General features: G+C 48.5%; 4 protein-coding genes and 1 non-coding gene across 10 annotated transcripts; 3 read left to right on the forward strand and 2 right to left on the reverse strand.

Moving 5' to 3' along the window:
* Positions 1–7,653: 7,653 nt before the first annotated feature.
* On the forward strand, positions 7,654–143,768 carry EP300 (E1A binding protein p300). Its single transcript, XM_048501536.1, is given in 32 exon segments — positions 7,654–9,206; positions 12,273–12,276; positions 42,070–42,246; positions 94,050–94,311; positions 99,929–100,042; positions 107,690–107,926; positions 108,992–109,085; positions 110,487–110,624; positions 111,437–111,554; positions 114,125–114,296; positions 115,286–115,363; positions 117,310–117,419; positions 117,876–118,031; positions 119,147–119,620; positions 120,202–120,390; positions 123,021–123,177; positions 124,403–124,532; positions 130,921–130,947; positions 131,639–131,722; positions 132,269–132,336; positions 133,949–134,099; positions 135,698–135,740; positions 135,743–135,849; positions 136,630–136,744; positions 137,063–137,092; positions 137,094–137,132; positions 137,134–137,232; positions 137,566–137,628; positions 137,630–137,731; positions 138,271–138,432; positions 139,332–139,613; positions 140,446–143,768. Coding segments are annotated over 32 exon segments (6,276 nt in total). The 5' UTR covers positions 7,654–9,108; the 3' UTR covers positions 142,642–143,768.
* A 12,634-nt stretch (positions 143,769–156,402) lies between these two features.
* L3MBTL2 (L3MBTL histone methyl-lysine binding protein 2) lies at positions 156,403–192,321 on the forward strand. Of its 2 annotated transcripts, none has more exons than XM_048500218.1 (17): positions 156,403–156,525; positions 161,771–162,032; positions 164,310–164,443; positions 168,548–168,671; positions 171,678–171,757; positions 173,064–173,181; positions 174,160–174,294; positions 175,633–175,721; positions 177,891–178,122; positions 178,986–179,062; positions 182,409–182,513; positions 184,543–184,690; positions 185,348–185,430; positions 187,102–187,336; positions 188,781–188,846; positions 189,283–189,405; positions 190,588–192,321. In XM_048500218.1, exons 1-17 carry the CDS (start codon positions 156,505–156,507, stop codon positions 190,938–190,940), a joined length of 2,385 nt encoding a protein of 794 aa, XP_048356175.1. In that variant the 5' UTR covers positions 156,403–156,504; the 3' UTR covers positions 190,941–192,321. The 2 variants fall into 2 exon arrangements, with proteins under 2 accessions (XP_048356175.1, XP_048356176.1); XM_048500219.1 differs by having other exon boundaries at positions 190,591–192,321.
* Positions 192,322–193,419: 1,098 nt separating this feature from the next.
* On the reverse strand, positions 193,420–205,840 carry CHADL (chondroadherin like). 5 transcript variants are annotated; one of them, XM_048500225.1, is made up of 7 exons: positions 205,687–205,840; positions 202,461–202,553; positions 200,219–200,311; positions 199,516–199,683; positions 197,191–198,861; positions 196,368–196,534; positions 193,420–194,944 (listed from the first exon to the last, which is right to left on the reverse strand). In XM_048500225.1, exons 4-7 carry the CDS (start codon positions 199,669–199,671, stop codon positions 194,719–194,721), a joined length of 2,220 nt encoding a protein of 739 aa, XP_048356182.1. In that variant the 5' UTR covers positions 199,672–199,683; positions 200,219–200,311; positions 202,461–202,553; positions 205,687–205,840; the 3' UTR covers positions 193,420–194,718. The 5 variants fall into 5 exon arrangements, with proteins under 5 accessions (XP_048356182.1, XP_048356181.1, XP_048356183.1 ...); XM_048500224.1 differs by having other exon boundaries at positions 200,219–200,374; XM_048500226.1 differs by lacking the exon at positions 205,687–205,840 and adding an exon at positions 202,689–202,779 and having other exon boundaries at positions 200,219–200,374.
* Positions 205,841–209,289: 3,449 nt separating this feature from the next.
* Positions 209,290–209,405, forward strand: LOC125435975. Its single transcript, XR_007244955.1, has one exon. It is a non-coding gene; the product is annotated as a U5 spliceosomal RNA (small nuclear RNA).
* Positions 209,406–218,925: 9,520 nt separating this feature from the next.
* RANGAP1 (Ran GTPase activating protein 1) lies at positions 218,926–248,285 on the reverse strand. Its single transcript, XM_048501426.1, has 16 exons — positions 248,111–248,285; positions 244,522–244,671; positions 241,812–241,939; positions 238,420–238,479; positions 237,792–237,971; positions 237,158–237,292; positions 234,294–234,452; positions 234,027–234,140; positions 233,325–233,424; positions 232,632–232,716; positions 225,198–225,381; positions 224,835–224,954; positions 223,371–223,473; positions 221,710–221,798; positions 220,833–220,954; positions 218,926–219,718 (listed from the first exon to the last, which is right to left on the reverse strand). Exons 2-16 carry the CDS (start codon positions 244,631–244,633, stop codon positions 219,649–219,651), a joined length of 1,761 nt encoding a protein of 586 aa, XP_048357383.1. The 5' UTR covers positions 244,634–244,671; positions 248,111–248,285; the 3' UTR covers positions 218,926–219,648.
* Positions 248,286–253,137: the final 4,852 nt, after the last annotated feature.

Here is a 253,137-nt window from a genome sequence, read left to right on the forward strand (position 1 = left end):
AGGGAGGGGGACTGAAGCCTCATTGGAAGAGATGGAAGGCTTACACTGGCAGTCATGCCAGCAGCGCTATGCAAAGTGCCATGGACACCTGGGCCAAGGTATGTTCCCTGGCAGTGGGGCGCTGCAGTGCAGAAAGCCGGAAGTGTTTCTCAACGCAATTGTTCCTGCACTGCAGGAAGGTGTGCCAGTGTTCCCAAAGGTTTTTCAGTTTGGGACACACACACACCCCACACACACATACTGGCAGCTGATTTGTGCCATCAAAAAGTGTGGTGTAAGTCATCTTCCCAATGGGACTTTTCATGCAGCTGGATTTTTTTTTAATTCCCCCTTCTTGAACTGCCTGAAACCCCAATAGAGACGATGTGAGTGTACTGCCGCAGAGCTATTTCTGGCTGCTGCTCCACCACTCCTACCCCCTTTGGATTGGGCTGTTAATATCATTTGCATTTCTGCAACAGAATCATATTTGGTTTCTAACCTCCAAAAAATCCTAAACAAATTTATCCAATTTTGTCCATGTATTATATTTTTTTAATTACTGTTCTCAATGTAGGAATTCAATTAATCCACAATTTGAAATTTGTAATTGTGTGGTTGTCCTTGAAGATAGCTTCTTTGCATACAAAAGGCAGGAGGGTGAAGTCTGCCCCGGTCTCTTCTAGAAGACTTGCCACCTCTGAAATTTGTACCAGGGCCATAGTTATGGCCTGGTGGTAGAGCATCTCCTTTTGCTACCAGAAGATATCAGTTGCAGTTCTTGTCATCGCTGGTTAGAAGGATATAAAGCCATTATAGCCATAAGACTCGGGCCAACTATGCACCAGTTTCTGTATTGTGGCAAGGGTGAATGTACATCAGGGCAAGATTTCTTGTACAGAGGTATTTCCCTGAGCCTCACATTCACTTTCTAGTTTCCTCATGCCAAATGACACAATTTTATGTGGGAGTTCAATTTTCTTTGCCATCAGAACAATGGTGATTTGCCCTAGGCATCTTCCTTCTGTCCACTGCCTGGCTACCTAGTTTCACGCCCCTCACTCCCTTAACTCCTGTGCACTCCTTTTCCCTTCCCCCGTCCCTGTGGCTGCTTCTAGATACAGAAAGATTATTGTTAGTGCTGTCTGCTTGGACAGACAGGCAACTAACAGTTTGTGTTAAACAGAACACATTGCCAGTATCACAGCCTGTAGGGAATAGGAAAAAGGGAGGATTGGGAATTGAGTGTGCCAAAGGTGGATCAGTAGGTAAGCAGCAGGCAAAGAATATTTTCAGATTTCTTCAAAAGTTGTTATTTATTATAGTGCACTATCGATATAAACAGAGAATCATTGCAAAATTGCAGTCCTTTATTGCATTTTAAAACATGATGGTTGCCTTCAAATGGCGGATCGACCATTTTCCTCGGCTTCTCATTTCCTCCAGCCATTGCAGTTATCAATAGACTGGGAAAGGATTCTGTAGAACGAATTACAAATGGTGGGCTACAGTGGGAACAGAGGTGGGATCCAGCAGGTTCTCACAGGTTCCCGAGAGTAGGTTACTAATTATTTGTGCGTGCTGAGAGGGGGTTACTAATTGGTGATTTTGCCACATGATTTTTGCCTTAGTTACACCCCTCCTCTCAGCAGTAGCAAGCAGAACTTGAAGCAGTCTAGCAGGAGGTGCACCGGCGTGCGTGGCAGCCTGCGCCTGCGTGCATTCGTTTCCCACCCCAAGTGACTCAGCGCAGTTTTAGGCTAAGCTGGCCCCTGCTACAGCCTCAGCCTTCAGGAATGCCTCCCACTCCGGAATGCCCGGCCATGCCCCTGAGTGGGAACATTCGATTTTGGCAGTGTCCCCCCAGTGTTGTGATGGAGCCTGGCTTCCCCCTCCCTCCAAAAAGGCACCACCATAATTGCAAGGGGATTTCTGCAACAGTCAAACACTTATTTTGGAGTTCTGCCCCTCATGGAAAAAGAGCATACCTTACTGAAATCTCAATAGTGAAATTGCAATATGAGTTGCAATATACCCAGCTGCTAAAGATATTTGAATTATTATAGCTATTGAAGATTAAGTTATTTTTTTTCTGGGGGGAGGAGGGAGGATATCCAATCACATCCAATGGGAACACACACACAGCTGGGCTATACAGTGCAGAGCTGTCATTCCAATGAACCTGATGCCATTCAGCCCCACAACAAGAAACCCACTGAACCCAAGAGTAAAGGGTAATGTTTGCCCCACTGTAGACAGGGCAAGAAGAACAGGGAAACAGGGCAATGGGTAACGACAGCAAACATGCCCCAAAGCAAAGATTATGCAGTGAATACTCCTTCTGATCACAGTAAATTCCCCATGTATAATGGGCCTGGTAGAGATTTCTATCAGCAAGCCAGGATAGCTGCTGCTACTACTCATAGTAAGTCAAGGATATAACCCCCCCCCCAAAAAAAAAAAAACTCAGGGTATTCAAGAATTGCAGTATCTGCAATTCTTTTGGAAAAATCCCAGGTTGCAGTCACTTCCAAGCAAACGGCTAAGCAGGGAGGCGCTTATTCCTGCTTCGTGTTCCTTGTTAAAAATTTCCCTGTGCCCATCTGCATATCCACGCAGGCGCAAAGGGTGATCTCAGACAGCATGGCTGCGGAGGTTCATTGGACAGCCAAATTCCATAGCCTGGGACCCGTTATTTTTAACTGGATACTGTTAATTCTCCCTCAATTTTTTGAACATTATTTTTTCAAGCCTTTTTTCCTAATGTTTGCACCCACTGCAAAGGTTTCACCTCCTGGAGTATATTCCAGGCAGAGAAATATTGCAAGGGCCAAAGGAAAGACCATGTGGAAAGAGGAAACACTACTGACATGTACTTCCTGATGTCCGCCTGCCATGCTTTCCCTTTGTGAGGAATACTGACTTTTGGAAAGCATGTTTCAAGGATATGAGGTATATACAGTGACAAGAGAGAGCCACTTCAGCAATGAATTTGGTTTTTTAAATTTTTAAATTAATTTTCACAGTATAATTGAAAAGCACAGTAGAAAAATATGAAACAGAAAAAAGGAAAACAGAGCAGGAAAAAGAACACAATACATCTACCCAGAACTGCATTAAAATAATCATGATGCGTTGGATCCCAAAGCAACAAGCTAGTATAATCAGAGGAACCATCACAAAATCTTAAATTCACTATCTGTTGTCCACTGACTCTGCAACACCATTACTAATAAATGTCTTTTATCTTAATCATTATCAAATTAGTAATCTTCCAGGTATTATTATTTTCACCTAATCGATTCAGCTTCAAATAAGAACTAAAGTTCCCATTTCTCATCAAATGTGTGTTTTGACCATCTATTTACAAGGTTTGTTAATTTAGCCATTATAACATAATCTCTGATTTTGTCTTCCCAAACTTTTGTACTAAGATCTTTATCAATTTCCAACAAGATGCAATTATTACTCTTGCTGCAGTTAGTAAACGCCAACATAGTTCATTAAACTTCTTAGGAAGGTTTTCCAGTAAGATACCAAATAACGTTTTAGCAATAAGGTGAAATTTTAATGTAATTATTTTTTGCATTTTAATGTGTATGTAACCTCAGCTTGTGGGTTCTGTGGGGCAGTACTTGGAAGGAGTTGCAAAGAACTAAATTTAAACAAAACAGTTTACTTCTCTTAACAAATAACAAATTTTAAAACATTTAACATTTGACATTTACACTTTACAGTCCTGTTAAGTTTGCATTTTCAAGTCCTTATATTTACTATAGTCCACTGATGTTGTCAAGTCCAATTCTTTCTTTGCTGGTGGTTGGTTTTTGAAGACTTCAGAGGCTTGGTGAACGGGATTCAAGATGATGAAGGTTCCCAGAAAACTCTCACCCATTTGCTACATACACAAAAACCCTGAAACAATAAATTCTAACATTTAAAATATAGCAAAAAAAAAATAAACTCCCTTCCCACTAGTTCCCCACAACATTGCAGTTACCTTAAACAAGGTGTTAAGGGCTTAATAAAATCAATCAAGGTCCCAGCCTGGTAGCCTTGCTTCCTCCAACCTCATGAGTTCTGCAGCATTCTGCTTCTTTTCAGACTCCACCCCTTCCTGGGTCATCCCATTCTGACACAGGGGTTACATGTACTTCTATTTAGTACTTGATTTTTTTACGAGTCCACCACATACGGAAGAAGGACCCTACCTTTTCATGACATCTCCAGCACAGACCATCATTTTGTTTAGTCATCTTCTTGTCATTTCAGAAATTGGGTAGCAATGAATTTGTTTGTGAGTAAATAGGCCAGTCTGACATTTTGGCTTCTTGGCTCTGAAAAAATGATTCAGTAGTACAAGATGTATAAGATGCGGTAGAGGTGTAGCAGGCAATACTGGGGATTACTAAGTCTTCACAATCTTCTTTAACATTCCTAGACCATAACTATACTGGCCTGGAAGGATCAATTAATTGATTCAACTGAAGGTAGTTTGGCTTGTTCATGTTTTGAAACTTGACAAATTTTTGGTGGTTGAAACTGCTGTCAAGTTTCAGCTGTCTTAAGATTCCTGGTAGGGATTTCAAGCAGAGGTGTAACTCCAAGGGAACGGGGGTGTCTGTGGCTAGGGCGTTCCGGGGGCGGGGGCAGAGTATGCACCAATGCACTGGGCGCTTTCCCCCCTTGCTACGCCAGAACTTTTGCAGAACTTTACTCTTCCATTTAAGTCATTAACTAAAATCTTCATAATGAGCACACATTACAAACAATCTGGCATGCCAGTACTATTTCACAATTAAGGTGTTAACAAAATTTCTTATGATCCAGTCTAAAGGGAGCCCTGACCTGGATAGCCCCAGGCTAGCCTGATCTCAGAACCCTAAGTAGGGTCGGCCCTGGTTAGTACTTGATTAGGTGACCTTCAGGGTTATGACACAGAAGCAGACAGTGATGAGCCACCTCTGTCTCTTGCCTTGAAAACCCTAGGGTTTCCATAAGTCAGCTGTGATTTATGGGCACAAAAAATAAGCCTGAAGGGAAAGATGGAGAGCGGAGCAAACCAATTGAGAAGCTGAGATCCAGTTACAAATTGTGAGTTTTGATCTCTTTTGCAGTCACCTCCCAGGCTTTTGCTGCTAGTTCACTCTCGAGAGCACAGTAAGTCAAACTTCATGAAAAATTATCTGTGACCTGGCAGGGGAAGCTACTAAAGGGAGGAGATCTCAGGTCCTACAAAAAGGCCTTTTATGCATGGAGCACTTTTCTCAGGGCTCTATATTCCGCAGTGGGGTTATAGTGGGGTCTTCTCGCATTTCTTGGTTTACACAAAAGGAGATGCCCCACTGCCTGCCGTGTGGCTTTCCTGCTCCCACTTCTGGGTTGCTTGCAAGATTACTGGCTTTGTTTTCAAAGTCCTTTAACATTTTATATTATCATTGTTACGTTATATCAATATTTCTTTGCTATATTGATATTGTAGTGTTATTTCTGGGTTATATCTATATTGTAGTGGCTGGCTGCATGTGTGCCCCAATGGGATCTTTTTCACTGCTCTCTTCAGTGGGAAAATTGGCTGCCAGGTGTGCTCTGCTGGTAAGAGTACAGCGGTTCTGCTCTGTTCTTCCCGCCCTGCTGGTGCCACCACCACCTTCTCTCCCTCTCACAGTTCTCTCTGTGTCCCTCTCTCACACAGTAGGGAGTGGAGGACTGGAAGGGAAAACATTGGGGGTTCCCCACCCTCCTTAACTGCGGGGCTTCCGGGATCTGCAGCGCTATAACACAGTACGTGTCTGCAAGGAAATCTCTGCCCCAAAGTAAACATTCCCCCAGTGTCAGCAGAGCAGCAGTGTATAGTTGGCCAAAGTAACAAATATGGAGGAAAAAACGCTCGTTTCGATTGGTCTCTAGGACCAGGATGCCTCTGCCATCCTCAGCCACGTTAGGGCACTAGCAGCTTTTCAGCCATGCCTCCAGTTTTGCACCCCAATTAGGGTTGCCAGGTCCAGGTTGGGAAATACCTGGAAATTTTGGGATGGACTCTAAGGAGAGCAAAATTTAGGAACATGATTCAATGGGATATAATACCATAGAATCCACTTTCCAAGTGGCCATTTTCTCCAGGTGAACTGATCTTTGTCACCCCGAGATTGTAATTGTATGAGATCTCCAGCTGCCACCTGGAGCCTAGGAACCCTAACCCCAACTGATTCTCACCCCATTCTGGATGTAGGCTGTGCATGGATGTGTGAAGCCTTCTGACAATAATATTCACAGGTGACCATTTCAGAAACACAGTAACCTGGATTGCTTCTGCACTGAACTTCACTTGCCAAAATGGTTATGTGAAAACCAGTACATAGGTGGCTAAATGCTCTTGCTTCTTTTTAAACCCACGATTGTGGCAAACTGGCCCTCAAACACCTTTCTGAAAGTGAGTTTAGTGGCATACCAAAAAGCAATTTGTGCTTATAAGTGGTTTTAGGCAATTAATTTCCCACCAGCAACTGGTTTAAATGAGAGGAAGTAATGAGTTCAATTTTATAGTGTGAATTGGCTCTTCGTCTCTGAGGCTACGTAAGTAAGGGAAAAAATATGGACTATCCCCTTACTTCTATTCACTGAAGAAAGAACTGTGCCAGAGTGAAAACGGCTGCTGTTTCTCTTCGGATGTCAATATCTGACACAGGATCCAGAACACTGTGGAGTGTAGGGGGTCTGTATTTACACTGTATACTTTACTTAAAACCCGTGCTTTAAAAAAATACTTCTGGCGTAATGGAGTACGGTGTCGCCTCTTTATTAACAACAGGCGATGTAGTAAATTAAATAAAAAAGCACACGGGGCAGCGTTAAAACCCGTCTGAGGATATTTCACAGCGTCCAAGCCCCCCCCCCCCCATTTTTCTTCTGTCGGAGTAGCAGAAATGGATTCTGGCAAGAAAACGAGAACATGGAATTATGCAAGATTGTTTGATAAAGACCTTTGTACTTCCATCTCATGGCTGCGTGTCGGGGGTTTTTTTTGGCTGTTGTACCACCTTGGGCGATAATTAATGTAGATATACGTGTATCGGTAGACATATATGCAGCGTCATCAGCCCTATGAGAAACTAAAAGGCCGGCCCTGCTCTCGATTTTACCTGCAAAAGCTCCGTCACCTTCTCCTCCCCGCCCCCCCCCCCTTTAAGATCCCTAGGTTAGTGCGTCTGGGCCGGTGTCTTATGCAATAGCAAATAAGGGGAGAAGGGAGGAGGCCCTCTTGCATAGGGCTTCCGATGCGCAGCACGGGCACTGCCAGCTCCAGGGTACACAACCTTCCTCCTCCCCCACAAGATTACAATAGGCCTAGCCCCGGCAACAACCTCGCGGTATATTTCCGCCGACTGAAAATTAAGGCAGAGGAGGAGGGAAAAGGGTGAAATATGTCGCCTTCCCCTTTAAGAGGCGGAGGCAAGAGAGTTTGCGGAAGGGATCTCTCCAGGAGCACGAGCCTATTGGCTGAAGTGGTCTCGTGACCTCAGCCGACTCCTCCTCGGGCCCACCCCCCCTCGGCCCTCCGCGTTCCATTGTGTGTGCGAGCTGCGTGCGTCCCCGCCTCTTCGCTGTGGCCACGCCTCTTTTTTCTCTTGGCTCATTTCCGGCCGCCGCCGCTCGCTTCCCTCTGAGGAATCGGGAGAGTGAAGAAACAACAGCCGCCATTTTGTTTGTGTGTGAGCGACTAAGGGGAGGGAGCGAACGGGAGAGCCCGAGCTGGGTGGGCAAAGCCGAGGAAGGGGGAAAGCAGCGCGAGAGACCCAGAGCAACTCAGGGCTCCTGGCCGGCCAGACCCGAGAGAGCCCGAAAACTGCGTGCTGCACCCACCACCAGCCTCGCAGCCAGGAGGGGAGGGGAGTCCGTCCTCCCGGCTTTGGCTAGTGACTCGGGACCCCGGGTGGACCCCACCCACGGCCCCCCTTGGCTTCTGAGGCCGTCCGCGGGGCGAGGAGGCCGACTCGGAGGGCGCTCTGCGGCCACCCCCACCCCCCGCCGGTCCTCCATGGCGGACCTGAGACGGAGCCGCGACAGAAGCGCCTGAGGCACCGCGTCTCCGGTTTCGAGGAGAGCCTTCTCTCCGCAGCCCCAGCGCTCGCAACCATCCCTGTTCCCCGGGGAGGGGGGAGAGGGGGAGGGGCTGCCGTTTCCTCCTCCTGTGCTGGGATCGATCCCTCCGCCTGACCAGAAGGGGGGCACCCTGCCTGCTACGGAGAAAGAAAGGAAGGGGGGGGTGTCGAGCCCTGAAGCCCACCCACCTCAGCCCCCGTCCCAGGATTCGCGCTGCCTCCATCGGGACAACAATCCCTCCTCCTCCTCCTCCTCTTCGTTCCTGCACAACAAGATGTGAAGCGGAGACTCCTGGGATTTAGCTTCATCCTCATCCTTACGGCTCCCCTTTCTGCAGCCATTAGTGACTGGCGAGAAAAGCGCAGGGGGAGTTGGGGACCCTCGACGCGCTCCTCCTGACCCCCTTCCCCAGCCCCCCTTTTCATTAGCAGTGGGCATTTTCTCTCTCCCTTTGCAGGCTGGTTTTGGAAAGAGTGGGGAAGAAACTGGTCAGCGGAGGAGAGCGATTCTTTCTCCTTTTTGCTCCTCTCCTCCTTCGCCCGCCTCCTTGTGGCGATGAGGAGGAGGAGGACGACGCCGAGGAGGAAGAGGTTGATGGCGGCGGCGAAGAGGCAGCAGCAGCAGGAGGAGGAGAAGACGACGACCCCCCGGAGGATGAAAATGGTGGTGTTGGCAGTGACGAGGAAGCACCAACAGCAGAACAGCCGGATTTAATTTGATTTATAAATCCACGAGCCCTCTTAATTATTCTTGGGAAAGGGCTTGATTTGTTCTCGTCCCGATTTCTCCCCCGGCCCGGAGGAAAGACTGTTTCCACACCCTGTTTTCTATCTGTGTTCCCCCTTAATCGCTGCTACCCAACGGAGACCGATCCCAACAGGCAGAAAAAGAGGAACTTTGGCGCTTTCTTGCTCAGCTCCTTTTCTCCTTACTGTTATTCAGCTGACTCCGGATTCAAGGAGGAGGTGACGGTATTGGGGGTCCCCATCTTCTGTTTGGGCTCTGTTTGTCTAAAAAGAATTAAAAATGGCCGAGAATGTGGTGGAGTCGGGCCCGCCTTCAGCCAAGAGGCCTAAACTCTCCTCACCGGCGCTCTCTGTCTCTGCAAGTGATGGCACAGGTCAGTTTTGAGCAATAGATCTTCCTTTTTAAGCACCCCATAAGTGTCCTTTCTGTGGTTCTCCTTTCCCTATCTTGTTTGCTGGTGCGTTGCTCACCACCCTTTTGGTAGGCTGTTTCTATGCCTTTTTATGTACCCTGTTTTTCTTTACACCTTGCTGCATTAGTCCCATTGGATGTTTAATGGTTGTTGCCTTTAATTTTTGGAGTGGCTGAAAGCAAATCAGTTTAATTGGTTTCTGCAGCACTTCGAACCCTCAATAGTTAAAACTTTGCAGTTTCTGTATCTGATTTCTTCATGAATGCATGTTATTGTACAAATATCTTTTTTTACTTATTTGCGTGTATGTGTGCATGTAGATTATTTCAGAACACTAAGATATGATACTCAGTTCTGACTCCTTTTTTTCTCTTCAAGCTTTATTTTGTTCCTGTTGATTTCAGTAGTGATGGTGTTTGAGTGAAGATGTACTATTACTGGTCAGTTAATGTGTAAGATCTGCATACATTCTTTAATTTATTTGATGGGAATTGCTTTGCAATATGGAGTACATTTTTTGGCTGCATCTTGATTCTCTGCTCTGCAACCAAAATGTCTGAAGTTCCTATATAGGCTTGCTGGATATATGAGAATGAGTATAGCTATTTGCTGTGTTGCTAGCATCATAATGGCTCCTTGAGAAGAGTAAGCCAATTTGGAAACACTGGAACTCCTCTGGAGTTGTGGGTGCAAGTTACAGGTGTTCCATTTGGTAACAAATGAGTACTGGGTTGTGTTGGAAGTTAAAGGAACTGTTCTGTTGTAGAATGAAATTGACTGCACAGGACTGTTTTGCTGTAGCTTGGGGAGGATTGGGAGAAGTAGAGAAAGTGGTGATCAGTCTGTGTAGTAGTCCTTAACTCCTCGTAAAAGATAACTGATCTAGGATTTTTTTCCAGGCCTCATCTAGGTATTGTGGTTGCTGATAGCCAGTTTTTGTTCACTGAGCATATTAATGTTACTGCAAATAAAGGGAAAGGTGACTGATTTATGTGACACATAGCAATATATTTAACTGTCTTATGGTTTGAATACTGACTTGACTAGCATGAAGTTTAATATTTCTGGTATTAAAATTCTTTGGTGAAGGCCTCTTCAGTAAATTTAGGACCTTGAAGATAACTTCAGTCAAGCAGCACTGGCTGTATTTTAATACTGGGTGCTACATTTACATTTAGCCTTAAAGTCAATAAGTTCTATAATATTAGGACAGTAGGGTTATAGACAGTTTCTCCCTGATTCAAGAATTACTACTGAAAGTAAACACTGTAAGTGTTCAGCTTTCTCAGAATTGTGCTTCAATATAGTGTTTAGATTTCTGTTGTATCACTTTCCTTTCCATTGTAGATGGAATAAGAATATGTAAATTAATCTGACACTTAACATAGAAAATGCATCACATTTAAGACTAGGCAAATAGACTGTCTCTTCAACTACTGAATTAAAAGCACCATATTAAATGCCATCCAATTATTCAGCTTTCTGGTTGGTGTAAATTATTCGTTCTAGCTGACAAGGGGAATAAATAATTGTAGAAGCAAACCGTATAACTTTGTGGAATTGACACAGTTTTTCTTACGTGAGTGGTTCCTTTGCCCATGAACATTATGTTGCACAGTTAGCCCCTACATCTTGAATTGCTTCCTGTATATTAGGCCTTTGCATCTTTCTGCTGCTGGTTTACAATGAGTTTATTGTCCTGATTGATTCTTACCTGCTTTCCTATTAATTTTTCATTAATAGTTGCTAATAATATGAATGAATTCTGTTATACTTTGTTTTTCATCTGAATAAGATTTTCTTGAAGATGCAGTCAAATTAAGCTACTTTTGGCTAAAATCTTGCTTCAACTGGGACTGCATGTGTTTAACATTCAGTGGTGCTTTTATGTTGGAGCTGTGATTTTGATTGTGGTGTTTAGTTTTAAGAACTATAGCGATGATGGCTTTTCTTTATGTCATTGAGTGTAGTTATACAGAGAAATTGTTCAAAAATGCTAACATGTGGAATGATAGTAAACCCAATTTCTGGGGAAAAAAATGATTAGCTTGTTTCCCATAATGCTGCATCACAGTGCTGCGTCGTTTTCCCAGCTATTTGAATCCCTAGCTGCTTTATTTCTTTGCTGTTCTGAACGTCTGGTGCCTTACAGCATATTTAACCAATTTGGTGATTTGTGCAGTTGTAACACATTTCATTCAATTGCTGTATTCATTGATGGAAGGGGTGATATGGAAAGTGTAGGAATTCAAGATTATTGGCAGATTAAATTGTCTCTATCACAATAATGTAGTTGGTGTTCGGTACTATGTTTCAATGTTGAATAGTAGTAATGGTTGGATTCTCTATATCAACTATGTTAATTTGCTACAAATTTAAGACATAACACTTCTCCAAACCAATATTTTTGTTATGTGTTTATGGTGAACAGGTGTCAAATAGGACAAAGATGCTCTACTTCTTGAATTTGAGAGTTGAGAAAAGTAGTCATATGTGAACTTTGCAGAAAACACCTGATTAATGCCCAGAATTTGTTTGATAAAAAGAATATAACCACAGTCCCTCAATGTGGTGCTTAATGGAAACTGTCAAATTTGTAGGATCTGTTTTATAGAATAGTCCAGGAACTCTATCATAATAATGTAAGTTAATGTGAGTGTACTTTGAGTTTCTACTACTGTAATTCTGTTTTTTAATAAATAAAATGTGTACTAGAATTAACATTATATAAGTTAAAATCTCTTCTTGCAGAGAAGTGTTATTTATTAAACAGTGAAATGCATAGTAGGTAAGAGGTTTTGGTTGAAACCAATCTCTACTGGTAAAAAAAGGCTTCTGTAATATGAGAGCTATTCCCCCACCACAGATTTTTGTGTTGTCTACTTACTGACTACAACGTAACCTGTAAATGGGTAGTACATGTGCTTTGTAATTCAGATTCTGTAGGCTAAGATTCAAACATTGGCTTTAGGCATACTTAGGATTTTGGACTCCCCTTAAGTGTTCTTTGATGGTTTCTCTCTGTTTCCAGTATAGTAAGACCTGTGCGACTGCTGTTTTAAAAGGATGAAGTATAAGCAATGGAACTGGTCTCTTCCTTCCACTTCATTCATGCCCCTTAGCTCTGAGGGGATTGGCAACATTGGCAACAAGCTAAAGTGACAACTGCTCTTAGTAATCAAGTACAAGTTTACTATATTGTGCTACAGTCTATTGACATTGTGTCAACACATTAGATTATGAACAAAGAATTATAAGCCATCTCCCACAGAAGACTGAGTATATCCCAGTTCAAAGAGATGGAGGGGGGGGGGGTGATGAACGATACAGATGCCTGTACAGAAATGATCAAAAATTGTTTAGAAGAAAAGTTAAGTATTAATGTGTGACTAGCAGCATGATAGGTTTGGGGTAATTTGCTCCAAAGAAATAAAATAATCAAATACATACATGTGCACCAGGAGCATGAACTATATGCGCCCTACTTGCACAGTAAGGACTTGAACTCAGATCTCCCAGATGCCAGTCCAACATTCTAAATGCTAATATGCTGGGCTCTAGTTCCAACGACTTGTAACCAAAATGGCTTTGGCCTTCTCTCCTCATCCCTGTGTAGTAAGAACCATTGTCCTCACGCCAAGGGATCCTGAGGTGCTAATGCAGAGTGTTCATAGATTTGTCCTTTTCCTCATCAACCCAGTTAATTCAGGTTTCAGTTTATCCTTAGTTGCATGCCTTGGAGATGGGAGTCCAGAAGAAACTGCAGAGTGTGTCACACTGCCTTAACTTTGAACTGCACATGTGGCTGTATTTTGAAAAGCCTGCTGCACATATAAGGTTCCTTTCTTTTCTGCAGCCCAGCTTAGTTTCTTTGTCATTAACTTTAATCTCACTAAAATTAGAAAAGAGAATACACCAGGGGCCCCTACCTTTTTGAGTCTGTTGCAGGCAGAAGGTAGAGGCAGCAACAAAATGGCTGCCCTAGCTTACTTTTAGTCACACAGTTAAGATCTTTGTACTGTGGTTGCAGCTACTGCCAGAGCAACATTTTTTGAAATATGTACAACCATTCAAATTTCTAATGGTCAGTCAAAAGCCTTGATCAGGGTAACGCCTCATTCAGTTTCTGAAAACACTTGTCAGGTACCATGGCACCCACAGGAACCGTGTTGGAGATTCCTGGTATACACTGACCAGTTCAATTCTGCTGCTGACCAGGGGTAGGGCTCCCCAATGTTATTGAATCTGTGGGCTCTTTCATAATTTTTAGAATGATATTTAGAGTCTCATACCAAAATGGCTGCTGGAAGGGTTAGTAAATGGTTGCCGCAGGGCCTGGGTCCAATCAGTACATTAGGAGATTCCAAGCCAAATAACCTCCTTTGATGGAGCCAGAAGTTTCCAGTAGGTACTTCAATTGAATGTAAAGTTTGTGCTTCCTGGGATCTTTTAAACCACTTCTTCCATGGAAGTGAGGGGACACCATGATTGGTTAGTAAGGAAGATACTTCAGGTAAGAAGCAAGCGGGTCCATGTTTGTCCATAATTGTATCAGTGGGTCACTGTAGGTTATATATAATAAGCAGAAGCGCTAATAACTTTGAGCAACAGGTTTTCAGCTAAGAGATCATAACACAGTAACTATTTGCTTTCTTAATACCTGTAGCACAAAATGATTCCCCTCCCCCTGCTAACAAATGTAACAGTCATGTTAAAAAGGGCAAGAGCTGCTAAGGACAACTGTAATTTATGTGAGCTGTTCAGTTTTGAATTGTGGCTGTCTTTTGGCATTGTAGTCATTGCAGTGCAATTGTTTAACAGTGCACAAGACCAAATACTTTGATTTAAATAGCGTCACCATGAGTGAGATGGTTGCAAGCTCAGTGAGAGAATTTATTGTCCAAAAATATGCAACCTGAATGTGGCTCAAGTGTTTTAAGAGTTCTTCAAGAGATAAACATCAGCATGATGACATAATCAGACTAAATATTAAATGTTTTGACAATCAGCTTGAAAAATATGTACAATCTCACTGAGCTTTTTGATCAGCAATCTTGTAAAAATGTTTTTATACAACATTAGTATATTGCAATAGTCACTTGTTCCAGCAGCATAAACTATTTGGTGTTTTTTTTTTAACATAAACTAAAAATTGAACCCTCGTAAGTCCTACTGCAATTTAAGCTCAGAGTTTATGGTGCTGCATATCATAGTTTATGCAATGAATCTAATTATATTTACACTACACTTTTCTTCTAGTTTGGTGCCCAAAGCAGTTCCCAGTTCAGACCCATAACAATATAAAATACAAATAATGGCTGCAGTTGTTGCTGTTGAAGCAGCTTGATGAAATCTGATTACAGGAATAACAATTTTGCTTAAAATGATGAGTTTTCCCCCCAAAATATATTTTTTAAAATCTAGGGACATGAGTTAATTAACACAAATTTATTTACAAGGCTGCCAAGTATTTTGGATTTTGCATGGATATGTCAGATCCTAAGCACTCCCTTACATTTCATTTCTGTCTGCTGACATCTTGCTTTATGCATATATGAACACGTGCGTGAGTGTACTGCCTGAGCATAACATAATACATATGCTAAACTAGCCTCTAGTCAACAAGGTTTATGCTACAGCAAATTATTTCTCCAAGATAGCAAAAATACTGTTGTGACAGTTCAAATACAACTTCTACTTTGTCAAAATAGATCTCAGTATTGCAGCAGTGAGATGTTGAAAAACAAATTTAGTGCCACCTTTGGGAGTCAGGCATGAAGCACGTTGGGTGAATTTAATCTAACTACCTCATAGAGTTGTTATAAATATAAAATGAGGAGCATAGTTGGAGAAAGCATAAACTCTTTGAAGGAAGGACTGGATAAGATCTGGCACATACAATGAAATAATGATTCTTGTGACCACTTAGTGTTCAAATATTTTCTTAAATAAAATAACCCTTGAATCGTGTATTTCAGAATTCTAACCCTTCAGGTATTGAAGAATACCATCTTCAGGCTATAGAAAGGCAGGCTATAAATGAAGTGAATAGGCATTAACTAGGGCCACAGTTCTGTACGGGTTTTTCAGTGCTGATTTCTCATTCATGTTTTTTCTATTTACTGGTGGCAAATCTTTGTTTCATCAGACTTGCCCCAATTTATAATATAGTGTTTGGGCTTATGCAGGTGAAGAGCTGTATGTCTTTCCCCCTGTACTCTATCAATTTATCTTCTTTACCTTGACTTTGCATTGGTGTCTTTTATGTGCTAGAACTTGGCCCAAAACTTTTTACTTCTGGGAGCAGTTCAAGAACATGTAAAGTAATAGTTCAAGTGTTAATAAAGCGATTAGTCTCTGAGTAACCATGAGCAGTGCTGCATATCACTCAAACCCCATACAAGCAATTTCCAAGCTTTCTTAGCCTAACTGGAGAAAACGTGAACAAGAGTTGCAGCAGCACTAGGAGTAAAAATGAGTTATGTGCGGACTCTTTCTTTTTCCTGCTGTATTTGCTATTATAGCAGGGATGTGTTTTCATAGCTCCAGGTCGATGCATCCCTTATCAGCTCAAAGTGTACAAATAGCAGCACTCTTAAGAGAAGGGACTTGGGACACAAAGCACTGATTTGATTGATGATCTGAATATATCTGATGGACTTCATTTTTGAAGGGTCATAGTTGTGCTGTGGAATATACTTCAGATCCAAGAGAGACCCAGGTCACTATCCGATCCCTTGACAGAGCAATTACTAGTTGATTCTGGCAATAGCCCATATGACAAACCTGATACAAAATAAAAGTGATCATTGTTCTAATCTAGTATACATTTGAGCTTTGCACAGAAATGTCACCGAGCTTAGCTACAAGTTAATTTGTCAGCTGAGGATTGGCAGATCACTTCACAAAAATCAGAGATCTTTTGGTGGGACATAGTCCAGAGCAGTTATCAACTTCGACAGGATACATAATACAAATATGCAGTATAAAACCCAAACCCCAAATATACAGCATAAACCCCAAACTGCAGAACAGCATATAGCTCTATTCTGTAAAAGCAATCCCATAGTAGATTTTTGTTACAGTAGCAGTAACACCTTAAGATCTGAAAACCAGTAGCACTGTAGCTTTTATAAATGTACTCTTTGTGCCTAGTATTACACAAAATACCCTATGATAGTGGAGTAACTAAAAATTGAAGCTGCATCGCATATCTCAAGTTTTGCAAATATATTCCTCTGCCATACTCTTGTGTTCAAAAACATTTCACCCCTTGGTGGAGATCAGTTTGAAGGATAACAGTTTGGCAAATGTTTCATGGAAGTGCTAGGACTTATTGTCACTTACCGTCTGGCTTCTATGATTCTTTTCTGTTTCATATGCTTGCGTTGAGCAACATCCTTCAGAAATACTAGAAACTGCAAATCACTGTGTTGAAGAGAAATGTAGAATTTGTTCTGACCCTTCTGTTGTGTTCTGATGCAGTTTATTCATGATACCTATACTGAATACAAAATGCTTCTATAAAATGAACTTTGCCATTACAATGTACTACAGGAACATTGTGAAATAAATCACACTACTTTTTTGTTGGACTCATTTCAGTAAATTGTTTTATATTCTTAATGGCTTAGGCATGCAAATTCAGAAATACCAAATAAATGTCATAGAACATTCTATGCTCTGTTGACAACAGTGAGACTTTTAAATGTGATCAGAATTGGGTGTCAAGGTTTTGTAGTTTTTTGTGAAACAAGATTTGTGGGGGTTGGGGACATGAAACCCTGAGAAATAACATGGGGGGGGGAATCTGCAGTTAGAAGGAGGAATTAGATTTAATATGAATGTAGTACAGTATGTGTGAGGCACTGCCCTCTCAAAAGCATTGTATAGGTCAGTGGTGGCAAACCTATGGGAATTGGCCATGCTGGCAGGGGCTGATGGGAATTGTAGTCCATGAACATCTGGAATGCCATAGGTTCACCACCACAGGTATAGGTGGTGCTTGCCAGGGTCTCATTTCTCCCTGGAAAAGCCAGCAGCATCTGTTTACGGAAGAAGCTCCTTCCTTTAAAACATGCAACTGTTAGTATGATACAGTGATCTTAAATTATGCAGCCATCACTCTGTTCCCAGGTAACTACAATTTTATCTTACTACTACACAAAATTCTACAAGGTCAGTAGTTTTAATGCTGCTATTTTACATGGTAAAAATTTCAGAGAGAATTGTGCTCCGTTCTGTATTAAACTCTTATATTCTTTATTCTATTGGGGGAAGTGGCTGCTATACCACAGGAAATTTGAATTAGGGTTAGTTGGTCAAAAGTGTCCGTTGCCTCAAAGGAGGGTTTGGCTTTTGCTTGTTAAGTTGCATGAATGTTTTCTTGACTCTGCTAATTGATATGTATTACTGTTTCTGGGTGAGGAAGATTTAAAGAGGAATCACTTGGTTTTGCTGTATTTATGCTTCCCTCTTTGCTGAGATTAGCAGACATTATGGACTTTATCCACAGCTTTAGTCCCCATAGGACTGTGGATGCATTTAGTCCCCAGGACTAGAATATTGGCACATTCATTCTTCTGTGGAGGCCAACACTTACATGGAGTGCTGCTTTGTTACCTCCCCCCTCCCTGTAAACTGTGCCACATCTGTCCATCGGTCCATGTTGTATAGGAGCAGGCCACTGTATGGTAGTGATGAATTTTCTCCTCTCCTAGTGGGAGAGCTTACTGCAGCAGCGGCATAGTGGTTAAGAGCAGGTGTACTCTAATCTGGAAGAGCTGGGTTTGATTCCCCGCTCTGCTGCCTGAGCTGTGGAGGCTTATCTGGGGAATTCAGATTAGCCTGTGCACTCCCAACACACGCCAGCTAGGTGACCTTGGGCTAGTCACTGGCTCTCTCAGCCCTACCTTCCTCACAGGTGTGAGTGGGGAAGGGAAAGGAGTTTGTAAGCCCCTTTGAGTCTCCTTACAGGAGAGAAAGGGGGGATATAAATCCAACTCTTCTTCTTTTACTGCCTGACTACAACTTTTCTCACAAAGAGGATCTTGTCCTGGTAAGGAGTTATGCTGGGCTGGCTTCTCAGGAGTACCTGTGCCTTAAGGGTTACCAGGCTACACAGCAGAGACTTGGAAGCAGATGAGGCAGGTGCTAAGCAAGCTGGCTGTGAAGAAGTCATGCATTGTGCGTTGGTTGCAGAATCCTGGAGTGCACGTGCATCAAAACTGTGTGAACGCTGTCCATTTCTAACCTTGGGAATGTTATCCAGTAAACCTGTAAAGATGCTGAAGAATGTCCCATCTGGACACCAGCGATATGATACCTTTTGTAGCTTGTACTTCTCCTTTCAGTGGAATGAGGCTGTCCTTTGGTGTAGTTATAAGCGATGAAGTGCATGTATGTGATGGCAGGCTTTAACTTGCAAGTTTGAGCAGAGAGAAATGGTCATGGTTTGGTTATGACCTTCTTAGGGAATACTAGGGTTTCAAGGAGTTAGGTATACATTTTGTGTGGCAAAAAGTGAATTTAATCTTAGTTAACTGCCTTATGAGTGTTTAAGATGAATTGTACAAATCTGAAATTGAGGTATGCAGAATATACAAGCAATTTCTTACACAGTGACCTAAACATTGTGGGCACATCTGTAGGAAACTGCCTGTGATTGGAGTCTTTAGTTGCAGTTATCGCTTCCAACTAGCTGCACACAGGAGCACAGAAATATATTTTCAGCTGCCTCACACTGCTGCAGGGAGACAGTAAGTGGGGATGGACCAAATCTAATTTCATTACTTAAACACAGCTACTTTAGTCTGCTTCTTCATGTAAAAAAGCCAACACAATTTTTTGCTAGCCATTTGATACTGATTTGTTGATGTGTTTGTGAAGTAATTATTAATTGTGGAATAAAATGTCACAATGGGTAATTTAGTACCGGTTTTTGGCTCCTGGGTCAAACTGTATAGAAAGTAACTGTATGTAGATTGTGGACTTTGTAGCATCAGACATATAAATATCCATTTGCCTGTGGTTAGTGAGAATTGCCTAGATAACCGTGGAGAAACTATTGTAAATTAGGTGGCTTGCTTGAGTGTCTGGCCACAAATGACTTAACACAAGTGTGTGAGGACAGTAACTTCCAAGATTTCTGTAGTATATTACTAAATTATATGGGCTTCATACTGAATTACTACTAGTAATTGAATAAGGGAGCCTCAAATTGTGGCAAGGCTTAACTGCTATCTAGTGGTAAACTCTGCTAGCTAGTGGTAAACTCTGATTTGATATTTATCTGATATATTTTTGTGATTTAAAAAAAGCCACGTTGGCCTATATTATATGGACTACGCTGAGCTACTGTATGGAAAGTTATTATTTTCTCAATAATCATTGTTCGTTTTAAGTTAATAAACCCCCCTCAGGGGACAAGGTAGGCTAGAGGCACATCTGATGCTGGTATCAACTCTGGGAGAGCCAGAGCTACTCCCTCCTCATGAAATCTCATCAACCTCCTTGGATCATCCACAAGTCAGAGACTCTCCTACCCACCTGACCACTTCAAGTCTAGTACTCTGCCAGGACTCCCCACCACTTTGAATGAAAATTCCAGTGGATGAGTCTGTTCCTGCAGTGGAACTGTCCTGTGACATTTTAAAGAGCCAGCCTCTCCCTGCCTCAATTCCCATAAAGTATCATAGAGTTGGGAGAGGGTACCTAGGCTATCTAGTTCAACCTTCCCTGCTCAGTGCAGGGTTCAGCCTAAAGCAGTGGTGGCGAACCTATGGCACTCCTGGGGGGGGGGGGGTGGGGGGGGGGGGGGGTGGGGGGGGGGGGGGGTGGGGGGGGGGGGGGGTGGGGGGGGGGGGGGGTGGGGGGGGGGGGGGGTGGGGGGGGGGGGGGGTGGGGGGGGGGGGGGGTGGGGGGGGGGGGGGGTGGGGGGGGGGGGGGGTGGGGGGGGGGGGGGGTGGGGGGGGGGGGGGGTGGGGGGGGGGGGGGGTGGGGGGGGGGGGGGGTGGGGGGGGGGGGGGGTGGGGGGGGGGGGGGGTGGGGGGGGGGGGGGGTGGGGGGGGGGGGGGGTGGGGGGGGGGGGGGGTGGGGGGGGGGGGGGGTGGGGGGGGGGGGGGGTGGGGGGGGGGGGGGGTGGGGGGGGGGGGGGGTGGGGGGGGGGGGGGGTGGGGGGGGGGGGGGGTGGGGGGGGGGGGGGGTGGGGGGGGGGGGGGGTGGGGGGGGGGGGGGGTGGGGGGGGGGGGGGGTGGGGGGGGGGGGGGGTGGGGGGGGGGGGGGGTGGGGGGGGGGGGGGGTGGGGGGGGGGGGGGGTGGGGGGGGGGGGGGGTGGGGGGGGGGGGGGGTGGGGGGGGGGGGGGGTGGGGGGGGGGGGGGGTGGGGGGGGGGGGGGGTGGGGGGGGGGGGGGGTGGGGGGGGGGGGGGGTGGGGGGGGGGGGGGGTGGGGGGGGGGGGGGGTGGGGGGGGGGGGGGGTGGGGGGGGGGGGGGGTGGGGGGGGGGGGGGGTGGGGGGGGGGGGGGGTGGGGGGGGGGGGGGGTGGGGGGGGGGGGGGGTGGGGGGGGGGGGGGGTGGGGGGGGGGGGGGGTGGGGGGGGGGGGGGGTGGGGGGGGGGGGGGGTGGGGGGGGGGGGGGGTGGGGGGGGGGGGGGGTGGGGGGGGGGGGGGGTGGGGGGGGGGGGGGGTGGGGGGGGGGGGGGGTGGGGGGGGGGGGGGGTGGGGGGGGGGGGGGGTGGGGGGGGGGGGGGGTGGGGGGGGGGGGGGGTGGGGGGGGGGGGGGGTGGGGGGGGGGGGGGGTGGGGGGGGGGGGGGGTGGGGGGGGGGGGGGGTGGGGGGGGGGGGGGGTGGGGGGGGGGGGGGGTGGGGGGGGGGGGGGGTGGGGGGGGGGGGGGGTGGGGGGGGGGGGGGGTGGGGGGGGGGGGGGGTGGGGGGGGGGGGGGGTGGGGGGGGGGGGGGGTGGGGGGGGGGGGGGGTGGGGGGGGGGGGGGGTGGGGGGGGGGGGGGGTGGGGGGGGGGGGGGGTGGGGGGGGGGGGGGGTGGGGGGGGGGGGGGGTGGGGGGGGGGGGGGGTGGGGGGGGGGGGGGGTGGGGGGGGGGGGGGGTGGGGGGGGGGGGGGGTGGGGGGGGGGGGGGGTGGGGGGGGGGGGGGGTGGGGGGGGGGGGGGGTGGGGGGGGGGGGGGGTGGGGGGGGGGGGGGGTGGGGGGGGGGGGGGGTGGGGGGGGGGGGGGGTGGGGGGGGGGGGGGGTGGGGGGGGGGGGGGGTGGGGGGGGGGGGGGGTGGGGGGGGGGGGGGGTGGGGGGGGGGGGGGGTGGGGGGGGGGGGGGGTGGGGGGGGGGGGGGGTGGGGGGGGGGGGGGGTGGGGGGGGGGGGGGGTGGGGGGGGGGGGGGGTGGGGGGGGGGGGGGGTGGGGGGGGGGGGGGGTGGGGGGGGGGGGGGGTGGGGGGGGGGGGGGGTGGGGGGGGGGGGGGGTGGGGGGGGGGGGGGGTGGGGGGGGGGGGGGGTGGGGGGGGGGGGGGGTGGGGGGGGGGGGGGGTGGGGGGGGGGGGGGGTGGGGGGGGGGGGGGGTGGGGGGGGGGGGGGGTGGGGGGGGGGGGGGGTGGGGGGGGGGGGGGGTGGGGGGGGGGGGGGGTGGGGGGGGGGGGGGGTGGGGGGGGGGGGGGGTGGGGGGGGGGGGGGGTGGGGGGGGGGGGGGGTGGGGGGGGGGGGGGGTGGGGGGGGGGGGGGGTGGGGGGGGGGGGGGGTGGGGGGGGGGGGGGGTGGGGGGGGGGGGGGGTGGGGGGGGGGGGGGGTGGGGGGGGGGGGGGGTGGGGGGGGGGGGGGGTGGGGGGGGGGGGGGGTGGGGGGGGGGGGGGGTGGGGGGGGGGGGGGGTGGGGGGGGGGGGGGGTGGGGGGGGGGGGGGGTGGGGGGGGGGGGGGGTGGGGGGGGGGGGGGGTGGGGGGGGGGGGGGGTGGGGGGGGGGGGGGGTGGGGGGGGGGGGGGGTGGGGGGGGGGGGGGGTGGGGGGGGGGGGGGGTGGGGGGGGGGGGGGGTGGGGGGGGGGGGGGGTGGGGGGGGGGGGGGGTGGGGGGGGGGGGGGGTGGGGGGGGGGGGGGGTGGGGGGGGGGGGGGGTGGGGGGGGGGGGGGGTGGGGGGGGGGGGGGGTGGGGGGGGGGGGGGGTGGGGGGGGGGGGGGGTGGGGGGGGGGGGGGGTGGGGGGGGGGGGGGGTGGGGGGGGGGGGGGGTGGGGGGGGGGGGGGGTGGGGGGGGGGGGGGGTGGGGGGGGGGGGGGGTGGGGGGGGGGGGGGGTGGGGGGGGGGGGGGGTGGGGGGGGGGGGGGGTGGGGGGGGGGGGGGGTGGGGGGGGGGGGGGGTGGGGGGGGGGGGGGGTGGGGGGGGGGGGGGGTGGGGGGGGGGGGGGGTGGGGGGGGGGGGGGGTGGGGGGGGGGGGGGGTGGGGGGGGGGGGGGGTGGGGGGGGGGGGGGGTGGGGGGGGGGGGGGGTGGGGGGGGGGGGGGGTGGGGGGGGGGGGGGGTGGGGGGGGGGGGGGGTGGGGGGGGGGGGGGGTGGGGGGGGGGGGGGGTGGGGGGGGGGGGGGGTGGGGGGGGGGGGGGGTGGGGGGGGGGGGGGGTGGGGGGGGGGGGGGGTGGGGGGGGGGGGGGGTGGGGGGGGGGGGGGGTGGGGGGGGGGGGGGGTGGGGGGGGGGGGGGGTGGGGGGGGGGGGGGGTGGGGGGGGGGGGGGGTGGGGGGGGGGGGGGGTGGGGGGGGGGGGGGGTGGGGGGGGGGGGGGGTGGGGGGGGGGGGGGGTGGGGGGGGGGGGGGGTGGGGGGGGGGGGGGGTGGGGGGGGGGGGGGGTGGGGGGGGGGGGGGGTGGGGGGGGGGGGGGGTGGGGGGGGGGGGGGGTGGGGGGGGGGGGGGGTGGGGGGGGGGGGGGGTGGGGGGGGGGGGGGGTGGGGGGGGGGGGGGGTGGGGGGGGGGGGGGGTGGGGGGGGGGGGGGGTGGGGGGGGGGGGGGGTGGGGGGGGGGGGGGGTGGGGGGGGGGGGGGGTGGGGGGGGGGGGGGGTGGGGGGGGGGGGGGGTGGGGGGGGGGGGGGGTGGGGGGGGGGGGGGGTGGGGGGGGGGGGGGGTGGGGGGGGGGGGGGGTGGGGGGGGGGGGGGGTGGGGGGGGGGGGGGGTGGGGGGGGGGGGGGGTGGGGGGGGGGGGGGGTGGGGGGGGGGGGGGGTGGGGGGGGGGGGGGGTGGGGGGGGGGGGGGGTGGGGGGGGGGGGGGGTGGGGGGGGGGGGGGGTGGGGGGGGGGGGGGGTGGGGGGGGGGGGGGGTGGGGGGGGGGGGGGGTGGGGGGGGGGGGGGGTGGGGGGGGGGGGGGGTGGGGGGGGGGGGGGGTGGGGGGGGGGGGGGGTGGGGGGGGGGGGGGGTGGGGGGGGGGGGGGGTGGGGGGGGGGGGGGGTGGGGGGGGGGGGGGGTGGGGGGGGGGGGGGGTGGGGGGGGGGGGGGGTGGGGGGGGGGGGGGGTGGGGGGGGGGGGGGGTGGGGGGGGGGGGGGGTGGGGGGGGGGGGGGGTGGGGGGGGGGGGGGGTGGGGGGGGGGGGGGGTGGGGGGGGGGGGGGGTGGGGGGGGGGGGGGGTGGGGGGGGGGGGGGGTGGGGGGGGGGGGGGGTGGGGGGGGGGGGGGGTGGGGGGGGGGGGGGGTGGGGGGGGGGGGGGGTGGGGGGGGGGGGGGGTGGGGGGGGGGGGGGGTGGGGGGGGGGGGGGGTGGGGGGGGGGGGGGGTGGGGGGGGGGGGGGGTGGGGGGGGGGGGGGGTGGGGGGGGGGGGGGGTGGGGGGGGGGGGGGGTGGGGGGGGGGGGGGGTGGGGGGGGGGGGGGGTGGGGGGGGGGGGGGGTGGGGGGGGGGGGGGGTGGGGGGGGGGGGGGGTGGGGGGGGGGGGGGGTGGGGGGGGGGGGGGGTGGGGGGGGGGGGGGGTGGGGGGGGGGGGGGGTGGGGGGGGGGGGGGGTGGGGGGGGGGGGGGGTGGGGGGGGGGGGGGGTGGGGGGGGGGGGGGGTGGGGGGGGGGGGGGGTGGGGGGGGGGGGGGGTGGGGGGGGGGGGGGGTGGGGGGGGGGGGGGGTGGGGGGGGGGGGGGGTGGGGGGGGGGGGGGGTGGGGGGGGGGGGGGGTGGGGGGGGGGGGGGGTGGGGGGGGGGGGGGGTGGGGGGGGGGGGGGGTGGGGGGGGGGGGGGGTGGGGGGGGGGGGGGGTGGGGGGGGGGGGGGGTGGGGGGGGGGGGGGGTGGGGGGGGGGGGGGGTGGGGGGGGGGGGGGGTGGGGGGGGGGGGGGGTGGGGGGGGGGGGGGGTGGGGGGGGGGGGGGGTGGGGGGGGGGGGGGGTGGGGGGGGGGGGGGGTGGGGGGGGGGGGGGGTGGGGGGGGGGGGGGGTGGGGGGGGGGGGGGGTGGGGGGGGGGGGGGGTGGGGGGGGGGGGGGGTGGGGGGGGGGGGGGGTGGGGGGGGGGGGGGGTGGGGGGGGGGGGGGGTGGGGGGGGGGGGGGGTGGGGGGGGGGGGGGGTGGGGGGGGGGGGGGGTGGGGGGGGGGGGGGGTGGGGGGGGGGGGGGGTGGGGGGGGGGGGGGGTGGGGGGGGGGGGGGGGGGGGGGGGGGGGGGGTGGGGGGGGGGGGGGGTGGGGGGGGAGGGGGGTGGCGGGGGGGGGGGGGGGGGGGGGGGGGGGGGGATGCGTGTGGGGGGGGGGGGGGAGAGGGGGAGGGGTTGGGGGGGGGGGGGGGGGGGGGGGGGGGGGGAGGGGGGGGGGGGGGGGGGGGGTGGGGGGGGGGGGGGGGTGGGGGTGTTGGGGCGGGGGGCAGCCCCTTCCTGCATGGCCAATTGGCCATGCAGGAAGGGGCTGATGGGAATTGTAGTTCCTGAACATCTGGAGAGCCGCAGGTTCCCTACCCCTGGCATAGACCCATGTTTGAATACTTAAACAACAGGAGAGAACCTCTTGCTTTACAAGGGCTTTCCTGTATCTGGAGTAGATTGTTAATCATTTTAAGCAAATATGCAATAGTTATTTATTTGTTAAATATTTGTATCCCACCCTTCCTCTTGATTCAAGGCAGCTGACAACTTAATATTTAAAACATCCCCATCTAAAACTGAAGATAAAACAACAAGCCCCATTTTGCTTCCTCTTAAAAGATTCCTGCTGCTCAAACCCAGGCCAGTTGGAAGATCTTTCAGCCCCTCCTGAAGGTGTTCGAGGAGGCTCATTATATAGAGCTGGAGTCATTATGGAAAAGGCCCGGGCTCTAGTTGATGACAGACAGGCTATCTAGGGCAGTGGTGGTGAACCTATGGCACTCTAGGCTATCTAGGGCGGGGGCTGATGGGAATTGTAGTCCATGAACATCTGGAGTGCCATAGGTTCGCCACCACTGATCTAGGGTGTTTCCTACTGAACTTTCAGGGAGGCAGGACCAAAACTTCCATTTCTTGTCTCCCATGTGGGAACTTGTGGCTTCATTTATTCCTGCCTTGCACAGGAAGAACTATTTTATTTTTTTCCTCTGCTTTTCTCCTGCACCTTGCCTAACAGTCTTAGGTGTTTGTTATGATAGCTGGAGCCTCCTCAACCTCTTTGTTTTGCACCTGACTTCCTTTGTTCTCTTTGTGCTTTCCTTCTCTTCCATCACACTTGCTAATAAAAGATAATGTGGAGTAGTGAACATCAGACGGCGATGATTATCTCTCCCACAAGTACACATATTCACAGCATGGAGCCCTCACCTCTCAAAATTGTTTGGACAACATCAGGGAAATCTGATGAAACATTGGCCCTAGCCCTACGAACAGCGGAATGTCAGCTCTCTTTTCCAGGGCTGTCATTGTCTGGATCCAGAAATTGAGTTAGCTCATCCTTAGTGATAATAGAATTGTTGCAGAAGGAGTAAATCACATCCTTAAGGCTTCCTGGATCCCTAAACACTATGACCGTTGCATACTGCAAGCTGTAGCAGCTACCACCAAACATACCCTGTGACTGTCGACATGGCAAGCAGACTTCACTCCAGTAGTGGGGACACACTAGACAAAATACTGGTAGAGACCAAAGACAAGAAAAAAGCCATTCAGGGAAGACTGTGGCAGGGTGATAGGAGACTTATCTATCAAACTTCCTTCTCCTGGACATGCTTCTACAATTCAGTTCTGACTAGAGGAGATCCCAGTTGCCAAATAGCAGAGGATCCTTTCATGAGGTCTGCACTTTAGCAGATATACCAAGTTCCAATTCTACCTATCAGTTCCACAGCCAAAAAAACAACAACAGTGATTCCAGGCCAGTGTTGGTGGTTCGTGTGTGTGGGAGAAGACTACATCTTTTCCAGGGTCACAACTGAATCATTGGGTATAACAGATTGTCCGGGCGCGAGCCCCTGCACAGCACCTGGACTTGTGAAGCCTTCCCTTCTGGGCTAAACAGTTCACTTTGCCTGCCTCCTCACAGGAGCCGCTGGAGGACATGGCAACGCCCGCTCTCCTTTCGAGCGGGACCCGCCTCCCTGCCACGTTGACGCACTGACCCGGAGACCTACCGGGAGGCCGATCTCCCGATCCTTCGACGGATCAATCAACCGGCCCGCCGGCACAAACGCACCAGGACGAAGGAGTGAAGGGGTGGGGCTCTGAGCCCGGCCGGGCTCGCCTAGTCCCACCTGAAGCTGATTAAGGGAATCAGAACGAACGGCAGCTGGGACAAGGCAGGGGAATTGGAGGGGAAAAGGGATATAAGGGGGTGGGAAAGGATGCTCAGGGGGGTTGGCAGAGGGAAGAGGGTGGAAGGGAGACCTGTGAGGAGCCAGGCAAAGTGAACTGTTTAGCCCAGAAGGGCAGGGAGAGGAAGGGTCCTGCAGTAGAACAGGGTGGGAGACCAGAGCTGAGCCCCAACCCTGTGAGAGTACAACAGGGAAGGGGGAGTGGCGGGAAGCCTGGTAGGCAGACAAACCCTCACTCAGTGAAGTAACAGAGCGAGGGGAGGAGTGCAGGAAGGGTGCCAGGGCGCGCCAGAAGCTAAGGCGCCCTGTGGGCGAGACTATTTAAAACATTGTCTGGGGAGGACAGCCCCCAGGTAAAGGGAGGTGGGACGGCACACTCGCCTCAGGGGGACAAGTGGTATGGGGAGGCGCCACACAGATCATTTAGTTCTGTTGTGCCATAAAGTTTTCCAATCTTCCCCCAGACTGATTTCTTACCTCGCTCGGTTGTCTCAAAAAGGAAAAATACATGAAAACCTTATCCGCCATAGAACATCTGTTGACGATAAGAGCCATAGAATCATTTCCTCTCTGAGTGAAAAAAATCAGGAGTCTACTCCATGCTTTTCATGGTTCCTAAGAAAAACGGGTAAGTCATATTAGATCTTAAATACATCAACGAGTTCATGACTCCAAAACACTCTCGGATGGAGACATTATGTTCAATCACCAAAGCTCTCACTCCAAGAGCATTTATGACTTCCATTGATCTCACAGAAGCATACTTACACATCCCGATCTATACAGGCCATCGCAGGTTTGTCAGATTTTCCTACCAAAATTAGCATTTTCACTCCCCTTCAGACTGGTCTCAGTTCTTCAAGTGTTTTGCAAGGTACTGGTGACACTCGTGGCTCTTGCATGAAGGCTGGGCATCCAGATTCATCTGTACCTGTATGATTACCTGATTTGACCAATAACTAAGGAAAAAGCCCTCAAGGACATAAGTCTGATCATAATGATGTTGGAAAATCTCGGTTACCTCTTGGAAGCAATCTGACAAAAGCAATCTCCTTCCAACACAGAGACTACAGCGTCTAGGGATCATCATAAATAGTCAAAAGAACATGTTATCCAAAAGAGAAAGCCAACAACTGATTCAGTTTTGCCAAGAATATCTCCAAAGCCAAGTCAGAGAAGTTTTTCCTACTCGATTACAGGAACTCGTGATTTTGGGCATAGAATTAGTCCCATGGCTTATATACCCTCCTTATCTCTTCAATGGTTCATTCAGCCTCATGAGCTATTGATCACACTAAGATGCTGACACTAACAACCTTGGTCCAACAAAGCGTGATCTGGTGGACCAGTCCCACTCTGGGGCAATCATATTCAGAAGAATTCAACACAGATTTTTACAGATGTCAGTCTGATTGGTTGGGAAGCATGCCTGCAAGATCAGCCATCCTAGGGTTTCTGGACAGAGAAAGAAAGGAGAATGAACATTAATGTCCTAAAACTCAGGGTTATGAGGGTGGTGCTCCTACACTTCCAATCCTTCATCCTTGATTAGCATGTAATTGTCAGGATCGATAACATACCAGCCAAGGTGCAGATCAACAAACAGGAGAGATCCAGGCTGTCCACCCTACATTGGGAAGTGAAGATTCCTATTGAACCATTAAGGCAAGTTCCTCTTAAGTGGCTTCGCGTGAAGACCTTGTTCTTAGTGGTAGTAATGTCAGCTTGAAGGGTCTCAGAGTTAGAGGCCTGACTAGCCAGGAAAGATCTCTGTGTCTTCCACAAAGATAAGGTGCTATTTCTACCAGACCCTACCTTTATTCCTAAGGTTAGGCCTCTGTTCCACAGAAGGTGGGAGATTCATCTACTGTCCTGTCCTCAATCAAAGCATGCAAAAGAGAAAGCTTGGCCTATGTTAGATTTGAAAAGGTATTTTAGAATATACATATACCATACAGAGTCCATCAGGAAAATGGACTTTTTATTCATTTCCTTGATACCGCCAAATAAGAGAAAGACGATGTCTAGGTCAGCCATAAATTACAACATAAGATGGTGTATTTCACAGACCTATACATCCAGTAACATTCTGCCCTTACAGGTATTACTGCTCATTCTACAAGCCACCAACCCTGCCTTCAGTCTTAAAAGAGAACTTCAAGGCAGCCACGTGGTCTTCCATATTGATCTTCATCAGGCACTACAAAATAAACTCCTTTCTTCAACCGACATGACTGTTGGGTGATTTGTTCTGTAGCATGTGATGGATGAAACGTAATTTCCACTCAAAGAATGAAGGATGCCACTTTTGAAAGTCCTCTGCTACAAGATGCCCTCTATCTCAGAGTGAGAATGGAACCTTGGAAACTTACTGAGGGTTCCTTTTGCTCTGAGGGCACCTTTCCCACCTGAAAAGATGATGAATGTGATAAGACTCTAAATTGCTGCAGAAATGAGAAGAAAGACTTGACAGTAACTCTTACAAGTTTAGGAAGTGTGGAAAGGGAAAAGTCTGGCTTCATCTTCTTCCTCAGCTACTGTAATTTCTGGCTGCTGTTGCTCTGATACCCTTCTTGCCATTGCAGTGTTGTTTAACTTGTTCCTATTACTATGCTAAGTTCATTGTTTTTTCTTCATGTCCTATTTAAACCGAGCCACAAGTGAAGTGGAAGTTTCCAAAGACCATTTCCCAACAGCTAGCCCCCAACAGTGGTCAGGCTGCCACATTATGGAACAGTTGCAGTTTCTGGGTTATCTTCAGGGGTAACCCAACATAGCATATGCTGCAGTAACCCAGTCATGAGGTTACAGAAGCCTGTGTGACCAGACCTGCTGAGTCTAGGCAACAAAAAGTTGGTGAATCAAATACAGCTAATGTTATAGTTGGGGGGTCACCAGATACAGATACAGTTTGGCTACCATGCCAATCTGCAGGATCCATTAGCATCCCCAAGTTCTTAACCTGCTCTGAAAAAGTCAGCATTACTCCATCTTGGGCAAGTGGATTTCGTCACTTCCTGGGAACTGCCTGGGCGCCCATCTTGATCTCCAGTTAAATTCCTACCTCATCAGGGAGAGCAGCCCCTTTGCAAGGCTGAGCTAAACATTAAAAAAAAACTCTTTAAAAAAACCTCTGATCTTTCCACTCCTTCAGCCTTTTCTCTTTCTCTCTCAAACCCCTCTCTTACAAACTCCTCCACTCCATCCAGGCTCTGCTCCCCCCTCCTCCTTTGCCTCAGAAGGCGAAGCGCTTCTCACCATGAGGTGTTCCTCCCCCCCCCCCCCCCCCCCCCCCCCCCCCCCCCCCTTTGCCCCAGAAGGCGAAGCGCTTCTCACCATGAGGTGTTCCTCCCCCCCCCCCCGGCTTCCATTGCTGGCATTATTGGGGAGGTCAAAAATGTTCCCCAAGAAATTCCACTGGAATTCAGTCTTGTGCAATATTCTTAAAGGAGAATTGAGTTGGCATTTGTAATTTTTTTAAAAAAATGAGACCAGTTGCCAAGAATAGAGTTATACCCTTTTCAGGATAAAGAAGACAATGTGGTTGTGCGTTCTCTGGTGGAAGTTGAAGCACCATGTGCCTGCATTGTAAAGAGGCCCGATTATCTGCTCTGGGAAGTATAGCACTTGGATAAAAAGTGTTTATATTCCTCCTGATGCCTATTAGCAAGACCTGCCTTTTTGTAAAGTTGCGCCTGCCATTTTCTTTCCTATTCCTGCTGCGGGAAAGAAAATGGCAGGTTCAACTTTAGAGAAAGGCATGTCTCACTCATAGGTATCTGGAGGAATATAAATGCTATTTTATCAAAGTGCTGTGTTTTCTGGTGCAGATGATCATTTATTTATTTTATTTATTTATTTTGAGTTTTTTATACCGCCCTACCCCCGAAGGGCTCTGGGCGGTGAACAACAGTGTAAAACATACAATCAAGTCGATTTAAAATAGATACAGCGTTTAAACATATAAAACATATAAAACAGCGTCAGCAACAAAATCCAATTTTAAAAACCTCCGCAAAGGAGCGGGGAGGGGTCCCATAGATGGTGGAGGGACCCTAGAACCAGAACTAGAGTAGAAGGGGGGAGGGTGGGGGGCACACATCAGCGGCCGGACACTCCAAAAGCCCGGCGGAACAACTCCGTCTTACAGGCCCTGTGGAACTCACCAAGATCCCGCAGGGCCCGGACAGCTGGAGGGAGAGTGTTCCACCAGGCAGGGGCCAGGGCCGTAAAAGCCCTGGCCCGGGTGGAGGCCAGCCGCATCATAGAGGGGCCGGGGACTAGCAGCAAATTGGCCTCTGCCGAACGCAGAGGCCTGGAAGGGACATATGGGGTAATGCGGTCCCGAAGGTTTCATGGTTTCAATGGTAGCTGCACTAAATTAAGATTTTAAAATGTTGACAGAGAATCGGATGGCAGGCACTAGGACCCCGCAGAGCGGTGCAACACAGGAAGATGCGGCAGATTACTGCACACAACTCCTGTCATCTTTATCCTGAAAACAGTATAATAGCTGGTGCCACATGGAGCAGGAAGCCTGCATATTAAAGAGAAATAATCCACATGATGTTATACTCTTTCTGTGCACAAATTGCACAATTGTGCACAATTGTGGCAAGTTGGGAAAAAATAAGCAAAATTTAATCAATTGTGCCATTCTCTTCTGCCCTTGCAGCCCTGGAAAGGGCTGTGCCATTCTCTTCTGTGCCATTCTCTTCTGCCCTTGCAGCCCTGGAAAGGGCTCTCCCACATTCCTGCTGAGCTGTGCTGTCAGCACTTCAGTGTGGCTCAGGTAGACCGGGGGGGGGGGGGGGCAGGCAGCGGCAGCAAGTGGTGCAAGAACAGGGGTTTGTGGATTCCATTGCCACACAATTTTCTGCTATATGATGGGTGCAGGGTTCAAGGAGAAATAATCAGCATATAGCTACACACCTAAGAGAGGGAAAATACAAACTGGGGTAGTAGGCTATGAACTGCAAGTAGTGCAGCTGCTGGTAAGTCTCCCTAGTCAAGTTACATAAGTAATGGGTGAGAATATTAGTGGGAACAGCAAAAGGCAGGCTATATTTTAAAACTAAATTTTTGGGAAGGTATTTGTGGAAACATTTAAATATCGTTGTGGAAAAAAGAATTGTGTCTGTGCTGCAGCACTACAGGGCTGTAAAATGCAATAGGCAAGCAAGGAACCAGTGTGTGTGTGTGTGTGTGTGTGTGTGTGTGTGTGTGTGTGTGTGTGTGTGTGTGTGTGTGTGTGTGTGTGTGTGTGTGTGTGTGAGAGTGCTGTTGTACACCTACCCAACAATCTCTGGCAAATGCTTCATCAATTAGTTGATGTAATCATTGATAAATGAATGGCGTATTAGTACCTGGCAATTGGAAGAAGATCCAAAACCATGGAAGTTCAGGTATCTTATTTCTGTTTTTTCTGCAGTCTCATCTTTTCTAAAAGTTGAAATTGTATTTATATTGATTTTAATGTTTTAGTTATCCAGTGAATCAGTTTGCTAGTTGAAGTGATAGATGTAATGCTTAAAATAAACATGCTCTAAATCTACAGCAAACTAATCAAACATTGGCTTGTTGTCAGTAAACATGGTTATTCGGTCTTGCATTTTGCGAGAAGGCTTTTTTCCACAAGTCTCTTTTGAAGTGTATAGATGGCTACTAACCCACAGTCTGAATGTTGCTTACTTTATTTTCTTTATCATTATGTTCTGTGTGTTCTTCCAGTTAAGTCACAGGATCCAGTTCTTTGGCCAAGCATAGTAATAGAAAATATCTTTTAATATGTACAGAAACACAGTCAGGAATCTACAAAGAAAGGGCCAACCCAAGTCAGTTCATCAGTCAGAGACACAGACACTAGTTTCTGAACAGCACAACATAGGTTCATGGAAATTAACCTGCAACTTCCTGGGATCTAATCTTAATTTTTAAAAATCTAGCCATAAATATATTAATTCATCGCAAGATATCATTGCTGCAAGGTAGAATACATTTAAATAGGTGTTAAAATTGCTCTTTCTACTTACAAAAAGGCTTTGCAGCACTTTAAATACTAGCAGATTCATAGCAAACTGCTGAATTGCAATTTATGAACAAATTGAATAGCATTAACTAGGACTTGAAAAGAAAAAAAAATTTTTTTGTACAGCCAGTCGCATGGTTTCCCTGTGCACTTAAGATTTGCGAAGGAGCTCAGTATAGGAGTTGCATTTCCCCAGAGGAACAGGGGAATGGATTTAATATGGGCTCTGCAAGTAAGAGTGAGGCTGGTGACTTATATCTGAGTAGACCTGCTTGAGAGTGGACTCAAAGCAGCCCTGGGAAAACTCTCTCAAAATATCATCTTTCTTGATAAGAGGAAGAAGACAGGAACCCAGTTAGTCTTTGCTGTCATTTTGTGCTTAATTTTTTTCTTCACATACAATTTGTTGAGAAAAGCTGCAGACTGCAGTTCTGGGCATGCTTGAGAAGAAAACCTACTGAGCTTTGTTTACTTTGGGACTGATCTACTCAAATCCATTTTTATTCAGTGAGGCTCGCTCCCAGGAAAGCAGATTGTGGCTCATTCTACTTTTGGAGATTTTTTTTTTGCCTGTTCCTGATTTTATTTGCATCTTTGCAGTATTTTAGTACATTTTGATGGAGTCCATTCAGTAGTCCTCAGCCAGTGGTGTAAGGGAGCAGATAACAGGACTTGTCATTTCCCTATGTAACAATAAAATGATAAGAAAAAATGGAATTAGCTTAATGGGATGCGATCCTCCTTTTTGAAAATAAGCGTAGTGAATAAAAGGTCTCAAATCTGAGTAGACCTGCATAGAAGTAGACAGGGAGGCCAAAGCCGGCCTTGAAGAACACTTATTGCAGTCCCAGAGACTGATATGTTCTGGGGTCTGTTATTCTATTCCTTGGAGTGAGGTCTTAAAGTAGTTTATTAAGTCCCATTCCATGCAGTGAGGCTTACTCCTAGGTATGGTGTAGGTTTTGTGATCTGTCCTTCATTTTATTTGCAACTTTTAAACACTTCAGTGTATTTTAGCTGAATCCCTTCTAGTCAGTTTTCTTCAGCTGGTTAAGCAAGTGTTACTTACCAGCTGCAAGTTCAGGAGTTGGGAAATTTGCTGCAGCCGTGAACTGATCCTGAAATTGGCTTACCAGAATTGCTGCCATGGACCCATTTGTGAAAGTCACAGCATTCCAACAAATAAAAGGATACGTGAATACAGTAGGAAGCACTAAAAATAAAACAATCAGTAACTAAGTAATGTAAGTTAACTTGAAAGTAACCAACAGTCGAACTAATGAGCAAACAGATATGAGAGCATAGAGAAATTTAATCATTTTAAAACCCAGGAGAATAAATGGGGCTTTACCCAGTGGCAGAAAGACATCCAGTCAAGTGCCAAGAGAGCCTCTAAGGCAGGGGTCTGCAACCCGCAGCTCTGGAGCCACATGTGGCTCTTTCATCCTTGCACTGCGGTTCCGCATGGCTTGGGTCCTCTCAGCCTCCTTCGGAGAGTCGCCCTAAGGATAATGGGAAAGAGTCCCCGTAAGTGGAAAAGAGGGTCAACAAAAACAATAAGGTATCAACAATAATTTTAAAAGTACAAAAACCTTAGCTCAATCAGTAACCAAGCTAAAATACAAGAGTTAAAATTCTTCAAAACTGGATTCCTCATCATCATCTGTATGTCCAAACAGAGCTTCAGCGCTGTCTTCACTGCCCTCCGTAGCATTACTAATGCCACATTTCTTGAAGGCGCCCTCACTCGAGTATAAGCCAAGGGGGGCTTTTTCAGCATAAAAATGTGCTGAAAATGTTGGCTTATACATGAGTATATACTGTCAACACCATCCCCGTCTGCTCTAGTGCTTCTTGAGATCCTTCTAATTGGATATCATGAACCAGAAGGACAGTAGCTTGATGATTTCGATGGAAGTCAAAATCAGCCTTGGTGGATAAACTTAAAGAATCTTCAACAAGGTCTTCAAGTGAGTTCAAGCCCAAGTTTTCTCATACGCCAGTGTCTTGGGTTCTATGAATGGTCCTTGCATTAAAGAAGGACTTTATCGTCAGTGAGATGGAACTGTCTAACTCTGTTGGAAATCAATTTCAAACCACTAGGCCACAATATTTTTAGATTTCCAGTTCAGGATATATTTTCAAATCATTATCAAAAGATTTACTTTATTGATATGTCAGTGGCTTACAAGAACTTGTTTGTGCCTTTTAACAGAGAATGTTTCAGTTACTTTTGAAACTGCATGTTTTGCTCTGGCAGATATAAATTTAAATTCATACCCAAGTATGCAGGGTTTCATAATGGCTGTTGGGCAGAATGGCCATAACAGGCAAGTACTGATTAGGCCAGTGGTTTCAAACTTTTTCTAGCCACCGTCGCCTTCTACCCACATGGTTCTGTAAGCTTATCTCAAGTGCCCTTATCCTATCCTATAAAAATCATTATTATTTGATAACCCAATTGAAAGATAATAACAATGAAATTCAAAATAATAACAATTAATTGCACATTTATTTGCACAAAATCCAATTAAAATTTTAGTTTAATTTATTTAGCAAAATTGATGAACTGATCCAGTGATATCAGACTTTTCAAAGTCATTTGGCAAGAATTTGAAATACCACATTTAATAATTACTTCACTGTTTAGTAAATTCTTCATGCTGTGGATGGGCTTGATGAAGTAATAGCAGGTTCCCAACGGGGTTAAAGCCATTTAGCACTTAGGTGTCTTAAATCACCACATTTAGGGCAGATGGTTGTAGAACCAACCAGGGGAGAGGTGATCCTAGATCTAATTCTATGTGGGACCCAGGACCTGGTGCGGGAAGTCAGTGTTGTTGAGCCGATAGGGAACAGCGACCACAATGCTGTCAGATTCAGTATCTCTGCATGCGAACAAGTGACAACTACTAATGTAGTTACATTCGCCTTCAGAAAGGGAAATTTCTCAAAGATGAGGGGGATAGTGCGCAGGAAGCTGAAAGGGAAAATCAAGAGAGTCAAAAATGTCCAAGGTGCTTGGAGGTTATTTAAAAACACAGTCTTAAAAGCTCAGCTGGAATGTGTTCCGCAGGTTAGGAATGGCAGCGCCCAGTCCAAAAGAAAACCACCATGGTTAACAAGGGAGGTTGAGGAAATTATTAGGGAAAAAAAGATGTCTTTTAGAAAATGGAAGTCCAGGGTGTAAACAGGGTGTAAACAGATGAAGAATACCAGAGAGAACACAAATGGTGGCAAAAGAGAAGCAAGTTAGCTGTAAGAGAGGCAAAAAAGGATTATGAGGAATGCATGGCTGCGAACATCAAGACTAGCAACAAACAGTTCTTCAAGTACATCAAAAGCAGGAAGCCAGCTAGGGAAGCCGGCAGTGCCCATTAGATGATGATGAAGCGAAACAAAAGGTAAAGTGCTGCTAAAAGATGACAGGGAGATTGCAGTAGAGAGGTAGCTGAATGAATTCTTTTGCATCTGTCTTCACCCAAGAGGGTGAGGAAAATTCCTGCATTCCTGAACCAAGCTTCTAGGAGGTGAATCCGGAGGAATCTGAAGCGAAGATAGTGGTAGACAAGGAAGAAGATCTGGAAGCCATTGATAAACTAAATGCTACCAAATCCCTGGCCCAGATTGCATTCCATCCAAGAGTTCTTAAAGAGCTCAAGCATGAAAATTGCTGATGTTCTCTACATTAATATGCAACTTATCCCTGAAATCAGGCTCCATCCCTAAAGACTGGAAGATGGCCAATGTCACACCAATCTTTAAGAAAGGGTCTAGGGGGGACCCAGGAAATTACAGGCCAGTCAGTTTGACATCTGTTCCTGGTAAATTAGTAAATCTATCATTAAAGATAAAATTATTAAACATGTAGAAAAAGCAAGCGCCCTCGCTGATGGAAGAGTCAGCATGGCTTTTGTAGAGTGCAAGTCCTGTCTTTACAAACTTACTAGAGTTCTTTTGAGGGTGTGGGAAACAGACATGTGGATAAGGGGAACCAGTGGACATTGTCTACTTGGATTTCCAAGAAGTATGCTTTTGATGGCAGAGTTCCTCACCAGAGACTGTTGAGAAAACTCAGCAATGAAGGAATAAGAGAGAAGTCCTCCTATGGATTAAAAAACTGGTTGAGGAACAGGAAACAAAGGGTGGGTATAAATGGGAAGTTCTCACAATGGAGAGATGTAGGGAGTGGTGTCCCTCAAGCGGATCCGCTTTTGGGACCAGTGCGTTCTTTAACTTATTCATAAAATGACCTGGAAGTAGGGTGGGTAGTGTGGTGGCCAAGTTTGCAGATGATACCACTATGTAGGGTGGTAAGAACCACAAAGGATTGCTAAGGCGAGCTCCAAGTGGACCTTTGATAAATTAGGGTGAGTGGGCTAAGAAATGGCAAATGCAGTTCAATGTAGCAAAATGTAAAGTGATGCACATAGGGGCAAAAAAATCCAAACTGGCCACATACATCGCTACAGGGGCTCAGTGCTATCAGTCACAGACCAGGAAAGGGATTTACGCGCCTTAGTTGATAGTTCCATGGGAATGTCAACTCAATGCATGGCAGGTGTGAAAAAAGCAAACTCTATGCTGGGGATGATTAGGAAAGGAGTTGATAATAAAACTGCAAGGATTGTCATGCCCTTATATAAAGCAGTGGTGCGACCGCACTTGGAGTACTGTGTCCAGTTCTGGTCGCCACATCTCAAAAAGGATATTGAAGAGATAGAAAAAGTGCAGAGAAGGGCAACGAGGATGATTGAAGGATTGGAGCACCTTCCTTATGAGGAGAGGCTGCAGCACTTGGGACTCTTTAGTTTGGAGAGGAGACGTCTGAGGGGGGATATGATTGAAGTCTATAAAATGATTCATGGGGTAGAAAATGTTGACAGAGAGAAATTTTTCTCTCTTTCTCACAATACTAGAACCAGGGGGCATTCATTGAAAATGCTGGGGGGAAGAATTAGGACTAATAAAAGGAAACACTTCTTCACGCAACGTGTGATTGGTGTTTGGAATATGCTGCCACAGGAGGTGGTGATGGCCACTAACCTGGATAGCTTTAAAAAGGGCTTGGACAGATTTATGGAGGAGAAGTCAATCTATGGCTACCAATCTTGATCCTCCTTGATCTGAGATTGCAAATGCCTTAGCAGACCAGGTGTTCAGGAGCAGCAGCAGCAGAAGGCCATTGCTTTCACATCGTACATGTGAGCTCCCAAAGGCACCTGGTGGGCCACTGCGAGTAGCAGAATGTTGGACTAGATGGACTCTGGTCTGATCCAGCAGGCTAGTTCTTATGTTCTTATGTTCTTAGTGATCTGGAGTCAATTTCTTTGCTTGGAGAGAAGTTGAATGACTGCACTAAATTCACTTTCCACCAAATCTGATGTTGGAAATGTAATAAGCAGCTTCTTAACCACTGCCCATAGTGCAGGATAGTGATCAGAAATTTCCTGCTGTAAGCAAAACTCCTGGTACCATTTCTTAAACTTTGGCTGCGGCCCAATGTCATTTTTAGCCCAATTAGCTCTTCTTCCACTTATCCAGCTTTCACCGTATCTAAAAATGGATTTATAACCTAGATTAGAATTTCATTTGAAAGACGATCTTTAAATCACTCAGACATAGTCAGCTATGGTCACAAATGGTCACAAAAACTTGTATTTATTTTATTTATTTATTATTTGGTTTTCTATACCGCCCTATCCCCGAGGGGCTCTGGGCGGTGTACAACACAAAATTCTACTACAATACAACCAAATAAAGGGAGCAAAGATTAACTATATGTGGATAATTTCCAAATTACACAGGATCCATCAATTTTAAAATATAACAACTAGTTCCCTTTAAAAACAGCGTTTAATACAATAAAAGGCATTCACAACCCATATTTAAAAACCCTCCCCAAGGGAGGGGGGGACAGCGGGCCCTATTAATATAAAGGGACCCTTTAGATATGTATCCCACCTTTCTGTTCTAACTTGGGCAGGCTAGGAAATTGGTATAGCTCACAACATGCTGGCTCTATTTCATTAAGTATTCAGAGTTAACTTTGAAATAAACAGAGGTGACAGATTTGGCCTTAATAAGATTGACTTCATTGCCTTGCAACTGCAAGTTTATTTTGTTGAACTTTGCAAATAGTTCTGATAAATAGACAGTGTCATGCCTGATCTCTTCGAATGCATCGCTGAGAAAATTATTTGTCTTCAAAAAATTCCGCAAGTGTCAAAAAATCACAGTTGCCTTTTCATAGCAATCAACTTAAGTATGAAGCAGCAGATCTTCAAAATCTTAATCATTCTCAATGCAGCACTCCTGGAATAGTTGTTCATTGTGAGCATGGGCTTTCATTTTATTCCAGGTACTAATGACAGTGTGCAATGACTTGTGCAGGTGATCACTAAGGGGTTTTTTTGCAACCAGATGTTGGCAATAAATTACACACAATGAATGGCAATGACAGTTAGCTCTGTTTGGTCAATCAAATAAGTGAACAAAGCAGTTTGAAGCAGCCTACCTTCCCATCCCCTTGCCTCTCAGTTCAGGTGAACTTTATAAAAAGTGTTAATTAGTCTTTCATTTATTTATTTATAATCTAATATATTGGCCACCCTTCTCCTGACAGGAAGTAATTTATTTGGAATCTTTTTCAAATTTTAAATTTGCTTGATCAAATTTCAAAAGTTAGTTTATAATCAGGCATTTCTATTCATTCATGTAAACCATTATGTAGCAACAACTGTTACTGAAGTCAGGACTCTATAGAGTTGATGCAATAATTAATTTAGTAACTGTTAAATATTTGTTTAGCATGTATATTAAAGTGAGTGGTAATTGCTTGAACACATATTGAAAATTATGAACTAGAGTATTTTCATTTTATTTATTATATTTATACCCTGCCCATCCCCAAAGGGTTCAGGATGGCATTCACAATTTGGTATTGGAACAGTGAACAACATCTTCCAATTAAACAACTTTAGTAGAAAGTCAGGTAGATTGTTCTCATGAGCTGTATTACAATGTATCATGCAGTTTAGAAACATTTGCCATTTCTTGTATTGGTAGCATTCTCCTTTTGGGCATAAGAGGTAAACAAAACATGCTGTTTGAAATATGTATATATGACCTTTTATGGATTCAACATACTTTAATTAAAATTTGATAAACATTTCAAAGTTTTAGTTTTGTATTGTGAACCTACTTAATCTCAGGTAATATAATTTTATAACTTGGTTGTGAGAAGGCCGTCTCTTGAGTGATTCGCTGAAGATTCTCCATCTCTTCCAAACCTGGGGTATTTAAAGGTTCAGTCTGTGACCACACATGTATGGCTAAATAAATGAAATAAAATATGGAAATAACCACTGCTCACTTGCGTTGTTTAACTGAGGAATGTGAATAATCAGTTACCTAAATTATTACATATTCCCTTTACAGCAGAGATCTATTTTATTTGTTCTGTCTGAAAGATCATTTAATCAATCAGTATGCACTGTCATTATTTTTCTTGGGAGTAAAATATCTTTATTGTCTCTATACCAATATTGTAGCTTTGCAGTGCCATATAGTAAAATTAGTGTATGTTGGTAACCTGTTTAGTACCTCTGATTTTCTAAATCCCTTGTACTTGTGCTAGTGAGCCTCTGATGCTGGGTACAGATGGTTCATGAATGTTCCAACTCCTAAGGGAACAAAGTTGTCAGGATATCTGAGAAAGAAGGGAATGCTGCCAGTTTTTGCTGGAATTAAAATAGAGCTTCAGGAACAGCAATAAGAGAACCAGGTGAGAACCTGAATGAGACCCTAAGAGCTGAGAAAACTGAAGGATAGGGAGCCCAGAAGCAAGGGAACTGAACTGTATAGGGTGTGCAGGAACCCAGTTGGAAGTATAACCTCTGAGGACAAAAACTCAGCAAATTCAGCATACATGAACAGACCAGCCAGTTCACTGACAGCAAGCTAATTGGGTTTTCTTGTTCAGATTGTTGATATATAGATTATTTCTTAGATTATTGATATTTAGTATTCCCTTGATATATGCCATTCCATTCTACATATGTCAATGCCTGTCTATAGTTACCTGAGCTGTTCAGCTGCCAGTTAGTTTTTAGATAGGCAAAATGTAGACAGTGAAACATGGACAAATCTGAATACTTGGACATGGTGCAGCCTTGTATGTTTTGCATTTGTTTGATTTTGCTAATATTATTTAAATATTTAAATAGCTTATTTAAATTTGAATTGGAAAATGTTCCAATTCACATTTGTCTGGTGAACTGATATCACTGTGCATCATAATTTTAGAATTTTGTTGAAATTGTGCAAAGTTACTATAGATATGTATTGATAAAGTTGGGCATGTTAGAAATCAAAACAGAAATCTTCACCTTACAGACCAAGAATACTTATTCCATTGTGAGCTTTCATCTGCTCTGACTCATGAAATCTCATACTAGATTAAATGTATCTACAAGTCAAACTTTTTTGATCTAGGTTATATTTCATGTAAAATGCACGCTTGTTCTTGTTGCCATAGAATGGAAGATATTCTATTGATCATTCATTAATAGACAAATAACTAATACCTGTGTAACATTTTTTATACCATGGAAAGCATTTTTATCCATCTATGAAACTTTTAATTTGAAGCAAATGTAATTGTTGTAAAGGTAAGTGGGTATACTCTGTATGAACAGCATTCACAAGATTGTAATCCCTTTGGAACTTCAGGAATAGCTCCAAGTTGTAAAATATATTTAAATATGATTAAGTGAAACATTGTTAAAAAGATGTTTGTAATTATGGTGCCTGTAGCATGCAGTAAAGGAATCTGACTATAGCTAGTCTAGAAGCAAGTAGTTCCCATTAGGACTTTAGGACTTCCAGATTGCAGCCCAGTTACCCTCCCTGTGTATTTCAAGGGCAGTAGGAGAAGATGCAGAGCTGTATTATCTGTCAGATAAGATTGTGGCTTTTCATTTGCAAAACATTGCAAATGAAAGTTGCACATAGTCCCAGTTAGCATGTCTCATAACATTTAAAAGGAAACAGTGAAAATCTTTCTAAACTTACCACTTCTTAATTTCTAGATGGGAATGATGAACAATCCCAGTCCTTATGTCCCGCCATATAGCCAAAACACTGGGCAACCGATTGGAGCCACTGGACTTGGTCCTCAGATGCAGAATAAGCCTGTGCTACCTAACAGTTTACCCCAATTTCCTATGGATAAGAAGCCAGTGCCTGGTCCAGTAATGCCTAACATGGTAAGTAGTAGTAGTGGTAGTACATTAAATGCTTTCATGGTGCTTCCGCAATATTCTTATATTCTAGCTTCAGATGGCTCATTAATATGTTTGTATTGGACTATTGCATTGTGCTTTAATAGAAGCATTTTAATAGAAGCAACTGCTAGACAAGATGAGTGCTGCTTTGGGAAGGCCAGAAAATGCATTTCAAAGAAGAAATATTAAGCCTTTATGTCAGGCTGCAAATATTTTTAATTCTCCTGGTAGGCAGGGGGACATCTTGCTGGGTGGTAACCAATGGACCATTTTATTAGAATATGTGTATATAGTTTGTAGTTATTGGCTTCTTAGCCGGTATCTAAAACACTGTGGGTTTTGTCAACTTCTTAAAAATTGTTGAAGAGAACTGTGCCAGGCTAACTACAAAATCTTACATGCTGTCTGGTTGAATTGTTCTGGGTATTTTGTAATCTGCCTTGACTCTCAGCAAGAAAGGAGAATTGTGAGTGGAGTAAATGAATAAAATAGTAAATACTATTGAGTCAAGTAAATACCCAAGGGAACCTGTGGAGAGAAAATGCTAAAAGGAATTCTCCTCTGTTTACAGGCCAGTTTGATTGTGGAAAGTTTCTCTAACCCCATTATAGTAATTGAAACATAATGGTTCTAGCAGATGTAAAGCAGAACTTCTGCACTGAAACTCCCCAGAGCAATTTTTTTACAAATACTTTCCAGCCAAGAAGCATCTTGGTTTGTGGCAGTTTCTGATGACTTCTTCATGATCCCAGAGGGCCACAAATGAGACATTGCTACTCCCAGTTGAGTGTAAACCCCCCTCATGTTGCTCAGATGATAGGAAATACCTTCTTGGCATAATTCTGGCTGATTACAGCTTTTTCGATTTTTGTAACTGTCTCTATAGTAATTAAGCATGTTGTGATTCACCAACCAAATAGTGAGTTACCAGTAGATTGAAATTTGGTTTACCACCTTTTCCAATGCTTAATTAAGGTGGTAAACTGCTAGTAACTCAGTATGCTGAACATTGGCAATACTTAAAGCTTTCAACAGTATTTTAATTGATTTACATTTAAAAAAAATTAATTGTTAAGCCATTTAATTAAAGCTTTCAGCCCTGGTATAAAATTAAATTTGGGGTTAAACTTTTGTGGTAATTCTCTTTATGTAGTTATAAATGTTGAGCAGCACAATGTGTAAATGTTCCATATTTTAACAGGATACTTCAGTTCTTCTTCTGAGCTCAAGGACATCTTTTGCGTGTTTCCAACCATCCAATCAAGGAGGCAGGAAACAATTCTTTCTTCTTCCTGTTTAGCATGGGATTGCCCCTTCCCCCTCAGTTCTTTTCCTACCTCAAGGGGAGAAGCAGCCAGCTAGGTTGCCTGTGTTATTGCTTGTGACTTCCAAACTCTCATTCCCTATTGTTCTTTCACAAAACCTTTCTGTTTGACTTATCTATCCAACTTATCTAATCTTCATATGCTGCCTCTTCCTTCTCACTCTCTTCTCCTTCTGAAAACTGAGCAGCAGAAAGGGTTTTGATTTGCAATCAAGCTGCACCTGGGGAAAATACTCCACAGCTGCACTTCAAAGCATCCAGAGGGAAGCTGATCAGGATAGCTTGTTATTGGAGGAGGACCTTGACACTCCTCTCATGGCTAAAACATCTACTAACCCAACAGGCATGCAAAATTCAACTGTTTCTGTAACAGTTATTGATCTGGCAGCCATTTCATCATGAGATGTTAAAAAGCGCAAGAACGGCTCTCATGAAGATAAAATAGCATCTGCAGCAGCAAGAGAGTGCTCCCAATACTTCAAGGGCTCTGGCAAGCTATCGGGCACAGTGGGCACCTTGAGAGGCTCTGATCCTACACAATGACCTTCTCTCAAGTAGACCATTGTGTGAAGCAGGCTGATAACATACCTATGCCCAGGCTCCCTCCTCTTCCCCCTGACTTATTTCCTTTGTCAAGAAGAATCTGAGGGAGGAGGTAAAGTCCCTGATTTGCTAGGGAATCTCAGAACTGGACTCAAGACCCCTGAGTTGTGTCTCCTCTTTACACACCCCTCAAAAAGAGTTCCTAGGCCCAAAAGAGCAGATGCACAGGGATGAGGGCAGCTCAAAAAAGGCATAATGCAAATCCCACTCGGGCCGTGGTGGCGAACCTTTGGCACTCCAGATGTTATGGACTACAATTCCCATCAGCCCCTTCCAGCATGGCCAATTGGCCATTCTGGCGGGCTGATGGGAATTGTAGTCTATAACATCTGGAGTGCCAAAAGTTCACCACCACTGCACTAGGGATTATCTGCATTCCTCTGAGTGAGGCAGACTCCATAGAGGAAGAGGAATTGCTTTCTGAAGAGGAAGACAGTGATGAAGTTCAGGTGCCAGAACAAGAGGTTTGCTTTTTTAAAGCAAGTGACTACCAGTGTCTTTTGTCAAAATGTATGGCAACGTTTAATCTGAAAGAACAGTGGGGGTGGGAGGAGGAACAGCCCAAACCAGTCACTAAATCTAAACATAAAGGTGATGAGGAATTCTTCCCCCACGTGGGCACTGAAAATAGGGTTTTCCCTTTTCCCAATTCTTTGAAGTCCAGCTAAAAGCTAAGTGGGAGAACCCCATAGCAAAAAAGCAGTTTCTAAACTTTGTCAAGAAATTGAAAAAGCTCATCATATGCAGATGTGCTTTTGGTGGATGCCCCGGTCACTGCCCTGCAAACATCTGGACTATCTGAGGATGGAGGGGGCACATCAAAGATATCTTGAACTGCTGGGCAGAGCAATCTGCCAGTAAGGCACATGAGGTCATTGCAGTGTCAATCAGGGCCTCTGCCACTGCCTTCATAGTAACCACAGCAACAATCATGTGGGCATGTAAGATCATTCAGCTCCTCCTGAGGGTAGCCATCAATTACATGAGGGTGCCATCGTCCCTTAAAGGCCATGGTATTCTCAGCTGATGCAACATGGGATTCCCTCACATTCCCAGCTAGGGCAGTGGCATCAGCCACAGCAACCCAATACATGCTATGGCTTTGAATGTAGCAGGCCAATTATTACTCAGAGATAATAGGGGACAAACTGTTTGGCAACAAGTTGAACAAGAGCCTAATCTTGCCAAGGCCATGCCCAAGAACCTTAGACAAACAGGTAGACAACTGCTAGGACAGCAGTCCTTTCATTCCCATAATATGCTCCAGAGATTCAGACAGGATTTCAGAAGGGGTAGCTGGAACCAACCCAGACAGCAGTTACACAGAGGTCAGTACAGACACAGAGGTCAATACAGTGCATAGGTAATTCCAGTGGAGGGGCAACTAACATTGTTCTCTCAAGCATGGATCCAGTCCAACACTGACAGCTGGGCCATTGAGGTAGTCAAATTTCTATTCATCCCTTTGGACCGAATGCTAGTCCTCTCCTCTGTCCTTCACTTTCAATAAGAAGTCAAGGACCATTGCAGCCATTCAGCTTTTACTGGACATCCAAGTGGTTGAACCAGTACTATTCTCTGAAAGAAGAGAAGATGTCTACTTGATATTCTTCACTATGCCCAAGAGAAATGGGGGTTGGAGGGTAATTCTTGACCTCAGGTATGTCAACAGGTTTGTGAGGGTAAGGTATTTTTGGACAGTGACCTTGAGTCTATTACAGAATGCCTCCAACAAGGTGAGTTTCTTACCTCAGTTGAGCTGACAGAGGCATTCTTTCACATCCGCATCTTTCTTGGGCACTGGAAATTGCTTTCATTCTGCAGGAATGGGATGCACCTCCAGTTCAAGGCACTTTCCCTCCACCTGTTCTCAGCCCCAAAAGTCTTCATGAAGCTCCTAGTAAACATAATGAAGCTAAGACAGGACAATGTCCACCTCCATCCTTGTATGGGTGACCTACTAATCCTGTATTGGTCCCACAGGCAGTTGGTGATAGATACCCAAAGTGTACTTCCTTCAGGAACATGAGTTCCTAGTCAATCTGAAAAAGAGTCCCCTTTCTATAACACAAATATTGGATCACCTGGGAGTGCTAGCTTCCTGGAAGGTATCCACCTATCCCAACCTCCAGTGATTCATCCCTTCCCCTCCTGGAGGCTACATCTGTACTGTCTGCACTGACCAAATCCCCCTTTGAACCAGTGGAAACTATTGCACTCAGATGGCTCAGAATGCTCTTCCTTGTGACGATCACCTCAGCCAGACGGGTATCAGAGCTAAGATCGCTCTCCATGAATTCAAAACTCTGCATTTTCCATAAGGACCGGGTCATATTGAGAACAGACCTGACCTTTCTGCCAAAATTAAACTCAACCTTTCATCTCAAACAAGAGATTGTAGTACCAAACTTTTGCCCAAACCTGTCCCACCCCAAAGAACGGCTTGATGTTAGACCAGGGGTAGGGAACCTGCGGCTCTCCAGATGTTCAGGAACTACAATTCCCATCAGCCTCTGTCAGCATGGCCAATTGGCCATGCTGGTAGGGGCTGATGGGAATTGTAGTTCCTGAACATCTGGAGAGCCGCAGGTTCCCTACCCCTGCTCTAGGCATTGGTGGAATTCTGCTAGCTGCAGACTTCAGAAAAGAAAGGAATGAGTGGAAGGTCCTTACATCAGTGCTCTCATTGCTAGTGTTTTCTTCTCTCTTCCGCTCTTCCTCTTCCTGTTCCAGCTCCTTAATGCTCTCCTCTAGAACATTGGGCCAGAAGTCTCCTTCAAAATAAGGCAGCTCTTTTGCACTTGTTAAACGGTCTTCTGTTGCCTGCTTAAAAATATCCTGCAACATAAAATATTTGTCAGAAAACAACAACTGTAATGCCCACTCAAAAGGTCATCTAGTCTCTTCCCAATGCACTCTTCCCCAACACCTCTTCATGGTTTATTGGGTTCAACGGCCTTCAAAAATGTCTTTAAAAATCTAGTCTGGAGCTTATAAAAGGAAGGTGTAACATTCTGTTTACCCATTACTGTCAAAATGGCCCAAAATGCTTTCCAACAGATTTTGAGCAGTTACAGATGTTCAAAGTACACAACATATTTTTTAAATTTTCTAGGAATAAACTTCTACTCCAGGAACCAAAACTGAAGCTGCAACTGATTTGCAACCAACCTTGTAATCATGGACTATGCGCTCAGACACTGATTTATCCAGCATCTTTTTGTACCACTCTTGCAGTCGTTTGGGCTTGGGTATCTTCTGATCAGGAGGATGGCAATGGAAAATATAGTCATCTCCTTCACTGGGTGGGCAGGCCCAGATGTGTCCAGTTGTATATCTGATAATACAAATAAACAAAAAAACCCTAAATTAATCTTTCAGTAAGATTTTTACTTTTTATAACAGCATCACAAGAATAGCACCTTTACCACTGCCACTCCGCTCAGAACACGCGCACTGGAACACTGTGCAAAACAGCAAACTCTACTGAAGGAATTTTAAACATGTATTTGAATTGCCTAACTCTAGTATAGTCTCTCACCTTGATGGTTTATGCTTCAAGACACATCTAGATGCCAAAATATACAACCCACTTTAAGATGCAACATTATTTCCATTCTCATCAAAAAGAAACGACAGAAAGACTGAAAAGCTTACCCCAACTTCTTGACATACTCTAGGTATCCTATTAGTATTTCATGATACACGGCAGTCCTCAAACATTTAGGGCGAAAGAAATGAACACTGTCAAGGTACGATATGTATACTCGCCTAGACAAAGGAGAAATATGTAAGTCAAGGAACAGTTTGAATACTTTAAAACACTCCCTATTTCCCATCTTTCATATATACAAATTCATACTTCCAACTAGTTCATGTTGACTCCTGTTTTCCCTCCTTCCATCTAAAATTTTTACTTCATTGCCTTTTCCCCTCCACTTTTGTCTCGCTTCCACATAACACTTGACCCTTCATTACAGTGGTCTCCCTCATATTAAAATCTAGATACATGTTAAGCCATATTTAGACAGCTTAAATTGGCATTTTCAATAAAATTTCACCAGAAGTGAAACATCTCTGCATTTCTCACAAAAAGTAAGCTAACCCACCACCGCTTACATATTCACCTGTCACAAATGCAGCCCTTCAGTTAAAGTCTTTTATTAGCTTTTTCCCATTTAAAATTTTTTTAAAGATTAAAAGGTTAGAATAAGTGACAGTACTAGATTAGAAGCAGAGTCAAGAAAGCTTGTTATCAGTAGCAAATGGGAAACAAAAATGCTGTGACTAGGTAATGCACGTCAAGTTGGATAAAAGTCTTACTTCAGCAATAACTTAATCTTAGGTTAAGTCAAAGCTGTTTCTACAAAGCAAGCTGCTATTCTGTATTCAGCAAACAAATAATGTTTGTGCTGGAAGTGGGGAAGAACTGGGACTGGGACTCGAGAGAGACACTCGTTATTAGGCAAAATTAAACAACTAGCAACAACCCAATTATGAGTATGGCATATTCGCAAACACAGTTCAGTTCCTTACCTCTGGTTGGGTTGTGGGCAATCTGACCCATATTCTTGAACATGCATACCAAAAAAGCACAAATCTACACCGTCAATTTCCTCAAAAGCAAAAAGGGCTTTTGTTCGATATGGGAACTGTTCTGCCATCTCTCCACTATCTACAAATCTGCAAAATTTAAAGACATAATTAAAATACACCCCTCATAGACAGAAATGATACCACAAAATCAACAAAACAGCACACATAATGCAGTGATGTGTTCCTTTCTTTGAGCCGAGGTATAGAGTGATTGTCCTGATATTCTGGTAGCAGTGTCCTACAGAACAGATGGGAACTCAGTAAAAAAAACAAGAAGTGGAATCATACAATACATCTCCCAAATACTGCTTCAGTAAAGGTGCAATGATTAAGAGTTGTGCAAGCAGGGTGTAATGTATTGTATGGTTTTAAGAGTCTGCAGCTGTTGCACTGTAATTGGTAATTAGTAAGTGTGTTATATTGAGCACAGCTGCAGAGTGATTTTAAGCTATGTGTGAGTAGCAGCTATGGAATAAAGTACTATGTTTTGTTCCTCCGACTCCTGTTTCTTGAGACATGACAATTGGCGACGAGGATAAATTTATGACGAGTCTAGCAAGTTTTGTGAAGCAAGGACCGTGAGTAAATTATGGCTTTTCAAGGGCAGCTGGAACAGTTTAATTTGGAGTTTCCTTTGAAGTGGCAGAGTTATGAGGCCCGATTGGAATTTTATCTTCTGGCAAATGGCATAACAGACCCAGAAAGGAAAAGAGCCGTGTTTTTGAGCCTCTGTGGTGAAGGGGTGTTTGACCTCGCCTCAGCATTGATAGCGCCAAGAGACTTATCAGCAACACCGCTTGTAGAGATACTGACTGCATTAAGGAACCATTTCATTCCCCAACCGTCAGAAATAGCTAGACGGAGTGTTTTTTACAAACGTGATCAGGAGGGGACTGAAAGTATTGCAGATTATGTTGCAGTCTTACGGCGGTTGGCACAACAATGTAATTTCTCCAATTTGGAAGAAATGTTAAGGGATCGTCTGGTCTGTGGCCTGGGAGAGGCACCATTGCAAAAGTTGCTGCTGGCAAAGACAGACTTGACTTTTCAAACGGCATACCAAGAAGCCTTGAATTTTGAACTTGCTGCAGCCTCTACTCGGGAGGTGCGACAAGCCAGGAGCCCACAGAGATTGCAAACAGCTGGCAGTGGGACTGTAGACCCGGGTAATGGTGAAATTCAGAGACTGCAGCATGGTGCAATGAAGTTGGGAAGACCACCACAACAGAGGGGGAGGATGTTAACAGAGAAATGTATGAGTTGTGGTGGGCCCCATGAGAGAGAAAGGTGTAAATTTAAAGAGGCTCAATGTTTCTGTTGTAAACGTTGGGGGCATATTGGGAGAGTGTGCAGAGAAAAAAGGCATCAGGGACCAAGAAGATATGTTCCCGGCTCATCTGCTACACACTCTGTGGATGCACCTTGCTGTCCCCATGTAGCTGGCTTGACTGGCCAACCCCCACATGAGCAGTGTGATGGTGTTTACGCAGCTGATGTAATTAATCACGTGCAACCCGAGATCCAGCGTAAGTTGTCGGTGACTGTGAAGATCCAGGACGTCCCTTGTGTGATGGAAGTGGATTCTGGGTCAGCATTCTCCATCGTTTCATGGGACACTTATAAAACATTTTGCCCACAGGATGATTTGGACATTCAATCTTGTGACTTACCACTTACGGATTATCAAGGACATAGAGTACCTGTGGTTGGCATGTGTAATGTCCATGTGCAATATCATATGTTTGATGGATGTTTGAAATTGTTAATAGTGGAAGGAAGGCGGACGAGCCTATTGGGGTTGGACTGGTTTGGGAGGTTGGGAATTGCAATTACTGGAATTCATGAGGTTAGCAAATTAACATGGGAGGTGCTAGTGGAAGAATTTAAGAGTGTGTTTACTGAGGGACTGGGGCAGTATAAGGGTCCACCTATATCATTGTATCTTGATCCTTCAGTACCCCCAATACGTCTAAAATCACGCCGTATTCCATTTGCTTTGCGCTCTAAAGTGGATGCAGAACTAGATCGGTTATTGGAACAGGGAATATTGGAGCCAGTGGTAAATGCAAAATGGGAAACTCCAATTGTGACCCCCCTGAAGGCCAATGGGGATGTGCGCATTTGTGCCGATTATAAGTGCACAATTAACAAGGCATTGCAGAAACATCCGTACCCAGTGCCAGTTGTCAGTCAGCTGTTAGCAACATTGGCAGGGGGAAAGGTTTTTGCAAAATTAGATCTAGCGCAGGCATACCAACAGCTGGAAGTGGATGATGCCACTGCAGAAGCCCAGACGATAGTGACTCACAGGGGGGCATTCAGAGTAAAGCGGCTGCAATTTGGAGTGAGTGTAGCTCCTGGGATATTCCAGAGTTTGATGGAAGACATATTAAGAAACTTGCCGGGAGTCATACCGTATTTTGATGATGTCTTGATAGTGGGTGCAACTGAGGAGGAACTGATGACACGGGTACGGAAAGTACTGCAGTGCTTCTCAGATGTAGGGTTGCGCGTCAAGCGTGAAAAATGTGTGTTTGGAGTGGCGCAAGTAGAGTTTTTGGGATACATGGTGGATGCAAGGGGAATCCACCCGACATCAGCAAAGGTGAGGGCTATCCAGGATGCCCCAGCACCACAGTCAAAGCAGGAGCTACAGGCATTTTTGGGATTGCTAAATTTTTACCATTCATTCTTAAAGCATAAGGCCACAGTGGCAGAGCCACTTCACCGTTTATTAGATAAGCGGGCAGTGTGGCAGTGGACAAGTCAGCATGAGAAGGCATTCCGAGATGTCAAAAGATTGTTGTCATCAGAAAGTGTATTGGTTCATTTTGATGAGAGGAAGCCATTGATTTTGACGTGCGATGCCTCCCCGTGTGGAGTTGGAGCAGTGTTGAGCCATCAATTGGAGGATATGCGGGAAGCTCCAATTGCGTATTATTCTAGGACGTTGTCTACAACGGAGCGTAATTACGCGCAAATAGATAAGGAGGCATTAGCAATAGTGGCTGGGGTTAAGAAGTTTCATGATTACGTGTATGGGCGACCATTTGTGATTGTTACAGACCATAAGCCGCTGTTGGGATTATTTTCCTCAGAGCGCCAGACACCACAGATATTGTCCCCTAGAATGCTGCGGTGGGCAATGTTCCTGAATGCATATGATTATGTCTTGCAGCACCAGTCGGGAAAGAAAATTGGGCATGTAGATGCGTTGAGTCGCTTGCCAGTACAAAGGGAGGAGGAAGATCACTCCCCACTTTTGGAGGTTTTGATGTTGGAATCATTATCAGAGCCTCCAGTGCAAGCGGCAGAAATAGCAGAGAGGTCAGCTAAGGACCCAGTGCTTGCCCGAGTCTTGAATTGGGCATGGAAGGGTTGGCCATTGGGTAAGTTAGAGGAAAAATTTAGACCATTTGGAATGAGGCAGCATGAGATATCTGTCCACAAGGGGTGCTTACTGTGGGGAAATAGAGTAGTGATCCCAGCAGCTCTAAGGATTAGGGTGCTGGAGGCCTTGCATGTAGGGCACCCTGGAATAGTGAGAATGAAGGCATTGGCCCGTAGTTATGTGTGGTGGCCAAAGATGGATAGTGAAATAGAAGAATGGGTGGCCAGGTGCAGGGAGTGTCAGATAACGCGACCTGCCCCACCTCAGGCCCCTATCTATCAATGGGAGTCCACAAAAAAGACCGTGGTCAAGGGTACATATTGATTTTGCAGGGCCTTTCCAGGGCCAGGTGTTTCTCATTGTAGTGGATTCATATTCCAAATGGCTAGAAGTAGTGCCAGTAATGTCAATGACATCACAAACAGTAATTAGGGCACTGCGTAAGTTATTTGCAACCCATGGCCTCCCGGATACGGTGGTATCGGATAATGGGGCCGCGTTTGTATCTAAGGAGTTTAGGGTATTCCTGGCTAATGGTGTTATTCGCCAGGTTACCTCGGCCCCTTTTCATCCGGCTACGAATGGGCAGGCAGAAAGGATGGTGCGTACAACAAAGGATGCATTGCGGCGAATAGTAGAGGGGGATTGGCACCGTCGGTTGGCGAATTTTTTGTTAACACAGCACATAACACCGTGCACAGCCACCGGGAGGAGTCCTGCGGAGTTGCTAATGAATCGGAAACTTACGACGTTGCTGGACCGAATGCATCCCGATTCAGTTGATGATCGTCCACGAAAAGAAGACCAAGTGTTGAAAGCACCTCGGACATTTGATAGGGATGACACGGTGTATGTCCGAAATTATGGAGCAGGTCCGTGTTGGGTCCCAGCAGTTGTGAGGCAGCCAACAGGGCCCTTGTCTTATAGGGTGGAAACTGAAGAAGGGCAGGTGATCCGCAGACATGTTGACCAAGTAAGAAAGAGAGTGCCAGGTCCAATAGTAGATCAGGAACCCCAGGCCCTCGAGGAATCTAGGGCGTTAAGGGGGCAGATGGAGATGCAGGATAAGGAAACAGCAAATGGTCCAATTGTTTTGCAGAACCAGGAACAAACACAGACTCAGGAGCCAGAGCGGGAGCTGAGACGATCGCAGCGAAAGAGAATCCCACCAGATTATTACAGGAGTTAGGGGGAAGGGGTGTAATGTATTGTATGGTTTTAAGAGTCTGCAGCTGTTGCACTGTAATTGGTAATTAGTAAGTGTGTTATATTGAGCACAGCTGCAGAGTGATTTTAAGCTATGTGTGAGTAGCAGCTATGGAATAAAGTACTATGTTTTGTTCCTCCGACTCCTGTTTCTTGAGACATGACACAGATATTGCCAACCAGATAAAATACCCCATTCTTCTGGTATCAGATAGGCACTATTCAATACTGAGATAGGAACACTCCACCAATACTCCCATTTCCAGACCATATAAATATCAGAATCAGGAACAAGATCAGGGAGGGAGCAGAAGCAACTCAGATGAACCAGCATACCCTAGCTGATCCATGTACCCCCCATCCTTTTCAGCTTTAAAGGACCATTACTTTGAATGGACACTAGACCTGGCCTCTGGAGTCTAAGGTCTACCATCCATTGACACAGGAGCTCTTTCAAGGGACAACATGCCACAGACCAACTGAGGCACAGTGAAAATAATGGGTGGTAGAGGTCAAGTCTATTATCCTCTGAGAATAACAGTTGCTGAGACGAAAGTATGGCATATTCACTCTCGCGTACACTCTCTTGGGTTAGTCACCAATTGCACCATCTGTTTGGTAATCATCAGCAAGTTTAGGCTTAAGTGCAGGTACTCAGACTGGAACTGCTGCTCTCAAATATGTGAACAGAAAGGACTTAATGGCCTGTCCTAAACAAGGTATACAAGAATGGTTCACTCAAACCACTTGGTCTACAGGTGGCCTTCCATGATAGTGCAATGGGTCTGAATTCAGAAGTTTTAAAGGTAACGTATCTATTCAAAAAGCTGAAGTCTAACACTGTGAGAGAGTTTTCACTCTTCTTCAAGTTGATGATCAAGATACTTTTCGCAGCCTTTTTCATGCTGAAAAAGGAGTTGTATCCTAATTTCTAGAGCAGGGGTAGGGAACCTGCGGCTCGAGAGTCGCATGCGGCTCTTCTGCCCTTGCACTGTGGCTCCACGAGCCGAGCCGCCGGCCCCATCCTTGCCCGCCCTGCAGGCAGCAGGGCGGGTGCACCAACTGCCCACGGTTGGCTGGGCCGCACCGCCAGCTTCCCCTCTCGCCCGCCCCGTTGGAGCGGGGTGGGTGCTTTCCCGGCAGCCGGCAAGGCCGAGCCGCCGGCTTCATCCTTGCCGGCGCATCCATACGCTTCTCAGAATGAGCGGAGTAAAAGGTTAAAAAAACCCCTATATATAGTGTTATCTTTATTTTAAATGTCAAAAATTATTTGCGGCTCCAAGTGTTTTCTTTTCCCATGGAAAACGGGTCCAAATGGCTCTTTGAGTGTTAAAGGTTCCCCACCCCTATTCTAGAGGCTATGTGAGATACAGCTGGTGTAAATCAAGTTTAGTTCCAGAGGCCTAAATACACGTAGCAATAATGAAACTTAACAAAATAACATCCAAGAACAGATAATGCTAAATTAAGGATTGACGAAGGATACCTTGCTTTCATTCCTGGTTTAATCTCAAGCAGTTTTCTGGAAGTATGAACAAATCTTAACAATGGCTTCAATTCGACCTAGGGTGATTCTCTGTCTTCTCAGGAAATCATTCACTCTGTTTTCCAAGAAAGTACCAAGCCTTGTGGTTGGTAACCCTATGGTAAAACACAATAAAAACACCCTTTCCTTAATTTTACTGTATCATTGAAAGCACACAAGAACCAAATTAGCACCATAAAATGAAAAACATACAAATTTTACTTTTGGATCCCAGTAATTAAGCCTCTCAATCAACTTAAACTGTGCCTGATCTATCCAATTAAAGTCTTCCCTTCAGAAGAACAATTAATTACCATCATGTCTGCTTTCAGCAAAGTAATCTCATAACAGAGCACATGCATAATAAGCTCTCCACTAAAAGGGCGTCATTAGGCATAAAATTTGACTCAACGTTAAGTGTTTACTGAACTCATCTAGGAGAATGAGGGGTAAAACCGCCTCCACGGATCTCATTCTCCTGATCATATTATGGGTCCAGCACTGTTATCAACAGCAAGCTGAAGCCAAGTGCAATTGGCGAGAAGCTCTGGCTACAAACTCCTATGAAAGTAACAGTCAATCCATGGCTTGTTACCAGCATCTAATATTCAAATACACTGCCCTGGAATATGGAGGTTCCATTTAGTTCAGAAGGCTAATAGCTGTTGACAGATTTGTCTTATGTAGAATCTGTCTACCATTCTTCTTTAAAAATGCTAACTAATGGCTATCATATGCTGAGGCAATGTCAGAAGAATTAAAAAAAATACTCAGATGACTATCCACATTCCCTACATTACTCAGGAACCTATGCCCCTCTACCACAACGCTGCCCTACTGTTTTTAACTAAGTGGCTACACATTGCATTAACATCTGGCACAGGGATGATGCTCTAACTTAATTTTTCACTGTCTTTTAAAAACACCCTGGTACTTATTTAATTTAAATCCTTTTTTAAAAATGAGGTTACACAACTTTTTCCAGTCAGTTGTCAATGATGACAACAGGATCTTTCCATAACTGGTTGCAACCATCCAGGAATCAGACCCTGGTAGATAGCTCAGTGAAGACAGGGGCAGTGCACAGCAACAGTAAAATTGGGAAATTCAGGACTGGAAATTACTAGGACTGTGCAAAATTAAACAGGACCCATGAAAGCGGCATCCCTACACTCCCCACAAGCCAGCTCTCAACAAATGATTGTAATAAATCCAGAAAGTTTTAATTAGAGGAAAAAGCAACCAGATGTTTAAGGCTTGAAGTATCACCCTCACAATGTCATTTGGATTCCATTTTAGGAGAGAATGAAGCTGAGGAATAAGACTTTTGGATAGTTATGCTGCAAGTTAATGCCTTCCATACTTCAAAGATGTGTACAGAACCTGGCCTCCTAATTGAACTATGTCAGTGCAAATTGCCAGGAAGTTACTAACAACTTTAAATTTCTATGATAGACTTGATGATTTTTTTAAAACAGAAGTTATCCAAGATTCAAAATTCAAATTAATTTTTAAAAAGTTTACGCTGGGATCAATATTGGTGGAGACAGAACTTGCCAATACCCTTCCACTCTACCATTTCTGAAGTATAAATGTATTAGAAAAATGGGAGAATGCACTTAAAACTACCCACTTTCAATAAAATGAACACACCATGTTTTAGATATTGTTCAGTGAACTTAATGTGCTTTACTTTCAAATATGTGTTGGACTGAGATGTCCAACATCTGTACTTACTTCTAGCAGAGAATCTATTCTCTCTCCTAGTTCGTCCTGTTTTCTTGAGGCAACCGTCACAGACAAAGCTGAAGTAAATGAGAAAATGGTAAAATTTATTCATATGCTTGAGTAAGATCATAACATAAAGCTTGACTAGGGCTATGTTATAGGAAGAACATACTACGGTACTATGCTTTTGTTTGCTATCTGCTGTACTGAATGGTGGACCACAGAGATGATACACACTACTAACTATGTTCTATGATGAGTTAAAGTTTGCTTTGACAAACTTCCAGCAATGAAAACGCTACTAAAACGTAAAAAAAACCAAGCACTTGGGATCCTGACTATGAAAAGACTCAAGACCCCTAGGGGGCAACACAGTGATCAGTATTTTAATTCATGTTTCAGATAATCTGTTAAAGGGCCAGTTAAACTACAAGTCTTTGCATCATTAAGTCACAATGATAGGCATTTTACAGTTTCAAATCAAAATGGACTAGGCAAGTCAGGGTGATTATTTTAGATCTACAACTACATAAAAATCTAGTTATCATCCAAATACTACAAACTCATAATCTTATGGGAAAAGAAGAGAGCAGCAAAAACAACTCACCCAGAAGGCCAGATTATCTCATTGTGAAGTACACAAATCTGATGCATTTTTCTTCCACATTCTATACATTCAACAAATCTGAAAGGAAAAAAAGCATAAGTAACAGACAGAGCTCTCACTGCTTGAAACAGGATTGTTTAGAGAAATGTCTATGTCAAAACAATTCACAAATTATGTAACTCAAGAACAAGACTTGTGTTCAAGGTTACAGATTTACTATAAACAGAAAGTGCCACCTTTCAAATGATACTTCCTACTTGGAGAGTGCCATCTTTCCCAGCCCCGCCCTTCAAAGATTTTGGGTGGATTTTGAATATTTTAGGTTCTTTTCTACACTCCTCTGCTTAAAGAAAAACAACAGCCAGGATTTCAACTGATTTTGGTGCACATACTGTACTCAAAGTGGGACTGAAAACACTACAAAACAGGAATCAGGCATGCCTCTGAAGTAACCGAAAGAAACTGATGACATCCTATATTCCAATACAGGATTTTTCAATATATTCTATAATTTTAATATGCCATCCATCTTCACACTATCATGTATAAAGTGAATATAACTATTTCCTGATAGATCTGAGATATATTTGGGATTATATTTATACAACAGTTGGGGAGATGGCAGGGGAAACTGGGATGATTCTCAAGATAGACAGAAGTTACAATTTGCTACTTAAAGTGATACATGGTAGAAAAAAAAGAGAATGAATCATTTTAAAAGGCAAGATTTGAGCTGCTTTACTTACTGTTCAGGGTCCAGTGTATCATTTTTCCTTTTTGAAAACTGGTCTTTATTTATTGTGCTGGGAAAGCAAATGTATAATCTTAGTTGCAACAAGAATAAGCAACGGCTCATAATAAATGCCATCTTACTTTTTCCAACAGATTCTGCAACAGGACACCCTAAACAAATTTACTTAAATTTTTCTTGGACAAGAGGAGACACTGAATTGGACAAGCTGACATTACAATACAGAATGAAATACAGTTTCATTTCCAATTTAATAATGAAGCAAAAACAGCTTTTTACAAAATACTACAGGTGGATTCAGACAACGGACAACAAGGCAGCAATTGCTTAAATATTTACAGCAGAGCACAGCGGCCATCCATAGCCTGTGAACATGCAGTTTAACACCAGGAAATTGAGAACAGCAGAAAGTGGCAAAAGGGCCTAACGGTGTGGCCAGAGACTACAGAGACTCCTCACAACTTTCAGTCATTTTCTATGTTTGTAATTTATCTGAATCTACTTTGTCTGTTTGCTGGAGAAATATGAAAGCATAGGTTTCCAGAAAGTACAGAATGGTTTAATATATTTGTTAAAACACATAGTCAGAATTGAAGTCTGAGCTGCTTTATGAAGCTGTACTTATAAAAAACATCTTTAAATGTTAATATACATCATTAAACATCTCATGACTACTTATAAGTCAATGTTTCGTTATTTTATGGGAAGGCTGAACTAATTATGGTCTCTTGATTTTATTTCAGTCAAAGTTAGCTATATTTTTAAATATAAGGTCTGCAATCTTTATAGTTTAATACTGCTCATTTCACGATAAAGATATCTAAGGACACTTCACCTACAAAAGGCCCTCTGCCTTATCTGGCATGAAGTACTGGGTCTTCTGGCTTGATACTCTGGGCATCAGGCCTTAGACTAATACAACTGCAGATGCAATATGGAAAGTCATCTCTAAATTCAGAAATGCATTCTGTCTTGTTTCTCTCTCACACTGATACACACCACAGGTTCCCTGAAAATCTGATGCACACATCTTTCTGGGGCTGTAGTATAGTGACTGACTTCTAACCAGTAAATTAACCTTATCAGTAGAATTCTCTCATATCAAGCTTTTGTGTCTAGTTCATTACATGTTTATCCCAGTTTTTCTTCAAAGAGTTCAAGATGGTTTTCCTGCTTACTCCTGGAGAACTTTTCCAGTGCCTGCTGTTTATGAACCCACAAGCATATGAACCCGGAATCTATCCCCATCTCAAGGACCTCAAAACCTATCTTAAGCTCTGCACACAGGCTCCAGCTAAATTTCATAAGGATGTTTTTACATATACAGAGTACATCCACAATTAAAAAGACAGAATGTCAGTATACAAATTCTAATGTTATGGGGAAAACTCCTCAGAATGCCATGTCTTAATGTAACAGAAAATGTTGAATAGAAATGTAATCTTCATGGTCAAATTTAAGCTAGCCTCCATTTAGTTAGGTGCTTGAAACAATTCAGAATTAAATAATAGATTATCCTACAGTTTCCCTTCATTTTTCTTACATGCTACAGAATTTAGACTACAAGGATAGTGGAAGTTATGACAGATAGCATAAAGCTGATATTAGAAAGGAGTTGCATAGCTACTCACGTTTGAGGTTGTGATGGATCATCCCCCAAAGAAACGCTCTCTCCTTGGATTTCGTTGAAGCACTTCTCACAGAAATGATACCTGTCGGCAAGAAGGCCATATTTGGGTGAACTGTTCCGTCCACACAACACAGCCCAAGCCAAGCAACGGAGCCACCAATCACAGCAGGCCAAGGAGGGGGGCGGGAGCAGAGAGCAGGTCGTCAACGGCGACAGGGACATTCAATGATGAAGATTTATGGGACCCAGAGTTTGTTTGGTTTGTGTGTTTTTTTTGGGTTGGTTTTTTGCAATCAAAGCCAAGTGCAGACAACGACAAGCATGAAGGAGAAATAAAAATACATACACACACAAAGAAATGGGGATTTGCAGGACGGAAAACAAAAAAACACAGAAGCAAGACAGGACAACACAAAGCAGAAAGCCAAGGCAAAGCACAGATTAGCATTAAATCTCTCAAATGGGATCACAAGCAGCAAATTATAGCAACTAAAAAGAGTATTCAATTTTAGTAAACCCTCTTCATTTCAATAGTCAATGCCACATAAAGCAAAGAATCAAAATGAAGAAGAGGGTAAGAGCAATTGCTGCTCCAACATCTGCATTAGGGTAGCAATTCTTTTTACAAGAACATCTGCCAAAAGAGGGCTGGAAGGGGGTGAAAACAATCCATCTTGAAAACATTCAAATACTGAAAGCCTTGTCTTTTTCCCTCATGAAGTGGCTGTTTTGAACATCTGTTTAAAGCACCAGTAACTATCTGAAAACAATTTCTACATAGTGTTTTGCAATCTGCCAAAGTGTTAGGTACTTTGAAGGCATATGAGAATGTGCTACACATATACTACTTTTTAATCTGCCAAGTACAGATGTAGATCAATTTAGAGGCATGGATTAGTCAAGATATTAAAAGGATTCCATCTTCATCTGCAGAGTTTTTACTCAGGATGTTTTCTCCCCTCAAGAGTACACTGAGAATGCAGCCCCTTCATTACTAAGCAAGTTAATTTGAATGCACAAACACATTTAAACAAAAGGAACAAAACAAAAAACAAAAACTGACAGTATTATAAAGCAAAGCAAAACCAACACTATGGATCCATAATTTCTAAGGAACTCAACAAATCCCTGCTTACAGTTAAAGTTTATTTGTTTATATGAAACAGTGACAAACATCTTTTTAAGTATTCAAAAGTACATCCCAGATACAAAGAACAACACAATTAGTTGCATGTTTCCAAGGGGATCTCTTAAAGCTTGTGCATCTCAAAAGCAGGGAGAATTACAGGATCCCTTGATCCCAGTAAACCCTACCAGTATCCCTAAGTCATAGGCCAGGCTTAAGTAGATCTCTGGACCCGAGTTCATATCTAGATATAAGACTCTTTTCAACGATCTGACAGTAAGAATACTATCTGGTGGCTTGAAACTGTTTAAGTTACAAAAATACAGGAACGTTTATTCACGGAAGTGTTTACAGAGAAGTGCAGCTGTTTTACAATTTGAGTAAAAACCTGCCTTGCAGAAATACTTTTGGTGTTGGGGGAAGGAAAAAAGGAAGGGGGACACATCCCAAGCTCTAGGATTCTCAGCATTGCTCCTCCCACAAGAAGTCTCCAAATAAAATATTTCCATTTCAAACAGCTCACTGACTGCAAGGTAAAAGACTAACCTGTTTCTAAGGAAGACAGCAGGTATTAAAGAGAGACTACCATCATAATGTTGGTGGAGCCTGAAACAGGACCAACTTTAGGCAGCTCATTCCTGTACACTAAGTCAACTTCCACTCTAGAGCAAAACCGAGGGGGCAGAAGGTAAACTGCTCATCCAGAGCAGGTAACTTCATTGAATTTGTGGAACAGATGCTAAATGAAGTAGAGATTGGTGTGATCCAGTGAGGGATGTGTTCCTAACAGACTAGACAGCCGTCCCCTGATCTAGCAAGCACTCTTATTTTTTAAATTTAACCCATCAATATAATACTATTTAACCACTATAACTTGGGATGTGACAAATGTGTCAGCTGAGGCAAAGAAAATGCAGTTGTTTGGAACAATACTGAAGACAAAAAAGTCAGTGATCTCAAGATGCAAGCATGCATATTTAAGTAAAGCCCTGGAACCTTCACTATAGCTGCCTAACATGCCAACATTCTGCAGTGCAATTCAACTGGGAGGAAAGACAGTGGGCTTACAGCAACATCTTTGAACTTATTAACACATACATTCAAAATTTAACACTCTTAAGATACAGGGAGAAAAAGACAAATGATACAACAGGGCAACTTGCTAGCATAAGAAGAAAGGACCAGGCTGCTCATGCTATAAGGACATGCCTGCTTCTGTCTAATGTTTTACATCAGGCACAGCTCTGCACCAACACTCTCTTACCTGTTTTGGTAACTGTAATATGTAGCATCTCGTGGGATTGTACACAACTGTTTGCCGTAGCAACACAATGTCTGTGGTGAAAACTCCAACTGCAAAAAACCCAGAAAAAATCTTATAAATATTTGTGTCAGTATTCATTTGAGGAGATTTTTACCTAGCCAAAAGATTAGTTTGGTAAATCACAACAGTTTTCTTACAGATAAAATAGCTCCAGGACCACAAAACAATGTATAAGCTTAGATGTTCTAATGAAGACACATTTTCTCATTCACTCTTATTTCTCTGGACTAAGATCAAGCGTAATGTCTTGGGCAGCAACCTTCTGCATGGTTGCTTAGTAGTAACTGTCACCAAGCTCAGTATTGCTACAAATTTAAACATCTCAAATTGAACCTTAATATCCCAAATAATGTGAACATCTTGTATGCAGCTACTTGAAAGTCTACTAGACCAAGGTTCACCAACTTCTTGGCAAATAGTTTATGCTGAAATACAGCACCGTGGAATTATGGGACATTTAATCAACTCTGGAATAAAAGTAAACTCATAATTGTAGAACACATTAAATGAATATAACTGAAATATTAGAATTCAAAGTCCTTGCACTTATTTTTCTATTGTGGACTGTGACACTTCAATGATCTTCATTAACAGGGGAAGCTCTATAAGTAATTGCAAGTAAATAAAGCTATAGCCAGGCCACCGGCCATCTCCAAGAATCTATATTTAAAATGCAAAATTGAAGGGAAGGATGTTCATATTTGTGTGTGTAAAGATCCAGCTGGCTTATGATGCCCCAGTAGGGTTTTCAAGGCAAGGAATTCACAGAGGCGGTTTGCCATTGCCTGGAATTCCTCGGTAGTCTCCCATCCAAGTCCTAAACAGGATCGACCCTGCTTACTTTCTGATATCTAATTCTATCAGGCTAACCTGGGCCATCCAGGGCAGGGCGTTTACATTTATGTATTTTAATCTTTGAAACTAACTGCTGCAACTTCTTGAGGCCCTTCCTCACCTTTCTTCCACAGCAATAGCCAAGGCTCTGCATAACTGGATCAATTTCCTGTTCAAACACCTCTGCTAATTTGGAACAGTACTTATAAACTCTGGATGTTTTGCGGTTGTAAAGCCAGGCATTGTTGAACATGAGCCAAATGTCATCAACGTATTGCCAAGGTTCCTGGTACTGTCCTGTATCGAGCTTCCTCTTGATAGTAGAAAGATCCATGGGGTTCTTAACAATATCAAAGTAATCCTATGGAAAGAGAAACAAAAAAAGCAACATTGATATTAGCAGACTAAAAGACATCAAAAGGGAAATTCTGAAACCTTGGATACTATTCTGGGCATTCTGTTGCTTTTTTAGTGGAGTGTTTGCTGTTTTGTTTACTTTCTAAATTCAGTTTTGCACTACAGAGAGTAGCTGGAATGTAGGTTAATAAACAACAAAATTAACCAAGTATCTCATTGCGGGCAGTCCTCCATGAGGTAGAAAGGGACTTTAAGTAGTCCACTACCACCTATTTATTTATTTTATTTATTTATTTATTAAACTTTTATACCGCCCCATCCTCTAGGGGCTCTGGGCGGTGTAACACGGTGTAACACATCAACACCTATGACCCGGAGGTAGATCTATGAAGATAAACAAAGCCCTAACGCTGCTCATGCTTGCATAGGTGACTACCTTTACCTTTCTAAGGCTGCTCAAAGCTATCAGAAGAACTTCCTTCTGTACTTGTGTTCCTTGAAATGCTCTCTATCACCAGTGTAAAGTAAAGAGCACACAAATTATCAAATTTGCCCTAGCCCATATGGTTTTCAAGGGAATCTTGCTCTTAATGAGACCTCTCCTGGTTTCTCATCCTAGTTCCTCACTAGGATGAGACTATGTAGTAAAATGCTCTTTGGGGGTGGGCGGTATATTAAATTTAAAAAATAAAAATAAAGAAAGAAAGAAAATAAAAACAAAAAATTGTTTTTGCAACACACTTACAGGAATTCCAAGTAGTTGGGGATCCACTGGCTGCCGGAAGGGAAGGGACTCTGGATCCTGACGGTAAAGTGCCTCCAAAGTTGGCATAAGTGCCTGCCTCAATTCCTCTGGCTTGAAAACTTCTCATAAGTAAATGCACAAGAGGAAAACAAATAAAATTTAGAAATCTATGGTAACATCTATTGAATACATGTAATTCCTCCACTCAGCGTTCAATTCTGATATGATATAGCACCATGGTGGCGAACCTATGGCACTCCAGATGTTCATGGACTACAATTTGGGGGGGTGGGGGGGGGGGGGAGGGGGGGGGGGGGGGGGTGAAGGGGGGGGGGGGGGTAGGGGGGGGGGGGGGGGGGTGAGGGGGGCGTGGGGGGTGGGGAGGGTGGGGGGGGCCCGGGGGGGGGGGGGGGGGGGGGGGGGGGGGGGGGGGGGGGGGGGGGGGGGGGGGGGTAGGGGGGGGGGGGGGAGGGGGTGAGGGGTGGGGGTGGGGGGGGGGGGGGGTGGGGGGGGGGGGGGGTGGGGGGGGGGGGGGGGGGGGGGGGGGGGGGGTGGGGGGGGGGGGGGGTGGGGGGGGGGGGGGGTGGGGGGGGGGGGGGGTGGGGGGGGGGGGGGGTGGGGGGGGGGGGGGGTGGGGGGGGGGGGGGGTGGGGGGGGGGGGGGGTGGGGGGGGGGGGGGGTGGGGGGGGGGGGGGGTGGGGGGGGGGGGGGGTGGGGGGGGGGGGGGGTGGGGGGGGGGGGGGGTGGGGGGGGGGGGGGGTGGGGGGGGGGGGGGGTGGGGGGGGGGGGGGGTGGGGGGGGGGGGGGGTGGGGGGGGGGGGGGGTGGGGGGGGGGGGGGGTGGGGGGGGGGGGGGGTGGGGGGGGGGGGGGGTGGGGGGGGGGGGGGGTGGGGGGGGGGGGGGGTGGGGGGGGGGGGGGGTGGGGGGGGGGGGGGGTGGGGGGGGGGGGGGGTGGGGGGGGGGGGGGGTGGGGGGGGGGGGGGGTGGGGGGGGGGGGGGGTGGGGGGGGGGGGGGGTGGGGGGGGGGGGGGGTGGGGGGGGGGGGGGGTGGGGGGGGGGGGGGGTGGGGGGGGGGGGGGGTGGGGGGGGGGGGGGGTGGGGGGGGGGGGGGGTGGGGGGGGGGGGGGGTGGGGGGGGGGGGGGGTGGGGGGGGGGGGGGGTGGGGGGGGGGGGGGGTGGGGGGGGGGGGGGGTGGGGGGGGGGGGGGGTGGGGGGGGGGGGGGGTGGGGGGGGGGGGGGGTGGGGGGGGGGGGGGGTGGGGGGGGGGGGGGGTGGGGGGGGGGGGGGGTGGGGGGGGGGGGGGGTGGGGGGGGGGGGGGGTGGGGGGGGGGGGGGGTGGGGGGGGGGGGGGGTGGGGGGGGGGGGGGGTGGGGGGGGGGGGGGGTGGGGGGGGGGGGGGGTGGGGGGGGGGGGGGGTGGGGGGGGGGGGGGGTGGGGGGGGGGGGGGGTGGGGGGGGGGGGGGGTGGGGGGGGGGGGGGGTGGGGGGGGGGGGGGGTGGGGGGGGGGGGGGGTGGGGGGGGGGGGGGGTGGGGGGGGGGGGGGGTGGGGGGGGGGGGGGGTGGGGGGGGGGGGGGGTGGGGGGGGGGGGGGGTGGGGGGGGGGGGGGGTGGGGGGGGGGGGGGGTGGGGGGGGGGGGGGGTGGGGGGGGGGGGGGGTGGGGGGGGGGGGGGGTGGGGGGGGGGGGGGGTGGGGGGGGGGGGGGGTGGGGGGGGGGGGGGGTGGGGGGGGGGGGGGGTGGGGGGGGGGGGGGGTGGGGGGGGGGGGGGGTGGGGGGGGGGGGGGGTGGGGGGGGGGGGGGGTGGGGGGGGGGGGGGGTGGGGGGGGGGGGGGGTGGGGGGGGGGGGGGGTGGGGGGGGGGGGGGGTGGGGGGGGGGGGGGGTGGGGGGGGGGGGGGGTGGGGGGGGGGGGGGGTGGGGGGGGGGGGGGGTGGGGGGGGGGGGGGGTGGGGGGGGGGGGGGGTGGGGGGGGGGGGGGGTGGGGGGGGGGGGGGGTGGGGGGGGGGGGGGGTGGGGGGGGGGGGGGGTGGGGGGGGGGGGGGGTGGGGGGGGGGGGGGGTGGGGGGGGGGGGGGGTGGGGGGGGGGGGGGGTGGGGGGGGGGGGGGGTGGGGGGGGGGGGGGGTGGGGGGGGGGGGGGGTGGGGGGGGGGGGGGGTGGGGGGGGGGGGGGGTGGGGGGGGGGGGGGGTGGGGGGGGGGGGGGGTGGGGGGGGGGGGGGGTGGGGGGGGGGGGGGGTGGGGGGGGGGGGGGGTGGGGGGGGGGGGGGGTGGGGGGGGGGGGGGGTGGGGGGGGGGGGGGGTGGGGGGGGGGGGGGGTGGGGGGGGGGGGGGGTGGGGGGGGGGGGGGGTGGGGGGGGGGGGGGGTGGGGGGGGGGGGGGGTGGGGGGGGGGGGGGGTGGGGGGGGGGGGGGGTGGGGGGGGGGGGGGGTGGGGGGGGGGGGGGGTGGGGGGGGGGGGGGGTGGGGGGGGGGGGGGGTGGGGGGGGGGGGGGGTGGGGGGGGGGGGGGGTGGGGGGGGGGGGGGGTGGGGGGGGGGGGGGGTGGGGGGGGGGGGGGGTGGGGGGGGGGGGGGGTGGGGGGGGGGGGGGGTGGGGGGGGGGGGGGGTGGGGGGGGGGGGGGGTGGGGGGGGGGGGGGGTGGGGGGGGGGGGGGGTGGGGGGGGGGGGGGGTGGGGGGGGGGGGGGGTGGGGGGGGGGGGGGGTGGGGGGGGGGGGGGGTGGGGGGGGGGGGGGGTGGGGGGGGGGGGGGGTGGGGGGGGGGGGGGGTGGGGGGGGGGGGGGGTGGGGGGGGGGGGGGGTGGGGGGGGGGGGGGGTGGGGGGGGGGGGGGGTGGGGGGGGGGGGGGGTGGGGGGGGGGGGGGGTGGGGGGGGGGGGGGGTGGGGGGGGGGGGGGGTGGGGGGGGGGGGGGGTGGGGGGGGGGGGGGGTGGGGGGGGGGGGGGGTGGGGGGGGGGGGGGGTGGGGGGGGGGGGGGGTGGGGGGGGGGGGGGGTGGGGGGGGGGGGGGGTGGGGGGGGGGGGGGGTGGGGGGGGGGGGGGGTGGGGGGGGGGGGGGGTGGGGGGGGGGGGGGGTGGGGGGGGGGGGGGGTGGGGGGGGGGGGGGGTGGGGGGGGGGGGGGGTGGGGGGGGGGGGGGGTGGGGGGGGGGGGGGGTGGGGGGGGGGGGGGGTGGGGGGGGGGGGGGGTGGGGGGGGGGGGGGGTGGGGGGGGGGGGGGGTGGGGGGGGGGGGGGGTGGGGGGGGGGGGGGGTGGGGGGGGGGGGGGGTGGGGGGGGGGGGGGGTGGGGGGGGGGGGGGGTGGGGGGGGGGGGGGGTGGGGGGGGGGGGGGGTGGGGGGGGGGGGGGGTGGGGGGGGGGGGGGGTGGGGGGGGGGGGGGGTGGGGGGGGGGGGGGGTGGGGGGGGGGGGGGGTGGGGGGGGGGGGGGGTGGGGGGGGGGGGGGGTGGGGGGGGGGGGGGGTGGGGGGGGGGGGGGGTGGGGGGGGGGGGGGGTGGGGGGGGGGGGGGGTGGGGGGGGGGGGGGGTGGGGGGGGGGGGGGGTGGGGGGGGGGGGGGGTGGGGGGGGGGGGGGGTGGGGGGGGGGGGGGGTGGGGGGGGGGGGGGGTGGGGGGGGGGGGGGGTGGGGGGGGGGGGGGGTGGGGGGGGGGGGGGGTGGGGGGGGGGGGGGGTGGGGGGGGGGGGGGGTGGGGGGGGGGGGGGGTGGGGGGGGGGGGGGGTGGGGGGGGGGGGGGGTGGGGGGGGGGGGGGGTGGGGGGGGGGGGGGGTGGGGGGGGGGGGGGGTGGGGGGGGGGGGGGGTGGGGGGGGGGGGGGGTGGGGGGGGGGGGGGGTGGGGGGGGGGGGGGGTGGGGGGGGGGGGGGGTGGGGGGGGGGGGGGGTGGGGGGGGGGGGGGGTGGGGGGGGGGGGGGGTGGGGGGGGGGGGGGGTGGGGGGGGGGGGGGGTGGGGGGGGGGGGGGGTGGGGGGGGGGGGGGGTGGGGGGGGGGGGGGGTGGGGGGGGGGGGGGGTGGGGGGGGGGGGGGGTGGGGGGGGGGGGGGGTGGGGGGGGGGGGGGGTGGGGGGGGGGGGGGGTGGGGGGGGGGGGGGGTGGGGGGGGGGGGGGGTGGGGGGGGGGGGGGGTGGGGGGGGGGGGGGGTGGGGGGGGGGGGGGGTGGGGGGGGGGGGGGGTGGGGGGGGGGGGGGGTGGGGGGGGGGGGGGGTGGGGGGGGGGGGGGGTGGGGGGGGGGGGGGGTGGGGGGGGGGGGGGGTGGGGGGGGGGGGGGGTGGGGGGGGGGGGGGGTGGGGGGGGGGGGGGGTGGGGGGGGGGGGGGGTGGGGGGGGGGGGGGGTGGGGGGGGGGGGGGGTGGGGGGGGGGGGGGGTGGGGGGGGGGGGGGGTGGGGGGGGGGGGGGGTGGGGGGGGGGGGGGGTGGGGGGGGGGGGGGGTGGGGGGGGGGGGGGGTGGGGGGGGGGGGGGGTGGGGGGGGGGGGGGGTGGGGGGGGGGGGGGGTGGGGGGGGGGGGGGGTGGGGGGGGGGGGGGGTGGGGGGGGGGGGGGGTGGGGGGGGGGGGGGGTGGGGGGGGGGGGGGGTGGGGGGGGGGGGGGGTGGGGGGGGGGGGGGGTGGGGGGGGGGGGGGGTGGGGGGGGGGGGGGGTGGGGGGGGGGGGGGGTGGGGGGGGGGGGGGGTGGGGGGGGGGGGGGGTGGGGGGGGGGGGGGGTGGGGGGGGGGGGGGGTGGGGGGGGGGGGGGGTGGGGGGGGGGGGGGGTGGGGGGGGGGGGGGGTGGGGGGGGGGGGGGGTGGGGGGGGGGGGGGGTGGGGGGGGGGGGGGGTGGGGGGGGGGGGGGGTGGGGGGGGGGGGGGGTGGGGGGGGGGGGGGGTGGGGGGGGGGGGGGGTGGGGGGGGGGGGGGGTGGGGGGGGGGGGGGGTGGGGGGGGGGGGGGGTGGGGGGGGGGGGGGGTGGGGGGGGGGGGGGGTGGGGGGGGGGGGGGGTGGGGGGGGGGGGGGGTGGGGGGGGGGGGGGGTGGGGGGGGGGGGGGGTGGGGGGGGGGGGGGGTGGGGGGGGGGGGGGGTGGGGGGGGGGGGGGGTGGGGGGGGGGGGGGGTGGGGGGGGGGGGGGGTGGGGGGGGGGGGGGGTGGGGGGGGGGGGGGGTGGGGGGGGGGGGGGGTGGGGGGGGGGGGGGGTGGGGGGGGGGGGGGGTGGGGGGGGGGGGGGGTGGGGGGGGGGGGGGGTGGGGGGGGGGGGGGGTGGGGGGGGGGGGGGGTGGGGGGGGGGGGGGGTGGGGGGGGGGGGGGGTGGGGGGGGGGGGGGGTGGGGGGGGGGGGGGGTGGGGGGGGGGGGGGGTGGGGGGGGGGGGGGGTGGGGGGGGGGGGGGGTGGGGGGGGGGGGGGGTGGGGGGGGGGGGGGGTGGGGGGGGGGGGGGGTGGGGGGGGGGGGGGGTGGGGGGGGGGGGGGGTGGGGGGGGGGGGGGGTGGGGGGGGGGGGGGGTGGGGGGGGGGGGGGGTGGGGGGGGGGGGGGGTGGGGGGGGGGGGGGGTGGGGGGGGGGGGGGGTGGGGGGGGGGGGGGGTGGGGGGGGGGGGGGGTGGGGGGGGGGGGGGGTGGGGGGGGGGGGGGGTGGGGGGGGGGGGGGGTGGGGGGGGGGGGGGGTGGGGGGGGGGGGGGGTGGGGGGGGGGGGGGGTGGGGGGGGGGGGGGGTGGGGGGGGGGGGGGGTGGGGGGGGGGGGGGGTGGGGGGGGGGGGGGGTGGGGGGGGGGGGGGGTGGGGGGGGGGGGGGGTGGGGGGGGGGGGGGGTGGGGGGGGGGGGGGGTGGGGGGGGGGGGGGGTGGGGGGGGGGGGGGGTGGGGGGGGGGGGGGGTGGGGGGGGGGGGGGGTGGGGGGGGGGGGGGGTGGGGGGGGGGGGGGGTGGGGGGGGGGGGGGGTGGGGGGGGGGGGGGGTGGGGGGGGGGGGGGGTGGGGGGGGGGGGGGGTGGGGGGGGGGGGGGGTGGGGGGGGGGGGGGGTGGGGGGGGGGGGGGGTGGGGGGGGGGGGGGGTGGGGGGGGGGGGGGGTGGGGGGGGGGGGGGGTGGGGGGGGGGGGGGGTGGGGGGGGGGGGGGGTGGGGGGGGGGGGGGGTGGGGGGGGGGGGGGGTGGGGGGGGGGGGGGGTGGGGGGGGGGGGGGGTGGGGGGGGGGGGGGGTGGGGGGGGGGGGGGGTGGGGGGGGGGGGGGGTGGGGGGGGGGGGGGGTGGGGGGGGGGGGGGGTGGGGGGGGGGGGGGGTGGGGGGGGGGGGGGGTGGGGGGGGGGGGGGGTGGGGGGGGGGGGGGGTGGGGGGGGGGGGGGGTGGGGGGGGGGGGGGGTGGGGGGGGGGGGGGGTGGGGGGGGGGGGGGGTGGGGGGGGGGGGGGGTGGGGGGGGGGGGGGGTGGGGGGGGGGGGGGGTGGGGGGGGGGGGGGGTGGGGGGGGGGGGGGGTGGGGGGGGGGGGGGGTGGGGGGGGGGGGGGGTGGGGGGGGGGGGGGGTGGGGGGGGGGGGGGGTGGGGGGGGGGGGGGGTGGGGGGGGGGGGGGGTGGGGGGGGGGGGGGGTGGGGGGGGGGGGGGGTGGGGGGGGGGGGGGGTGGGGGGGGGGGGGGGTGGGGGGGGGGGGGGGTGGGGGGGGGGGGGGGTGGGGGGGGGGGGGGGTGGGGGGGGGGGGGGGTGGGGGGGGGGGGGGGTGGGGGGGGGGGGGGGTGGGGGGGGGGGGGGGTGGGGGGGGGGGGGGGTGGGGGGGGGGGGGGGTGGGGGGGGGGGGGGGTGGGGGGGGGGGGGGGTGGGGGGGGGGGGGGGTGGGGGGGGGGGGGGGTGGGGGGGGGGGGGGGTGGGGGGGGGGGGGGGTGGGGGGGGGGGGGGGTGGGGGGGGGGGGGGGTGGGGGGGGGGGGGGGTGGGGGGGGGGGGGGGTGGGGGGGGGGGGGGGTGGGGGGGGGGGGGGGTGGGGGGGGGGGGGGGTGGGGGGGGGGGGGGGTGGGGGGGGGGGGGGGTGGGGGGGGGGGGGGGTGGGGGGGGGGGGGGGTGGGGGGGGGGGGGGGTGGGGGGGGGGGGGGGTGGGGGGGGGGGGGGGTGGGGGGGGGGGGGGGTGGGGGGGGGGGGGGGTGGGGGGGGGGGGGGGTGGGGGGGGGGGGGGGTGGGGGGGGGGGGGGGTGGGGGGGGGGGGGGGTGGGGGGGGGGGGGGGTGGGGGGGGGGGGGGGTGGGGGGGGGGGGGGGTGGGGGGGGGGGGGGGTGGGGGGGGGGGGGGGTGGGGGGGGGGGGGGGTGGGGGGGGGGGGGGGTGGGGGGGGGGGGGGGTGGGGGGGGGGGGGGGTGGGGGGGGGGGGGGGTGGGGGGGGGGGGGGGTGGGGGGGGGGGGGGGTGGGGGGGGGGGGGGGTGGGGGGGGGGGGGGGTGGGGGGGGGGGGGGGTGGGGGGGGGGGGGGGTGGGGGGGGGGGGGGGTGGGGGGGGGGGGGGGTGGGGGGGGGGGGGGGTGGGGGGGGGGGGGGGTGGGGGGGGGGGGGGGTGGGGGGGGGGGGGGGTGGGGGGGGGGGGGGGTGGGGGGGGGGGGGGGTGGGGGGGGGGGGGGGTGGGGGGGGGGGGGGGTGGGGGGGGGGGGGGGTGGGGGGGGGGGGGGGTGGGGGGGGGGGGGGGTGGGGGGGGGGGGGGGTGGGGGGGGGGGGGGGTGGGGGGGGGGGGGGGTGGGGGGGGGGGGGGGTGGGGGGGGGGGGGGGTGGGGGGGGGGGGGGGTGGGGGGGGGGGGGGGTGGGGGGGGGGGGGGGTGGGGGGGGGGGGGGGTGGGGGGGGGGGGGGGTGGGGGGGGGGGGGGGTGGGGGGGGGGGGGGGTGGGGGGGGGGGGGGGTGGGGGGGGGGGGGGGTGGGGGGGGGGGGGGGTGGGGGGGGGGGGGGGTGGGGGGGGGGGGGGGTGGGGGGGGGGGGGGGTGGGGGGGGGGGGGGGTGGGGGGGGGGGGGGGTGGGGGGGGGGGGGGGTGGGGGGGGGGGGGGGTGGGGGGGGGGGGGGGTGGGGGGGGGGGGGGGTGGGGGGGGGGGGGGGTGGGGGGGGGGGGGGGTGGGGGGGGGGGGGGGTGGGGGGGGGGGGGGGTGGGGGGGGGGGGGGGTGGGGGGGGGGGGGGGTGGGGGGGGGGGGGGGTGGGGGGGGGGGGGGGTGGGGGGGGGGGGGGGTGGGGGGGGGGGGGGGTGGGGGGGGGGGGGGGTGGGGGGGGGGGGGGGTGGGGGGGGGGGGGGGTGGGGGGGGGGGGGGGTGGGGGGGGGGGGGGGTGGGGGGGGGGGGGGGTGGGGGGGGGGGGGGGTGGGGGGGGGGGGGGGTGGGGGGGGGGGGGGGTGGGGGGGGGGGGGGGTGGGGGGGGGGGGGGGTGGGGGGGGGGGGGGGTGGGGGGGGGGGGGGGTGGGGGGGGGGGGGGGTGGGGGGGGGGGGGGGTGGGGGGGGGGGGGGGTGGGGGGGGGGGGGGGTGGGGGGGGGGGGGGGTGGGGGGGGGGGGGGGTGGGGGGGGGGGGGGGTGGGGGGGGGGGGGGGTGGGGGGGGGGGGGGGTGGGGGGGGGGGGGGGTGGGGGGGGGGGGGGGTGGGGGGGGGGGGGGGTGGGGGGGGGGGGGGGTGGGGGGGGGGGGGGGTGGGGGGGGGGGGGGGTGGGGGGGGGGGGGGGTGGGGGGGGGGGGGGGTGGGGGGGGGGGGGGGTGGGGGGGGGGGGGGGTGGGGGGGGGGGGGGGTGGGGGGGGGGGGGGGTGGGGGGGGGGGGGGGTGGGGGGGGGGGGGGGTGGGGGGGGGGGGGGGTGGGGGGGGGGGGGGGTGGGGGGGGGGGGGGGTGGGGGGGGGGGGGGGTGGGGGGGGGGGGGGGTGGGGGGGGGGGGGGGTGGGGGGGGGGGGGGGTGGGGGGGGGGGGGGGTGGGGGGGGGGGGGGGTGGGGGGGGGGGGGGGTGGGGGGGGGGGGGGGTGGGGGGGGGGGGGGGTGGGGGGGGGGGGGGGTGGGGGGGGGGGGGGGTGGGGGGGGGGGGGGGTGGGGGGGGGGGGGGGTGGGGGGGGGGGGGGGTGGGGGGGGGGGGGGGTGGGGGGGGGGGGGGGTGGGGGGGGGGGGGGGTGGGGGGGGGGGGGGGTGGGGGGGGGGGGGGGTGGGGGGGGGGGGGGGTGGGGGGGGGGGGGGGTGGGGGGGGGGGGGGGTGGGGGGGGGGGGGGGTGGGGGGGGGGGGGGGTGGGGGGGGGGGGGGGTGGGGGGGGGGGGGGGTGGGGGGGGGGGGGGGTGGGGGGGGGGGGGGGTGGGGGGGGGGGGGGGTGGGGGGGGGGGGGGGTGGGGGGGGGGGGGGGTGGGGGGGGGGGGGGGTGGGGGGGGGGGGGGGTGGGGGGGGGGGGGGGTGGGGGGGGGGGGGGGTGGGGGGGGGGGGGGGTGGGGGGGGGGGGGGGTGGGGGGGGGGGGGGGTGGGGGGGGGGGGGGGTGGGGGGGGGGGGGGGTGGGGGGGGGGGGGGGTGGGGGGGGGGGGGGGTGGGGGGGGGGGGGGGTGGGGGGGGGGGGGGGTGGGGGGGGGGGGGGGTGGGGGGGGGGGGGGGTGGGGGGGGGGGGGGGTGGGGGGGGGGGGGGGTGGGGGGGGGGGGGGGTGGGGGGGGGGGGGGGTGGGGGGGGGGGGGGGTGGGGGGGGGGGGGGGTGGGGGGGGGGGGGGGTGGGGGGGGGGGGGGGTGGGGGGGGGGGGGGGTGGGGGGGGGGGGGGGTGGGGGGGGGGGGGGGTGGGGGGGGGGGGGGGTGGGGGGGGGGGGGGGTGGGGGGGGGGGGGGGTGGGGGGGGGGGGGGGTGGGGGGGGGGGGGGGTGGGGGGGGGGGGGGGTGGGGGGGGGGGGGGGTGGGGGGGGGGGGGGGTGGGGGGGGGGGGGGGTGGGGGGGGGGGGGGGTGGGGGGGGGGGGGGGTGGGGGGGGGGGGGGGTGGGGGGGGGGGGGGGTGGGGGGGGGGGGGGGTGGGGGGGGGGGGGGGTGGGGGGGGGGGGGGGTGGGGGGGGGGGGGGGTGGGGGGGGGGGGGGGTGGGGGGGGGGGGGGGTGGGGGGGGGGGGGGGTGGGGGGGGGGGGGGGTGGGGGGGGGGGGGGGTGGGGGGGGGGGGGGGTGGGGGGGGGGGGGGGTGGGGGGGGGGGGGGGTGGGGGGGGGGGGGGGTGGGGGGGGGGGGGGGTGGGGGGGGGGGGGGGTGGGGGGGGGGGGGGGTGGGGGGGGGGGGGGGTGGGGGGGGGGGGGGGTGGGGGGGGGGGGGGGTGGGGGGGGGGGGGGGTGGGGGGGGGGGGGGGTGGGGGGGGGGGGGGGTGGGGGGGGGGGGGGGTGGGGGGGGGGGGGGGTGGGGGGGGGGGGGGGTGGGGGGGGGGGGGGGTGGGGGGGGGGGGGGGTGGGGGGGGGGGGGGGTGGGGGGGGGGGGGGGTGGGGGGGGGGGGGGGTGGGGGGGGGGGGGGGTGGGGGGGGGGGGGGGTGGGGGGGGGGGGGGGTGGGGGGGGGGGGGGGTGGGGGGGGGGGGGGGTGGGGGGGGGGGGGGGTGGGGGGGGGGGGGGGTGGGGGGGGGGGGGGGTGGGGGGGGGGGGGGGTGGGGGGGGGGGGGGGTGGGGGGGGGGGGGGGTGGGGGGGGGGGGGGGTGGGGGGGGGGGGGGGTGGGGGGGGGGGGGGGTGGGGGGGGGGGGGGGTGGGGGGGGGGGGGGGTGGGGGGGGGGGGGGGTGGGGGGGGGGGGGGGTGGGGGGGGGGGGGGGTGGGGGGGGGGGGGGGTGGGGGGGGGGGGGGGTGGGGGGGGGGGGGGGTGGGGGGGGGGGGGGGTGGGGGGGGGGGGGGGTGGGGGGGGGGGGGGGTGGGGGGGGGGGGGGGTGGGGGGGGGGGGGGGTGGGGGGGGGGGGGGGTGGGGGGGGGGGGGGGTGGGGGGGGGGGGGGGTGGGGGGGGGGGGGGGTGGGGGGGGGGGGGGGTGGGGGGGGGGGGGGGTGGGGGGGGGGGGGGGTGGGGGGGGGGGGGGGTGGGGGGGGGGGGGGGTGGGGGGGGGGGGGGGTGGGGGGGGGGGGGGGTGGGGGGGGGGGGGGGTGGGGGGGGGGGGGGGTGGGGGGGGGGGGGGGTGGGGGGGGGGGGGGGTGGGGGGGGGGGGGGGTGGGGGGGGGGGGGGGTGGGGGGGGGGGGGGGTGGGGGGGGGGGGGGGTGGGGGGGGGGGGGGGTGGGGGGGGGGGGGGGTGGGGGGGGGGGGGGGTGGGGGGGGGGGGGGGTGGGGGGGGGGGGGGGTGGGGGGGGGGGGGGGTGGGGGGGGGGGGGGGTGGGGGGGGGGGGGGGTGGGGGGGGGGGGGGGTGGGGGGGGGGGGGGGTGGGGGGGGGGGGGGGTGGGGGGGGGGGGGGGTGGGGGGGGGGGGGGGTGGGGGGGGGGGGGGGTGGGGGGGGGGGGGGGTGGGGGGGGGGGGGGGTGGGGGGGGGGGGGGGTGGGGGGGGGGGGGGGTGGGGGGGGGGGGGGGTGGGGGGGGGGGGGGGTGGGGGGGGGGGGGGGTGGGGGGGGGGGGGGGTGGGGGGGGGGGGGGGTGGGGGGGGGGGGGGGTGGGGGGGGGGGGGGGTGGGGGGGGGGGGGGGTGGGGGGGGGGGGGGGTGGGGGGGGGGGGGGGTGGGGGGGGGGGGGGGTGGGGGGGGGGGGGGGTGGGGGGGGGGGGGGGTGGGGGGGGGGGGGGGTGGGGGGGGGGGGGGGTGGGGGGGGGGGGGGGTGGGGGGGGGGGGGGGTGGGGGGGGGGGGGGGTGGGGGGGGGGGGGGGTGGGGGGGGGGGGGGGTGGGGGGGGGGGGGGGTGGGGGGGGGGGGGGGTGGGGGGGGGGGGGGGTGGGGGGGGGGGGGGGTGGGGGGGGGGGGGGGTGGGGGGGGGGGGGGGTGGGGGGGGGGGGGGGTGGGGGGGGGGGGGGGTGGGGGGGGGGGGGGGTGGGGGGGGGGGGGGGTGGGGGGGGGGGGGGGTGGGGGGGGGGGGGGGTGGGGGGGGGGGGGGGTGGGGGGGGGGGGGGGTGGGGGGGGGGGGGGGTGGGGGGGGGGGGGGGTGGGGGGGGGGGGGGGTGGGGGGGGGGGGGGGTGGGGGGGGGGGGGGGTGGGGGGGGGGGGGGGTGGGGGGGGGGGGGGGTGGGGGGGGGGGGGGGTGGGGGGGGGGGGGGGTGGGGGGGGGGGGGGGTGGGGGGGGGGGGGGGTGGGGGGGGGGGGGGGTGGGGGGGGGGGGGGGTGGGGGGGGGGGGGGGTGGGGGGGGGGGGGGGTGGGGGGGGGGGGGGGTGGGGGGGGGGGGGGGTGGGGGGGGGGGGGGGTGGGGGGGGGGGGGGGTGGGGGGGGGGGGGGGTGGGGGGGGGGGGGGGTGGGGGGGGGGGGGGGTGGGGGGGGGGGGGGGTGGGGGGGGGGGGGGGTGGGGGGGGGGGGGGGTGGGGGGGGGGGGGGGTGGGGGGGGGGGGGGGTGGGGGGGGGGGGGGGTGGGGGGGGGGGGGGGTGGGGGGGGGGGGGGGTGGGGGGGGGGGGGGGTGGGGGGGGGGGGGGGTGGGGGGGGGGGGGGGTGGGGGGGGGGGGGGGTGGGGGGGGGGGGGGGTGGGGGGGGGGGGGGGTGGGGGGGGGGGGGGGTGGGGGGGGGGGGGGGTGGGGGGGGGGGGGGGTGGGGGGGGGGGGGGGTGGGGGGGGGGGGGGGTGGGGGGGGGGGGGGGTGGGGGGGGGGGGGGGTGGGGGGGGGGGGGGGTGGGGGGGGGGGGGGGTGGGGGGGGGGGGGGGTGGGGGGGGGGGGGGGTGGGGGGGGGGGGGGGTGGGGGGGGGGGGGGGTGGGGGGGGGGGGGGGTGGGGGGGGGGGGGGGTGGGGGGGGGGGGGGGTGGGGGGGGGGGGGGGTGGGGGGGGGGGGGGGTGGGGGGGGGGGGGGGTGGGGGGGGGGGGGGGTGGGGGGGGGGGGGGGTGGGGGGGGGGGGGGGTGGGGGGGGGGGGGGGTGGGGGGGGGGGGGGGTGGGGGGGGGGGGGGGTGGGGGGGGGGGGGGGTGGGGGGGGGGGGGGGTGGGGGGGGGGGGGGGTGGGGGGGGGGGGGGGTGGGGGGGGGGGGGGGTGGGGGGGGGGGGGGGTGGGGGGGGGGGGGGGTGGGGGGGGGGGGGGGTGGGGGGGGGGGGGGGTGGGGGGGGGGGGGGGTGGGGGGGGGGGGGGGTGGGGGGGGGGGGGGGTGGGGGGGGGGGGGGGTGGGGGGGGGGGGGGGTGGGGGGGGGGGGGGGTGGGGGGGGGGGGGGGTGGGGGGGGGGGGGGGTGGGGGGGGGGGGGGGTGGGGGGGGGGGGGGGTGGGGGGGGGGGGGGGTGGGGGGGGGGGGGGGTGGGGGGGGGGGGGGGTGGGGGGGGGGGGGGGTGGGGGGGGGGGGGGGTGGGGGGGGGGGGGGGTGGGGGGGGGGGGGGGTGGGGGGGGGGGGGGGTGGGGGGGGGGGGGGGTGGGGGGGGGGGGGGGTGGGGGGGGGGGGGGGTGGGGGGGGGGGGGGGTGGGGGGGGGGGGGGGTGGGGGGGGGGGGGGGTGGGGGGGGGGGGGGGTGGGGGGGGGGGGGGGTGGGGGGGGGGGGGGGTGGGGGGGGGGGGGGGTGGGGGGGGGGGGGGGTGGGGGGGGGGGGGGGTGGGGGGGGGGGGGGGTGGGGGGGGGGGGGGGTGGGGGGGGGGGGGGGTGGGGGGGGGGGGGGGTGGGGGGGGGGGGGGGTGGGGGGGGGGGGGGGTGGGGGGGGGGGGGGGTGGGGGGGGGGGGGGGTGGGGGGGGGGGGGGGTGGGGGGGGGGGGGGGTGGGGGGGGGGGGGGGTGGGGGGGGGGGGGGGTGGGGGGGGGGGGGGGTGGGGGGGGGGGGGGGTGGGGGGGGGGGGGGGTGGGGGGGGGGGGGGGTGGGGGGGGGGGGGGGTGGGGGGGGGGGGGGGTGGGGGGGGGGGGGGGTGGGGGGGGGGGGGGGTGGGGGGGGGGGGGGGTGGGGGGGGGGGGGGGTGGGGGGGGGGGGGGGTGGGGGGGGGGGGGGGTGGGGGGGGGGGGGGGTGGGGGGGGGGGGGGGTGGGGGGGGGGGGGGGTGGGGGGGGGGGGGGGTGGGGGGGGGGGGGGGTGGGGGGGGGGGGGGGTGGGGGGGGGGGGGGGTGGGGGGGGGGGGGGGTGGGGGGGGGGGGGGGTGGGGGGGGGGGGGGGTGGGGGGGGGGGGGGGTGGGGGGGGGGGGGGGTGGGGGGGGGGGGGGGTGGGGGGGGGGGGGGGTGGGGGGGGGGGGGGGTGGGGGGGGGGGGGGGTGGGGGGGGGGGGGGGTGGGGGGGGGGGGGGGTGGGGGGGGGGGGGGGTGGGGGGGGGGGGGGGTGGGGGGGGGGGGGGGTGGGGGGGGGGGGGGGTGGGGGGGGGGGGGGGTGGGGGGGGGGGGGGGTGGGGGGGGGGGGGGGTGGGGGGGGGGGGGGGTGGGGGGGGGGGGGGGTGGGGGGGGGGGGGGGTGGGGGGGGGGGGGGGTGGGGGGGGGGGGGGGTGGGGGGGGGGGGGGGTGGGGGGGGGGGGGGGTGGGGGGGGGGGGGGGTGGGGGGGGGGGGGGGTGGGGGGGGGGGGGGGTGGGGGGGGGGGGGGGTGGGGGGGGGGGGGGGTGGGGGGGGGGGGGGGTGGGGGGGGGGGGGGGTGGGGGGGGGGGGGGGTGGGGGGGGGGGGGGGTGGGGGGGGGGGGGGGTGGGGGGGGGGGGGGGTGGGGGGGGGGGGGGGTGGGGGGGGGGGGGGGTGGGGGGGGGGGGGGGTGGGGGGGGGGGGGGGTGGGGGGGGGGGGGGGTGGGGGGGGGGGGGGGTGGGGGGGGGGGGGGGTGGGGGGGGGGGGGGGTGGGGGGGGGGGGGGGTGGGGGGGGGGGGGGGTGGGGGGGGGGGGGGGTGGGGGGGGGGGGGGGTGGGGGGGGGGGGGGGTGGGGGGGGGGGGGGGTGGGGGGGGGGGGGGGTGGGGGGGGGGGGGGGTGGGGGGGGGGGGGGGTGGGGGGGGGGGGGGGTGGGGGGGGGGGGGGGTGGGGGGGGGGGGGGGTGGGGGGGGGGGGGGGTGGGGGGGGGGGGGGGTGGGGGGGGGGGGGGGTGGGGGGGGGGGGGGGTGGGGGGGGGGGGGGGTGGGGGGGGGGGGGGGTGGGGGGGGGGGGGGGTGGGGGGGGGGGGGGGTGGGGGGGGGGGGGGGTGGGGGGGGGGGGGGGTGGGGGGGGGGGGGGGTGGGGGGGGGGGGGGGTGGGGGGGGGGGGGGGTGGGGGGGGGGGGGGGTGGGGGGGGGGGGGGGTGGGGGGGGGGGGGGGTGGGGGGGGGGGGGGGTGGGGGGGGGGGGGGGTGGGGGGGGGGGGGGGTGGGGGGGGGGGGGGGTGGGGGGGGGGGGGGGTGGGGGGGGGGGGGGGTGGGGGGGGGGGGGGGTGGGGGGGGGGGGGGGTGGGGGGGGGGGGGGGTGGGGGGGGGGGGGGGTGGGGGGGGGGGGGGGTGGGGGGGGGGGGGGGTGGGGGGGGGGGGGGGTGGGGGGGGGGGGGGGTGGGGGGGGGGGGGGGTGGGGGGGGGGGGGGGTGGGGGGGGGGGGGGGTGGGGGGGGGGGGGGGTGGGGGGGGGGGGGGGTGGGGGGGGGGGGGGGTGGGGGGGGGGGGGGGTGGGGGGGGGGGGGGGTGGGGGGGGGGGGGGGTGGGGGGGGGGGGGGGTGGGGGGGGGGGGGGGTGGGGGGGGGGGGGGGTGGGGGGGGGGGGGGGTGGGGGGGGGGGGGGGTGGGGGGGGGGGGGGGTGGGGGGGGGGGGGGGTGGGGGGGGGGGGGGGTGGGGGGGGGGGGGGGTGGGGGGGGGGGGGGGTGGGGGGGGGGGGGGGTGGGGGGGGGGGGGGGTGGGGGGGGGGGGGGGTGGGGGGGGGGGGGGGTGGGGGGGGGGGGGGGTGGGGGGGGGGGGGGGTGGGGGGGGGGGGGGGTGGGGGGGGGGGGGGGTGGGGGGGGGGGGGGGTGGGGGGGGGGGGGGGTGGGGGGGGGGGGGGGTGGGGGGGGGGGGGGGTGGGGGGGGGGGGGGGTGGGGGGGGGGGGGGGTGGGGGGGGGGGGGGGTGGGGGGGGGGGGGGGTGGGGGGGGGGGGGGGTGGGGGGGGGGGGGGGTGGGGGGGGGGGGGGGTGGGGGGGGGGGGGGGTGGGGGGGGGGGGGGGTGGGGGGGGGGGGGGGTGGGGGGGGGGGGGGGTGGGGGGGGGGGGGGGTGGGGGGGGGGGGGGGTGGGGGGGGGGGGGGGTGGGGGGGGGGGGGGGTGGGGGGGGGGGGGGGTGGGGGGGGGGGGGGGTGGGGGGGGGGGGGGGTGGGGGGGGGGGGGGGTGGGGGGGGGGGGGGGTGGGGGGGGGGGGGGGTGGGGGGGGGGGGGGGTGGGGGGGGGGGGGGGTGGGGGGGGGGGGGGGTGGGGGGGGGGGGGGGTGGGGGGGGGGGGGGGTGGGGGGGGGGGGGGGTGGGGGGGGGGGGGGGTGGGGGGGGGGGGGGGTGGGGGGGGGGGGGGGTGGGGGGGGGGGGGGGTGGGGGGGGGGGGGGGTGGGGGGGGGGGGGGGTGGGGGGGGGGGGGGGTGGGGGGGGGGGGGGGTGGGGGGGGGGGGGGGTGGGGGGGGGGGGGGGTGGGGGGGGGGGGGGGTGGGGGGGGGGGGGGGTGGGGGGGGGGGGGGGTGGGGGGGGGGGGGGGTGGGGGGGGGGGGGGGTGGGGGGGGGGGGGGGTGGGGGGGGGGGGGGGTGGGGGGGGGGGGGGGTGGGGGGGGGGGGGGGTGGGGGGGGGGGGGGGTGGGGGGGGGGGGGGGTGGGGGGGGGGGGGGGTGGGGGGGGGGGGGGGTGGGGGGGGGGGGGGGTGGGGGGGGGGGGGGGTGGGGGGGGGGGGGGGTGGGGGGGGGGGGGGGTGGGGGGGGGGGGGGGTGGGGGGGGGGGGGGGTGGGGGGGGGGGGGGGTGGGGGGGGGGGGGGGTGGGGGGGGGGGGGGGTGGGGGGGGGGGGGGGTGGGGGGGGGGGGGGGTGGGGGGGGGGGGGGGTGGGGGGGGGGGGGGGTGGGGGGGGGGGGGGGTGGGGGGGGGGGGGGGTGGGGGGGGGGGGGGGTGGGGGGGGGGGGGGGTGGGGGGGGGGGGGGGTGGGGGGGGGGGGGGGTGGGGGGGGGGGGGGGTGGGGGGGGGGGGGGGTGGGGGGGGGGGGGGGTGGGGGGGGGGGGGGGTGGGGGGGGGGGGGGGTGGGGGGGGGGGGGGGTGGGGGGGGGGGGGGGTGGGGGGGGGGGGGGGTGGGGGGGGGGGGGGGTGGGGGGGGGGGGGGGTGGGGGGGGGGGGGGGTGGGGGGGGGGGGGGGTGGGGGGGGGGGGGGGTGGGGGGGGGGGGGGGTGGGGGGGGGGGGGGGTGGGGGGGGGGGGGGGTGGGGGGGGGGGGGGGTGGGGGGGGGGGGGGGTGGGGGGGGGGGGGGGTGGGGGGGGGGGGGGGTGGGGGGGGGGGGGGGTGGGGGGGGGGGGGGGTGGGGGGGGGGGGGGGTGGGGGGGGGGGGGGGTGGGGGGGGGGGGGGGTGGGGGGGGGGGGGGGTGGGGGGGGGGGGGGGTGGGGGGGGGGGGGGGTGGGGGGGGGGGGGGGTGGGGGGGGGGGGGGGTGGGGGGGGGGGGGGGTGGGGGGGGGGGGGGGTGGGGGGGGGGGGGGGTGGGGGGGGGGGGGGGTGGGGGGGGGGGGGGGTGGGGGGGGGGGGGGGTGGGGGGGGGGGGGGGTGGGGGGGGGGGGGGGTGGGGGGGGGGGGGGGTGGGGGGGGGGGGGGGTGGGGGGGGGGGGGGGTGGGGGGGGGGGGGGGTGGGGGGGGGGGGGGGTGGGGGGGGGGGGGGGTGGGGGGGGGGGGGGGTGGGGGGGGGGGGGGGTGGGGGGGGGGGGGGGTGGGGGGGGGGGGGGGTGGGGGGGGGGGGGGGTGGGGGGGGGGGGGGGTGGGGGGGGGGGGGGGTGGGGGGGGGGGGGGGTGGGGGGGGGGGGGGGTGGGGGGGGGGGGGGGTGGGGGGGGGGGGGGGTGGGGGGGGGGGGGGGTGGGGGGGGGGGGGGGTGGGGGGGGGGGGGGGTGGGGGGGGGGGGGGGTGGGGGGGGGGGGGGGTGGGGGGGGGGGGGGGTGGGGGGGGGGGGGGGTGGGGGGGGGGGGGGGTGGGGGGGGGGGGGGGTGGGGGGGGGGGGGGGTGGGGGGGGGGGGGGGTGGGGGGGGGGGGGGGTGGGGGGGGGGGGGGGTGGGGGGGGGGGGGGGTGGGGGGGGGGGGGGGTGGGGGGGGGGGGGGGTGGGGGGGGGGGGGGGTGGGGGGGGGGGGGGGTGGGGGGGGGGGGGGGTGGGGGGGGGGGGGGGTGGGGGGGGGGGGGGGTGGGGGGGGGGGGGGGTGGGGGGGGGGGGGGGTGGGGGGGGGGGGGGGTGGGGGGGGGGGGGGGTGGGGGGGGGGGGGGGTGGGGGGGGGGGGGGGTGGGGGGGGGGGGGGGTGGGGGGGGGGGGGGGTGGGGGGGGGGGGGGGTGGGGGGGGGGGGGGGTGGGGGGGGGGGGGGGTGGGGGGGGGGGGGGGTGGGGGGGGGGGGGGGTGGGGGGGGGGGGGGGTGGGGGGGGGGGGGGGTGGGGGGGGGGGGGGGTGGGGGGGGGGGGGGGTGGGGGGGGGGGGGGGTGGGGGGGGGGGGGGGTGGGGGGGGGGGGGGGTGGGGGGGGGGGGGGGTGGGGGGGGGGGGGGGTGGGGGGGGGGGGGGGTGGGGGGGGGGGGGGGTGGGGGGGGGGGGGGGTGGGGGGGGGGGGGGGTGGGGGGGGGGGGGGGTGGGGGGGGGGGGGGGTGGGGGGGGGGGGGGGTGGGGGGGGGGGGGGGTGGGGGGGGGGGGGGGTGGGGGGGGGGGGGGGTGGGGGGGGGGGGGGGTGGGGGGGGGGGGGGGTGGGGGGGGGGGGGGGTGGGGGGGGGGGGGGGTGGGGGGGGGGGGGGGTGGGGGGGGGGGGGGGTGGGGGGGGGGGGGGGTGGGGGGGGGGGGGGGTGGGGGGGGGGGGGGGTGGGGGGGGGGGGGGGTGGGGGGGGGGGGGGGTGGGGGGGGGGGGGGGTGGGGGGGGGGGGGGGTGGGGGGGGGGGGGGGTGGGGGGGGGGGGGGGTGGGGGGGGGGGGGGGTGGGGGGGGGGGGGGGTGGGGGGGGGGGGGGGTGGGGGGGGGGGGGGGTGGGGGGGGGGGGGGGTGGGGGGGGGGGGGGGTGGGGGGGGGGGGGGGTGGGGGGGGGGGGGGGTGGGGGGGGGGGGGGGTGGGGGGGGGGGGGGGTGGGGGGGGGGGGGGGTGGGGGGGGGGGGGGGTGGGGGGGGGGGGGGGTGGGGGGGGGGGGGGGTGGGGGGGGGGGGGGGTGGGGGGGGGGGGGGGTGGGGGGGGGGGGGGGTGGGGGGGGGGGGGGGTGGGGGGGGGGGGGGGTGGGGGGGGGGGGGGGTGGGGGGGGGGGGGGGTGGGGGGGGGGGGGGGTGGGGGGGGGGGGGGGTGGGGGGGGGGGGGGGTGGGGGGGGGGGGGGGTGGGGGGGGGGGGGGGTGGGGGGGGGGGGGGGTGGGGGGGGGGGGGGGTGGGGGGGGGGGGGGGTGGGGGGGGGGGGGGGTGGGGGGGGGGGGGGGTGGGGGGGGGGGGGGGTGGGGGGGGGGGGGGGTGGGGGGGGGGGGGGGTGGGGGGGGGGGGGGGTGGGGGGGGGGGGGGGTGGGGGGGGGGGGGGGTGGGGGGGGGGGGGGGTGGGGGGGGGGGGGGGTGGGGGGGGGGGGGGGTGGGGGGGGGGGGGGGTGGGGGGGGGGGGGGGTGGGGGGGGGGGGGGGTGGGGGGGGGGGGGGGTGGGGGGGGGGGGGGGTGGGGGGGGGGGGGGGTGGGGGGGGGGGGGGGTGGGGGGGGGGGGGGGTGGGGGGGGGGGGGGGTGGGGGGGGGGGGGGGTGGGGGGGGGGGGGGGTGGGGGGGGGGGGGGGTGGGGGGGGGGGGGGGTGGGGGGGGGGGGGGGTGGGGGGGGGGGGGGGTGGGGGGGGGGGGGGGTGGGGGGGGGGGGGGGTGGGGGGGGGGGGGGGTGGGGGGGGGGGGGGGTGGGGGGGGGGGGGGGTGGGGGGGGGGGGGGGTGGGGGGGGGGGGGGGTGGGGGGGGGGGGGGGTGGGGGGGGGGGGGGGTGGGGGGGGGGGGGGGTGGGGGGGGGGGGGGGTGGGGGGGGGGGGGGGTGGGGGGGGGGGGGGGTGGGGGGGGGGGGGGGTGGGGGGGGGGGGGGGTGGGGGGGGGGGGGGGTGGGGGGGGGGGGGGGTGGGGGGGGGGGGGGGTGGGGGGGGGGGGGGGTGGGGGGGGGGGGGGGTGGGGGGGGGGGGGGGTGGGGGGGGGGGGGGGTGGGGGGGGGGGGGGGTGGGGGGGGGGGGGGGTGGGGGGGGGGGGGGGTGGGGGGGGGGGGGGGTGGGGGGGGGGGGGGGTGGGGGGGGGGGGGGGTGGGGGGGGGGGGGGGTGGGGGGGGGGGGGGGTGGGGGGGGGGGGGGGTGGGGGGGGGGGGGGGTGGGGGGGGGGGGGGGTGGGGGGGGGGGGGGGTGGGGGGGGGGGGGGGTGGGGGGGGGGGGGGGTGGGGGGGGGGGGGGGTGGGGGGGGGGGGGGGTGGGGGGGGGGGGGGGTGGGGGGGGGGGGGGGTGGGGGGGGGGGGGGGTGGGGGGGGGGGGGGGTGGGGGGGGGGGGGGGTGGGGGGGGGGGGGGGTGGGGGGGGGGGGGGGTGGGGGGGGGGGGGGGTGGGGGGGGGGGGGGGTGGGGGGGGGGGGGGGTGGGGGGGGGGGGGGGTGGGGGGGGGGGGGGGTGGGGGGGGGGGGGGGTGGGGGGGGGGGGGGGTGGGGGGGGGGGGGGGTGGGGGGGGGGGGGGGTGGGGGGGGGGGGGGGTGGGGGGGGGGGGGGGTGGGGGGGGGGGGGGGTGGGGGGGGGGGGGGGTGGGGGGGGGGGGGGGTGGGGGGGGGGGGGGGTGGGGGGGGGGGGGGGTGGGGGGGGGGGGGGGTGGGGGGGGGGGGGGGTGGGGGGGGGGGGGGGTGGGGGGGGGGGGGGGTGGGGGGGGGGGGGGGTGGGGGGGGGGGGGGGTGGGGGGGGGGGGGGGTGGGGGGGGGGGGGGGTGGGGGGGGGGGGGGGTGGGGGGGGGGGGGGGTGGGGGGGGGGGGGGGTGGGGGGGGGGGGGGGTGGGGGGGGGGGGGGGTGGGGGGGGGGGGGGGTGGGGGGGGGGGGGGGTGGGGGGGGGGGGGGGTGGGGGGGGGGGGGGGTGGGGGGGGGGGGGGGTGGGGGGGGGGGGGGGTGGGGGGGGGGGGGGGTGGGGGGGGGGGGGGGTGGGGGGGGGGGGGGGTGGGGGGGGGGGGGGGTGGGGGGGGGGGGGGGTGGGGGGGGGGGGGGGTGGGGGGGGGGGGGGGTGGGGGGGGGGGGGGGTGGGGGGGGGGGGGGGTGGGGGGGGGGGGGGGTGGGGGGGGGGGGGGGTGGGGGGGGGGGGGGGTGGGGGGGGGGGGGGGTGGGGGGGGGGGGGGGTGGGGGGGGGGGGGGGTGGGGGGGGGGGGGGGTGGGGGGGGGGGGGGGTGGGGGGGGGGGGGGGTGGGGGGGGGGGGGGGTGGGGGGGGGGGGGGGTGGGGGGGGGGGGGGGTGGGGGGGGGGGGGGGTGGGGGGGGGGGGGGGTGGGGGGGGGGGGGGGTGGGGGGGGGGGGGGGTGGGGGGGGGGGGGGGTGGGGGGGGGGGGGGGTGGGGGGGGGGGGGGGTGGGGGGGGGGGGGGGTGGGGGGGGGGGGGGGTGGGGGGGGGGGGGGGTGGGGGGGGGGGGGGGTGGGGGGGGGGGGGGGTGGGGGGGGGGGGGGGTGGGGGGGGGGGGGGGTGGGGGGGGGGGGGGGTGGGGGGGGGGGGGGGTGGGGGGGGGGGGGGGTGGGGGGGGGGGGGGGTGGGGGGGGGGGGGGGTGGGGGGGGGGGGGGGTGGGGGGGGGGGGGGGTGGGGGGGGGGGGGGGTGGGGGGGGGGGGGGGTGGGGGGGGGGGGGGGTGGGGGGGGGGGGGGGTGGGGGGGGGGGGGGGTGGGGGGGGGGGGGGGTGGGGGGGGGGGGGGGTGGGGGGGGGGGGGGGTGGGGGGGGGGGGGGGTGGGGGGGGGGGGGGGTGGGGGGGGGGGGGGGTGGGGGGGGGGGGGGGTGGGGGGGGGGGGGGGTGGGGGGGGGGGGGGGTGGGGGGGGGGGGGGGTGGGGGGGGGGGGGGGTGGGGGGGGGGGGGGGTGGGGGGGGGGGGGGGTGGGGGGGGGGGGGGGTGGGGGGGGGGGGGGGTGGGGGGGGGGGGGGGTGGGGGGGGGGGGGGGTGGGGGGGGGGGGGGGTGGGGGGGGGGGGGGGTGGGGGGGGGGGGGGGTGGGGGGGGGGGGGGGTGGGGGGGGGGGGGGGTGGGGGGGGGGGGGGGTGGGGGGGGGGGGGGGTGGGGGGGGGGGGGGGTGGGGGGGGGGGGGGGTGGGGGGGGGGGGGGGTGGGGGGGGGGGGGGGTGGGGGGGGGGGGGGGTGGGGGGGGGGGGGGGTGGGGGGGGGGGGGGGTGGGGGGGGGGGGGGGTGGGGGGGGGGGGGGGTGGGGGGGGGGGGGGGTGGGGGGGGGGGGGGGTGGGGGGGGGGGGGGGTGGGGGGGGGGGGGGGTGGGGGGGGGGGGGGGTGGGGGGGGGGGGGGGTGGGGGGGGGGGGGGGTGGGGGGGGGGGGGGGTGGGGGGGGGGGGGGGTGGGGGGGGGGGGGGGTGGGGGGGGGGGGGGGTGGGGGGGGGGGGGGGTGGGGGGGGGGGGGGGTGGGGGGGGGGGGGGGTGGGGGGGGGGGGGGGTGGGGGGGGGGGGGGGTGGGGGGGGGGGGGGGTGGGGGGGGGGGGGGGTGGGGGGGGGGGGGGGTGGGGGGGGGGGGGGGTGGGGGGGGGGGGGGGTGGGGGGGGGGGGGGGTGGGGGGGGGGGGGGGTGGGGGGGGGGGGGGGTGGGGGGGGGGGGGGGTGGGGGGGGGGGGGGGTGGGGGGGGGGGGGGGTGGGGGGGGGGGGGGGTGGGGGGGGGGGGGGGTGGGGGGGGGGGGGGGTGGGGGGGGGGGGGGGTGGGGGGGGGGGGGGGTGGGGGGGGGGGGGGGTGGGGGGGGGGGGGGGTGGGGGGGGGGGGGGGTGGGGGGGGGGGGGGGTGGGGGGGGGGGGGGGTGGGGGGGGGGGGGGGTGGGGGGGGGGGGGGGTGGGGGGGGGGGGGGGTGGGGGGGGGGGGGGGTGGGGGGGGGGGGGGGTGGGGGGGGGGGGGGGTGGGGGGGGGGGGGGGTGGGGGGGGGGGGGGGTGGGGGGGGGGGGGGGTGGGGGGGGGGGGGGGTGGGGGGGGGGGGGGGTGGGGGGGGGGGGGGGTGGGGGGGGGGGGGGGTGGGGGGGGGGGGGGGTGGGGGGGGGGGGGGGTGGGGGGGGGGGGGGGTGGGGGGGGGGGGGGGTGGGGGGGGGGGGGGGTGGGGGGGGGGGGGGGTGGGGGGGGGGGGGGGTGGGGGGGGGGGGGGGTGGGGGGGGGGGGGGGTGGGGGGGGGGGGGGGTGGGGGGGGGGGGGGGTGGGGGGGGGGGGGGGTGGGGGGGGGGGGGGGTGGGGGGGGGGGGGGGTGGGGGGGGGGGGGGGTGGGGGGGGGGGGGGGTGGGGGGGGGGGGGGGTGGGGGGGGGGGGGGGTGGGGGGGGGGGGGGGTGGGGGGGGGGGGGGGTGGGGGGGGGGGGGGGTGGGGGGGGGGGGGGGTGGGGGGGGGGGGGGGTGGGGGGGGGGGGGGGTGGGGGGGGGGGGGGGTGGGGGGGGGGGGGGGTGGGGGGGGGGGGGGGTGGGGGGGGGGGGGGGTGGGGGGGGGGGGGGGTGGGGGGGGGGGGGGGTGGGGGGGGGGGGGGGTGGGGGGGGGGGGGGGTGGGGGGGGGGGGGGGTGGGGGGGGGGGGGGGTGGGGGGGGGGGGGGGTGGGGGGGGGGGGGGGTGGGGGGGGGGGGGGGTGGGGGGGGGGGGGGGTGGGGGGGGGGGGGGGTGGGGGGGGGGGGGGGTGGGGGGGGGGGGGGGTGGGGGGGGGGGGGGGTGGGGGGGGGGGGGGGTGGGGGGGGGGGGGGGTGGGGGGGGGGGGGGGTGGGGGGGGGGGGGGGTGGGGGGGGGGGGGGGTGGGGGGGGGGGGGGGTGGGGGGGGGGGGGGGTGGGGGGGGGGGGGGGTGGGGGGGGGGGGGGGTGGGGGGGGGGGGGGGTGGGGGGGGGGGGGGGTGGGGGGGGGGGGGGGTGGGGGGGGGGGGGGGTGGGGGGGGGGGGGGGTGGGGGGGGGGGGGGGTGGGGGGGGGGGGGGGTGGGGGGGGGGGGGGGTGGGGGGGGGGGGGGGTGGGGGGGGGGGGGGGTGGGGGGGGGGGGGGGTGGGGGGGGGGGGGGGTGGGGGGGGGGGGGGGTGGGGGGGGGGGGGGGTGGGGGGGGGGGGGGGTGGGGGGGGGGGGGGGTGGGGGGGGGGGGGGGTGGGGGGGGGGGGGGGTGGGGGGGGGGGGGGGTGGGGGGGGGGGGGGGTGGGGGGGGGGGGGGGTGGGGGGGGGGGGGGGTGGGGGGGGGGGGGGGTGGGGGGGGGGGGGGGTGGGGGGGGGGGGGGGTGGGGGGGGGGGGGGGTGGGGGGGGGGGGGGGTGGGGGGGGGGGGGGGTGGGGGGGGGGGGGGGTGGGGGGGGGGGGGGGTGGGGGGGGGGGGGGGTGGGGGGGGGGGGGGGTGGGGGGGGGGGGGGGTGGGGGGGGGGGGGGGTGGGGGGGGGGGGGGGTGGGGGGGGGGGGGGGTGGGGGGGGGGGGGGGTGGGGGGGGGGGGGGGTGGGGGGGGGGGGGGGTGGGGGGGGGGGGGGGTGGGGGGGGGGGGGGGTGGGGGGGGGGGGGGGTGGGGGGGGGGGGGGGTGGGGGGGGGGGGGGGTGGGGGGGGGGGGGGGTGGGGGGGGGGGGGGGTGGGGGGGGGGGGGGGTGGGGGGGGGGGGGGGTGGGGGGGGGGGGGGGTGGGGGGGGGGGGGGGTGGGGGGGGGGGGGGGTGGGGGGGGGGGGGGGTGGGGGGGGGGGGGGGTGGGGGGGGGGGGGGGTGGGGGGGGGGGGGGGTGGGGGGGGGGGGGGGTGGGGGGGGGGGGGGGTGGGGGGGGGGGGGGGTGGGGGGGGGGGGGGGTGGGGGGGGGGGGGGGTGGGGGGGGGGGGGGGTGGGGGGGGGGGGGGGTGGGGGGGGGGGGGGGTGGGGGGGGGGGGGGGTGGGGGGGGGGGGGGGTGGGGGGGGGGGGGGGTGGGGGGGGGGGGGGGTGGGGGGGGGGGGGGGGGGGGGGGGGGGGGGGTGGGGGGGGGGGGGGGTGGTCGGGGGGGGGGGTGTGGGGGGGGGGGGGTCGGGGGGGGGGGGGGCGGGGGGGGGGGGGGGCGAATGGGGGGGGGGAGGGGGGGGGGGGGGGGTGTTGGTGAGGGGTGCTGGGGGGGGGGGGGGGGCGTCCTAGGTGGGGGGGGGGGGGGGCATGGCCAATTGGCCATGCTGACAGAGGCTGATGGGAATTGTAGTTCCTGAACATCTGGAGAGCCGCAGGTTCCCTACCCCTGTGTTAGACAGTCTCTGAGAGCTTACATCATCAGAACAGAGGACATGAGGAAAACTGAGAGTCTCTTCATAAATGTGTCTCAGCCTAAAGTAGGGACCCAAATGTCAAAAGCAGCAATTGGTGCTACCATCAAAAACCGCATAGCAGAAGCGTACAAGACATCCTTGATGCCAATACCAGATGGAATAACTGCCCATTCCGTGCGTCGCGCCACCACCAACGCAGCATTTAGAAATCAAGCACCTCTAGAGGAAATATGCAAGGCCACCACCTGGTCCTCAGTTTCCTCTTTTGTATGCCAATATAAAATACACTCCTTCACTTCTGCCCAAACTGCCTCGAACATGTTAGTATTTGGGACACTGCTTGGGGAGGTCCCAGACAAGATATCCTCTGCCTCCATGAGAATGGTCCATTGGACACTTACCGTGAAGGGCCCTTCTCATGGTAGGCCAGGAGATCATCTTGGCTTTCCCTGGTTCTGTATTGGCCCTGATCATAAAGTTACTCGTTATCTGTATACTTCTTTTGTGAGTTACTTTGTTACTTCCTGTTCATGTTCCTTCTAACTCCTTGTTTATTGTTGGAGTATTCTACTGCTTGACCAAAATGGTTACTGGGGAGACAATGGCTCCTCAGGCTACTACAGAAAGTGATGCAAAAGCTTTTCCTGCCTCCCTGCAATTGGTGAAGGAGAACACCCAGACAGACAAGATGTCCTCCTGGCCTGCCACGAGAAGGGCCCTTCACAGTAAGTGTGGATCTCAACCATACGTAGCAGAACATCAAGCCTGATGACTCTGCCTTTGTTGTTGGTTCTCCTAATCTCTACCATGGATGCTATCCAGTGGGGCATGTTCCAATTCAGGAGTCTGCAAAAGCTTCTGAGGCCACACCAGGAAGACATTCTCTGGAAGAGAACCATCTCCATCTACGTCCTGCATCAAGTGAAGTGCAGCCTTGGATGGTCGACCAAATAATTCAACCACATTCAGGGCAAGTGTTGCTGGATTCCGAACTGAGTTCAGATGTTTACGGATGCCATTCTCTATGGTTGGGGCGCCACGGTCAAGAACACCTCAGCCCAGGGTCAGTGGCCACCTAGGGAGTCTAGGCTTCCCATGAACAGATTAGAGATTAGAGCCATTCATCTAGCTCTTCTAGCAATTGATCAAAGACTCAGAGGCACCCATGTAATCATAACGATGAACACTATCACAACAAAGGCATACATGAACCTTCAAGGGGACTGTTGCTTCTCTGCCCTTCCACAGGGAAGCTAATAAGATTTTATCCTTGGAGGGAAAAAACCTATCTTCAGGCAGAACATGTGAAGGGAGCAGTGAACAGCCAGATGGACTGACTCAGTCACCAGGAAATCAAAGAGGGTAATGGAACCTCAAGAGAGATCTGTTCATCTGGATAATTCAGTGTCTAGGTGTTGCGCCCCTGGGCTGTTTAATAACAAGACTCTGTATTCAATTGATTTTTTAAATTACGAAATACCATCAGGAATAAGCATTTACACTTCTATTGCCAGAACTAAGTACAGCTAATATTCCAGTTCCCACGGGGGAATGGCACCCCTCCAGTCCCATGGTCTGTTGGAAGAAGAAACTGCCTTCCCCCACCAGAGTCAAAACAATATACGTTCCACACTACTGACAGAGCTACAACAGGTGTCTAATGAGTTGATAATGAGTCTGAGAAAAATCAAAGCGGCATAGCTGAAGCATACCAGGGAGGGGGAATGAGCAAAGACAGGTTCCTACTTCCCAGGCAGGAGTTAAAACATGGTAGGATCAAACAGGGACTGATCATGACATCGGGCAAGCTTGTAATGGATCTGTTCCCTGTTCATATCCCTAAGCAGTGCACATCCCTAAGCTGTTCCCTGTTCACGTTCCTAAGCAGTGCACAGACAACCTGATACTTCCCCTGGTATTTTCATCCGACAGCGGAAACCACAGATGCCTTAACATTCCCATGGCCACGGGGGCTCATCTACTTGTTTCGACCACTACCAGTTCTTCCAAAACTGTTGAGAAGAATAGGAGACCTTCAAGCCGATGTTATTGTAGTAGTTCCATACCACCCTATGATTGATGACATCACAACAGCCTTTAGAAATCCCACAACAATGGGACAGGTTATATCAGGGACCCAGTTACTACCTGGACCTAAAGAAATGGAAACTGACCACATAGCAATTGAGTGGGTGGTGCTCTTAACGGCAGGTCTCACCAACAGAATTGTCCAAACCATCTTAGTATCCAGAAGACAATCCACAAACAATACATACAATACATCACTATAAACATTTGTACTTTGGCCAGTGGAAATAAATTGGACCCTCTTCACCCAGAGGTGTCGTTCATTCTAAATTCCCTGCAGGATGGGATAGTGTTCTCCATTCTTTGACCCTGAGAAGACACGTGACTGCTTTGGCCACAGTAATTCCTCAACTGGATGGAAAACAGAGCCCAAACATCCCTATGTCGTTTGCTTTCTAAAGGATGCCAGGACAAAGGATAAACCTGAACTTGTCGCTTTCCTTCCTGGAAGCTGAACACAGTATTAAATACTCTCACTAAACCACCATTCGAATCTTTCAGCCAAATTCCCCTTCAGTTCCTCAGGATGTCAACTACCTTCTTGGGGGAGATGACATTCGCTTGCCTTCCGCATGTCAGAGTTTTCAATCCTATCAGTCCATATTTGTGTACTTTTCATAAAGACATGGTTATCTTGAGACCAGATCCAGTGTCTCAACCTAAAGTTCACAATTGGTTTCATAGCCCACAAGAATATGCTTACCTTCATTTTGTCCAAACCCAAGGCATCCCAGGGAAATATTGTGGCATTCCATAGATGTGAGAAGAGCACTTAAACCATACATCCTTAGGACTCATCCATTCCAAGAGATGGAATTCATCTGTCCCACCACCAAATCTGGGCAAAGTAATTTCCAGTAGTGCAGTCAGTCGATGCCTCCAAGCATGCACAATCAGGGCATACCTCTCCCAGAAGATTGAACCACCTTCAGGCAACACAGCTCATTCGGTCAAGGGGGCTGTGGACAATGCAGTCTTGTCTAAAAATGTGTCAGTGGAAGAAGTGTGCAAGGCTGCCACTTGGTTCACAATATCGACCTTCATAAGATATTATAAAATGAATACCTGCAACTCAACTAACGTTGTCTTTGTGTGAAAAGTTTTGCAACACATAGAATCTTTTCATGATGATGATCCACCCACATGTTAGGGACACTGGTCTGGGAGGTCTCACAAGTTGTCCTTCCACTCAATAGGGAATGACCCTTCACGAGTAAGCCAATGTTTGTTCTCCTCTGAGCAATAAGAGGACATCTTGTCTTCCCAAATCATCATCTCAACTGCCTTAACTGTCTTAACTGTTTAAACAGTCAGTTTCCTCATAACTTATTTTGATATCAGGCAGCCTTTTCTTTCTGACAATTCTTGTTAATCCCTTCCTGTTTCAATCACTAAAGTTATCCCTTCTGTCTCTACATATATTTATGGTTTAGTTGGAGTTGTTATAGTTATGTTTCAGCTAGTCTGTTGACTACTATTCAGGGATTCCTGAACTGAGGAGCAGGGGGCGATCCCAAACAAGACAGGGAAGAGGAAAGAATTGTTTCTTGTCTCCTTGAATGGACAGTGGGAATCACCCACAATATGTCCTCTCATCACTCAGAGGAGACGGACCTCCCATGGGTAAGAAATCAGTGGTCATTTGTTAATGTAGTAATGACAGTTTTTGAGGGAAAGGAAGCACCCTCCATTATAGTTGGTTAATGCAGAAGCAAGAGATGTGTAAAATATTTTAAAACTTCACTATACTTGAGTTAAAATTAGAGCCACCTATTATTTTGGTGCCAGTTGTAGCTGAAAGCTTTGAAGATATTCTTAAAAACATACTACAATTGAAGCAATAAATGCTAATCCCTTTACTAGCAGGTATACTTGATGCTGGCTAGGGATCTGTGTTTCTGTTGGGTAGCATATAGTGCTTATGAGTTTAATGCTGATAATTTAGTCTTTAAAGATTAAAAATTATAATAATTATCTACCTAGTAATTGGTCAATGCAAGCTTGATAACTGAATTCTGGCCCAGAGTGGATGTGTATAGAAGTTTGTTACATGGAAAGCCATTTGTAGAAGTCATCAGTTTTCTACTTCTCCCAACATTAACCCATTGCAGTTTATGCAAGAAGCAATCATGACATCTAGATCATCTTCTGAACTTCATTCCCATCTGTTTATGTGCTCTATGATGTAACCTCCAGGGTCCAGGTACTTCCAGTGATTACCAGCCATCATGGTAGTAGTGTTGGAGTCTGTGTTAGAAACTGTGTAGTGTGTCAGATAATGTTACTGCACCAGTGGGTTTTAAATTGACTTCCAGAGTGTAAATGAGTAACACTATAACTGACCAAGAAGCTTTGCAGAAGGAAAATGTCTTCTAGCAAATAACTTTGTCTGAAAGAGGAGTCATTTGATTATCTTACAATAACTAATATAATTGCTTCTTTCACAGGTTAAAGTGTAACGCTTCAAATTACAAGAAGCACTTTTTCAACATTTTGTTGACTTTGAAAAACCTGTAAAAGTTGTATTTCTGTTCTCTTCTGCAGGGTCAACAGCAAACTCCCCCAGTTCAACAGACTGGGATGGTGTCAACTGCCCCCCAGGGCATGGGATCAGGAACACCTACTGCAGACCCAGAAAAGCGCAAACTCATTCAACAGCAACTTGTTCTCCTCTTACATGCTCACAAATGTCAGCGGAGGGAACAAGCAAATGGCGAGGTGCGACAATGTAACCTTCCTCACTGTCGTACCATGAAGAATGTTCTCAACCATATGACACATTGTCAGGCAGGAAAATCCTGCCAGGGTAAGTAAAGCTTGTTCTGTTTTTTACAAGACTGTGGTACTGTACTTGTAGACCACTGATAGACTATCTCTTACCACAGGAAGCTAAAATTGTTTGAGAACACAGGAATAATAAAATGACTGATGACAGTTTTTGCCTTCAGAAATAAAGGCACATTGCAGTTGTAGTGATTATAACATGCCTCCACTGCAAAATAGGAACAAGCGATCAAGAAAAGCAGGATGTATTAGATATTGCCAGGTACAGATAAACTTGTTCTGTGCTTGAATGAAATAGGTCCTTGTGGAATCCTGGTTGAGTGTGTAGTAATCCATCAAGGCAGATAGTGATGGTTCCAATTTTTGGAGCCAGAGGGTTATGAACCTATGGAAATACATTGAAGAGTAAACCTCATTGAATCTTAAGTAAATGATTTTGGGATCAAATTGCATCATTTCTAGGTATTAGCAGCAAATAATTTGGAATCAAATAAGCATCTGGGATTTTTCCAGCCCTGTACCAAATGTTCATGTTAAACTTTCACTATTGTGTTAAAATGGTTCCATGTATATTTTAAGAGCTGTTGTGCTATTATACTAAGGGGAAATGTTTGTATGAACAACTTGAAGGAACTGAGTGTTCTTTGCTCTGAGGGGAGGACATCTTGAATTATGGGTGATTCCCACTAGCTGCTTAGGGAGGCAGGACATATTTTGTCACTTCCTGGCTCCCATGCAGGAGTCAGTTCAGTTTGTTTCCTGCTTTGCATGGGGAGAGCACTGAAGAAGCTTTCTGCAGCAACTACCTTCCTCTAACTTTTTACTAATTATTTCTGATCTGTGTTAACTGTCAATGGAGAGAGAGAGAGAGAGCTTTTAAAGCTGTATTTTTCTATCGCGTCTATCTCCTTCTCCTGGTCCTCCCTGCACCTCCCCTCTCACAGAGTTTGAGGCTTGGGAGGAGACCAGCAGAGATGGCCCTCTATTGGAGAATGCAAACCAGGCATAATTTCCTCTCTAATTCAAGGAAATGACCAGGAGCAAATGTGTCAGAGGAGAAAAAGATCGATCGCCTGAGACATTCTCGTCAAAACTGAAGTGGAAAACCACGCCAAGTAAAAATGGTGTGAAATAGTGCTGTGTGGAGCCATCAGCCCTAAGGGGTACCCTGTTCAGCTCTTGATGGATATAATGGTAGGCCAAGCTCCCAAGAGGCGATCCCCTCAAATCAGATGACAGAGATGAAACATCCAGGGGGCAACAAACAACACCCAAGCTTATGGAGCCATGTTATTCAGTCACGTTACTCAAATAAGCTTATGGAGGTAGTCAGGAACGCTCTACGGGAAGAACTTAATTAGATCCAGAGGCATCCTGCTTCATCCTCCCCCAGGGGCTCATATTGCTTCCCCCTCCCAGTTGCCATCATAAGACTAAGTTTGGGGAGGGACAGGATGCCCCCTGCAGGGAGGATTTTTGTCAGTGGCCCATTAAAGCAGTCAAGAAGGTCTTGTATGCAACCTTTCCTAGGAAGTGTAGCTTCTTCTCTGTCACACAATGAAAAGGAGGAAGGAGATTTTTCTTCTGAGGATGAACCCATAGCAGAAGAACAACCCACACACCTGTGTAATTGGGAGGACTATTGATCCTTTTTGGTAAAAGCAGCCATGGTTCTACACCTCTCAGAGGATCCTAATTCTGGAGCGGAAACAAAAAGGAGAAAAATCTAGCCATAAAGAAATCTTAGAATTTTTTCCAAGGTTACCATTTTTGAATCAGTTCCTTTCCCAGAGTACTTTGAAAGACTCGTAAGGGCAGAATGGGTTAAACACTTGTCTAACAGGCAGTTCCTGATGCCACTTAGAAACTTGTGTCATTAGCCTTGTATGCTACAGATATGCTGCAGGTCCCACTAGTGAATGCTCCCATTGCAGTACTGCAATCCACAGACTTATGGAGGATAAGATGGGATTTATAAAGGACTCACTAGACAGGAAAGCTGACTCCCACAAGGGCTCAGTGCTGGCAGTAAGAACAGCAGCTACTTCAGCTCGCATCTGTAGACCCTCAGTAGTTTGGGCAGGAAACTAAGCCAGTTCATCCCCAGTGACAACAGACGAATAACTGAGGATGTGAGCCACCTCTCAAGATGGTCACCTTTTAAGCAAACACCTCTCTGGATACCATAACCTTTGCAGCCCATTCCATGGCAGCAGCAGATTGGTTAAGATTCTCGTCAAGACCAGAGAGAAGAAGAAGGCAGTGCCTCAACATCTTGAGAAGGATGCTTTCTCAGTTCACTCCTTTCTTTCCTAACACATGGTGTCATAATACAGAATCATTCAGAGAAAGCCTCAATGGTCCAGCACCAGAGGGTTGTTTTGAAGAGGTTTCCACTTCAACAAATCCTCTCCATTCCAACGTTATTGCACCAATTGATCTGACAGATCAGCCAAACAAGGGAAACTGTGATGTCAGCCTTTTACTGGTAGGGGATGGATGGGGAGACTTCAAGAATTTTTAACTCAGTGGCTGCAGTCAATCAAATCACAACCAGATCACACGGTTCATCAGATCATGCAGTTCAGCTATGCCATAGAATTTTTCAGGTTCCCTCCAGACCATTTTGTCTTGTCTCCCAGATCCCTTTGAAAAGATAAGCAATTAATACCATCATAGCCATAAACCTTCTTCTGGAAATATGAGCACTAGCGCCCATATGGGTGAGCAGCACTTCAGGTGTATACTTCATCTTCACAATTTCCAAGAAAAATGAGGACTGGGATGTGATCCTTGATCTCAGATATTGCAATAAGTTTGTGACACACAAATGCTTCCTCAAGGAAACACTACAACCCATCACCGAAGCACTAAATTCAGGGACCTTCAGGACTTCCATTGGTGTGACAGAAGCTTACTCGCATGTCTCCATCTACTCAGGACATCGCAGGTTCCTTCAGTTCACATAATAAGACCATCATTTCCAATTCACAGTCCTTCCTCTCAGGCGGGCTTCAGCATGATGAATATTTTTCAAAGTATTGGTGATGGTGGTGCTGACTCAAAGACAGGGCATCCAAATTCATCCTTACGTGGACAACAATCTGATTTGTTCTTCCAACTGAAAACAAGTCATCAGAGATACAAAAAGTATCATACAGATCCTAGAGTCCCACTGGTATCTGATTAACTGGGGAAAGGGCAGCTTCATTCCTTCCCAAAGATTACAACATCTGGGGGTTATTATTGATACCCCAAAGAACATGCTGCTACTTCTGGAGAACAAGGTAATCAAAATCTCAAGTCTTGCCAAGGAGACAGCCATGGCCAAGTCTGCCCAATTAATGTCGCTGGCACACCTCCAAGCCCTGATAACATCGTGCATAGGTTGTGTTCCGTAGGTACTGTTCCACTCCAGGTCACTTTAGTGGTTCCTTCATCCATATCAGTTGGAGTTACAGAAGAGAAACAAGAAATTAGACTCATAATTACCTGAGAAAAAATTTTGAATAAGTGGACAAACAGCAAACTGAATGAGGACAACTTTAATATTCAGGAGAACCTCATACAAATACTTAACAGATGTCCCTCTGGCTGGGGAGCCTCCTTATACATTCTACCTGCCCAGGATGTCTGGACACAAGTAAAAAGGGAATGACTATCAAACCCCTGGAAATCAAATCTAATCCTTCCAGTCCAAATTCAGGGGCTGTCATGTACTGATCAGGACGGACAATATCTCTGCCAAGGCTCACATTAATAAGTGGAATGGCCAAGACATTGGATCAACAAAAAGCATTCTATCATGGGTGGGAAAATGTCGTCTATTGATGATGGCAGAACATATCTGGGGTTCCCTCAGCACTTAGGCAGACTTATTGAGCAGGCAGAAGATTGACGTGAATGACTTGTTCCTCAAGAGGGAGATCTTCCAGCAGATTTTATGCTTGTTCAGAATCCCAAGTGTGGGTCTCTTCACCTCGGCATTTAATAATCATGTTCCATGATTCTCCAAATACCAGGATCTACAGGCGAAACAGGTGGATGCCCTAACATTCCCCAAGTTGGAGCGGCCCGTGTATGTCTTTCCACCACTTCCATTCATACCAAAAGTCTTTGAGAAGATACATCAGGAGCAAGTGAGCATGATCTTGGTGTAGTTAGAGTGGCCTCACAATCCATGATTTGCATCTCTAGTGGGATGTGGGAGATAATACAAGAGCCTTGGTGTATCCTGTTGAGTCAGAACTTGATTTGTCAGGAGCCATTGTAGCCCACGGATCCAGAATGGCTTCGGCTGTTGAGAGGAGCAGGCTCCTAGAACTAAGCTATTCTGTTGAGGTTGCAGAATCTGTCTTTGTTTCCAGAAAGATATCTATTAGGCATGTTTACAACTCCACATAGAAAACATTTGTAAGGTGGTGATATTGTAAGCATGGGAACTCTTACTCTTGGCAACAATGATTTCAGCTGAAAAGGTATCAGGACTGGGAGTCCTGTCAGTCAGGAAAGGGTTATGCATCTTCCGTAAGGAGAAGATGGTGCTACAATCAGATTCCACATTCATGCCTGAGGTTAACTCCATGTTCCATAGGAGTCAAGAAATTCACTTGCTATTCTTCTGCCTGTGTCCTAGCCATGCCAAAGAGAACGCCTGGCACATGCTAGATTTACAGACAGGATATACATATAATGTACAAAACCTATTAGAAAAACAGATTTCCTATTCATTTCTGTGACAGCGCCAAATAAGGGAAGGAAGATGTCCAGGGCAGTAGTCAGTTGCAAAATCAGACAGTATCATACAGACATTCAAGGCCGGCCGCATTCTGATGCCACCAGGAAACATAGTGCACTCTGTGCAAAGCTTGGCTACCAATGCAGCCCTAGACTGACAAGCCTCAGTAGAAGAACTATGTGAAGCAGCTACATTTCATTCATTTGAACCTTCATTAGGTACTACAAACTTAATTCATATTCATCGGTCAATGCTGCCTATGGATGCAGAGTGCTGCAGAATGTGGGGAACGATACCTAGTTCCCACCCAAATGGAGGGACACCCTTACTGAAAGTCTCATAATTCAAGATGCCCTCCTCTCAGAGTCAGAACAGAACCTTGGATACTTACTGTGATGGTTCCTTCTGCTCTGAGGTAAGGAGGACATCTTTCCTACCAACCCCTCCCCTAAAGAGAAGATTAAAGGAAGAGGACAGGAATCAGTCTGCAGGTGAATGTAAAGATTTTCAGACATCTTTCATACTCCTTTCAAGGGAAGGAGGCTACTAATAACCTCTTCTGATCTAGTTCACTTTTTTAACCATTGACTAACATCTCTGTTCACTATAACAGTGTTCCTTCATCCTTTGTTGTTACTGTTATATGTTTATTTTAGATATATATTTTCCTTCCTGACCTTTGTTTTGGCTCAGGAAGTATTCAAACTAAGCTAGCAGACTCCCGCATGGGAGACAGGAAGTGATGAAATAAATGCTGCCTCCCTGAGCAGCCAGTGGGAATTACCCGTAATTCAAGATGCCCGTCTTACCTGAGAGCAGAAGGAAACTTCAGGGTAAATATCTAAGGTTCTGATTTAAAAGACGTGTGTTACAAAATGGATCTTTTACCATTTTTATTTAGTGGCTCACTGTGCATCTTCTCGACAAATCATATCTCACTGGAAGAACTGTACACGGCATGATTGTCCTGTGTGTCTCCCTCTAAAGAATGCTGGAGACAAAAGAAATCAACAATGTAAGCAGTTGTTTCTTTTCTTTTTAAACTTTCTATGTTGTTAAGAAGTTGTTTGTCACTTGGACTTTACAGACATCTGTCTTCTGATATCCCATTTTTGTTACCTTTTCTAGCAAATTGCCAGAACTTTTGAGGGACAATGAAGGCTAGTGGTCTGGTGCAAAACAGAGCGATAAGTGTGCCTATATGGGCATGGACTTTATGTTTTCCCTTTGCCTCCCAGTCTTATGTCAGGAATCTACTGTATCCTCAGACCACGCTGTAGCCACCCCTGCTCAAAGGTGGGAGAGGGTGGGGTAGCAGCCTGTACTCCCATTAGGCCAGAAGGAGCAATGAACTTGAGTGGTTGGGTTTTGCTTTCAATGAATGGCTGTCGTTGGCTGTTGGACCAGTAATCAGTCTAGCAGGCTTTACTTGACTCATGGCAAGAGTATCAGGGTGCCTATCTAGCAGTTGCAGGACAAGCTCCCTCTCTATGTGCTTGTCCAATGTGCTCTAGAAAGTGGGAAGGAAGGCAGTCCTGGAGATCTAGGCCAACATCTGCACTTCAACTTCGCATTGCCCTACTGTTCTACCTTTGTATTGTTATCCTTGTCTTGGTCACAGTGAAGAATGTCCAGAAAACTATAGGACCAAACTTTGTAATTTTTAATAATTTTTTCAGAACATAGGTTTTTACAGCTCTGTAGTTGTGTCTAGTCTTGAGCTGGATATTCTCTCTGTTTTCACTTCAAATGTTGGGGTGGGGACGGACGGACAATGAATGCATGTGCATAAACATACATCTACCATACAAGAATCCTATCGTTTTCATGGAAGTTTGCAGCCACTGTATTAAACCCTCCATTGTAGTTGTGGCTTTACCATGCATTTATACTCATTACATTTAATGGTCCAAGCCAGTAGTGAAAAACATATATATCTGTGCTATGTAGCAAATTGGACTTATCTAAGTTCTGGTTTCAATGAGAGCAAATAAAGTTTATCAGAGTGATTCCTGCACTGATCTCAGCCAGTGACTAAGCATTTGACAATTAAAGTTTTTAGGCCTTTGACAGCTGTTCCAAAAAAGTCTTCTATGCTCTGTTTATTACCAAGGCAGTTTTTGTACCTCCTGTAGCCTGCTTGAGGTGACAAAACAATAAATCGAAGCCATTAAAAACTGAGCTAACTTTATTAAAATGATCAAGGCATGGGGCATCAGAAAGTAAGGTAGGTGCCAGATGAGTCTCACAGAGGAGAACATTTCAAAGGCAAGATGTCACCACTGAAAAACTTCATCTGGTTTCCACCTGGTTCACTTCTGAAGGCAGATGGACAGAGAATAGTGCGGAAGAAGATTATGTGAACTGGTGGTCTGAATAGTATGCCAGGAGGCAATCATTCAAGTACCATGGCCCTGAGCCATCTAAGGCTTTAAAGATATGCACCAGAATGCTATAGAAAGTGGGAGGAAGGTGGACTTAGGGAACCATCTGAAGTTTCAGAACAGTTTTCAAAGGTAGTCCCATGTAAAGCAGTTATGGGAATTAATCTCAATGTGATCGGAGGAAGGATCATCATGGCCAACTCTCACTTCTCACTCTTAAAGCTTAGGTGATGCCACCTGATCAAACATAACTAAAACTTAATACTTCCTATCTTCTGGACAGGAATTTTCTGAACCCCCTTTACTTCTTGCCCTGCACAGGGAGAGCAACCAAGAAGTAGTTCTCTGCAGCAGCTGCTCTTTCCTTCTCTCAACTAATTTTCTTTTTCTAACCTTTTCTACTCCTCACTTTGTCAGAAAAAGAGCTCAATCCAGATTTCTCCACTATCTCTTCTCTCACATCTGCCTTTCCTCTTCACCCCCCCCCCGGCAGAGCTGCTCAGGAGCCCTGCAGGGGTGGTTTTCTGACCGATGAAGGCACAGACCCAGGCCTCCTGTCCTGTCTGCAAGGAGATGATACAGCTCTCAAAAGCCTCGATTGAAGGAGATATTGGTGCCAAAATGCAAGAGGCAAACCGCATCACTGAAAAATAGTGCAAAAAAGGACCTCATTGGAGCAAGTGGTTTCAATGGCTACCAGTTTGACCTTGAGTAGTTCTGAAGAATATCTTCCCTAGCCAACTGTTGAGGATGTACCAGACTATGAGGGGTAATATACTACTACCACCCCCCTCGCCTGAGATTGCAGGAGGGCAAGTATCCTATCCTTTTGAGATCATGGAGCCTGTCAGGAGGACCCTAAGAGAAGAGTTGCAGCACATTCAGATGCCCTCTCTTTCCCCATCTTTCAGAGGATCTCATCACTATTCCCCCCCCCCAATTTGTGCATACTACCATCCCTCAGTACAGACTTAGGGAGGGTCCACCAAAGCTGCTGGGAAGCCTCATTCTCAGGTTCTGCCCTAGCTGTTCCCCAGACAATGCCTCACTTTCTTCCCTATTGGTGAAAAGGAAGGATAGTTCTCATCTCAGTGGAAGAAAAGGAAACTAGTCTATTTAAACGGAGAAGACTTATCAAGTCCTGTTGACAAAAGCCACCTTGGCATTGGATTTCTCTAAAGACCCTGATCCTAGAAAGGATACAAAAGGGAAAAGATCTAGACCTGGTGGAACCAAAGTTTTTTTCCCCAAAGCTTCCAGACAAATCAATTGCTTTTCCTGAGTATTTTGAAAGGCTAGTCAAGGCAGAATGAGCCAAACCCTTGACGAGTTGGCAGTTCCCAGCCACTACAAAAGTGCTTTATGCTCTGGCCATGCACGCTATGGAAATGCTCCCCATTCCCATAGTGGATAGCCCCATTGTAGCCTTGCAATCTATGCATCTGCTATCAGAGGATAGTAGAATGGATTTATAAAGATTCCTTACCTATAAAAGCCAGTTACACATCTTGAAAATCAGACAAGGCTGCAGCACTAGCAATATGAACAGTGGCAACAGCAGCCCTCATTTCTAGGGCTTCAGTACTCTGAGTCCAAAAACTGAGTTAGTTAATCCCCAGAGACAATAGAAGGGCAACAGAGGCAGTAAACTGTGTCGTCAAAGCCATCATATCCCTGACAGACACATCCCTCAATACCCTCAACACAGTGACCTTTGCGCCTCTTTCAGTGGCTGTGGCAGCCACCTCAAAACAAGTTCTGTGGTTCAGGGTATGGCCAACCAAACTTCACTGTAAGTTGATAGTACTGGCCTAACTTTTCCAAAGGGACAGACTGTTTGGAGACAAGGCAGATAAGTTCCTGGTGGAAACCAGAGACAATAAGAAGACCATGCCTAGAAATTTACAGAGGATTGCAGGAGGCCTTTTTTGTTGTACTCCTTTTAATCTTAGCATCCACTACCTCAGTTCAGACCTGACCATAGGAGAATGTAGTGGTTGAATAGCAGAGGGCCTTTTCATAAAGGATCACAATTCAACAGATCGCCTCAGTTCTTCCAAGCCTATCACTCTGAGAAGAACACAACAGAATCACCAGACAGAGAAAACAGTGATGCCAGGTCACTACCAGTGGGGAGAAGACTGCAAGACTTTCAAACCCAGTGGCTGCTGTCACAACCAGACCTCTGAGGATATCAAATCATTCAATTTGGTTATGTCATAGAGTTTTCCTGTCTTCCCCCAGATGATTTTCTTCTATACTGCAGATCCCTCAGGGAGGGGGAAAGAATTAGGACTCTAGCTTCCATTGAATATAAGAGCAGTACAGCCAGTTTCTCCTTGTAAGCATCACTCAGGAGTCTACTCCATGTTTTTCATAGTTCTTAAGAAAAATTGGAATGGGCTAACCATTTTTGATCTCAAATACATCAACAGGTTGCTACCACAAAACACACTTCCTCATGGAGGCCTTGCTCTCAATTACTGAAGCCCTTATCCCTGAGGTCTTATAGCATCAGCTGATCTCACAGAAGCATGCTTACACATCCTGATCTACAAGGGCCATCGCAGATTTCTCAGATTTTCCTAGCAAAATCATCAGTTCAGTTCAGAGCTGTTCCCTTTGGACTGGCCTCAACTTCTCAAGTGTCCTCCAAGGTTCTGGAGACACTAGTGCCCCTTGCTCGAATGCAGGGCATCCAGATTAGTTTATATGTGGGCAATATTGTAATTTGCTCATCAACCAAGGAAAAAGTGCTCAAGGACACATGTCTGATCAGAAAGATGTTGGAAAATCATGGTTACTGCTTGAACAGAGACAAAAGCAACCTCCTTCTGACACAGAGGCTAAAATATCTAGGGGTCATCATCTTCTCCCAAACATCTTATTTCTTCCAGGGGGGAAAAGTCAACAAGCTATCAAGCTTGGCAACTGCAAAGGCCAAATCCGTGCAGCAAATGTCTCTGATCCTGTTTACAGTGACCAATAATATTATGCATTGGGTCAGTTCTGTTGGTTTGTCTGTATTCTAGACTGTTATAATGGTTCCTTCACCCTCACCAGTTGTCAGTGTACACAAAAGGGACGATTGGTGAAACCAAGCATAATCTGGTGGACCAAACCCAGTAAACTTGGTTAACTTGGTATTCAGAAAAATCCAGTGCTGATCTTCACAAACTTCATTCTGGTCAGTTGGAGAGGTTCCCTACAAGAATGTTCAGCTCAAGGTTTCTGGACACAGGGAGAGAAGAGGATGAATGGTTCTGGGCCAATGAGATGTCACTTCCAGAATTCTGATCGATAATCAGGGGGCCAGCATGTTCTTATCCAGACAGGCAACATCTTTGCCAAAGTCCATATCAACAGAGTCCTAATCCTCCTTTCCTGTGTCAGGAAATCAAAAGCATGATTTCATGGATGGAAATAAACCTACGATCAATTTCTGTAGAGTACATTCAGGGATCACTCTTACACATAAGCCAACTGGTTGAGCAGATACATCATAGATGAGAACAAGTGCCTCCTTCAAGGAAGAAACATTTTTACAGATTCAGTGCCCTGAAGGTGAACATATTTTCAACTTCCAATCATCTAGTATGATTCTTCTTCAGATATCACCATCCATGGGCAAAACTAGTGGATTCCCTAATCTCACCATTGGCTGTTGTATGCCATTCTGCCACCACTAGTATTCCCAGAGGCACTGAGGAAGATACATCAGGAGCAGGCGCTCATCATCTTTGTAGTCCCAGAATGGCCTTGCAGGCCCTTATTTCAATCTCTAGTGGAATTATCCACACAAGAGACTTGATGTATTCCATTGAGCCAAGACATGCTACAGCAAAATCCAGTTTGGCATCCAGATCCAGGGTGGTTCTGTCTGACTTCCTGGTTCTTGAGAGGACTGGTTCTTGGAACTAGGCTATGCCCCAGAAGTTGCTGAAAACAGCATGGCATCCTGATAGATATCCACAATGAGTATATACAACTGCCAGTGCGAGCATATTTACCCTCTAAATCTGGGTTTGGGTCAAATATTGGCCTTCTTCCAGGACAAGGTCCATCAGTGTCTCAAGGAATTTAGTTTGCATTGCCTGGTAGCAGCCATAGCAACTACAGTACGTCAGGTGGCTGGCATTCCATGAACTAGGCATCCTCACATATTGCTTTTTCAGAGGGTGGTGCAGGCAAGCCCATCAGGCATTCACAGATATCTTACATGGAGACTACATCTAGTGCTGTCAGCGTTTACCAAATTCCCCTTTGAGCCATTGAAAAAGGTTCCTCTTAAGTGGCTACTCATGAAAACCTTGTTCCTAATGGCAGTGACTACAGCTACAAGGGTATCAGAAATGGGTGCCCTATCAGCCAGAAATGGGCTCTGTGTCTTATACAAAGGCAAGGTAGTACCTTGACTGGATCCTACCTTTATTCCCAAAGTTAACTCTTTGTTTCACCAAAGGCAGGAAATTCACTTACTGACTTTTTGTCCTTAACCAAAACATACCAAAGAAAAGGCCTGGCACAAGTTGAGCCTACCATAGGCTGTTCAGAATATTTATTTGACACATAGAGGCTATCAGGAAAATTGACTTTCTATTCATTTCCTTGATCTCTCCAATGTCAATATCAGCAATCAACTATCATATCATGTCCATATCGGCATCAGATAAGGCATCATACAAACCTGCAAGGCCAGCAACATTCCCACTCCTTCAGGCATCTCAGCCCATTCAGTATAAAGGACGGCTACTAACACAGACTTCGACCATCAGGCCTCAGTAGAAGAGATATGTAAGGTGGCCACATGGTGTTCCACCTCTACCTGTGTCAGACACTACAAGCTGAACTCTTTCTCTTCAGCCAACACAGCCTTTGGGCGCAGTGTGTTGCAAAAGGGGGCAGACAATGACTAGTTTCCCTCTAGTCTTTGAGACACCACTATTGGAAGTCCCCGGCCTCAAGATGCCAACCTTCTCAGAGCAAAAACAGAACCTTGGATACTTAGTGTTAGGTTCCTTCAGCTTTGAGGTAAGGAGGGCATTTTGCCCACCCAAAAAGGAAGAGAAGGAAGAGGAATAATTAAGACAATCTGTAAAGTCAAGAAATCGTACAAAAATACTGATGATTGCGTCCCTGAGTACAAGGGGAAAGAGATTTGATCCATCTCACTTATAACCAGTTCACCTTCATTCCTGTTGTTTAACACCTTACACATGACAGAGTTTTCACCTGTTCTCACTAATGTTCAATGTTTGTTGTATTCCTTCCTATTCTTTTTCTCTTGGCTCTGAAAGTTCTTAAACTTAGCTCAGCAGATTCCTGCCTGTGAGACAGGAAGTGTTGAATCCTGTCTCCCCAAACAACCAGTGGGAATCATCCAAGGTTCAAAATGCCCTCCTTATTTCAGAGCAGAAGGAACCCTCACGATAAGTATTCAAGGTTCCAATTTCAAGAAAAGAATGTAGTTCACACATTAACCAAAGCTGGTAAAAGGTTCTGTGTGCCACAGAGGAAACTTGAGCATCATATTGTAGGCCAGGATCCTTTTCACAGGCCAGTGAAGACTACTTTATTCAGAGTATGGGTGTTGAATTTAATCTTTTTACAGCAGTGTTTCATGCTGTGGTTGAGATTTTCAGTGTGTGTTTTTTTGTAATCGGTGAACTGCTTTGAAAAGATTTGGCAAAACAAGGATAAAATTACTGTAAATAAGTGAGAAATTTCTCTGATTTATGCTCAGAATCATGAATTCCACCTAAAATTTACATGCACACAAGAGGAGGGGGAAATTTGCCATTCTTCTCTCTGTCAGCCATCCTCCTATTTCCCTGAAAGATGTTCCTAGAGAATCCCTCAAGGGCAGGACTACAAGGGGTATTTTGGGCAGGAGGGGAAAACCAGGAAGTCATGACTCTGGATGAAAATCCTTTCATCCATGAAAATTGTATATGGGGTTTAAGCCACACAGAGGAATTCAGTGATATTTCTCTGTTTATCACTGAAGACGTTATATTGTAATGTATTTTTTGGACAAAATTGGGTCTCAAAGCATTTTGCAGGGGTAAATGTCAACACTAATAACATTAACGTTCAATACATATATTTCTTGGAGAGGGGAGGATTCCCATCTGAGCTGATGGTTGCAGTGATGATATTGGATCCAGACATAAGGAAGGTCTTTTGCCTCAACAGATTGTTTTCTGTGTCCTTGTACTAGTCAAGGGTTGCTTTTAGCACATGTTGCCACTCCTTAGTAATGGTTTCATTTCCTTCAGCATTATTAGGTGGTGCTGCAGTAGGACTTGGAAATTCTGGTTCTGTAGGGGTGGGACAGCAGACAACACCCAACATTAACACTACCAGCCAGATTGACCCCAGCTCTATTGAGAGAGCCTACGCAGCCCTTGGATTGACATATCAAGGGAACCAGATGCAGACGCAGCCACAGGCTCAAGTGAAGAGCCAGCAGCAAGGACAGTCACCACAGGGACTCCGACCCATGAATCCCACAAGTAAGTTAAAAAATGTATTTAAAACCACACACAGTTACATATGACTAAGGCTATAAAAATGAGCATTTTTTGGAAGAAGCAGGGTTATAATGGTGGCAGGCTTCATTCATGCAACAGTTATCAAGATTCCATCATGCTCCGTCGTGTTCGAGATCCGGGTGGATTGGGAAGGGGAAACAGCCTAGGACCGTGATGGCAAACCTTTGGCACTCCAGATGTTATGGACTACAATTCCCATCAGCCCCTGCCAGCATGGCCAATTAGGACCATATCTTCAGTGGAGGCAGAACTGGTTGATGGTGAGGTCTGCGTGGGTGGGGCAAGGAGAGTCTTGCCTGGCAAAGATCTGCCCTGGATGAGGTGGTGGAGGGTGGCAACTCTTGGGCCCCTGGCCTCCAGTAAGATTCCCGATGACGTTAATGGTCTGTCCACTCAGTCCCGGATCAGAATGGCTCTCACTAAACTTTGTAGAGTGAATTGAGTAGGTTGTAATCTGGAAAGCAGTTGAGGAAGCAGTTTTACATCTATCCCTAACTGTATTCCTTTTCCCCCCGACTCATATAAATTAATTGCTGCTAAATATTCCTGTGGTGGAAAATATGCACATATTGGGGCCAAAGCTTGCTTTTTCCTGCTCTAGTAGAAATCCTTCAGGAGTCTAAATGCCTGTGTTGTATTGTGCATGATGTTCAGACCTTCCCTCAAGTATCTCCTGCTGTTCATGAAAACAGGCATCTGTGTAGTAATACTGTTAATTCAGTCATAAAAGGTTACAGAATTAGAAGATGCTGAATTAAAGTGCAGAAAAATGGGAGTCTGGAAGTCTGTGAATCTGGAAAGGTGTATAACCTGGTGGATCAACTTACTGGCCACCATAATCTTGTGGGGAATGTGGAGGTTTTGTGCTTCTAGCTGCTATGTGGATGCAGTTGAATAAACTCATTGATTTAGAGCTCTTGAAACACTTTGAAGGAGTGCTTTGGCTGCACAAGATGATTGGTCACCTAGTACCAAGTGTGTGTACTGAAGGATGTTTTTATTGGCTCCCCCCCCCCCCCCATCTAGATGCTAATCCCATGGGAGTGAATGGAGGTGTTGGGGTCCAGGCCCAGAGTCTGCTTCCTGATTCCATGTTACATTCAGCCATGAATTCACAGAAGTAAGTTTATTCTATATAGATCCTAACTTTTATTGAGCCAAGAATTCATTAAAGGCATATGTCACAACAGTAGCAAAATCTAGCTTTGTATAGGAGAACTGTTTTTAAGATACACCATACATTTCTTTATTAAAGATCAGCATTGGACTCCACTTGCATATGTTTCTTCACTGTGGTTTCATTGTTGCTCAACTGACCTAAATCGGAGGTCGGTATATTTAATAAGATGGGCAAGTTTAGTATTAGGGCACACTGTATTTGATTTCTTTAGTGTATGCAATGAAATCCGTTTTCTCTTTGTCAAGAGATCCATCTGCTTCCAGAAGTCCTTTTTCTTAGTAGGTGTTCATCTGTCTCAGTTGTCCTGCGTGAAGTAGTTCAGATGAAAGTACTTGATTACCTCATTCTATAACCTGGTAGAACGTATTGGCATTTAAATATATGTGAGGTCATTCTCTCTCTCTCTCCCCCCCCCCCCAATTATGAAATAATGCATCTGTGTTGTGGTGCAATGTGTGTAATGTCTATGCTGTCATAGAAAATGGAATTCTGTGGCAAGGAAAACCAAATCTTGCATCCTGCCTAAATTATGCAAGTAAAAACAAATTTGTTCATTGCATCTTTCTGCTTCTGCTAGTCACTGGGTGAAACTAAAATCCAACAGCACCGGTGCCCCAGCTCCCTGCCACTATTAATGTTAATGAACTCTGTCTGGCTTCAGAGATTTCATGAGACATTGGGCTAGCTGTAAATTTTGATGTACATCTTCCTGTCAGTATGAAAATGAAAGCTTTAAGTTTCAGGTTCTAAATTCTGAACTCTTCATGAATCACAGAATTAATAAAATCCTCAATATGGCTTGAGTATTTCTGCTTAAATTATAAAAATATATTTCTGTTTCTCAAGGAAACTAATGATTACAGGGAATAGTTGGCCGCTGGAAACTGCAGGAAATTGAGTAGAGCTGCTTTGTGATGGGGCTCCTGTGTTATAGGTGTACTTGAATGTGTGAGCTAAGGAGGCAAAGTTACTAAAACAGTTAAGGACTAAGCAGCTCAAATATACTTCTGGAAAATCAAATTCAATTGTGTCCATTTGTGTAATAGTTGTATATTTCTTTTGTAGATGGAAGTACAGCTAGCATTCATCATTTTATTGAATGTTTGACATACCAAAGAGCTCTGGTTTAGATTTTTGTTTTCATTTAACTCCAAGGACATGTGACAGGAAACACTAGAACCATATTTTATGTCTCGGTTCTCTGAGGATACATAGGATTGAAAGAAAGAGTCTTGGACTGAATGCCTTAAGTGAACTTCCATAGCCAATTCTCTGTGCCTGTTGATAAGTTCTAATGGTACTTTTTGAGTCTCTTATAAGCTTCTGTTTTATTTTGTGCAGTCCCATGATGAATGAAAATGCTAATGTTGCCAGTCTGGGGGCCATGCCAACAGCAACACATCCATCTGGCATTGGAATTCGGAAACCATGGCATGAAGATATTACTCAGGACCTCCGAAATCATCTTGTTCATAAACTGTAAGTATTTGATTGCTGTGTGATTGTTTAGACTTCAAGGAACAAATGAAATGAAAGAGTGAAACATAACAGTGTGCTTGAAACTTCCAATGGAAAATCATCTTGGGTGTGTTCTTGCCATATTTGGATGTCTGCTGATTTTTTTCTTAGACTGGGCAGGATGCTTCTTTGAAACCTTTTCCCCTAAGCATTATAAAAATTGTTAGACTTTTCTTCTTTTTGGAAGAAACATGTTCTCAAGATATTTCTTGGGGAACAAATTGCAGAAAGGTAAGCATGTTAGATGGTGAAAGTCTGTCTTTCCCTAGCCAGTGTTCTGGTGGCAAGGCATACGTGTGAGCAGGCAGTGATCTAATTTCTTAGAAAAGCCTTTGACTTTGAGCATGCAAAAGGGGGTGGGAGAAATTCTCAGCCACAGATCTCATTCAGCTGGCTAGGTCTTCAGTCCATGTTCTCTGCAAACTGCTTTCCATCATTCAAAGTGTTGTAAGTCTTCAGTTAAATTGTCTAGGTTAATTTCTGCGGTAGTACCAGACTGGCTACTTTCCTCCTACATAATCACAAGTGCCTTTTTCAGTAATGCTATAAGGAAGGTGTTTTGGTTGGTGAACCTTCCAGTGTTCATTATTTAGGGACACCACGTGGTTATAATGGGGAGATGGCAAACAGATTCACATGTTGCACTACCTTCTGCACTACTCTAGAGGGGGGTGGGGTTTTATTTTGCTCATAAATGGATAGCACTGAAGAGATTTGGGGTCCAGATATTCAGAAGAAAATTTTTGAAACAGTTGTTGGTTATTTTCCTGCAGAGTGCAAGCCATATTTCCAACACCTGACCCTGCAGCGCTAAAGGATAGGCGCATGGCTAATCTCGTCTCCTATGCTCGGAAAGTAGAAGGGGACATGTATGAATCGGCAAATAGTAGGGTGAGTTGTCAAGATTGATAGAAAAATGATGTTTCTGGTATGTGTAAGTATATTTAATTCAAACATTTGTGTGAAAGCAGTTCTGTGTTTGGAACTGAACCCAGATGTAACAACCTATCTCCCAAAATTACACAATAGCCGAGCACAGTCATTTTCTGGCATCACAGGTTTCCTTTCCATTTGTGTCCATTTTGAAATACTTGGTCACAAAAACAGGCTTGTTCTTCTGTTGTTCTAAAAAAGTGGTATTATACTTGGTCACAAAAACAGGCTTGTTCTTCTGTTGTTCTAAAAAAGTGGTATTAGTCTCCATCATTATAACATGTATAAAACAATTATTTTAAAGTAGTTATGGGCAGTTGCATCCAGAATGTCGGAGATTGGCTCTTGGAGTTGCACATTTACCCACTTACACTGGTGGGGAGGGCAAACAGGGAGGAGGGCGGGTGCCATGTTGCTTCATGGTGCCTGACCCAGAAGAGCCTGCCCCCTGCAGACTTACACCATACTAAAGTTGGGCGCCAACACAGCTAGGGGCTGCATAGAGGCTTTCGGCCCAGGAACGTTCCCGCCATAAACCTTGGACTCACACCACCCAAGATGATGGTGTAAATCCGTTTTAGGCTATGGGGGCTTTTGAGGCAGCTGGAGTTTTCCTGAACCTTGCTGCCTCCCTATGCCACCTGGAAACCCTCTAGTTTGGACTGTCAGTAGTACAACTGAATTTTTATGGAGTATTTAGCAATTTATATGATCTAATGATCCTCGCTACCATCCCCAGCCACCGGAGCCCTCTAGATTGGACTGTCAGTAATACAACTAAATTTGTAGGAAGTATTTAGCTATTTATACGGCCAGTTAAAAGGATCAAGTCACAACCTGGCATGCCCAAAAAACTGTTATGCTGAGATGAACGGACTTGTTTTTAAACTGCTCAAGCTACAGGTAGTATGGTACAAAGTAAGTGGATGAGGGAAAGGAGAAAAACTGGTTCTCCCTCAGTAAGCAAATTCATTGAAGTTTGGATTTTGCATTCATCCCATCACTATCTGACTGTGCACTTTTGCTTTTATAAACGAAGGACCAGCACTCCTACAAGAAAAGAATTGTTACTCTTAGAAAAAATCCACAGTGTTCCAAAGTTAGCCTCCCTTGCCCAGTGCTTCATGGACTGAGTTTTTTCTGACAAGAACTCCATTCCGTTCCACATTTAGATCATTTTGCTTTGCACAATAGGGAATTTTTGTTTGCTGCCCCCTAAAAGTAAAAGTGGTCTTTTTTTGGACCTGGAGCAATGATATCAAGGGGAGCTCCTTCTGACACATCCATAGTAATTGCCATCAAAAGTTGATGCTATACTTTGTGAATGTATAATGTTGTTGCTTAGTGTTATTAGACTCTGAGGTGGGTGAAAGAGTTTAGACACAAGGGACTGTTGCTTCTGTGGAGAGCAAAAGGTATCACTACTGCTGGGCACTTTCTCTCAGCCACCACATTTCTCTTCTCCCACCCCCATCCCTTCCATTTTCTGCCACACCAACTACTACCTTCACCAGTGGCTGTTTTGTTTTGTTCGCCATTTGGGCCAAAAAAAAGTTTTCTATTTCATAGAAGTTCTCCTATGCAATTCAGTGCAGTTCAGTGTAGCAAAATGTAAAGTAATGCACATAGGGGCAAAAAATCCAAACTTCACATACACGCTACAGGGGTCAGTGCTATCAGTCACAGACCCGAAAAGGGATTTGGGCATCTTAGTTGATAGTTTCATGGGAATGTCAACTCAGTGCATGGCAGCTGTGAAAAAGGCAAACGCTGTGCTGAGGATAACTAGGAAAGGAATTGATAATAAAACTGCAAAGATTGTCATGCCTTTATATAAAGCAGTGGTGCGACCGCACCTGGAGTAATGTGTTCAGTTCTGGTCGCCACATCTCAAAAAGGATATCGAAGGGCAACGAGGATGATTGAGGGATTGGAGCACCTTCCTTATGAGGAGAGGCTTCAGCGTTTGGGACTCTTTCGTTTGGAGAGGAGACATCTGAGGGGGATATGATTGAAGTCTATAAAATTATGCGTGGGGTAGAAAATGTTGACAGAGATAAATTTTTCTCTCTTTCTCACAACCAGGGGGCATACATTGAAAATGCTGGGGGGAAGAATTAGGACTAATAAAAGGAAACATTTCTTCACGCAATGTGTGATTTGTGTTTGGAATATGCTGCCACAGGAGGTGGTGATGGCCACTAACCTGGATAGCTTTAAAAGGGGCTTGGACAGATTTATGGAGGAGAAGTTGATCTATGTCTACCAATCTTGATCCTCCTTGATCTGAGATTGCAAATACCTTAGCAGACCAGGTGCTTGGGAGCAACAGCAGCAGAAGCTTTCACATTCTGCATGTGAGCTCCCCAAGGCATCTGGTGGGCCACTGCAAGTAGCAGAGTGCTGGACTAGATGGACTCTGGTCTGATCCAGCAGGCTCTTTCTTATGTTCCTGTCTTCTCTTTGATCAGAAATACACTTTGTCAGGTAATCTTATTTGTGTGACTCTTTAATTTTTCACATTGCAGGCAGAGTATTATCACTTATTAGCAGAGAAGATTTATAAGATCCAGAAGGAACTAGAGGAAAAGAGGAGAACCAGATTGCAGAGACAAAATATGATACCAAATCCCCCTGGAATGCCACCAGCTCCCATGAATCAAGGACCTGTGGGGCAGCCGCAACCTGGGATGACAGCAAGTAAGTGCTACATAGTTTGTCAGTTAATATGATTTATACTAAAAACTTTTGTTCCTGACCAGCCTCAAGATTTCAAAGAACAGGTATTTAAGAGACCTCTTTGTGAAAAAAATAACTTGTTTTTGAGTTCTGTATTCTTTATCATGGTGTCCACTCATGAGTGAGAAAGCTCTGCTTTTTTTTTTTGTTTCATCTGTACATTCTTCGCAACTGAAAAGTTTCTCTAGTTACTATCTGTGGCCAAGTGCAGACATTAGGAGAGCCAGCCAACCCTTAACAGAACTGGCCCAGTTAGCACTTAGTGTGAAGCTGTCATGTTATCATTTTCCAGCAATAACTTTTTTTTTTCAGCAGTAACTGTTTGACAAATATTTGGTCACTTAATTGATAACTGTTCTCAGTTGTATGGCAACCATTTCTCAAATTATATGGTCTCCATGTGGCTGTGTCCTAGCACAAAATGCAGTATGGTGCCATTTTTAGTATTGTTTTTAATGCTTGTATTGCTGTTGGTTTTTTTTAAAAGAGCATTTATTTGAGGGGTTTTCTACACTGCCAGCTATACTGGAATTAAAAGCAGAAGTAATGTCAGTGCTATGTAATGTCACTTGTTATCACTGCAGTTACATACAGCTTTGTTTAAAATGTGTTTTGTTCTGCTTGTGGTAGCTCTAGGGAGGGCAAAGGGAGGGTGCTTGCAGAACTGCATATCAAATTCAAAATCAATCCCCCAACAATGCCTTTAGGACCCTTGTGAATTACTCAAGAGTAAATAAACATTCTGTGAATTGGCAGTTTGCAAGATAGAAAAGTTCAGGTGTCTTTAGTAGCTGCAAATAAATAAACAGTTTAAGACAATTATTTACATTCTTGTACTTTTATTGATTAATTTTAGGACTTGTAGATGTCAAAAGTCAGGGTCCTTCCCCCTTTATTAAAAGACAGTAAATATAGATCTTATTAACCTTGATTTTTCATCCATGGTATAGATGGTCCTCTCCCTGATCCAAATATGATTCGTGCCAGTGTGCCAAACCAAATGGTGAATCGTATGCCTACACCACCAGGTGAGAGTTTAAAGAACAGTTTGAACAACTTAAGACAGGTACTAGATACCCCTCCCCCTTTTAATGCACTGGAGTTATTGGCATTTTTCATCTAACTAGTTAATGTTTCTTTCATCATGTACCATTATGGAGCTTTACAGCACTAACTACTCTTTCCTAAAGCACAATGACTGGTTCACAACATACAGATAGATAAACTTTAATATCATTGTTCACACACAACGAAAATACAAACATCCCCTGATGCACATTTCTGCAGTCCTCACACCCCATCTTCCACAATCCCCTTTCCAACCATTCCTACACAGCCACAGCCACGTCAACGTGACACCATGGAGTTCAGCATAGCCACAGCTCTAGAATAGAAGCTGTCTCTGAGCCTCGTTGTCCTTGTTTTTATGATCCTATATTGTCTGCCAGATGGTAATATTTTTAAAAAAAGAGTATTCAGGGTGAGACGGGTCTTTCAGAATATTCTGAACTGTCTTTAAGCAGCGGGAATTATAGAGTTCTTCCAAAGAGGGGAGAGGGCATCCAATAATTCTCTGGGCAGTAGTAATCACCCTATGGAGTGCCTTCCTATCTGCCACTTAGATAAGATATATTTAGATAAGAGGTTTAGAAAACCATTGTGAAAACTATCTATGTCATCAGAGAGGTAAGTTTCAGCTTCATTACTGTATGATGTCTTGCATACTTTTTTCAAGCCTGATGGGGAAAAATTGTATTCATATCAGTTCAGGAAAGAAAAGAGTTTGCATTTTTTACCATAGGATTTCATTGAAATGAATGTGTTATTATTCAGCTCTTCCAAGTTCATTAATCTGTTTTCTGCTTCTGTTCCTCTACACTCAGTCTTGCTGTTTAATTTAGTTTTTTAATGTCTCTTACTATTGCTGAATGTTGTTACATGCTGCTCTTTTCCGGTTCTGTCCATCCATCTTTATGGATTATGTGGTTAGCTTCCAGTGTTTACTTTCTCAACTTTTGAACAGCTAAATATTGTGCTAGTATCTGCTGTAAATCCTTTTGTCTACAATTCTGTTTTGTAATTCTACTTTTTTGGCTCGGCTTACCCCCTGCCACTCTCCCTGTTCTCATGAAAGGCTAGGAATGACCATTGTCTTCACTCTTTCTGTCTGTTCCTGTCTTCTTGAGTTCTCCTGCTCATTGTGTTTGTTTCTCTACTCACTTCTGTTCTTGTCACTGTATCAGCCTTTTTGACATTACATGTTATGAAATTGCTTTCACCAAAGTTTTCTGTGACAACTCTGGTCAAATTTCCTTTCAGACTTTGTGCTACTTGACTTCTTGGCTGTCTTTGACACGTCTTCTCCTTAACCTTGTTTTCATTGGGTTTCAGTATTGTTTTCATATTTTGACTTTCTTCATAGTCTCATGACTGATCTTTCATGTCTTCTTTTGTATGCTTTAACTGGTTCTCCTGTCTAATGTTCCTTCTGCAATTCTTGCCTTCTCTCTGATCCCCATCTCTGTGTTGCTGACATGTTTGTACCTGGGTTTTCTATTGACCTCTCTCTGACAGTTGCAAAAATGGAACTCCTTATCTTTCTGCTCAAATCCTTTCATACTCAGGGTTCTGTGTCACTATTGCAGGATCTTCACCTTTTAAGGCATCTTTGATCTCCTTCTCCTTACACCCAGACAGTTGTCAAAACCGCGTTGTTTTTTCTCCTTAGTATCTCCAAAAATTTCCTTTTCTCTTCGTTTTTGTAACCTTCGGCCAAATTCTAGTCAGTTCCCAGTTTTTTCTTCCTATATCTTCCTCCTGTGTTTTCCCTGTTTATAGATTTTAGAATGTCTATTAAATTACTTTCTTCCTCCTAACATTCTCTGTCCTCTAACCCTTACTTGTTAACTTTATGTGGCATGGTTTAAATGTTCTAATCAATTTGGCCCTTTGTTTTAAATGTGTGAATATGCAGGAATCAATCAGTTTGGCCCAATGAACATGCAGATGCCATCAGTTGGACCCCGGCAAGCTCCTCCGCTTCAGCACCCTGGACAGCTAAGCCAGACAGGGACCATGAGCCAGGTCAGTTGATTATTTCCCTACTGAGAATTCTTCACACAGCTCCTTCTTACGATACTTCAATTTCAGCTTCTATCATTCTTTGTAGATTGGAGCTTACTGAAGACCATGGTTGAGAAGCTAAAAGTACCCAAATTAACATAGGGGCAGCTTTGTTAGATCAGAGCAATGTTCCCCTGGTCCAGCATCCTGTTTCACACAATGACCAACCAGATGCCCCAAAAGGGCAACAAGCAGCCATCCTGGGCAGGGCTTTCTCGACTAGGAAGTCCCGCTATTGCCCTTTAGCATTGGGACTCCCTCGTACAGTCCCAGTCAGTATGCTTTGTAATGTTTTGAAGAGAAGGGCTTCAAAAAAACGTTCTGCTTTCAGAGTTCCTAGAAATGTTATGTCAACTGTTATTCTGGCTTATAATTGTGGGGCACTATTTTATTCATTATAAATGCTTCTTCTTGTAGATGGGATTTCCCCCACGTATGCAACAGCCAGGTGTTGGACAGCCTTCCAATCAAAATCAGTTCCTACAGCAGAACCAGTTTCCAGCATTATCCCCAGGAATGAGTGCCGCAAGCACGCCTATGTCTCAGCCTGGCAATCAGACGCCAACTTCTCAAGTATGTTTCAGCTTTTGAGAGATGTTTCAAAGCCTTTAAATATGTCCCTCTTTTGATTTTTTTAATTTTCATATTTAATTTTTTTAATTAATTAAAAAAAGAATATGGTCTTCTTTGCGGGTGATAAAGTGAGACATTTTTAAAGAAACTATCCACAATCCTATTGTCTAGTTTATCTAGATATCTAGAGGGGACCAGTATCTTTTATGCAAATACATTTTTTTTCTGTCTCCCATTGTGGAGTTCCCCCTGTGCCAGCCTGGGGTTGGGCCTGCTGCTGTTCCTCCTTCCCTTCCCCAGCAGCCATTGGCTCATCCTTGTGTCCCTCAACCTTGGCCTTGGACCCCTTGGTGCTCTCAGGCTTGGTGGTCTGCCGATCACTATTCCTCCAGGCTGGTATTTGCCCATAAGTGTGTGGGCTTGCTCCTGTCACCCTTTTGTGCCCCCCCCTCCCACATCTAGCTTCTCCTCTGAACTTCTCCACCCTCTCTCTTTCTCCTCCAGGTTCCTTCATCCCTATTTCATTCCGCCCCATTCTCTCCCAGTTCAAGTCCTCCCTCCTGGTTCAGGCCTTGATCCCAGGCCCCCAGGCTGCAACTCTTGCCCTTTTGGGCCTCCGATTGGCCCTGTTGCCCAAAGACCCACCTGGGCCTTTAAGGGACTAGGGTGAGACTGTGACTCTCCCCATCTGCAGCATCTTCTGTGACATTCTGCTGGCAACCACCTGGGCCCATAGCAGCCAGCCCAGGCAGGGCCTCCATCCCAGGCCCATTGGTCTCACCAGCCCTGACCCTCACTGTCTGATTGCCTGGGCCACAGACAGGGCTTCTGAGGCCTGTTGCTGCCCCAGACTGCTCTCTGCCATCAGGCTGGGCCCTGTCCAGCCTTTCCCAGTCCCCACTGGGGCCATGAAGTGACGTGGCCTTGCCAGACTGCAGCAACATTGCAAGGGAGGACAGAGCATTGGGAAGACCGCTGCCAACCTCTCCCAGGTGTTCGGGAGTGGATTGGGGAAGTCTGGGCTGGCCAGAGCACCAGCTCCAGGCACCCCACTTTTTGAGAACTGAGCATATTCAGGGAGTTCAAGCATTGATAGGTCTGATTTTCTTCCACAGGCACAAATGACAAGCTCTTCCTGTCCTGTGAACTCTCCAGTGGTGGCTTCAGGTTCTCAAGGGGGTCATGTTCACTGCCCCCCTATTCCACAGCCCCCTTTGCATCGAAATTCTCCTTCTCCTGTACCAAGTCGTACTCCCACCCCTCATCATACACCTCCGGGTCTGGTATCTCAGCAGCAGCAGCAGCAGCAGCAGCAGCCACCAGCGCCACCACAGGCAACACTCACCACTGCTCCAGCCAGTGTTCCCCAAGCAATGCCACCTGCTCCACAGGCACAAGCTATGCATCCTCCTCAGAGGCAGACTCCAACCCCTCCACAGGCTCAGCTGACTCCACAAGTGCAGCCTCCAGTTTCAGTTACCCCTTCAGCAGAACAGCAACTGCCACAGCAGCCTCTCTCACAGCAGAGCACGACTGCATCTGTGCCCACCCCGACAGCACCACTGCAGCCTCAGCATCCTTCAACACCTGTAAGAAAACTTTAATGTTCTCCCTACTCTTAAGTACAAAAAGTCAAACTTAGACCTGTTCCGCACATGCAGAACAATGCACTTTCAATCCACTTTCAATGCACTTTGCAGCTGGATTTTACTTTGTGAAATAGCAAAATCCACTTGCAAACAATTGTGAAAGTGGATTGAAAGTGCATTATTCTGCATGTGCAGAAGAGGCGTTAAGAGACAGTTTTCTTGGCTTTTACCTTGTGTACAGCATAAGTGACTGGATGGGCTCTGCAAACTTGATGGCATGTATTGCACTGGAAAATAAAACAGTACACTATGATTTAGAACTCATATTATGTTCTAGAATTTGGGGGTTGCATCCCTCCATAAATGATGCAATTCAATATCAGTACTGGGTGGGCTTGGAAAAGAATGTTGAAAAATTCTATACTAGGTGGACTAATACTGGCAGATATTAAATGTATAGCTTCTCTTCACATTGGAATGTAAGTTGCCTAATATTTTGTCCAAGAGGAATAAAATGTAGGAAATAATAAATTGGCTGCAAAGTTGTTACTACAGATCTGGCTTTTCTGGTTTGTTCTTAGCTTTCACAGCCAGGGGTAAGCATAGATGGGCAGGTATCGAACCCACCATCCACCAGCAGCGCAGATGTGAACTCTCAGCAGGCTGCTCCTGAGCAGCAGCAGCAACCTTTGCCTGAAATTAAAATGGAGGTTAAAATGGAAGAAGAGGAGTCAGAACAAACAGACCTTCCAATGGAAGAGAAACCAGAGGTGAGTAAGGCATGCTCATTAGATATGTCTAGTGATTTATTTTTTTACTTTGGATTTCTGCCATGCCACAGAGCTCAGGGTGGCCTGCATAGTATTTCCCCCATTTTATTCTTGTAACATCCTTGCAAGGTATGTTAGGAGGAGGAGTTTGGATTTATATCCCCTCTTTCTCTCCTGTAAGGAGACTCAAAGGGGCTTACAATCTCCTTCCCCCCCCCCTCCAACAAACACCCTGTGAGTTGGGTGGGGCTGTGACTAGCCCAAGAGCTGTGACTAGGCCAAAGAGCTGTGACTAGCCCAAGGTCACCCAGCTGGCATGTGTTGGAGTGCATAAGATAATCCTGTTCTTTTAAAGGGCAGGTTTGTAGAGTTTTTATCACATGCATTCAGATCACACCAAAACTTCCAGATCACACCAAAACACAAGCCAGAAAGCTTCCAGATCACACCAAAACACAAGCCAGAAAGATTGTTTATTAGTTGCTAGAAACAAGTAGTTCAGCCCTAGGAACTATTGAATTAGTTGGGAGACACTAAAGAGGCACTTCCTAATGTGTAGTCACAATAGTAACTCTGCCAGTATAACATTGGACTGGTTTTCACTCATTTCAAATGTTTGGAGTTGCCATTAAAGAAGTTCGCTGTGATCTCTAGAACAAAGTCCAAAAATGGGGTGTGAGACTTCATTCAGGGCCTTTGGAACTCTGTACAGAATCAGTTACCTAGCGTTGTAGACCAGGTACAGACAGTACAGAGATTTTACTTAAATTTGCTTTTAATGTATGGATGTTATGGTTTGAGGATCCAAGAGTACTAACACCTCTAAAGGGCATGCACAGCTTGCTAGTGCAGTTGAACAGGTGCTGTCAGGTACATGGCAGGCATCAGCAAGGGAAAAGGAGAGGACTTGGAAGGCAATGAAATACATAATCAAATCCATCCCCTGCCTTTTTAAACTTTAGTGTATTTTATGTGAGTTAATAACTGGTGGTTTTTGAGTTAATAACTTCACAGTCTTCGTTAAACTTGGTCTGTGAGGCCAGGTCCAAGCAGTGTCAAGGCTTGAATACAAGGCAGCATTCTTGTTATTCAGTGATGCTAGGCCTTCTGGTAGTTACAACTGGGTACTTCTGTAGATCACCACTATACATTACGTATTTGAGAAGGGGAAAACTGTTTCCATTGCAGTGGAATTCCTTTTTTTCAGACTTTACTATGCAACTGTCTTTCTCAGCACTATTTCAAAGGAATAACGGTTTCCATTTCCTGCTGTAAAGGAGTAGAACAGTTTTCACCCTTTTCGATTGGGTTCTTACTTTTAATATATAAAATGGGTGCCTTTGCGAGACAAGAGATTTTTAAAAATTGGTTTCAGGGGGAACGTTCATAAGGATAATCTTAAGAAACAGCAGCCAAAAGGAAATGTCTTTTAAGGTTCTAGTGAAACAAAACTCAGATTTTGAGCATGGAATTGTCAGGCTTCCCCTGAATCGGTTGAGATTTGATAGGCGTATCAGATCGGAACTACATAAATAAGAGGTGCCAGAGTAGGAAGAGCTCAACAAAGAACAAGCTAGAGCACTGCAGTGGTGATCCATGGTGAAATATTTGCTGGGAGAATTGGCTTCTGTAAGGACGATGAGAGTCTAACCTGAGATAGAAATAAGACTGAGTGAAAGAAAATAGATTTTTTAAAAAATCTGTCAGAATAGGGGAACATCTGGCTGGATGTATTTGTGTTTTCTTACTCAAAATACTCTCTATGATTCTGTATGTGTAAGCTACTTAACATTTCAGTATGTTGCAGATTTAAGTATCTTGTAAAAAACTGACTTCGTAATTTTTAATCTTTCCTTTCCACCTATTCTTAAAAACCATTCCCCTCTCTCAAGTAACTGTGAGGTGATTGGGTTCTGTAGCAAATAAGAAAAGAGTGGAATGCAGCCCAAAAGGAAGGAGAAAAACTTTCTCCTGGTAGCAATGCTGAAGACCACTAGAGTGGAAAGCTGAGAGGGGGTTACAGAAGCTGTTTGCCATGCCTTCTCTCACTCTTAACAATGTAGCTTCTGCCTAGACCAGCGGTTCTTAACCTGTGGGTCACAACCCCTTTGGGGGTTGAACGACCCTTTCACAGGGGTCGCCTAAGACCATCAGAAAACACATATTCACAACAGTAGCAAAATTACAGTTATGAAGTAGCAACGAAAATAATAATATGGTTGGGGGTCACCACAACATGAGGAACTGTATTAAAGGGTTGTGGCATTAGGAATGTTGAGAACCACTGGCCTAGACTGTGACACCTACATGAAGTATTTCAATGAAGAAAAAAGCATGTATGGGTATTAACTTGGGAGAACTTCATATAGGTCATTTGCACTTTACATATATTAGAAGGCTGCAGTTTGGTATGGGTCTTTCAGTGTGGTATTCTTGTGTTATGTCTGTTCATACAGGTCCCTGCCTTCTCCTTCACTAACAATAGGGCCGTTCCTTTGTCTTGAATGTAACAAATTGTTTGTGGGAGGGATTATCTTCACTGTTTATAGGGGAAACAGACAACACTGCTTTCTTTATTTAGAGGTACAAGTTAAAGCTGTACTTGACTCCTTGCTCAAATATCTTACCAGGTTAAAGTAGAGTCCATGTCAGAAGAATGTAAATCTGAACCAGCCGAGCAAGAGGAAAAGAAACCAGAAATGAAATCAGAAATGAAGGAGGAGGAAGAAAGACCGAGTACTCCTGGTACCCAGTCTTCACCAGCTTCTGGACAGTCAAAGAGGAAAAGTAAGTAGCTCGTCAATTGCATGGAGAGGCAGAGTAGTTTAACTCGTGAAACGTAGGCACATATTTAGCATGTTGGTAACAGAAAAAGCTGTGGTGTCTACTGAACTGTCTGCTGAAACACAAAGTTGGAAGAACGGATTATGAAGTACAGCAATCATACTTAATACTCAAGTGTCTGACTACTGTACTCATATGAATGTAGCACAAAAGAGTCTAGGCACAAAGAGGGGGGAGGTTTCTGCAAACTGAGGGACCCTCTCCAAGTTACATTTGGTTTTAGAACTGCTAGTTAGGTTTCCTGATGATAGGCTGAGAGATATAGTATTGTTCTTGCCTCCCCCTTCTCCTTTCCAAAACAAGTGCCTTTTAAGTTCATAGCACAGTAGTCTGTAGTCTTAACTAAATATCATTGTTGATGCGGATAGACATAGGAAAGGAACATGTTCTGTAACTTGTGCCATTTCTTCCAACAAAAGCATTGTAGAATTGCTGCTCCCATTGAATTGCATGTTGCTTTTGTTGAAAGGTGGTGCTAGAGGGGTTCCCTTGCTAGGTTGAATTGCAGAGCCCTTGAGTATCTAAGCCCTGATTCAAACAGTTGCTGTGGTTGATGGTATGGAGTGAGGAGAAGAGCCAACTGTCTCATTTCCCCCATCACCATTTCAATGAAAATATTAAGGAATTGTTATCCCATAGCCTTGCAAAAGGTAGTATTACAGTTTCCAGTTCTCATTCTTATACCTTCAAGGGTTTAGTGGAATATCTCCATAGAAATTTTGGTGGGAGTTTTAGGAACTTCTTTTTAACGAAACATTTTAACATGTCACAACAGTTTGTTCAAATCCATTTGTGATTTTAATATTAGCAAACCTTAGCACTTGGTGAATGTGTCCGTTATTTTCAGATCTTGCTTCCAGCCATGTCAAATTACATGCTATTCAGTGGTGGCGAACCTATGGCACTCCAGATGTTCATGGACTACAATTCCCATCAGCCCCTGCCAGCATGGCCAATTGGCCATGGTGGCAGGGGAACTGATAAAGGAAATATGTAGATCCATGAACATCTGGAGAGTGCCATATAATCTCGCCACCATGGTGCTATATCATATCAAGAAAATTGTCTGTAGTGGAGGGAATTACATATGTATTCAATAGATGTTACCACTTAGATTTCTAAATTTTATTTGTTTTCCTCTTTGTGCAGCATTTACTTTCATGAGAAGTTTTCAAGCCAGAGGAATTGGGGCGAAGGCACTTATGTCTGCCAACTTTGGAAGGCATCTTACGATCACAGGGATCCAGAGTCCCTTCCCCTCCGACAGACCAGTGGATCCCCAACTACTTGGAATTCCTGTAAGTGTGTTGCCAAAAACAATTTTTTTGTTTTTATCTTTCTTTCTTTATTTTTTTATTTTTTTAAATTTAATATACCCCACCCCCCTAAAGAGGCATTTTACTACATGAGTCTCATCCTAGTGAGGAACTGTGGGATGAGAAACCAGAAAGGAGAAAGGTCTCTGTATTAAGAGCAAGATTCCCTTAAGAAAACCATATAAGGGCTAGGGAGCCAAATTTGATAATTTGTGTGCTCTTTTACTTTTACACGCACTGGTGATAGAGAGCATTTCAAAGGAACACACAAGTACAGAAGGAAGTTCTTCTGATAGCTTTGAGCAGCCTTAGAAAGGTAAAGGTAGTCACCCTATGCAAGCATGAGTAGCGTTAGGGGCTTTGTTTATCTTCATAGAATCTACCTCGGGTCATAGGTGTTGATGTGTTACACCCGTGTTACACCGCCCAGAGCCCCCCCCTAGAGGATGGGGCGTATAAAGAAGTTTAATAAATAAATAAATGGAAAAAATAAATGAAATAGGTGGTAGTGGACTACTACAAAGTCCCTTTCTACCTCATGGAGGGACTGCCCGTACGAAGGATACTTGGATTCTAATTTTGTTTGTTTATTAACCTACATTTCCAGCTACTCTGTAGTGCAAAACTGAATTTAGAAAGAGTAAAACAAGGCAACAGCAAACATTCCACTAAAAAAAACAACAGAGATGCCCAGAATAGGGTATCCAAGGTTTCAGAATTTCCTTTTGATGTCTTTTTTGGTCTGCTAATATCAATGTTGCTTTTTTTGTTTCCTCTTCCATAGGGATTACTTTGATATTGTTAAGAACCCCATGGATCTTTCTACTATCAAGAGGAAGCTCTCGATACAGGACAGTTACCAGGGAACCTTGGCAATAATGCTGATGACATTTACTCATGTTCAACAATGCCTGGCTTTACAACCGCCAAAACATCCAGAGTTTCTATAGGCACCACCTAAATTAGCAGAGAGGTGTTTGAACAGGAGAATTGATCCAGTTTAATGCAGAGCCTTGGCTATTGCTGTGGAAGAAAGGTGAGGAAGGGGCCTCAAGAAGTTTGCAGCCAGTTAGTTCTCAAAGATTAAAATACATAAATGTAAGCGCCCTGCCCTGGATGGCCCAGGGTTGGGGCCTGATAGAATTAGGATATCAGGAAAGTAAGCAGGGTCGATCCTGTTTAGGGACTTGGATGGGAGATCACTGAGGAATTCCAGGCAGTAGCCAAACCCGCCTCTGTGAATTCCTCTGTCTTGAAAACCCTAATTGGGCATCACTTAAGCCATGGCTGGATCTTTACACACATAAATATGAACATCCCTTCCCTTCAATTTTGCATTTTAAATATAGATTCTGAGATGAATCGGTGGCCCTGGCTTTTATGCTTTTATTTACTTGGTAATTAATAATACTTATAGAGAAACTTCCCCTGTTAATGAAGATCATTGAAGTGTCACAGTCCACAATAGAAAAATAAGTGCAAGGACTTTGAATTCTAATATTTCAGTTATATTCATTTAATGTGTTCTACAATTATGAGTTTACTTTTATTCCAGAGTTGATTAAATGTCCCATAATTCCACGGTGCTGTATTTCAGCATAAACTATTTGCCAAGAAGTTGGTGAACCTTGGTCTAGTAGACTTTCAAGTAGCTGCATACAAGATGTTCACATTATTTGGGATATTAAGGTTCAATTTGAGATGTTTAAATTTGTAGCAATACTGAGCTTGGTGACAGTTACTACTAAGCAACCATGCAGAAGGTTGCTGCCCAAGACATTACGCTTGATCTTAGTCCAGAGAAATAAGAGTGAATGAGAAAATGTGTCTTCATTAGAACATCTAAGCTTATACATTGTTTTGTGGTCCCTGGAGCTATTTTATCTGTAAAGAGAAAACTGTTGCTTGATTTACTGGAAACTAATCTTTGGCTAGGTAAAAAATCTCCCTCAAATGAATACACTAGACACAAATATTTATAAGATTTTTTTCTGGGTTTTTTTGTAGTTGGAGTTTTCACCACAGACATTTCTCAGGTTGCTTTCATGGCAAACAGCTAGTGTACAATCCCACCTAGATGCTACATATTACAGCCACCAAAACAGGTAAGAGAGTGTTGGTGCAGAGCTGTTGCCTGATGTAAAACATTAGACAGGAAGCAGGCATGTCCCTTATAGCATGAAGCAGCCCTGGTCCCTTTCTTCATAAGCTGTGGGATTTGCCTTGTTGTATCATTTGTCTTTTTTCTCTCCTGTAATTTAAGAGTGCTAAATTTTGAATGTATGTATGTGTTAATAAGTTCAAAGATGTTGCTGTAAAGCCCACTGTCTTTCCTCCCAGTTGAATTGCACTGCAGAATGTTATTGTGGCATGTTAGGCAGCTACAGTAGAAGAGGTTCCAAGGGTTTACTTCCTTAAATATGCATGCTTGCATCTCTGAGATCACTGACTTTTTGTCTTCTGAGTATTGTTTCCAAAACAACTGCATTTTCTTTGCCTCAGCTGACACATTTGTCAGCATCCCAAGTTATAGTGGTTAAATAGTGTGCATTATATTGATGGGTTAAATTTAAAAAAATAAGAGTGCTTGCTAGATCAAGGGGACGGGCTGTCTAGTCTCTGTTAGGAACACATCCCTCACTGGATCCACACCAATCCTCTACTTCCATTTAGCATCCTGTTCATTAAATTCAATGAAGAGTTTACCTGCTCTGGATGAGCAGTCACCTTCTGCCCCCCGGTTTTGCCTCTAGAGTGGAAGTTGACTTAGTGTACAGGAATGAGAGTCTGCCTCAAAAGTTACAACCTGTTCCAGTTCTGTACCCACCAAACATTATGATGGTAGTCTCTCTTTAATACCCAAGGTCTTCCCTTAGAAACAGGTTAGTCTTCACCTTGCAGTCAGTGAGCTGTTTAGAAATGGAAATATTTTGTTTGGAGACTTCTTGTGGGAGGAGCAATGCTTTAGAGAATCCTAGAGCTTACGATGTAATCCCCCTTCCTTTTCCTTCCCCCCCAACACCAAAGTATTTCTGCAAGGCAGGTTTTTACTCAAATTGTAAAACAGCTGCACTTCTCTGTAAACACTTCCGTGAATAAACGTTCCTGTATTTTTGTAACTTAAACAGTTCTGGGCCACCAGATAGTATCTCTTACTGTCAGACTGCTGAAAAGAGTCTTATATCTAGATAAGGAACCTCGGGTCCAGAGGATCTACTTAAGCCTGGCCCTATGACTTAGGGATTACTGGTAGGCTTTACTGGGATCAAGGGATCCTGTAATTCTCCTGCTTTGAGGATGCAATAAGCTTTAAGAGATCCCCTTGGAAACATGCAACTAATTGTATGGTTCTTTTGTATCTGGGATGTACTTTTGAATACTTAAAAAGATGTTTGTCACTGTTTCATATATAAACAAATAGAAACTTAAACTGTAAAGCAGGGGATTTGTTGAGTTCCTTAGAAATTATGGAATCCATGCAGTGTTGGTTATTCTCGGTTTTGCTTTATAATAATTGCTGGGGTTTTGTTTTTTTTGCCTTGTTCCCCTTTATTTGCACCGTGTGTTTGTTGCATTCAAATTAACTTGCTTAGTAAATGAAGGGCTGCATTCTCTCAGTGTACTCTTGAGGGGAGAAAACATCCTGAGTAAAAACTCTGCAGATGTAAGATGGAATCACTTACCCAATATCTTGGACTAATCCATGCCTCTAGAATTGACTCTACATCTGTACAGCTCTGGGCAGATTAAAAGAAGTAGTATATGTGTAGCACATTCTCATAAGCGCCTTCAAAGTGTTCCTAACACTTTGGCAGATTGCAAACACTATGTAGAAATTGTTTTCCAGATAGTTACTGGTGTTTTAAACAGATGTTCAAAACAGCCCACTTCCAAGGAGGAAGAAAAAGACAAGGCTTTCTCAGTATTTGAGATGTTTCTTGCAAGATGGATTGTTTTCCCACCCCCCTTCCAGCCCCCCTTTTGGCAGATGTTTGCTTGTAAAAAGAATTGCTACCCTAATGTAGATGTTGGAGCAGCAATTGCTCTTACCCTCACTTCTTCATTTTGACTCTTTGCTTTATGTGTACTGACTATTGGGGAATGAAGAGGGCTTTTACTAAAATTGAATACTCTTTTTTTAGTTTACTTGCCATAATTTCATGCTTGTGATCCCATTTGAGAGATTTAATGCCTAATCTATGTGCTTTGCCTTGGCTTTTCTGCTTTGTGTTTGTCCTTGTCTTGTTTCTGTGTTTTTTTGTTTTCCTGTCCTGCAAACTCTATTTCTTTGTGTGTGTGTATGTATTTTTATTTCTCCTCTATGCTTGCTGTTGTCTTTGCACTTGGCTTTGATTGCAAAAACCAACCCAAAAAAAAAACACACAAACCAAACAAACTCCTGGGTCCCCATAAATCTTCATCATTAGAATTGTCCCTGTCAGCTGCTGACTGACCTGTTCTCTGCTCCCGCCATTCTTTGGCCTGTTGTGATTGGACATGGCTCTGCTGTTTGGTTTGGGCTGTGTTGTGTGGATCGGAACAGTTCCACCCAAATATGGCCTTCTTTAATGACAAGGTATCATTTCCTGTGAGAAGTGCTTCAACTAAATCCAAGGAGAGAGCGAAGCGTTCTTTGGGGATGATCCATCACAACTTCAAACATTGAGTAGCTATGCAACTCCTTTTCTAATATCAAGCTTTTATGCTTTATCTGTCATAACTTCCACCTTATCCTTGTAGTCTAAATTTGTAGCATGTAAGAAAAAATGAGAGAGGAAACTGTAGGATAATCTATTATTTTTAATTCTGAATTGTTTCCAAGCACCTAACTAAATGAGAGGCTAGCTTTAGATTTTGGACCAAGGAAGATTACAGTTTCCTATTCCAACATTTTCACCATTTTTGTTACATTTAAGACTAGCTAGGCATCTTGAGGAGTTTTCCCATAACATTTAGAATTTGTATACTGACATTTCTAATGCTCTTTTAATTGTGGATGTAATTTCAAGCATGTGTAAAACATCCCATGAGGGGGAATTTAGCTGGAGCCTGTGTGCAGAGCTTAAGATAGGTTTTGAGGGTCCCTTTGAGATGGGGGGGATAGATTCCGGGTTCATATGCTTGTGGGTTTCTACATAAACAGCAGGCACTGGAAAGTTCTCCAAGGAGTAAGCAGGAAAACCATCTTGAACTCCTTTGGAAGAAAAACTGGGATAAACACATGTAAATGAAACCACACACAAAGCTTGATATGAGAGAATTCTACTGATAAGGTTAATTTACTGGTTAGAGAGTCCAGTCACTATACTACAGCCCCAGAAAGATGTGTGTGCATCAGATTTTCAGGGAACCTGTAGACGTGTAAAATGCCAGTGTGAGAGAGAAACAAGACAGAATGCATTTGAGATTTAGAGATGACTTTCCATATTGTATCTGCAGTTGTATTAGTCCTAAGGCCTGATGCCCAGAGTATCAAGCCAGAAGACCCAGTACCTTCATGCCAGATAAGTAGAGGGGGCCTTTGTAGGTGAAGTGTCCTTAGATATCTTTATCTGAGTGGGAATGGAGGCAGTATTAAACTACTTAAAGATTGCAGACCTTATATTTAAAAATATAGCTAACTTTGACTGAGAATAAAAGATCAAGAGACCATAATTAGTTCAGTCTTCCCATAAAGAATAACGTAAACATTGACTTATAAGTAGTCATGAGATGTTTAATGATGTATAATAACATTTTAAAGATGTTTTTTTATAAGTACACAGCTTCATAAAGCAGCTCAGGACTTCACCCTGACTATGTGTTTTAACAAATATATTAAAACCATTCTGTACCCTTCTGGAAACTCCATGTTTGCTAAATATTTCCTCCATGCAAACCAGACAAAGTAGATTCAGATAAATTACAAACATAGAAAATGACTGAAAGTTGTGAGGAGTCTCTGTAGTCTCTGGCCACACCGTTAGGCCCTTTTGCCACTTTCTGCTGTTCTCAATTTCCTGGTGTTAAACTGCATGTTCACAGGCTATGGATGGCCGCTGTGCTCTGCTGTAAATATTTAAGCAATTGCTGCCTTGTTGTCCGTTGTCTGAATCCACCTGTAGTATTTTGTAAAAAGCTGTTTTTGCTTCATTATTAAATTGGAAATGAAACTGTATTTCATTCTGTATTGTAATGTCAGCTTGTCCAATTCAGTGTCTCCTCTTGTCCAAGAAAAATTTAAGTAAATTTGTTTAGGGTGTCCTGTTGCAGAATCTGTTGGAAAAAGTAAGATGGCATTTATTATGAGCCGTTGCTTATTCTTGTTGCAACTAAGATTATCCACATTTAGTTTCACCAGCAATAATAAATAAAGACCAGCTTTCAAAAGGAAAAATGATACACTGGACCCTGAACAGTAAGTAAAGCAGCTCAAATCTTGCCTTTTAAAATGATTCATTCTCTTTTTTTTCTACCATGTATCACTTTAAGTAGCAAATTGTAACTTCTGTCTATCTTGAGAATCATCCCAGTTTCCCCTGCCATCTCCCCAACTGTTGTATAAATATAATCCCAAATATATCTCAGATCTATCAGGAAATAGTTATATTCACTTTATACATGATAGTGTGAAGATGGATGGCATATTAAAATTATAGAATATATTGAAAAATCCTGTATTGGAATATAGGATGTCATCATCAGTTTCTCTTCCGGTTCACTCATCAGAGGCATTGTCTGATCTCTGTTTTGTAAGTGTTTTTTCCAGTCCCACTTGGAAGTACAGTATGTGCACACCAAAATCCAGCTGAAATCCACAATGGCTGTTGTTTTTTCTTTAAGCAGAGGAGTGTAGAAAAGAACCTAAAATATTCAAAATCAACACAAAATCTTTGAAGGGCGGGGCTGGGAAAGATGGCACTCTCCAAGTAGGAAGTATCATTTGAAAGGTGGCACTTTCTGTTTATAGTAAATCTGTAACCTTGAACACAAGTCTTGTTCTTGAGTTACATAATTTGTGAATTGTTTTGACATAGACATTTCTCTAAACAACTCTGTTTCAAGCAGTGAGCTCTGGTCTGTTACTTATGCTTTTTTTTTCCTTTCAGATTTGTTGAATGTATGAAAGAATGTGGAAAAAATGCATCAGATTTGTGTAATTTCCACAATGAGATAATCTGGCCTCTGGGTGAGTTGTTGTTTTGCTGCTCTCTTGCTTTCCCCATAAGATTAAGTGAGCTTCAGGTAGTATTTGGATGATAACTAGATTTTAAGTGTAGTTGCTTAGATTCAAAATCAATGCCCAAATTTGACTTGCCTAGTCCATTTTGATTTGAAACTGTAAAATGCCTATCATTGTGACTTAATGATGCAAAGACTTGTAGTTTAACTGGCCCTTTAACAGATTATCTGAAACATGAATTAAAATACTGATCACTGTGTTGCCCCCTAGGGGTCTTGAGTCTTTTCATAGTCAGGATCCCAAGTGCTTGGTTTTTTTTACGTTTTAGTAGCGTTTTCATTGCTGGAAGTTTGTCAAAGCAAACTTTAACTCATCATAGAACATAGTTAGTAGTGTGTATCATCTCTGTGGTCCACCATTCAGTACAGCAGATAGCAAACAAAAGCATTAAGCAATCAGGTGCATGTTCTTCCTATAACATAGCCCTAGTCAAGCTTTATGTTATGATCTTACTCAAGCATATGAATAAATTTTACCATTTTCTCATTTACTTCAGCTTTGTCTGTGACGGTTGCCTCAAGAAAACAGGACGAACTAGGAGAGAGAATAGATTCTCTGCTAGAAGTAAGTACAGATGTTGGACATCTCAGTCCAACACATATTTGAAAGTAAAGCACATTAAGTTCACTGAACAATATCTAAAACATGGTGTGTTCATTTTATTGAAAGTGGGTAGTTTTAAGTGCATTCTCCCATTTTTCTAATACATTTATACTTCAGAAATGGTAGAGTGGGAAGGAGGAATTATTGGCAAGCTCACAATGTTCCACCAATATTGATCCCAGCGTAAACTTTTTAAAAATTAATTTGAATTTTGAATCTTGGATAACTTCTGTTTTAAAAAAATCATCAAGTCTATCATAGAAATTTAAAGTTGTTAGTAACTTCCCTGCAGCAATTTGCACTGACACTAGATTCAATTAGGAGGCCAGGTTCTGTACACATCTTTGAAGTATGGAAGGCATTAACTTGCAGCATAACTATCCAAAAGTCTTATTCCTCAGCTTCATTCTCTCCTAAAATGGAATCCAAATGACATTGTGAGGGTGATACTTCAAGCCTTAAACATCTGGTTGCTTTTTCCTCTAATTAAAACTTTCTGGATTTATTACAATCATTTGTTGAGAGCTGGCTTGTGGGGAGTGTAGGGATGCCGCTTTCATGGGTCCTGTTTAATTTTGCACAGTCCTAGTAATTTCCAGTCCTGAATTTCCCAATTTTACTGTTGCTGTGCACTGCCCCTGTCTTCACTGAGCTATCTACCAGGGTCTGATTCCTGGATGGTTGCAACCAGTTATGGAAAGATCCTGTTGTCATCATTGACAACTGACTGGAAAAAGTTGTGTAACCTCATTTTTAAAAAAGGATTTAAATTAAATAAGTACCAGGGTGTTTTTAAAAGACAGTGAAAAATTAAGTTAGAGCATCATCCCTGTGCCAGATGTTAATGCAATGTGTAGCCACTTAGTTAAACAAACAAAGGCAGCCTGTGGTAGAAATTTATAAATTCTGAGTAATGTAGGGAATGTGGATAGTCATCTGAGTATTTTTTTTAATTCTTCTGACATTGCCTCAGCATATGATAGCCATTAGTTAGCATTTTTAAAGAAGAATGGTAGACAGATTCTACATAAGACAAATCTGTCAACAGCTATTAGCCTTCTGAACTAAATGGAACCTCCATATTCCAGGGCAGTGTATTTGAATATTAGATGCTGGTAACAAGCCATGGATTGACTGTTACTTTCATAGGTTGCTTGTGAGCTTCTCATAATTGCATGACTGGCTGCTGTTGATAACAGTGCTGGACCCTTAATATGATCAGATGAGATCAGCAGGGCAGTTTTTCCCCTCATTCTCCTAGATGAGTTCAGTAAGCTTTTTAACTTTGAGTCAAATTTTATGCCTAATAACGCCCTTTTAGTGGAGAGCTTATTATGCATGTGCTCTGTTATGAGATTACTTTGCTGAAAGCAGACATGATGGTAATTAATTGTTCTTCTGAAGGGAAGACTTTAATTGGATAGATCAGGCACAGTTTAAGTTGATTGAGAGGCTTAATTACTGGGATCCAAAAGTAAAATTTGTATGTTTTTCATTTTATGGTGCTAATTTGGTTCTTGTGTGCTATTGTTACAGTAAATTAAGAAGGGTGTTTTTTGTGTGTTTTATATAGGGTTACCAACCACAAGGCTTGGTACTTTCTTGGAAAACAGAGTGAATGATTTCCTGAGAAGACAGAATCACCCTGAGTCGGGTGAAGTAATTGTTAGAGTTGTTCATACTTCAGAGAAAACTGTAGAAGTTAAACCAGGAATGAAAGCAAGGTATCCTTCGTCAATCCTTAATTTAGCATTATCTGTTCTTGGATGTTATTTTGTTAAGTTTCATTATTGGCCTAATGCGTGTATTTGTGGGCCTCTGAGACTAAACTTGAGGATTTGCATAACTAGCTTCGTATCTCACATAGCCTCTAGAATAGGGGTGGGGAACCTTTAACACTCAAAGAGCCATTTGGACCCGTTTTCCATGGGAAAAGAAAACACTTGGAGCCGCAAATAATTTTTGACATTTAAAATAAAGATAACAACCTACATAGGGTTTTTTAACCTTTTACCCGGGCCATTTCTGAGAAGCCGGCGGGATGCGCCTGGCAAGGATGAAGCCGGGCGGTCTGGCCTTGCCGGGTTGCTGAAAGCACCCACCCCGCCCAACGGGCGGGCGAGAGGGGAAGCTGGCAGAGCGGCCCAGCCAACCCGTAAGTAGTTGAATTTGCACCCGCCCTGCTGCCTGCAGAGGCGGGCAAGGATGAGGCAGTCAAGGCCTGCCTCGGAGCCACAGTGTAAAGAGCAGAAGAGCCGCATGCGACTCTCGAGCCGCAGGTTCCCTACCCCTGCTCTAGAAATTAGGATACAACTCCTTTTTCAGCATGAAAAAGGCTGCGAAAAGTATCTTGATCATCAACTTGAAGAAGAGTGAAAACTCTCTCACAGTGTTAGACTTCAGCTTTTTGAATAGATACGTTACCTTTAAAACTTCTGAATTCAGACCCATTGCACTATCATGGAAGGCCACCTGTAGACCAAGTGGTTTGAGTGAACCATTCTTGTATACCTTGTTTAGGACAGGCCATTAAGTCCTTTCTGTTCACATATTTGAGAGCAGCAGTTCCAGTCTGAGTACCTGCACTTAAGCCTAAACTTGCTGATGATTACCAAACAGATGGTGCAATTGGTGACTAACCCAAGAGAGTGTACGCGAGAGTGAATATGCCATACTTTCGTCTCAGCAACTGTTATTCTCAGAGGATAATAGACTTGACCTCTACCACCCATTATTTTCACTGTGCCTCAGTTGGTCTGTGGCATGTTGTCCCTTGAAAGAGCTCCTGTGTCAATGGATGGTAGACCTTAGACTCCAGAGGCCAGGTCTAGTGTCCATTCAAAGTAATGGTCCTTTAAAGCTGAAAAGGATGGGGGGTACATGGATCAGCTAGGGTATGCTGGTTCATCTGAGTTGCTTCTGCTCCCTCCCTGATCTTGTTCCTGATTCTGATATTTATATGGTCTGGAAATGGGAGTATTGGTGGAGTGTTCCTATCTCAGTATTGAATAGTGCCTATCTGATACCAGAAGAATGGGGTATTTTATCTGGTTGGCAATATCTGCTTGCACAACTCTTAATCATTGCACCTTTACTGAAGCAGTATTTGGGAGATGTATTGTATGATTCCACTTCTTGTTTTTTTTACTGAGTTCCCATCTGTTCTGTAGGACACTGCTACCAGAATATCAGGACAATCACTCTATACCTCGGCTCAAAGAAAGGAACACATCACTGCATTATGTGTGCTGTTTTGTTGATTTTGTGGTATCATTTCTGTCTATGAGGGGTGTATTTTAATTATGTCTTTAAATTTTGGCAGATTTGTAGATAGTGGAGAGATGGCAAGAACAGTTCCCATATCTAGACAAAAGCCCTTTTGCTTCTTTGGAGGAAATTGGACGGTGTAGATTTGTGCTTTTTTGGTATGCATGTTCAAGAATATGGGTCAGATTGCCCACAACCCAACCAGAGGTAAGGAACTGAACTGTGTTTGCGAATATGCCATACTCATAATTGGGTTGTTGCTAGTTAGTTACTAATTTTTGCTCTAATAACTTGAAAGTGTCTCCTCTCGAAAGTCCCAGTCCCAGTTCTTTCCCCACTTCCAGCACACACAAACATTATTTGTTGTTTTGCTGAGATACAGAATGAGCAGCTTGCTTTTGTAGAAACAGCTTTGACTTAACCTTAAGATTGCTATTGCTGAAGTTAAGACTTTATCCAACTTTGACGTGCATTACCTAGTCACAGCATTTTGTTTCCCATTTTGCTACTGATAACAAGCTTGACTCTGCTTCAATCTAGTACTGTCACTTATTCTAACCTTTTAATCTTTAAAAAAATTTTAAAATGGGAAAGCTTAATAAAAAAGACTTTAACTGAAGGGCTGCATTTGTGACAGGTGAATATGTAAGCGTGTGGTTAGCTACTCTTTGTGAGAAATGCAGAGATGTTTCTACCTCTGTGAAATTTTATTGAAAATGCCAATTTAAGCTGTCTAAATATGGCTTAACATGTATCTAGATTTTAATATGAGGGAGACCACTGTAATGAAGGGTCAAGTGTTATGTGGGAAGACAAAAGTGGAGGGGAAAAGGCAATGAAGTAAAATTTTAGATGGAAGGAGGGAAAAACAGGAGTCAACATGAACTAGTTGGAAGTATGAATTTGTATATATGAAAGATGGAAATAGGAGTGTTTTTAAAGTATTCAAACTGTTCCTTGATCTCTACATATTTCTCCTTTGTCTAGGCTGGTATACATATCGCATCTTTGACAGTGTTCATTTTCACCTAAATGTTTGAGGACTGCCGTGTATCACGAAATACTAATAGGATACCTAGAGTATGTCAAGAAGTTGGGGTAAGCTTTTCAGTCTTTCTTGTCGTTTCTTTTGATGAGAATGGAAATAATGTTGCATCTTAAAAGTGGGTTGTATATTTTGGCATCTAGATGTGTCTTGAAGCATAAACCATCAAGGTGAGAGACTATACTAGAGTTAGGCAATTCAAATACATGTTTAAAAATTCCTTCAGTAGAGTTTGCTTGTTTTGCGTACAGTGTTCCAGTGCTGTTCTGAGCTGGGAGGGCAGTGGTAAAGGTGCTATTCTTGTGATGCTGTTATAAAAGTAAAAATCTTACTGAAAGATTAATTTAGGGTTTTTTTGTTTATTTGTATTATCAGATATGGCCAACTGGACACATCTGGGCCTGCTCCACCCAGTGAAGGAGATGACTATATTTTCCATTGCCATCCCTCCTGATCAGAAGATACCCAAGCCCAAACGACTGCAAGAGTGGTACAAAAGATGCTGGATAAATCAGTGTCTGAGCCGCATAGTCCATGATTACAAGGTTGGTTGCAAAATCAGTTGCAGCTTCAGTTTTGGTTCCTGGAGTAGTTTATTCCTAGAAAATTTAAAAAATATGTTGTGTACTTTGAACATCTGTAACTGCTCAAAAATCTGTTGGAAAGCATTTTGGGCCATTTTGACAGTAATGGTAAAACAGAATGTTACACCTTCCTTTTATAAGCTCCAGACTAGATTTTAAAGACATTTTTGAAGGCCGCTGGAACCCAATAAACCATGAAGAGGTGTTGGGGAAGAGTGCATTGGGAAGAGACTAGATGACCTTTTGAGTGGGGCATTACAGTTGTTGTTTTCTGACAAATATTTTATGTTGCAGGATATTTTTAAGCAGGCAACAGAAGACCGCTTAACAAGTGCAAAAGAGCTGCCTTATTTTGAAGGGAGACTTCTGGCCCAATGTTCTAGAGGAGAGCATTAAGGAGCTGGAACAGGAAGAGGAAGAGCTGAAGAGAGAAGAAAACACTAGCAATGAGAGCACTGATGTAAGGACCTTCCACTCATTCCTTTCTTTTCTGAAGTCTGCAGCTAGCAGAATTCCACCAATTAATGTTTAGAGAATCCCATGTTCTCCAGATAAATTAGGAATTCTTATCAGTTCTTACCAGCATGGCCAATTGGCCATGCTGACAGAGGCTGATGGGAATTGTAGTTCCTGAACATCTGGAGAGCCGCAGGTTCCCTACCCCTGGCCTAGAGCCTCTGTTTAGAATCCATAATAAGTGCTTGTAGCGTAATTGGGTTGTTGTTTTTAAAGCATGGGAATAGCGAACAACAAAGGGCAGTTTGGAGTGACTTTTGGGTTAAAGTGCATTGCATCATGTTTGGTGGGATTAAGAGGACATTTTGCACATTATTATGTACAGTTTGATTGGCTGCCTGGTGTCTTTGCCCACCCCTTAGTTTGCAAACCAAGTTCATTGCTTCTAGGCAGTAGTTTCATTATCCCAGGAAATGTAGAGTCCTAGGTAAGTGAAGTGTGGGAATGGTGAGGTACCTCCTAAGTGTTGTGTTCAATTTTTAGGTGAGCAAAGGAGATAGTAAAAATGCCAAAAAGAAGAACAACAAGAAGACGAGTAAAAACAAGAGCAGCTTGAGCCGCGGTAATAAGAAGAAGCCTGGAATGCCCAATGTCTCCAATGACCTCTCCCAGAAACTGTATGCCACTATGGAGAAGCACAAGGAGGTAAGAAGAATTGCAAAATTTAATGTGGCCATTTTCAATAGCTTATAAAACAAGACAGTTTTTCAGAATTTGCAAACAAGACAGTGCTAAAGTTAGACAAGTGAGAATGAAGCAACAGTGTTTCTCTGAGAGCAGAAGGAGGACTTCTGCCAGGATGTCTGAGTGGAATTCTATCATGGCCAAATAAGTCATGCTGCACAAATTGGGCCCTTGTAAATTTAATCCAGTGGTTTTAGGCTTCAGAGGGATTGTAGGGCTGAAATCAGGCACCTATTAGGCTAATTCTCTGTAGAACACAGTGACAGTAATAAGTAGCACCCTTTATTTTACACTTCCTGGGTGTGTGCTTTTAAATAATGTCCTCAGTTCCCTAGGAATTAAAAAAAAATCTTAGAAACTTAGTAAAGATGCTCAGCAGGTTTTAGGACTGTGTGTTGGAAAAACTGAACTCTTTGCAAGTTCTCTGTTTAACTAAATAGGTGTCTTTATTCTGTTAACAGAACATCATAAGCAAAATTATTTTGGGGGGATCTGCATCAGAGACTCTCTCCAAAATCAATTATTGTACTTTTTAAAGCAGCTGTTCATTTTTGTTTCCAGTTAACTTCTTTCAATACTTGATATCCGTTGTCATGGCTGGGCCAGCAGAAGTACCTGGTCATGTTTCAATTTTTAGTTAGACTGGAGGGAAGAGGGGACATGCTCTCAATTGTGGAATCATTCCCATGTTTCATGTATCAACCAAATTCTCTAACACCTGCTCTACAAAATGTGAGCAATCAGAAGGGATGTTTCTGACCCTTCAAATACCACATTGACGTGTGAGATCTGCATAGATAGGGGCAATAGGTCAAGCCTCTTCAAATGGAGCCTCCATTTAGCCACTGTCTGTCTTTCAGGTATTCTTTGTTATCCGTCTCATCGCTGGTCCTTCAGCCAATTCCCTGCCTCCTATCATTGAACCTGATCCACTCATTCCATGTGATTTGATGGATGGGCGCGACGCCTTCCTCACGCTTGCTAGAGACAAACATCTTGAGTTTTCCTCACTGCGAAGGGCAATGTGGTCAACCATGTGCATGCTGGTGGAGCTGCATACTCAGAGCCAGGACCGTTTTGTTTATACCTGCAATGAGTGCAAGCACCACGTGGAGACAAGATGGCACTGCACTGTCTGTGAGGTATGTTTGGTTGCCTGTTCCGTATTGACAGTGTTCGTTATGCCATGGAGTGGACCAGTTTAGAATGTGACTCTAAATAGGTGTCACTGGTCACCTGCTGTGCCTTGTGATTATGTATTGAGTAAAGGCTGCTTTGAAATACTCATGGAGTATTAAAGTTTCTGGCTGACAAGTACAGGGGCATTTTCAAGCTCTAAAGTGCAGGGCCAGATGTCTTCTAGCAGAAGGGGATTTTTAAAAATGTTTTTGGAGGGGAAAATAAATCTCGGGGCCTTTGTTATGGTCATCTCTGTTTTTGGGTATCACTTTGGGAAATTTTAGCAAGCAAATCATATAGTCCTTGCCCCCTGTTTTCCAAATGGGTAACCCATTTTTTTTAAAAGCTCCTCTGTCCTTCAGGATAAGCAGCTTCCTTGAGATATTCCAGCCACAGCCATACTGGAAGTGCCTCCTCTTAAGGCCCTCTGTGTAGAAATCCATAGTTGTCCATGGACTTCGTATGTTTTGAAGTAATTGCAAAACTGAAGCTGTCATTATTAGTCTTCTCGGTCTCCCTCACCTTGCTGAGTGTCATCTGCTGATGCTCATTTCCCAGTGGCTCTTAGTTTAAAGACTGGTGGTTATATACTCTATTTGTCAGGTCAGATTCCTGTTGGATCTAGTTTAGGATGGTTATGTGACAGGTATAGAAGTTGGACAACTTCTCCATTAGTAATTTGAGCGTGTTAATAGCTTGCTTTTTTCTTAGGTGTAGATTTCTATTGAGAAGTCTTGAATTTCAAATTCTTGTTAAATTGTGGACAGTTACGTGACTAATCCGTTATGTTTTCAGGATTATGACCTGTGCATCACCTGCTATAACACTAAAAACCATGAACACAAGATGGAGAAACTGGGCCTTGGTATTGATGATGAGAGCAACAACCAACAGTCAGCCACCACTCAGAGTCCTGGTGATTCACGTCGCCTGAGCATCCAGCGCTGCATCCAGTCTTTGGTCCATGCCTGCCAGTGTCGCAACGCCAACTGTTCACTGCCGTCCTGTCAGAAGATGAAGAGGGTGGTCCAGCACACCAAAGGCTGCAAGCGCAAAACCAACGGAGGGTGCCCCATCTGCAAGCAGCTCATTGCTCTTTGCTGCTACCATGCTAAGCACTGCCAGGAGAACAAGTGCCCAGTGCCCTTTTGCCTCAACATCAAACACAAGCTCCGTCAGCAGCAGCTTCAGCATCGCCTGCAGCAGGCCCAGATGCTCCGAAGGAGAATGGCAAGCATGCAGAGGACCGGCATAGTAGGCCAGCAGACAGGGTTGCCCTCCCCCACACCCGCCACACCTACTACTCCAACAGGCCCACAGACACCAACTTCTCAGACTGCACAGCTGCAGCCTCAAACCCAGGCTGTCTCACAGCCGCAGCCTACACTTCCCAATACGATTCCTTCATATAGTGTGTCACGAAACCAGGCTTCTGGTTCTGTGTCCCAAGGCAAGGCAGGTGGCCAGATAACTCCTCCGACGACTCCCCAGACTGCTCAGCCATCTATCCAGGGTCCTCCTCCAGCTGCAGTGGAAATAGCCATGCAGATCCAGCGAGTAGCCGATCACCAGCGGCAGATGGCTCATGTTCCCATTTTTCAGAGGCCAATTCAACACCAGATACCCCAGATAAATCCAATGCAGCCTATTGGTGTAACCCCCCCTCAGATGGCTAGAGGTCCCGGTGGCCACATAGATCAAGGGATAGGACCAACAGGAATTCAGCAGCAGCCAGCATGGGCCCAGGGAGGGTTGCCCCAACCTCCACAGATGCAGCCAGGAATGCAAAGACCACCCATGATGTCAGTGGCCCAGCCAGGACAGCCCATGAATATGTCTCCACAGCCAGGGATGGGTCAGGTGCCAGGTGCACCTCAGCCAAGACGAAGTTCTCTGCCCCAGGCAGCCTTACAAAATCTGCTGCGGACTCTCAGGTCTCCCAGCTCTCCCATGCAGCAGCAGCAGGTGCTTAACATCCTGCACTCCAACCCTCAGCTGTTAGCTGCCTTCATCAAGGAGCGGGTCAAGCATCAAGCAGGGCTACAGCAGCAGCAGCAGCAACAGGCAGCAATGCCAGGGCAGCAAGGGGTGCACCCAAATCCAGCCATGCAGAACATGAATCCGATGCAGGCTGGAGTCCAGCGGCCCAGCATGCCCCAGCAGTCACCCCCGCAGCAGCCTCCACCTCAGCAGGCTATGGGCGGGATGAATCCTCAGGCACAGCCGATGAACATGAATCACTCGGGAATGACTCCCCAGTTCCGAGAACTGTTGAGACGACAGCAGATGCTTGAACGCCAGCAGCAGCTGCAGCAGCAACAGCAACAAGTAGCAGGACCAGGGCTGGGGCCAGGCATGGCCAACCATAACCAGTTCCAACAGCCCCAGGGAGTCGGGTACCCCCAGCAGCAGCAGCAGCGGATGCAGCATCACATGCAGCAGATGCAACAAGGAAATATGGGACAAATGAGCCAGCTTCCACAAGCAATGAGCACAGACACAGGAGCAACCTTGCAGCAGGCCTTCCAGCAGAGGCTACTCCAGCAGCAGATGGGATCACCAGCTCAGCCGAATCCCATGAGCCCCCAGCAACACATGCTCCCTAGCCAGGCCCAGTCTCCACACTTACAAGGCCAGCAGATTCCATCGTCACTCGCCAATCAAGTGCGCTCTCCACAGCCGGTCCCTTCACCCCGGCCCCAGTCCCAGCCTCCTCACTCTAGCCCTTCTCCTAGGATGCAGCCTCAACCTTCTCCACATCATGTCTCCCCACAGACCAGCTCCCCACATCCAGGACTGGTAGCTGCCCAGGCGAACCCCATGGATCAAGGGCACTTTGCCAGCCCGGACCAGAGTGCAATGCTTTCTCAGCTTGCTAGTAATCCAGGCATGGCTGGCCTCCATGGTGCAAGTGCCACAGAACTGGGGCTCAGCTCAGATAATTCAGACTTGAATTCAAACCTTTCACAGAGTACACTAGACATACACTAAGACACATTGTAGCATTTTGGGAGCAAAAAAAAGAACTTATTTTCTCAAGACTTTTTGTACTGAAGACAATTTTTTTGAATATTTCTTAGCAGAAGTAACAATTTTCCCTGGAACACATCTGAACTCTGCAGCAGTAGTGTTTGGTTTTAAACACAAGAAACCAATAAAATGAACCTGAGGGACAATACAATACAAAGAAAATATATTTTTGTTATGGCTGGAATCCTAACCAGTCCTTATCCCCTCGCCCTTGTTTTTGTTTTCCCTTTGTGTGCGTTGAGGAGGTTCTTGGAAGGGGGGTAGTTATTTGGCTGCTGACCAAATGGCTCTCTTCTCTTGCCTCCAATAGGTTTTATTTTTTTTTAAATTAATGAAAATATGTAATATTGATAGTTATTTACTGAGGCAGATGGTTAACATTTTCCCTATTCTGTTTTTTTCCACACATCTACTGCAAAAAAAAAAAGAAAAGAAAAAAAAACAGGAGAACATTTCCTAAAACTGGAGGACAAAAAGGGTGAATGTTGCTTTAAAAATACAGTGCATATATATAAATATATATTAAAGATAAATACCAATTTTTCCTCTTTGGTTGGAAAGATGTCAATTCTTTTAAAATTGTAAAAAATTAAGTAACCCAGTCTCCTTCCCGAAGTCTACTTTTGTCCTCCAAGAATTTTCTATACCAGAGTCTGAGCTTAAACTTCAAGTATTAAAAATTTGTACATGTAGAGAGAAGACATTTTGCAAATACACAGGGCAGCTGCCAAATGGATGTAGTATATATATTGTGGTTTGTTTTCTTGAAAGAATTTTTTTGTTATTTTTACATCTAACAAAGGAAAAAAATAAAGAGGGTAAGAAACTATTCCAAGGGTATAAATTTTAACCTGAGAGAGAATCCCTGGGGTTTCTTCTTTACGCTTGCTTTCTCTTTCCCTCCCTCCCTCCCCTTTTCTTCCTCTTCCATTTTCTGTAAAACTTGAAAATAGAAAGCAAAAAACCCTCAAATGTTGTAAATCATGCAATTAAAGTTGATTACTTATAAATATGAACTTTCGATCACTGTATAGACTGTTAAAATTGATTTCTTATTACCTATTGTTAAATAAACTGTGTGAGACAGACTGATTTTGAATGCTTCCCTTCTCCTTTTCCCGAGTTGGTGCTTATTTTAAAATGGGGAAAGAAGATGGTACGCTTTTCGCAACAGCCTTTACCAGTCAGTATTTGGAGAGTTACTTAAATGTGTATCAACATATGATTGTCTCTTTTTTAATTTGTTATTTGGGGCTGTATTGAAGATTTTTGATGTCCTTTTTTGCGATGACTGTATTTGCTGTGGAAACGACAACCATTTGTTTTACTATCCAGGTGGGATCCTATTTGCATGTTTGACTTGAGTATGATCTCATCGTCCAAAGAACTTCTGGAACACACACTAAATGTTGGAACAGAATGAGGAGTTGAGTCTTACAGCCTCAGACACCTTTCTCTCTCAGGGTAGCAGGTCATGTGATTGAAGAGTTTGAGGAGTAACAAAGATGGCAGGCATACTGGAAGAGTGACAGTCCAGTGTGACAGTAACAAAATAGTGCTGGTGTGTAGTCAGCCACTTTTCTATGAATGAGTGCCAAGAAGGGATACCTGTTTTTTGTGTAGCCTTATGGTTTCCATGCCCATTAAATTAGATGTTCCAATACTGAAGCATATGTCTCATGATAAATACAGTGAAATTATGTCAGCCATTTTCAAAGAGTTCCTGGGCATTTGAGAAAATCTTATTCTGAGTTCTAAAGCTGAGAAATGCTGTTGGCTGGGTACCTACATAAGCTACCACGAAGAAGTAGTCTGATTCTTTGTCTTTTCCTTTCTGAATTGGCCTTAGTTTCAGAGTTAGGCTGTGCCTCTCTATGCCTCTGCACTCCAGAACTAATGGCTTTTTGTTAAATACTAAGGCGGTAGAAGTTGGCTTTTTCATTAAAGTGCTATAGCATCAAGAGAGGGGAATTCAGTATTAACGCATAATCATCACAATGATCATATACCCTTCAAAGACATTCATGTGATGGGGTTCCTAGAAAATACAGTTGCAGAAATAGCCTGTCCGGTCATGCCAGGGGCTTTAGCTTCACATAATTTCAATATCTAAAGTCTCTTCTAAATACTGTTAGCCAAAGCAGCTGAAAATTTCAAAATTATTGATCCTCAAGCACCTTAAAATCATTCTTACACAGGCTTAGAGATGCAAAATTCACTTTAAAAGTTTCCAGAGATTTCAATTTAATCATGCACAGCTTTTCTGGGTTAGATCCAGGTAGTGTTTCTACTGGTAAAGAGGAGTCTCCTTTTGCTGCCAAAAACAACTTTGCTGGCTATTGTGGGACCTGCACATAAGTCTTGTGGGATGGACACATGGGCGGGAAAAGTGGGTGAATCCATCCCATTGTGTTTAATATCCATATTTACTCAAAAGGAAGACTGTGCTGGCAGGAAAATGAACCGCTTAAAATATAAACACAAAAATATTATTGGACATAACTAACTTTATGCAAAAAATTCTTATTTTTGATGACATACCTTGAGGGAGGGGGGCTAGTCTTGCATTTCAGTAATTGCTGCACTTGAAACTTCAAAAACTGCTGTACAGTTTCAGCAGTCCTTCAGAAGGGGGAAATTGGTACTATGGGAGGCTTATATGTGATATATCCTCCCATAACAAACATGCAGTGTGTTCTCTTTGATAGAAAAATAAGGGCGCATTCCATGAACAGACTGGGATTTACCTGGTGTGTGCTTCCTTGCATCTTGTAAGTACGTACACAAGATCAGGTTGTAGCCTTTCCAATCCCAAGCTTTCGTAGTGTCAGTTGATTATAAACACATTCCAGAGTGCCATTTAAAGTTGGTTCATGCGGGAAGAGTGTGTGATCTTTGTGATCCTTTTCAAGGAGCAAAAATGCTAACTGTCTTGTGTTATGTGAATGTGGATAAAATCCCTTTGATAAGAGCTACCAGGAAAACCATGTGTGAATGCTACACATCCGCATTTCTTTGGATTGATTTTGATGGAAGAGATCAAAAGTGAATGTTTCTTTTTCTCTGGATGGACACTGCTCGGTTTTGGGGGGCAAGGGGAGCATTGAGCTGCTGCTAACAATTCCCTGCCTTCCAGATCACCTGAAAGCATTTGCCAGAAGATGCACTAACTGGTTTCCAAAAACCATTAGCTCATCCCTAGGAGCTCTGATTTAGTGCCTCCAATGAGATACAGTACTAATTTATTATTCTGGTATAAAACTCTTTGGTATAGTGGTTAAGAGCAGGTGGACTCTTCTCTGGAGAAGCAGGTTTGATTTCCCCATTCCTCCATATGAACAGCAGACGCTTATCTAATTAACTGGATTTGTTTCCCTGCTTCTACACATGAAGTCTGCTGGGTGACCTTGGGCTAGTCAGGATTCTCTCTCACCCCCAACTACCTCACAAGGTGCCTGTTATGGGGAGAGCAAGGGAAAATGAATTTGTAAGCTGCCTTGAGACTATTTACAGGAGAGAAAGATGGGGTATAAATCCAAATTCTTATTATTTCCCAAGTATTTCAGCATAGAAAGAGAGAAGCCGCTGTGCATCTTTCAATAATAAGCAACAGCAGTACTCAAGTTTGACACAGTAGTTGTTTTGTATGAGCAACTCTGAATGTTTTTCTAGTTTTCCTACTGCTGTTCAGCTGGCCTCCTGTCTAGAAGTTATCAAACCCGACAGTGCAAAGACCCAACCAATAGATGAGACTGATTAGAACATGGTGAATTGTGGTCCTATAAAATCATCTACCCTCCAAAACAATACATTGTAGATCATGCACTGGAATTCAGATGAGCTGGAAAATGGAAAATGATCCCATTCTCTCCCCATCTCTTCCTCTTACAAACATTTTGCTTCAAAAGACTCTTAGCTCCCAGTTGGCAAGCCCAGTCTCCCAGTGGGTTGGAATTTCTCCTCATCTCTATTCCAGCAAAATCAATAGCGGCAGTGGTTCAACCTTTATTCTGGGCAACAGATTCCTTGTGCATACTAAGAAGCTGGAAACATGAGTTGTTGCTTAAGATTACAGTGATGTTTTATAGGGCAACAGAAGCGCCTGTTCTTGCATTAAGGAATATGCAAGTTAAAATGTAATAACAGCAAACAACTCTGGACAGACAGGAAAGCTGTGGTGTTGGATTCCATTCATATGTCTAGTAACATCCAGAGCATTGTTTTAACTTATAGGAAATGCCTATTTAAAAAAATACTATAAATTTTGTCTGAATCCAGCCCTGGAAGCAAGGGCAAAAACTAACTTTCCTGAAGGTAAGAGAGACTAGCGGTAAGGAGCTTGCTTTATATAGCGTGAATATTGAAGATGCAGAAACAGTAAATCCAAGGCAAACAGAAGCCTGTCTGGCCACTGGAAGCTTTCTTCCACACTCACATTTGATCTGTGCTATGGGTCTTAGTAGGCAAATAGAAAGGGCCGCTGCATGCTGGAGCTGTAATCCTAGCTACTGTCCCCACTCTACTATGGGAGTTTTCAGGTAGCAGTTGGGGAGAAGATGAGGAGGAAAATAGAAACAGCCAGTCTGCTAGGAAATAGTCCTAACCAGCTGCAAATTTAACTTTCTCAAAATGTGAAGACTGAATCTACTCCATGGACTCCTACATAAGTTCTCGCAATACTCAAAGATGCCCTAAGCGTCCTTTGGTAATGGTGGCATTCTGGAGTAAAGTGGTGTAGTCCTACGGTATGCATGATTGTTTTCATCTAGAGGTAGATAAGATACTATATTTAATCAAATGGAAGATGACACTGTAAGATGGTCAAGCCCCTTAACATGTATACGTACATTCCCCCTCTTTCCATGGCATACCAGTGAAAAGAATAGTCCATTCGAGTACATACTGTAGTTATTTATTAAAATGTTTATATTCTGCCCTTCCTTGTGGCCCAAGTTGGTTTACAATAATAGTTAAAAACATTTTCAATTAAAACAATTATGAAGAGCATACTTCAAATCCTGCCCTGAAAGGATATCATGGTTAAGATATTTTAATAAAGTTATATTCAGCAGCAAGAGGAATTTGTACCTGCATACACAGTAGAGAAAAACTAATTGGAGGGAAATAGTACAGATTCTCATGCTTTTTCCAAAAATCAGCACAGTAATCATGGGCAATGGAACTGCCATATACCCAGAGGGTTTAATGTGACAATCCTTCATTGTCCACATGTAAGCACATTTTGGTATCCCTGCACTCCTGTCCACATTTAAGCACCTTGAACTCAGTGAGACTTTTCAGAAGTGAAAATACGTAGAATTTGATTGTAAATCTGATATTTCCTTTTATCCACAAGAATTGCCATTGAGACTAACAGAACCAATGCATTATAACTCAGTTGCAACCAGTACAGGATTTACCTGTAGGCTTGTCAGGCTGAAGCCTAGGGCCTCAAAATCTAGGGGGTCTCTAGCAAAGGTGTAAAATATTTTTGACACTGTCATAGGCCTTTCTCTTACACACTGCCATAATGCACTGTTTCGCAGTGTTAATTTTAACATTTATGCATCTTTTTCATCACTATGGGGTATCTAACAATAATACATCCTTTAGAGGAGGAATTGTAAATTGCAGAATTTTAAAACACCCTTCATCATCCTTGACTTCACTCAAGTTTGTTTAAAACACTTCCATCTTCCTCTAGTTGGGAGAGAGGGGGATTGGGAGGGGCCTCACAAGTGCCTATGGCCGCACTCAATCTAAATCTGACATTGAGTGCATTTCAACTTCTTGTTGCAATACGAATTAATTGTCTGATCTAGACTATATCCATCTTCTAAGGTTTGTGGTTTGATAACAGTATTGAATGTAGGTAGGGTACCAAGTGAAAATAAAGACAGTGATGAGACAGACAAGAGTTTCCTTCACTTCTGGCTTCAACCTTTTCCTCAAAAGCAGGAAAAGCCCATTTGTCTTAAGTGGTAAGAGTGGCACAGTCATTCTCTTTCTCACCTCCATCTGCAGCATCTCTGCAAATGAACTGTCCTCATATCAACTAATCTAGTTTAATGGGCTGCACATCTTGCCACACTGTTTTCTTGTCTCCCAACTCCTAAAGAGACTGTGACAGCAAAAAAGAAAGGAAGCTCTCTCTACCTGTTCCTGTGCACTTTGGGAAGGGCAAGAATTATGCAAATCCAACTGTGCTTTGCACGGCAAGCCATCCTTGACTGAACCTCAAGTCCCTTCTTCCTCTTGTGTGTTTGCAAGTTATGGATCACACATTTTGACAGTGCTGCTGTATGTAGTGAGTGCTATGTTGAGCAACTGGCTAAATATTAAGATGTTTTTACTTCACTTTCTTGCTATCTATCAAGATAACTTACAAATCAACCAAAATTGGCAAGCAAAAAAAATGTAAAGCCACATTGACTTAATATAGCTAATATCAGCACTAAACCCACATTTCCCTCCACCAACACATATTCACAGCTCATCTGTCAAAGGTTCATCTAAACAAGAAAGACTTAAACTGAAAAATTAGGCATAAGTAAAAACTCTTCTAATTTTGTCAAGCAGGTACTTCAAAAGAATTGGGGCTGCTCCTTTAACGTCCACTAGTTCTAAGAGAGGACAGAAGGACAGTGTGGGAGGACCTGAAGTGACACACGGGTTCAAAATGGGGATAGAAGTCTCAGATAAGCAGGTTGTATGTTCATAGGTAAGTTCTTTCTCACAACATTCTTGTCTGTAAGGTTGGATATGGCTCTTCACAGCCATCAAAGGCTCCCTCAGCCTTCTTCATCTTGCTGCTCACCTGAAGGGTTTGCAGAACTGCTTATGTATGACATACAGATAGAACAATTTTACTCTTTTAAACACTTTAGAATCAACTATCACCAGTGGTGGCATTCAAATAATTTAACAACTGGTTCCAGTGTGGGATTCAAATAATTTAACAACTGGTTGTTTACAAGCACCATTTTAACAACTGGTTCTGCCGAAGTGGTGTGAACCTGCTGAATTCCACCACTGCCTACCACCACTCCCTGTCTTGGAACCTTCATATACAAGCGGCCACTAATACCAAAAAAAGCAAAGGTCAAACTATCGTGAGATTTTTCTACACCCAAGGTGGCCTATTTTTTCCTGCAGCGTTGAAGGTATTTCATTTCAAAGTACTGCCTGAGTTAATCTATGGAACCCCTATTTGGGGAATGAGAACAGCAGCCAAACTGGAGACTATACAGTCACTGTTCATCCGCCGCCTATTGGGCCTCCCTAATTCAGTCTCTAACCAAGTCCTCTGCCTAGAGACAGGAGTTTATACGCTTTCTGCTCAGGTCTGGCTCACAGTGTTCAAATACTGGCTGTGCCTCCACTTCAGAACCTCCCCGAACAGCCTGACTCAGCTTCTGTTCTCTAATATTGTGTCAACATATACTTACTACATGATGCAAACTGACAAACTGAGAATGTGATGGACAAATTATGTTTTCCTGTAATTAACCCTTTTCCAAATAAATAGATTCTCATTAGTATAAAACTGCATTCCTATACATTTTCATTGGGAGAAAGCTCCACTGACTGCAACAGAGTTTACCTCCATATAAATATACACAGGATCATATTCAAGGACATCCACTTACTGCAAAGAATTATCACAGATTGAGACTGTTTTGTTTAAAAACATTGGACTGTAGTTTCACATTGCAAAAATTTACCCGAAGTACATTGGTTTAAAATTATAACTAGGCATGTGAGCATTCTTTACTTTAAAACAAAGATAGGAATTCTGTGTTTAAAATGTGGATGTGTAGCCCTGAATTCTGCCTCATTTACAGTGTCATCCTAAGAATCCTATTCAAGAATATTCAATGTGACTTCCTCCCAGAAAAGGTTTTTTGTTAGAATAGCATTGTTGGGGCAGCTGACACTCTGTTGAGCTATTTGGTGACTGCAGTTTAAGAGGGAAAGGGAGAGGAATCCATTTCTCACACCAAGACTCATCCAGTATTTATTTAAAAAAGAGAACATTATTAAACAGGCATACTGACTAATGGTCTCCATATTGTGAAATTCAACTATTTTTTAGCATAGGTTGCATTCACACACTGTTGCATGTTATACAATGGCACTTTCCTCTGTTGACAGGTCACTCCTGGAGGTGAATGGCTGCTATAGCCAAGTGGTAACAAATTATCTATCAATGTGTGGATGCAACTATAGACGAAAGAAATGTCACGAAAATGGCATATTGCTGTTCCAATATCTCTTGTTCAGAAACAAAGCAAGACCACATGGTATAAAGTCTTCAGTTCATGTGTCTTATAAGGGAAACACATCATACTCAATGCAATAAATTAATACATATCAAATATATTAAAGTTTTTAAAGTGTCAGCAAATATTTACTGGGGAGTGTTCACCTCTCCATCACTTCAGCTTGTCAAATAATATAATAATTGTATTATTAACTTCATTCATAGCCCACCTTTCTCACTGAGACTCAAAACCAATGACAAACTATGAAAAAGAATTCAATCAAAAACCCCTCCACCAATGAAGAGTAGGATTATTACAGAACTGGAAAAACTACGTGAAGAGAATCAGTCCAAGGCATAATATGCCATAACAAAAAGTGGATTACAGAGGCAGAAGACAACTGCAGTAAAAAAGGGAACTGATGTGTACAATAAACAGTGCAATAAATTACATTGCTATCTGTTATCAAACCAACCCCCTGAGCTCTTCCATTCTAATACCATTCTCTCCTTTCCCACCCTTTATTTTCAGACACATGGACAGAGTTTAATCTTCAACATGGTGAAGGACTGGTTAGCATTAGAAACTATTTTCAGTGCACTAGTTCAGTCCGAGGATTGCCTGTGAAATAATAACCCTTACCATAAGTAGAGTAGCTTTTACCATTGAGTAATTACAACTATTTTCTATATGTCTGGGCTTGGGAAGATCTTCCAGACTGTGCAGAACTAGGGTGTCATGTATATGGGACTCCCTTACAGTTGAGAGACACACAGAGATATGCATTTTTAATTTTAATGCACAATTTAATATACACAGACCCACAAAAATGGCAGGCAACAAACCCCAACAATGTGCAAGGTTAATATCTTGCTTGTGACCACTTAATTACCACATCCAAGCTTGTCTGTAAAGGACAAAGAGTGATTACAACAACCCCTTCTCACACTCAAATTAATACAAAACTACTTAAATTTTTTAAAATTTGAGTTTAAGGAGCCTGCATAGGCATTATTTACCCTTCTTGTTCAAAAAAAGAGAGCTCAGTTTAGTGCATAGTGATGACCCTCTCTCCCAAGTCAATAATTTAGATGACCAATAATAATTGAAGGTAAGGAAAATTATGTGTATTATTATTATTATTTCACACTGCCAGCTCTTTAGCTGGTTGTTGGCCTTTCATTACAATTTGAGCCTCACCCAGAGGCCTAGGAAGTTGTAATGTATCGGTGTAGTACTCCTGCAGATCCCAGCAGGGCTGTCTTCTGAATCTGACAGATGTTAATTTTGTTGATTTGAAGGTGTTTCAAGTGTTGCCCAAGTGTTTTTGGGATGGTGCCCAGGGTGCCGATTACCATGGGGACAACCTCAGCTGGTTTGCGCCATAGACTCTGAAGCTTGATTTTCAAATCATAGTATCTAGTGACCTTCTCATGTTCTTTTTCAATGACCCTGCTGTCACTGGGTACTGCTATATTGATTATGGTCACTTTCTTCTCCTCGAACACAGTAATATCTGGTGTATTTTGTACCAACACTTTGTCCATTTAGATTCATAATGATAATAATTGTTGTTGTTATTATTATTGTAAGATTTCACAGCTGCCAGACCTTTAGCTGGTTTTTGGCCTTTCATTACAATTCGCGCTTCACCCAGAGGCCTAGGAAGTTGTAATGTATCGGCATAGTATTTGTGCGGATTCCAGCAGGGCTGCCTTCTGAATCTAACAGATGTTAATGTTGTCAATTCAAAGATGTTTCAAGTTGTTTAATATCATCATCATCATCATCATCATCATCATCATCATCATCATCATTGTAGATTTCACAGCTGCCAGATCTTTAGCTGGTTGTTGGCCTTCATTACAATTCGAGCCTCACCCAGAGGCCTAGGAAGTTGTAATGTATCGACGTAGTATTTGTGCAGATCCCAGCAGGGCTGCCTTCTGAATATGACCAATGTTAATTTTGTCAATTCAAAGATGTTTCAAGTGCTGCCCTAGTGTTTTCGGGATGGCGCCCAGCATGCCGATTACCACTGGGATGACCTCAGCTGGTTTGTGCCATAGATGCTGAAGCTCGATTTTCAAATCGTGGTATCTAGTGACCTTCTCGTGTTCTTTTTCAATGACCCTGGTGTCACTGGGGACTGCTATGTCAATGATGCTCACTTTCTTGTCCTCAATCACGGTGATGTCTGGTGTATTGTGTTTTAACACTTTGTCCGTTTGGATTCAAAAGTCCCACAGGATCTGGACCTTCTCATTTCCCATCATCATCATCATCATCATCATCATCATCATCATCATCATCATCATCATCATCATCATCATCATCATCATCAACATCAACATCAACATCATCATCATCTGCCACCCTCCACTGCATTTTACATCTAGATGAGAGTGCCAGGTCTACAATACAGAGCAATAAAGCAAGTTCTGAAAAGTGCCAAGATGATATACCTTCCTTTGCAACCTCAGGAAAGGAGGTAAAACTGAATGGGCTGCATCATGGGTTAATGATCTATCTTGTCTGTTTTTGGAATGGAGTGAAACTACAGCTTCCTCTCATAAGGTTAGCTTCACTAAACATTGAATGAGCTGTCTTCCTTCAGCCCAAGCTGTAACTTGTCACTGTGGACATGGAGGAGAAAGAGGAGGAGCTAACAGGCTTCCAATAAACTGTAGGGATTCTATAAAAACTTAGTTCCATATGTGGGAAGGGCTGGTCCAGTTATATTGCAAAGAGAGGAGAGCCAGGACATTTTTCTCCTGACCTGCTGACAATCCTAGAAAGACATGACCTAGAAGTTAAAGTGGGAGTGTGCTCAGACCCTGCAATAGTGCAATCAATTCCACTGACACATCTGTGTGAGAAGGACTGAACTGAGATCCCATCTCACCCTTTCCCCAGACCAATTATGAGTGTTCTTGGTGACAATCCAAGTGGTACTATCAGCCTCCTGGACCCCACTTTTCAGCCCTGGAAAATTTATGCACTGTACCTGTTTGGCACATGTTCCTTGCTGCTGGATCAGGAGGAGGATGCTTCTTAACAAACTGTTTCCTGTCTGTACATTTTAAATGTCTACAAAGGCCTTGGTTGACTTCAGAATTGTGTATATTTTACACATGTGTTTTTTTAAACAGATACATGGGTTTCCTTACAATCTAACCTTTATTTTCAAAAATGGGTTTTCTAGTGATCGTGATTGAGGCCCAAATCTTAGAAAATATGGACAGTGTGTACAGAAAGAACAGAATCTAGAATGAGGATGAAAAACATGTCTGTTTTATTTCTTTAATTTCTCTTTTCTCACTGAGACTCAAGGAAGATGACAACATTAAAAACAAATGTAATAAACACAGGAAAGAAGTGCATTGACCTGCTCAGTTCTCTCTTGTCATCTTTCATGGCTCCCACAAAGCCCCATCCTGGGCATGTTACTCAGAGGTTAAGTCCCAGTGAATCCATGAGGATTCAATGTACACATTTTTGGATGCAATTTACTTTTGAATAAATCCACATAAAATAGAACTAAGAGTATAGTTAAAAGAATATGCAGGTTGAACCAACAGTTTCTTCAGGAGTAATTCCCACTGATTTTGGTAGAGAGAGATTCACAGCCAGGAAACTGCACATTGGATTATGCCTTGCTCACATCAAAATTTAATCTGAAATTTCATACCTTTTTCTACTGACCCCCTCCCCCCAATTCCCTAAATAAATTAAATTAAACTAAATTAAAATGTTTGGAAATTTGAGTCATAACAACTAAAGAACAGTAACACTATCACTATGGGCTGCCGTAGATGTGCAATAACAAGAGATAGATGTGCAATAACATTTAGCAGCCTCTATGGGTTTTGGAGTGTGTCTATCCTTGATTTTTCCACAGTTCTCAGTGTGATATCTACTAACCCTCACATATGTGAGCACAAGAAACCAGAAGGTGTGTGGATATGAAATTGTATGGCTTTAATGGGATGTTATTTATCAGTTGGTGTTATTTACCTCTATGGTAAAAGAGTTTCATAAAAAGTTTCACTTGCTTATTTCCAAATATTAAACCTCTATTAAGGCCTGTTGGCAACTCTACTTTTGCCACATTTAACCGGGAATGTTACTGACATAACAAAAAGTCCCCCCTCCTGTAAAACAAACCCTCACCTTTCACAGGCTATCTGTTCCCAGGATTACTGCAAATTGTGAAATGTTAATATTGGAAGGCAGTGTCCTGTTGCCTTCTACTAGCAAAATAGTAAATTTCTCCCCAAATTTGACAATGTAAAATTATGATGGTAGCATGGTAGGAGAAAAACCAGGCTGGAGACTGCATCACAGGATCAGACTGCAAATAAGTAAAATTATAGATCAACAAATGGTTAGGATATACAAGTATGAAGGAAGCAAACTCTGTACATGTTAAAAGAAGGCTGTTTCTCTTCAGATGTCCTATTTTGTAATTGTTAATATATGGAAAAATAAATATTTTCCTTAAAAGCATCGTTGCCAGGAAATACTGGTCTTGATGGTATTATTATTAAATAAGCATATAAACAGGAATTTCCAGTCTGGAGCTGCATTGGGTGTACATATATTAGCAGAGTAGAACAGAAAAGACAGATTCTCTGTTGCTTTTTATATATGAGTTTACTAACTATAACGGGTTACATAGAGAAAATAAGAAAGCCTTTCTTTCCTGTTACACACCTACATGACTGTAGGTTTGGTTACATCTTGGTAGCTATCTGCTGTCTCATGCTGGTAGCGGTGGTGGTATTGTGCCTGCTCAAACAAAGAAACAGAGTTAACTTTATAACTTCAGATGTACTTGCTCACTAACATGTAAGCAATGGCTATCTGACTGACCAATAGCTAATCAATAGATCAGGTCATAAACAGTGACTTCAGCAATTTGCTTACCCTTTTATAACTGAGTTGTGACAGACACTTGCAAAAACCCATCAAGCTGGCACAAACGGGAGAACCAGGGGATTTAGTCAGGAAGGCCTGGAAGGCCGTTAGAGGGGAGGGGGAGGTTCCCTCGGTGCAAGGATGACAGCCATTAGCAGGGGAGGAGGTACTTTTTCTTTAATGAGCAGAAAACAAATCCTGGGTGTGGGTAGAACAGGGGTCTGCAACCTGCGGCTCTGCAGATGTTCATGGACTACATGGCCAATTGGCCATGCTGGCAGGGGCTGGTGGGAATTGTAGTCCATGTACATCTGCAGGCCGCAGGTTGCAGACCCCTGGGGTAGAAGCAACAAACGAGTCGTCACCCGCTCTACGTTCCCACCCCAGAACACGAAGAATACAAATCCCGAAACCCCTTGGGGCATTGTTGGCACACGTTTCCGAGTTCCGGCACTCCTCCGTTCTCTTCGCCTATTGGCCGCAGGGGGATAGTTAGCCGGCCAATGCGCTTTCGGAAACACTCGAAGGGTGGAGAAGCTGAGAGAATGCTGGCGGCGCGTGTGTTGTGGAGGAGCGCATGCGCCAGACTGGCTCTGGCGCTTGAGAGTTCTGCTCGGTTTCTGCGTGGCCGAACAGAGCCATGGAGCGGGAAAAAGGCGAGGTAACGGTCCCGGCGGGTGTGGGGTGGCTACATGGTGAGCTACACGAGCGGGATCAGAGGCGTTTTCCTTCTCTGGAAAACAAAACAGGAATTTAGTGGTGTCTTAAAAGCTGACAATTATTTAGTGCAAGGTTGCCTGTTTTATTTTGCTGCTGCAGACTTAACACGATTGCTTGTCTGGACTTTCCCTTGCCGGGCTTTCTAAGCCTTTGCACTTTCCTGGGGCTACAGTGACGCCTCCAGGCTTTTGCCTACCCAAGAGGATTGTGTTTCTTTTGTGTGTTTGTTTTAAGAGGGGTGTGAATAGGACGGTCGTTTGGAAAGCTTGGTTTCCTCTTTCCTCGGGAATCTCTTTAAGCGTTCGCGTCGTTGAAGCTTTCCGACGTCTTATCGCCGTGGAGGATTCTGCACACATGTCAACTTCTCTCCGACTAAAAGGCACACATGGGAGAGAGAGCTCAGATCTTGACACGACGTAGCTTACCAAAAGAACAGCTGGTTACTTCTACAATCGAGCTGCAAGTGAGAGAGTGAGTGGCATGTCCTGTCTCACAAGGCACAAGCTCGTTGTGAGAGTAGTAAAGCAGGAACCGGATAACATGATACACCTTGGAGGAAGGTGAAGATTTTTTAAAATGGTCAAAAATGTACTAATCACACGTATAGGGAGGTGGGGGGCTCCTTGTAGTGGGTGATTCGATCATCAGGAATATAGAGAGTTGGGTTTGTGACAGGCGTGATGACCGCATGGTGACTTGCCTGCCTGGTGCGAAGGTTGCGGATGTCACGCTACGTCTAGATAGGCTGTTAGACAGTGCTGGGGTGGAGTCAGCAGTTGTGGTCCACATTGGTACCAATGACATTGGGAAATGTAGCCGGGAGGTTCTGGAAGCTAAATTTAGGCTGCTAGGAAAAAGGTTAAAATCCAGGACCCCCAAGGTGGCATTCTCTGAAATGCTACCTGTTCCACGCGCAGGGCGAGCTAGGCAAGCGGAGATACAGGGTCTCAATGCGTGGATGAGAAGGTGGTGCAAGGCAGAGGGTTTCAGATTTGTCAGGAACTGGGGAACCTTTTGGGATAAGGCAGGCCTGTACAAAAGGGACGGGCTTCATCTTAACCAAAGAGGAACCAGGCTGCTGGCGCCAACATTAAAAAGGTGGCAGAACAGCTTTTAAACTGATCCCTGGGGGAAAGCCGACAGGAGCTGAGGTGACTTCGGTTCGGAATACAGAGTCCATGGGGATGCAGACAGAGGGGGAGGTTTTTCTAAATCAACCACATACAAACGAGGAGCAAAGCAATGTGATAAGTGATAGTGTCTACAAAAAGCTAGAGGGCAAAGCACATAAATCCCAGGTTAGGGACAGAGACAGAGTATACAGATGTCTCTATGCTAATAGTAGAAGCCTTCGGCCTACAATGGGGGAGCTGGAATACAGAGTTTTGAAGGAAGACATTGATATATGGGGCATCACAGAGACATGGTGGAATAAGGAGGACAAGTGGGATGCTGTTATCCCAGGTTACAGGCTCTACAAGAAGGATAGGACAGGGCTTATTGGGAGCCCTCTACGTCAAAGAGAGCATAGTGTCACATAAAATAGACAATGCAGGGGGGGCTGATTCCCCTACAGAAGCACTGTGGATATCAATACCAAGGGTGAAGGATAGTTTAATATTAGGAATATTATGCACAAGAGGATTCTGAGACAGAAAAAGAAATTAGAGAGGCCAACAAAAGCAAAAACGTAGTGGTAATGGGCGATTTTAATTATCCCTACATAAACTGGAAAAATGCATGTTCAGGTCATAGTAAGGAGAGAGCATTCCTGGATATGCTAAATGGCTGTGGCTTAGAGCAGATGGTTGTGGAACCAACCTGGGGAGAGGTGATCCTAGATCTAATTCTATGTGGGACCCAGGACCTGGTGCGGGAAGTCAGTGTTGTTGAGCCGATAGGGAACAGCGACCACAATGCTGTCAGATTCAGTATCTCTGCAGGAAGCTGAAAGGGAAAATCAAGAGAGTCAAAAATGTCCAAGATGCTTGGAGGTTATTTAAAACACAGTCACAAAAGCTCAGCTGGAATGTGTTCCAAGAGGGTTAGGAAAGGCAGCGCCCAGTCCAAAAGAAAGCCACCATGGTTAACAAGGGACGTTGAGGAAATTATTAGGAAAAAAAAGATGTCTTTTAGAAAATGGAAGTCCAACTTAACTGATAAAGAATACCAGAGAGAACACAAATGGTGGCAAAAGAGAAGCAAGTTAGCTGTAAGGGAGGCAAAAAAGGATTATGAGAAACACATGGCTGTGAACATCAAAACCAGCAACAAACAGTTCTTCAAGTACATCAAAAGCAGGAAGCCAGCAAGGGAAGCGGTAGGCCCGTTAGATGACAAAGGAACAAAGGGTGTGCTAAAAGATGACAGGGAGATTGCAGAGAAGCTGAATGAATTCTTTGCATCTGTCTTCACCCAAGAGGAGGTGAGGAACATTCCTGCTCCTGAACCAAGCTCCTTAGGAGGCGAATCTGAGGAACTAGCAAAGATAGTGGTAGACAAGGAAGAAGTTCTGGCAGCCATTGATAAACTAAATGTTACCAAATCCCCTGGCCCAGATTGTATTCACCCAAGAGTTCTTAAAGAGCTCAAGCATGAAATTGCTGATCTTCTCACTTTAATATGCAACTTATCCCTGAAATCAGGCTCCATCCCTGAAGACTGGAAGATGGCCAATGTCACACCAATCTTTAAGAAAGGATCTAGGAGGGACCCGGGAAATTACAGGCCAGTCAGTTTGACATCTGTTCCTGGTAAATTAGTAGAATCTGTCATTAAAGATAAAATTATAAAACATGTAGAAAAGCAAGACCTGCTGAGAAAGAGTCAGCATGGCTTTTGCAGAGGCAAACTCTGTCTTACGAACTTACTAGAGTTCTTTGAGGATGTAAACAGGCATGTGGATAAGGGGGAACCAGTGGACATTGTCTACTTGGATTTCCAAAAGGCTTTTTTTGACAAAGTTCCTCACCAGAGACTATTGAGAAAACTCAGCAATGAAGGAATAAGAGGGGAAGTCCTCCCATGGATTAAAAACTGGTTGAGAAACAGGAAGCAAAGAGTGGGTGTAAATGGGAAATTCCTCACAATGGAGAGATGTAGGGAGTGGTGTCCCCAAGGATCCCAGATTGGGGACCAGTGCTCTTTAACCTATTCATAAATGACCTGGAAGTAGGGGTGGGTAGCTGCAGTGGCCAAGTTTGCAGATGATACCAAAATTATGTAGGGTGGTGAGAACCACAAAGGATTGCGAGGAGCTCCAAGCGGACCTTGATAAATTAGGTGAGTGGGCTAAGAAATGGCAAATGCAGTTCAATGTAGCAAAATGCAAAGTGATGCACATAGGGGCAAAATCCAAACTTCACATACATGCTACAGGGGTCAGTGCTATCAGTCACAGACCAGGAAAGGGGATTTGGGCGTCTTAGTTGATAGTTCCATGGGAATGTCAACTCAATGTATGGCCAGCTGTGAAAAAAGGCAAACTCTATGCTGGGGATAATTAGGAAAGGAATTGAGAATAAAACTGCAAAGATTAAGTCATGCCCTTATATAAAGCTGTGGTGCTGACCGCGACTTGGAGTAATTGTGTTCAGTTCTGGTCGCCACATCTCAAAAAAGGATATTGAGGAGATAGAAAAGTGCAGAGAAGGGCAACAAGGATGATTGAGGGACTGCAGCACCTTCCTTATGAGGAGAGGCTGCAGCGTTTGGGACTCTTTAGTTTGGAGAGGAGACGTCTGAGGGGGGATATGGTTGAAGTCTATAAAATTATGCATGGGGTAGAAAATGTCGACAGAGAGAAATTTTTCTCTCTTTCTCACAATACTAGAACCAGGGGCATTCATTGAAAATGCTGGGGGGAAGAATTAGAACTAATAAAAGGAAACACTTCTTCACGCAACGTGTGATTGGTGTTTGGAATATGCTGCCACAGGAGGTGGTGATGGCCACTAACCTGGATAGCTTTAAAAGGGGCTTGGACAGATTTATGGAGGAGAAGTCGATTTATGGCTACCAATCTTGATCCTCTTTGATCTGAGATTGCAAATGCCTTAACAGTCCAGGTGCTCGGGAGCAACAGCCACAGAAGGCCATTGCTTTCACATCCTACATGTGAACTCCCAAAGGCACCTGGTGGGCCACTGCGAGTAGCAGAGAGCTGGACTAGATGGACTCTGGTCTGATCCAGCTGGCTTGTTCTTATGTTCTTATGTATGTATCATCTGACTTAATTAATCTAACATGACAGTTATCTACTCTGGTTTCCCTTACATGGATAGCCCCAGACTAGCTTTGTCTCATTAGATCTTAGAAGATGAGCAAGATCAACCTTGGTTAGTATTTGGATGGGAAACCTCCAAGAAATCCCAGGGTTAAAACGTGGAAGCAGGCAATAACAAACCACCTCCAAACATTTCTTACCTTGACAACTTTACAGATAAACAAACAAACCCCCTCTGATTTCACATTCACAAGCACCAATACAGGGTAGAATATCCGTTTGTCTGTATGTGTGCCTTCAAGTTCTTGTAATTGTTTGTGTTTTGTTGTCGGTGGTGATCGTGTAAAAATAATTATGGTGACTTTCAGGATTAAAAATGATAAAACACTGAATAAAAGATAGTGAAAGGGAGTACAGTTTTATTTAATTTATTGTTCACCTCAACTTTCCTCATCTTGCCCTAAAAACTGATAGGACATGCCTTGGGTGAGTCATATATGCTCAGTGTTGGTGTATTTCACAGATGATTGTGGAGGTAAAATGAGAATTTGAGGAACTGTTCTGTCCTTACAGCAGTTCTGTGAAGAAGGCTGTGCTGTGTCTGTGTGACTTGCCATCCAGCCCATGGGTGGGAGGAGGGTTGATTTCCCTTGTCCAAAACCACCATTCTAACCCAAACACTTCTTTTCCATTCCACTTCTCTTCAGTTTTTAAGAATTGGTGGGCCTGGATGGAACCAGGCTTCCTTGATTTCCATTCTACTTTCTGTTTCCTTTCTCTGCACATTCAGTTACACTCTGAAAATTTAGGAAAGGGAGGAGTGACAGACCATCAATAATGATGCCACCTCCTCCTTTGCTAATAATCTGCAACAGATGTTTGAATTAAATATCTTTTAACTTCCCCTTATGCTGTTTTACCACCTATGAATGTTCCAAACTTTGGTCTGTTTTACTGTTAGTTGGAGTTTCCTGTCCAGTCCAGAGCTTCGCCCTTGGATCAGATGGATGAGGATGAGGAGCAAGATAATGACTTGGATCTCTTTGGGGGTTATGATAGCTTTCGACAATACAGCAGCAGTGAGGACAGCAACAGCACCTCCTGCCTGGAAGATTCTAGTGAGAATGAAACAGCAAACCAAGAAACTGGGGAACTGCCTGCATCCCCAACACAAACACAAATATCTTCTGATCGGTTGCCAGATAATAATGGATCTGAGCCAGGTACCGGTGTGTCTTTCTGCAATGAATGTTTGTAGCTGATAGAACAGCAAGGCAGTCTTGTTCTGCCTAGAGGGAAATGGGAGCTGCTTAATGGGATTTAATACAATTGGAGGATATGAACCAAAAATAAAGTGTCAGCCTTGAATAAGAGATTCACTTTGTGGGGAAAAGGTACGATTGCCCAGCTATACAAGAAGAGCACCTGTATGAGAAAAATATGAAAGAATCTTTACTTACTTTCCTCTCTGTCTCTGGCAGATTTCCTCGTGTATTTCAGATCTGCAGAATTGTTTTCCCCAAAGGGTAACTGTAAGCAATCTGTAAGAAAATTTTGCCCTGACATGGATAGCCTAGGGTAGCCTGATCTTGTCAGATCTCAGAAGCTAAGCAGGATCAGCCGTAGCAAATTTTGATGTGCTAGTTTTGCAGAATTTTAACTTCTTGTCACACCACTAGTTATTGAATTGCAATTCAGATTTTTACTCTTTTAAAACTACCACTGAACTCTAAAATGCATTGAAGCCATTTCTAACTAAAACTCATGAAATTAGTCATACTTGATCTCCTACATGTATACCTTTCCAACAAAATTGGTGCCACATATGCTAAATTACGTATTCAGAATGTTTAATTAATTAGTTAGATCCTTCCATGCTAAGTAGTATATCGGGCAACCAGTGCTCTCCAGCAGTTCCGGTCTTGGGCGAGTGTTCCATCCTTTTCCTGTGCAATATTCAGTGCCTTCACATCTTGCTCAGATGTTCTCAGGTGTTTTGGGGGCATCTTTGCTGTCATTTGGCATCAGGAGGTATCTACCTCATTGCTGTCCTTGGGATCCGAAAATGTTGGATAAATAACATGAATTTCATCAGGGGTCACATATACAATCCTGGTCAGTTTTTCTGCTTCAGACTGGCAATTTATGGCAGTATTAGTGAAATTCAGTACAGTGTCTTGATTACAATTGTGGCCGTCCTCAATGCCTGAAAATTGGGTAAAAGGCCTTTCCTGATCTGATGAATAAAAGCTTATATATGGGGAATCAAGATTTTTTTTCTTAATTGTTTCTAGGTCAAAAGTTCTTGTAATCCTTCAGTATACTTAAAGTCTTTTTACATGTAATACGGAGCCAAGTTTTTTTAAGTTTTAAAAAGAGATCAAAAAAGAAATTTAAAAAAAATCTGGAAAAGAAGGGAGAGGGGGGAAAGAGAAGGCAGCTTCTAGGAAACTTAAGGCTAGCAGACACTTACCTAGGTGTTTCCAGAACTGTTAGGTCTGTTGACAAACTCCAGCTAGTCCACCTGTCGAATGGAAGGTTCTTAGGTGTCCAAATCGTGAGGAGGCAAGATCTCAGCTGGGCTTGCTCTTCAAACCAGTGAAAACACCCCTTTCAATAGTGTGTGGCAGGGAGGTCTTAGGAGCTCAAACCAACTGAAGTGCCATTTCTCCAGAAGTTCTCGGGAATAAAGAGAATCTTTCATAAATGCATCCGACTCTGCCTTGCAACAAAAGGATAAACTAACATCATGCAATAAAGACTGTTTACATGGTAAACAGACTATAGGTATTACAAGCTGCCTGGAGCATTGTTGTATAAAAGTACTGTTTGGAAGCTTCCATGTAGTGTGTACATACAATATGTGGATTCTCATTCTTCTTATGCTCCTTTGTGTTTGCTGTTTTTTACCTGATACATTGTTAGCTTTCTGGCCAGTTTGATTAACACTTTGGGTAACCAGTGCAGTAACTGTGTTTCATTGATGCTCTTAACGGGTGCTGCTCTTTACCTTTTTAACTTGCAAATTCACGTGCCAGGATAATAGTAACAGTCTGCAGGGACTTAAGCTTTTGATCAGTGGTTCTCAACCTTCCTAATGCCACAACCCTTTAATACAGTTCCTCATGTTGTGGTGACCCCCAACCCTAACATTTATCCATTTTACAGATGAAGAACACTGATGCGGAGAGTCTTAGGCGACCCCTGTGAAAGGGTCGTTCGACCCCCAGAGGGGTCCCGACCCACAAGTTGAGAACCACTGCTTTTGATCATCCCTACTCATTTGTCTTGGTTTCCTAGCTGCTTTATGCTGTCCAGTTTTAGGTCAGGAGGATACAGACAGGTCTTCACTGCTTTGAAGAAGAATTTCCTATTCGCTTTTTTTGATAATGCCTGATGTTGCCTTGTGCTTTCCTTTGTTCTAACATTGCAACTGAGCTTGCTCCTGACAGAGCTGTCACTTCCCACGACTGAGGCTTGTTATATTTATGCTCCCTTAGCTATCTGTGAGATGTGTGGGATTGTGGGCACAAAAGATGCATTCTTCTCAAAGACCAAACGTTTCTGCAGCGTTTCCTGCTCTAGAAGCTACTCTTCAAATTCCAAGAAGGCCAGCATCTTGGCTAGGCTGCAGGTAAGCAACATGCACTTAATGGGAATTTGGCATCTAAGGAAGCAAAGGTTGTTGGGAAACATGCCCACTATTTGCTTAAATGTAGAGGTAAAGGGAATGGAAGACATTACTTAAAGGTTCTTCTTTCTGTAACAGTAAACATAATTGTACGTCTGACAGGGACATCTGAAAAGCCATTCTCTCAATAAGCAGGGTCTTAAGATGGCTGCTAGCCAGTAGGCATCTTGAAAAAGGCGGCATCAGACAGTCCTGATTTTGGAGGCATTTAGGAACTGATTTTGTACAGAATGGGTTATGGGGTACTGTGTGGTTTCCGGGCTGTATGGCCATGTTCTAGCAGCATTCTCTCCTGACGTTTCGCCTGCATCTGTGGCTGGCATCTTCAGAGGATCTGATAGTTGGAAAGGAAATCAAGTGAGTAAAGGTCAACAGGTGAGGGCATCTGAATAGGAGTGGCCTGGCAAGTGAGTAACAATGAAGTGTAGCATGTGAGTAACAAAAGAGATAGCAAGGTCAATAGGTGAGGCATCTGAATAGAAGTAGTCTGGCCTTTGTTCCCTTTGATTATCTGTAGTCATCCTGTGTTTGTGTGGAGCTGATTAGTCACTGTCTTGACTGTCTTGTTTTTCAAAACTGGCAGCCAAATTCTGTTCATTTTCATGGTTTCTTCCTTTCTGTTGAAATTGTCCATGTGCTTGTAGATTTCAATGGCTTCTCTGTGTAGTCTGACGTAATGGTTGTCAGAGTGGTCCAGAATTTCTGTGTTTTCAAATAATATTCTGTGTCCAGGTTGGTTTATTATGTGTTCTGCTATTGCTGATTTTTCTGGCTGAAATAGTCTGCAGTGCCTTTCGTGTTCTTTGATTCGTGTCTGAGCGTTCATCAGGAGAGAATACTGCTAGAACATGGTCATACAGCCCAGAAACCACACAGCATCCCAGTGATTCCGGCCGTGAAAGCCTTCGACAATAGAATGGGTTATGTTGAAAAACTCTTGATCTCATAATTACACAACCACCTGCATCAACATACTATGGCTCACTTAACATGCCACAGTTGTCCTTTAATCCCAGTTCTGCATTTGTAGGCAGGGGAATCAAAGAGTGGTAAACTGATAGATTTTTTTCCCATATCTTTTTCAGTGCATGCTTGTGTGGAGTAGAGTTTGTTTAATTCGTGCTAGTGGTTGTAATTAGGGAACCCTCTAGCCACACAATGAAGCAGGTCGTATATAAGCTGCTGTAATTTGGAGCCCTAATTTGTATCTACAGTCAAAATTGCACAGGTAGATCTAGAGCTGATGGTTGACTTTAAATTTGGAAGAGAAGGGTATTATCCTTCAGTAGGCATCATGTTTATGAATGGTGGTAAACCATAGACCAGAGATTGTAGGAGAAGGATACTGATGGTGGATATAATCTAAGGTAGTGGTGGTGCGCCTTTGGCACTCCAGATGTTATGGACTACAATTCCCATCATACAATTCTATAACATCTGGAGTGCCAAAGGTTCGCCACCACGGATCTAAGGATAGAAGAAGAGTAGAAGAAGAGTTTGGATTTATATCCCCCCTTTCTCTCCTGCAGGAGACTCAAAGGGCTTACAATCTCCTTGCCCTTCCCCCCCTCACAACAAACACCCTGTGAGGTAGGTGGGGCTGAGAGAACTCCGGGAAGCTGTGACTAGCCCAAGGTCGCCCAGCTAGCATGTGTGGGAGTGTACAAGCTAATCTGAATTCCCCAGATAAGCCTCCACAGCTCAGGCGGCAGGGCTGGGAATCAAACCCTGTCCCTCCAGATTAGATACATGAGCTCTTAACCTCCTACACCACGATTCAATAATAAAGGAGATTCCTGGGTAGAACTGTGAAGCAATCATGTAGGTAGACCATGATTTCCTCCCCCACCTCCAATATTCCCATAGAATTTTCTGCTACATGAGTTTGATTTATCAGACCTTCAGGGACTGTTCTGCTTTTCATCTTGTTAACTGTAAAACCATGTTATTTCACTCTGAACCCCAAGAGACAAAGGCATAGCACATCTATCACGAGTTACACATTTAACTCTTCATCTTATAAATTTCACAGAATCACACACCTTCTTAACAGGAATGCAAAAAAAGTCTTGTGGCATCTTAAAGGCTAACCTGTAAATTGTTACTTTGTGAGTTTGTGAGCTTTTATGGACATGCACCTATCCCATCAGATCCATGTGAGACAGCAATTTCTAGCCATGTGAAGCTTGTGCTGCAGCATGTTTTTTTTAGTATTTAATATGCTACAGGATTCTCTTGCATCGGTGGCAAACAGATGAGCAAGGGCTACTCTTCTGGAACTGTGTTCTTTTAATTTGATATTCAATGGTGCAGTTATCAGCAGAGTTGCACTCTTCTAAATCCATTCACCTTTGTCGTCATAGAAATCAGGATTGTACTGCTAATTTCTAAAGCCTTCCTTTCCATCCCTGAAATCAGGCTCCATCCCTGAAGACTGGAAGATGGCCAATGTCACACCAATCTTTAAGAAAGGATCTAGGGGGGACCCGGGAAATTACAGTCAGTTTGACATCTGTTCCTGGTAAATTAGTAGAATCTATCATTAAAGATAAAATTATTAAACATATAGAAAAGCAAGACCTGCTGAGAAAGAGTCAGCATGGCTTTTGCAGAGGCAAATCCTGTCTTACAAACTTACTAGAGTTCTTTGAGGGTGTAAACAGGCATGTGGATAAGGGGGAACCAGTGGACATTGTCTACTTGGATTTCCAAAAAGCTTTTGACAAAGTTCCTCACCAGAGACTATTGAGAAAACTCAGCAATGAAGGAATAAGAGGGGAAGTCCTCCTATGGATTAAAAACTGGTTGAGAAACAGGAAGCAAAGAGTAGGTGTAAATGGGAAATTCTCACAATGGAGAGATGTAGGGAGTGGTGTCCCCCAAGGATCTGTTTTGGGACCAGTGCTCTTCAACCTATTCATAAATGACCTGGAAGTAGGGGTGGGTAGCGTGGTGGCCAAGTTTGCAGATGATACCAAATTATGTAGGGTGGTGAGAACCGCAAAGGATTGCGAAGAGCTCCAAGTGGACCTTGATAAATTAGGTGAGTGGGCTAGGAAATGGCAAATGCAGTTCAATGTAGCAAAATGTAAAGTGATGCACATAGGGACAAAAAATCCAAACTTCACATACACGCTACAGGGGTCAGTGCTATCAGTCACAGACCAGGAAAGGGATTTGGGCGTCTTAGTTGATAGTTCCATGGGAATGTCAACTCAATGCATGGCAGCTGTGAAAAAAGCAAACTCTATGCTGGGGATAATTAGGAAAGGAGTTGAGAATAAAACTGCAAAGATTGTCATGCCCTTATATAAAGCCGTGGTGCGACCGCACTTGGAGTACTGTGTTCAGTTCTGGTCGCCACATCTCAAAAAGGTTATCGAAGAGATAGAAAAAGTGCAGAGAAGGGCAATGAGGATGATTGAGGGACTAGAGCGCCTTCCTTATGAGGAGAGGCTGCAGCGTTTGGGACTCTTTAGTTTGGAGAGGAGACATCTGAGGGGGGATATGATTGAAGTCTATAAAATGATTCATGGGGTAGAAAATGTTGACAGGGAGAAATTTTTCTCTCTTTCTCACAATACTAGAACCAGGGGGCATACATTGAAAATGCTGGGGGGAAGAATTAGGACTAATAAAAGGAAACACTTCTTCACGCAACATGTGATTGGTGTTTGGAATATGCTGCCACAGGAGGTGGTGATGGCCACTAACCTGGATAACTTTAAAAGGGGCTTGGACAGATTTATGGAGGAGAAGTCGATTTATGGCTACCAATCTTGACCCTCTTTGATCTGAGATTGCAAATGCCTTAACAGTCCAGGTCCTCGGGAGCAACAGCCGCAGAAGGCCATTGCTTTCGCATCCTGCATGTGAGCTCCCAAAGGCACCTGGTGGGTCACTGCGAGTAGCAGAGAGCTGGACTAGATGGACTCTGGTCTGAACAGCTGGCTTGTTCTTATGTTCTTATGAGAGGCAGCAAGTCCTCTCTGCTTCATACTGTGATAGTGTTCTGAAAAATCTGCATTTTTTAAATTGCTTTCACAGGGAAAACCACCTACAAAGAAAGCAAAAGTGTTGCACAAGGCAGCCTGGTCTGCTAAAATTGGAGCATTCCTTCATACGCAGGGGACGGGCCAACTTGCTGATGGAACTCCAACTGGCCAGGACGGTGAGTGTGGACAGCAAGGGGAGGCAATAAGCATGTTACTTACTTCAAACGGCAAAATAAACTGCACAGATGGTTTTGTTGTCTAAATAACAGCTGAAAAAGGAAATGAACGGGTAACTGATATTAATTCAGAGCTTGCAAATAGCTGCATTCCCCCAAAGCAAAATCCAAAAATTGAACAATACCTTTCAAGACTTTCCAAAATAGCACACAGTGATGTATGTTGAGAAACTTGAATTCTACTGTACATTTTCTTATTCTTACAAATATTCAAAAATGTTATATTGCTGTCTATTTGGATCAATTACTTGTTTATAATCAAAGATGGGTCTTGACACGAGCTAGATGCAACGCCTTTCCTTCTCCATTTCTACAAGGCTGGTTTTCTAAAATCCCACGGCACAAATGGCGTTGCTTATTTTGTCCATCTGCAATCAATTCCCTTGAGCATACCTTACTTTTTTGTCCTAGATATAATAACTTTAGAGCTGATTTTGCTGCATTGTTCTTGGTTGGGTTTAAGACATTATCGGACAATGTTAAAATTATTAATTTGCTTAACAGTACTGAAGTCGAGATATCTGAAGTTGTAGCTAAATTTCTTTTGAAAGTCTTGTGTGGTTAGAAAAATATCTAAGGTTTTGGTAAACTTAACCTTGTATTATGTTTTGACAATTTTTCCTTTCTTCTTTTGTAAATGCCTAATAAAGGTTGTTGAATTGTTCAAATACTGACTCAGGCTTAGGACCTATTATAAAATAAAAAGTGGAATTCAACTGTACTGTGTGCTTGCAATGCAGTAGGGCTCTCTGACCTTTAGAAACTGATAAGAAGCCAGATTCTGGGAGCAGTGGTGGGATTCAAAAATTTTAGTAACAGGTTCCGATGGTGGTGGGATTCAAACAGTGGCGGAATGCCAGTGGGGCTGGGTGGGGCACAAAGGGGGCATGGGCAGGCATTCTGGGGGTGGGGCATTCCTGGGCAGGGCTGTGGCAAGGACGCAGGGCGCGTGCATCCCAGGTGCAGTTCCCCTTCGCCCCGCCTCTAGATTCAAGTATTAAAAAAGCAATATACCATATGGTAGTGTATTATTTCTTTTTTATATAATTATATTGATTGATTTTAAATAATAACATAAGTAAGGAGAGAAACCAAAAACTGTTTACAATTGTTAACATATTACAAAAATATCTAATTGCCCATCTCTCTCAACCCCCCAACTAAAACATCCTATATTGCCTCCCTCCTTCCCATATTTCCCTCCCTCCCTACTTTCTACTTCCCCTTCAGATTCCTATAACTACTTTATCTATTCTACTTGAAAGAAAACTAACAGAGGGAGAGATCCAAAATCCTTAATCTAAAAGAGTAGTTTAAACTTCTCTCTTTCCAATATAAATTTCAAGGGGAAAAAAGAACATGAAAAATCTTTACCTATAATACTTTCCCAACCTTTATACCAATGAACAACAAAAAAATAGAATTACTATGTATTCTATTATTTCATACAGTTCATACACACATGGGGGGGGGCAGGGGGGCTGCAGGGGGCCCTGGGGGTGATTTTGCATCCTCCACTTGATGAGATTTGTTGTACCCAGGAACAGAGATTACCCCCTTGTCCCTAGGAGTTAATCATTAATAACCGGTTCTCCGAACTGAGAAAATTTTAGTAACCGCTTCTACCGAATAGGTGTGAATAGGCTGCATCCCACCTCTGGCTGGGAGTAAAATATGGTCTCCAGTTTGACTCCCTAGGTTGTCAAAGCCACGGAATCTTGGCACCACATTCCAACTTACTAAGAAGATGAAATGGTTGCTGTGTCATCATGATGGGGGTGGGTGGGAATATGACTGCAGAATAAATCCCACCTTGCTATCCTATTCTGATCCTTAATTGCGAGCTTTATTTTAAAGGCTGCATGACTCAACCATCTCTCTTCCTCTATCATTTCTGTGCATCTTCCTGGTTCAGATACCTAATAAAGAAAACAATTTGTTTGGGATTTTTTCCTTGTTTGTTTTGGGTCTTTCTGTTTGATATAAGATCATGTGCATAATCTTGGGAATATGCTAAATTATCTGTTAGGATTCTGCATTGTGAATAACTGGCCATTATAGTAATGTTTAGCATATTTTTATGTGAGAACATCTTGGGACAGATGCAGACGTAATGTAGATTCTCCCCCACTCTCAAATCTTAACTGCAATCCAGAATTGAATGGTCACCTATAATAACTGGTTAGGACTAGCCAGATTTACTTTTTCATTAAGGCTTGAAACTGGTTAGGAAGACCTAGTAAAAGCAGGGAAACTGATTGTGCATAATACTGAGTTAATGTTGGTGTCTTCGCAATGCTTAACGGTTGGAAGAATTTATATGGAAGAATTTTGGTTTCTTCCTTCTGGAATTGCCCCTGTTATGTCGATGTTGGTCTTAAAATATGGATATATATATATGTAGCTTCTGCATGTGACAAACCCTTTTATTTTGCTTTTTGGAATACCAGAAGTTTATCTGCTGTTTCTTTTTATGGGATAAAGACCTCTGTGTAAGTTGAATGGTTGCTGTTATTAAAATCATGGGCCTGTCCCATCCAATGCCCCTCCAATGAAATATAGTTTTCTTTTTTAATTTCTGTATTTAAAAAAGGAGAAAACCCCTCAAAATCCAGTAACTAAATAGTCAAAAAGAAAACAGAAAAAAAGATATACATAGAGACAACAATAAAACAGTAGTGGCAGATTTACATATAATTTTCTATAAAAGGTTTCCAGGTATCTAAAGATAAGTCCTTATGCAATTGTCAATTATTTATATGCCATTAATCCAAATATTAATAGAATTCTAAGGTCCTCAATTCATTGATTTACCAAAGGTGGGCTTGTATCTTTTCAGTGTAGTAATATGAGTCATTTAGCTGTAGTAATTGTATCTGCTGGTGTTGGTTAACCTTAATCCTTCAGTACTATAGTTGACTATGATGGTCTCATATCCTCTTTTAGCTCTCGTCGTAGGATTTGACTGGGGAATGTACCTACAGGAACATGGATGCAAGGCCACACCTGTCAGCAGTTTTAAACACGTGAGCACTCCCTGTTTGCTTTCCATGATTTCTCTACAAGACGTTATGAAGCTCACTGGGTGATCTTGGGGCAGTCACAGTCTCTCACCCTAATCTATCTTGCAGGGTTGTTGTGAAGGTAAAATAGAAGAAGGGAGAATGATGTTGAAAACTTTGAGTCCCCATTGGGGGGAAAAGTGAAATATAAATATCAAAATTAAAATGTATTCTTATAGCTTAAGAAAAACCATTGAGGAAATGTTAGAAGGAAAATAAGAGCTTTTAGGTCATTTTTTTGTGGGGAAGGGAAAGCTGCCACATTCTCTGTGTGGAACATCCTCTTCAGTGGATTAGATCCAATAGATCGGGATGGCCAACTTATGGTGCTCCAGATGTTCATGCACTACAATTCCCATCAGCCCCTGCCAGCATGGCCAATTGGCTGATCAGCAGGGACTGATGGGAATTGTTGTGCATGAACATCTGGAGCACCATAGGTTGGCCACCCCTACAATAGATTCAGCGAACTTGATAATACACTATTGTAGCTGAGTGGGTATGGGTCTGCTTAGTGTTGTAGTGTTGGATGACAGACAGTAGGTATAAATGGATTTCAACGAACAAGACCTATCTTAAAAAATTAAGACTATAATAAATGCTGGTTTATCTGCAGTGAAATGCTAAACACCCTGGAGATGGATTTCAAATCAACTTAGCAACAACCAGCGTAAAATATGAAGAGTTAATTAAAAACATGAAGTCATATGGTTTTGAGTAGAAAGTGTACTTTTTATGGAAAACTATTTGCCTCGTGTCCAGATATTTTGTTTTAAATAACCTCTCAAGGCATTTGATTCTTTCATATATCACTATCCCACTTCCAGTAAAACAATAGCATAAATTGTGTAATCATTCTCTTAAAATCATTGTCTCCAAAATCAACTAAAGATTTGAGCAAACAGCCTTAACATCGCAAATAGCAATAATAGCAAATAATAATAGCAAGTAATAAGAAATATATGTTTTTAACCTGAACTGTAATGTTTCATTCTTTTGTTTCTTTGGCTGTGAGAACTGTCCATCCTGGACTCCCATTGATTTCTAAGCTTTTTGCAAGGTTCCCCCCCCCCCCTTATCCTGCCTTGAAGGTAGTCATGAGAGTTCGAAAAAATCAATGACGTATTTGAAAATGAAAGCTACGTACAAGCAACCACACTGCATATTCAGATTTGGAGAATGCATCCTAAAGTTCTCTGTTGTGTTGAGATACACCACCCTGCATATTTGTTCCTTACCTCTTTTTACTCCTCCACCCTAAATCTTTCAGGTGCCCCTTTATGAACAGTGGGAGGATGTGATGAAAGGGATGAAGGTGGAAGTGCTAAACAGTGATGCGGTTCTTCCTAGTCGTGTATACTGGATTGCTTCTGTGGTTAAGACCGCAGGTGGGTCTCTTCAGGAGGGCAACAGAAAAGACTGGGGATATGTATTATTCATGTTTGTTTATTAATTTCAGAGTTGCAAAAGACCACCAGGATCATCTAGTCCAAGAGGAACTACAGCTGTAATATCCCAAACAAATAGGTGCCCAATGGATAGTTAAACTTATAGCAAACAATCTAGCACCTCACATTCATGCTCTGCCTTTTGGTAGTCTAGACAGATCATAGCAAACATAAATGAAAACCCCTTGCACTTACCCCACCCAAACATTAAAATGTAGTTAGGGTCAGGTTAGACTAATCTGCCGATGGGTTCAACCTCAGTGCAAGTAATTTCTTCAGGAATTACAAAATATGAGGTTCTGAAGAATATAAATTGCGTGTCTGTGAGGCAACCACCACTTCCTCTAGATACAAGAATTCCCTATACTAGTCTTTCATCCTTGACTGCTGAGTGGATGGAATTATGAAGTTGTCGTATGCTCTCAGATCATGTGTGCCTTTCTCCTAATGTTGGCTACTCTAGCTGTCCGAAGCTCACTGTGGCCTTTCCTGGGGCATTGTACATGTGAAGTATGTACTCTGTTCCTGAAACAGTGGTCAGTTAAGATCTTGTGGAACATAGAGAGGAGACATCAGTGGTGGCAGTTTCCTCAGTATGGTGGCTCTTCTTCCAGAAGGCAGTACAAACTGTGTTCAGATACTAAGAGTGCTGATGGAGCTGTTTCCATATATTTGAGAAGGTGATTACAGTGTTATACAGGTGTTGAGATCAGCCCACATCTCTTGTGAAGAATAGTTTTGAATGACTGTGTATTGTTCAATGGGAAATATTGTAGAGGGTGGAAAATGTTCCACATAGAGTGGTTGAACAAGTGCTGAATATTGCTGTGGTTGTCAAGGAAGGCAGGCAACAGTATTTAAAATTTAATAATTTGTTTTGCTTTCTTTCTTCTCCCTTCCCTAAATCAATCATGGCAGGCTACAAGGTGCTACTACGTTATGAAGGCTTTGAAAGTGATTCCAGCCATGACTTCTGGGTCAACTTGGGCACAATGGACATTCACCCTATTGGCTGGTGTGCTATCAACAGCAAAATCCTGGTTCCACCCCAGAGTAAGTACCTGAATCGCACCCAGCTATGGGGATTCCTGACAGTTAAAACATCTGTTCTGTATTTCCTGAAGTTAGATCATATGCCTAGGATGTGGTGATTTTAAATCCCAGATTCTGCACTTTGGAATAAACAAAGCACATTCACATAAATAAGAATTGGGTGGATTGCTAAATTGTCCCTGTGACATCTTTGGAGTTTGGCTTGGATGGTTTATGGGCATCATTAGCCCTCTGGGAACTTTCCTACTAAGTTGAAGAGCAACTCTGCCCCAGGCATATGTGCTTGTAAATTGGGGAGGGTTTCTACATTCTTATTTGAATCATTCAAGGTAAGGAGAGATGGGTATCTAGGTACACACTGCTAGCGTGGCATTATCTTGGCATCATGCCTCTGGAAACACAGCCAGACTCTCTTATTTTTTGGACTTTTAATGAAGGCTGTTTATTTTTCTTCTGTCTCATATTCACTTAACTAACTGATTTCCATTTTTGCAATACCTTTCCTATAACTGTGCCTTCTCAGAGCCACACAAGGCAGGTAACTAAAGGATATATGATTTTCTGTGATGATTATATCATTGGGGAGCTTTCTTACGTAGCTTTTTTGACATCCGTCCCTTGTGCCCTTGATCTCAGTGTTCCTTTTTGGTCCTTTGCTGTCCTTCAGCATGCAGTGCCTTCTGCAGTCTCAGAAATCACCAGTTGATTAAATGGAACTTTTGGTGGTTGGGTCAGATGTTCTTCTTTATGGCAAATACAATTTGAAACTAACTTTATAGAAACAAGAAATACCTTGCATAGTTTATTGCACTTGCAGAATTGGGTGAATCTCGTCCAGAACTTGGTCTGGTTATAGCAAGAATGAGTCCCCTCATTATCCAAGATCAGATACTGTTGCCTTGTTCTATGTATGGCTGCATTAACAGATATTATATGGTAGGTGCCAGACCAGCAGGTTTCAGCTGTGACCCTCCCTCTCCCAACTGTGAATTTTTCTTTCTCTAGGAGATGTCAGGCTCCATCCTTCTAGGTAGCCTTTAAACCTATAAAGCAAGGGTCTCCAACCGATGGCCCTCCAGATGTTAATGGACTGCAATTCCCATCAGCCTCTGCCAGCATGGCCAATTGACATAGCTGATAGGAATTCTAGTCCATGAACATCTGGAGGGCCATAGGTTGGAGACCCCTGCTTTAAAACTTGTGTTTGGTGTGCACAAACTTAAAGAAGCCTTTGAATATACTGATAGAAGTAGGGAAGCTTCCAGTGTTGAATCCTTCATGTTCTTTCAGATGTTAAAAGCATGCTTTTTGGGTTGCTTTTTTGTCTCCTTTGTGCAGCTATCCGCTCCAAGTACACAAACTGGAGAGATTACCTTATGAAGAAGCTTGTAGGAGCCAGGACCATCCCAGCAGATTTCCACATAAAGGTAACTCTCTCTGCATTTGTCCCTGTTCTTGATCTCCTGATGGGGTTCTGCAGAACTCCCTGGCAGTGTCCTTTTTCTTAGCCCTCCTCCTTGCTTCATGTCCATCTTTGTGGGGTGCAGGTGATGGTCTTCAGCTTGACTAGACTTTAGCCATCTGTGCATTCCAGCAAGGATCAATATGAGTTGAAGGGCTATGCAGTGCGGAACCAGGCAGCAGTCAGAAGTGCTGAAATATATAGCCATTTTATTCTCTTAATTAATTCCCTTGACATGTGTGGATGACTAGTGGGAGATACAGGAAATGTGGAATCAGTTGACACATTCCGGAGATTCTGATCACAATCCTGTCCTCCGTATGCTGTTATTTTGCAACACTCCCCGCTCCCCACTTCAGACAATGCAGAGAGGTTGTAGCATCTGATGATCTCAGGTCTCCCCTCCCAGGCATAGGAGTCAATTCCAGATGCACAGTCTGAGGTTTCTAAGGCAGCTGGTGAGAGCAGGACTAGTAGAAAGTTAGAGGAGTTCAGAAGAGGTGAGAGGCAGTCCAGTCTCCCACCTTTTCTGCTCTTGCATTGACAGTTCAGAACAGCTGTCCTTTCGTCTGCTTCATGTAAACGCAGTTAGGGACACAGAGCTGCTTACATTACTCTTCTCTCTTTTATTTGAATCTCACAACCCTGTGAGGTAGGTTAGACTGAGAGAGAGTGTGACTAGCCCAAGATCATCCAGCGACTTTCCGTGGCAGAGTAGGAATTTGAACTTGGGTCTCCCAGTTTCTAGTCTAAAATGCTAACCACTAAACCACCCTGACTTAGTTCCTGGCCTTAAATGACCCGGTTGGAATGGAGAGAAGCTGTTGAAACTCATCAGGTGTGCTGTATCCTGACCACAGCTATACCTGCTGTGGTCAGTGTAGAGGTATTCTTTGGAAAATAAAGGCATGCTTCACATCATCAAAAACCTTGCCCCATGTGATCAAAAACTGCTCTGGCGTGGAATAAATATAGCATAATGTAAGCTGATGAATCTGTCTTGGCTGGTGCGATGCAAACTCCATTCTTCAGCTTGAAAGTATCCGTTGGAGATGCTCCCTCTGCTGGCATGTTTTAGAAAGCATTCTGGGCTAACACTTTTCTTCATCTTGAATAACGAGATGGCGAATTAAGGAAGAGATGTATGGGTTTGGGCTTTCATGTGAAATGTGTGCAATGTTGATTTGGAATAGCTGGCAGTATGGGTCACTTGCTCGTTGTAGTGGTGGAAAGTCTGACTAATGGCTACAAGATGAATGCTTGCTGTTTAAGTCTGTCGCCTTTCTCTTTTCTGTGTTACTTTATCAGTGGGTTATTGAGCAGTACAGGTCAAAACACCTTTTCCTTGTTGGAGGTTCAGTGGACAGTTTTGTTTCAGGATCAGATGCTGAAGTTTGGACTGCTGTGCTATGCATTCTTACTTGGGTGTGAGTCCCACTGGGAATCTATTGGCTTACTTTGAGGAAGTGTAGATAGGATCTGGCTGAGAGTTTCTATTTTGCAATGTTTTCTATAGCATGTGTTTTAGTGTCAGGCTCATAGTAATCCTTACAATAGCTACATGAACTCAGGTAGTACTATGGGTAGGGTTCTGTAGATCCACCAGAAGGTTTCTGCAGACAAAAGGGGGCAAAAAAAAGTCTGAAATGCCCCTTGAAATGGTATTTGTCGGGCACAGGGCACTCAGAAATAGCAAAAGTGAAGAAGTTGGAGCCTCCCACTGGATGAAGGTTGGCAAAAGCAGTCAGACACATACACACCCTGTCCATGACATTCTCCTACGTAGGTCCATGACAATTCTCCTAGGTATCCAAATCAGAAGGCTGGGAATGGGTGGCCAGAGTTCATGTGTTAAGTGATATTTAAATTGAGGATTTCCCAGTTCATAGCCAAGTATGTTAGCCTAGCTATGGCTGCTTCTGTCAGTGCATTGATATGAATCTTCATATGGAATCTTGGTTGAACAAATCTAACTTTGGTTCTGGAATGTTGACTACAAACTACAGCTCAACATATGTCGTGTACAATGCTCAGGGGGAAAGGACAATAAAAATATTATAATTCATCACGATACTTAGCAATTGTGTTATGGGATGTAACTGGCACCAAAATGTTTGACTTTTTTTTTACACAGATGACTGAGAATATGAAGTATGCTTTCCGTCAAGGCATGAGAGTGGAAGTGGTGGACAAAACCTGTGTTTCCCGGACTCGTATGGCAGTAGTAGACACGGTGATTGGTGGTAGGCTGAGGCTCCTTTATGAGGATGGGGACAGCGATGATGATTTCTGGTGTCACATGTGGAGTCCTCTCATCCACCCTGTGGGTTGGTCTCGAAGGGTTGGTCATAGCATGAAGAAATCAGGTGAGAGTTCTTATGTCCAGTGTATTTAGTGGTAGGGGGGCCGGTTGGGAGATCATATTCTTGTCCAGAGCAGTGGTCTGTCTGCTGCTGAAGCTGCAGTGGCTGGTTGCTGGTGGATCTTGCGTTCATGTACTCTTCATATGTTTGAAGGAGTTAAAATTCATACTGGCCCCCCACTCCTACAATCTGACTCCTTTATGCTTGTAAGTGGAGGAGAGATCATTGAGATAAACAGAGGTGGGGAGAGACATTCATGTTGCTTTGTGTTCACCTTTCTTAATTCAGGTGCCTTTCCAGTCTACTTTAGCTTCCACTGCACTGTATCAAGAATAATGTGTGTTTTCTACTGCAAGAACCTTACCTGCCTGACTCCAGCACGATATTCAGTGCCAGCAAGGAAATTTGAGCAACACTGATTTTTACATTAGAATTATATCTGGCTCGTCCTCACTCTGAGATTCTGATGGTAGCACAAGGACGTGAGGAAGAAGCAGCAGTTGACACCCCTCTGTGTTCTGAGGGAGGCAGCACATTCTGCATTTCTTACAACAGGGAGTGCAAAACTGTGTACCCTTAACACATATATGTTCATTAAGGACACCAACATCAGTTTCAGCTCATGTCCCTGAACTTCTCAGGTGATGCAGTTGAACACATGGATTGCAGGACCTGTTGTTACCCCTCTTGCTGCTTGATAAGTTTTATTTGGGATTTCTGGTTGTTGCAGGGAGAATAAAGAATTAAGCTGGGACTGAGTTCCTAATATCTCAAATTAAGTTTAATTTTCCTCGTTAAAGATGACTAGGTCATTCTAGATGCCTTAGTTCTCTCTCTCTCTTCCCATATTATGTCTTTTCTGGAAGAAAAGTTTAATGACATGGCGAACCACCCGACCTTCCGGAAGATCTACTGTGATGCTGTTCCTTATCTTTTCAAGAAGGTAGGAGAGCATCTTCTTCCTGTTCTTGTTTCCACTGCTGCCCAGTGATGGAGGAGGAGGAGCGGGAACAACTCTGTACTGTTCTTGGGGTTGCATTTGATAGAATGGTTGGATTCTATGTCTTGCCCTTGAAGACATAATAGTGACAACGTAGGAAGCTACCTTATAGCACATCAGAGAAGTGGGGCGGGGAATTTCCTGGTGTTTTATTTTTCTGCAGAAAATTTTCCATTTCAAATGATTCATTGATTTATGAAATTAATAATAATGAATGTGATGGCCTTGCCAACACAATATTAAACAAGATTGGCAGTTTCAGAGTTCTAATGTTTCTCAGATGGTTGTTCCTAGGATCTGTGTGTGAGAGAACAGGAATATTTTATTGATCTGAGGTAAATAGGAGAGGAAATAAAGCCACAAATGTGTATAATAATCCAAATTAAAGGATAAAGTTACAAATTCTCCTGAATGCCTGTTCAGGTCAAATGAAGACAAGTTAAATTGTTATTGATCTGCCACATAATGCAAGCAATTTTGTAATTGTCAGCCTTATGTGGAACTGACAACTGATGCCACAGAGTGACAAAACTGAAGTGCCCCAGTGACTTCCATGTTGAAACAGATAAATGTCCAACCATGTCCAGGGCATATCAGGTATAGTTCTTTGGGTATGCTAAAATTAGTATGAACAGTTTGCAGTGCTTTGGGGATTTCCCCCCCCCCCCTTAAATTTGCAGTGGAATTTGATGTCTGCTGTCTGTTGCCTACAAATTTATTATTCCACTAAAATAAATTTCCACCAAAACTTGGAATTTCTTTGAACATTTAAACTACTTTTGATTTTCCCCCTAATTAAGTATGTCAGTTGGAGTGTTATTATTGGGAAATAAAACATGATACCATATATACTCACAAATAAGTTGAATTTTTCAGCACATTTTTTGTGCTGAAAAATCCCCCCTCAACTTATATGTGAGTGAGGTGTATTTTAAAAAATATTTTAGGGTTTTTACTTTGTTGGCCGCCAGGGGGCACAGTTTTTAGGCTAGCAGCACCAAAATTTCAGGGTATCATCATGTGACACTCCTGATGATACCAGCCAGGTTTGGTGAAGTTTGGTTCAGGGAGTCTAAAGTTATGGATCCCCAAAGGTGGTGCCCCATCCCCCATTGTTTCCAATGGGAGCTAATAGTAGATGGGGCTATATTTTGAGGGTCCATTAAGAACATAAGAACAAGCCAGCTGGATCAGACCAAAGTCCATCTAGTCCAGCTCTCTGCTACTCGCAGTGGCCCACCAGGTGCCTTTGGGAGCTCACATGTAGGATGTGAACGCAATGGCCTTCTGCCATTGCTCCCGATCACCTGGTCGGTTAAGGCATTTGCAATCTCAGATCAAGGAGGATCAAGATTGGTAGCCAGAGATCGACTTCTCCTCCATAAATCTGTCCAAGCCCCTTTTAAAGCTATCCAGGTTAGTGGCCATCACCACCTCCTGTGGCAGCATATTCCAAACACCAATCACACGTTTCGTGAAGAAGTGTTTCCTTTTATTAGTTCTAATTCTTCCCCCCAGCATTTTCAATGTATGCCCCCTGGTTCTAGTATTGTGAGAACTTTGGACCCTTTGAACTAAACTTCACTAAACCTGGGTGATATCATCAGGATAATCTCTTTCTGATACCAGCCAGGTTTGGTGATGTTTGGTTCTGGGGATCCAAAGTTATGGATCCCCCAAGTGGGTGCTCCCATCCCTCACTGTTACAATGGAAGCTAATAGTAGATAGAGCTACATTTTGAGGGTCCATAACTTTGGACCCTTTGAACCAAACTTCACCAAACCTGGGTGATATCATCAGGAGGGTCTCCTAAAGATACTCTGAAATGTTGGTACTGCTAACATAAACATTCCTCCCCTGACAGGCACCCTCAAATTTTCCCCAGATTCTCCCTTTAAATCACCCCCCCCCCTTTTCTGAGTGGATTTAAAGGGAGAATCAGGGCTTACACAGCTAGTTTACTGTTTTTCTTTGAAATAAACATTCAAAAACATTTAACCTACTCATGCCTCAATTAATGTAATTTTATTGGTATCTATTTTTATTTTTGAAATTTACCAGTAGCTGCTTCATTTCCCACCCTCGACTTATACGCGAGTCAATAAGTTTTCCCAGTTTTTTTGTGATAAAATTAGGTGCCTCGACTTATATGCGGGTTGACTGATACATGAGTATTTACGGTATTTCTCAAATTTTGTTTAATATGTTAAAATGTGACACTGTATTTTTGGACATAGAATTTTTTTCTGGAAAAAATTTGAATCCATGAGCTTTTCAGGAAAGCCCCATTGCTGGTCAGGCAACTCTAAGTGGTGGCAACTCTCTCTGACAGAGAAAAATATTTCCTGTTACTTCTGTCTGAGACTCTTTTAACTGAAGATGTCAGGGGTTGAACCTTTATGCACGTGCAGGGCATATTTTACTCCTGCGCCACAACTCCTTTCCAGTAGCTTTAAAGGGATATTAATTCACTTAGATCCTCCAGCACATTCCCAAATCTGTGCAAAAGACTGCAAAGAGACGAACAAATATTTGTTCCAAAGGCATGTGCAGAGCGGTCTGTGGTTGGAAAGGGAGGTCCCATCCTATACTTGGACGGAGAGAAGATGAGATGTAGCAAAGTAGGTAGTGTGCTTAGAAAGAGTAATCTTTACCCTCCTCCAATGAGGCAGAAAAACTGGAATGTGATAGAAATTAAGAACTGGCTTTTCTTCTCCCTCCCTCTCTCTCCTTTCCTTCCACCCTTCGCCTTCCCTTTTCTACACTTTTACCTTTTTCTCTCTCCTGGCAACCTCTCCCTGTTTCTTCTCTCCAATCCACCCTATTGCCTTTTGTTCTGTTATTTTCCCTCAGCTTATTCTCTGTTTTTTCTTTCTTTCCATCTTCCTTTACCATTCCTCCCCACCCCCCATTTTGACTGACAAAGAAATGGCTTGGAAGATTTGACAATATTGTTGTGGTTGTCTAGCAAACCCCCAAAATGGCCACAGATCTCCAAATGTAGTCTTCTGGATTTCAGTGGGCATTCATAGCTACAGTACAAATGTTGTTTTGGTTTTGTTTGTTTGTGCACTTGGTGTGTTAATCAGATTTTTCTACAAACTTGGGGCTTCCCTGAAGTTTGTGGAAAAATAGTTCAGGTCTGGTTTTTTTTCTAAGACCTGATTCAGACTTCGATATAGCAATACAGTATTCAGTATTAATGATTATACATTTGGCATGTTTATCATGTTTGCCTGTGCAGCCATGCTGTGTAATAATGTAATGATTGACCACAATTGGTTCCAGGTCCGTGCTGTCTATCCAGCAGGTGGTTGGTTTGAAGAGGGCATGAAACTGGAAGCTATTGACCCTTTGAATCTGGGCAACATTTGTGTGGCAACCATTCGCAAGGTATGCTGACTGGAACCAGGCTCTGGAAGAGGGCACTCTGTCTTCTTGCATTCACTTAACCTTCAACTTGGGAGTCCACTTTTAGAGGGTTGGCAGAACTGGGATGGAAAGACAGGAGATATCTTCTGCTTCAGATTCAATCCTCTGCTGTCTATTTCAGCTACAGAATAGGAATCTACAGACAGGGACGTATCAATAAAAATGGTGCCTGGGGCAAGCTCTCAAATTGCACCTCCTAACAAATTGCACCCCTCCACATTCTCACATTTCAGGCATACATTGTAATTGCCTTCTTTTATCAGGACTGGAGATGGACTTGTTGGAAACAGTTTACCTTAAAAAAAGAGCTAAGGACACAGCCAACCTATCAAAGTTCAGCATTTATTTCCCATTCAGAGATCTAAGCTGCAATCCTTACCACACTTAGACCCTAAGGCTCATTAAGCATGGTAAGGTTTACTTCTAAGTAAATATGCTTACACTCACACTGCATAGCACTTTATTTAAACACAGTGGTGCTTAAAGGTTATCCTCAGGATTCCCTGAATAGCAAATAGCAGGCAAATTTTCAGATAATCAGTTACAGAACAGGGGAGTTCCCTGTCATGTTTCTCACATGTCTATTAAATATACTGACCGATCAATTTACTAGATCTGCTTTTTGAACTAGGAATTGGATTTATAACCATCCCAGCCCATCCTAAAAAGGAAGAGTTTGGATTTACATTGGTTTTAGACTATGAATTTATTCTGTGGATGAGTTAGAAATAAATGGATCTGACCCTCATTTCTGTTAGAAATAGGGTTGAAGTATTTCAGTTTATATAACTGGGATGGGTGAGCCTGTTAAAAACCGCTTAACTGCAGACATGCTCCATGAGAGACGTTCAAGTTCAAAGATCCTGTTGATCTTCTTGCTCCATTCGTGGCAGCACCATTTCCAACACAAGCTACCATCCTAAGAACATTTTCCTGAATTCAGTGGGACTTGTTTCTGAAGGGACCTGCTCAGAATTGCTTTCTTAAGAAGCACCCAGAAATCAGTTCAAGGAGCTCCAGATGGTTGTTGGAGCGGCTTCCTTCTACTGCCAGTGAACCCACTTGACTTCTTTTCCCTCTGGCCAGTTCAGCTGCCTGAGCCAAATGATCCTTCTTGACACATCAGAAGGAGACTTGAGATTAGCCAGTGTGGCTTTGGCTGGGCTGTTCCATGAATGTGCAAAGGGGGCAGATAAAGCCCCCCATCCCCTGCCTGGCCACTGAGCCCCACAGCAGCAGTCTTAACTTGCTGCTGCCCCTGCATGCCCAACCCTCTGCAGGGCTTCTCCGAGCCCAAGGGAGAGGTGGGTAGCAGAAGCCCAAGCAAAGGGCAGGAAGCCAGTGGCAGCAGCAGCAGAGGTAGGCGGGTGGGCGACCATGGTGGTGGAGGCAGCAGAAGTCCAAGCAGAGGTCAGCTAGCTGTCAGACATAGCAGAAGAGCACAGCCAGTGGTTGCAGTGGCAGCCCAAGGCAGCAGGAGGCAGAGGCTGGCAGGGAGCACTGAAGGAGGAGGCAGCAGCAGGCTGTGCAGTGCTCCAGTTCCTCACTCCTTGGGGAGCTGGAGGGAGGGGTGGGCGGCCAAACATGCCCCCCAACATGACCTGTTCAAGAGGTGCCCAGAGCTCCTGCACCCTTATGCCCCCCCCTCATTATTCCACTGTTTACAGAACCCCTTCCCTAAACAGATGTACTGGAACCTAGGGCTACGCTTTTTAGAACCATGAAACCTCTGGTAGACATTGAGAAGCCTGCCTTCTATGTATTTTTGGAACATATTAATGTGTTATTGGATATTTACACTGTGCTTTGCGTATCTATGCATGTTTACATATTAACCTGCCTTGGCTTTCCCTGTGGTAGAAAGGTTGGGTAGGAGAATAAATGAGGCAGCAGGGGGGTTCTCCAGTGGGACTGCCATTAAATATTTCAGAGGGGAGGCTTTCAGGGCAAAAAGCGTAGATGATGGCTTCTCATCTTTAACCTGCTTTAGGTCCTCTTGGATGGGTATCTGATGATTGGCATAGATGGCACAGCCTCTGAAGATGGGTCTGATTGGTTCTGCTACCATGCTTCCTTGCATTCTGTTTTCCCTTCTGGTTTCTGTAAGAAGAACTGCATTGAACTGACTCCTCCAAAAGGTGAGACAACTCTTCACAGTTTTCCTTCACGTTTCCAGCTTTGTCTCAGAAACCAGCAGAACCATATGCCCTCCTACTAAGACAAGTGAGGTAAAAATGAGTAACTTGAAAGTCTCATAATTTGAAGTAAAGGTGGAGTTTATTTTTTCTTTGACGCCAGCTTGGTTTAATTGAACAAAGTACATAATCCTGAAAATCATTTTATTTCTGCTAACATCACTCTGGATAGCCCAGGTTGGTTGGAGACCACCAAGGAAGTTCAGGGTTGTGATGCAGAGGCAGGAAGTAGTTTACCTCTGAAGTCTTTTGCTTCAAAACTCCCCAAGAGTTACCATAAGTCAGCTGTCACTTGATGGCAAGAAAAGATAAGTTGTTGTTCTTCATGGTTTGGAGGCTGAGCTTTGTCCGCTGTCTAGACGCTTGAATTATTTGGTTTTCTAGGTAACTTCCTCAGCACCATTAACTCCCGCTGAGTGTTTTTTCTACTTGAAAAACAAACATGACTTGACACATCAGCAGTAGTAATACCTCTTTTTGAACTGTGCCCCAGAGATGCCTGTATTACATTTTGCCACAGTTTTTTCCAGTGCTCTGGAAAGCTTTCCCTCATCCACCCTATTTTATGCTACTATCAGCCCAATTTTTGTATTGCTCCAGGATATGATGCCAAGACCTTCAGCTGGGCAAGTTACCTAGAAAAGACTAAGTCCAAGGCTGCACCAACACGACTATTCAATATGGTGAGTATCATATGGATGGATATTTTCATAAAAACCCTACACCTCTGGTGCACCTATTCTATCATACACATAAAGAAGGATTAAAAAGGAACAATTTGGAGGGATTTGGAGCACTTTCCCTAAGGGAAGATGTTACCCAAAGTGGTGGTGTCTGTCCCTTTCAAAGTGGGGGAACAAGCAAGGACAGATCTTACTAGAGCAAGAGGCCGGGTAAGCTTGGAATCTTTGTTGCCAACTTTTATGGAGATCAGCTTTCTCAAGAAATCTACAGGATAGCTAGGTAAAGTTTAACAGTTTTACTGAGATGGCAAAATGGTAAGCTCAAAAGTCAAAGCAGCAGAGCAGACACACAGTCCTAGGATTTAGATAGTGTTGAGTAGATAGGTTTGGAAAAGCGAGGGGTTCAAGGAAATTAAAGTGCAGCCCATGCAGTAATAGTATTAGGGTGGAAGGACAAAAGAACCTGGACAATACAGAAATGGTTGGAATATATATGGGAACAAATACAATTAGAAATTTTTGACATAATGTCAAGAAACCAAATATGGCAAGAAAAACAAAAAGATATGAAGTGGATCTGGACTGAATTCAAAGACTGGTTAAACAAAATTTGAATCACAGAAGAAAACTGGAAAAGAAGATGAGAAAGAATGGACCTGCTGCTGCACATTTAAAGAAGAAAAGAAGAAGGGGGGGAAAGGGGGTAAAAGGATATGGAGGATGAAACATAAAGATGTGTAATATAAATATGTAACAATCCAAAATATCAATTAATTTTTTTTTTAAAAAAGAAATTAAAGTGACATTTACAATATTTAGGAGAGGGATGGTCTCATGAACAGAGTCCAGCGACCCATGCTAAACTCTGGAAAAGAGGCAACATGATGGGGACAGTATTGACTAGACAAAGATGCCCAGAGAATACTGAACACAGTGCTCTGAGAGGGGACTACAGTGGAGCCTCGGTTTTCGTTGGTAATCTGTCTGAAAAGAATCGATGAAAACCGAAACTGATGAAAACCGAGGCAAACTTTTCCATAGGAATAAATGTAAATCCAATTAATCCGTTCTAGGCACTCCAAAAAACATACCAAAAACACATTTTTTGGTTAATAAACATAGTGTTTAATGCTGAAAACAGTAACAAACAATAACACTAGAACCAGCGTCAGAGCCAGTGGACCAATGTTGCACCAGAAAGCTGTCCAAAGAGGTCTGATTCTGATGCTTCTTTAAGATTTGTCTGAAATGGGGCAAGACATTGTCATTAAACAAGTTTCAGACACAGCCTGCAACAGCTTTGTCCGGGTGATTTTTCTCCACAAACCCCTGCACCTTACTGCAAATCGATGAAAAGGGAGGCAAATCGATGAAAACCAAGGCAAATTTTTCACTGAAAAAATCGATGAAAACCGAAACCAATGAAAACTGAAGGCAATGAAAACTGAGGTTCCACTGTAATTATAGGGAGAAACTGACCCTTGGGATATGCAGAGCGACCCTGATCTCCCAGGACAAAGGGGCTCTAGTCTTCTGGAGGGAAGACAATAGAGGACCATTAACTTAAGTATTTGGATAGTTAAACTAATGGCAGTGGCACCTGGCTTAATTTTCTAAGCCACAGAACATAATCAAGGTTCCAGACTGGAGGTATTTCTCTCTTCTTTGCAGGATTGCCCAAACCATGGCTTTAAAGTGGGCAACAAGCTAGAGGCAGTGGACTTGATGGAACCCAGACTTATCTGTGTGGCCACAGTGAAGCGGGTGGTCCAGCGGCTTCTCAGAATCCACTTTGATGGCTGGGACAATGAATATGACCAGTGGGTAGACTGTGAATCTCCAGATATCTATCCTGTGGGTTGGTGTGAACTGATAGGTTACCAGCTGCAGCCACCAGTGGTCCCAGGTAAGCAAAGATGGCTTTGCTCCCTGCACTAGTAGCTCATTTCAAGAGGTGTTTTGGGGGCAGACCGGCCTGTTGCTCTTTCATGTTAGAGAAGTACCTGACTTTACTGCAAAGTAGTTATGGGCTAGGAACTTGCGGAGAGGCTATTTAGTCGCTGATGAGCACCTAAAGTTGGTTAAATGCAATATGGAGTTCCTGCAGAGCTGTATTTAAGGCATAAACTACTAATCTGTAGCTTGGGACCTGGGGTTATGAAGGGCTTGTCACTGTGATATCTTCCCCCCAAATTCCTCCTTTTTGGTCATACTGTAGTTCCTCATAAACATGGCACAGTTGAAGGCCTTGATCTTAATCTGGCCCTGGTTTCCTGTTGGATCTCTAGTAAATACTATCTTAATCAGTGTTTCCAGGTCTTTCTTGGCGTCCTAAGTCCCACAAATGGATAAGTATCTCTTTAGAAGTTGCTCCCCTCTATAATCAGCAGAGGTCAGTGTGACAGCTTGATTTGGACTTCCTACCTTCCTTGGCTTGTTTATTCTCCATAATACCATGGAATGTCATGGCTGGTGCAGAATTTACTTACCGGTCTGTTTCATAGATCTCAAAATAGTCCTGGCCCTCATATTTGAAAAGTATTTACCCTCCATATCTTCCATCTCCTGAAAATAAATAGTCCTATGGTTGGGGATTAAGCTTCTACTATGAATTTTAGGAGGGGCAGTTTAGGAGGTAATTTGGTTGACTCTGCTGCCACCAAGCAAGAGCACCCACTTGTCAGCTCTAGGCAGGCATCCAGCCCATTCAAACCAGACAGCATCAGCCTTTGAATCATATTATTTGTTCAGCCTTTTGCAATCTCACTCAAGGCTCTCTGTGAGTTTTCATTGCAAAAGTAAGCAAACTGGAAAAGGGTGGTGGGATCATTGTCTTTACTTCTAACACAAGAAGTTCTGACCAGCTTAAACTGGGAACTAATCTTGGAACCTCTTGCCTGGAACCTACTTCAACCTTAGCTGCTGTTTTAGTGGCTATATTATGTAGCTTTAATTAGGGTCTTCTGCTCCAGGTCTGCTTCAGGTACAATCTTACAGGTAAACAAGAGCCTCATCAGCTAAAGCTAGAGCTTTTTGTGTCCTGGCACTGGCTTTATGAAATGGACTTCTGAAGGAAGTTAGGATGTTACCATAAGGTAGAGTTATTTAGAAGAGCCTATTCAAACTCATATCTGCATTGATCTATGTGGGTCTCTGTTCATGTGGCTGAGAATTCTCTTTAGCGGTTTGGTGGCTACATTGATCAGTTTATGGATGTTACGTTCTTTAGGTGTATTTACTGTTTTTAAGGTGTATTGCCTGTGATACAGTATAATCTGTTTTCAGCCTCTTGTGGAACACTGAAGGATAAAAATTATGAACAGTGCTCTTCTCCTTTTTGTTGATGACAGAGCCTGTGTCACCTGAGTCACCCAAGGAGGTGCCAAAGAAGAAGCGGAAGCCATACGGGAAGAAAAGTAAGTGGCAATTTGAACTGCCCTGGGTTTGCCACATTCAGGAAGAAGTCTAGTTGAGGCCCATTCCTATTTCTGTAAGTCAAGAAATATATTCCATTCTTTCACCTGCAGACCCAAAATAAATGTTAACTTTATTCTCTCATAATATAGTGTCTTGGTATGGTTCTTTACTAAAGTCAAGTTGACAATGACCAGGGCAAGCAGTATGGTAAGATAGTTTAATGTTCTAAATGTAGGAAGCTCAAATTTAGATGCGTGCTCAGCTGGGTAGCCGCTATAATATGAGCCCTCCCCTGTAGCTGAAAGTGGTACAGCACAGACACAAATTTACCATGAAATAGGCCTCCATCCCATTCTGAGCTCCTTGGAGGAGGAGCAAATGATCGAAACAACAAGGTGAGACTGGTTTTCTTAAACTTTCCTTTTATGTTCCAAGGAAAAAAGATGACTGCTAAAGCCCGCTCCCTCAAGCAAGCAGCTAAGAAAGTGGCTGTTCCAAAACCAAGGAAAGGAGCAAAAGTGGCAAGTGAGACCTCACCAAAACCACCTCTAGATGAAGGTAAGGAGGGGTGTTTGTGTATCTGGATCTTTTCACCAGGAACGTGGAGAACTGGATAGAGGAAGAGTAACAGTAATGAAGTAGCAAATCTGACTGTCCCCCACACTTTGCTAGAAGTATGATCCTTGTTCACTGAAAAAAAAAGATGTAACATCAGTTCAAGAGTCTGGCAGACTAAAATGGGATTTAACACTCAAAAAAACCGGACCCTGCAATTGGGAAAAATAAAGTATATTTCCACTTTAAAATGTATTTTTGTATGCTCTCTCATTAAATCCTTCTAAGGAACTGAGATACAGTGATCCATTATTCTAGTTTAGTTGCACAGTATGCTCTAGGATTTTGCTTTGTTTGAATGTATTGTCTTTTTTATAGTAGTTCCCCTAATTTTTCACAGAAAAGTGTAAGCAAATCAAGGCAAATGATGGAAGGCAAAGGGGTTGTGCAGCTCATATGTAGCTGTCCAAACCATATTGTACCGTTTATGTCTGTATGTATCCAATCTGAAATCAACTTGCAAATATTGCCTAAGAGGGTTAAGTTCTGCTATTTCAGTTGTAAGAAGTCATGTGTACACCCTCTGTAACTGTCCAACATTGACACAAGATTCCCAGAACTTCTTATGGAACCACAAAGGCCAGCAATTTATTACATTTCATGAAAATGTTCCCAGCATGTCAGAGCAGTCACTGAATACTGCATATTTTAAGAAGTTGTGGCCACATTACTGAGGCCCATAGTCAAAGATATACCTCTATCCAGTTCTCCACGTTCCTGGTGAAAAGATCCAGATACACAAACCCTTGTTTGCAGATATTGAAGGAGGGGATTTGCTGATATCTTTGTAAGGCATTGCTTAGTGCACCTTCGAGAATGAAATCTGTCTTTCAGTGCTGAATCAGTTTGCTATAAAACTCTGAAAACCCACTTTTTAGAAAGGAGTAGACTTCTAACACCTTTGACTGTAAAAATACTGAAAAGTGGGTTCATCACCATTCAACTTTATAATAAATGTGTTCCTTTGTCATATTCAGCACTGAACAGTAGTAACTACTGAGGATGAATACAGTTTTAGTGGTATGTTATCACTGTGTATCTTGCCAACAGCTCTGTGTACTGTGTGTGTCTGGAAAAGAACTCTGACACTGGTGATGTAAATCTGCCCCTCCCCCTCTTTTACAGCAGTTGTTGCCGTACAGGTGAAGGAAGAAATTTTTGATGATTCAGTGATGGATTCTGAAGTTCCACAGTTTCCAGTACCAGTTAGCTGTGTAAAAGATGAGGACATGGAACTAGAAGTTCCAGCAAGCCCTGTTCTGAGCAGTTCCTTAAAAGATGAGGATGGGGAACCAGAAGCTCCATTAAAAGCCTGGAAGAGTCCTGCACCGTCTGGTTCCTTAAAAGATGAGGACGGGGAACCAGAAGCTCCATTAAACCTTGTGCTGAGCAGTTCCGTAAAAGCCGAGGACATGGAACAGGAAGTCTCAAAGACTACTGTGCTAATTGGCTGCTTGAAGGATGAAGATGTAGACTAAACCTTAAGGCAGCAAAGAGACTGTAGTATCTTGCACAGTAATCTTATGAATGACAGAATGACTCACTGCGCTTGTTTGAGGGCTTGGGCCAAAGGTCAGATTTCACAAAGGTGTAGTTTGTGTAGAAAATGTCCTTCTCCCACCAAAACAGCTCTTGGAAAACAGACTTCATCAAACAATGTAGAAAAGAAAACCTATGCTATCTTTCTAAGCAATACTGCAGGAACGAAAGATGAATTTCTTCACTTAGCTTGTAGAGAGAGAAGAAGATGTCGTCATGGATTCTCAGCATGAGCCTGTGTATGGATAAGCATCACAGCTATAATGCCACAACTATTCTGTACTGTGGGTGGGAGAGTGCCAGATGTCTGGCTTCTGCTCTCAGTGTTGTCCTTGTCACCTTTTATGTTGTCTACTTTTGCTCTTTGATTGCCATTTGACCAAGAGAACACTTCGCCCACCAAAATGTCTCATTCTTTCCTGTGAGAGTGATTGCAACCATAAATGCCTGTGTTTACTTACACAATCTTAGCGTGGGAAGCCTTTGGATGTTCAAAGTTCTGGATTACAAGGTATAACAAAAAGTAATTGATGGAGTAGGAATTAATGACAGAAACAACTTCCTCACACCATGAACTATGTAAGACAAACTAGACTTGAATCCTTACAGACCAACAAGGTTTTGGGGGTATAAGCTTTTGAGAGTCAAAACTTCCCTGCTTCAGCTGAAGTAAAACTTGCATACTTCTCATGCTAGTAATCTTTAATCAGGGAATTAATCAATTTAAGTGTATGTGAGATGTGGGAGCAGAACATGGTAAACACCTAAGAACACATCATGGTTTGTAGTATATTAAATGCATGGTATGACCATAATCAGGTACCCCAACCATCCTCCATTTTGTTCATGTCTTTATCCTTGAAAGTATTCCTTGTGTATGGAGCTAAGATTGAGGTTTCCAGATATGTGGATGTCCTTTAGTTAACCACAATTCATTGTTTTGTCCACAGTCCTGTTTTAGCACACTGGGGTTGTTTTTTGGCCTACGAACAACTGGGGTTGCTTTTTGGCCTACTAAACCAGGCAGTCTGCAAATGGGGAGGATGCAGTAGAATTTAAGCCTCATTTTAATTCCAAACAAATTAGGTTGTTTGTGACATCTCAATGCAGTTTTCTGTTCTAGTCACTAAAGCTGTCTTTCCTGTTGAGATGAGCATGAAGACTTGGTAAAATGCATCCTAATACCTTCCAGTCTCTCTGCCTTCTTCTAATTTATGCTCTCATCCTGCAATGTATATTTCTTCCCGCCTTCACCTTAGCTATTTGTATTTTTGCAAATGTTTGTGTTCCTAATGCAATAACAGTGGAAGCGCAAGTGTCCCTGTGGTGGTCTTTTCTTTACAGTGGAAATCTATTTGTTGCTAGTTCCATTCAGAGTGCAAATCTATTTGTTGCTAGTTCCATCCAGGTAAAGGCTATGTAGGAGAGTGGGGCTAGCAATACCCCAAAACTGTGCTTCCCGAGCTCTTGTCATGGTCAGTTAGGCGTAGGGATGGTGTGCTGGTTGCTGCTACTCCATCCTTTCCCCAGGAATAAGTGTATGTGTGGCACAGGATGACTTCCAAGACAGTGTGGTGCTGTACAAACTCTGCCCCCGTTCACCTTCTCCCCCCTTGCAAGTTTTTGGATTTTGGATTGTTGCTTTCTTCAAACTAAAGTGGATGCACTGAATTAAGGCTAAAAACAAACGTGCATTTACTGCACCTGCACTGCGGCTGTAGCTTGTCAGCTTTTTTGGTCATTATACATTTTAATACGAAACGTAGCAGTGCGACATAAACTCAGAACAGGCCCACTGTTAAAGGTTCTGTACTCATTTGTTACATTGGGAAGAGGATGAAAGCCCTGTGGTGTTTTTGCATGATTTCAGAGTGGTTCCTAGAACATGCTGTTCATGATTGGCAGTGTAGAAGAGCATAATGTAGGTTGATTAGATGACACCTGAAACCTATCTCAGTGTTCCAGCGGCTGCCCTACTATTTCTTTGCTACAATGATTGGTAGGGGATTTCATCAGGTGGGAATCTGTTTGAATGATTTAGCCATCGGAGCCTGTGGGAGATCACAAATTTCTGTCGAGGGAGAAATGTGAGGTGCCCCAGTGTGGTGAACAGGCCAAAACTGGATTTTGGCTGAGATTCACATGCTTATTCCTACAGAAAGCTACAAATGGGGGGGGGGGGGCACTTATTACAGAAAACGATGCATAGAGATAAGGACAGCTATAGGCTGTCTCAGAAGAAGATGTTAGTAGCGTTGTATATTCCTCCACCACAGAACTCAACGTGCCAGACACTCTTTGTTATAGAATTCTCTGCCTGGGTCCCAATGCCTACCTTGCTCTGCTCCCTCCCATCTGTTTGAAAATTCAAAGAAATAAATTTTGGCATTCAGTTTAATCATACAATTATAAATGTTCTTATATTAAATTGTCATGTTTAATAATGCACATAATAATGGTTTTGACAAAGGCAGCGCATAAAATGAATGATAATGTCATATTGGTTTGGGACTATATTCTAATGCAGAAGCATTTTCTATATTTTAGTGCTGAAGCATACCATTTTTTCAACCACTGCACCTCAACTGACCATACTAACATCTTTTTCTGAGATAGAGTATAAATACTGCCAACTACCCTCTTGTTTGCTTAGCTGTTGCTGTGTTAGAATCATTTTCACCTCTGATGAGGAGCAGAACTGGGAGAAAATTTATGCTTCTAACCATGGAGCTTAACAGAAGAGGGAGACTTTGTCCCCCTCCTCAGTCTGTACTGCCTGTTTTTAGAAATAGATGTTCACTCCCTCTTGAGAATTACATGCACATGTTCCTCTCTTCTCTCTAGCATGGTCTTATTCCGAGAACACAATTCAAGTCCAGTAGCACCATAAAGACAAACAATTTTGTCCAGGGTATAAGATTTTGGCAGTCAGATACACTTTTCTGCCACAGCACAGAGCAACCACCATGTAGGGCTTGTTTCAGGTGCCTTCAGTTTGGCTGTAGGAGTTCTTGGTGATGGTATAAAGTACCATCAAGTCGCAGTTGACTTATGGCAATCCGGTAGGGTTTTCAAGGCAAGGGACATTTAGAGGTGCTTTGCCATTGCCCACCTCTTGTAACAACCCTGGACTTCTTTGGTGGTCTCAATGAACCAGAGGTGGTCCTTCTTTGCTTCTGAGATTGAGCTGCCCACATCATTCAAGCTAGGGTACTGTAGTTCTTAGACCCTCAAGTGATCCATTGGCATTCTCTCTCACTTCAGTGGCTGAAAATGTAACTATGGAAGCCCTGGTCTGCACAGGGGCTGGAAGGCACACCAAGTTATACAAGGGTGGTTTGCTGAGCACAAGGGGTTCTTTGTACACACAGGACAGCTGCTTCTTCCCCAGTTAGTCTGGCCAATGAGACTTGCCTGTCTGATGAAATATTTAGTATTAAAGTATCAGAGAATCTCTTGCCTTGAAAACCCCATGGGTTGCACATTTTAAGGAATTAATCTGTTTTTGTTGCTGAGTTTGAATTCAGAAAAGTTCTTATTCTCAATCTACATCTTCCAAAGTCTGAAGATCACATAACCATTCATCTGCTTTCTCTCTTGTAAATATATTCCTATTGCTGCCCTAAAGTGGGTTTTAAACACATACTGTCTAACCTTTGACTCTAATAGCTGAGAAGATCAGAAGCATATCTGCAGCCACAGTCCTGCTGGCCTTTTTCATGCTTTGCTTTTCTTGCTTCTCTTGACTTGGACAGTTTCTGACCATTGTTTCTTATTGGACCGCTTTCCAGCTTTGGCTTTAGGTGAGCTGGTTCTCTTGGCCTTCTTGGTACCCCATGCTGGGCAGGTTTGGAAGGAAGTTATGAGCTTCACCTTCTGGCCATGGACATCTGCCGGGGAGGCACAGGTGGCTCCTACCCTCAGGTTCAGCTTGTCAAGCCACCTGAAAAATAGAGGGGGTTGGTGAGAGATTACAATCCATTTAACCACTGTATATGCAAGATTTGTAGTCGCCCAACTAGAGTACACATTTTTATAATTCTTGGACATTAGAGGACCTTCAGTTAGTGTGGAGCATAACTGAGTAGGAGGATTCTCTGGCCATGAAGCTTCCAAACACTATGTTAGTTTTTGAGTCGGCACCAGTAAGAGTGGAACACAAATTAGCTAGCTAGCCCATATACTACATTTTGTAAGGCTGCATCTCCCTTACCTAGCAGAGTTTTTGCCTAGTCAGATGTTGCAGCATTTGTGACCTACTTAAAATTTGCATTTTAGCTTTAGACAAAGCAATTTTGTCAGAATCAAATTGATATTTTAAAAAGTCTTCCTGATATTTGCAGAGCTGGGGCTTTTAATTCACTAGTCCTTTTGTAGGCAGCAAGCAACTAACATGTCTGATTACTTTTTATGATCCTTACATTTCTTTTTGGCAGAGCTGCCCCAAGTCATTTTCAGTGCAATCTTAAGCAGAGAGGTAAACCCTCCTAAGTGTGTTGAAGTCAATGGGTGTAGGGTGTATTCTGTTTAGGATTGTTCTATTTGTAGTTGTACTTTGTAAACCCAGAGGCGTACCCAAAATCTCTTGAAATATCTCAGGGTGCTGAGGTTAGGTCATGGTCAGCTAAAACTTCCAACTGCAAATTATTTGGGGTAGGAGCCTGTGATGCTATAAAACAACAATTCTTAAAATGGTGTTCTGTAAGTAGTGCATTTTGTTCTTCAGGCTAGCCCAATCTCAGAAGCTAAACAGTTCCATTTGGTTGAGAGACTACCAAGTGACGCAGAGGCAAGCAATGGCAAACCACCTCTGAACAATTCTTGCCTTGAAAACTCTATAAGGTTGCCATAAACCGGCTACAACTTGACAGCACTTTCTACCACCGAAGTGGTGTCCATTAATGGGCTTTCTGACACCTATTTGCTTCTTCAAAAATCATTACTTCACAAAGCAGAAACCTACTCTTAGTTTTACTCTACCAGAAGGGATTCAGACGAATCCAGGAGGCTTTACCTTTGTGTCTGTAGGGAGCACCCATTTAGAAATTGCTACATCCATCCTAGGAGGCTACTTGGGTTGCAACCTCCCTCTGTGATTGGCCACAGAACTCGATGTCAGTCATTTTGTGATTGATATGGTGACCTTTGCTAATAAAACTTTATGCAGCTTGATGATGCTGTATAAACAATCTAACCAAAAATTGAGATTGTGACTCTGGGCAACATGTGACAGTAGTGCTTGTGGCTGCTTTACTGAGATGGCCAACAAGAGTGTTGGTGTGACTTTGCATCATTTCCATGATGCCATATGAGAAAAATGCTATTCTACAGCACCATGGCACGGCGGGTGGGAATTAAAGGCTCACTTGCGTAGTGGGAGAAGCTTGCAGTCACAGTAAAAAGGAATATCACTCAGATTGATGACCTCCAGAGCTGTAAAGTTATGCAGAGTGGGCAAATGATGCATTTTGTTCTTCTCCAGATAAAGACTTTTTATCTTTGGACCTAGGCCAGTGAAGGCACCAGAAGAAACCTGTAAACATAGGAAAGGTTAGATGTGAGCAATGAAATTGACCACAGCTATGAATAATGTTAACCATCCTTATGACCTGGAGACTTAAATTCTCTAGATTTCCAGATCATCTTTATTCACTGTATCTCATTTTAGGCTTCATGCCGGGCCCTGTACATGCATGCTCCCCCTCTATCCTCTCCTTGTGTAATCTTATCCGTTAGTGCAGGAGTGTCCAACTCTGGTGCCCCAGATGTTCATGGGCTATGATTCCGATTAGCTCCTGCCAACATGGCCAATTGGGACTGATGGGAATCGCAGTCCATGAACATCAGGGCACCAGAGTTGGACACCCCTGCATTAGTGACTTCAGCTTCAGTACAAATAATAATTGGCTGCTACACCCAGACCAGCAGTCTATTGTTTACAGGTGTCTTTCCAACTCAAGATGGCTGGTTTGGAGGAAAAGCGCAAATCATAGATTGGCTGTCCTTGCCAAATACTTCCCAACTAGTGAGAAAACTGAAATAAAATATGATCTGCAGGCAAAGTTGATCCACATAATTTTCTTACATAATTGTTGTGGATACAGCTGAAACCCTGGCTAAATGGAATATGTGCTTTGACAGAACTGATGCAAGAGAAGAAAGTGAATCCTCGCTCCCTGTGAAACTTACCTGTTCTAGCCCCATATTATCCAGGTACAAGTGCTGCAGGGATCTTGAGACTGGAAAGAAAGCTCCATCCCCAATATGTTTTATGGGATTCTTGGACAACTTCAGCTCAATAATGTTGGGCAGTTCTTTGAGGGACCTGGTGGGCACTTCCTGCAAAAAGTTCTCATCTAGATGCAGCTTCTCCAGCATTTTGGTATCACACAGAGCTCTGAGGGACACATGTGTTATATGATTTCCTGTTAGGTAGAGCCAGCGTAGCTTCTCCATCCCTTCCAGATCTTTATCTGATAGCTGACTTATGGAGTTATGTTGCAAATGGAGGGAAAAGAGGTTGGGCAAGAGGCTGAAGGCACCCTTGGGTATTTGGGTGAACCCGTTGTGGTCCAGGTAGAGATAAGCAAGCTGGCTAGTTCCTTCAAAAACATCAGCATCTATGGAAGTGATGCTGTTGTTGGACAGGTAAAGGTAGACTAGGTTTTTCAGGTTTTGGAAAGCACCAGGCTGCAGTGTAGCTATCTTGCAGTTCTGCAAATGGAGTGATGTTAGGTTTTTCAAGCCAGGGAAGGAGCCTTTTGGTATGGAATGGAACTCATTACGGCGCAGGTCCAGGAGATGGGTGTTGCTAAGAAACCCTTTGGGAATACTCTGCAGCCCTCTGCTCTCACAGTTTGCATGATGGAAATCAGGTGAACAGGCACATCCTTCTGGGCACTTTGGAGCATCTTCCTCTAGCTCCCTCGTGAGAGTAGACAGGCTGGCAAGGAGCTCCTCTTCATAGCCTCGACCTCTACACTTCATATGTCTTGCTGTCAGTGATTCCAGCTGCTGTCCTTTGAAGGCAGGAGGGCCAGCACATGCCACATCCATGTCAATTCTGGCTTTCTCTGCCCACTCTTTGAAAGGGCGCATGTTACAAGTACAAAGCACAGGGTTCCCTGTTAAGTTGATTTTTTTGAGATGGGCCATTTCTCTCAAGGGCTGCAGCACAAATAGCTGGTTGTTGTGGAAGTCAATGGTGTGCAAGAGCGGGCTTCTGATGAATGCTCTGTATGACACATCTTGGAGGGCCATGTTGTCCAAGAACAGCTGCTTCAGTGAAGCCATCTCAATGGCCTCCTCACCAATATAGGTGATAGGATTGTGTCCTATCTCCAGCTTGATTGTGCCTGACAGTCTAGACAGTGCTTCAGTGGGGAGGAACTGCAATTCGTTGTGGTCCAGGCTCAACCTCCTAAGGGTTGGTAATCCCCCAAAGGCCTCATGTGCAATCACGTGGAGCATGTTATGGGACAAATTGATCCACTTAACCAACTGAAGGCCTTGAAAAACCATATCTGGCAGGTAAACCAATGAATTCCTGGCTAAGTTAAGGAAACTGAGGAAACCCAGTTGTCCAAAAGCTCCTGGCTTTATTTCTTCAATGCGATTATTTTCTAAGATTAGTTGCTGGAGAGAGGAGAGGCCATCTAGGGCCTCCTGGTAGAGGAAGGCTATATTGTTAGAAGCCAAATTTAGGTAGACCAGCCGCCCTAATCCTCTGAAGGCTCCTTCATCAACATGTTCCACCTGACACTTCTGAAGATTCAGGTGTGTAAGGTAGGGGATAGGAAGGAAAGTTCCTGCAGGGATGGTTTTGATTTCATTGTGCCGGAGGTCCAGTTTCTGAGTTATCTGTAAATTATTCAAACAATACTTTATTAAGCATAAAATCAACAATGAAGGGTGCTGGTTGCTCTTTAGTGGGACAGGGTTGAATTCTGGCTACTGTATTCTCTAGCAGTTTCCTAGAGCTATGTAAGAATCTCTGCTGTGCTGCACTGAAAATATCTAAATCCCTGAAATGAAAGCTGAAATATTCCTCCAGAAACTGAAAATTCTGCAGCAAAGGCAGTAGTGTTACATTTGAATGTACATGATACTATGTAGGATATTTGTGGGTTTACACAATTTGTTTTGGGCAGATTTCAGGTGAATATAAATCTAACTTAAGTTGAGATACCCCTTTCTTTTAGCTTCTAGCTGGCCTCAATTACATATCCAGAAGTACAGCAGAAAGACCCAGACACTCCCTCCATCATGGTCAGATTCAAATCCGGTAAGTATCCTTCCACCTGAAATATTTCAATTAAATATTAATTGTCACTGATAATTATTGTTTTTTTTTTCCTGTGAGTAGCTTTGAAAGCCAATTATGGCTGGAAAGCAAGATAAAATACAACACGCACACAAACTGTAGAATGAGAAAGCTAGTCCAGTGGTGGTTCTTAGAAGTACTCTTTTCACTCTCATCTTGTGCTTTTCTCATTGCTTCCCATATAGACTGACCTGAGGAATGCTAACAGGCACTTCTGTGAGGTTCTTGTTTAAGCACGAGACACGTTGCTTGATGCCATCACAGGTGCAGATTTGTGGGCAGCGTTGAGCAATCAACTTTTCCACACAGAGAGCTGACATCAAGAGAAGACCCAGAGAAGCCCACATACTGTGAAATAGCTGAGGGAAAGATGAAAACAAAGACAGAAGTTAGATTATATTTCTATTTTTTTCTGCTTATTATATGCTATGTGATTACAGCAGGCTTTCATTTTAGCAGCTTTATATTAACATATATCAACACTGAATGGCAATTTGAAAAGTAGCATAAAAAGGAGGGAAGGTATGAGAAACAGAAAGCAGTCTGAGATTATGCAAACACACATATACACACCCTGTGATAGGCATCTGCAACAAAAAATTACTGAGGGGAAAAGTATTTTCCTGTTTTTATCATTTCACACTACAAAAAAAACCCTAATAAAAACAGCAATGAGAACAAAACACCAAAGAAGCCCAAAAAAGCAAATAATATTGCTTGAATTTTTAAAAATTCAGGTTAGATTTTTAGGCCAGTTATAACTGTTCCCCACCCATTAACTGAAGCAATGTTGTCGTATTTCTGTTTTTTGTTAAAAGGCAGTCTGTTGCCCTCAGAAAATCTTCTGCTTGATCAACATTTCTGATCAACGTTCTCCCCTGCAGAGCAGAGCACCTGAGGTTCCTGAGTCCTCTGTCACCTTCTTGGCATCCCTGTGAAATAGCTGACAGTGTCTTGAGCAGAAATAACAGGATGGTTTCACTGATCCTTTAAACAACGAAAATATTTGAAGTGCATGAAGATTTGTCAAAAGTGTGAAGGGTTCAAATCCTTCGAGAAAACATGAGAAGGAGAAGGAGAAAATGATTTGGATACAAGACTCAGACCATTCAGTATTCATAGCAATATTATATAATTTCTGCCGACTAGCTTTTACAGAGTACCAGTGGTCACAACACTGAGACCAACGGGGAAACATAAATTTTGATTTGTAACAGACCAACTGCAAATGTTGCAATGCAGAAAATTTAGACCTTTCAACATGGATGCACACTATAATATTCAGAAAGTAAAATGTAAGCCAATGCAAAAGTGAATTGAATTGCTTTTAATCACATGCACAATTTTTAACTGAATCTAAGGTTGTCAAGCTATTACATCTGATCTCCAGGCAACAGAGACCGGTTCACATGGAGAAAATGGCTGCTTCAAAACGTGGACTCTATGGCATTACACCCAACTGAAGTCCCTCCCATCCGCCTCAGGCTCCACTCCCAAAGTTTCCAAATATTTCTCAAAGCAAACCTGGCAACCCTAATTGGATCCCATTGTAAGCAAATCTTCAGCCTTCATTATTTCAGCCCTGGGAATTAAGTAGGACTCTTAACTGAAGTGCTAGGAGAGGCACAAACATCTCTCTAGCTTTCTACTTGCGGTAAAGGAAGTACACTTTACAAGAAACAATGCAAGGGGCTTTGAGCACCATTTTTGTCTCAAATTGCTGGTATTGCCAATTCTGCCTCAGGAAATTCCTGGGAAAGGGCGAGGGTAGGTGCAGAGAGGTCAGCATTTGAGGAGAAGATGGAGGTCAGTAAGGATGTGATGTCATAGAGTCCTCCCTCCAAAGCAGGCACCTTCTTCAGAGGAACTAATCTCTGTAGTCTGCAGATACTTGTAATTCTGGGAGATCTCCAGGCCACACCTGAAGTTTGGCAGCCCTGGGCCATGCACTGAGGTTGGCACTCCTACATGATGCTAAATTCCCTGCCCAGGAACTTTGGCGATAGGCAGTAAATAAATGTACAGGAAATATATAAATAAAATGGAGGGCGGGGAGGGCTCGGGCATTTGCAAGGGAGAATCAAATGGCTTCCTCTTGGGGACAGTATTTTGTGGTTTCCCCACTGCTGATGTGACTGCAGATAAAGCACAGCAGCCAGACATGGCTGGTTTCACTGCAGTTCCTCTAATCCCAGATGCATTCCTTCTCCCCCATCCCCCGACTCTCCTAAGCCACTCTGGCTTCTGCAGTTATTTAAATCAGTACCACCAATTATATTGCAATTCCACAGTAACGACATGTGTAGTGAATTCTCTAAATTCACAGCTTTCAATTTTTTAAAAAGTCTCTAGCGCCTTCCCATCCTTTTTTACTTTCTTATATCTCTACAAGGGAGGAAATGTGAGATGTACTTTTTAAAATGAAAGCTGGGAATTCCAAGAATCTGCTGCACCTATTGTTTCAATGTCCATTTTCTTAGGGGGAAGTGATTGCTATAATCTGGAGCTGAGCTGTAATTCCAGGGGTTCCCTGGGTTTCACTTGGAGGCTGGCATCCCTAATTTAGAATGAAAGCAAGTGGATTATGCCTAGGGAAAAATGCGATAGTGACTATCCTACAAATTCCTGTCCTCTTTTACGTAGTGCTCATTAACATACTGAACACTCTGTGTTCAACTGAGTACTGAATGAATAAGCAAATCAAGTATTTGTGTTGAAAAATCCTTGCAGAATAGGTAAGAGTTATCATATGATCCCAATACTGGTCTCATAGCAACACAAATTGAAATGTTCTAAGTGAGCATGTCAAAAGTCACAAAATCCCTTGCTTAAACTGATAGTGCAATCATAAACAAAGTTGTACTGATCCATTAAACTAAGTTGGCATATTAAACTAAGTTTAGGATTACACTGTCCTTCATTTGCTGACCTTGTAATTATTGCAAGAAAGAATAACTGTAGCACATAAAATACACTGGAGATAAATAGTTACAACAACCTTGCTTTGAGAATGTATCTTTACAATTTTAAAATGCTGCTTTAATATTGCTGCTTCCTGCTTATCATTGATTTCATTTTTAAAATAATCCACATTTTAAAACATGTATTTTAATATTCCAGTGCTTAGAACTCATACCTTACTCAGGCCTCTCAGCTAAAGAGCAGTAGCTGGCCTGTGAGAGAGGATAAGGAAGTTGTGAGGGGAGGAGGAATCACATCAGCAGGAAATCTGGAGAAGAGAGAAACGTTAAGAAGCAATTTCTGAAGACTTGGATGCAACCACACACACATATTCAGGACATTCTTCTACATAATGTAGTAAAATGTGATTGGTTCACAAGGCATTTCAATAGAAATCACTCACATAGCCCTGCTTCGGTAGATAGCTGTGCTGATTGTAGTAGAACTGCTGGGACGAGCTCTCAGACTGGACTCTTTCAACTGTTTTGGTTCACATGGGGGGTGGGGTTTGCTACAACGTATTATCAGCAGTTTTGGTGCCCTTTTGCCAGAACTGTCTTTTGCTGTTACTTCCACATCTTCAATAAAATCCTTGAACCCTTCAAGCGAGTTACTGTCTGAACGGGGAGTTTGACAGCACACAAGCCTCTGCTTAATGTGATCAAAGCACACACACACACACACACACACAATCTTTGCTGTGTGCATTTCCAGCTCACACTTTTGGCACGGAAAGCATTGGGCAGGCCAGAATGGCGAGGCGGGAAAAATACAAAAGTTCTGCCTCCTGAATTTTTTTACGGCACTGGGGTCACACAGGGGTATTTCAAAAGTACCACCCTGCTAGCAATTTCTGACATTCATGGAGCAAAGGCAGTACACCCCGGCGGGGTGTCACCGGGGTTACACCGGGGCAGACATGCTGCAGCTTCGGGACCCGTGAGGAAACCTTGAATGTACAGCTATACTCCCTGTGCTCACGCTGGTGAAATTTCGCTGTGAAAAACTGACCAATACCATAAACATTAAAACCAACAGCAGAACAATCATACAATTGTAAGTCAATGTCCAAAGAAAATTTAAAATGTACTTTTACATAATTCAGGTGGTGGGGCAGTGGCTCAGTGATGGTGAATTTTCTTAACATCCAGAAGGTCCCAGGTTCAATCCCAGGCATATCCAATTAAAAAGATCAAGAAGTAGATAATGTGGAGAACCACTGCCCGCTGGAATAGACAATAGTGCCCTTGATAGACCAGTGGTCTCAGTATAAAGCAGTCTGATGTGTTCATTTTTCCTGAATATTGTCTGAGATATTTCACTTAATTCTGTAGGCAGCCCATCCATCTGTTCAACTCATTATTATTACACCACACTTCAGTGGTCACATCGATAGTAATGCAAACAAAAAAAATTTTAATGTGTTAAAACGTTTCTTGTTACTCATTCTCAGGGAAATGCTTGTGTCAAATAAAAACACATTTATTTGCATATTGCAAACTGAATGGAATATGATAGGGATCAAAATTGTGGCAATTTATGCATGCACTACTTACCCCACAGCTGTTTGCTTTGCAGTGGGGGGTTCCTGCGGTTGTTTGGTTTGTTTGTTTACACAGGAATTTCCCCTAAAGTGTCCCTACTGAATTGCTGTTATCCCCCTCCCCTTCCTGGCTTCCATTTGGGGAGGTTGCCTGCTGCCTTTCCCCCCCTGTCGCCTTTGGTCTAGCATGAGTTTGCTAGAGGGTGTCAATTTCTTCTCAATTTCACTGGGTCTATCACTCCAGCAGTAGACCTTCAGCATTACATTTTTTTAAAGGAAAAAAAAATGAGGGAAGGGGCAATAATGCCAATGTGAGTGAGTGGTCTGTCTCTGGCTTGCAGGCTGAAAGGGAAAAAGTAACTGCTGAGCCTGGAAGTTACCGTTGTTACTATATTCTGGGGAGGTTATTTTGGAAGGAAGAAGACTACCAATTCCTTCGTGTCAAATCCCAGGAGGCACCAGGACAGGGATGGAGTATTCTTGGGCTCAGCCTGGTTACAACCACTCTTTTACCTGGATCCTTTACAGTCTAAAAGAGCAGAAAAGGTCATTGACTGAGCCAAAAGAGAGTGTTTGAGCCTTGCATCCCAATCCATCTAGTCAGGTAATAGCAATCCAGTACGGGGCTGCAAAATGTTTATTCTTTCTCAGTCAACCTCAAAGCATCTCATTCTCAGGTAGCTGCACATTTAAGCAGGGCTGCATCTTCCTCCTACTTTCTGCAGTATACTTGCATCATGTGTCATTTGTTTATTCTCTAGGCCAGTTCTCCTCATGGAATCATGAAGAGTTTTGCTATATCAGACTAGTGGTCCGTCTAATCCAAATCCTGTTTCACACAATGGCCAAGCCACTTGCCCTTGAGGGCCAACAAACAGACCCTTGCCTCTTAGAACTAGTATTCAAAGATTTGTTGCCTTGTATTTTTACAGCGATTCTGTTTAGCCACTGTAGCTCGTAGCCATTGATAGACTACCTTATATGAATCTTTCTACTCTTTTAAAGTATTGTCTTTGTATTCTTTGCTTCAGCAAGCAGTCAAACTTACCTTTGTTTTGTCAGAATAACTAAATATTGCAACCAGCACTTCTGTCTGTATCAAGTTTGGACTCCTCACCTCCCCACCCCCCACTTGTCAGTTGCTGTCACTTTTCTGTTGGTGGAGGGAGGCAGCTATGAGCTGAGGTTGATTGTCTTATGTCAGTATGGAACTAATTGTGGCATGTAGTTCTACAATATTTTCCCCCAATGATTTTAACAGACAGAAGTCACTGGGGGTAAGGTAACTGGTATCTAAAACTGCTACTTCCAAACTGCTTTTACCCATGCTAAAAGAGAAACACACACACCCCAACCTCCCCCATAAGGTTAGCCTGGAGTGGTGATTTTTAGTGGAAGAATGGCAAAAGAGTTCAATAGTCTATCTCCCCAGTACCAATTTCCCCCTTTAAATCCCAGCCCTAATGGCTGTGTGCATTCACCCTTATTTATAAAGTGGTTTTAGCCCTCAATTATTTTATCTATCTGCTGAGACTGGTTTATCTGTCAGTTTAGGCCACTTGGTGGAATACTGAAGTCTATTTTAGGACCCTTCAAGAATAAAGATTCCAATGTTAGATGTTGAATAATTCTCCATGCGAGCCTGAACCCTAGTAATTTATTTTACAACTTAAAGTTATTCAATATACATTGTTTCCTTTTTTGTAAAATGGGCAAACACCCAGTATTGATTGCTGCAATATGCCCCATTCCCTCAGGGATGAAAACATGTTACAGTAATCCTCAACCTCGACTGTGCAGTCCCTCTGCTGAACTAGTCAATAGCACGTACCCTTCCCCAAAGTACCCGATAACTTACCTGGTTCTTTTCTTCAGCTAGAAAAACCCAAGTTAAATAGTGGAAGCAGTGAAGATAAACCTTCTTTGAAAAACCTTCACCAAATAACTATCAGAATCCTGTGAATTTTCTTGGTATGTGCATGCGTGTGGTGAAAAGAGATGAATGAACTGTTGTTTAGCTTTCCCTGTGGTGTTTCTCTCTCTTTCCTGCCCCCCCCCCCCCCCCCCCGACTCACACAGACATGCTGGCACAGCCAGAGACATGGCAAATGCCAGCACAAGTGAATAAGTTATTCAACTTTAATTCCTAAACTTCTACTTTAAAACCAAGAGGTAACATTTTAAATATATCTTCGCAAGTGAAAACAGGAAGTAATTTAAAGACATCGACATGGCTTTGAGCCACTTTGCAGAACTATGGAGATATACTTTTAAATGGCAACACAGTTTCTGTGTGTAATTCTCTGTAGAAATTAATTCAAACTTGGATGTAATTTGTAACGTACAGGATAATTGTATACATTTTTAAGCATACACCCTCCAGGTGCATAGAACAACAATATCAATCCAATTGTTACACACTGCAAACTACATTTGGAAAAGCCTTCACTATCAAATCCTTCTCAAGGTGGGAAGTTTGATCATTATGCAACTTCAAAAATAAAAAATGCTGGCAATTTGCTTTAGTAGTTTAATATCCCTCGTGCTTCTGCTGAGGAACAGTATGCCTAGAGGCTGGAATTTTCCACCAGGTTCCGCAGACTGCACCAGAAGCTGAAAAACAGAGAGCAGTGAGATTGAATGGCTTCGTTGCAGTGAGGCTGTGCTGAGATGCCCCTTATTGTGGAATACCTTTTGTAAGACATAAAATAATGGATCTCTCAGTTTCAGAATTCATCTCAATAGCATTCCGTGCAACACACACTAGAGCTCCACAGTATTTGTGACATTTTATGCCACAAGGCTTAAGTGGAGAGGTCTCACAGTCACAAACAAATCAATGCTTTTTCTGTACCCTTCCTTGCTGCCTTCCACTGCAGTGGATGGTATGGGAAACATGTGGCAAGAGTTGCTTATTCTCACACCAAATTCTTTGTGATAACTTTGGGGTTGGGCAAACTGCAGCACTTCAATGGAAGGAAATAACTATCACGGCTTTCTCTTTTCAAGATGGCAAGTGTGCCAGTCGGTAGTTGAGTAGTGTCCTTGTTCACAAAGATGGAGTAGTCCTTGCTCTACGGGTCATTCCTTGGCAAAAAGTGTGTTTGTGTGGGGGACCAGTCATAAAAGATCCTCCTTAGATCTTTATTATTTTTGCTACTACTTGCTCTAATGTATCCTATCAACAAAATGTTGGAGAAAAAAGGAAGGAAATTCTGTTAGATCTCAGGGGTAATTTTTATTAGCCACCCCGAATACTACTGTAAAGAGCACATTAACTAATTCCAGTTGTTTTTCAAATAAATAACATAAACCACATCCTACAGTGCCATTAAAAGGCCAATTTTAGTTTATCATTTGGCCTTGAGGTTTTGCCACAGGACATTCCTACATTCATAGGTACAGTCAAGTGAGAAGTAGGTGCAGCTAAAGTTAACTGAAATGTTTAATATGTGAGGCTAAAGCTGGCTCTTGGCCTAAAAACCTGCATTTGCAGGGATGTTTTTCATATATTATCCCAACAATATAAGGTCCAAATACCTTTCTTGATGTCACTTGATGCCACATGTAAAAAATGCTTACACTTTTTTGATATTATTTATTATTTCATTTATACCCTGCTTTTTTCCTCAGTAGTGACCCAAAGCAGTTTATAACACTGTTGTCTCTGCTCAATTTTATCCTCAAACTACAATTCTGTGAGGTACGCTAGGCTGAGAGCTGTTGAGGATGACGACAGGAGGGTCTTCCTGGGTTTAACATAGGTTTATTTACAGCTACCAATAAGACTAGTTAGAATTATAAAAAGCAACACAGAAGCTCTCAGTCCAAATTCCTCCAAGCCTCATTTACAACTGCTTTTCACGGGTCGCTTAACTCCGCCCATTAATTCAAAGTCTTAAAAGCACACATCACCACACGATTGACAAATCTCCTAACAATTTTTTTATGGCAGAGTAGGAATTCGAATCTGAGTCTCCCAGATCCTAGCATGGTACCCCACCACACCACACTGCCATATGTGTTAGTTAAAAACTGAATTTCCTGTAAGCAGCATTATTTTGCCAGTATTTAGGGGCACAGTAACAAAATAATTCTATTCCGTATTCTGGAAGAAAATGCCGTTTTCTGGATGCTATTTTCATACCAGTGAAAATAAGGACACCGTATTGAATCCCATCCACAATATCTAAGGAGGCCATTTCTATGGTGTGTACGCATGTGTGCGCGTGTGTATTTGTACTGTATTCCTATGCAGTGTCCCTCCCATCCAAATTACATGATTTCACCTGGTTTCGATGAGAATAACCCAGCATATTTATTTATTGTCCATTTTATTTTCTGTCTGATTGAGACTCAAGATAGATTACAAAGTGTAAATCGATAGAGGATGGGACATTCAATAAACAGTTCAATAAAATTTGGATTGTATAGGATTGCACTATGAGTTGGAATTCCTTTTCTATACATTATTCAGCAACACTTTTTGTGTGAAGTGTATTTATAAATTTCAACAAACCAAAAAAGGGTTTATTAATATATATTAATATATATATTTTATGGGCCAGTTTTAAAATTATCTTTTAAAAAACCGTTTATGGCCTGCCTCTCCACTTGAGGCTCAAGGTAAACTTCACGGGTTTGTGTGAAGTGCATCATGATCAACCTTTACAGTTGAGTAATTCTCCAGTAGTCATTACTTTCGTCTTCTTGATGTTCAGCTGTAGTCCTGCTTTGGCATTTTGTGCTTTAGTCTTCGGCAGTAATAACTAATACATGTCCTCTTGAAGACAACAATCCTGTGCACATCTACCAGGGAACATTGGATCCATCCGGCTTCACGATGGTTTCCTGATCGTGCACGATAATTATTTAGCTAAATGGGGTTAATACACGGAGGAGCTCTGGGGGTAAATTGCTTGTGGACTACAACCCTCGCTTCCGGATACTATTTTTATTAATGCGTTAAATATTGTTTGCAATTAAGGACGCTTACGCAAGTTTGTTTAATAGGTCGCAGTTTAGGGCCACAGCCTCGTATATGCTTTCAATAGGGTAAACAGCGAGGGAGGAGGGTGGATTTGGTTTCGCTCAGACTAGATTACTTCTCTTACGACAGCAACATTAACAGATCTGAGTTTCCGCAGAGGCTGCTAATTACACGACAACCTTTGCGATGGAGCCGAGTTAACGCGGAAGACAGCGGGACGGGGACAGCTAGAATGACGTCAGTTCCTATATTTACATATCCATGATGCTTTGCGTTAAAATGGACATTTCAGGCCGTTTAAAGTCATTTCAAATCGATATGACTTTTCTGATTATGATATTTTGCCATTTGCAATGTAGAAAATCTACCGTTGTTCGTGATACTACATTCAGATCTGCTCCAACAATCGCCCACCCTCACAAGAATAGCTAGCGGCAGATTCCGGGTCGCAGCGCCTCCGGCTGTATACTCATACTCTGGTTTCTCTTCAGATCGTATAAATCTTTCGCCTTTTACTAAAGATTTCCGTGGAGAGGAACATTTATGAGTTTTTCATTAATTTTTTGAGGCTCTACTTCGGTAGAGCTACCTTTAACAGTATCAAAAATAGAATATGTGTGCTATTAGTGTGAGTGTGATTGCGTTTTACGCACACGTGTGTGCAGAAACTGTGATTCGTCGCTCAGTTTTGTAGTCTATCTGGCTTGCCTGTCTCGAAGCTAAGTCTATGTGGCTTATTTTTCCAGGTAGTCATTTGTGCAAGCACCAGATTGTAAGAAATCTATGGGGTGGTGTTGCATGGGTTTCTATACAAACGATGTCTGTGGGGGTGGTTTGCCATTACCTTCCATTCCTCTACACTTCACCTCCAAAGTACTAAATTTTATCGATCCTGGAGGGATGGAAGGCTGAGTGAACCTTGAGCCAGCCACCTGCAGTGCAGTTGAACCTTTTGCACCACTGAGCTCTTAGACTTCTTTTTAAGTTGTCTAAAAACACTTTGGGTGGAGAGCATGCAATGAGCTTTCCCTCCCTCACTTCACAAAACAACAGGATCTCACTTCAGACATTTTGACGAGTTATGAAGAACTAGTAGGAAATTGTAGCCAGAACAGAAGGCCACATGAATTTTGAGTGCAGGAATAGCAAATAATCATCATGACTGAAGGTTCTTCACCTCCCTCCCCAAGAATTGGCATTTCAGCCTAAACAGTATTTACATTCTGATAAAAACAGGTATGAACTTCAAATTCAATTTAAGAAACAAACAGACATTTTCATAAATAAAAAAGAGAAATCAAGGACTAGATGAAGAATTCTGTGATTCCCACTCTAATCCACCCCCCAAGATAAAGCAAAACAAAAAAGCACTTTTATGATGCCTTAAAGATTAACTGAATTCTGGAAGCACAAGTTTTGTGGGCAATATCTGTTAGATGCGACATACTATACCCTTTGCAATCAACACCACAGTAAATCATTAATCAGCTCCCAGCTGCTGTCTCTCTGTGTATATATAACCTACTGAGACTCACTTCATGCAGCTGGTCAAATGGGTTCTGAAATGTGCTTCAGTAAATGTTTTTTTTTTCTTTAAGATGCCATCAAATCATATTTATCAAAGAAGCATCAGGAGCTTCCAGATGCAGGTACAACCCCACAGTAACAGTTTATAGAACAGCTTCTCTAGGCACCCACTCTTTGTGTATTCTGGCACCACGTTAAAATGTTTTATTTGACGGTGCTTTTAATGATAGGTAGCAGCAGCTCCATCTGCTGCTTTCTGGGTTTATAAGCTGCTGCTGCTGTTTGTGCTTGGTTATTTTAATGTCTTTTAAATATCTGAACTTTATTAATGTTGTCCACCTGGCAAATTGTACTATGAAAAGGCAGCATACCCACATTTTAAATAGAACATTTGTTTGGCTTTGCTGCATTCTTTCCCCCAGGATTCACCCAGCTGTGTGACCATTTTTACGAAAAGATGACTGGAGAAAGCAATTGTGCCTGAAAGCAGTTTCCTTCATCTATCAATGTGGCCAGAGGGAGGCATATGAAAGAAAAGAGGGAGAAGGCCGCAGGAGTTTTGCCTTGAGACAGAAGCTCCAGCAAGGAACTGGCTCGCAGGTGAGCAAGATTCCCAGTTCTAATTAATTACAGGGAAGAATTTTTTTTAAAGGTGGGCACAAGGTAGGAGCAAAACAGAGAGAAGGAAACTAGAACTCTGTCATCTGACTTTACATTGTCTAACCAGTTGTGTGTTTTCTGTTGGCCAATCAGAATTTGAGTCCAGGGGTTCTCCAACAATAGAATGTTCAGCAGACTAGACACCATGGATGTTGACGGATGGGTGGGAGGACTAAAAAGATGGGAAGAAGCAATAGGTTTCAAGTATTGCATATAGATATGTTAAGTTTTGAATAGGTACAAAATTCCATTGATGAATGACTGCTATATGGGCTATTAGATTGTGTGGAATCTGTGCAGTTCTTGCATCTTGTGTAAAATCTAGAGCTTGATTGAGCAAGAGAGCAATATTTTAATTTGGGAGGAGGGTACAGTTAATTACAAAATGTTGGTGCTAGGAAAATGCAGTTCCCACCCACATAAGCGAGTAGATTCAAATTGCTGTACATACACTGCAAATATCACTGCCATCTTTTTATTAATATCCATGACATTATTCATGAAAGGTAACACAACTTCACAACCATGCCTGGCCATGGAGTGGTCCTGCAATACTAAGAATTGTTTTTTTTTTCTAATCTGGAAAAGGCCCCTAACTCTCCCTACCAAAATGATTGCAAGCTCTTTTTTAGGACTCAGGCAATCCATTTAGAATTATTTGATGGACAGTCCTGTTTTTCACATGTTAGTTCCACACATTTTGGGAAACTGACAACCATTTGCAAATTCTCCTGATACGCTCAGTCACCATGTTGTCTTAACATGTATTCTACTCAGTATACATAGACATATTGTCAAAAAAGATTTGTAGTTACAGTCAATGAGGAGCTACACTGGAAAACAAGGAATTTGCCAAAAAGGCTCATATCCAATTCATGTATTACATGTAGATCATACCAGCATAGTGTCCAGCTCCCTCCCTGCCCCAAGTTATAGGTTTATATGTGTGTGTGCCTTCTGCAAAGCTGCAACGGCACCTGCTTTTCATGGGCCCATTTCTGGTACAAAATATGTTATCCTAAGACATTTTCAATTTTTAAAAAGCAACAAGGTTCTATATTAGGGTAAAGTGCCATCAAGTCACAGCTGAAGGGATTTCAAGGCATGAGACAAACAGAGGTATTTTGCCCCTGCCTTCCTGGGCATGGCGACCCTCGTTTGTGTGCATTCCAGCAACTTACAAAACCTCAGACTGAACATCATGGGCAAAAATTAATCAACAGCAGGGATGGGCACTTGCCTGGCGTGATGGATGGCGTGATGACCATGGTGGTTTAAACAAGTTTATTTACAGCTAACAAAAGGAATTATAAACTAGTTAACAGCGAACCAGAAGCTCTGTGTCTTAACTCTCTCAGGTTTCAGTTACCAGCTTTTCCTACATCTCTTAACTCTGCCCATCAATCCAAACTCTTAAAGTCACACATCACCACAGTGAGTATGGCAAAAGAGAATGCAGAACATACCAGCAGCAAAGAGGAGGACACAGGAAAACATAAATGGCTACTGCTTCCATTCTATTGACTCAGCAAAACTGTTGTGGCTTGAAGACTTGAAGTGAGTGTACCACATCTCTAGAAAACTAGATTTGGGTTGTATACTGTGGATTGGGACCCAAGAGTGGACTGCAGCTTTATTACAGGAAGAAGAGGAGGTTGAATTTATACCCTGCCTCTCTCTCCTGTAAAGAGACTCAAGGCTTAAAAACTGTTTTCCCTTCCTCTTCCCACAACAGGCTGATTCCTCATGGGCCAAAAACAGCAGTGTGAAAATGGAGTGAAAACGGTGTAAACCCTTTTACACCATTTTAAACCATTTTCACACTGTTTTCACACCGCTGTTTTTGGCCCATGCGGAATCTGCCTTTGTGAGATAGGTGGGACTGAGAGAGTTCTGAACAAACTGTGACTAGCCCAAGGTTACCCAACAGGAATGTTGGAGTATGGAAACAAATCTGGTTCACCAGATAAGAATCCACAACTCATGTGGAGGATTGGGGAAACCAACACAGTTCTCCAGATTAGAGTCCACCTGCTGTTAACCACTACACCACGCTGGTGTAGTAGTGATGGAAGAGGCTTTAGGTTAGGAGATTTGACAGAAAACTTGGGTTTGCCTCTGCATAATGTTCATGACATACAGCATGATGTTCAATAATGCTTTTCTACATGTTAAAGCTGAAAATAACTGATGTGTTATTTTTAGATTTTATGGCAGGGAGGGGAAAGCAGTCTAGAATAAGCTTAGAAATGGATTCCATTCTTGATAATTTGAGAATTCATTGGTACAACATATATTCATAGCTTGTTCATAGCTTGTTAATCATTTGGCTTTCCATTTGTAAATTAAGGATGCCTAAATTACAATTCAAGGATTCTCAATTGGAGACTGGGAGACTAATTAGTCTAATTCTTTTCAAGTTCTTTGAATTCTAATTGGGACTTCACCTGAGGATCAAAAAGTACATATTGCTTTTCTAAATGCATTTTACAGTCTTAAAGAGTTTTCACTATCAGATATAACATCCATCTATCAATGCAGTCCCAAGAAGAATTAGGACACTGCGGTGCAACAGTCTTCTACTGTCTGCTGAGTTCCACAGGTTGGTTATATGTTAACTCTGATTTTCTTGTTGAATTGAGTTATATGAGCACAACTGCAGCCTTAAATAACCGTTGACCACAGACTGTCTCTACTAGTTTCTCAAGTCTGGGACTTTCATTGCTCGCTTTTTATTGCAGAAAATGACATTGTAGCCCACTGCTAGAGCAATACCTTTGAGCTGCTGCTACTGTGGAGTCCCCCTCCCCCCACATTTCTATGTGGTTTCCGATGGCCCATCAGCTGAACCTGCTCTCTCTCCAGATGGTTTGTAAAGTGCTCCAGTGCCAGCTTGGCTTTCTTCTCAATGGTATTTTGCCCATCACAGTGAAACTTGATGCAATTCAACAGCTTGCTGGAACATGTTTTCTCAGATTTGAGATCTAGCTTATACCTTCACTGATTTAATTCTTTAGCTATTATATCCCAGTCATCTCAGGATTTCTCCACAGCACATCTGCAAGACACAATTCAAAAGGTTGTGCAAAGTAGATGGGGCTGAGAGTTCTGGTCCAAGGTCTTCCAGCAGGCATTATGTGGAGAAGTGGGGAACTGAATCTGGTTCTCCAGATTAGAGTCTGCCACTCTTAACCACCACACCACAGTCTTCTCTAGAATTGAACTCTCTCTCCTGACTGGGAGCTAGTGGCAGTGCGATTGCAAATTAATCCGACTACGTACCTGGCAGAAGAAAGTGGTTAGAACACTGCCTAGTGGAGTGCAGCTTCCCTGAGTCTTTTCAGGGACAACAACTAGTGAACAGAGGCATCTGTCTCACTCACACAATTATAGGGCACAAGAACACCTGACAAAATTCCAGCATGGTAACTAGCAATTGAGGGGAATAATATATTAACTTTTCATATGCTGCAGCCAAATGAATGAGAACTCCTAGGACCACCTCAGAATTGGTCCTTACACAAAATGGTTTTTGCAGTATATTTTAGTACAGGCCTTAAAATCTATCTAGTGCCTTTAGCCTGAACAGCCTATGGGCATTGGGTTAGAGTTGATGATGCACCAGGCAGCACTGAGGATTAAAACAACAACAATAACAACCTGGAAGGTTTCAGAGTTGGAGTCCATGCTTACTGACTTGGCTACTGCCAGTGAGAGATAGCCTGAGGTGCAGAATAGGGGAACAAACATAGTGACGGAAATATTAGAGTGTGGATATTCACCAGCTTTTTCTCAACATTAATCCATGAAAACTTGTTTTTGAAAAGTTGTGTTACTACTAATGTACATTAGCACAGAAGACATACATTCCTTTGCTAGAAAAAGTAAATGAATAAATGGAGCTGATATATACTGAGGCAGACCTTTGACCTGTCAAGAGCGGCACTGTCTACTCTTGCTCTGATTCATGTACTGAAAATGATTACTTCATAGGTGAGACTAGGAAAACAGAAACAACCAACTACCCCAGAATCACATATAAAGGTCCTAACTCTACAGTATTCTTGGTGAAAGAATGTAAGATTATACAAGACAATTTAAGTCAGATGCTGAACCATTTTAAAAATTCACAATGGATTCATTAATACAGCCAAGAAAACAGTGAATACTCCTTATACCCCATCCCCCCCACCCCCAATACAGTTCCTAAGTAGCCATTTTACCTTCACAACTACGTGAAGTAGGCTAGGCTGACACCATGTTTGCCTATGTTCAACCAGCAAGTTTCCATGTCAGAGGGGGAATTTGAATCTGGGTCTTCCAGATCCTAGTTTGACACTGCAACTATTACACATGCTGGCTCTCAAACTACAGTGCTTATTCGTTTATTTTATTTTAAATTTATCTTTCGACTTTTATCCCTTCCTGGTTTCCTGACCAGGAGACTTTGGGAATGCTGTTTTGAAAAGAAGAGCACTTATCCAAAATTTGTTCTTTTGTGCAGCTCTTGCACAGGAGATGCTCCTAGTGGTTTGTCTTCTCTGAACTGAATGCCACACAGCTCAATATGCCATGCTGGCTGGAGAAAACTTGAGAGAATCAGGTGAGGAGCATATTTGCAATGTGTTTTCTTCAAATTTTGAAATGAAACAAAGTCTCCAAATAATTGCATAAAAGAACAGATTCAACTGCAAAAACCCTACGTTTGAAGAAGAAAACAACAGGACAAGAGAATGGAACTGTAAAATATAGCTAAGAGAGGCAATTACTTGCACTGTGTGAAGAATTCTGCTAATTTTTAGTTCTGCTTCTGTTTGATTTGTTAGGACTTGACAATTAGATCAGCAAAATCTACTTGACAGCTTGGCTGATGTAATCCTCCGCCTTTCACCTAGTTTCAGGTGGGCGATGCAACCATGACTAAGCACATCTAGTGTGATTGCATCACTGCTTCCTGATTGGTTGTATGTCTCTATATATATGCACAGAACAGTTTGCTCTATGCGTGCTTTGGTTATCCAGTTGCTGCGCTGCACTCTGTCAGACTGTTTTGTGATTTTGGAAACAAGGAATAAAACCCTTCTGTTCTTTGAAGTGAACAATGCCTGGGTTCCTGTGTTTTCTTTTCCTTAACTGCTTCTGCTGTTACCACGACCACTGCTGAGTAAATTCTGGCCCCACCCATGAGGCCGGGCACACGCTGGATCTGGTCTTCGGGTCGGGAATAAATCTGGTCGTATCCTCTACTGATAGAGTGCCATGGTCCGACCATTATGCCCTGAAGGTCCGGGTGGACCTGCCACACCACCCCCGTCTAGGCGACGGGCTGATTTATGCCCGCCCACGGAGACTTATGGATCCATTTGGTTTCCTGAATGTTCTGCGGGACCCTGAACCCGCCGGCACGCTCGATGAGCAGGTGGAGGATTGGAATTCCCGTCTCTCCGATGCCATCAATGTTGTTGCCCCCCGATGCCCTCTTCGCCCCCGCTCCTGGCGCGCTCCATGGTATACAGAGGAGCTGCACCACATGAAGCGGGGGCTTAGACGACTAGAGCGAGTGTGGAGGAAATCTCGTGACGAAGCCGCGCAAACATCTTATAGGACGCTTATGAAAGCCTATGAGATGGCGACGAAGGAGGTGAAGAGGGGTTTCTTCTCCTCCTCCCTCGCGTCCGCTAGCCCTCGCCCAGCACAACTGTTTCGCATAATTCGGTCGCTAACCTCCCTATCGGAGAGATCTTCAAATTCCCAATTGAGTATTAGCTGTGAGGCATTTATGAGCTTTTTTGCGGATAAGATCACGTCGCTCCGCCATGACCTTCCATCCACGTTTGCTACAATTAGCGAACTGGAGACTTCCTTGCCGTCTTCGGGTCCTTGCCTGACCCAGTTTTCCCTGCTCTCTGAAGCCGCTGTCAACAGAGCCTTAGCTGCTGTTAGACCTACTACCTGTCCTCTGGATCCGTGCCCGTCCTGGCTTGTGAAAACCTGCCGGGCGGAGCTACGACCCCATCTGTTGAGTATAATCAATGGTTCCCTTGAGCAAGGAACCTTCCCGGATGGGTTGAAGGAGGCAGTGGTCCACCCACTCTTAAAAAGACCATCGTTAGATCCTAGTGATCTGGCCAATTGCCGCCCCGTGTCGAATCTTTCGTTTCTGGGGAAGGTAATTGAGAGAGTGGCGTTGGAGCAGCTTCAAGGTTTTCTGGATGATGCATCGGCTTTTGACCCCTTCCAGTCCGGCTTCCGTGCTGGGCATGGGACAGAGACTGTTCTCATCGCCGTCACAGATACACTCCGTATTCAGCTTGACCGAGGCGGATCGGCGCTGATGGTGCTGTTAGATCTCACTGCAGTGTTTGACGTGGTCGACCACGACCTTTTGGTCCACCGCCTGGCCGCCTCCGGGGCACTGTCCTTCAATGGATAGCCTCGTTCCTCCGGGCCAGATTCAGCAAGTGAGGTGCGGGGACCAGGCCTCCTGGAAGTGCTCCCAGCTTCAATGCGGTGTACCCCAGGGGGCGTTATTGTCACCACTGCTATTTAATATCTACATGCGACCCCTTGCTCCGCTGGTACGGAGTTTTGGGCTGATTTGCCATCAGTACGCTGCTGACATGCAGCTCATTCTGTTGATGGAGGGGGGAGCAGCCTCTGTGGCCCTGTGGCTCTACAGCACTCGTCTGGAGAGGCGGTTGATGGTTGGTTGCTGACAGAGCAGGTTAAAACTGGAATCCATCGAAGACCGGAGATCCTCTGGCCTCTCGGAAAGGGGGGGGTGGACTTCTTCCAGCCGCCCGGTGTGGGAGGGAGAGTCACGATTAGGCGCTGACCCCTTCTGTTTGCAAGCCTGTTTCGGGGTCCACCTGGATTTGTCTCTCTCAATGGAGACCCAGGTGGCTCCATACAACCCAGGCTGCTCCTTTTTTTCCACTCCCTCCGTCAGGCTCCAGCTGACTGGCCCCCTTCCCTCTCCCCCAAAGCGGATCTGGCCTCCGTGATCCATGCAACGGTCATCTCCAGATTAGATCATCACTGTAACTTCGCTTCTACGCAGGCCTTCCCTTGGCGCTTTGATCGCGGAGATTAAAACTGGTTCAGCATGCAGCGGCGCGCTTGCTAACAGGCAGCGCCGCCTGGGAACACATCCAGCCTGTGCTGCGCCAGCTGCATTGGCTTCCAGTAGAGTTCCGGATCATCTTCAAGGTGCTGGTGTTGACCTTTAAGGCCATACGCAGCCTGGGACCATCGTATCTTAGAGACGGCATCACCCCATATGTCCCTACACGGCGGAGGCCAATTTACTGGTGGTCCCTGGCCCTTCAGTGATGCGGCTGGCCTCCACACGGGCCAGGACCTTTACGGCCCTGGCGGAACGCTCTTCCTCCAGCTGTCCGGGCCCTGCGGGACCTTGGGGAGTTCCGCAGGGCCTGTAAGACGGAGCTGTTCTGCCGGGCCTTTGGAGGAACCAGCCGCTAATAGTGCCCCCTTCCTTCGGCCCTTGACAACTGGGCCACCCCGTCATCTAACGAGACTCGCCATGCCTCCCTCTCTGAGGGGGGAGGGATTTTTTATTACTGGAATGCTGGACGCCACTTTAATTTGCTGAGTTTTATAATTGGAACAGGAACTGAAAACTTTTTATCGCTGCCTTAAATGGTTACTTAATTTATATTGTATTTTTATACGTTGTGCACCGCCCAGAGCCCTTAGGGGATGGGGCGGTATAAAAGTCAATAATAATAATAATAATAATAATAATAATAATAATAATAATAATAATAATAATAATAATTATTTATGCAGTAAAAATCCCCAAATTTAACTGATGAAATCTGCTACTCCATAGACTACAGTGATCCCCATGGACAGGAAAAGAAAGGATAAAGAGGAACAGATTCTAAGGAAAGCCGTAACTGATTTTGATTACCCTGAACCAGATCTATTTTAATTGGGCATATGTGTGTATAAAGCAGTATCACAACAGCAGACTGCTAGAATCAGCCTTATTAGTGGGAAAAATTCAATGTAAAGTGAGAACTAAACAGGCAATGAAATGTCCTTTAGCAATATATGTCACATTCTATTCAGTTACAACACCTCAAATCTCAGAGAAACAACAGAAACAGAAACATTGCTTTATACCTGGGTGCTAGCCAATAACTAGAAAAAATGCAAACCTAATGTTGGGTTCACAGCACAGTACTGTAATAAAGCTAGATTCAGAATTTTGCTGCTGCTATCCCAAGAGAAGGGGGGGTCCTTTGATGAACAATACAGCTTGAGACAATCAGTCGGATTCAAATCCTGACGGCAGCTGAATTTGGAAACAGAAGTCCCAACAAAACAAGTGTTGGATAACTGAGCAACAACTACTTGAACAAAAGGTAAAACAGGGAAGGCAGAGTTCGCTTTGGAAACACGGAGCTTAAAATAATAATAATAGAAAAAACACACAAAAACATAAAAAGCACAATGCAGCGTTCCTCAAAGTTTGTTATCGCAGAAGCCAGCTAGTCATCCTGGTGACAAGACAGGACAAGTGTCGCACTCCTAAGTTCTAATTGTCTTTTCCTGCTCTCCATCTTGGAATGCTTTGCTGACAGTCTTATGACAAAGATGGGGGCAGCTGTTCATCTGTTACAGCTGATGGAGAGTTTGCAACAGTAAGTGGCGGGCAACAGAACAGGAATCCAAAGCACGGTTGGGTCTGCAGGGACAAAAAGAAATGGATAGACTTTATTTTCAGACTTTCAGTTGATTTGTGTCTGAATATAGGACTTTTCTCAACAAGGCAAGATCTGCAGTTTTAGATATTTAGGATCGTTTCCTAAATATCAAGACTAATCTTACATGTTCACCTTCCGAGAATAAGCAATATAATGGAGCAGCAATATAATGGAGCAGCAAAAAGATGTCTTTGTAAATTGTTTATGTAGATCTAAAGTTGAAGGCACATAATTCTAAATGAAATTAATATAAAGATTGACAGCATTCTGTTTGTTGTGGATATTGTACAAGAAAACAAAGTGTACCTTTATCCAGGAGATAATCAAGTATTGAGAAGCTAACTAAATGTCTATGACTTCTTAGGTGCAAACCTCTCTCTCTGTTAACAGAAGTAACCTGAAACATTATCACCAATTTTAATTGCTTTCAAGGCCCAGATGTCCCCATAACTCAACGTATTTCATAAGAATGTGAGGACTACATGGTGAAACTTGCTTCACAGACATTCAAACTGCCGGGATCCCAGGATCCCTCTCCCCCATCCCCAAAATAAGAAACATTTCATATTACTGCTTCAAAACTGCAGTAAGTTATTCCATTATTTTTTTGTGTTTATTCTCTTTTGAATTACCATTCATTCAGTTCATTATCCTCATACTTTCTAATTCTTTGGGCTTGGGTAAATTAACTCTAGAAGTACTGATCAGCACATAACTTCTTAATTTAGCAATGCTATATAAAATACTATATTCTGGTTATTTCTATTATCTTGAATATGCATGTATTTGTTTAATTTTTACCATGCAAAAAGAATAATTATTTTAACATGATGTATTTTAGAGTTTTTTAATATACAAAGTACATTATTTCCTTGCTTTTTGCTAAGATGACTATACCAATCTTAATTTTATGAGAGTTTTTTATGCATAATGAATAATGCATTTTTATGCATAATGACAAATCATCCAAGTTATAGGTCAAAGTCAGCTTCTAAAGAATGTCTTGTTCAGTCTTGAAAACTTATGCAAGAGTAATAGCAATGGATTTTTACCAATATAAACTAATTTTCCTTTCTGAGGAGGGACAGAACTCACTTTGTGACGAAGGCCAAGAGTACTGGGACAAGAGACTTGGGGAAATAATCCTGCTGGACCACGTGATTCACAGTCATCAGAGGACCATAAAGGCTTTGAACAGCCTTGATCTTCTCTTCACTCTAGAAAACAGAATCAAGATACAGACAGCTATAATCCTCAGGGCAACCCAGGAACCGCTCCTCCTATGAGCAGTCTTACTGATATTTATGAAATTACCAAACAGTTGCCCGCATTCCTTTCTATTCTTTGCCCACATGTACCAGAACACACTCTCCCTGCTCCTATATCCATCCCCTTATGTCGTCACTGCTGCAAACATGTTGGCAGCCTGGACTAGGCTTTGAAAGCCAAGGAAAAGCTGCTCTAACCCTGTGCTCTTTCAGCCAGATCGAAAACACAGCCCTATGGCATTTGTGTTTACAGCCAAACTACAACTTAGTTTACAACATTTGCGAAGATAGTAAGCAACACGATGCTTTTTTAAAATAAAAATCATCACTCCCAATTTTTTTAAAGAAAGCAGAAACTGCTTTAGACATTAAAACAAAAGATTTATCTACAACTGTAGATAATTTACTTTGCCCATAAAATAGTCTATATTTTCATGTCATGCTAAAAACAGAAAAGGCATTATGTGATGTACCACCTCAATTTTTAACAGAATTTCACAATGTTGTTATAGCCTATTTTTATTATCCCTCATCAGGCATGTATCAGATCATCAATGTCACAGAAACAAGAACACTTTTATTCACAGTGGTGAGATGTTGGCTTATGAACGGTTTTGGAGCACGTTTGCTAGATTGCTGTCAGGGTTTACACAACCACAACATACCACTCAAGTTGTAGCAAGTCACGCCCCACACCATCTTACCTTGAGTAAGCCCATGTGGACCAGGAGGCTAGTAATGAAAGCATCAGAATTGAAGGTAGCTGAAGAAAAGGCTTCCCTCATCAACATATCTAAAGAGACAGACGCATGTCAGTTTAAAAAGCCCAGTGCTGCACACCTTGTTCCATTTCCAGGCTACATTCCAGGCTACATTAAAGCAACAGGGCAGGCAGTGATTCACCACCACTTTGCCGATACCTCATCCAATTAAGGCAGTGCTTTGGCCACGACAGCGCAATACAGAGGAATGGATCATGTGCAACTATCACCCTTCACTTGTAATATCACAGCACAAAAGCTGTGGGACTAACTGCTATACAGGATGGAACAGCACCTTGAAGGCTACACGAGTGGCAAGAGGCTGCAGTGGCTCCAGTTTAGGGAGCCCCCATCAAACAGGGCCAAGGATAATGAAGATCTGCATTGGACAGGTAGATGACCAGCCCACTGTGATCCCAGCCTTCTTTACCTACCAGCTGCAGATCCCTTCAATTTGTTCTGTGTCGTCATGTACTATGAGACAAGCCAGAGATGAGAAGGCCCAGAAGAAAAAGTGAAAAAATACCCCACCCCCACAGGACTTTACTTTTTGGGGAGAAAAGACTGGAAATCTGCAAGATCTCTTAAAAAAACCCACAAAGTACTGAATATTCTCTTTCAGAATGAGCGAAATGCTCTTTAGGAGTTAATCAAAATATATCATATGAATTTTTTAATGTTAAAATCTACAGTATTTATTATAATTTGTTTATAGTGCAGATACAAACAACATGTTTTCAAACATACGTTCTTCATTCAAACATGACAAATTTTGTCAACAATTAATATGCTATAATGAAATAACCCTACTGAGGAGTTCGGTGTAACTATAAGAATGTTTCCAGTCCCAATAAAACACTGTGTTTACTACTAAAGTTGTTCCCTATTTTCCGGTTTTCTTTTTCTCTGCTACTCAGATGGCAAAGACTCAAATATACTATTCTTGAGCAAGGTAAATGAAGTGGTGGTGACTGGCGAACTTCAGGGATTCCTGAATGAAGCAAGATGTCTGGATCCGTTCCAAACTGGTTCAAGCCCTGTAGATGGGACTAAAATTGCCTTAGTTGCCCTGGTGGATGACATGTGCAGGGAGATGGAAAGGGGTGTGTGTGGCCCTATTAATTCTCCTGGAACTCTCAGCAGCTTGGTATCCTTCTGGATTGCCTTTCAGAACCAGGAAAGGGGAGCACTCTTCTGTGGTGGTTCTGGTCCTTTCTTGAAAGTGGGTTTCAGAGTGTGGTACTAGGGGGACTGTTGCTCTGCCTCTTGGCCTGCAGGATTCTTCAAGGTTCCATCTTGTCCTCTATCACCATCTATGAAAAGCTACTGGGAGAGGTCATCTGAAGATCTGAGCTTAGTTGCCGTTAATACACAGAACACACTCAGCACCTATCTCATGCTTCTAGCAGATCTCAGGGAGGCAGTAGAAAACATTGGGATCAGCATACCTTAAGGATTACTGTACAAAACTATCTGTTCAGCCTGGTCATCATTGCAGGCTCTACTTCAGTTAAATGATACTGAAGAAGGAATTGTGAGGTTCCCAGACTCATTTAGTTTACAGCCAAGCTTCCTAGATCTTCAGACCAAAGAGACATGCTCACCTGTTGTTTCATGCACTGCTGTTTTCACTGTTGTTTCATCTTTGAACACAGAAGAGATCTTCAGAAAAACCATAACTACCTTCTCAACATCAGATGTGTCTGTCTGAAAGAAACACAGTTTCAGAATCTGAGAATGCCAAGCCTATGGCAAGATATCTGGTTGCTAAGAAGAAGAATTGGCCTATGCTTGTGCTTTGTTACACTTCAGAAACAGCATGATTTTATAAGGAAAGGCACACAAACATAGGCAGTTTCTGAGATCTAACCATACCAAGCATTGTTAAACAAAGTTACACACTTTGAAACTGAAAATTCACAATCTGAAAATGGGTGAAGTCTTTCTGAACAGAATAGTCACAAGAATGACACATGAACAAAATGAAGAGATCATTTTTAAAGTGTTCTTGGAGGAGTATCTATGCTGTAATTCACTTTGCCCTCCAAGTAATAGGCTTTTTAGTATCTTAGTAGTCCACTCTGCTCAAGTCAATAGAGCTCAAGCAGGAAGTTAGATATATCCGGCTGTCAAAGTTCAAGTTCCATCCTGGCACAAACTCATTCAGTTGCCTTTAAAAAAGTACATTCTCCTCATTTCAGTTTCCTGTCTGTGAGGAATACATTGTAGCAACTTGGCCTAAATCACACTAACACATTTAACTTGGGTATGAGGCTATTGCACAGAGCCCTAAAAACACCTTTATGTCTCTTGGCAGCTCTCTCAGTACATTTTCAGCGCTTACAAGATCTAGTTTCTAACGAAAGCCTTAAACAGGGCACAAAGTTGATTCCCGCAGAAGTTAGTTATCTCGCCTTATGGCATCATGGGACAAATGCAACTCCTTGTCTTCCAGAATCCTTTCATAGCTTTTGGGGGACAATTTTAGTGTTTACATTCTGAATTTATTTATTTATTTATTTATTTATTTATTTATTTATTCGATTTTTAAACAGCCCCATCCCCTAGGGGCTCTGGGAATTCCCTGAGACATGTCAGAAAGCCAAATTCTCAACTGCAGCCTTGCAACAAGTTATCACAAGCCATTTCATATTCAACACAGGAAGAAGCATTTAATGAAGAAATCTAGTCAACTGGTCTTCATACAGGTTATCCCCAGATAAATGCATTGGAATGATTTTCTGCTTGCACAGGAAACTAATGCCCAGGCTGCTTGCAGAACTACTCAAAGACTGGACCTTATTACACAAACTACATGTTGCTGAACCCAGTACCTGACTGACGTTTCAGTTAGTAGACTAACTCTGCTCTGTGACTCACACGTGACCTTTTGGGGAACTGTCTGAACACTTCTTCAGTAAAGAAAACCATGCATTCAGTAAAGAAAAAGAAATCCTTGCAGAATGACTGTCCCAGCAGCCAATTAAAAGGGCAGAAACTATTGGTGAAGAAGGCAGCACCAAGCACAGAGGAGTAGCTCCTATTTGATTAACAAAATAGTGACTTACCTGCTGAACTATCAAGGTTGAACACTTGGGGCCCAGTCGCAACAGTTTCTCCGGAGAGGGGAATGCAAGAAACGTGCCAACGTCTACAGGAGGAAGAGTGGAAGACACTGGCGTGGACTCCTGAAACAGAGAGCTCTGAACATTAGCCCATCTTTACATGTACCACAGATCTCAATCTGTGCCACAAGCCCCAGAATGGCAAAGGACATAGCCAAACTAGAAGGAAGGGGCAACAACTATGAGCTTATTAAACTTACTGGGCTCACAAGTACCAACAGAAGACTCTAATAATACGCACACCTCTCTTCCTACATCAGTTTCTCTTCCCACTACCTGAAGATAACGGAATCTGGCTGTACTTACATGAGTCTCTAAAATTTTTTTAGGTGTCAAAAGTTCTTGTTCTCCCTGCCCCCTCTCCTGCATCTGAGGAGGTTCTTCTTCTTCTTCCTCTTCCTCCTCCTCTTCCTCCTCCTCTTCTTCATCATCCTCATCCTCATCGTCATCATCATCTTCTTCATCATCATCATCTTCCCCTTCATCATCACTAAATAGAGGAAGTTTTAGAAGAAATAGTTATCAATCTGCAAGATGCCATTTTATGGATTTCTTATCACCTTAAGAGTAGTAGTAAAAATGTAGAAGAACTTGCAGAAATTGGCAATCTTTGCAGCAGGTCTTTTTTTTTGCTGCTGCGTCACATCTGACTTAGAGTGCTTTCAAGGCAAGAGACATTCAGAAGTGCTGTGCCATTGCCTGCCTTTGTGTGGGCTGAGAGAGTTCTGAGAGAACTGTGGATTTTTAAATTTGTCCAGTACTAAAAATGGCCAGTTTTGGGGAGCACTAAAAAAAAACTCCTAGGGATTTTTCCTCTTTTGCAATGTGTGAAATATTTTAAAATTTTGTCAAAAGATAGTCAAAAATATATTAGACAATCTACAGCACTAGATGAGAATTGTTATGTGTACATATACAACATTATTTCAAGAATGTCTGTTTAAATATTAATGATTTTGGCAACAATTATTCTACTATAATGTTCAATGATATCTAAAAATGCTGGTAGATCTAAATATTGGTGACATTAGAATGTTTCTGTCCAAATAATGCAATTTTGTTCAGATTTTTTTCTACCTTCAGGGTTTTTTTTTCAGATGGCAAAATGTAAAGATATATATGCTAGAATAGCATAGGATGCAGCAATTTGGACCTCTCTCAAGTATTGGGTGCTTTTGAATTTTTCTTAAACTGAGACTTTTTTAAAATTCCAAAAATATGCTAAATACTACAATTGTACAGGCTATGTGCTGCATTTTATGTTGCTAAATTGATAAAACAACTAAAACAGGAAAATAAATATTGCATCTATTTCAATTTCCCTTCCAATTTCAATTTCTTCCCCCTGGACAACAAAACCCCACAGTTTTCCCCATCATGGCTTTAACGTGTTTGGACATTTTACAACTTTAGCAACAAATAATCAAACTGTAAGTTCCAGACAATTTATATTGGACATATTACTCTTCCAAGGAACAGGTCAGGAAAAGAAATACCATATATATTTCTTCAGAAGTTGATGTGGGCCAAAACTAAAGAGACTAAACAGGAAGTACTCCTGTTTTTCCCCAACAATGGTTTCTCTGAAAATATGCTCAGGAACTGAAACTACATTTACCTATGGTCGCAATGGTTAACCAGCAGTGTAATCCCAAATAATCAACAGACAAGTGTAGTAGTGCACTGCCGACCCAGCAGTGCCGTAGTAGAACGTTGGGACGCCAACGGACCTGCGGCCTTGCCGGTCGCATCGCACCCCCACTCCTCATCCCCCCATGATGTGCGGGTCATGAACTGTCTGGCTCAATCACCGGGCGCAGGGACAATGGTCTTGCCCCCAGGTGAGGATTAGGCTCAGACGCGTACGCTCCTCTCCGCACGTAGCCAGATGAGATCATGCATCACATGATGATCTCCCGACCTCCCGCTCTCCCGGAACTCCCCCCGGTCCTCCCTCCTACACGCCCCCAATAGGATAACAATAAAAGGTGCCAGGAACCCGGCCAGGCGGGGGGGGCTTCGCTTCGACCACCGGACCTCCGGTCTCCCGCTGCTGGCGATCTCCACCAGATGTTATCTCGGCGTCTCGTCTCGTTCTTCACGCTGACCGCGTGGAGTGCGACTACAAGCTGGTGCCGAAACCACGGGAATCCTCAGACCTCCCACCCTGCTCACCGTCGCCTGGGGAAGGGCCGCTGATACCGGAAGTCCGCTGGATGCATCCAGGGACCACCGTTCCGGTATCGCCTGTCCTCTGGATAAGGCGCTGTCAGAGACTGTACGCGTCCTAGGACACTCTCTCTGGAGTCGGCCAGAACACCGGTGAGTATGGGAGCTTGCAAAAGCAGGGCTTATGACAAGCTTACGTTGACCCGAACTGGCGTTAGCGAGGAAATGCGGCAGGAGTCCCCGGTAAAGAGAAGGGAGCTGCGCCAAATTGGTTGAGAAGATTGAAGCTCAGTGTCCATGGTACCCAGAGGGAACATTGAATCTTAAGGACTGGGAAAACATCAGGCGCACTCTTCGCTGAGCCTGTGGCGCCGATGTACCGGCTGCTACTGGCGTGGAGACAATGTTTTGTATGCATCAGCCTGAACCCTCTGGCTCCCTTGCTGTAGGCCGCCCTCCTTTCGATCTTTCACCTTCAATTTCAACCCCGGAATTTTCTCTATCCACTGGTGGGCGCCTGTCCTCCCTTCTGCCCCACTCGCAGCTTCGCCCAGATTCAAACTCTCCCTTGGCTCGGCCGCCCCCTCCCCTTACTCCGCCTTCATTTTCCGAAGCCACTGCACCTCGGTCAGCGCCACGCAATGCGGGACAAAACTCTTGCAGAGCGTATTAGCCCACGATCTGCAGAAGAAACCCTGGCCGGAAGAGCGCCCGCCCGATATTCTTGCATTGTGCCCCATCCACTTCACAGATACTGAGGAGGATGGCATGATTCGGCGGGTTGTCGAGTGCCGCCCCCCTGAGCTATAATATCATTACCGAGCTCCGCGAAGCAATGCGGGGACGTAGGAGTCACTAGCCCCTACGTGAGAGGCATGCTGGAAGCCATCGCAAGGAACCACCTAATGGTTCCAGATGACTGGAAGACCACCTTTCGCATGCTCCTGAGCCCTGCGCAATTTGTGGTCTGGGAAAGTGAGTTCCGCCAGCAATGCTTCAACAGAGCAGCCACCTCTGTGGCGCCCTACACCACCCGCTCAGCTTTGCGGCTTCGATGCTTTTGCCAATCCGCAACGATCAGATTGTCCTGCCTGAGGCCACCCTTCTGATGCGCCTCTGGAGTGCGCCTACAAGGCATTCCAATGTCAAAGTCCCCAATGCCCGGCCAATGGCTTAGGATTTCTCCTCCATCCGGCCAAAAAAACCCCAAGAGCCCTATGCCGAATTTGTAGACAGGAAAAAAACCAGGAAGCGCTCAAGAGGCAGGTAGATGGCGAAGAGGCCCATGAGCTCCTCATGCATCTCGCAAAAGAGAGCAGCTTCCCGCGGAGTGCCTTGGAGCAATCACGGGCCTGGGCAAAAATCCTGAACTGGCCGACATGCTTAAGGCTTGCCAGGACATCGGGTCCTCAGCCCACCAAGCCCCTAGCCTCCTGCACTCTCCACCGGTGGGAGACAGTCTCAGGATGACTGCTTTGCTGCGGCAGACCCGGACACTTCCGAAGGGGAGTGTAGGCAGCCCGATGGGGGGGCCTGGCCCGATGGAGGTCCTCCCCCAGGAGGAGAAGGCCACCTAAAACCCGGTGCCCACGTTGCCAGAAGGGCTTCCATTGGAGCTGACTGCCCGTCGGGAAACTCCCTTCAGGGCGTCTCTCCAGCCCAGGACCAAGGAGGAGAGTAGGGGCAGACCCAAGCGCCCAAGGCCCCTGCCAAAACCACCCCCCCTCTGGTGGCATCTGGCTCGCATGCACCCAGCCCATCTCCTTTAAGTTCCCCGACGAGGTTCTTGTCACCCCAACCCAGTATGGCCCAGGCCCATCCCTACCGGGACAATTGGGCTAGTGCTGCCAAAACCTCTGCAGCTGAACAGGGACTGTTCATGCGTCGAGTGATGATAGACTCCGCGCACCAAGGACCCATCCACCTCCAGGTCACCATGGACAAACTATCCCACAGGAGCTGCCCGCCGGAGCCAGCTGCATCAGCTGATTCTCTTGCCCCATGCGCTGCCCGCTGCCGACCCAATAAAGGCTACGAGCCCCAGCAGCCAACGTAAAGCAGCCTACACCCACCGTCGCAGCGGTGGAAGGCGCCTATCCGGAGCTCCCGTCCATATCTGGAGCTTCATGCCATAGAAGGATGTAAGTTCAAGGGCCTGGTGGACACCGGCGCTGATGTTACTGTCATCAGAGCAGCCGAGTGGCCCACGACCAATGGCCGACCGAGGCTTGCCAGCACATCTGGGGGGTGGGGAGACCAAACCCAGCGAGGCCAGACATCCGCCCGCTCACGGTCCAACAGCCCAGGACTCGAGCGGCAGCTCACAGTCCGCCCCATCGCTTTGGACATCCATGTCAATGCAGGGGAAGGGACCTCATGAGTCAGGTCAACGCGACTCTGGTTTGGGGCCGGGTAAGAGCCGTCACAGGTCGTTGATCCCAATCTTGCCCTCCGAAATTATTTTTCTAATTTCCACCGGAAATCTGTTTCCCTCTCCCCTCCTCTTTTCCTTCTGTTTTTTCGACCAGTAAAGGCGGGAGGGGCCAATTGGCTGACTGGCATCCACTGGATTAAAAAATCAGGGCCCGAATCACAATCTGCATGCTTTACTGTCAGGACCAGGCCCCAGTTTAAAAAGGGGCTGCAGCCATTATGCCCCTAATACCCACAAGGGGTTGCTGCAAACACAGATCCTCTCAAGATTTGGGTGGGTGGTGTTTACCCTTGCCTTCGGCCGAAGCAGCCCCTTAAGGAGCGGTCTCGTGAGCGGCAACCCAGGATAGTTCGATCACAAAATTGTGGCACCAACCAGCTTCCTGCATTAGTCACCACGGCCGCGGTAAGTGCAGCTCCCTTGCAAAGAAACCCCCCCCTTTCCTTTTTCCTTTGTGTGTGCGAGGAATTTGCCTCTAATTGCCGGATTGCTTCATCCCGGGATGCACCCATCCCCAAAGGTGCTAAAGCCCCCTTTGTGTTGCCTGATTAAGCATGCATACCCACAATCCCCCCAGGACCCGCCTGTTCCCTCCCCCCTCAAGGCTCGGACCACCAGCCTTGGCCAGCACCCTGATGACGCTCACAGAGCCCTTCCCGCAAGGGTCAGCCTACCTCCTGCTACCACTCCCTCTCAAACAACTAAAAGAGAAGAGGAGTGTAGGCGGCCCCCAGGAGGGTTGCATTAAAAGCAACCTTCACAGGCTGCAAAACAAGCCTTCTTCCCTTCCCATGTTTAAATCTAAGCACTTCTTTCGATCCCAATCTCCCGCCATCGGCTCTAGAACTGAGCCTGGGCGGGACCAGTATCGTAACCTGGGAAAGGAAGGGGTGTGTTCCAGTCCCTCTTCCTACAGGTTCCCGTGGACTCCGATTAGCCATGACAGGCCAACCCATGGAGATGGCGCCAGGAGGAAACCAACCCCATCGAGATGGAACGCATCTCTCTAGAGGATCCTTAGCGATCCCAACAGGAGCAGCCGTCGCCAGCGCCCAAAGACCCGAATGACCTGGGGAGGCGTCAAAGGCGACCACCAGCGGAGCCCTAAGCTGCTGCTGTAGCAAGACCACCCCGAGACACCCGAGAACCTCTGTGCGGCTCTCTTTCGCGATCATCACCGCCAACTCAGCGACCACCATCCTTTGCCTGCTCTGCTGCCTCCTGCCGATGGCGATCGGCCACCTGTGAGCTTTCACCGGACCAACATCTGGGAGCAGTTTTGCTGCCGCTGCCAGCGTCTCATCTTTCTGCCTGGAGCCCGAGTACCTGAGGAGTCGGGGAGCCTGCTAAGCTCCTGCCTGCTCCCCGTCTGCAAAGCACCCGGAGACTTCCTAGCGGAGTCTGGGCTGAGCCCCTTCATGAATGCCTCATCCATCAGATACTCTATATGAGGCGCCGACTGGGGACCCGTCGTCCAAACCCTCCCGACTGGCGCTCTCTCCCTTGTCACCAAGACTGTAAGCTAACCACGGAGTCGCCTGCGCCCGCTGTCACCGGCGCCCAACCCGAGCCGGGAACCGACCCGGGCCCATTATTAAATTAAATTTCCGGCCAGTTGGAACTGCACACACATGGAGGACATTCCCCCCGTGTTCGGAATCCTGCTCCCCAGGGGGCTGGTTCTGGACCTCGCGGGGAGAGGGGCGTTTAACTACATTCCCGCCCGACTCCCTGCCGGAACTCTTTGCTGCCTCAGTGCGCCTCACCATTGTCCTACCCCAGGCTCCACCCCGGGAGCCCGGGCGCCGCCAGCTCGGCTCTGCCTTTAGGCCCGTCTCACACCAGCCGGAGCGACGCGGTCAGCCCTCTCTCGAAGCCCGGAGTTAGGTCTCCCTCGCAGCTTCCCTATTGGGGAGTCGGACTCGCTTCCTACAATCACCCAAGACTATTGGCCAGCTGGCCTGTGCCCTTGCGAAGTCCATCAACTCTACCTCCACCGCTCCTGGATGCCCTGGCCTCCGAGCAGCAGGGAACTTCATCAAGCGACCCTGAACAATGGTGCGGCTATTGGGTACTTGTTGTTGTTACACCAAGGTTGTGAGAATGCCCATAATATGTGTTGTTTTAATCTTTCCTGGTAATTCCCAGTTGGATTCACATGAGAGTGCGTGAGCTGCAAGAAGTTGTATCTAATCTGAAGTATGATGTTTTGCCCCATTGGTGGTCAGGCCTCTGGCGCTGGCTGCCGGGAGGTTGGTTGAGTGCCAGTGTACAGCTCTCCATTGGTTTAATTGTGTGTGCCTTATTATGGGATCTTGTTTAGTTCAATGCGTGTCTAATGGCCGCACTGTAGCGTGTGTAAGAAGCCCCTCGAATTTCCCTTACCCCGTAACCAAATTCTAATGTTACTGCAAGCAGCTTAGTCAACTTGACCAAGCGGCGAGGAGGAAGACAAGCGTCCCTTTAAATCGCAGCCCTTAAGCGTTTCGGCCCCCCGTTTTCACAAAATGTAAGGAGGAGATGTAGTAGTGCACTGCCGACCCAGCAGTGCCGTAGTAGAAGCGTTGGGGGCCATGTGGACCTCTTTGACCTTGCGGTCGCGCTCGCACCCCCACTCTCATCCCCCCCATGAGTCCACGGGTCATGAACTGTCTGAAGCTCAATCACGAGGCAGGGACAATGGTCTTGCCCCAGGTGAGGATTAGGCTCAGGCAATGCGGCTCCTCTCGCCGCGTGGCCAGATGAGATCATGCATCACATGATGATCTCCCGACCTCCGCTCTCCCGGAACTCCCCGGTCCTCCCTCCTACAGCCCCAATAGGATAACAATAAAAGGTGCCAGGAATTGCCGGCAGGCGGGGCTTCGCTAGGAATTACGGACCTCGGTCTCCGCTGCTGCTTGATCTCCCGCAGATGTTATCTCGGCGTCGTCTACGTTCTTCGCTGACGGCGTGATGCGACTACAGACAGGAACGAAAGGCTTGTAGACCAATGAGAGGACTTAGGAGTTCAAAGAGAAACAAACAGCCTATCATGCCAACAGTTCTAGCATCCAAGTAGCATCAGGCCACCACCATTATTGTACAGTTCTGAAATGCTGATTCCACTCAATTTAGCAGGTCACTGTATATCTTACCTCAGGGATCCAAGCACCTCTGCCATGTTGAAGCTTTCAAGGATCTCCTGAATCTGTTCACAGCCTTCCAGCCCAAAGCTGTTGCCTGAAACAAAGTCAGAAACATACTGTACCAAAACCTTACACTGGCTTCAAGGAAATTTGTCAGGGAATACATCTAAACGATATATGCCTCCATCTGGAGGGGACTATTTCAGGATTGTCATTGAAGTGATAGGCTTTACTAACCCACTGCTCAATAGGATTTGTTCTTAAAGTGTACATTGTTTGCAGAGCATTTTTTAAATGTAAAATACAGTGTGTGTGGCCTCAAGTTTATTTGCCCGTACTCATATAGCACATTAGGAAACAAGGCTGTTAGAATATTTGCCACCTGTCTTCTATAAGCAAAGAGACACTCATACATAAGAATGAGAACAAATTTGTACAACAGCTAAGGAGTGAGATAAGATCCCAAGAATTAAGTAAGGCCAGAGGAGAGGTGGCACAATGCATAGGAGACCAACTACCACGAACAAGGAACCTGTGGGTTAGGTAGGTGAAAGGGAAACATCCTTGAGAAAGAAGGCAGAGAAAATGTGAACAGAGATTATACCACATACTGAACTAACAAGTAAATTCTTTGGTTATAAACGTTTGTTACTGCCACAACACAATTAACACATATTATACATTAACATCATACTCTCATACCATTGAGATCTAGCTTCTCTAGCTCTGACCTATTTTCAGTAGCTTCAGCAATAATCAGAGCAGCATCTCGCTTGATTTCACAGAAGGACAAGTTGAGTTCCTAAGAGACAAATGGAATGGTTATTAGGAATAATCAAGCTAGAGAGGACAACTAAATGCCTCTTTCATATGGACTCAATAAGACTCACTTTAAAGTTGATTATGCAGGAATCCAACAAAGCTTTATGAAAAAAGGACATCTGGGGAAAAGGTGTACAAATAACCCTTCAAGATCTTACAGGAGTGCTTTGTTCTTTTGTTGACTCAGCCCAAGGACCACAAAAACTAATCCTAGGTGAAGTTCCATATTTACTCATTGTAGCTTTAGACCACATCATCATACTTACACTGGGTTTGGTTTGTAATGCACAGAAAACAAATGCCTGTTCTTTCCCCTTGCCATATCTACAGCATTCAAGCTCCATGAAGGCTCAGTGACGACACTTTAGCTTTGGTTTACAATGCTATCTTTAGTTTTAGGATGGATTACAGCGGCTGGCATGAATATGATCACATATTCTTTGCCAGTCCCTATTCCAGGATTCTAAAGTAGGGCAGAGAAATGGGCAGAACATTTGCACACATTTATAATGCACTTAGACAAATCTGATTTAAACGAGGCATACGAAGATATCCAGGAAGATTGAGTGGTATAGCCAATACCTTCAGTTTATGGAGCCCCTCTTTGACAGCTTCAGCAATGGCAACAGCACCTTTTGAACGCACCAGGCAGTCACCAAAGTTGATCACTTCTACTTGTCTGAGTTTCTTCAGGGTCTGAAAACACGAATAAGCAAAGTCACAGAAGCCAGGCAGGATCAACTCAATCCTGCCAAAAGCATTTCCTGTTCTATATCTCTTCAGGACTTTACAGCTCCTTCTAATTTATATTAGCGTAAAAAGTACAGCATCTAATTGAAAGCAACTCACCTCTGCCATGGCCACTGCCCCCTTTTCTGTAAAAGTGTTGTCATTCAGGTTGATCACTCTCAGCAAGGGATTGAGAGCAAAGGCCTGCGCCAAGGCTGTAATTCCTGGGTGATTGATTCCATTTTGTGGCATATGCACTTCTTCCAATGTACCAATAATCTGAGGAATCCAAGCAATAAAAAAGGGCATTATATGAATATGGTAGATTAATAAAGCAAGCATTCTCCCAGAATAATTATTATTTCAGCTGCATTGACTCAAGGACACCCTATCTAAATATTCTAAACCCCCACATAACATCCAAAGCACAAGCATTTCAGTATTCTGAATAACCAATGTGCCATATTGCAATTTCTAGTATGTGCCATATTGCAATGCTGAAGTCATCTCGTAGTCTGGAGCTAGCTTCTTAACTCAGGACACTTTGTGTGTAAGTTAAGTGCTATCAAGTTAAACTCCCAACCCTCACGGCAATGACCCTATAGGAGGCAGTGGTGGCGACGCCTGGCATGGTACTCCAAAGATGTTCGCATGGTCTACAATTCCCCATCAGCCCTGCCAGCATGTGCCAATTGGCCCCTGCACAATGGCCAAGGGGCTGATGAAATTGACATGATCCATGAACATCTGGAAGTCTCCCCTATCAGGATTAACCCTCCCTGCCCAAGGAATTAATGACCTCCAAAATGCTCTACCATTAACAGCCTTGCTCAGGTCTTGCAAACTGAGGGCTGTGGAGTCAATCCATCTCATGTTGGGTCTTCTTTTATTGCTGCCTTCAACTTTTTCTACCAGTATTCTCTTTTCCAGCGACTCTTGTCTTCTCATAATATGACCAAAGTATGATGGCTTCAGTTTAGTCATTTTAGCTTCTCGAAACTGTTCAGGGTTGATTTGATCTAGAACTCACTTATTTGTCCTTTTGGTGATCCACAAAACTTTCTTCTAAAACCACACCTCAAAAGAACCAACTCTCTTCCTGTCAACTTTCTTTGTTGGTCAATATTCACATCCATCTACAGTGACAGGGAATGCTATAGTATAGTGGTGGCAAACCTATGACCACGAGGAATTTTGCCAAGAGGTGGAACTCCAGCCCACCTCTCATTAGATGCGCAGCGTGCACAGAGTTCGCCGTGCGTGGAAATCACCCCCACACACACACACACACATCTAGGCTGGCCTGGGCCGCTGGACTTGATGTGCGTGCACCTCAGCAAGCAGGGAGGACTCGGCTGGCGGGCCTGGTGCCTGTGCTCCAGGTGACTGCTGCCCGGGGGTGGGGCAAAGGTGGAAGAGATGCTAGAGAGGCACAGAGCGGCGCATGTGGGACTTGCTGGAGGCTATAGCAGGCTGGCCCTTGCTCAAGGGGGTTATTCAGGTTAAACTGCCGCATTGGCACTTTGCAATAAATGGGTTTTGGGTTGCAGTTTGGGCACTCGGTCTCGAAAAGGTTCGCCATCACTGCTATAGTATGAACTGTCTTGAGCTTGGTTGCCAGTGATGTATCCCTACCCTTAAGAATCTTTTCTAGCTCCTTTATGGCTACCCTTCCCAGTCTCAATTTCCTTGTGATATCTAGGTTGCAGTCCCCCTTTTGAGGGATAATGGAGCCAAAGAATAGAAAATCCTGAACAACTTAAATTTCTTCATCAACAACTTTGAAGTTGTGTCATTTCCTCCTAGTTATCGTTTGTGTTTCCATGTTTGGCTTTGGCGCTTTTTGCTTCACTGGTAGTCTTTTCAAGACTCTGCTATTTGGCGTCAGTAATGTGCTGTCATCTGCATATCTAAAAAATTTTATGCGCCTTCCACCAATTTCCACTTCTCCTTCATCAAAATCAGGGGTCTGCAACCTGTGGCTCTCCAGATGTTCATGGACTACAATTCCCATCAGTCCCTGCCAGCAAGGCCAATTGAACATCTGGAGAGCTGCAGGTTGCAGACCCCTGATCTAAATGCAATTCAGTTTTCTTTATGTTCTGCGTATAGATTGAGGAGACAGTGAAATAAACACATTCTTGCCTGATTTCCTGACCAACTGGAAAACATTGTGTTTCTCCATACTGTGCCCTAACAGCAACCTTTTGTCGAGAATACAGGTCACACATCAAAATAATCAGATGCTTTGGCACACCCATTTCTCTTAAAACCAGCCATAGCTTTTCGTGATCCATGCAGTCAAAAGTTTGATGTAATCTATGAAACAGAAGCTGATTTATGAAAGCTTCTTGTATGCAAACTTGCAATATGATCTCTACTGCCTCTTCCTTTTTAAATCCAGTTTGAACATCTAGCATTTCTCGTTTCACAAAACATTACTGGCCACAACATTAACTTGCCTCTGACTAACAAAAACAAAACAATGACACAGGGAAATGGGGGGGGGGCACTGTTGGAGGGCTCAAGAACGTCCTTATGCTTCAACTTGCTGTAGCTTACATGGAAATACATATAGGTGCCCCTAGTCCAACAGTGAGATATGTAGACAAGCCCCACTTGATCTATCACTGTGCATTCAAGGTGGTAATAGGGAGAACAGGCAAACTAACAGCCAGTTCACTCCTGCAAGACATGATGTACCGAACCCCAGCAACAGTATAATCAGCTGTAGCCAAGCAAGCACCAAATTAGTTTGAATAATGGTGTAACAATATACCCAGGACTTAATAGCATTCAGCATGAGCAAAACCAGGATACAGCACAAGTAATTTTTTTTGTTCAGAGAGGGAAGCACAATGTATGTTAGAGAAGCCATATGTATGTTCCCAACCACTAATCATTCAGTAGCTAAACCTCCAACTTCCCACAAAACCAAAGTAAATAAAATTGCTTTATCACAACATTTTCCTTTTTGTACTTACCCGGAAGGCCTCAGCAAGAGCAGTTGCACCATCATTTTCCAAGCGGTTCCTGCCAGCAACAAATACTTTCAGAGCTAAAGGTTTGCCCTGAGCACTTGACTTCCTATGACATTCTTGCAGAGCGCCTGCCAAGATCTAAGAGATTACAAGACAGTTTACATTACTGTAATATCTTTCAGCCTGACGGATTACATCTATACAAGGTGTATCTAAACTACTGCTTCCTATACAAAATATTGGGATCAGTCTTCGCTTAAAATATTGTGCAACAATAATGCTATTGTCAATTATACCATAAAGGAAAAAATTAGGTCAGTAAGATGCTATGGTTCTATAATCTGTTGTCAATTCAAATCTCTCTGTTCTTGAGAAAAGGGCACAGCCTCTTTTCCAGTCTTGGCAAGTTTCAGACTTTATTTTTTTACCCTTCTCCTAACTCCCTGTGATGGTAGGCAGACATTATTTTTGAAAGGAGGTTTTATTTTGCTATAATATACACAGCTCCCCCTCTGTAACTGTTTTTGATTGGCTGCTATGAGACAACCTTCTCCATGAAATTGACGGAAGCCACCATCATCAGACCCCAGGGACTCTCCTGTCCTGTCTTTATACAGACCCAAGAAATGCCATTCACCTTGCCACCACCAATGCCCATGCCACAGTTGTTTAGCTTGAGTTCCTGCAGAGTGAAACAGGCAGGGCTCTTCAGCAGCGCCTCAAATCCACGCACCCCATCTGGTCCAAAGGCGTTGTCACTCAGATCCAGTTCTACAAGCTGGCAGCCTGCAGAAACAAGGGCCTCCCCAAGAGAGATCTACAAGATAAAAAGTTAAATCTCGTTCATAGCTCACAATATTTTACACTTCAGAACATCAACTTCAACCTATCATTTAACCTTGGCTCAAGCCACTGTTACCCCATTCGCGTACAAGTCATTGTTCTTGTACAACTAACATTTGGAAATTGAGTTCAAGGCTTAAAATCATATATTGTTTGGAGGAATAGATCCTAACTGTGTTTCCATTTTAGAACCTTTCTGCTTTGCTTGCTCACAGAAGCAGGCTATAGTTTCCTCCAAGAACAATTTTTTAAAGATTTCTTGTGGCTGGTCAGTAATTGCATAGCTGCTTCCACTTAGCATACTTCTTCTAACATTAATCATCAAGCTCTGAAGTCACCTCCATAGCTCAGGACTACAGAAACCCCACACACAGAGCTTGGACAGTCCCACATCAGACTCAACATACAAGACATGCACTTACCAGTGCAGGAGGAATCTCAGATCTCATCCTTCCAGTGAACATATCACTCCAATGGCATCTCTAAAAGAAATACATGTTAGACATGCTTAGGAAAATCAAACTAGACTAACAATTACATATTATTTACTTACAAATGATCAGCTGAGTCATAAGCAGAGATACATAAGCTGTACATTTGTTTGCTCATCAAAAACAGTTATTTTACATTGCAACAATGATGTTATACTGCAAAGCTACTTAACAATGAACAGAAGTAAAATGTTTATTTATGGTCAGCCGTTCTCACTGAGACTTGAGGCATTGTGAAACAGTCCATAGGGTACTTACTGTCAAGAGATCTTCTCCTGGGAGGACAGGAGGACATCTTGAGTGGGTGATTCCCAACCTTGGTTCAGGGAGGCAGAACAAAGATTCTTGTTCCTCTTCCTGTTTCCTGTCTGGGAGTCAGCTTCTCCAGTTTGGATACTTCTAATAGTAGTTGTAACTGTAACTTTCAACTAAACTAAAAACTCCAACAATAAAGAACAAGAAAAAACAATGTAGAAGAGAACAAAACAACTGACAGAGTAGACTATAGCACTGTAACCCCCTTGTTATTAAGAGAGATGTAAGGATTGGACTGACCACTGAGGGAGGGATCAAGATGTCCTCCTGCCCTCCAAGAATACTGGGGATGGGGAACTTCTTATCTGTGGACTCCTCAATGGGAAATTTTTTTTGTTGCCTTCTAATCTACCCTTGATGGGGGATTGAGTGGAAGTGGAAGGAGTCTTTTTCTTGAAACTCTAGAGATGCCATAGTTTTAGAGAGCAATGTCTGGTAGTCTTCTTGTTTGAAAAAATCTGATTGTTCCGGCATATTTATAAAAGAGGGTTTCCTCAGCAGAAATAAATTCCCCCTCTTCCCAATTTTCCCCTTCACTCAGGGACAAATCCTGGTTTCAGTGTAATGATTTAAAATGTTATGTGTGTGGTTCTTTTAATTGAGAGGTAAGTTAATGTAGAAGGAATGGGGGTGAGAGAGCAAGGTGACTGGTTGACACTGAAGGGTGACTGAGTAGAATTTGGGCTGAGAGAGAGACAGCAGTGAGTGTTCAGCTAAACTGAGAGTGTGTGTGTTAAACTTGGGAAACTGACAGGAAGTCCATCTGAGCTTAACTTAATCAGAACTTGAGAGAGAAAATAGTATGTGCTGAACAAAGATACAGGACTCTGCACTGGAGACTGAGAGTTAGTCTGTGCGGTACTGAGAGTGAGAAACCAGGAAAGGAGCCAAATTCTGATAGGATCTCAGAGATATGAAGGAGTGAGAAAGTGAATTGCTGCCAAGTGAAGGTCACCCCAGCAGAAGTTGTTGCATCAGTTTATTATTTTTTGTAAATTATGTCTTAAAACATTTAAGCCAAAGAACATATATGAATAAAATTTTATTTTGTTAAATGAAACTTGGAATCCCACACTAGTAATTTCCTCAGGATCAAGTAGTCCTTTGAAAGTGCTTTAAAGCTCAGACACACTACCTCAGGGGAAAGAACAAGGTGTAACCAACTTGATGGTGCGGAGGGGGAGAGGATGGTCTTTCTCCCGGAATGCTGCCCTGTCAGACCTGGCATAACAGTGCCCTGAAACATAGGAGTCTGTTTGGAATCAGAAACTCCATCTTGGGACTGTGTCTGAACTTGTGGGCAAGAATGCCTAAAGCCCCCCCCCCCAAACCTCATGCCTGGCACACTCAGGAAACAGCATCTGAATATGTACAATAGCACACTGGGGTGAAACCAGTTCTTTTGTCTACCTCTCTTAATCTACTCAAGAGTCTTCCTCTGACTCATAGACATCCCTACGATCCTCTGATGCCTCTGCCTCCCATTCACACTGCAGAGAGGCTAATAAACATCCGCAGGCAGCAAGCTCTGTGTCCTGATGGTGCAGGGAAGGAGCCAAACTGGTGGCCACAGCTTCCTCCAGGTTGGAGGGCCAGAGCTGCTTTCTGCCTCTTTGTTTCAGGCACATGCTCATGGCCTGTAGGTAGACTGAGGAGCCAGTTCCCAGGCAGAAGGCTCACTGCACAGTTCCCCTCCACAGCAGCCGTAAATGGAGCTTTCAACTCAGATCGGAAGAGGAAGCTGTCCCCATTGCTCTTTCACACCATTTTCATATCGCGGGAAAAAGAAAGGGGGGGGGGAGTTGTTCCAATGCTACAGAAAGAAGGAACAAAGTACTAGAGAAAAGTATAGAAGCACTCAGAAGAGAATAAGCAGAGGCTGAGAAGAAAATAAAGAAAAATAGAAGAAAAAGAATGCTAGAAAAAGCAAAATCCAAATCCGTTTTCAGAGCCTATTCTGAAGCCTGCTTTTCCCTTGCCGAGGCAAGAAGCAAACTGGACTCCCAAACAGGAAAATAAACAAGAATCTTTGTCCTGCCTTGCTGAACCGAGGACTGGGAATCACATACTCAAGATGTCCTCCTGCTCTTTAAAGAGAACAGTACAATCAAATAGCATGTGATGATCAATAAAAAATGTAATAGGACTCCGATAACAAATATTAGATACAATGCGTCAGACACAGAATTATAAAAGTAGAAAACAGTGCAGTAATAAAGGTAAATGCAGTTCCTGAGCAAGCACTGGGTCATGAGTGACCCACAGGGTGATGGTGCATCACGATGTCTAATAGGCAGACTATGCTTACAGGGTAGTTTGCCACTGCCTTCCCCAGTTGTCTATACTCTACCCCCAGCAAACTGGGTACTCATTTTACTGGCCTTAGAAGGATGGAAGGCTGAGTCGACCTTGAGCTGCCTACCTGAAACCAACTTCAAACAGGATCAAACTCAGTTAGCGAGCAAAGCTTTGACTGGAGTACTGTAGCTTACCAGTCTGTGCCATAGATACATACAAAACTGTGAAAAAGACTACACTTCAGTTCTATTTATAAAAACACCTTTCTGTTATACTGGAGGCCCATTCCCTTTGTAAAAATGCGCTCTGAAATATTTTTGTGCACGTTCTCCAAAATAAGAGGTATGGGAGCTTTCCTAACCACCTCAAGCAGGCTGATCCACAAGGTGGGAGCCACCACAGAGAATGAAGGTGTACAGGCTGCTGCCAATCTTACTTACCCTTTTGCAGAGCGGCACTCTCAGAAGACCCTGTGCTTGATTTTTCAGCAGAGCTGCAAGAAGCCCTATGGTTAGCCCTCAGAACTACTAGCATCATTTTCCCATATTCTTATGTTCCCCATTCATTGATACAGAGGAAAAAAACAATGGATCTATTATATCAGCCAGTCAAACAGTGAGTTGGAAGTTCACTTCCATGACCGTAACCTATCTTGAAGGATCAATATGGATCATCAGGTTTTTTTGCTCATCTTCATTTGAGATGCTCACCTTGAGCTCAGGTTTCTTCTCCAAAGCTTTGGCTATGGCCCTCGCTGCCTCCACCCCGACGGTATTTCCTTCCAGACGAAGAGCTTCCATGCCATCAAACTCTTCAATCTCTTTAATCACTTCCTCAGCTGCAGAACAAGCAGAATAACATTTCTCTCCAGAGTTAAGACTGCAATGCTAAGTGTGCCAGATGTGCTACACATCAAAATCCTTAGAAAGCTCTGGAAATGACTGTCACAGGGTGGCCAACCTATGGCACTCCAGATGTTCATGGACTACAGTTTCCATCAGCCAACTGGCCATGCTGGCAGGGGCTGATGGGAATTGTAGTCCATGAACATCTGGAGTGCCATAGGTTGGCCACCCCGGTAACACTCCCAGGTTATGTAACAAGAGGCTGGAATCTCTCACATGTAATCATTGTTCTTTCTGGGGCTTTTCACAACTGGCAAGGCTTTGTTCTGGAGATGCAGACAGGAACCATTTGCTAATGAGGCACTGGTGCACATTAGCACCGCGACTCAGAAAATGCAAAAGAGATGTTGGTTTTTCTGTCATTTAAGACCCACCTGCCCTCCATGCACTGCTTTACACACTTTCAGCTGAGGAAGAAAAGAGGGCTGTAGGTATTGCTTATGAATCCAACAGTGGGTTTCTATACATTATCCCCCACCATCAAAGCTACATGCCCTTACTGCCATTGACCAGCCCATGCCACCCCTTCTTTTTGTTGTCTGGCTAAAGAAACCTATCTCCCCTCTTCCTTGTTTTTGCTCATTTCCCTGGGCTCTCTACAATATCTGAGATAGTTTTGAAATTGCACATAACTGCAAAGAATATAATGGAGTGCAAAGAGTGCAAGACCATTCCACCACTGCAACGCTCCCCCACTTTCACCCAGCTATCCTTGTTCTGGACACAAATTCATGGACTGCTCTACACAAAAGTGCTTCTGAGACTGCATTCTACCCACCTTGAATTCATTAAAAAGGAACACCGAACTTAGCAGGAAGGTTCCTTTTAGCTGAGGTAGAGATACACATCCTAATGCTTGGGTAATCCTTCTCCCACAATCCCTGGAGGCAAACTATTATTTTTTCCACCACTGAGGATAGGGAGTACGCCCTGCTCAGTTTAGAGACTTCCAGAACTTTCTGAAGAAAACCATGAAACATGACATTGCTTGTTGCAGACAACAGAATTTAACCTGAAAAAATGACCAAATTAATGACTAGTAAGGGGCAAGGATGAGTACCAGATAGTATTAACATGAGACAAGAGGTCTCAAAGTCCCACCTAAGTGACAATCCTTAGACAAGGCAGAGTCCAGGATATCTTTAATTCAAACAGAAGTACCTTTCACAGGAAGTCCAAAGTTCCTTTCTCATTTGAGGTGAGTAGGACATCCTGATGCCTGGGATATTACAAAGCTTCCCCTGCCCAAGAAAGGTGGGGCAGCCCTCTGTCTTTGTTCTTTTTATACTGCCTATTGAAGGCCCCAGTGCTAGAAGGCTGCATCAGCCACTACATGGGTCAATTTTGTAATGCCATATGAAGGTGAGTGCTGTACAGATTTCCAGAACTGATGCACTGTAGTGAAAAGCAGCCATGGTGACTGCATTCCTAGTTGAATGGGGTGCAATCCCTTCCAGAGGTTTGAATCCCTGAGATTAAGCCAGACTGTTGTATTCCTTAAGCCATCCACTAAGGGACACTTTAAACCCTTAGCCATCAACTGGTAAGCTACAAAAAGAATGTTGGACTGCCTGATACAAGCACTATATTGTACATAGATATTTAAGGTTCTGTACGCATCCAAGATATGCTAGGTCTTCTCTCTGGACTTTGAGAGAGAGGGCAAAAGCATTTTGAAACTTTTTAAAAAAAGAATTGTGCCAAAAAGGGAGAAGGTACACTCGCGACCTGCAGAAGATGAAATCCACCTTTGGTACAAACATCTGTCTAGTTGAGAGGACCACCACATCTTTTTTAAAAATGCAAAAACCATTTGCTATATGTGTCTGGTAAAGATACTGACTGTAAACAGAACCCTCAGCAGCACTCATCACAGTAGCTCAAATATGCTTGGAGAACCACATGAAGTCTTCAGGAGCTGGAATCGTGACCCACTGGAGGGCTGGAAAATGCTGTTTGCGGATGCAGTGCTTGACTGCCAGATAGTATGAGAGGCGGCTTCTGCTCTCTCCCACTTATTTTTGTTCAGTGCTCTGGAAATTAGCCTATAGTAGTTCATCCAGCCATCAGGAGAGGAGAGCCCATGTCTGTTCCACTTGTGGATAGTTGTAATGGGGAAAGTAGGCAGTCTTTGCATGCAGACAGGAGGCAACAAGTCTGACACAAAGCTGGCCAAACCATCTTGTCACTTGAGCAAACAGGGTCTGAGAAAGGACACTAGACCTGTCCCAGAAAATAAATACACTCCTCAGCCCAATAGATTAGCATTGGTAGTGATCAACAATCCACTCTCTGAGTGGATCTATTTCCTCTGATCAGAGGAAAGATGGGAGATGGAGTATCCAAACACTGGAATGTCCTCCTTTCCTCAAATGACACTATGCTTTTATACTTCTGTAATATTTCATATTCACATATCTCAGGTCAAGCTCTATTCTCCAAGATCCCTTGCCTTGAAAGACTCTAAAACTATGATGTAATCACACCCTCCCAACAGCACTGCTATTTCTCTTACCATCTTCTGCTCTATTGAGCTTCAGGCTTTTTCCTTTGAAACTCAGCTGTCCTCCGCCCACCTGTGTTTTGGCAAGCGACTCTGCCAGCTTAGAAATGTCTTCTGATGCCATGTTGAAGGCTGTGTCAGCCTTCCCAGTTGAGAAAATTGCTGAAAATAGAAATTACACACCATCAACAGACAAAAGGGAAAGAAGAAAGAATGTGAAGCATATTCAGATTCCTCAGGAATATCCTCTTAAGTACTCACAGCAGGAAAAAAGATCAACAAAAAGGGGAGCAAGATATTAAACTACGAATGCAGTTGGCCTATTAGCCAACAAATTCAACAGAATAAAACAGAGGCTCTCTTGCATCAAAATCCATCACAAGAAAGCAGAAAAAGTTGAAACAGACCAAAACTAGAGTACAAACTACTTGTGAGAAAGACAATACTAGTGGGCCATGTTGTACATTTTAGGGAAAAAAACAAAAGAGTACACGGTTCCCACATGCCAGTTTTAAGAACAGCAAGGGAGAAAACAAATGATGATGAGGTAATTAACAGATAGTTTACCACTCTGTACTACAATGCTTCTGTGAAGTTCCTCATAAATAACAGCTTAACTCTGTATTCAGAGTATCAGCACATTTCAAGGAAGGACTGCCTTTCAAGAGACAAAGAATGAACTACGGCAAAAGTGTCACACCCAAGGGAACTGGCGGGATCCTCTTCAGCAGGCTACATACTTTTCATAGTTAAAAAACTGGTGGTGTCCACATAGCATTTGTTACAATAAATTTCTATTAATCTTGTCCCCAACTTCCATCCCCTGAATTCAATCACCTGGAAAAGTACACAAGCAAGGAAATACTTGCAGCGCATGGATCATGGATGGATCATTTTAGACATAAAAGTTGCATTAATGAACACAATGCATGCATCAGGAGGAGAGTCAATGTGCAGACTCTGCAAATAGAAGGCCCCAGTTTCAATCCTAGACATCTCAAGTGATTGATGTCAAATGAGATTCCTGGTGCTGCCCAATGGTCAGGTTTTTTATTATGAACTCACCAGCTTGTACTGTGTTTTCCAGCATGGTGTAGTGGTTAAGAATGGTAGACGCTAATCTGGAAAACCTGGTTTGATTCCCCACTCCTTCACATGAGCAGCAGACTCTTAACTAGTGAACTGATTTGTTTTCACTCTCCTACACATGAAGCCTGCTGTGCGACCTTGGGTTAGTCACAGTTCTTCAGAATGCTCTCAGCCCCACCGACCTCACAAGGTGTTTATTATGGGGAGAAGGGAAAGGAGATTGTAAACTGCCTTGAGTCTCCTCACAAGAGAGAAAGGAGAGATATAAATCTAAACTCCTCCTTCTCTTGTTTTTCCAGAAAGATGGGTTAAAAAACAAATATGAGATTTTGTAACTGAACTATAAAAGACCTTTTCGGGAAGATTATGGAGACCTGCTACCAGTCAGATTTCACAGTCCTGAACTACATGGACCAATCACATGACTCAATACAAGGTGACTGCATATCTTTACATGAGAGCTCTAGATCACAGGAACTTTTCAGGTGTATTTCACTGCTATTATGCAGAATGCTTATATATCGCCTCCAGTGATATGGGGTGGAATATTTATCTCATGGAAAAATGTCTGCCCTGTATTGGAAAATATAGTCTGTTTATAGTTGTCAGGGTTCTGCAGTAAACCATTCATGTTAAGACGGGTAAAATGTGAAGTATGAAACATGGCTCAGGTTTTTCCAGAGTGTATTTGTCTTCTTTTGCTAACATTTAACTATTTACATTATTTACTTAAATTTGAATCTGAAAATTTTTCCCAGAAAATCTACATCCTGGCCTGCTTCTCCCCATAAGAATGAGGCAGCTTACAAAGTAAGCAAAATATATATCCTTTGTCACCACAAAGGATGACTGATCTATTTCTATCAGGATGGCAGCAAATGAACATTTTGTCATTTGGTTTGAATGCAGAGATGTCACAAAATGATTCAGGCAGTCAACACTGAGTTTTCATGTGAGTCTGCTGCAATGAAGACAAAGTCTCGTAATAGCATCTTAGAAATTAATAGATTTATTGCGTCATAAGTACTTGTAAGCCAGAACCCACTTTTTTAGTTGCATACAAATGTACATTCATTTGGCACAGATATATACAACCAAGCTATAAACAGCAGAAGGGTGCATGGAACTGTTGCAAAGAGACTCCAGAGCACCTAGCTTCCCATGACATAGAGATGCTTAATTTCATATGGAAAAAACTAGACCTAGTCAAAATAGAGGAGCCAGTCATAGTCAGCATGGACCACTACCAATAGCTGATGCATTAGTGAAGTATTTATTGAGTAAATTTTATCCTGTCCCTCACCCAGGGAACACAAGACAGTACACAAGTTTCTTTTACCCTCTCAGCAAATCTGGGAGGTAAGTTAGGCAAAGAAAGAAAGACATCAGGTGAGTTTCATGACAGGATCTAACCACACTAGGTGCTCTTTACAGGTGATGTGATATACTACATTGATTCATCCAGCTGTGCTAATTCATTAGCAGTTGGGAGAGGTCTACATTCACTATATCTGTATCATTTATTCCCTTCACTGGATCTCATTTTCACCTGTGTTTTGCAAAATACACTTATGTAACAGGACACTGGGCCTTCTGGACTCTTCACGGTAACCCTTTCCCTTTCTGTTGTTTGCAGCACTGTATGTGTCTTTCCATCTGCCAGATTAATGTATTTATTAATTTCCAATGTCACAAAACTCACTGCAACATTGACAACCTAGTCCTCAGCATGGTTATGCAATCATCGCACTCTCCTCGCAGTTTTTCAAATGTTGTATCTGCTATGCTTAATATTTATAAGTCCACTCAATTCATAAGCACCTAACAGCAACATAAACTGTCACCCTTGTCATCAGAAGAGTCACTTCCAGAAACTGAACCGTCGCTGTCACACCAATGTTACTGTTCATCGCTTAGATTTGATTTTCTTCACAGTTCTTATTTTCGTACACTGCTTAGTTTAGCAGGTCGAAGTAAGTGCAATTTTGCTCTTCCGTTTTTTAAGCAAACCTCCTTTGCTTTTCTTAAGAGCAACCTCCGTGCTGTGGTCTTGCGCGAAACGGCGAAAGAAGAGTCTGAGCGAGATCCTCTCTCTGTGATGCAAGCACTCCACATACGCAACACAAAATTACACAATCCTCCTGCCCGTGCCGCACTCACGACAGCGACCCCCAGCTGCCGGCTAGCCGGGATGACCTCATCCAGCGAAGAGGTGCTTTAACGGGGGCAGGTCGGCTCAGGCGACTGGTCTGGATTCCCACGCGGGAATGTTTCCCCAACCGCTACTAACACGTGGGCAAAGGCGAGAATACCGAGAAGCCGACACGTGATGCGGGTGGAGAAAGAAAAAGGTGCCCCACGCCTGCCTTACACGCGCTGTCGGGAAGGGGAGACGCCTGGCAGGCGGAGCCCTCAGCCCACAAAGCCAACCCCCCTCCCCATTCCGCTGCTGGAGGAACCACTATAGGATTCACCGCCCTCATTTGTGCCTGCGACGCTCTCAATAACTTACGGCCGCTCAGCTACCGAGGATCCGCCGCGTTCAGCCTGTCACGTTGCCGCTACTTGCCGCCGCCGCCGCCACAACTGCCGAGGATGATGGCGCTACGGGAGGCGGAGGATTTGAAAGCCGGCAGTTTTGTTTCCGACGCTGTGATTCGCTCCTGAGTCCCTCTGTCTCCTGAGGTTGCGCAGGCGCCTGGTTTCCCCTCACATGCTCCGCCCAGTCCCTCCGAGGTGACGTAGGCCATGGAGGTTCAGTCAGCGGAGATAGAGACCGGAAGTCACAATTTCGTAACCAGCAGCCATGGGGTTGTTTGCCGCGAGGCATGGTGGGAATTGTAGTCTTCTGTAACTTTTTCAGGCGTGGAGTTGAAAGTTGATGGGTGTCTCTGTTCATTACACTTGTTGCTTGGAACTAAAGTGGCAAAGCCGGCTTACATAAGGGGGATGATTATGACCAATGCTTTCCAGTAGGGGTTGAAGTCTTAGGGCTACCAACTTTGAAGAATTTGGAGATGGTGGATGGGGAGTGGAGTATAATGCCATAGAGACCACCCTCCAGAGCAGCCATGTCACCTTGGGGAATTGATTTCTGTTGTCTGGAGACCAGTTATAATTCTAGGAGATCTCCAGGCCTCACCTGAAGGCTGGCAACCATATGCTTTTCTAAAAACAAACCGGTTTTGCCTTTAATGGCTGCATGGCTGGTGGGAAGTTAACAGGCCCTCATCACTGCCTTTTAGGAAATATTGGACTTTTTGAATTTCTGTTAAGAATATAAGAACATAAGAAAGAGCCTGCTGGATCAGATCAGAGTCCATCTAGTCCAGCACTCTGCTACTCACAGTGGCCCACCAGATGCCTTTGGGAGCTCACATGCAGGATGTGAAAGCAATGGCCTGCTGCTGCTGCTCCCGATCACCTGGTCTGTTAAGGCATTTGCAATCTCAGATCAAGGAGGATCAAGATTGGTAGCCATAAATCGACTTCTCCTCCATAAATCTGTCCAAGCCCCTTTTAAAGCTATCCAGGTTAGTGGCCATCACCACCTCCTGTGGCAGCATATTCCAAACACCAATCACACGTTGTGTGAAGAAGTGTTTCCTTTTATTAGTCCTAATTCTTCCCCACAGCATTTTCAATGTATGCCCCCTGGTTTTAGTATTGTGAGAAAGAGAGAAAAATTTCTCTCTGTCAACATTTTCTACCCCATGCATAATTTTATAGACTTCAATCATATCCCCCCTCAGCCGTCTCCTCTCCAAACTAAAGAGTCCCAAACGCTAAGGAAGGTGCTCCAATCCCTCAGTCATCCTCGTTGCCTTCTCTGCACTTTTTCTCTCTTTGATATCCTTTTTGAGATGTGGCGACCAGAACTGAACACAGTACTCTAAGTGTGGTCACACCACGGCTTTATAATAAGGGCATGACAATCTTTGCAGTTTTATTATCAACTCCTTTCCTAATTATCCCCAGCATAGAGTTTGCCTGTTTCACAGCTGACATGCATTGAGTTGACATTCCCATGGAACTCTCAACTAAGACGCTCAAATCCCTTTCCTGGTCTGTGACTGATAGCACTGACCCCTGTAGCGTGTACGTGAAGTTTGGATTTTTTGCCCCTATGTGCATCACTTTACATTTTGCTACATTGAACTGCATTTGCCATTTCTTAGCCCACTCACCTAATTTATCAAGGACCGCTTGGAGCTCTTCCCAATCCTTTGTGGTTCTCACCACCCTACATAATTTGGTACCATCCTCAAACTTGGCCACCATGCTACCCACCCCTACTTCCAGGTCATTTAAGAATAGGTTAAAGACTAGCACTGGTCCCAAAACTGATCCTTGGGGAACACCACTCCCTACATCTCTCCATTGTGAGAACTTCCCATTTACACCCACCCTTTGCTTCCTGTGTCTCAGCCAGGAGGACTTCCCCTCTTATTCCTTGATTGCTAAGTTTTCTCAATAGTCTTTGGTGAGGAACTTCTTGAAGAGCTCAAGAATGAAATTGCTGATCTTTTCACTTTAATCTGCAACATCCCTGAAATCAGCCTCCATCCCTGAAAACTGGAAGAAGAGGAGTTTGGATTTATATCCCCCCTCCTTTCTCTCCTGTAGGAGACTCAAAGGGGCTTACAATCTCCTTGCCCTTTCCCCCTCACAACAAACACCCTGTGAGGTGGGTGGGGCTGAGAGAGCTCCGAAAAGCTGTGACTAGCTCAAGGTCACCTAACTGGCGTGTGTGGGAATACACAGGCTAATCTGAATTCCCCAGATAAGCCTCCACAGCTCAAGCAGCAGAACGGGGAAACAAACCCGGTTCCTCCAGATTAGAATGCACCTACTCTTAATCACTACGCCACTGCTGCTCTCAATGGCCAATGGAAGATGGCCAATGTTCTTTAAGAAAGGATCTAGGGGGGACACAGGTAATTAAAACAGGCATGTGGATAAGGGGGAACTAGTGGACATTGTCTACTTGGATTATATATTTGTATGCCACTAACAAAGTGGGTTCTGGCTTACAGGTACTTATGACACAATAATGCAATGGCTGAATGCAATCTGGGTCAGGGGATTTGATAGCATTTAGTTTATCAATGGCTGCCAGAACTTCTTCCTTGTCTACCACTATCGTTGCTAGTTCCTCAGATTCACCTCCTAAGAAGCTTGGTTCAGGTGCAGAAGAGAAATAACAAATCCTATTTCCCCCACCCCAAAACACCTCCACACACTAACCCCGTTAATGGCTCTCAGAGATTCTCTGTTGTATTTTCTGAGAGACTGAAATTTTGACATTACAAATGGAATTGCAAACAGTTTTGATCTGACCTGATAGCTTGGTACATACCCTCCTGACCCAATCCAAAGAGGTTTTGCTCCTCCACCAAGGTTAGTGCCCCGGAGAGGACAACTTCTCCAGCATACGGCTGCATCGCATCCAGGACTCAATTATGCTACCCTTCCAGATTAGGCCATGAGAGACTTTTATGAAAATGGAACTCCTTTTACTGCCATACAACGAAAAGAAAAGCTGCAAGGAGTGTCAATTAATTGAATTCTTTTTCATCAATTACATTACTCAACTATGAATCCGACAATAAAGAAAAGTATGATCAGAAAGATGATGAAATGTGAACAGATCCTAATGGAGCATATGAATAGGACAAAAGGATTAGTTTCTAAAATATATTCTCATTTAATTGAAACAGATACAAGTATGTCAAATGGATTGAAAACAATATGAGAAGATGATATTGTACTAAAAATAAAGCAAAATATTTGGAATAAATGAAGGATAAGTCAAACAAGGAAAACTATATCAACAGTCCTTAAGGTGATTTTTTTAGAATGACTACACCAATGGAATACTATATTACTTTGATGTATCTTGCAAGAATAAGTAATATAAACAATACAAAATGTTGGTGAAATTGCCACCAGCAAATTGTACATATCCACATGTGATGATCATGCCCTGTTGTGCCACAGTTTTGGGAAAAATAAATGTAGAAATGGCATACATCAAATCATCCATGGTACACCAGCACTGGCTCTGTTAAAGTCTGGGGGGCGAAGAATAAAATGAAAAGTGGCATCCGAAGGATTAATAGTGTTTATGTTGATCGCAGCCCATAAGGTCATAACAGAATGTTAGTATTCCAAACTGTGGCAAATAACTATGGCAGAAAGTTGACACGTCAGTTTAGAATAGTCAAAGGTAACACTAAAATATCAGATTTCTGTGAAATGTGGCATGATTTTATTTTATACATAAATTCAAAAGGTATTCAATACAATTTGCATGCGCAAACCTTAAATTATTACCTTGTTAATATGAAAATCCCGAGTGGTACAGAAAGCTCCTGCACCATGACCTTTTGTACTAAAAATGGATTTATTTGTATATTGTACATACCTACGAGTTGCTTGAATTGAGGGTAGGACTCGCAATATAATGGGTTTAAATTACATTCGGAATAGTATCGGCTGGATATTAGGATTTTTTTTTTTTACAGTAAGAGTTCAACTGTGAAATTGGCAGCTTAGGGAGGTGGTGAGCTCCCCCCACTGGAAGTCTTCAAGCAGTGGCTGGATAAACACTTGCCACGGATGTTTTAGGTTGATTCTCCATTGAGCATGGGCTTGAGCTAGATGGCCTGTATGGCACCTTCCAACTCTATGATCATATGACTTGCATAACTCAACCAGTACTTGCTGTTGGCTACTGTTCAGCAGCCACCACCCCATAGAAGTCAGTGAGGTGTAAAGTTTCAGACCAGGACTGGGGAGACCTAAGTTTAAATCACAATTCTGCCATGGAAGCTCACTGGATGACTGTGCCAGTTATACTTTCTCAGCCTAGCCTACACTGCAGGCTTGTTGAGAGGATAAAATAAAGTGTAACATATATACAGATACTTTTATTGGCATTCAATAAAGCAGAAGAGAATGATGTAAGCTGTTTTGGGTCCTTATAGAGGTGAAAGGTGAGGAATAAATGAAGTAAATAAGTAATAAATATAGCAGAAAATGGGATCCAGATAAAATTTGGTGAGTGGGAAGGAAGGAAGGAAGGAAGAAGGAAGGAAGGAAGGAAGGAAGATGATATGAGGTTTGCCAGGAAGAGGCAAAGAGGAAAGAGCGTAAGGAATGGAAAACAAGGGGAAGTGAGGTCTCCCTTACAAGTCCTTGTGGGTACCTTATTGATTCAGAGGTGGGATCCAGCAGGTTCTCACAGGTTCCCGAGTGTAGGTTACTAATTATTTGTGTGTGCCAAGAGGGGGTTACTAATTGGTGATTTTGCCATGTGATTTTTGCCTTAGTTACGCTCCTCCTCTCAGCAGTAGCGCGCAGAACTTGAAGCAGTCTAGCAGGAGGTGCACCGGCGTGTGTGGCAGCCTGCGCCTGCGTGCATTCGTTTCCTGTCCAAGGGCTGGCGCAGTGGCTGCATCCTTGCCACAGCCCTGCCCAGGAATGCCCCGCCCCCAGAATGCCCGGCCACGCCCCCATTGTGCCCCGCCCAGTCCC

The sequence above is a fragment of the Sphaerodactylus townsendi genome, linkage group LG06 (genome assembly GCF_021028975.2).
Source record: "Sphaerodactylus townsendi isolate TG3544 linkage group LG06, MPM_Stown_v2.3, whole genome shotgun sequence".
Classification (NCBI taxonomy): Eukaryota; Metazoa; Chordata; class Lepidosauria; order Squamata; family Sphaerodactylidae; genus Sphaerodactylus; species Sphaerodactylus townsendi.

Bases quoted from the DNA above. Each gene is read 5' to 3' on its own strand.
- L3MBTL2 (XM_048500218.1), top strand. From the start codon at position 156,505: ATGGAGCGGGAAAAAGGCGAG. The intron at 187,337-188,780 runs GTAAGCAAAGAT...TGTTGATGACAG, and splicing joins GCAGCCACCAGTGGTCCCAG to AGCCTGTGTCACCTGAGTCA. The intron at 189,406-190,587 runs GTAAGGAGGGGT...CCTCTTTTACAG, and splicing joins AAAACCACCTCTAGATGAAG to CAGTTGTTGCCGTACAGGTG.
- CHADL (XM_048500222.1), bottom strand. From the start codon at position 199,671: ATGTGGGCTTCTCTGGGTCTTCTCTTGATGTCAGCTCTCTGTGTGGAA. The intron at 198,862-199,515 runs GTCAGTCTATAT...AATAATTTACAG, and splicing joins TGCCTGTTAGCATTCCTCAG to ATAACTCAGAAACTGGACCT. The intron at 194,945-196,367 runs GTGAGCCTTTAA...TCTATTTTTCAG, and splicing joins AAGCTTCTCCCACTACGCAA to GTGGCTTGACAAGCTGAACC.
- RANGAP1 (XM_048501426.1), bottom strand. From the start codon at position 244,633: ATGGCATCAGAAGACATTTCTAAGCTGGCAGAGTCGCTTGCCAAAACA. The intron at 220,955-221,709 runs GTAAGATGGTGT...TCTGTTTTCTAG, and splicing joins TCCACATGGGCTTACTCAAG to AGTGAAGAGAAGATCAAGGC. The intron at 219,719-220,832 runs GTGAGTTCTGTC...TTGTCCCTGCAG, and splicing joins CTCTTGGCCTTCGTCACAAA to ACCCAACCGTGCTTTGGATT.